Below are 288,358 nucleotides of genomic sequence, written 5' to 3'. Positions count from 1 at the left end.
CCTCCGATAACAAAGAGAAAGAAGCTTTCTGAGAAACTTCTTTGTGTTCTGTGAAATCATCTCACAGAGTTACAGCTTTCCCCTAAAGAAGCCTTTCGCTAAGACAGTTCTTGTGTAATTGGCAAAGTGATATTTGGAAGCCCATAGAGGGCTATGGTGAAAAAGGAAATATCCTTAGATGAAATCTTGAAAGAAGCTTTCTGAGAAACTGCTTAGTGTTCTGTTAATTCATCTCACAGAGTTACATCTGTATTTCATGGATCTCTTTGCTAGCCTTATTTCTGTGGAATCTGAGAACAGATATTTCGGATGCCTTTGAAGACTATAGGGCCAAAGGAAATATCCTCCGATAACAAAGAGAAAGAAGCTTTCTGAGAAACTTCTTTGTGTTCTGTGAAATCATCTCACAGAGTTTCAGTTTTCCTCTCAAGAAGCCTTTCGCTAAGACAGTTCTTGTGGAATTGGCAAAGTGATATTTGGAAGCCCATAGAGGGCTATGGTGAAAAAGGAAATATCCTCAGATGAAATCTGGAAAGAAGCTTTGTGAGAAACTGCTTAGTGTTCTGTTAATTCATCTCAGAGAGTTACATCTGTATTTCGTGCATCTCTTTGATAGCCTTATTTCTGTGGAATCTGAGAACAGATATTTCGGATACCTTTGAAGAGTATAGGGCCAAAGGAAATATCCTCCGATAACAAAGAGAAAGAAGCCGTCTGAGAAACTTCTTTGTGTTCTGTGAAATCATCTCACAGAGTTACAGCTTTCCCCTCAAGAAGCCTTTCGCTAAGACAGTTCTTGTGGAATTGGCAAAGTGATATTTGGAAGCCCTTAGAGGGCTATGGTGAAAAAGGAAATATCCTAAGATGAAATCTGGAAAGAAGCTTTCTGAGAAACTGCTCTGTGATGTGTGACTTCCACTCACAGAGTTAAATCTGTATTTTGTGGATCACTTTGCTAGCCTTATTTCTGTGGAATCTGAGAACAGATATTTCGGATCCCTTTGAAGACTATAGGGACAAAGGAAATATCCTCCGATAACAAAGAGAAAGAAGCTTTCTGAGAAACTACTTTGTGTTCTGTGAAATCATCTCACAGAGTTACAGCTTTCCCCTCAAGAAGCCTTTCGCTAAGACAGTTCTTGTGGAATTGGCAAAGTGATATTTGGAAGCCCTTAGAGGGCTATGGTGAAAAAGGAAATATCCTAAGATGAAATCTGGAAAGAAGCTTTCTGAGAAACTGCTTAGTGTTCTGTTAATTCATCTCACAGAGTTACATCTGTATTTCGTGGATCTCTTTGCTAGCCTTATTTCTGTGGAATCTGAGAACAGATATTTCGGATCCCTTTGAAGACTATAGGGCCAAAGGAAATATCCTCCGATTACAAAGAGAAAGAAGCTTTCTGAGAAACTTCTTTGTGTTCGGCGAAATCATCTCACAGAGTTACAGCTTTCCCCTCAAGAAGCCTTTCGCTAAGACAGTTCTTGTGGAATTGGCAAAGTGATATTTGGAAGCCCATAGAGGGCTATGGTGAAAAAGGAAATATCCTAAGATGAAATCTGGAAAGAAGCTTTCTGAGAAACTGCTCTGTGATGTGTGACTTCCACTCACAGAGTTACATCTGTATTTCGTGGATCACTTTGCTAGCCTTATTTCTGTGGAATCTGAGAACAGATATTTCAGATCCCTTTGAAGACTATAGGGCCAAAGGAAATATCCTCCGATAACAAAGAGAAAGAAGCTTTCTGAGAAACTTCTTTGTGTTCTGTGAAATCATCTCACAGAGTTACAGCTTTCCCCTCAAGAAGCCTTTCGCTAAGACAGTTCTTGTGTAATTGGCAAAGTGATATTTGGAAGCCCATAGAGGGCTATGGTGAAAAAGGAAATATCCTCAGATGAAATCTGGAAAGAAGCTTTCTGAGAAACTGCTTAGTGTTCTGTTAATTCATCTCACAGAGTTACATCCTTATTTCGTGGATCTCTTTGCTAGCCTTATTTCTGTGGAATCTGAGAACAGATATTTCGGATGCCTTTGAAGACTATAGGGCCAAAGGAAATATCCTCCGATAACAAAGAGAAAGAAGCTTTCTGAGAAACTTCTTTGTGTTCTGTGAAATCATCTCACAGAGTTACAGCTTTCCCCTCAAGAAGCCTTTCGCTAAGACAGTTCTTGTGGAATTGACAAAGTGATATTTGGAAGCCCTTAGAGGGCTATGGTGAAAAAGGAAATATCCTAAGATGAAATCTGGAAAGAAGCCTTCTGCGAAACTGCTCGGTGATGTGTGACTTCCACTCACAGAGTTACATCTGTATTTTGTGGATCACTTTGCTAGCCTTATTTCTGTGGAATCTGAGAACAGATATTTCGGATCCCTTTGAAGACTATAGGGACAAAGGAAATATCCTCCGATAACAAAGAGAAAGAAGCTTTCTGAGAAACTACTTTGTGTTCTGTGAAATCATCTCACAGAGTTACAGCTTTCCCCTCAAGAAGCCTTTCGCTAAGACAGTTCTTATGGAATTGGCAAAGTGATATTTGGAAGCCCTTAGAGGGCTATGGTGAAAAAGGAAATATCCTAAGATGAAATCTGGAAAGAAGCTTTCTGAGAAACTGCTTAGTGTTCTGTTAATTCATCTCACAGAGTTACATCTGTATTTCGTGGATCTCTTTGCTAGCCTTATTTCTGTGGAATCTGAGAACAGATATTTCGGATCCCTTTGAAGACTATAGGGCCAAAGGAAATATCCTCCGATAACAAAGAGAAAGAAGCTTTCTGAGAAACTTCTTTGTGTTCTGTGAAATCATCTCACAGAGTTACAGCTTTCCCCTCAAGAAGCCTTTCGCTAAGACAGTTCTTGTGGAATTGGCAAAGTGATATTTGGAAGCCCATAGAGGGCTATGGTGAAAAAGGAAATATCCTAAGATGAAATCTGGAAAGAAGCTTTCTGAGAAACTGCTCTGTGATGTGTGACTTCCACTCACAGAGTTACATCTGTATTTCGTGGATCTCTTTGCTAGCCTTATTTCTGTGGAATCTGAGAACAGATATTTCGGATCCCCTTGAAGACTATAGGGCCAAAGGAAATATCCTCCGATAACAAAGAGAAAGAAGCTTTCTGAGAAACTCCTTTGTGTTCTGTGAAATCATCTCACAGAGTTACAGCTTTCCGCTCAAGAAGCCTTTCGCTAAGACAGTTCTTGTGGAATTGGCAAAGTGATATTTGGAAGCCCATAGAGGGCTATAGTGAAAAAGGAAATATGATAAGATGAAATCTGGAAAGAAGCTTTCTGAGAAACTGCTCTGTGATGTGTGACTTCCACTCACAGAGTTACATCTGTATTTTGTGGATCACTTTGCTAGCCTTATTTCTGTGGAATCTTAGAACAGATATTTCGGATCCCTTTGAAGACTATAGGGACAAAGGAAATATCCTCCGATAACAAAGAGAAAGAATCTTTCTGAGAAACTACTTTGTGTTCTGTGAAATCATCTCACAGAGTTACAGCTTTCCCCTCAAGAAGCCTTTCGCTAAGACAGTTCTTGTGGAATTGGCAAAGTGATATTTGGAAGCCCTTAGAGGGCTATGGTGAAAAAGGAAATATCCTAAGATGAAATCTGGAAAGAAGCTTTCTGAGAAACTGCTTAGTGTTCTGTTAATTCATCTCACAGAGTTACATCTGTATTTCGTGGATCTCTTTGCTAGCCTTATTTCTGTGGAATCTGAGAACAGATATTTCGGACCCCTTTGAAGACTATAGGGCCAAAGGAAATATCCTCCGATAACAACGAGAAAGAAGCTTTCTGAGAAACTTCTTTGTGTTCTGTGAAATCATCTCACAGAGTTACAGCTTTCCCCTCAAGAAGCGTTTCGCTAAGACAGTTCTTGTGGAATTGGCAAAGTGATATTTGGAAGCCCTTAGAGGTCTATGGTGAAAAAGGAAATATCCTCAGATGAAATCTGGAAAGAAGCTTTCTGAGAAACTGCTCTGTGATGTGTGACTTCCACTCACAGAGTTACATCTGTATTTCGTGTATCTCTTTGCTAGCCTTATTTCTGTGGAATCTGAGAACAGATATTTCGGATCCCTTTGAAGAGTATAGGGCCAAAGGAAATATCCTCCGATAACAAAGAGAAAGAAGCTTTCTGAGAAACTTCTTTGTGTTCGGAGAAATCATCTCACAGAGTTACAGCTTTCCCCTCAAGAAGCCTTTCGCTAAGACAGTTCTTGTAGAATTGGCAAAGTGATATTTGGAAGCCCATAGAGGGCTATGGTGAAAAAGGAAATATCCTAAGATGAAATCTAGAAAGAAGCTTTCTGAGAAACTGCTCTGTGATGTGTGACTTCCACTCACAGAGTTACATCTGTATTTTGTGGATCACTTTGCTAGCCTTATTTCTGTGGAATCTGAGAACAGATATTTCAGATCCCTTTGAAGACTATAGGGCCAAAGGAAATATCCTCCGATAACAAAGAGAAAGAAGCTTTCTGAGAAACTTCTTCGTGTTCTGTGAAATCATCTCACAGAGTTACAGCATTCCCCTCAAGAAGCCTTTCGCTAAGACAGTTCTTGTGTAATTGGCAAAGTGATATTTGGAAGCCCATAGAGGGCTATGGTGAAAAAGGAAATATCCTCAGATGAAATCTGGAAAGAAGCTTTCTGAGAAACTGCTTAGTGTTCTGTTAATTCATCTCACAGAGTTACATCTGTATTTCGTGGATCTCTTTGCTAGCCTTATTTCTGTGGAATCTGAGAACAGATATTTCGGATCCCTTTGAAGACTATAGGGCCAAAGGAAATATCCTCCGATAACAAAGAGAAAGAAGCTTTCTGAGAAACTTCTTTGTGTTCTGTGAAATCATCTCACAGAGTTACAGCTTTCCCCTCAAGAAGCCTTTCGCTAAGACAGTTCTTGTGGAATTGGCAAAGTGATATTTGGAAGCCCATAGAGGGCTATGGTGAAAAAGGAAATATCCTCAGATGAAATCTGGATAGAAGCTTTCTGAGAAACTGCTTAGTGTTCTCTTAATTCATCTCACAGAGTTTCATCTGTATTTCTTGGATCTCTTTCCTAGCCTTATTTCTGTGGAATCTGAGAACAGATATTTCGGATCCCTTTGAAGACTATAGGGCCAAAGGAAATATCCTCCGATAACAAAGAGAAAGAAGCTTTCTGAGAAACTTCTTTGTGTTCTGTGAAATCATCTCACAGAGTTACAGCTTCCCCCTCAAGAAGCCTTTCGCTAAGACAGTTCTTGTGGAATTGGCAAAGTGATATTTGGAAGCCCTTAGAGGGCTATAGTGAAAAAGGAAATATCTTCAGATGAAATCTGGAAAGAAGCTTTCTGAGAAACTGCTTAGTGTTCTGTTAATTCATCTCACAGAGTTACATCTGTATTTCGTGGATCTCTTTGCTAGCCTTATTTCTGTGGAATCTGAGAACAGATATTTCGGATCCCTTTGAAGACTATAGGGCCAAAGGAAATATCCTCCGATAACAAACAGAAAGAAGCTGTCTGAGAAACTTCTTTGAATTCTGTGAAATCATCTCACAGAGTTACAGCTTTCCCCTCAAGAAGCCTTTCGCTAAGACAGTTCTTGTGGAATTGGCAAAGTGATATTTGGAAGCCGATAGAGGGCTATGGTGAAAAAGGAAATATCCTCAGATGAAATCTGGATAGAAGCTTTCTGAGAAACTGCTTAGTGTTATGTTAATTCATCTCACAGTGTTACATCTGTATTTCGTGGATCTCTTTGCTAGCCTTATTTCTGTGGAATCTGAGAACAGATATTTCGGATCCCTTTGAAGACTATAGGGCCAAAGGAAATATCCTCCGATAACAAAGAGAAAGAAGCTTTCTGAGAAACTTCTTTGTGTTCTGTGAAATCATCTCACAGAGTTACAGCTTTCCCCTCAAGAAGCCTTTCGCTAAGACAGTTCTTGTGGAATTGGCAAAGTGATATTTGGAAGCCCATAGAGGGCTATGGTGAAAAAGGAAATATCCTAAGATGAAATCTGGAAAGAAGCTTTCTGAGAAACTGCTTAGTGTTCTGTTAATTCATCTCACAGAGTTACATCTGTATTTCATGGATCTCTTTGCTAGCCTTATTTCTGTGGAATCTGAGAACAGATATTTCGGATCCCTTTGAAGACTATAGGGCCAAAGGAAATATCCTCCGATAACAAAGAGAAAGAAGCTGTCTGAGAAACTTCTTTGTGTTCTGTGAAATCATCTCACAGAGTTACAGCTTTCCGCTCAAGAAGCCTTTCGCTAACACAGTTCTTGTGGAATTGGCAAGTGATATTTGGAAGCCCATAGAGGGCTATGGTGATAAAGGAAATATCCTCAGATGAAATCTGGAAAGAAGCTTTCTGAGAAACTGCTCTGTGATGTGTGACTTCCACTCACAGATATACATCTGTATTTCGTGGATCTCTTTGCTAGCCTTATTTCTGTGGAATCTGAGAACAGATATTTCGGATCCCTTTGAAGAGTATAGGGCCAAAGGAAATATCCTCCGAAAACAAAGAGAAAGAAGCTGTCTGAGAAACTTCTTTGTGTTCTGTGAAATCATCTCACAGAGTTACAGCTTTCCCCTCAAGAAGCCTTTCGCTAGGACAGTTCTTGTGGAATTGGCAAAGTGATATTTGGAAGCCCTTAGAGGGCTATAGTGAAAAAGGAAATATCCACAGATGAAATCTGGAAAGAAGCTTTCTGAGAAACTGCTTAGTGTTCTGTTAATTCATCTCACAGAGTTACATCTGTATTTCGTGGATCTCTTTGCTAGCCTTATTTCTGTGGAATCTGAGAACAGATATTTCGGATCCCTTTGAAGACTATAGGGCCAAAGGAAATATCCTCCGATAACAAAAAGAAAGAAGCTGTCTGAGAAACTTCTTTGTGTTCTGTGAAATCATCTCACAGAGTTACAGCTTTCCCCTCAAGAAGCCTTTCGCTAAGACAGTTCTTGTAGAATTGGCAAAGTGATATTTGGAAGCCCTTAGAGGGCTATGGTGAAAAAGGAAATATCCTCAGATGAAATCTTGAAAGAAGCTTTCTGAGAAACTGCTCTGTGATGTGTGACTTCCACTCACAGAGTTACATCTGTATTTCGTGGATCACTTTGCTAGCCTTATTTCTGTGGAATCTGAGAACAGATATTTCAGATCCCTTTGAAGACTATAGGGCCAAAGGAAATATCCTCCGATAACAAAGAGAAAGAAGCTTTCTGAGAAACTTCTTTGTGTTCTGTGAAATCATCTCACAGAGTTACAGCTTTCCCCTAAAGAAGCCTTTCGCTAAGACAGTTCTTGTGTAATTGGCAAAGTGATATTTGGAAGCCCATAGAGGGCTATGGTGAAAAAGGAAATATCCTTAGATGAAATCTTGAAAGAAGCTTTCTGAGAAACTGCTTAGTGTTCTGTTAATTCATCTCACAGAGTTACTTCTGTATTTCATGGATCTCTTTGCTAGCCTTATTTCTGTGGAATCTGAGAACAGATATTTCGGATGCCTTTGAAGACTATAGGGCCAAAGGAAATATCCTCCGATAACAAAGAGAAAGAAGCTTTCTGAGAAACTTCTTTGTGTTCTGTGAAATCATCTCACAGAGTTTCAGTTTTCCTCTCAAGAAGCCTTTCGCTAAGACAGTTCTTGTGGAATTGGCAAAGTGATATTTGGAAGCCCATAGAGGGCTATGGTGAAAAAGGAAATATCCTCAGATGAAATCTGGAAAGAAGCTTTGTGAGAAACTGCTTAGTGTTTTGTTAATTCATCTCAGAGAGTTACATCTGTATTTCGTGCATCTCTTTGATAGCCTTATTTCTGTGGAATCTGAGAACAGATATTTCGGATACCTTTGAAGAGTATAGGGCCAAAGGAAATATCCTCCGATAACAAAGAGAAAGAAGCCGTCTGAGAAACTTCTTTGTGTTCTGTGAAATCATCTCACAGAGTTACAGCTTTCCCCTCAAGAAGCCTTTCGCTAAGACAGTTCTTGTGGAATTGGCAAAGTGATATTTGGAAGCCCTTAGAAGGCTATGGTGAAAAAGGAAATATCCTAAGATGAAATCTGGAAAGAAGCTTTCTGAGAAACTGCTCTGTGATGTGTGACTTCCACTCACAGAGTTAAATCTGTATTTTGTGGATTACTTTGCTAGCCTTATTTCTGTGGAATCTGAGAACAGATATTTCGGATCCCTTTGAAGACTATAGGGACAAAGGAAATATCCTCCGATAACAAAGAGAAAGAAGCTTTCTGAGAAACTACTTTGTGTTCTGTGAAATCATCTCACAGAGTTACAGCTTTCCCCTCAAGAAGCCTTTCGCTAAGACAGTTCTTGTGGAATTGGCAAAGTGATATTTGGAAGCCCTTAGAGGGCTATGGTGAAAAAGGAAATATCCTAAGATGAAATCTGGAAAGAAGCTTTCTGAGAAACTGCTTAGTGTTCTGTTAATTCATCTCACAGAGTTACATCTGTATTTCGTGGATCTCTTTGCTAGCCTTATTTCTGTGGAATCTGAGAACAGATATTTCGGATCCCTTTGAAGACTATAGGGCCAAAGGAAATATCCTCCTAAAACAAAGAGAAAGAAGCTTTCTGAGAAACTTCTTTGTGTTCTGTGAAATCATCTCACAGAGTTACAGCTTTCCGCTCAAGAAGCCTTTCGCTAAGACAGTTCTTGTGGAATTGGCAAAGTGATATTTGGAAGCCCATAGAGGGCTATGGTGAAAAAGGAAATATCCTCAGATGAAATCTGGAAAGAAGCTTTCTGAGAAACTGCTCTGTGATGTGTGATTTCCAATCACAGATTTACATCTGTATTTCGTGGATCTCTTTGCTAGCCTTATTTCTGTGGAATCTGAGAACAGATATTTCGGATCCCTTTGAAGAGTATAGGGCCAAAGGAAATATCCTCCGATGACAAAGAGAAAGAAGCTGTCTGAGAAACTTCTTTGTGTTCTGTGAAATCATCTCACAGAGTTACAGCTTTCCCCTCAAGAAGCCTTTCGCTAAGACAGTTCTTGTGGAATTGGCAAAGTGATATTTGGAAGCCCTTAGAGGGCTATAGTGAAAAAGGAAATATCCTCAGATGAAATCTGGAAAGAAGCTTTCTGAGAAACTGCTCTGTGATGTGTGACTTCCACTCACAGAGTTACATCTGTATTTCGTGGATCACTTTGCTAGCCTTATTTCTGTGGAATCTGAGAACAGATATTTCAGATCCCTTTGAAGACTATAGGGCCAAAGGAAATATCCTCCGATAACAAAGAGAAAGAAGCTTTCTGAGAAACTTCTTTGTGTTCTGTGAAATCATCTCACAGAGTTACAGCTTTCCCCTCAAGAAGCCTTTCGCTAAGACAGTTCTTGTGTAATTGGCAAAGTGATATTTGGAAGCCCATAGAGGGCTATGGTGAAAAAGGAAATATCCTCAGATGAAATCTGGAAAGAAGCTTTCTGAGAAACTGCTTAGTGTTCTGTTAATTCATCTCACAGAGTTACATCCTTATTTCGTGGATCTCTTTGCTAGCCTTATTTCTGTGGAATCTGAGAACAGATATTTCGGATGCCTTTGAAGACTATAGGGCCAAAGGAAATATCCTCCGATAACAAAGAGAAAGAAGCTTTCTGAGAAACTTCTTTGTGTTCTGTGAAATCATCTCACAGAGTTACAGCTTTCCCCTCAAGAAGCCTTTCGCTAAGACAGTTCTTGTGGAATTGGCAAAGTGATATTTGGAAGCCCTTAGAGGGCTATGGTGAAAAAGGAAATATCCTAAGATGAAATCTGGAAAGAAGCCTTCTGCGAAACTGCTCTGTGATGTGTGACTTCCACTCACAGAGTTACATCTGTATTTTGTGGATCACTTTGCTAGCCTTATTTCTGTGGAATCTGAGAACAGATATTTCGGATCCCTTTGAAGACTATAGGGACAAAGGAAATATCCTCCGATAACAAAGAGAAAGAAGCTTTCTGAGAAACTACTTTGTGTTCTGTGAAATCATCTCACAGAGTTACAGCTTTCCCCTCAAGAAGCCTTTCGCTAAGACAGTTCTTGTGGAATTGGCAAAGTGATATTTGGAAGCCCTTAGAGGGCTATGGTGAAAAAGGAAATATCCTAAGATGAAATCTGGAAAGAAGCTTTCTGAGAAACTGCTTAGTGTTCTGTTAATTCATCTCACAGAGTTACATCTGTATTTCGTGGATCTCTTTGCTAGCCTTATTTCTGTGGAATCTGAGAACAGATATTTCGGATCCCTTTGAAGACTATAGGGCCAAAGGAAATATCCTCCGATAACAAAGAGAAAGAAGCTTTCTGAGAAACTTCTTTGTGTTCTGTGAAATCATCTCACAGAGTTACAGCTTTCCCCTCAAGAAGCCTTTCGCTGAGACAGTTCTTGTGGAATTGGCAAAGTGATATTTGGAAGCCCATAGAGGGCTATGGTGAAAAAGGAAATATCCTCAGATGAAATCTGGAAAGAAGCTTTCTGAGAAACTGCTCTGTGATGTGTGACTTCCAATCACAGATTTACATCTGTATTTCGTGGATCTCTTTGCTAGCCTTATTTCTGTGGAATCTGAGAACAGATATTTCGGATCCCTTTGAAGAGTATAGGGCCAAAGGAAATATCCTCCGATAACAAAGAGAAAGAAGCTGTCTGAGAAACTTCTTTGTGTTCTGTGAAATCATCTCACAGAATTACAGCTTTCCCCTCAAGAAGCCTTTCGCTAAGACAGTTCTTGTGGAATTGGCAAAGTGATATTTGGAAGCCCTTAGAGGGCTATAGTGAAAAAGGAAATATCCTCAGATGAAATCTGGAAAGAAGCTTACTGAGAAACTGCTTAGTGTTCTGTTAATTCATCTCACAGAGTTACATCTGTATTTCCCGGATCTCTTTGCTAGCCTTATTTCTGTGGAATCTGAGAACAGATATTTCGGATCCCTTTGAAGACTATAGGGCCAAAGGAAATATCCTCCGATAACAAAGAGAAAGAAGCTGTCTGAGAAACTTCTTTGTGTTCTGTGAAATCATCTCACAGAGTTTCAGTTTTCCATCAAGAAGCCTTTCGCTAAGACAGTTCTTGTGGAATTGGCAAAGTGATATTTGGAAGCCCATAGAGGGCTATGGTGAAAAAGGAAATATCCTCATATGAAATCTGGAAAGAAGCTTTCTGAGAAACTGCTTAGTGTTCTGTTAATTCATCTCACAGAGTTACATCTGTATTTCGTGGATCTCTTTGCTAGCCTTATTTCTGTGGAATCTGAGAACAGATATTTCGGATCCCTTTGAAGACTATAATACCAAAAGAAATATCCTCCGATAACAAAGAGAAAGAAGCCTTTTGGGAAACTTCTTTGTGTTCTGTGAAATCATCTCACAGAGTTACAGCTTTCCCCTCAAGAAGCCTTTCGCTAAGACAGTTCTTGTAGAATTGGCAAAGTGATATTTGGAAGCCCTTAGAGGGCTATGGTGAAAAAGGAAATATCCTCAGATGAAATCTGGAAAGAAGCTTTCTGAGAAACTGCTCTGTGATGTGTGACTTCCACTCACAGAGTTACATCTGTATTTCGTGGATCACTTTTCTAGCCTTATTTCTGTGGAATCTGAGAACAGATATTTCGGATCCCTTTGAAGACTATAGGGCCAAAGGAAATATCCTCCGATAACAAAGAGAAAGAAGCTTTCTGAGAAACTTCTTTGTGTTCTGTGAAATCATCTCACAGAGTTACAGCTTTCCGCTCAAGAAGCCTTTCGCTAAGACAGTTCTTGTGGAATTGGCAAAGTGATATTTGGAAGCCCATAGAGGGCTATGGTGAAAAAGGAAATATCCTAAGATGAAATCTGGAAAGAAGCTTTCTGAGAAACTGCTCTGTGATGTGTGACTTCCACTCACAGAGTTACATCTGTATTTCGTGGATCACTTTGCTAGCCTTATTTCTGTGGAATCTGAGAACAGATATTTCAGATCCCTTTGAAGACTATAGGGCCAAAGGAAATATCCTCCGATAACAAAGAGAAAGAAGCTTTCTGAGAAACTTCTTTGTGTTCTGTGAAATCATCTCACAGAGTTACAGCTTTCCCCTAAAGAAGCCTTTCGCTAAGACAGTTCTTGTGTAATTGGCAAAGTGATATTTGGAAGCCCATAGAGGGCTATGGTGAAAAAGGAAATATCCTTAGATGAAATCTTGAAAGAAGCTTTCTGAGAAACTGCTTAGTGTTCTGTTAATTCATCTCACAGAGTTACATCTGTATTTCATGGATCTCTTTGCTAGCCTTATTTCTGTGGAATCTGAGAACAGATATTTCGGATGCCTTTGAAGACTATAGGGCCAAAGGAAATATCCTCCGATAACAAAGAGAAAGAAGCTTTCTGAGAAACTTCTTTGTGTTCTGTGAAATCATCTCACAGAGTTTCAGTTTTCCTCTCAAGAAGCCTTTCGCTAAGACAGTTCTTGTGGAATTGGCAAAGTGATATTTGGAAGCCCATAGAGGGCTATGGTGAAAAAGGAAATATCCTCAGATGAAATCTGGAAAGAAGCTTTGTGAGAAACTGCTTAGTGTTCTGTTAATTCATCTCAGAGAGTTACATCTGTATTTCGTGCATCTCTTTGATAGCCTTATTTCTGTGGAATCTGAGAACAGATATTTCGGATACCTTTGAAGAGTATAGGGCCAAAGGAAATATCCTCCGATAACAAAGAGAAAGAAGCCGTCTGAGAAACTTCTTTGTGTTCTGTGAAATCATCTCACAGAGTTACAGCTTTCCCCTCAAGAAGCCTTTCGCTAAGACAGTTCTTGTGGAATTGGCAAAGTGATATTTGGAAGCCCTTAGAGGGCTATGGTGAAAAAGGAAATATCCTAAGATGAAATCTGGAAAGAAGCTTTCTGAGAAACTGCTCTGTGATGTGTGACTTCCACTCACAGAGTTAAATCTGTATTTTGTGGATCACTTTGCTAGCCTTATTTCTGTGGAATCTGAGAACAGATATTTCGGATCCCTTTGAAGACTATAGGGACAAAGGAAATATCCTCCGATAACAAAGAGAAAGAAGCTTTCTGAGAAACTACTTTGTGTTCTGTGAAATCATCTCACAGAGTTACAGCTTTCCCCTCAAGAAGCCTTTCGCTAAGACAGTTCTTGTGGAATTGGCAAAGTGATATTTGGAAGCCCTTAGAGGGCTATGGTGAAAAAGGAAATATCCTAAGATGAAATCTGGAAAGAAGCTTTCTGAGAAACTGCTTAGTGTTCTGTTAATTCATCTCACAGAGTTACATCTGTATTTCGTGGATCTCTTTGCTAGCCTTATTTCTGTGGAATCTGAGAACAGATATATCGGATCCCTTTGAAGACTATAGGGCCAAAGGAAATATCCTCCGATTACAAAGAGAAAGAAGCTTTCTGAGAAACTTCTTTGTGTTCGGCGAAATCATCTCACAGAGTTACAGCTTTCCCCTCAAGAAGCCTTTCGCTAAGACAGTTCTTGTGGAATTGGCAAAGTGATATTTGGAAGCCCATAGAGGGCTATGGTGAAAAAGGAAATATCCTAAGATGAAATCTGGAAAGAAGCTTTCTGAGAAACTGCTCTGTGATGTGTGACTTCCACTCACAGAGTTACATCTGTATTTCGTGGATCACTTTGCTAGCCTTATTTCTGTGGAATCTGAGAACAGATATTTCAGATCCCTTTGAAGACTATAGGGCCAAAGGAAATATCCTCCGATAACAAAGAGAAAGAAGCTTTCTGAGAAACTTCTTTGTGTTCTGTGAAATCATCTCACAGAGTTACAGCTTTCCCCTCAAGAAGCCTTTCGCTAAGACAGTTCTTGTGTAATTGGCAAAGTGATATTTGGAAGCCCATAGAGGGCTATGGTGAAAAAGGAAATATCCTCAGATGAAATCTGGAAAGAAGCTTTCTGAGAAACTGCTTAGTGTTATGTTAATTCATCTCACAGAGTTACATCCTTATTTCGTGGATCTCTTTGCTAGCCTTATTTCTGTGGAATCTGAGAACAGATATTTCGGATGCCTTTGAAGACTATAGGGCCAAAGGAAATATCCTCCGATAACAAAGAGAAAGAAGCTTTCTGAGAAACTTCTTTGTGTTCTGTGAAATCATCTCACAGAGTTACAGCTTTCCCCTCAAGAAGCCTTTCGCTAAGACAGTTCTTGTGGAATTGACAAAGTGATATTTGGAAGCCCTTAGAGGGCTATGGTGAAAAAGGAAATATCCTAAGATGAAATCTGGAAAGAAGCCTTCTGCGAAACTGCTCGGTGATGTGTGACTTCCACTCACAGAGTTACATCTGTATTTTGTGGATCACTTTGCTAGCCTTATTTCTGTGGAATCTGAGAACAGATATTTCGGATCCCTTTGAAGACTATAGGGACAAAGGAAATATCCTCCGATAACAAAGAGAAAGAAGCTTTCTGAGAAACTACTTTGTGTTCTGTGAAATCATCTCACAGAGTTACAGCTTTCCCCTCAAGAAGCCTTTCGCTAAGACAGTTCTTATGGAATTGGCAAAGTGATATTTGGAAGCCCTTAGAGGGCTATGGTGAAAAAGGAAATATCCTAAGATGAAATCTGGAAAGAAGCTTTCTGAGAAACTGCTTAGTGTTCTGTTAATTCATCTCACAGAGTTACATCTGTATTTCGTGGATCTCTTTGCTAGCCTTATTTCTGTGGAATCTGAGAACAGATATTTCGGATCCCTTTGAAGACTATAGGGCCAAAGGAAATATCCTCCGATAACAAAGAGAAAGAAGCTTTCTGAGAAACTTCTTTGTGTTCTGTGAAATCATCTCACAGAGTTACAGCTTTCCCCTCAAGAAGCCTTTCGCTAAGACAGTTCTTGTGGAATTGGCAAAGTGATATTTGGAAGCCCATAGAGGGCTATGGTGAAAAAGGAAATATCCTAAGATGAAATCTGGAAAGAAGCTTTCTGAGAAACTGCTCTGTGATGTGTGACTTCCACTCACAGAGTTACATCTGTATTTCGTGGATCACTTTGCTAGCCTTATTTCTGTGGAATCTGAGAACAGATATTTCAGATCCCTTTGAAGACTATAGGGCCAAAGGAAATATCCTCCGATAACAAAGAGAAAGAAGCTTTCTGAGAAACTTCTTTGTGTTCTGTGAAATCATCTCACAGAGTTACAGCTTTCCCCTAAAGAAGCCTTTCGCTAAGACAGTTCTTGTGTAATTGGCAAAGTGATATTTGGAAGCCCATAGAGGGCTATGGTGAAAAAGGAAATATCCTTAGATGAAATCTTGAAAGAAGCTTTCTGAGAAACTGCTTAGTGTTCTGTTAATTCATCTCACAGAGTTACATCTGTATTTCATGGATCTCTTTGCTAGCCTTATTTCTGTGGAATCTGAGAACAGATATTTCGGATGCCTTTGAAGACTATAGGGCCAAAGGAAATATCCTCCGATAACAAAGAGAAAGAAGCTTTCTGAGAAACTTCTTTGTGTTCTGTGAAATCATCTCACAGAGTTTCAGTTTTCCTCTCAAGAAGCCTTTCGCTAAGACAGTTCTTGTGGAATTGGCAAAGTGATATTTGGAAGCCCATAGAGGGCTATGGTGAAAAAGGAAATATCCTCAGATGAAATCTGGAAAGAAGCTTTGTGAGAAACTGCTTAGTGTTCTGTTAATTCATCTCAGAGAGTTACATCTGTATTTCGTGCATCTCTTTGATAGCCTTATTTCTGTGGAATCTGAGAACAGATATTTCGGATACCTTTGAAGAGTATAGGGCCAAAGGAAATATCCTCCGATAACAAAGAGAAAGAAGCCGTCTGAGAAACTTCTTTGTGTTCTGTGAAATCATCTCACAGAGTTACAGCTTTCCCCTCAAGAAGCCTTTCGCTAAGACAGCTCTTGTGGAATTGGCAAAGTGATGTTTGGAAGCCCTTAGAGGGCTATGGTGAAAAAGGAAATATCCTCAGATGAAATCTGGAAAGAAGCTTTCTGAGAAACTGCTTAGTGTTCTGTTATTTCATCTCACAGAGTTACATGTGTATTTCGTCGATCTCTTTGATAACCTTATTTCTGTGGAATCTGAGAACAGATATTTCGGATCCCTTTGAAGACTATAGGGCCAAAGGAAATATCCTCCGATAACAAAGAGAAAGAAGCCTTCTGGGAAACTTCTTTGTGTTCTGTGAAATCATCTCACAGAGTTACAGCTTTCCGCTCAAGAAGCCTTTCGCTAAGACAGTTCTTGTGGAATTGGCAAAGTGATATTTGGAAGCCCATAGAGGGCTATGGTGAAAAAGGAAATATCCTCAGATGAAATCTGGAAAGAAGCTTTCTGAGAAACTGCTTAGTGTTCTCTTAATTCATCTCACAGAGTTACATCTGTATTTCGTGGATCTCTTTGCTAGCGTTATTTCTGTGGAATCTGAGAACAGATATTTCGGATCCCTTTGAAGACTATAGGGCCAAAGGAAATATCCTCCGATAACAAAGAGAAAGAAGCTTTCTGAGAAACTTCTTTGTGTTCTGTGAAATCATCTCACAGAGTTACAGCTTTCCGCTCAAGAAGCCTTTCGCTAAGACAGTTCTTGTGGAATTGGCAAAGTGATATTTGGAAGCCCTTAGAGGGCTATGGTGAAAAAGGAAATATCCTCAGATGAAATCTGGAAAGAAGCTTTCTGAGAAACTGCTTAGTGTTCTCTTAATTCATCTCACAGAGTTACATCTGTATTTCGTGGATCTCTTTGCTAGCCTTATTTCTGTGGAATCTGAGAACAGATATTTCGGATCCCTTTGAAGACTATAGGGCCAAAGGAAATATCCTCCGATAACAAAGAGAAAGAAGCTTTCTGAGAAACTTCTTTGTGTTCTGTGAAATCATCTCACAGAGTTACAGCTTTCCGCTCAAGAAGCCTTTCGCTAAGACAGTTCTTGTGGAATTGGCAAAGTGATATTTGGAAGCCCATGGAGGGCTATGGTGAAAAAGGAAATATCCTAAGATTAAATCTGGAAAGAAGCTTTCTGAGAAACTGCTCTGTGATGTGTGACTTCCACTCACAGAGTTACATCTGTATTTCGTGGATCTCTTTGCTAGCCTTCTTTCTGTGGAATCTGAGAACAGATATTTCGGATCCCTTTGAAGACTATAGGGCCAAAGGAAATATCCTCCGATAACAAAGAGAAAGAAGCTTTCTGAGAAACTTCTTTGTGTTCTGTGAAATCATCTCACAGAGTGACAGCTTTCCGCTCAAGAAGCCTTTCGCTAAGACAGTTCTTGTGGAATTGGCAAAGTGATGTTTGGAAGCCCTTAGAGGGCTATGGTGAAAAAGGAAATATCCTCAGATGAAATCTGCAAAGAAGCTTTCTGAGAAACTGCTCTGTGATGTGTGACTTCCACTCACAGAGTTACATCTGTATTTCGTGGATCTCTTTGCTAGCCTTATTTCTGTCGAATCTGAGAACAGATATTTCGGATCCCTTTGAAGACTATAGGGCCAAAGGAAATATCCTCCGATAACAAAGAGAAAGAAGCTTTCTGAGAAACTTCTTTGTGTTCTGTGAAATCATCTCACAGAGTTACAGCTTTCCCCTCAAGAAGCCTTTCGCTAAGACACTTCTTGTGGAATTGGCAAAGTGATATTTGGAAGCCCATAGAGGGCTATGGTGAAAAAGGAAATATCCTCAGATGATATCTGTAAAGAACCTTTCTGAGAAACTGCTTAGTGTTCTCTTAATTCATCTCACAGAGTTACATCTGTATTTCGTGGATCTCTTTGCTAGCGTTATTTCTGTGGAATCTGAGAACAGATATTTCGGATCCCTTTGAAGACTATAGGGCCAAAGGAAATATCCTCCGATAACAAAGAGAAAGAAGCTTTCTGAGAAACTTCTTTGTGTTCTGTGAAATCATCTCACAGAGTTACAGCTTTCCGCTCAAGAAGCCTTTCGCTAAGACAGTTCTTGTGGAATTGGCAAAGTGATATTTGGAAGCCCTTAGAGGGCTATGGTGAAAAAGGAAATATCCTCAGATGAAATCTGGAAAGAAGCTTTCTGAGAAACTGCTTAGTGTTCTCTTAATTCATCTCACAGAGTTACATCTGTATTTCGTGGATCTCTTTGCTAGCCTTATTTCTGTGGAATCTGAGAACAGATATTTCGGATCCCTTTGAAGACTATAGGGCCAAAGGAAATATCCTCCGATAACAAAGAGAAAGAAGCTTTCTGAGAAACTTCTTTGTGTTCTGTGAAATCATCTCACAGAGTTACAGCTTTCCGCTCAAGAAGCCTTTCGCTAAGACAGTTCTTGTGGAATTGGCAAAGTGATATTTGGAAGCCCATAGAGGGCTATGGTGAAAAAGGAAATATCCTAAGATTAAATCTGGAAAGAAGCTTTCTGAGAAACTGCTCTGTGATGTGTGACTTCCACTCACAGAGTTACATCTGTATTTCGTGGATCTCTTTGCTAGCCTTCTTTCTGTGGAATCTGAGAACAGATATTTCGGATCCCTTAGAAGACTATAGGGCCAAAGGAAATATCCTCCGATAACAAAGAGAAAGAAGCTTTCTGAGAAACTTCTTTGTGTTCTGTGAAATCATCTCACAGAGTGACAGCTTTCCGCTCAAGAAGCCTTTCGCTAAGACAGTTCTTGTGGAATTGGCAAAGTGATGTTTGGAAGCCCTTAGAGGGCTATGGTGAAAAAGGAAATATCCTCAGATGAAATCTGCAAAGAAGCTTTCTGAGAAACTGCTTAGTGTTCTGTTAATTCATCTCACAGAGTTACATGTGTATTTCGTCGATCTCTTTGATAACCTTATTTCTGTGGAATCTGAGAACAGATATTTCGGATCCCTTTGAAGACTATAGGGCCAAAGGAAATATCCTCCGATAACAAAGAGAAAGAAGCTTTCTGAGAAACTTCTTTGTGTTCTGTGAAATCATCTCACAGAGTTACAGCTTTCCGCTCAAGAAGCCTTTCGCTAAGACAGTTCTTGTGGAATTGGCAAAGTGATATTTGGAAGCCCATAGAGGGCTATGGTGAAAAAGGAAATATCCTCAGATGAAATCTGGAAAGAAGCTTTCTGAGAAACTGCTTAGTGTTCTCTTAATTCATCTCACAGAGTTACATCTGTATTTCGTGGATCTCTTTGCTAGCCTTATTTCTGTGGAATCTGAGAACAGATATTTCGGATCCCTTTGAAGACTATAGGGCCAAAGGAAATATCCTCCGATAACAAAGAGAAAGAAGCTTTCTGAGAAACTTCTTTGTGTTCTGTGAAATCATCTCACAGAGTTACAGCTTTCCGCTCAAGAAGCCTTTCGCTAAGACAGTTCTTGTGGAATTGGCAAAGTGATATTTGGAAGCCCATAGAGGGCTATGGTGAAAAAGGAAATATCCTAAGATTAAATCTGGAAAGAAGCTTTCTGAGAAACTGCTCTGTGATGTGTGACTTCCACTCACTGAGTTACATCTGTATTTCGTGGATCTCTTTGCTAGCCTTATTTCTGTGGAATCTGAGAACAGATATTTCGGATCCCTTTGAAGACTATAGGGCCAAAGAAATATCCTCCGATAACAAAGAGAAAGAAGCTTTCTGAGAAACTTCTTTGTGTTCTGTGAAATCATCTCACAGAGTTACAGCGTTCCCCTCAAGAAGCCTTTCGCTAAGACAGTTCTTGTGGAATTGGCAAAGTGATATTTGGAAGCCCTTAGAGGGCTATGGTGAAAAAGGAAATATCCTCAGATGAAATCTGGAAAGAAGCTTTCTGAGAAACTGCTTAGTGTTCTGTTAATTCATCTCACAGAGTTACATTTGTATTTCGTGGATCTCTTTGCTAGCCTTATTTCTGTGGAATCTGAGAACAGATATTTCGGATCCCTTTGAAGACTATAGGGCCAAAGGAAATATCCTCCGATAACAAAGAGAAAGAAGCTTTCTGAGAAACTTCTTTTTGTTCTGTGAAATCAACTCACAGATTTTCAGTTTTCCCCTCAAGAAGCCTTTCTCTAAGACAGTTCTTGTGGAATTGGCAAAGTGATATTTGGAAGCCCTTAGAGGGCTATGGTGAAAAAGGAAATATCATCAGATGAAATCTGGAAAGAAGCTTTCTCAGAAACTGCTCTGTGATGTGTGACTTCCACTCACAGAGTTACGTCTGTATTTCGTGTATCTCTTTGCTAGCCTTATTTCTGTGGAATCTGAGAACATATATTTCTGATCCCTTTGAAGACTATAGGGCCAAAGGAAGTATCCTGCGATAACAAAGAGAAAGAAGCTTTCTGTGAAATTTCTTTTTGTTCTGTGAAATCATCTCACAGAGTTTCAGTTTTCCCCTCAAGAAGCCTTTCGCTAAGACAGTTCTTGTGGAATTGGCAAAGTGATATTTGGAAGCCCATAGAGGGCTATGGTGAAAAAGGAAATATCCTCAGATGAAATCTGGAAAGAAGCTTTCTGAGAAACTGCTTAGTGTTCTGTTAATTCATCTCACAGAGTTACATGTGTATTTCGTCGATCTCTTTGATAACCTTATTTCTGTGGAATCTGAGAACAGATATTTCGGATCCCTTTGAAGACTATAGGGCCAAAGGAAATATCCTCCGATAACAAAGAGAAAGAAGCCTTCTGGGAAACTTCTTTGTGTTCTGTGAAATCATCTCACAGAGTTACAGCTTTCCCCCTCAAGAAGCCTTTCGCTAAGACAGTTCTTGTGGAATTGGCAAAGTGATATTTGGAAGCCCATAGAGGGCTATGGTGAAAAAGGAAATATCCTCAGATGAAATCTGGAAAGAAGCTTTCTGAGAAACTGCTCTGTGATGTGTGACTTCCACTGAAAGAGTTACATCTGTATTTCGTGGATCTCTTTGCTAGCCTTATTTCTGTGGAATCTGAGAACAGATATTTCGGATCCCTTTGAAGACTATAGGGCCAATGGAAATATCCTCCGATAACAAAGAGAAAGAAGCTTTCTGAGAAACTTCTTTGTGTTCTGTGAAATCATCTCACAGAGTTACAGCTTTCCCCTCAAGAAGCCTTTCGCTAAGACACTTCTTGTGGAATTGGCAAGGTGATATTTGGAAGCCCATAGAGGGCTATGGTGAAAAAGGAAATATCCTCAGATGATATCTGTAAAGAACCTTTCTGAGAAACTGCTTAGTGTTCTCTTAATTCATCTCACAGAGTTACATCTGTATTTCGTGGATCTCTTTGCTAGCCTTATTTCTGTGGAATCTGAGAACAGATATTTCGGATCCCTTTGAAGACTATAGGGCCAAAGGAAATATCCTCCGATAACAAAGAGAAAGAAGCTTTCTGAGAAACTTCTTTGTGTTCTGTGAAATCATCTCACAGAGTTACAGCTTTCCGCTCAAGAAGCCTTTCGCTAAGACAGTTCTTGTGGAATTGGCAAAGTGATATTTGGAAGCCCATAGAGGGCTATGGTGAAAAAGGAAATATCCTAAGATTAAATCTGGAAAGAAGCTTTCTGAGAAACTGCTCTGTGATGTGTGACTTCCACTCACAGAGTTACATCTGTATTTCGTGGATCTCTTTGCTAGCCTTATTTCTGTGGAATCTGAGAACAGATATTTCGGATCCCTTTGAAGACTATAGGGCCAAAGGAAATATCCTCCGATAACAAAGAGAAAGAAGCTTTCTGAGAAACTTCTTTGTGTTCTGTGAAATCATCTCACAGAGTTACAGCTTTCCGCTCAAGAAGCCTTTCGCTAAGACAGTTCTTGTGGAATTGGCAAAGTGATGTTTGGAAGCCCTTAGAGGGCTATGGTGAAAAAGGAAATATCCTCAGATGAAATCTGGAAAGAAGCTTTCTGAGAAACTGCTTAGTGTTCTGTTAATTCATCTCACAGAGTTACATGTGTATTTCGTCGATCTCTTTGATAACCTTATTTCTGTGGAATCTGAGAACAGATATTTCGGATCCCTTTGAAGACTATAGGGCCAAAGGAAATATCCTCCGATAACAAAGAGAAAGAAGCCTTCTGGGAAACTTCTTTGTGTTCTGTGAAATCATCTCACAGAGTTACAGCTTTCCGCTCAAGAAGCCTTTCGCTAAGACAGTTCTTGTGGAATTGGCAAAGTGATATTTGGAAGCCCATAGAGGGCTATGGTGAAAAAGGAAATATCCTCAGATGAAATCTGGAAAGAAGCTTTCTGAGAAACTGCTTAGTGTTCTCTTAATTCATCTCACAGAGTTACATCTGTATTTCGTGGATCTCTTTGCTAGCCTTATTTCTGTGGAATCTGAGAACAGATATTTCGGATCCCTTTGAAGACTATAGGGCCAAAGGAAATATCCTCCGATAACAAGGAGAAAGAAGCTTTCTGAGAAACTTCTTTGTGTTCTGTGAAATCATCTCACAGAGTTACAGCTTTCCGCTCAAGAAGCCTTTCGCTAAGACAGTTCTTGTGGAATTGGCAAAGTGATATTTGGAAGCCCATAGAGGGCTATGGTGAAAAAGGAAATATCCTAAGATTAAATCTGGAAAGAAGCTTTCTGAGAAACTGCTCTGTGATGTGTGACTTCCACTCACAGAGTTACATCTGTATTTCGTGGATCTCTTTGCTAGCCTTATTTCTGTGGAATCTGAGAACAGATATTTCGGATCCCTTTGAAGACTATAGGGCCAAAGAAATATCCTCCGATAACAAAGAGAAAGAAGCTTTCTGAGAAACTTCTTTGTGTTCTGTGAAATCATCTCACAGAGTTACAGCTTTCCCCTCAAGAAGCCTTTCGCTAAGACAGTTCTTGTGGAATTGGCAAAGTGATATTTGGAAGCCCTTAGAGGGCTATGGTGAAAAAGGAAATATCCTCAGATGAAATCTGGAAAGAAGCTTTCTGAGAAACTGCTTAGTGTTCTGTTAATTCATCTCACAGAGTTACATCTGTATTTCGTGGATCTCTTTGCTAGCCTTATTTCTGTGGAATCTGAGAACAGATATTTCGGATCAATTTGAAGACTATAGGGACAAAGGAAATATCCTCCGATAACAAAGAGAAAGAAGCTTTCTGAGAAACTTCTTTTTGTTCTGTGAAATCAACTCGCAGATTTTCAGTTTTCCCCTCAAGAAGCCTTTCTCTAAGACAGTTCTTGTGGAATTGGCAAAGTGATATTTGGAAGCCCATAGAGGGCTATGGTGAAAAAGGAAATATCCTCAGATGAAATCTGGAAAGAAGCTTTCTCAGAAACTGCTCTGTGATGTGTGACTTCCACTCACAGAGTTACGTCTGTATTTCGTGGATCTCTTTGCTAGCCTTATTTCTGTGGAATCTGAGAACAGATATTTCGGATCCCTTTGAAGACTATAGGGCCAAAGGAAATATCCTCCGATAACAAAGAGAAAGAAGCTTTCTGAGAAACTTCTTTGTGTTCTGTGAAATCATCTCACAGAGTTACAGCTTTCCGCTCAAGAAGTCTTTCGCTAAGACAGTTCTTGTGGAATTGGCAAAGTGATATTTGGAAGCCCTTAGAGGGCTATAGTGAAAAAGGAAATATCCTCAGATGAAATCTGGAAAGAAGCTTTCTGAGAAACTGCTTAGTGTTCTGTTAATTCATCTCACAGAGTTACATCTGTATTTCGTGGATCTCTTTGCTAGCCTTATTTCTGTGGAATCTGAGAACAGATATTTCAGATCCCTTTGAAGCCTATAGGGCCAAAGGAAATATCCTCCGATAACAAACAGAAAGAAGCTGTCTGAGAAACTTCTTTGAGTTCTGTGAAATCATCTCACAGAGTTACAGCTTTCCCCTCAAGAAGCCTTTCGCTAAGACAGTTCTTGTGGAATTGGCAAAGTGATATTTGGAAGCCCATAGAGGGCTATGGTGAAAAAGGAAATATCTTCAGATGAAATCTGGATAGAAGCTTTCTGAGAAACTGCTTAGTGTTCTGTTAATTCATCTCACAGAGTTACATCTGTATTTCGTGGATCTCTTTGCTAGCCTTATTTCTGCGGAATCTGAGAACAGATATTTCGGATCAATTTGAAGACTATAGGGCCAAAGGAAATATCCTCCGATAACAAAGAGAAAGAAGCTTTCTGAGAAACTTCTTTGTGTTCTGTGAAATCATCTCACAGAGTTACAGCTTTCCGCTCAAGAAGCCTTTCGCTAAGACAGTTCTTGTGGAATTGGCAAAGTGATATTTGGAAGCCCATAGAGGGCTATGGTGAAAAAGGAAATATCCTCAGATGAAATCTGGAAAGAAGCTTTCTGAGAAACTGCTCTGTGATGTGTGACTTCCACTCACAGAGTAACATCTGTATTTCGTGGATCTCTTTGCTAGCCTTATTTCTGTGGAATCTGAGAACAGATATTTCGGATCCCTTTGAAGACTATAGGGCCAAAGGAAATATCCTCCGATAACAAAGAGAAAGAAGCTTTCTGAGAAACTTCTTTGTGTTCTGTGAAATCATCTCACAGAGTTACAGCTTTCCGCTCAAGAAGCCTTTCGCTAAGACAGTTCTTGTGGAATTGGCAAAGTGATATTTGGAAGCCCTTAGAGGGCTATAGTGAAAAAGGAAATATCCTCAGATGAAATCTGGAAAGAAGCTTTCTGAGAAACTGCTTAGTGTTCTGTTAATTCATCTCACAGAGTTACATCTGTATTTCGTGGATCTCTTTGCTAGCCTTATTTCTGTGGAATCTGAGAACAGATATTTCGGATCCCTTTGAAGACTATAGGGCCAAAGGAAATATCCTCCGATAACAAACAGAAAGAAGCTGTCTGAGAAACTTTTTTGAGTTCTGTGAAATCATCTCACAGAGTTACAGCTTTCCCCACAAGAAGCCTTTCGCTAAGACAGTTCTTGTGGAATTGGCAAAGTGATATTTGGAAGCCCTTAGAGGGCTATAGTGAAAAAGGAAATATCCTCAGATGAAATCTGGAAAGAAGCTTTCTGAGAAACTGCTTAGTGTTCTGTTAATTCATCTCACAGAGTTACATCTGTATTTCCCGGATCTCTTTGCTAGCCTTATTTCTGTGGAATCTGAGAACAGATATTTCGGATCCCTTTGAAGACTATAGGGCCAAAGGAAATATCCTCCGATAACAAAGAGAAAGAAGCTGTCTGAGAAACTTCTTTGTGTTCTGTGAAATCATCTCACAGAGTTTCAGTTTTCCCCTCAAGAAGCCTTTCGCTAAGACAGTTCTTGTGGAATTGGCAAAGTGATATTTGGAAGCCCATAGAGGGCTATGGTGAAAAAGGAAATATCCTCATATGAAATCTGGAAAGAAGCTTTCTGAGAAACTGCTTAGTGTTCTGTTAATTCATCTCACAGAGTTACATCTGTATTTCGTGGATCTGTTTGCTAGCCTTATTTCTGTGTAATCTGAGAACAGATATTTCGGATCCCTTTGAAGACTATAATGCCAAAAGAAATATCCTCCGATAACAAAGAGAAAGAAGCCTTCTGAGAAACTTCTTTGTGTTCTGTGAAATCATCTCACAGAGTTACAGCTTTCCCCCTCAAGAAGCCTTTCGCTAAGACAGTTCTTGTGGAATTGGCAAAGTGATATTTGGAAGCCCATAGAGGGCTATGGTGAAAAAGGAAATATCCTCAGATGAAATCTGGAAAGAAGCTTTCTGAGAAACTGCTCTGTGATGTGTGACTTCCACTGACAGAGTTACATCTGTATTTCGTGGATCTCTTTGCTAGCCTTATTTCTGTGGAATCTGAGAACAGATATTTCGGATCCCTTTGAAGACTATAGGGCCAATGGAAATATCCTCCGATAACAAAGAGAAAGAAGCTTTCTGAGAAACTTCTTTGTGTTCTGTGAAATCATCTCACAGAGTTACAGCTTTCCCCTCAAGAAGCCTTTCGCTAAGACACTTCTTGTGGAATTGGCAAAGTGATATTTGGAAGCCCATAGAGGGCTATGGTGAAAAAGGAAATATCCTCAGATGATATCTGTAAAGAACCTTTCTGAGAAACTGCTTAGTGTTCTCTTCATTCATCTCACAGAGTTACATCTGTATTTCGTGGATCTCTTTGCTAGCCTTATTTCTGAGGAATCTGAGAACAGATATTTCGGATCCCTTTGAAGACTATAGGGCCAAAGGAAATATCCTCCGATAACAAAGAGAAAGAAGCTTTCTGAGAAACTTCTTTGTGTTCTGTGAAATCATCTCACAGAGTTACAGGTTTCCGCTCAAGAAGCCTTTCGCTAAGACAGTTCTTGTGGAATTGGCAAAGTGATATTTGGAAGCCCATAGAGGGCTATGGTGAAAAAGGAAATATCCTAAGATTAAATCTGGAAAGAAGCTTTCTGAGAAACTGCTCTGTGATGTGTGACTTCCACTCACAGAGTTACATCTGTATTTCGTGCATCTCTTTGCTAGCCTTATTTCTGTGGAATCTGAGAACAGATATTTCGGATCCCTTTGAAGACTATAGCGCCAAAGGAAATATCCTCCGATAACAAAGAGAAAGAAGCTTTCTGAGAAACTTCTTTGTGTTCTGTGAAATCATCTCACAGAGTTACAGCTTTCCGCTCAAGAAGCCTTTCGCTAAGACAGTTCTTGTGGAATTGGCAAAGTGATATTTGGAAGCCCATAGAGGGCTATGGTGAAAAAGGAAATATCCTAAGATTAAATCTGGAAAGAAGCTTTCTGAGAAACTGCTCTGTGATGTGTGACTTCCACTCACAGAGTTACATCTGTATTTCGTGGATCTCTTTGCTAGCCTTATTTCTGTGGAATCTGAGAACAGATATTTCGGATCTCTTTGAAGACTATAGGGCCAAAGAAATATCCTCCGATAACAAAGAGAAAGAAGCTTTCTGAGAAACTTCTTTGTGTTCTGTGAAATCATCTCACAGAGTTACAGCTTTCCCCTCAAGAAGCCTTTCGCTAAGACAGTTCTTGTGGAATTGGCAAAGTGATATTTGGAAGCCCTTAGAGGGCTATGGTGAAAAAGGAAATATCCTCAGATGAAATCTGGATAGAAGCTTTCTGAGAAACTGCTTAGTGTTCTGTTAATTCATCTCACAGAGTTACATCTGTATTTCGTGGATCTCTTTGCTAGCCTTATTTCTGTGGAATCTGAGAACAGATATTTCGGATCCCTTTGAAGACTATAGGGCCAAAGGAAATATCCTCCGATAACAAAGAGAAAGAAGCTTTCTGAGAAACTTCTTTTTGTTCTGTGAAATCAACTCACAGATTTTCAGTTTTCCCCTCAATATGCCTTTCTCTAAGACAGTTCTTGTGGAATTGGCAAAGTGATATTTGGAAGCCCTTAGAGGGCTATGGTGAAAAAGGAAATATCCTCAGATGAAATCTGGAAAGAAGCTTTCTCAGAAACTGCTCTGTGATGTGTGACTTCCACTCACAGAGTTACGTCTGTATTTCGTGGATCTCTTTGCTAGCCTTATTTCTGTGGAATCTGAGAACAGATATTTCGGATCCCTTTGAAGACTATAGGGCCAAAGGAAATATCCTCCGATAACAAAGAGAAAGAAGCTTTGTGAGAAACTTCTTTGTGTTCTGTGAAATCATCTCACAGAGTTACAGCTTTCCGCTCAAGAAGCCTTTCGCTAAGACAGTTCTTGTGGAATTGGCAAAGTGATATTTGGAAGCCCTTAGAGGGCTATAGTGAAAAAGGAAATATCCTCAGATGAAATCTGGAAAGAAGCTTTCTGAGAAACTGCTTAGTGTTCTGTTAATTCATCTCACAGAGTTACATCTGTATTTCGTGGATCTCTTTGCTAGCCTTATTTCTGTGGAATCTGAGAACAGATATTTCGGATCCCTTTGAAGACTATAGGGCCAAAGGAAATATCCTCCGATAACAAACAGAAAGAAGCTGTCTGAGAAACTTCTTTGAGTTCTGTGAAATCATCTCACAGAGTTACAGCTTTCCCCTCAAGAAGCCTTTCGCTAAGACAGTTCTTGTGGAATTGGCAAAGTGATATTTGGAAGCCCATAGAGGGCTATGGTGAAAAAGGAAATATCCTCAGATGAAATCTGGATAGAAGCTTTCTGAGAAACTGCTTAGTGTTCTGTTAATTCATCTCACAGAGTTACATCTGTATTTCGTGGATCTCTTTGCTAGCCTTATTTCTGTGGAATCTGAGAACAGATATTTCGGATCCCTTTGAAGACTATAGGGCCAAAGGAAATATCCTCCGATAACAAAGAGAAAGAAGCTTTCTGAGAAACTTCTTTGTGTTCTGTGAAATCATCTCACAGAGTTACAGCTTTCCCCTCAAGAAGCCTTTCGCTAAGACAGTTCTTGTGGAATTGGCAAAGTGATATTTGGAAGCCCATAGAGGGCTACGGTGAAAAAGGAAATATCCTCAGATGAAATCTGGAAAGAAGTTTTCTGAGAAACTGCTCTGTGATGTGTGACTTCCACTCACAGAGTTACATCTGTATTTCGTGGATCTCTTTGCTAGCCTTATTTCTGTGGAATCTGAGAACAAATATTTCGGATCCCTTTGAAGACTATAGGGCCAAAGGAAATATCCTCCGATAACAAAGAGAAAGAAGCTTTCTGAGAAACTTCTTTGTGTTCTGTGAAATCATCTCACAGAGTTACAGCTTTCCGCTCAAGAAGCCTTTCGCTAAGACAGTTCTTGTGGAATTGTCAAAGTGATATTTAGAAGCCCATAGAGGGCTATGGTGAAAAAGGAAATATCCTCAGATGAAATCTGGAAAGAAGCTTTCTGAGAAACAGCTCTGTGATGTGTGACTTCCACTCACAGAGTTACATCTGTATTTCGTGGATCACTTTTCTAGCCTTATTTCTGTGGAATCTGAGAACAGATATTTCGGATCCTTTTGAAGACTATAGGGCCAAAGGAAATATCCTCCGATAACAAAGAGAAAGAAGCTTTCTGAGAAACTTCTTTGTGTTCTGTGAAATCATCTCACAGAGTTACAGCTTTCCGCTCAAGAAGCCTTTCGCTAAGACAGTTCTTGTGGAATTGGCAAAGTGATATTTGGAAGCCCATAGAGGGCTATGGTGAAAAAGGAAATATCCTAAGATGAAATCTGGAAAGAAGCTTTCTGAGAAACTGCTCTGTGATGTGTGACTTCCAATCACAGATTTACATCGGTATTTCGTGGATCTCTTTGCTAGCCTTATTTCTGTGGAATCTGAGAACAGATATTTCGGATCCCTTTGAAGAGTATAGGGCCAAAGGAAATATCCTCCGATAACAAAGAGAAAGAAGCTGTCTGAGAAACTTCTTTGTGTTCTGTGAAATCATCTCACAGAATTACAGCTTTCCCCTCAAGAAGCCTTTCGCTAAGACAGTTCTTGTGGAATTGGCAAAGTGATATTTGTAAGCCCTTAGAGGGCTATGGTGAAAAAGGAAATATCCTCAGATGAAATCTGGAAAGAAGCTTTCTGAGAAACTGCTTAGTGTTCTGTTAATTCATCTCACAGAGTTACATCTGTATTTCCCGGATCTCTTTGCTAGCCTTATATCTGTGGAATCTGAGAACAGATATTTCGGATCCCTTTGAAGACTATAGGGCCAAAGGAAATATCCTCCGATAACAAAAAGAAAGAAGCTGTCTGAGAAACTTCTTTGTGTTCTGTGAAATCATCTCACAGAGTTACAGCTTTCCCCTCAAGAAGCCTTTCGCTAAGACAGTTCTTGTGGAATCGGCAAAGTGATATTTGGAAGCCCATAGAGGGCTATGGTGAAAAAGGAAATATCCTAAGATGAAATCTGGAAAGAAGCTTTCTGAGAAACTGCTTAGTGTTCTGTTAATTCATCTCACAGAGTTACATCTGTATTTCATGGATCTCTTTGCTAGCCTTATTTCTGTGGAATCTGAGAACAGATATTTCGGATCCCTTTGAAGACTATAGGGCCAAAGGAAATATCCTCCGATAACAAAGAGAAAGAAGCTGTCTGAGAAACTTCTTTGTGTTCTGTGAAATCATCTCACAGAGTTACAGCTTTCCCCTCAAGAAGCCTTTCGGTAAGACAGTTCTTGTGGAATTGGCAAAGTGATATTTGGAAGCCCATAGAGGGCTATGGTGAAAAAGGAAATATCCTCAGATGAAATCTGGATAGAAGCTTTCTGAGAAACTGCTTAGTGTTCTGTTAATTCATCTCACAGAGTTACATCTGTATTTCGTGGATCTCTTTGCTAGCCTTATTTCTGTGGAATCTGAGAACAGATATTTCGGATCCCTTTGAAGACTATAGGGCCCAAGGAAATATCCTCCGATAACAAAGAGAAAGAAGCTTTCTGAGAAACTTCTTTGTGTTCTGTGAAATCATCTCACAGAGTTACAGCTTTCCCCTCAAGAAGCCTTTCGCTAAGACAGTTCTTGTGGAATTGGCAAAGTGATATTTGGAAGCCCATAGAGGGCTATGGTGAAAAAGGAAATATCCTCAGATGAAATCTGGAAAGAAGCTTTCTGAGAAACTGCTTAGTGTTCTGTTAATTCATCTCACAGAGTTACATCTGTATTTCATGGATCTCTTTGCTAGCCTTATTTCTGTGGAATCTGAGAACAGATATTTCGGATCCCTTTGAAGACTATAGGGCCAAAGGAAATATCCTCCGATAACAAAGAGAAAGAAGCTTTCTGAGAAACTTCTTTGTGTTCTGTGAAATCATCTCACAGAGTTACAGCATTCCCCTCAAGAAGCCTTTCGCTAAGACAGTTCTTGTGGAATTGGCAAATTGATATTTGGAAGCCCATAGAGGGCTACGGTGAAAAAGGAAATATCCTCAGATGAAATCTGGAAAGAAGTTTTCTGAGAAACTGCTCTGTGATGTGTGACTTCCACTCACAGAGTTACATCTGTATTTCGTGGATCTCTTTGCTAGCCTTATTTCTGTGGAATCTGAGAACAAATATTTCGGATCCCTTTGAAGACTATAGGGCCAAAGGAAATATCCTCCGATAACAAAGAGAAAGAAGCTTTCTGAGAAACTTCTTTGTGTTCTGTGAAATCATCTCACAGAGTTACAGCTTTCGCTCAAGAAGCCTTTCGCTAAGACAGTTCTTGTGGAATTGTCAAAGTGATATTTAGAAGCCCATAGAGGGCTATGGTGAAAAAGGAAATATCCTCAGATGAAATCTGGAAAGAAGCTTTCTGAGAAACTGCTCTGTGATGTGTGACTTCCACTCACAGAGTTACATCTGTATTTCGTGGATCACTTTTCTAGCCTTATTTCTGTGGAATCTGAGAACAGATATTTCGGATCCCTTTGAAGACTATAGGGCCAAAGGAAATATCCTCCGATAACAAAGAGAAAGAAGCTTTCTGAGAAACTTCTTTGTGTTCTGTGAAATCATCTCACAGAGTTACAGCTTTCCGCTCAAGAAGCCTTTCGCTAAGACAGTTCTTGTGGAATTGGCAAAGTGATATTTGGAAGCCCATAGAGGGCTATGGTGAAAAAGGAAATATCCTAAGATGAAATCTGGAAAGAAGCTTTCTGAGAAACTGCTCTGTGATGTGTGACTTCCAATCACAGATTTACATCTGTATTTCGTGGATCTCTTTGCTAGCCTTATTTCTGTGGAATCTGAGAACAGATATTTCGGATCCCTTTGAAGAGTATAGGGCCAAAGGAAATATCCTCCGATAACAAAGAGAAAGAAGCTGTCTGAGAAACTTCTTTGTGTTCTGTGAAATCATCTCACAGAATTACAGCTTTCCCCTCAAGAAGCCTTTCGCTAAGACAGTTCTTGTGTAATTGGCAAAGTGATATTTGGAAGCCCATAGAGGGCTATGGTGAAAAAGGAAATATTCTCAGATGAAATCTGGAAAGAAGCTTTCTGAGAAACTGCTTAGCGTTCTGTTAATTCATCTCACAGAGTTACATCTGTATTTCCCGGATCTCTTTGCTAGCCTTATATCTGTGGAATCTGAGAACAGATATTTCGGATCCCTTTGAAGACTATAGGGCCAAAGGAATTATCCTCCGATAACAAAAAGAAAGAAGCTGTCTGAGAAACTTCTTTGTGTTCTGTGAAATCATCTCACAGAGTTACAGCTTTCCCCTCAAGAAGCCTTTCGCTAAGACAGCTCTTGTGGAATTGGCAAAGTGATTTTTGGAAGCCCATAGAGGGCTATGATGAAAAAAGAAATATCCTCAGATGAAATCTGTAAAGAAGCTTTCTGAGAAACTGCTTAGTGTTCTGTTAATTCATCTCACAGAGTTACATCTGTATTTCGTGGATCTCTTTGCCAGCCTTATTTCTGTGGAATCTGAGAACAGATATTTCGGATCCCTTTGAAGACTATAGGGCCAAAGGAAATATCCTCCGATAACAAACAGAAAGAAGCTGTCTGAGAAACTTCTTTGAGTTCTGTGAAATCATCTCACAGAGTTACAGCTTTCCCCTCAAGAAGCCTTTCGCTAAGACAGTTCTTGTGGAATTGGCAAAGTGATATTTGGAAGCCCATAGAGGGCTATGGTGAAAAAGGAAATATCCTCAGATGAAATCTGGATAGAAGCTTTCTGAGAAACTGCTTAGTGTTCTGTTAATTCATCTCACAGAGTTACATCTGTATTTCGTGGATCTCTTTGCTAGCCTTATTTCTGTGGAATCTGAGAACAGATATTTCGGATCCCTTTGAAGACTATAGGGCCAAAGGAAATATCCTCCGATAACAAAGAGAAAGAAGCTTTCTGAGAAACTTCTTTGTGTTCTGTGAAATCATCTCACAGAGTTACAGCTTTCCCCTCAAGAAGCCTTTCGCTAAGACAGTTCTTGTGGAATTGGCAAAGTGATATTTGGAAGCCCATAGAGGGCTATGGTGAAAAAGGAAATATCCTCAGATGAAATCTGGAAAGAAGCTTTCTGAGAAACTGCTTAGTGTTCTGTTAATTCATCTCACAGAGTTACATCTGTATTTCATGGATCTCTTTGCTAGCCTTATTTCTGTGGAATCTGAGAACAGATATTTCGGATCCCTTTGAAGACTGTAGGGCCAAAGGAAATATCCTCCGATAACAAAGAGAAAGAAGCTTTCTGAGAAACTTCTTTGTGTTCTGTGAAATCATCTCACAGAGTTACAGCATTCCCCTCAAGAAGCCTTTCGCTAAGACAGTTCTTGTGGAATTGGCAAATTGATATTTGGAAGCCCATAGAGGGCTACGGTGAAAAAGGAAATATCCTCAGATGAAATCTGGAAAGAAGTTTTCTGAGAAACTGCTCTGTGATGTGTGACTTCCACTCACAGAGTTACATCTGTATTTCGTGGATCTCTTTGCTAGCCTTATTTCTGTGGAATCTGAGAACAGATATTTCGGATCCCTTTGAAGAGTATAGGGCCAAAGGAAATATCCTCCGATAACAAAGAGAAAGAAGCTGTCTGAGAAACTTCTTTGTGTTCTGTGAAATCATCTCACAGAATTACAGCTTTCCCCTCAAGAAGCCTTTCGCTAAGACAGTTCTTGTGGAATTGGCAAAGTGATATTTGGAAGCCCATAGAGGGCTATGGTGAAAAAGGAAATATCCTAAGATGAAATCTGGAAAGAAGCTTTCTGAGAAACCGCTTAGTGGTCTGTTAATTCATCTCACAGAGTTACATCTGTATTTCCCGGATCTCTTTGCTAGCCTTATATCTGTGGAATCTGAGAACAGATATTTCGGATCCCTTTGAAGACTATAGGGCCAAAGGAAATATCCTCCGATAACAAAAAGAAAGAAGCTGTCTGAGAAACTTCTTTGTGTTCTGTGAAATCATCTCACAGAGTTACAGCTTTCCCCTCAAGAAGCCTTTCGCTAAGACAGTTCTTGTGGAATTGGCAAAGTGATATTTGGAAGCCCATAGAGGGCTATGGTGAAAAAGGAAATATCCTCAGATGAAATCTGGAAAGAAGCTTTCTGAGAAACTGCTTAGTGTTCTGTTAATTCATCTCACAGGGTTACATTTGTATTTCGTGGATCTCTTTACTAGCCTTACTTCTGTGGAATCTGAGAACAGATATTTCGGATCCCTTTGAAGACTATAGGGCCAAAGGAAATATCCTCCGATAAAAAAGAGAAAGAAGCTTTCTGAGAAACTTCTTTGTGTTCTGTGAAATCATCTCACAGAGTTACAGCTTTCCCCTTAAGAAGCCTTTCGTTAAGACAGTTCTTGTGGAATTGGCAAAGTGATATTTGGAAGCCCATAGAGGGCTATGGTGAAAAAGGAAATATCCTCAGATGAAATCTGGAAAGAAGCTTTCTGAGAAACTGCTTAGTGTTCTGTTAATTCATCTCACAGAGTTACATCTGTATTTCGTGGATCTCTTTGCTAGCCTTATTTCTGTGGAATCTGAGAACAGATATTTCGGATCCCTTTTAAGACTATTGGGCGAAAGGAAATATCCTCCGATAACAAAGAGAAAGAAGCTTTCTGAGAAACTTCTTTGTGTTCTGTGAAATCATCTTACAGAGTTACAGCTTTCCCCTCAAGAAGCCTTTCGCTAAGACAGTTCTTGTGGAATTGGCAAAGTGATATTTGGAAGCCCTTAGAGGGCTATAGTGAAAAAGGAAATATCCTCAGATGAAATCTGGAAAGAAGCTTTCTGAGAAACTGCTCTGTGATGTGTGACTTCCACTCACAGAGTTACATCTGTATTTCGTGGATCTCTTTGCTAGCCTTATTTCTGTGGAATCTGAGAACAGATATTTCGGATCCCTTTGAAGACTATAGGGCCAAAGGAAATATCCTCCGAATACAAAGAGAAAGAAGCTTTCTGAAAAACTTCTTTGTGTTCGGCGAAATCATCTCACAGAGTTACAGCTTTCCCCTCAAGAAGCCTTTCGCTAAGACAGTTCTTGTGGAATTGGCAAAGTGATATTTGGAAGCCCATAGAGGGCTATGGTGAAAAAGGAAATATCCTCAGATGAAATCTGGAAAGAAGCTTTCTGAGAAACTGCTCTGTGATGTGTGACTTCCACTCACAGAGTTACATCTGTATTTCGTGGATCACTTTGCTAGCCTTATTTCTGTGGAATCTGAGAACAGATATTTCAGATCCCTTTGAAGACTATAGGGCCAAAGGAAATATCCTCCGATAACAAAGAGAAAGAAGCTTTCTGAGAAACTTCTTTGTGTTCTGTGAAATCATCTCACAGAGTTACAGCTTTCCCCTCAAGAAGCCTTTCGCTAAGACAGTTCTTGTGGAATTGGCAAAGTGATATTTGGAAGCCCATAGAGGGCTATGGTGAAAAAGGAAATATCCTCAGATGAAATCTGGAAAGAAGCTTTCTCAGAAACTGCTCTGTGATGTGTGACTTCCACTCACAGAGTTACGTCTGTATTTCGTGTATCTCTTTGCTAGCCTTATTTCTGTGGAATCTGAGAACATATATTTCTGATCCCTTTGAAGACTATAGGGCCAAAGGAAGTATCCTGCGATAACAAAGAGAAAGAAGCTTTCTGAGAAATTTCTTTTTGTTCTGTGAAATCATCTCACAGAGTTTCAGTTTTCCCCTCAAGAAGCCTTTCGCTAAGACAGTTCTTGTGGAATTGGCAAAGTGATATTTGGAGGCCCATAGAGGGCTATGGTGAAAAAGGAAATATCCTCAGATGAAATCTGGAAAGAAGCTTTCTGAGAAACTGCTTAGTGTTCTGTTAATTCATCTCACAGAGTTACATGTGTATTTCGTCGATCTCTTTGATAACCTTATTTCTGTGGAATCTGAGAACAGATATTTCGGATCCCTTTGAAGACTATAGGGCCAAAGGAAATATCCTCCGATAACAAAGAGAAAGAAGCTGTCTGAGAAACTTCTTTGTGTTCTGTGAAATCATCTCACAGAGTTACAGCTTTCCCCTCAAGAAGCCTTTCGCTAAGACAGTTCTTGTGGAATTGGCAAAGTGATATTTGGAAGCCCATAGAGGGCTATGGTGAAAAAGGAAATATCCTCAGATGAAATCTGGAAAGAAGCTTTCTGAGAAACTGCTCTGTGATGTGTGACTTCCACTCACAGAGTTACATCTGTATTTCGTGGATCTCTTTGCTAGCCTTATTTCTTTGGAATCTGAGAACAGATATTTCGGATCCCTTTGAAGACTATAGGGCCAAAGGAAATATCCTCCGATAACAAAGAGAAAGAAGCTTTCTGAGAAACTTCTTTGTGTTCTGTGAAATCATCTCACAGAGTTACAGCTTTCCGCTCAAGAAGCCTTTCGCTAAGACAGTTCTTGTGGAATTGGCAAAGTGATATTTGGAAGCCCTTAGAGGGCTATAGTGAAAAAGGAAATATCCTCAGATGAAATCTGGAAAGAAGCTTTGTGAGAAACTGCTTAGTGTTCTGTTAATTCATCTCACAGAGTTACATCTGAATTTCGTGGATCTCTTTGCTAGCCTTATTTCTGTGGAATCTGAGAACAGATATTTCGGATCCCTTTGAAGACTATAGGGCCAAAGGAAATATCCTCCGATAACAAACAGAAAGAAGCTGTCTGAGAAACTTCTTTGAGTTCTGTGAAATCATCTCACAGAGTTACAGCTTTCCCCTCAAGAAGCCTTTCGCTAAGACAGTTCTTGTGGAATTGGCAAAGTGATATTTGGAAGCCCTTAGAGGGCTATAGTGAAAAAGGAAATATCCTCAGATGAAATCTGGAAAGAAGCTTTCTGAGAAACTGCTTAGTGTTCTGTTAATTCATCTCACAGAGTTACATCTGTATTTCCCGGATCTCTTTGCTAGCCTTATTTCTGTGGAATCTGAGAACAGATATTTCGGATCCCTTTGAAGACTATAGGGCCAAAGGAAATATCCTCCGATAACAAAGAGAAAGAAGCTGTCTGAGAAACTTCTTTGTGTTCTGTGAAATCATCTCACAGAGTTTCAGTTTTCCCCTCAAGAAGCCTTTCGCTAAGACAGTTCTTGTGGAATTGGCAAAGTGATATTTGGAAGCCCATAGAGGGCTATGGTGAAAAAGGAAATATCCTCATATGAAATCTGGAAAGAAGCTTTCTGAGAAACTGCTTAGTGTTCTGTTAATTCATCTCACAGAGTTACATCTGTATTTCGTGGATCTCTTTGCTAGCCTTATTTCTGTGGAATCTGAGAACAGATATTTCGGATCCCTTTGAAGACTATAATGCCAAAAGAAATATCCTCCGATAACAAAGAGAAAGAAGCCTTCTGGGAAACTTCTTTGTGTTCTGTGAAATCATCTCACAGAGTTACAGCTTTCCCCCTCAAGAAGCCTTTCGCTAAGACAGTTCTTGTGGAATTGGCAAAGTGATATTTGGAAGCCCATAGAGGGCTATGGTGAAAAAGGAAATATCCTCAGATGAAATCTGGAAAGAAGCTTTCTGAGAAACTGCTCTGTGATGTGTGACTTCCACTGACAGAGTTACATCTGCATTTCGTGGATCTCTTTGCTAGCCTTATTTCTGTGGAATCTGAGAACAGATATTTCGGATCCCTTTGAAGACTATAGGGCCAATGGAAATATCCTCCGATAACAAAGAGAAAGAAGCTTTCTGAGAAACTTCTTTGTGTTCTGTGAAATCATCTCACAGAGTTACAGCTTTCCCCTCAAGAAGCCTTTCGCTAAGACACTTCTTGTGGAATTGGCAAAGTGATATTTGGAAGCCCATAGAGGGCTATGGTGAAAAAGGAAATATCCTCAGATGATATCTGTAAAGAACCTTTCTGAGAAACTGCTTAGTGTTCTCTTAATTCATCTCACAGAGTTACATCTGTATTTCGTGGATCTCTTTGCTAGCCTTATTTCTGTGGAATCTGAGAACAGATATTTCGGATCCCTTTGAAGACTATAGGGCCAAAGGAAATATCCTCCGATAACAAAGAGAAAGAAGCTTTCTGAGAAACTTCTTTGTGTTCTGTGAAATCATCTCACAGAGTTACAGCTTTCCGCTCAAGAAGCCTTTCGCTAAGACAGTTCTTGTGGAATTGGCAAAGTGATATTTGGAAGCCCATAGAGGGCTATGGTGAAAAAGGAAATATCCTAAGATTAAATCTGGAAAGAAGCTTTCTGAGAAACTGCTCTGTGATGTGTGACTTCCACTCACAGAGTTACATCTGTATTTCGTGGATCTCTTTGCTAGCCTTATTTCTGTGGAATCTGAGAACAGATATTTCGGATCCCTTTGAAGACTATAGGGCCAAAGGAAATATCCTCCGATAACAAAGAGAAAGAAGCTTTCTGAGAAACTTCTTTGTGTTCTGTGAAATCATCTCACAGAGTTACAGCTTTCCGCTCAAGAAGCCTTTCGCTAAGACAGTTCTTGTGGAATTGGCAAAGTGATGTTTGGAAGCCCTTAGAGGGCTATGGTGAAAAAGGAAATATCCCCAGATGAAATCTGGATAGAAGCTTTCTGAGAAACTGCTTAGTGTTCTGTTAATTCATCTCACAGAGTTACATCTGTATTTCGTGGATCTCTTTGCTAGCCTTATTTCTGTGGAATCTGAGAACAGATATTTCGGATCCCTTTGAAGACTATAGGGCCAAAGGAAATATCCTCCGATAACAAAGAGAAAGAAGCTTTCTGAGAAACTTCTTTGTGTTCTGTGAAATCATCTCACAGAGTTACAGCTTTCCGCTCAAGAAGCCTTTCGCTAAGACAGTTCTTGTGGAATTGGCAAAGTGATATTTGGAAGCCCATAGAGGGCTATGGTGAAAAAGGAAATATCCTCAGATGAAATCTGGAAAGAAACTTTCTGAGAAACTGCTTAGTGTTCTCTTAATTCATCTCACAGAGTTACATCTGTATTTCGTGGATCTCTTTGCTAGCCTTATTTCTGTGGAATCTGAGAACAGATATTTCGGATCCCTTTGAAGACTATAGGGCCAAAGGAAATATCCTCCGATAACAAGGAGAAAGAAGCTTTCTGAGAAACTTCTTTGTGTTCTGTGAAATCATCTCACAGAGTTACAGCTTTCCGCTCAAGAAGCCTTTCGCTAAGACAGTTCTTGTGGAATTGGCAAAGTGATATTTGGAAGCCCATAGAGGGCTATGGTGAAAAAGGAAATATCCTTAGATTAAATCTGGAAAGAAGATTTCTGAGAAACTGCTCTGTGATGTGTGACTTCCACTCACAGAGTTACATCTGTATTTCGTGGATCTCTTTGCTAGCCTTATTTCTGTGGAATCTGAGAACAGATATTTCGGATCCCTTTGAAGACTATAGGGCCAAAGAAATATCCTCCGATAACAAAGAGAAAGAAGCTTTCTGAGAAACTTCTTTGTGTTCTGTGAAATCATCTCACAGAATTACAGCTTTCCCCTCAAGAAGCCTTTCTCTAAGACAGTTCTTGTGGAATTGGCAAAGTGATATTTGGAAGCCCTTAGAGGGCTATGGTGAAAAAGGAAATATCCTCAGATGAAATCTGGAAAGAAGCTTTCTCAGAAACTGCTCTGTGATGTGTGACTTCCACTCACAGAGTTACGTCTGTATTTCGTGGATCTCTTTGCTAGCCTTATTTCTGTGGAATCTGAGAACAGATATTTCGGATCCCTTTGAAGACTATAGGGCCAAAGGAAATATCCTCCGATAACAAAGAGAAAGAAGCTTTCTGAGAAACTTCTTTGTGTTCTGTGAAATCATCTCACAGAGTTACAGCTTTCCGCTCAAGAAGCCTTTCGCTAAGACAGTTCTTGTGGAATTGGCAAAGTGATATTTGGAAGCCCTTAGAGGGCTATAGTGAAAAAGGAAATATCCTCAGATGAAATCTGGAAAGAAGCTTTCTGAGAAACTGCTTAGTGTTCTGTTAATTCATCTCACAGAGTTACATCTGTATTTCGTGGATCTCTTTGCTAGCCTTATTTCTGTGGAATCTGAGAACAGATATTTCGGATCCCTTTGAAGACTATAGGGCCAAAGGAAATATCCTCCGATAACAAACAGAAAGAAGCTGTCTGAAAAACTTCTTTGAGTTCTGTGAAATCATCTCACAGAGTTACAGCTTTCCCCTCAAGAAGCCTTTCGGTAAGACAGTTCTTGTGGAATTGGCAAAGTGATATTTGGAAGCCCATAGAGGGCTATGGTGAAAAAGGAAATATCCTCAGATGAAATCTGGATAGAAGCTTTCTGAGAAACTGCTTAGTGTTCTGTTAATTCATCTCACAGAGTTACATCTGTATTTCGTGGATCTCTTTGCTAGCCTTATTTCTGTGGAATCTGAGAACAGATATTTCGGATCCCTTTGAAGACTATAGGGCCAAAGGAAATATCCTCCGATAACAAAGAGAAAGAAGCTGTCTGAGAAACTTCTTTGTGTTCTGTGAAATCATCTCACAGAGTTTCAGTTTTCCCCTCAAGAAGCCTTTCGCTAAGACAGTTCTTGTGGAATTGGCAAAGTGATATTTGGAAGCCCATAGAGGGCTATGGTGAAAAAGGAAATATCCTCATATGAAATCTGGAAAGAAGCTTTCTGAGAAACTGCTTAGTGTTCTGTTAATTCATCTCACAGAGTTACATCTGTATTTCGTGGATCTGTTTGCTAGCCTTATTTCTGTGTAATCTGAGAACAGATATTTCGGATCCCTTTGAAGACTATAATGCCAAAAGAAATATCCTCCGATAACAAAGAGAAAGAAGCCTTCTGAGAAACTTCTTTGTGTTCTGTGAAATCATCTCACAGAGTTACAGCTTTCCCCCTCAAGAAGCCTTTCGCTAAGACAGTTCTTGTGGAATTGGCAAAGTGATATTTGGAAGCCCATAGAGGGCTATGGTGAAAAAGGAAATATCCTCAGATGAAATCTGGAAAGAAGCTTTCTGAGAAACTGCTCTGTGATGTGTGACTTCCACTGACAGAGTTACATCTGTATTTCGTGGATCTCTTTGCTAGCCTTATTTCTGTGGAATCTGAGAACAGATATTTCGGATCCCTTTGAAGACTATAGGGCCAATGGAAATATCCTCCGATAACAAAGAGAAAGAAGCTTTCTGAGAAACTTCTTTGTGTTCTGTGAAATCATCTCACAGAGTTACAGCTTTCCCCTCAAGAAGCCTTTCGCTAAGACACTTCTTGTGGAATTGGCAAAGTGATATTTGGAAGCCCATAGAGGGCTATGGTGAAAAAGGAAATATCCTCAGATGATATCTGTAAAGAACCTTTCTGAGAAACTGCTTAGTGTTCTCTTCATTCATCTCACAGAGTTACATCTGTATTTCGTGGATCTCTTTGCTAGCCTTATTTCTGAGGAATCTGAGAACAGATATTTCGGATCCCTTTGAAGACTATAGGGCCAAAGGAAATATCCTCCGATAACAAAGAGAAAGAAGCTTTCTGAGAAACTTCTTTGTGTTCTGTGAAATCATCTCACAGAGTTACAGGTTTCCGCTCAAGAAGCCTTTCGCTAAGACAGTTCTTGTGGAATTGGCAAAGTGATATTTGGAAGCCCATAGAGGGCTATGGTGAAAAAGGAAATATCCTAAGATTAAATCTGGAAAGAAGCTTTCTGAGAAACTGCTCTGTGATGTGTGACTTCCACTCACAGAGTTACATCTGTATTTCGTGCATCTCTTTGCTAGCCTTATTTCTGTGGAATCTGAGAACAGATATTTCGGATCCCTTTGAAGACTATAGCGCCAAAGGAAATATCCTCCGATAACAAAGAGAAAGAAGCTTTCTGAGAAACTTCTTTGTGTTCTGTGAAATCATCTCACAGAGTTACAGCTTTCCGCTCAAGAAGCCTTTCGCTAAGACAGTTCTTGTGGAATTGGCAAAGTGATATTTGGAAGCCCATAGAGGGCTATGGTGAAAAAGGAAATATCCTAAGATTAAATCTGGAAAGAAGCTTTCTGAGAAACTGCTCTGTGATGTGTGACTTCCACTCACAGAGTTACATCTGTATTTCGTGGATCTCTTTGCTAGCCTTATTTCTGTGGAATCTGAGAACAGATATTTCGGATCTCTTTGAAGACTATAGGGCCAAAGAAATATCCTCCGATAACAAAGAGAAAGAAGCTTTCTGAGAAACTTCTTTGTGTTCTGTGAAATCATCTCACAGAGTTACAGCTTTCCCCTCAAGAAGCCTTTCGCTAAGACAGTTCTTGTGGAATTGGCAAAGTGATATTTGGAAGCCCTTAGAGGGCTATGGTGAAAAAGGAAATATCCTCAGATGAAATCTGGATAGAAGCTTTCTGAGAAACTGCTTAGTGTTCTGTTAATTCATCTCACAGAGTTACATCTGTATTTCGTGGATCTCTTTGCTAGCCTTATTTCTGTGGAATCTGAGAACAGATATTTCGGATCCCTTTGAAGACTATAGGGCCAAAGGAAATATCCTCCGATAACAAAGAGAAAGAAGCTTTCTGAGAAACTTCTTTTTGTTCTGTGAAATCAACTCACAGATTTTCAGTTTTCCCCTCAAGATGCCTTTCTCTAAGACAGTTCTTGTGGAATTGGCAAAGTGATATTTGGAAGCCCTTAGAGGGCTATGGTGAAAAAGGAAATATCCTCAGATGAAATCTGGAAAGAAGCTTTCTCAGAAACTGCTCTGTGATGTGTGACTTCCACTCACAGAGTTACGTCTGTATTTCGTGGATCTCTTTGCTAGCCTTATTTCTGTGGAATCTGAGAACAGATATTTCGGATCCCTTTGAAGACTATAGGGCCAAAGGAAATATCCTCCGATAACAAAGAGAAAGAAGCTTTCTGAGAAACTTCTTTGTGTTCTGTGAAATCATCTCACAGAGTTACAGCTTTCCGCTCAAGAAGCCTTTCGCTAAGACAGTTCTTGTGGAATTGGCAAAGTGATATTTGGAAGCCCTTAGAGGGCTATAGTGAAAAAGGAAATATCCTCAGATGAAATCTGGAAAGAAGCTTTCTGAGAAACTGCTTAGTGTTCTGTTAATTCATCTCACAGAGTTACATCTGTATTTCGTGGATCTCTTTGCTAGCCTTATTTCTGTGGAATCTGAGAACAGATATTTCGGATCCCTTTGAAGACTATAGGGCCAAAGGAAATATCCTCCGATAACAAACAGAAAGAAGCTGTCTGAGAAACTTCTTTGAGTTCTGTGAAATCATCTCACAGAGTTACAGCTTTCCCCTCAAGAAGCCTTTCGCTAAGACAGTTCTTGTGGAATTGGCAAAGTGATATTTGGAAGCCCATAGAGGGCTATGGTGAAAAAGGAAATATCCTCAGATGAAATCTGGATAGAAGCTTTCTGAGAAACTGCTTAGTGTTCTGTTAATTCATCTCACAGAGTTACATCTGTATTTCGTGGATCTCTTTGCTAGCCTTATTTCTGTGGAATCTGAGAACAGATATTTCGGATCCCTTTGAAGACTATAGGGCCAAAGGAAATATCCTCCGATAACAAAGAGAAAGAAGCTTTCTGAGAAACTTCTTTGTGTTCTGTGAAATCATCTCACAGAGTTACAGCTTTCCCCTCAAGAAGCCTTTCGCTAAGACAGTTCTTGTGGAATTGGCAAAGTGATATTTGGAAGCCCATAGAGGGCTACGGTGAAAAAGGAAATATCCTCAGATGAAATCTGGAAAGAAGTTTTCTGAGAAACTGCTCTGTGATGTGTGACTTCCACTCACAGAGTTACATCTGTATTTCGTGGATCTCTTTGCTAGCCTTATTTCTGTGGAATCTGAGAACAAATATTTCGGATCCCTTTGAAGACTATAGGGCCAAAGGAAATATCCTCCGATAACAAAGAGAAAGAAGCTTTCTGAGAAACTTCTTTGTGTTCTGTGAAATCATCTCACAGAGTTACAGCTTTCCGCTCAAGAAGCCTTTCGCTAAGACAGTTCTTGTGGAATTGTCAAAGTGATATTTAGAAGCCCATAGAGGGCTATGGTGAAAAAGGAAATATCCTCAGATGAAATCTGGAAAGAAGCTTTCTGAGAAACAGCTCTGTGATGTGTGACTTCCACTCACAGAGTTACATCTGTATTTCGTGGATCACTTTTCTAGCCTTATTTCTGTGGAATCTGAGAACAGATATTTCGGATCCTTTTGAAGACTATAGGGCCAAAGGAAATATCCTCCGATAACAAAGAGAAAGAAGCTTTCTGAGAAACTTCTTTGTGTTCTGTGAAATCATCTCACAGAGTTACAGCTTTCCGCTCAAGAAGCCTTTCGCTAAGACAGTTCTTGTGGAATTGGCAAAGTGATATTTGGAAGCCCATAGAGGGCTATGGTGAAAAAGGAAATATCCTAAGATGAAATCTGGAAAGAAGCTTTCTGAGAAACTGCTCTGTGATGTGTGACTTCCAATCACAGATTTACATCGGTATTTCGTGGATCTCTTTGCTAGCCTTATTTCTGTGGAATCTGAGAACAGATATTTCGGATCCCTTTGAAGAGTATAGGGCCAAAGGAAATATCCTCCGATAACAAAGAGAAAGAAGCTGTCTGAGAAACTTCTTTGTGTTCTGTGAAATCATCTCACAGAATTACAGCTTTCCCCTCAAGAAGCCTTTCGCTAAGACAGTTCTTGTGGAATTGGCAAAGTGATATTTGTAAGCCCTTAGAGGGCTATGGTGAAAAAGGAAATATCCTCAGATGAAATCTGGAAAGAAGCTTTCTGAGAAACTGCTTAGTGTTCTGTTAATTCATCTCACAGAGTTACATCTGTATTTCCCGGATCTCTTTGCTAGCCTTATATCTGTGGAATCTGAGAACAGATATTTCGGATCCCTTTGAAGACTATAGGGCCAAAGGAAATATCCTCCGATAACAAAAAGAAAGAAGCTGTCTGAGAAATTTCTTTGTGTTCTGTGAAATCATCTCACAGAGTTACAGCTTTCCCCTCAAGAAGCCTTTCGCTAAGACAGTTCTTGTGGAATCGGCAAAGTGATATTTGGAAGCCCATAGAGGGCTATGGTGAAAAAGGAAATATCCTAAGATGAAATCTGGAAAGAAGCTTTCTGAGAAACTGCTTAGTGTTCTGTTAATTCATCTCACAGAGTTACATCTGTATTTCATGGATCTCTTTGCTAGCCTTATTTCTGTGGAATCTGAGAACAGATATTTCGGATCCCTTTGAAGACTATAGGGCCAAAGGAAATATCCTCCGATAACAAAGAGAAAGAAGCTGTCTGAGAAACTTCTTTGTGTTCTGTGAAATCATCTCACAGAGTTACAGCTTTCCCCTCAAGAAGCCTTTCGGTAAGACAGTTCTTGTGGAATTGGCAAAGTGATATTTGGAAGCCTATAGAGGGCTATGGTGAAAAAGGAAATATCCTCAGATGAAATCTGGATAGAAGCTTTCTGAGAAACTGCTTAGTGTTCTGTTAATTCATCTCACAGAGTTACATCTGTATTTCGTGGATCTCTTTGCTAGCCTTATTTCTGTGGAATCTGAGAACAGATATTTCGGATCCCTTTGAAGACTATAGGGCCCAAGGAAATATCCTCCGATAACAAAGAGAAAGAAGCTTTCTGAGAAACTTCTTTGTGTTCTGTGAAATCATCTCACAGAGTTACAGCTTTCCCCTCAAGAAGCCTTTCGCTAAGACAGTTCTTGTGGAATTGGCAAAGTGATATTTGGAAGCCCATAGAGGGCTATGGTGAAAAAGGAAATATCCTCAGATGAAATCTGGAAAGAAGCTTTCTGAGAAACTGCTTAGTGTTCTGTTAATTCATCTCACAGAGTTACATCTGTATTTCATGGATCTCTTTGCTAGCCTTATTTCTGTGGAATCTGAGAACAGATATTTCGGATCCCTTTGAAGACTATAGGGCCAAAGGAAATATCCTCCGATAACAAAGAGAAAGAAGCTTTCTGAGAAACTTCTTTGTGTTCTGTGAAATCATCTCACAGAGTTACAGCATTCCCCTCAAGAAGCCTTTCGCTAAGACAGTTCTTGTGGAATTGGCAAATTGATATTTGGAAGCCCATAGAGGGCTACGGTGAAAAAGGAAATATCCTCAGATGAAATCTGGAAAGAAGTTTTCTGAGAAACTGCTCTGTGATGTGTGACTTCCACTCACAGAGTTACATCTGTATTTCGTGGATCTCTTTGCTAGCCTTATTTCTGTGGAATCTGAGAACAAATATTTCGGATCCCTTTGAAGACTATAGGGCCAAAGGAAATATCCTCCGATAACAAAGAGAAAGAAGCTTTCTGAGAAACTTCTTTGTGTTCTGTGAAATCATCTCACAGAGTTACAGCTTTCGCTCAAGAAGCCTTTCGCTAAGACAGTTCTTGTGGAATTGTCAAAGTGATATTTAGAAGCCCATAGAGGGCTATGGTGAAAAAGGAAATATCCTCAGATGAAATCTGGAAAGAAGCTTTCTGAGAAACTGCTCTGTGATGTGTGACTTCCACTCACAGAGTTACATCTGTATTTCGTGGATCACTTTTCTAGCCTTATTTCTGTGGAATCTGAGAACAGATATTTCGGATCCCTTTGAAGACTATAGGGCCAAAGGAAATATCCTCCGATAACAAAGAGAAAGAAGCTTTCTGAGAAACTTCTTTGTGTTCTGTGAAATCATCTCACAGAGTTACAGCTTTCCGCTCAAGAAGCCTTTCGCTAAGACAGTTCTTGTGGAATTGGCAAAGTGATATTTGGAAGCCCATAGAGGGCTATGGTGAAAAAGGAAATATCCTAAGATGAAATCTGGAAAGAAGCTTTCTGAGAAACTGCTCTGTGATGTGTGACTTCCAATCACAGATTTACATCTGTATTTCGTGGATCTCTTTGCTAGCCTTATTTCTGTGGAATCTGAGAACAGATATTTCGGATCCCTTTGAAGAGTATAGGGCCAAAGGAAATATCCTCCGATAACAAAGAGAAAGAAGCTGTCTGAGAAACTTCTTTGTGTTCTGTGAAATCATCTCACAGAATTACAGCTTTCCCCTCAAGAAGCCTTTCGCTAAGACAGTTCTTGTGTAATTGGCAAAGTGATATTTGGAAGCCCATAGAGGGCTATGGTGAAAAAGGAAATATTCTCAGATGAAATCTGGAAAGAAGCTTTCTGAGAAACTGCTTAGCGTTCTGTTAATTCATCTCACAGAGTTACATCTGTATTTCCCGGATCTCTTTGCTAGCCTTATATCTGTGGAATCTGAGAACAGATATTTCGGATCCCTTTGAAGACTATAGGGCCAAAGGAATTATCCTCCGATAACAAAAAGAAAGAAGCTGTCTGAGAAACTTCTTTGTGTTCTGTGAAATCATCTCACAGAGTTACAGCTTTCCCCTCAAGAAGCCTTTCGCTAAGACAGCTCTTGTGGAATTGGCAAAGTGATTTTTGGAAGCCCATAGAGGGCTATGATGAAAAAAGAAATATCCTCAGATGAAATCTGTAAAGAAGCTTTCTGAGAAACTGCTTAGTGTTCTGTTAATTCATCTCACAGAGTTACATCTGTATTTCGTGGATCTCTTTGCCAGCCTTATTTCTGTGGAATCTGAGAACAGATATTTCGGATCCCTTTGAAGACTATAGGGCCAAAGGAAATATCCTCCGATAACAAACAGAAAGAAGCTGTCTGAGAAACTTCTTTGAGTTCTGTGAAATCATCTCACAGAGTTACAGCTTTCCCCTCAAGAAGCCTTTCGCTAAGACAGTTCTTGTGGAATTGGCAAAGTGATATTTGGAAGCCCATAGAGGGCTATGGTGAAAAAGGAAATATCCTCAGATGAAATCTGGATAGAAGCTTTCTGAGAAACTGCTTAGTGTTCTGTTAATTCATCTCACAGAGTTACATCTGTATTTCGTGGATCTCTTTGCTAGCCTTATTTCTGTGGAATCTGAGAACAGATATTTCGGATCCCTTTGAAGACTATAGGGCCAAAGGAAATATCCTCCGATAACAAAGAGAAAGAAGCTTTCTGAGAAACTTCTTTGTGTTCTGTGAAATCATCTCACAGAGTTACAGCTTTCCCCTCAAGAAGCCTTTCGCTAAGACAGTTCTTGTGGAATTGGCAAAGTGATATTTGGAAGCCCATAGAGGGCTATGGTGAAAAAGGAAATATCCTCAGATGAAATCTGGAAAGAAGCTTTCTGAGAAACTGCTTAGTGTTCTGTTAATTCATCTCACAGAGTTACATCTGTATTTCATGGATCTCTTTGCTAGCCTTATTTCTGTGGAATCTGAGAACAGATATTTCGGATCCCTTTGAAGACTGTAGGGCCAAAGGAAATATCCTCCGATAACAAAGAGAAAGAAGCTTTCTGAGAAACTTCTTTGTGTTCTGTGAAATCATCTCACAGAGTTACAGCATTCCCCTCAAGAAGCCTTTCGCTAAGACAGTTCTTGTGGAATTGGCAAATTGATATTTGGAAGCCCATAGAGGGCTACGGTGAAAAAGGAAATATCCTCAGATGAAATCTGGAAAGAAGTTTTCTGAGAAACTGCTCTGTGATGTGTGACTTCCACTCACAGAGTTACATCTGTATTTCGTGGATCTCTTTGCTAGCCTTATTTCTGTGGAATCTGAGAACAGATATTTCGGATCCCTTTGAAGAGTATAGGGCCAAAGGAAATATCCTCCGATAACAAAGAGAAAGAAGCTGTCTGAGAAACTTCTTTGTGTTCTGTGAAATCATCTCACAGAATTACAGCTTTCCCCTCAAGAAGCCTTTCGCTAAGACAGTTCTTGTGGAATTGGCAAAGTGATATTTGGAAGCCCATAGAGGGCTATGGTGAAAAAGGAAATATCCTAAGATGAAATCTGGAAAGAAGCTTTCTGAGAAACCGCTTAGTGGTCTGTTAATTCATCTCACAGAGTTACATCTGTATTTCCCGGATCTCTTTGCTAGCCTTATATCTGTGGAATCTGAGAACAGATATTTCGGATCCCTTTGAAGACTATAGGGCCAAAGGAAATATCCTCCGATAACAAAAAGAAAGAAGCTGTCTGAGAAACTTCTTTGTGTTCTGTGAAATCATCTCACAGAGTTACAGCTTTCCCCTCAAGAAGCCTTTCGCTAAGACAGTTCTTGTGGAATTGGCAAAGTGATATTTGGAAGCCCATAGAGGGCTATGGTGAAAAAGGAAATATCCTCAGATGAAATCTGGAAAGAAGCTTTCTGAGAAACTGCTTAGTGTTCTGTTAATTCATCTCACAGGGTTACATTTGTATTTCGTGGATCTCTTTACTAGCCTTACTTCTGTGGAATCTGAGAACAGATATTTCGGATCCCTTTGAAGACTATAGGGCCAAAGGAAATATCCTCCGATAAAAAAGAGAAAGAAGCTTTCTGAGAAACTTCTTTGTGTTCTGTGAAATCATCTCACAGAGTTACAGCTTTCCCCTTAAGAAGCCTTTCGTTAAGACAGTTCTTGTGGAATTGGCAAAGTGATATTTGGAAGCCCATAGAGGGCTATGGTGAAAAAGGAAATATCCTCAGATGAAATCTGGAAAGAAGCTTTCTGAGAAACTGCTTAGTGTTCTGTTAATTCATCTCACAGAGTTACATCTGTATTTCGTGGATCTCTTTGCTAGCCTTATTTCTGTGGAATCTGAGAACAGATATTTCGGATCCCTTTTAAGACTATTGGGCGAAAGGAAATATCCTCCGATAACAAAGAGAAAGAAGCTTTCTGAGAAACTTCTTTGTGTTCTGTGAAATCATCTTACAGAGTTACAGCTTTCCCCTCAAGAAGCCTTTCGCTAAGACAGTTCTTGTGGAATTGGCAAAGTGATATTTGGAAGCCCTTAGAGGGCTATAGTGAAAAAGGAAATATCCTCAGATGAAATCTGGAAAGAAGCTTTCTGAGAAACTGCTCTGTGATGTGTGACTTCCACTCACAGAGTTACATCTGTATTTCGTGGATCTCTTTGCTAGCCTTATTTCTGTGGAATCTGAGAACAGATATTTCGGATCCCTTTGAAGACTATAGGGCCAAAGGAAATATCCTCCGAATACAAAGAGAAAGAAGCTTTCTGAAAAACTTCTTTGTGTTCGGCGAAATCATCTCACAGAGTTACAGCTTTCCCCTCAAGAAGCCTTTCGCTAAGACAGTTCTTGTGGAATTGGCAAAGTGATATTTGGAAGCCCATAGAGGGCTATGGTGAAAAAGGAAATATCCTCAGATGAAATCTGGAAAGAAGCTTTCTGAGAAACTGCTCTGTGATGTGTGACTTCCACTCACAGAGTTACATCTGTATTTCGTGGATCACTTTGCTAGCCTTATTTCTGTGGAATCTGAGAACAGATATTTCAGATCCCTTTGAAGACTATAGGGCCAAAGGAAATATCCTCCGATAACAAAGAGAAAGAAGCTTTCTGAGAAACTTCTTTGTGTTCTGTGAAATCATCTCACAGAGTTACAGCTTTCCCCTCAAGAAGCCTTTCGCTAAGACAGTTCTTGTGGAATTGGCAAAGTGATATTTGGAAGCCCATAGAGGGCTATGGTGAAAAAGGAAATATCCTCAGATGAAATCTGGAAAGAAGCTTTCTCAGAAACTGCTCTGTGATGTGTGACTTCCACTCACAGAGTTACGTCTGTATTTCGTGTATCTCTTTGCTAGCCTTATTTCTGTGGAATCTGAGAACATATATTTCTGATCCCTTTGAAGACTATAGGGCCAAAGGAAGTATCCTGCGATAACAAAGAGAAAGAAGCTTTCTGAGAAATTTCTTTTTGTTCTGTGAAATCATCTCACAGAGTTTCAGTTTTCCCCTCAAGAAGCCTTTCGCTAAGACAGTTCTTGTGGAATTGGCAAAGTGATATTTGGAGGCCCATAGAGGGCTATGGTGAAAAAGGAAATATCCTCAGATGAAATCTGGAAAGAAGCTTTCTGAGAAACTGCTTAGTGTTCTGTTAATTCATCTCACAGAGTTACATGTGTATTTCGTCGATCTCTTTGATAACCTTATTTCTGTGGAATCTGAGAACAGATATTTCGGATCCCTTTGAAGACTATAGGGCCAAAGGAAATATCCTCCGATAACAAAGAGAAAGAAGCTGTCTGAGAAACTTCTTTGTGTTCTGTGAAATCATCTCACAGAGTTACAGCTTTCCCCTCAAGAAGCCTTTCGCTAAGACAGTTCTTGTGGAATTGGCAAAGTGATATTTGGAAGCCCATAGAGGGCTATGGTGAAAAAGGAAATATCCTCAGATGAAATCTGGAAAGAAGCTTTCTGAGAAACTGCTCTGTGATGTGTGACTTCCACTCACAGAGTTACATCTGTATTTCGTGGATCTCTTTGCTAGCCTTATTTCTTTGGAATCTGAGAACAGATATTTCGGATCCCTTTGAAGACTATAGGGCCAAAGGAAATATCCTCCGATAACAAAGAGAAAGAAGCTTTCTGAGAAACTTCTTTGTGTTCTGTGAAATCATCTCACAGAGTTACAGCTTTCCGCTCAAGAAGCCTTTCGCTAAGACAGTTCTTGTGGAATTGGCAAAGTGATATTTGGAAGCCCTTAGAGGGCTATAGTGAAAAAGGAAATATCCTCAGATGAAATCTGGAAAGAAGCTTTGTGAGAAACTGCTTAGTGTTCTGTTAATTCATCTCACAGAGTTACATCTGAATTTCGTGGATCTCTTTGCTAGCCTTATTTCTGTGGAATCTGAGAACAGATATTTCGGATCCCTTTGAAGACTATAGGGCCAAAGGAAATATCCTCCGATAACAAACAGAAAGAAGCTGTCTGAGAAACTTCTTTGAGTTCTGTGAAATCATCTCACAGAGTTACAGCTTTCCCCTCAAGAAGCCTTTCGCTAAGACAGTTCTTGTGGAATTGGCAAAGTGATATTTGGAAGCCCTTAGAGGGCTATAGTGAAAAAGGAAATATCCTCAGATGAAATCTGGAAAGAAGCTTTCTGAGAAACTGCTTAGTGTTCTGTTAATTCATCTCACAGAGTTACATCTGTATTTCCCGGATCTCTTTGCTAGCCTTATTTCTGTGGAATCTGAGAACAGATATTTCGGATCCCTTTGAAGACTATAGGGCCAAAGGAAATATCCTCCGATAACAAAGAGAAAGAAGCCTTCTGGGAAACTTCTTTGTGTTCTGTGAAATCATCTCACAGAGTTACAGCTTTCCCCCTCAAGAAGCCTTTCGCTAAGACAGTTCTTGTGGAATTGGCAAAGTGATATTTGGAAGCCCATAGAGGGCTATGGTGAAAAAGGAAATATCCTCAGATGAAATCTGGAAAGAAGCTTTCTGAGAAACTGCTCTGTGATGTGTGACTTCCACTGACAGAGTTACATCTGCATTTCGTGGATCTCTTTGCTAGCCTTATTTCTGTGGAATCTGAGAACAGATATTTCGGATCCCTTTGAAGACTATAGGGCCAATGGAAATATCCTCCGATAACAAAGAGAAAGAAGCTTTCTGAGAAACTTCTTTGTGTTCTGTGAAATCATCTCACAGAGTTACAGCTTTCCCCTCAAGAAGCCTTTCGCTAAGACACTTCTTGTGGAATTGGCAAAGTGATATTTGGAAGCCCATAGAGGGCTATGGTGAAAAAGGAAATATCCTCAGATGATATCTGTAAAGAACCTTTCTGAGAAACTGCTTAGTGTTCTCTTAATTCATCTCACAGAGTTACATCTGTATTTCGTGGATCTCTTTGCTAGCCTTATTTCTGTGGAATCTGAGAACAGATATTTCGGATCCCTTTGAAGACTATAGGGCCAAAGGAAATATCCTCCGATAACAAAGAGAAAGAAGCTTTCTGAGAAACTTCTTTGTGTTCTGTGAAATCATCTCACAGAGTTACAGCTTTCCGCTCAAGAAGCCTTTCGCTAAGACAGTTCTTGTGGAATTGGCAAAGTGATATTTGGAAGCCCATAGAGGGCTATGGTGAAAAAGGAAATATCCTAAGATTAAATCTGGAAAGAAGCTTTCTGAGAAACTGCTCTGTGATGTGTGACTTCCACTCACAGAGTTACATCTGTATTTCGTGGATCTCTTTGCTAGCCTTATTTCTGTGGAATCTGAGAACAGATATTTCGGATCCCTTTGAAGACTATAGGGCCAAAGGAAATATCCTCCGATAACAAAGAGAAAGAAGCTTTCTGAGAAACTTCTTTGTGTTCTGTGAAATCATCTCACAGAGTTACAGCTTTCCGCTCAAGAAGCCTTTCGCTAAGACAGTTCTTGTGGAATTGGCAAAGTGATGTTTGGAAGCCCTTAGAGGGCTATGGTGAAAAAGGAAATATCCCCAGATGAAATCTGGATAGAAGCTTTCTGAGAAACTGCTTAGTGTTCTGTTAATTCATCTCACAGAGTTACATCTGTATTTCGTGGATCTCTTTGCTAGCCTTATTTCTGTGGAATCTGAGAACAGATATTTCGGATCCCTTTGAAGACTATAGGGCCAAAGGAAATATCCTCCGATAACAAAGAGAAAGAAGCTTTCTGAGAAACTTCTTTGTGTTCTGTGAAATCATCTCACAGAGTTACAGCTTTCCGCTCAAGAAGCCTTTCGCTAAGACAGTTCTTGTGGAATTGGCAAAGTGATATTTGGAAGCCCATAGAGGGCTATGGTGAAAAAGGAAATATCCTCAGATGAAATCTGGAAAGAAACTTTCTGAGAAACTGCTTAGTGTTCTCTTAATTCATCTCACAGAGTTACATCTGTATTTCGTGGATCTCTTTGCTAGCCTTATTTCTGTGGAATCTGAGAACAGATATTTCGGATCCCTTTGAAGACTATAGGGCCAAAGGAAATATCCTCCGATAACAAGGAGAAAGAAGCTTTCTGAGAAACTTCTTTGTGTTCTGTGAAATCATCTCACAGAGTTACAGCTTTCCGCTCAAGAAGCCTTTCGCTAAGACAGTTCTTGTGGAATTGGCAAAGTGATATTTGGAAGCCCATAGAGGGCTATGGTGAAAAAGGAAATATCCTTAGATTAAATCTGGAAAGAAGATTTCTGAGAAACTGCTCTGTGATGTGTGACTTCCACTCACAGAGTTACATCTGTATTTCGTGGATCTCTTTGCTAGCCTTATTTCTGTGGAATCTGAGAACAGATATTTCGGATCCCTTTGAAGACTATAGGGCCAAAGAAATATCCTCCGATAACAAAGAGAAAGAAGCTTTCTGAGAAACTTCTTTGTGTTCTGTGAAATCATCTCACAGAATTACAGCTTTCCCCTCAAGAAGCCTTTCTCTAAGACAGTTCTTGTGGAATTGGCAAAGTGATATTTGGAAGCCCTTAGAGGGCTATGGTGAAAAAGGAAATATCCTCAGATGAAATCTGGAAAGAAGCTTTCTCAGAAACTGCTCTGTGATGTGTGACTTCCACTCACAGAGTTACGTCTGTATTTCGTGGATCTCTTTGCTAGCCTTATTTCTGTGGAATCTGAGAACAGATATTTCGGATCCCTTTGAAGACTATAGGGCCAAAGGAAATATCCTCCGATAACAAAGAGAAAGAAGCTTTCTGAGAAACTTCTTTGTGTTCTGTGAAATCATCTCACAGAGTTACAGCTTTCCGCTCAAGAAGCCTTTCGCTAAGACAGTTCTTGTGGAATTGGCAAAGTGATATTTGGAAGCCCTTAGAGGGCTATAGTGAAAAAGGAAATATCCTCAGATGAAATCTGGAAAGAAGCTTTCTGAGAAACTGCTTAGTGTTCTGTTAATTCATCTCACAGAGTTACATCTGTATTTCGTGGATCTCTTTGCTAGCCTTATTTCTGTGGAATCTGAGAACAGATATTTCGGATCCCTTTGAAGACTATAGGGCCAAAGGAAATATCCTCCGATAACAAACAGAAAGAAGCTGTCTGAAAAACTTCTTTGAGTTCTGTGAAATCATCTCACAGAGTTACAGCTTTCCCCTCAAGAAGCCTTTCGGTAAGACAGTTCTTGTGGAATTGGCAAAGTGATATTTGGAAGCCCATAGAGGGCTATGGTGAAAAAGGAAATATCCTCAGATGAAATCTGGATAGAAGCTTTCTGAGAAACTGCTTAGTGTTCTGTTAATTCATCTCACAGAGTTACATCTGTATTTCGTGGATCTCTTTGCTAGCCTTATTTCTGTGGAATCTGAGAACAGATATTTCGGATCCCTTTGAAGACTATAGGGCCAAAGGAAATATCCTCCGATAACAAAGAGAAAGAAGCTTTCTGAGAAACTTCTTTGTGTTCTGTGAAATCATCTCACAGAGTTACAGCTTTCCCCTCAAGAAGCCTTTCGCTAAGACAGTTCTTGTGGAATTGGCAAAGTGATATTTGGAAGCCCATAGAGGGCTATGGTGAAAAAGGAAATATCCTCAGATGAAATCTGGAAAGAAGCTTTCTGAGAAACTGCTCTGTGATGTGTGACTTCCACTCACAGAGTTACATCTGTATTTCGTGGATCACTTTGCTAGCCTTATTTCTGTGGAATCTGAGAACAGATATTTCAGATCCCTTTGAAGACTATAGGGCCAAAGGAAATATCCTCCGATAACAAAGAGAAAGAAGCTTTCTGAGAAACTTCTTTGTGTTCTGTGAAATCATCTCACAGAGTTACAGCTTTCCCCTCAAGAAGCCTTTCGCTAAGACAGTTCTTGTGGAATTGGCAAAGTGATATTTGGAAGCCCATAGAGGGCTATGGTGAAAAAGGAAATATCCTCAGATGAAATCTGGAAAGAAGCTTTCTGAGAAACTGCTTAGTGTTCTGTTAATTCATCTCACAGTGTTACATCTGTATTTCGTGGATCTCTTTGCTAGCCTTATTTCTGTGGAATCTGAGAACAGATATTTCGGATGCCTTTGAAGACTATAGGGCCAAAGGAAATATCCTCCGATAACAAAGAGAAAGAAGCTTTCTGAGAAACTTCTTTGTGTTCTGTGAAATCATCTCACAGAGTTACAGCTTTCCCCTCAAGCAGCCTTTCGCTAAGACAGTTCTTGTGGAATTGGCAAAGTGATATTTGGAAGCCCTTAGAGGGCTATGGTGAAAAAGGAAATATCCTCAGATGAAATCTGGAAAGAAGCTTTCTGAGAAACTGCTCTGTGATGTGTGACTTCCAGTCACAGATTTACATCTGTATTTCGTGGATCTCTTTGCTAGCCTTATTTCTGTGGAATCTGAGAACAGATATTTCGGATCTCTTTGAAGTGTATAGGGCCAAAGGAAATATCCTCCGATAACAAAGAGAAAGAAGCTGTCTGAGAAACTTCTTTGTGTTCTGTGAAATCATCTCACAGAATTACAGCTTTCCCCTCAAGAAGCCTTTCGCTAAGACAGTTCTTGTGGAATTGGCAAAGTGATATTTGGAAGCCCTTAGAGGGCTATAGTGAAAAAGGAAATATCCTCAGATGAAATCTGGAAAGAAGCTTTCTGAGAAACTGCTTAGTGTTCTGTTAATTCATCTCACAGAGTTACATCTGTATTTCCCGGATCTCTTTGCTAGCCTTATTTCTGTGGAATCTGAGAACAGATATTTCGGATCCCTTTGAAGACTATAGGGCCAAAGGAAATATCCTCCGATAACAAAGAGAAAGAAGCTGTCTGAGAAACTTCTTTGTGTTCTGTGAAATCATCTCACTGAGTTTCAGTTTTCCCCTCAAGAAGCCTTTCGCTAAGACAGTTCTTGTGGAATTGGCAAAGTGATATTTGGAAGCCTATAGAGGGCTATGGTGAAAAAGGAAATATCCTCAGATGAAATCTGGAAAGAAGCTTTCTGAGAAACTGCTTAGTGTTCTGTTAATTCATCTCACAGAGTTACATCTGCATTTCGTGGATCTCTTTGCTAGCCTTATTTCTGTGGAATCTGAGAACAGATATTTCGGATCCCTTTGAAGACTATAGGGCCAAAAGAAATATCCTCCGATAACAAAGAGAAAGAAGCCTTCTGGGAAACTTCTTTGTGTTCTGTGAAATCATCTCACAGAGTTACAGCTTTCCCCCTCAAGAAGCCTTTCGCTAAGACAGTTCTTGTGGAATTGGCAAAGTGATATTTGGAAGCCCATAGAGGGCTATGGTGAAAAAGGAAATATCCTCAGATGAAATCTGGAAAGAAGCTTTCTGAGAAACTGCTCTGTGATGTGTGACTTCCACTCACAGAGTTACATCTGTATTTCGTGGATCTCTTTGCTAGCCTTATTTCTGTGGAATCTGAGAGCAGATATTTAGGATCCCTTTGAAGACTATAGGGCCAAAGGAAATATCCTCCGATAACAAAGAGAAAGAAGCTTTCTGAGAAACTTCTTTGTTTTCTGTGAAATCATCTCACAGAGTTACAGCTATCCCCTCAAGAAGCCTTTCGCTAAGACAGTTCTTTTGGAATTGGCAAAGTGATATTTGGAAGCCCATAGAGGGCTATGGTGAAAAAGGAAATATCCTCAGATGAAATCTGGAAAGAAGCTTTCTGAGAAACTGCTTAGTGTTCTCTTAATTCATCTCACAGAGTTACATCTGTATTTCGTGGATCTCTTTGCTAGCCTTATTTCTGTGGAATCTGAGAACAGATATTTCGGATCCCTTTGAAGACTATAGGGCCAAAGGAAATATCCTCCGATAACAAAGAGAAAGAAGCTTTCTGAGAAACTTCTTTGTGTTCTGTGAAATCATCTCACAGAGTTACAGCTTTCCGCTCAAGAAGCCTTTCGCTAAGACAGTTCTTGTGGAATTGGCAAAGCGATATTTGGAAGCCCATAGAGGGCTATGGTGAAAAAGGAAATATCCTCAGATGAAATCTGGAAAGAAGCTTTCTGAGAAACTGCTCTGTGATGTGTGACTTCCACTCACAGAGTTACATCTGTATTTCGTGGATCTCTTTGCTAGCCTTATTTCTGTGGAATCTGAGAACAGATATTTCGGATCCCTTTGAAGACTATAGGGCCAAAGAAATATCCTCCGATAACAAAGAGAAAGAAGCTTTCTGAGAAACTTCTTTGTGTTCTGTGAAATCATCTCACAGAGTTACAGCTTTCCGCTCAAGAAGCCTTTCGCTAAGACAGTTCTTGCGGAATTGGCAAAGTGATATTTGGAAGCCCTTAGAGGGCTATGGTGAAAAAGGAAATATCCTCAGATGAAATCTGGAAAGAAGCTTTCTGAGAAACTGCTTAGTGTTCTGTTAATTCATCTCACAGAGTTACATGTGTATTTCGTCGATCTCTTTGATAACCTTATTTCTGTGGAATCTGAGAACAGATATTTCGGATCCCTTTGAAGACTATAGGGCCAAAGGAAATATCCTCCGATAACAAAGAGAAAGAAGCTTTCTGAGAAACTTCTTTGTGTTCTGTGAAATCATCTCACAGAGTTACAGCTTTCCGCTCAAGAAGCCTTTCGCTAAGACAGTTCTTGTGGAATTGGCAAAGTGATATTTGGAAGCCCATAGAGGGCTATGGTGAAAAAGGAAATATCCTCAGATGAAATCTGGAAAGAAGCTTTCTGAGAAACTGCTTAGTGTTCCCTTAATTCATCTCACAGAGTTACATCTGTATTTCGTGGATCTCTTTGCTAGCCTTATTTCTGTGGAATCTGAGAACAGATATTTCGGATCCCTTTGAAGACTATAGGGTCAAAGGAAATATCCTCCGATAACAAGGAGAAAGAAGCTTTCTGAGAAACTTCTTTGTGTTCTGTGAAATCATCTCACAGAGTTACAGCTTTCCGCTCAAGAAGCCTTTCGCTAAGACAGTTCTTGTGGAATTGGCAAAGTGATATTTGGAAGCCCATAGAGGGCTATGGTGAAAAAGGAAATATCCTAAGATTAAATCTGGAAAGAAGCTTTCTGAGAAACTGCTCTGTGATGTGTGACTTCCACTCACAGAGTTACATCTGTATTTCGTGGATCTCTTTGCTAGCCTTATTTCTGTGGAATCTGAGAACAGATATTTCGGATCCCTTTGAAGACTATAGGGCCAAAGAAATATCCTCCGATAACAAAGAGAAAGAAGCTTTCTGAGAAACTTCTTTGTGTTCTGTGAAATCATCTCACAGAGTTACAGCTTTCCCCTCAAGAAGCCTTTCTCTAAGACAGTTCTTGTGGAATTGGCAAAGTGATATTTGGAAGCCCTTAGAGGGCTATGGTGAAAAAGGAAATATCCTCAGATGAAATCTGGAAAGAAGCTTTCTCAGAAACTGCTCTGTGATGTGTGACTTCCACTCACAGAGTTACGTCTGTATTTCGTGGATCTCTTTGCTAGCCTTATTTCTGTGGAATCTGAGAACAGATATTTCGGATCCCTTTGAAGACTATAGGGCCAAAGGAAATATCCTCCGATAACAAAGAGAAAGAAGCTTTCTGAGAAACTTCTTTGTGTTCTGTGAAATCATCTCACAGAGTTACAGCTTTCCGCTCAAGAAGCCTTTCGCTAAGACAGTTCTTGTGGAATTGGCAAAGTGATATTTGGAAGCCCTTAGAGGGCTATAGTGAAAAAGGAAATATCCTCAGATGAAATCTGGAAAGAAGCTTTCTGAGAAACTGCTTAGTGTTCTGTTAATTCATCTCACAGAGTTACATCTGTATTTCGTGGATCTCTTTGCTAGCCTTATTTCTGTGGAATCTGAGAACAGATATTTCGGATCCCTTTGAAGACTATAGGGCCAAAGGAAATATCCTCCGATAACAAACAGAAAGAAGCTGTCTGAGAAACTTCTTTGAGTTCTGTGAAATCATCTCACAGAGTTACAGCTTTCCCCTCAAGAAGCCTTTCGCTAAGACAGTTCTTGTGGAATTGGCAAAGTGATATTTGGAAGCCCATAGAGGGCTATGGTGAAAAAGGAAATATCCTCAGATGAAATCTGGATAGAAGCTTTCTGAGAAACTGCTTAGTGTTCTGTTAATTCATCTCACAGAGTTACATCTGTATTTCGTGGATCTCTTTGCTAGCCTTATTTCTGTGGAATCTGAGAACAGATATTTCGGATCCCTTTGAAGACTATAGGGCCAAAGGAAATATCCTCCGATAACAAAGAGAAAGAAGCTTTCTGAGAAACTTCTTTGTGTTCTGTGAAATCATCTCACAGAGTTACAGCTTTCCCCTCAAGAAGCCTTTCGCTAAGACAGTTCTTGTGGAATTGGCAAAGTGATATTTGGAAGCCCATAGAGGGCTATGGTGAAAAAGGAAATATCCTCAGGTGAAATCTGGAAAGAAGCTTTCGGAGAAACTGCTTAGTGTTCTGTTAATTCATCTCACAGAGTTACATCTGTATTTCATGGATCTCTTTGCTAGCCTTATTTCTGTGGAATCTGAGAACAGATATTTCGGATCCCTTTGAAGACTATAGGGCCAAAGGAAATATCCTCCGATAACAAAGAGAAAGAAGCTTTCTGAGAAACTTCTTTGTGTTCTGTGAAATCATCTCACAGAGTTACAGCATTCCCCTCAAGAAGCCTTTCGCTAAGACAGTTCTTGTGGAATTGGCAAAGTGATATTTGGAAGCCCATAGAGGGCTACGGTGATAAAGGAAATATCCTCAGATGAAATCTGGAAAGAAGTTTTCTGAGAAACTGCTCTGTGATGTGTGACTTCCACTCACAGAGTTACATCTGTATTTCGTGGATCTCTTTGCTAGCCTTATTTCTGTGGAATCTGAGAACAAATATTTCGAATCCCTTTGAAGACTATAGGGCCAAAGGAAATATCCTCCGATAACAAAGAGAAAGAAGCTTTCTGAGAAACTTCTTTGTGTTCTGTGAAATCATCTCACAGAGTAACAGCTTTCCGCTCAAGAAGCCTTTCGCTAAGACAGTTCTTGTGGAATTGTCAAAGTGATATTTAGAAGCCCATAGAGGGCTATGGTGAAAAAGGAAATATCCTCAGATGAAATCTGGAAAGAAGCTTTCTGAGAAACTGCTCTGTGATGTGTGACTTCCACTCACAGAGTTACATCTGTATTTCGTGGATCACTTTTCTAGCCTTATTTCTGTGGAATCTGAGAACAGATATTTCGGATCCCTTTGAAGACTATAGGGCCAAAGGAAATATCCTCCGATAACAAAGAGAAAGAAGCTTTCTGAGAAACTTCTTTGTGTTCTGTGAAATCATCTCACAGAGTTACAGCTTTCCGCTCAAGAAGCCTTTCGCTAAGACAGTTCTTGTGGAATTGGCAAAGTGATATTTGGAAGCCCATAGAGGGCTATGGTGAAAAAGGAAATATCCTAAGATGAAATCTGGAAAGAAGCTTTCTGAGAAACTGCTCTGTGATGTGTGACTTCCAATCACAGATTTACATCTGTATTTCGTGGATCTCTTTGCTAGCCTTATTTCTGTGGAATCTGAGAAAAGATATTTCGGATCCCTTTGAAGAGTATAGGGCCAAAGGAAATATCCTCCGATAACAAAGAGAAAGAAGCTGTCTGAGAAAGTTCTTTGTGTTCTGTGAAATCATCTCACAGAATTACAGCTTTCCCCTCAAGAAGCCTTTCGCTAAGACAGTTCTTGTGGAATTGGCAAAGTGATATTTGGAAGCCCATAGAGGGCTATGGTGAAAAAGGAAATATCCTCAGATGAAATCTGGAAAGAAGCTTTCTGAGAAACTGCTTAGTGTTCTGTTAATTCATCTCACAGAGTTACATCTGTATTTCCCGGATCTCTTTGCTAGCCTTATATCTGTGGAATCTGAGAACAGATATTTCGGATCCCTTTGAAGACGATAGGGCCAAAGGAAATATCCTCCGATAACAAAAAGAAAGAAGCTGTCTGAGAAACTTCTTTGTGTTCTGTGAAATAATCTCACAGAGTTACAGCTTTCCCCTCAAGAAGCCTTTCGCTAAGACAGTTCTTGTGGAATTGGCAAAGTGATATTTGGAAGCCCATAGAGGGCTATGGTGAAAAAGGAAATATCCTCAGATGAAATCTGGAAAGAAGCTTTCTGAGAAACTGCTTAGTGTTCTGTTAATTCATCTCACAGGGTTACATTTGTATTTCGTGGATCTCTTTACTAGCCTTACTTCTGTGGAATCTGAGAACAGATATTTCGGATCCCTTTGAAGACTATAGGGACAAAGGAAATATCCTCCGATAAAAAAGAGAAAGAAGCTTTCTGAGAAACTTCTTTGTGTTCTGTGAAATCATCTCACAGAGTTACAGCTTTCCCCTTAAGAAGCCTTTCGCTAAGACAGTTCTTGTGGAATTGGCAAAGTGATATTTGGAAGCCCATAGAGGGCTATGGTGAAAAAGGAAATATCCTCAGATGAAATCTGGAAAGAAGCTTTCTGAGAAACTGCTTAGTGTTCTGTTAATTCATCTCACAGGGTTACATCTGTATTTCGTGGATCTCTTTGCTAGCCTTATTTCTGTGGAATCTGAGAACAGATATTTCGGATCCCTTTGAAGACTATAGGGCCAAAGGAAATATCCTCCGATAACAAAGAGAAAGAAGCTTTCTGAGAAACTTCTTTGTGTTCTGTGAAATCATCTTACAGAGTTACAGCTTTCCCCTCAAGAAGCCTTTCGCTAAGACAGTTCTTGTGGAATTGGCAAAGTGATATTTGGAAGCCCTTAGAGGGCTATAGTGAAAAAGGAAATATCCTCAGATGAAATCTGGAAAGAAGCTTTCTGAGAAACTGCTCTGTGATGTGTGACTTCCACTCACAGAGTTACATCTGTATTTCGTGGATCTCTTTGCTAGCCTTATTTCTGTGGAATCTGAGAACAGATATTTCGGATCCCTTTGAAGACTATAGGGCCAAAGGAAATATCCTCCGAATACAAAGAGAAAGAAGCTTTCTGAGAAACTTCTTTGTGTTCGGCGAAATCATCTCACAGAGTTACAGCTTTCCCCTCAAGAAGCCTTTCGCTAAGACAGTTCTTGTGGAATTGGCAAAGTGATATTTGGAAGCCCATAGAGGGCTATGGTGAAAAAGGAAATATCCTCAGATGAAATCTGGAAAGAAGCTTTCTGAGAAACTGCTCTGTGATGTGTGACTTCCACTCACAGAGTTACATCTGTATTTCGTGGATCACTTTGCTAGCCTTATTTCTGTGGAATCTGAGAACAGATATTTCAGATCCCTTTGAAGACTATAGGGCCAAAGGAAATATCCTCCGATAACAAAGAGAAAGAAGCTTTCTGAGAAACTTCTTTGTGTTCTGTGAAATCATCTCACAGAGTTACAGCTTTCCCCTCAAGAAGCCTTTCTCTAAGACAGTTCTTGTGGAATTGGCAAAGTGATATTTGGAAGCCCATAGAGGGCTATGGTGAAAAAGGAAATATCCTCAGATGAAATCTGGAAAGAAGCTTTCTGAGAAACTGCTTAGTGTTCTGTTAATTCATCTCACAGTGTTACATCTGTATTTCGTGGATCTCTTTGCTAGCCTTATTTCTGTGGAATCTGAGAACAGATATTTCGGATGCCTTTGAAGACTATAGGGCCAAAGGAAATATCCTCCGATAACAAAGAGAAAGAAGCTTTCTGAGAAACTTCTTTGTGTTCTGTGAAATCATCTCACAGAGTTACAGCTTTCCCCTCAAGAAGCCTTTCGCTAAGACAGTTCTTGTGGAATTGGCAAAGTGATATTTGGAAGCCCTTAGAGGGCTATGGTGAAAAAGGAAATATCCTCAGATGAAATCTGGAAAGAAGCTTTCTGAGAAACTGCTCTGTGATGTGTGACTTCCAATCACAGATTTACATCTGTATTTCGTGGATCTCTTTGCTAGCCTTATTTCTGTGGAATCTGAGAACAGATATTTCGGATCTCTTTGAAGAGTATAGGGCCAAAGGAAATATCCTCCGATAACAAAGAGAAAGAAGCTGTCTGAGAAACTTCTTTGTGTTCTGTGAAATCATCTCACAGAATTACAGCTTTCCCCTCAAGAAGCCTTTCGCTAAGACAGTTCTTGTGGAATTGGCAAAGTGATATTTGGAAGCCCTTAGAGGGCTATAGTGAAAAAGGAAATATCCTCAGATGAAATCTGGAAAGAAGCTTTCTGAGAAACTGCTTAGTGTTCTGTTAATTCATCTCACAGAGTTACATCTGTATTTCCCGGATCTCTTTGCTAGCCTTATTTCTGTGGAATCTGAGAACAGATATTTCGGATCCCTTTGAAGACTATAGGGCCAAAGGAAATATCCTCCGATAACAAAGAGAAAGAAGCTGTCTGAGAAACTTCTTTGTGTTCTGTGAAATCATCTCACTGAGTTTCAGTTTTCCCCTCAAGAAGCCTTTCGCTAAGACAGTTCTTGTGGAATTGGCAAAGTGATATTTGGAAGCCCTTAGAGGGCTATGGTGAAAAAGGAAATATCCTCAGATGAAATCTGGAAAGAAGCTTTCTGAGAAACTGCTTAGTGTTCTGTTAATTCATCTCACAGAGTTACATCTGTATTTCGTGGATCTCTTTGCTAGCCTTATTTCTGTGGAATCTGAGAACAGATATTTCGGATCCCTTTGAAAACTATAGGGCCAAAAGAAATATCCTCTGATAACAAAGAGAAAGAAGCCTTCTGGGAAACTACTTTGTGTTCTGTGAAATCATCTCACAGAGTTACAGCTTTCCCCCTCAAGAAGCCTTTCGCTAAGACAGTTCTTGTGGAATTGGCAAAGTGATATTTGGAAGCCCATAGAGGGCTATGGTGAAAAAGGAAATATCCTCAGATGAAATCTGGAAAGAAGCTTTCTGAGAAACTGCTCTGTGATGTGTGACTTCCTCTCACAGAGTTACATCTGTATTTCGTGGATCTCTTTGCTAGCCTTATTTCTGTGGAATCTGAGAACAGATATTTCGGATCCCTTTGAAGACTATAGGGCCAAAGGAAATATCCTCCGATAACAAAGAGAAAGAAGCTTTCTGAGAAACTTCTTTGTTTTCTGTGAAATCATCTCACAGAGTTACAGCTATCCCCTCAAGAAGCCTTTCGCTAAGACAGTTCTTGTGGAATTGGCAAAGTGATATTTGGAAGCCCATAGAGGGCTATGGTGAAAAAGGAAATATCCTCAGATGAAATCTGGAAAGAAGCTTTCTGAGAAACTGCTTAGTGTTCTCTTAATTCATCTCACAGAGTTACATCTGTATTTCGTGGATCTCTTTGCTAGCCTTATTTCTGTGGAATCTGAGAACAGATATTTCGGATCCCTTTGAAGACTATAGGGCCAAAGGAAATATCCTCCGATAACAAAGAGAAAGAAGCTTTCTGAGAAACTTCTTTGTGTTCTGTGAAATCATCTCACAGAGTTACAGCTTTCCCCTCAAGAAGCCTTTCGCTAAGACAGTTCTTGTGGAATTGGCAAAGTGATATTTGGAAGCCCATAGAGGGCTATGGTGAAAAAGGAAATATCCTAAGATTAAATCTGGAAAGAAGCTTTCTGAGAAACTGCTCTGTGATGTGTGACTTCCACTCACAGAGTTACATCTGTATTTCGTGGATCTCTTTGCTAGCCTTATTTCTGTGGAATCTGAGAACAGATATTTCAGATCCCTTTGAAGACTATAGGGCCAAAGAAATATCCTCCGATAACAAAGAGAAAGAAGCTTTCTGAGAAACTTCTTTGTGTTCTGTGAAATCATCTCACAGAGTTACAGCTTTCCCCTCAAGAAGCCTTTCGCTAAGACAGTTCTTGTGGAATTGGCAAAGTGATATTTGGAAGCCCTTAGAGGGCTATGGTGAAAAAGGAAATATCCTCAGATGAAATCTGGAAAGAGGCTTTCTGAGAAACTGCTTAGTGTTCTGTTAATTCATCTCACAGAGTTACATCTGTATTTCGTGGATCTCTTTGCTAGCCTTATTTCTGTGGAATCTGAGAACAGATATTTCGGATCCCTTTGAAGACTATAGGGCCAAAGGAAATATCCTCCGATAACAAAGAGAAAGAAGCTTTCTGAGAAACTTCTTTTTGTTCTGTGAAATCAACTCACAGATTTTCAGTTTTCCCCTCAAGAATCCTTTCTCTAAGACAGTTCTTGTGGAATTGGCAAAGTGATATTTGGAAGCCCTTAGAGGGCTATGCTGAAAAAGGAAATATCCTCAGATGAAATCTGGAAAGAAGCTTTCTGAGAAACTGCTCTGTAATGTGTGACTTCCACTCACAGAGTTACGTCTGTATTTCGTGGATCTCTTTGCTAGCCTTATTTCTGTGGAATCTGAGAACAGATATTTCGGATCCCTTTGAAGACTATAGGGCCAAAGGAAATATCCTGCGATAACAAAGAGAAAGAAGCTTTCTGAGAAACTTCTTTGTGTTCTGTGAAATCATCTCACAGAGTTACACATTTCCCCTCAAGAAGCCTTTCGCTAAGACAGTTCTTGTGGAATTGGCAAAGTGATATTTGGAAGCCCATAGAAGGCTATGGTGAAAAAGGAAATATCCTCAGATGAAATCTGGAAAGAAGCTTTCTGAGAAACTGCTTGGTGTTCTGTTAATTCATCTCACAGAGTTACATCTGTATTTCGTGGATCTCTTTGCTACCCTTATTTCTGTGGAATCTGAGAACAGATATTTCGGATCCCTTTGAAGACTATAGGGCCAAAGGAAATATCCTCCGATAACAAAGAGAAAGAAGCTTTCTGAGAAACTTCTTTGTGTTCTGTGAAATCATCTCACAGAGTTTCAGTTTTCCCCTCAAGAAGCCTTTCGCTAAGACAGTTCTTGTGGAATTGGCAAAGTGATATTTGGAAGCCCATAGAGGGCTATGGTGAAAAAGGAAATATCCTCAGATGAAATCTGGAAAGAAGCTTTCTGAGAAACTGCTTAGTGTTCTGTTAATTCATCTCACAGAGTTACATCTGTATTTCGTGGATCTCTTTGCTAGCCTTATTTCTGTGGAATCTGAGAACAGATATTTCGGATGCCTTTGAAGACTATAGGGCCAAAGGAAATATCCTCCGATAACAAAGAGAAAGAAGCTTTCTGAGAAACTTCTTTGTGTTCTGTGAAATCATCTCACAGAGTTACAGCTTTCCCCTCAAGAAGCCTTTCGCTAAGACAGTTCTTGTGGATTTGGCAAAGTGATATTTGGAAGCCCTTAGAGGGCTATGGTGAAAAAGGAAGTATCCTAAGATGAAATCTGGAAAGAAGCTTTCTGAGAAACTGCTTAGTGTTCTGTTAATTCATCTCACAGAGTTACATCTGTATTTCGTGGATCTCTTTGCTAGCCTTATTTCTGTGGAATCTGAGAACAGATATTTCGGATCCCTTTGAAGACTATAGGGCCAAAGGAAATATCCTCCGATAACAAAGAGAAAGAAGCTGTCTGAGAAACTTCTTTGTGTTCTGTGAAATCATCTCACAGAGTTACAGCTTTCCGCTCAAGAAGCCTTTCGCTTAGACAGTTCTTGTGGAATTGGCAAAGTGATATTTGGAAGCCCATAGAGGGCTATGGTGAAAAAGGAAATATCCTCAGATGAAATCTGGAAAGAAGCTTTCTGAGAACCTGCTCTGTGATGTGTGACTTCCAATCACAGATTTACATCTGTATTTCGTGGATCTCTTTGCTAGCCTTATTTCTGTGGAATCTGAGAACAGATATTTCGGATCCCTTTGAAGACTATAGGGCCAAAGGAAATATCCTCCGATAACAAAGAGAAAGAAGCTGTCTGAGAAACTTCTTTGTGTTCTGTGAAATCATCTCACAGAGTTACAGCTTTCCGCTCAAGAAGCCTTTCGCTAAGACAGTTCTTGTGGAATTGGCAAAGTGATATTTGGAAGCCCTTAGAGGGCTATAGTGAAAAAGGAAATATCCTCAGATGAAATCTGGAAAGAAGCTTTCTGAGAAACTGCTTAGTGTTCTGTTAATTCATCTCACAGAGTTACATCTGTATTTACCGGATCTCTTTGCTAGCCTTATTTCTGTGGAATCTGAGAACAGATATTTCGGATCCCTTTGAAGACTATAGGGCCAAAGGAAATATCCTCCGATAACAAAGAGAAAGAAGCTGTCTGAGAAACTTCTTTGTGTTCTGTGAAATCATCTCACAGAGTTTCAGTTTTCCCCTCAAGAAGCCTTTCGTTAAGACAGTTCTTGTGGAATTGGCAAAGTGATATTTGGAAGCCCATAGAGGGCTATGGTGAAAAAGGAAATATCCTCATATGAAATCTGGAAAGAAGCTTTCTGAGAAACTGCTTAGTGTTCTGTTAATTCATCTCACAGAGTTACATCTGTATTTCGTGGATCTCTTTGCTAGCCTTATTTCTGTGGAATCTGAGAACAGATATTTCGGATCCCTTTGAAGACTATAGGGCCAAAAGAAATATCCTCCGATAACAAAGAGAAAGAAGCCTTCTGGGAAACTTCTTTGTGTTCTGTGAAATCATCTCACAGAGTTACAGCTTTCCCCTCAAGAAGCCTTTCGCTAAGACAGTTCTTGTGGAATTGGCAAAGTGATATTTGGAAGCCCATAGAGGGCTATGGTGAAAAAGGAAATATCCTCAGATGAAATCTGGAAAGAAGCTTTCTGAGAAACTGCTCTGTGATGTGTGACTTCCACTCACAGAGTTACATCTGTATTTCGTGGATCTCTTTGCTAGCCTTATTTCTGTGGAATCTGAGAACAGATATTTCGGATCCCTTTGAAGACTATAGGGCCAAAGGAAATATCCTCTGATAACAAAGAGAAAGAAGCTTTCTGAGAAACTTCTTTGTGTTCTGTGAAATCATCTTACAGAGTTACAGCTTTCCCCTCAAGAAGCCTTTCGCTAAGACACTTCTTGTGGAATTGGCAAAGTGATATTTGGAAGCCCATAGAGGACTATGGTGAAAAAGGAAATATCCTCAGATGATATCTGTAAAGAACCTTTCTGAGAAACTGCTTAGTGTTCTCTTAATTCATCTCACAGAGTTACATCTGTATTTCGTGGATCTCTTTGCTAGCGTTATTTCTGTGGAATCTGAGAACAGATATTTCGGATCCCTTTGAAGACTATAGGGCCAAAGGAAATATCCTCCGATAACAAAGAGAAAGAAGCTTTCTGAGAAACTTCTTTGTGTTCTGTGAAATCATCTCACAGAGTTACAGCTTTCCGCTCAAGAAGCCTTTCGCTAAGACAGTTCTTGTGGAATTGGCAAAGTGATATTTGGAAGCCCATAGAGGGCTATGGTGAAAAAGGAAATATCCTCAGATGAAATCTGGAAAGAAGCTTTCTGAGAAACTGCTTAGTGTTCTCTTAATTCATCTCACAGAGTTACATCTGTATTTCGTGGATCTCTTTGCTAGCCTTATTTCTGTGGAATCTGAGAACAGATATTTCGGATCCCTTTGAAGACTATAGGGCCAAAGGAAATATCCTCCGATAACAAAGAGAAAGAAGCTTTCTGAGAAACTTCTTTGTGTTCTGTGAAATCATCTCACAGAGTTACAGCTTTCCGCTCAAGAAGCCTTTCGCTAAGACAGTTCTTGTGGAATTGGCAAAGTGATATTTGGAAGCCCATAGAGAGCTATGGTGAAAAAGGAAATATCCTAAGATTAAATCTGGAAAGAAGCTTTCTGAGAAACTGCTCTGTGATGTGTGACTTCCACTCACAGAGTTACGTCTGTATTTCGTGGATCTCTTTGCTAGCCTTATTTCTGTGGAATCTGAGAACAGATATTTCGGATCCCTTTGAAGACTATAGGGCCAAAGGAAATATCCTCCGATAACAAAGAGAAAGAAGCTTTCTGAGAAACTTCTTTGTGTTCTGTGAAATCATCTCACAGAGTTACAGCTTTCCCCTCAAGAAGCCTTTCGCTAAGACACTTCTTGTGGAATTGGCAAAGTGATATTTGGAAGCCCATAGAGGGCTATGGTGAAAAAGGAAATATCCTCAGATGATATCTGTAAAGAACCTTTCTGAGAAACTGCTTAGTGTTCTCTTAATTCATCTCACAGAGTTACATCTGTATTTCGTGGATCTCTTTGCTAGCCTTATTTCTGTGGAATCTGAGAACAGATATTTCGGATCCCTTTGAAGACTATAGGACCAAAGGAAATATCCTCCGATAACAAAGAGAAAGAAGCTTTCTGAGAAACATCTTTGTGTTCCGTGAAATCATCTCACAGAGTTACAGCTTTCCGCTCAAGAAGCCTTTCGCTAAGACAGTTCTTGTGGAATTGGCAAAGTGATATTTGGAAGCCCATAGAGGGCTATGGTGAAAAAGGAAATATCCTCAGATGAAATCTGGAAAGAAGCTTTCTGAGAATCTGCTTAGTGTTCTGTTAATTCATCTCACAGAGTTACATCTGTATTTCGTGGATCTCTTTGCTAGCCTTATTTCTGTGGAATCTGAGAACAGATATTTCGGATCCCTTTGAAGACTATAGGGCCAAAGGAAATATCCTCCGATAACAAAGAGAAAGAAGCTTTCTGAGAAACTTCTTTGTGTTCTGTGAAATCATCTCACAGAGTTACAGCTTTCCGCTCAAGAAGCCTTTCGCTAAGACAGTTCTTGTGGAATTGGCAAGGTGATATTTGGAAGCCCATAGAGGACTATGGTGAAAAAGGAAATATCCTAAGATTAAATCTGGAAAGAAGCTTTCTGAGAAACTGCTCTGTGATGTGTGACTTCCACTCACAGAGTTACATCTGTATTTCGTGGATCTCTTTGCTAGCCTTATTTCTGTGGAATCTGAGAACAGATATTTCGGATCCCTTTGAAGACTATAGGGCCAAAGAAATATCCTCCGATAACAAAGAGAAAGAAGCTTTCTGAGAAACTTCTTTGTGTTCTGTGAAATCATCTCACAGAGTTACAGCTTTCCCCTCAAGAAGCCTTTCGCTAAGACAGTTCTTGTGGAATTGGCAAAGTGATATTTGGAAGCCCTTAGAGGGCTATGGTGAAAAAGGAAATATCCTCAGATGAAATCTGGAAAGAAGCTTTCTGAGAAACTGCTCTGTGATGTGTGACTTCCACTCACAGAGTTACGTCTGTATTTCGTGGATCTCTTTGCTATCCTTATTTCTGTGGAATCTGAGAACAGATATTTCGGATCCCTTTGAAGACTATAGGGCCAAAGGAAATATCCTGCGATAACAAAGAGAAAGAAGCTTTCTGAGAAACTTCTTTGTGTTCTGTGAAATCATCTCACAGAGTTACAGCTTTCCCCTCAAGAAGCCTTTCGCTAAGACAGTTCTTGTGGAATTGGCAAAGTGATATTCGGAAGCCAATAGAGGGCTATGGTGAAAAAGGAAATATCCTCAGATGAAATCTGGAAAGAAGCTTTCTGAGAAACTGCTTAGTGTTCTGTTAATTCATCTCACAGAGTTACATCTGTATTTCGTGGATCTCTTTGCTAGCCTTATTTCTGTGGAATCTGAGAACAGATATTTCGGATCCCTTTGAAGACTATAGGGCCAAAGGAAATATCCTCCGATAACAAAGAGAAAGAAGCTTTCTGAGAAACTTCTTTTTGTTCTGTGAAATCAACTCACAGATTTTCAGTTTTCCCCTCAAGAAGCCTTTCGCTTAGACAGTTCTTGTGGAATTGGCAAAGTGATATTTGGAAGCCCTTAGAGGGCTATGGTGAAAAAGGAAATATCCTCAGATGAAATCTGGAAAGAAGCTTTCTGAGAAACTGCTCTGTGATGTGTGACTTCCACTCACAGAGTTACGTCTGTATTTCGTGGATCTCTTTGCTATCCTTATTTCTGTGGAATCTGAGAACAGATATTTCGGATCCCTTTGAAGACTATAGGGCCAAAGGAAATATCCTGCGATAACAAAGAGAAAGAAGCTTTCTGAGAAACTTCTTTGTGTTCTGTGAAATCATCTCACAGAGTTACAGCTTTCCCCTCAAGAAGCCTTTCGCTAAGACAGTTCTTGTGGAATTGGCAAAGTGATATTCGGAAGCCAATAGAGGGCTATGGTGAAAAAGGAAATATCCTCAGATGAAATCTGGAAAGAAGCTTTCTGAGAAACTGCTTAGTGTTCTGTTAATTCATCTCACAGAGTTACATCTGTATTTCGTGGATCTCTTTGCTAGCCTTATTTCTGTGGAATCTGAGAACAGATATTTCGGATCCCTTTGAAGACTATAGGGCCAAAGGAAATATCCTCCGATAACAAAGAGAAAGAAGCTTTCTGAGAAACTTCTTTTTGTTCTGTGAAATCAACTCACAGATTTTCAGTTTTCCCCTCAAGAAGCCTTTCTCTAAGACAGTTCTTGTGGAATTGGCAAAGTGATATTTGGAAGCCCTTAGAGGGCTATGGTGAAAAAGGAAATATCCTCAGATGAAATCTGGAAAGAAGCTTTCTGAGAAACTCCTCTGTGATGTGTGACTTCCACTCACAGAGTTACGTCTGTATTTCGTGGATCTCTTTGCTAGCCTTATTTCTGTGGAATCTGAGAACAGATATTTCGGATCCCTTTGAAGACTATAGGGCCAAAGGAAATATCCTGCGATAACAAAGAGAAAGAAGCTTTCTGAGAAACTTCTTTGTGTTCTGTGAAATCATCTCACAGAGTTACAGGTTTCCCCTCAAGAAGCCTTTCGCTAAGACAGTTCTTGTGGAATTGGCAAAGTGATATTTGGAAGCCCATAGAGGGCTATGGTGAAAAAGGAAATATCCTCAGATGAAATCTGGAAAGAAGCTTTCTGAGAAACTGCTTAGTGTTCTGTTAATTCATCTCACAGAGTTACATGTGTATTGCGTCGATCTTTTTGATAACTTTATTTCTGTGGAATCTGAGAACAGATATTTCGGATCCCTTTGAAGACTATAGGGCCAAAGGAAATATCCTCCGATAACAAAGAGAAAGAAGCTGTCTGAGAAACTTCTTTGTGTTCTGTGAAATCATCTCACAGAGTTACAGCTTTCTGCTCAAGAAGCCTTTCGCTAAGACAGTTCTTGTGGAATTGGCAAAGTGATATTTGGAAGCCCATAGAGGGCTATGGTGAAAAAGGAAATATCCTAAGATGAAATCTGGAAAGAAGATTTCTGAGAAACTGCTCTGTGATGTGTGACTTCCACTCACAGAGTTACATCTGTATTTCGTGGATCTCTTTGCTAGCCTTATTTCTGTGGAATCTGAGAACAGATATTTCGGATCCCTTTGAAGACTATAGGGCCAAAGGAAATATCCTCCGATAACAAAGAGAAAGAAGCTTTCTGAGAAACTTCTTTGTGTTCTGTGAAATCATCTCACAGAGTTACAGCTTTCCCCCCAAGAAGCCTTTCGCTAAGACAGTTCTTGTGGAATTGGCAAAGTGATATTTGGAGGCCCTTAGAGGGCTATGGTGAAAAAGGAAATATCCTCAGATGAAATCTGGAAAGAAGCTTTCTGAGAAACTGCTTAGTGTTCTGTTAATTCATCTCACAGAGTTACATCTGTATTTCGTGGATCTCTTTGCTAGCCTTCTTTCTGTGGAATCTGAGAACAGATATTTCGGATCCCTTTGAAGACTATAGGGCCAAAGGAAATATCCTCCGATAACAAAGAGAAAGAAGCTTTCTGAGAAACTTCTTTTTGTTCTGTGAAATCAACTCACAGATTTTCAGTTTTCCCCTCAAGAAGCCTTTCTCTAAGACAGTTCTTGTGGAATTGGCAAAGTGATATTTGGAAGCCCGTAGAGGGCTATGGTGAAAAAGGAAATATCCTCAGATGAAATCTGGAAAGAAGCTTTCTGAGAAACTGCTCTGTGATGTGTGACTTCCACTCACAGAGTTACGTCTGTATTTCGTGGATCTCTTTGCTAGCCTTATTTCTGTGGAATCTGAGAACAGATATTTCGGATCCCTTTGAAGACTATAGGGACAAAGGAAATATCCTGCGATAACAAAGAGAAAGAAGCTTTCTGAGAAACTTCTTTGTGTTCTGTGAAATCATCTCACAGAGTTACAGCTTTCCCCTCAAGAAGCCTTTCGCTAAGACAGTTCTTGTGGAATTGGCAAAGTGATATTTGGAAGCCCTTAGAGGGCTATGGTGAAAAAGGAAATATCCTCAGATGAAATCTGGAAAGAAGCTTTCTGAGAAACTGCTTAGTGTTCTGTTAATTCATCTCACAGAGTTACATCTGTATTTCGTGGATCTCTTTGCTAGCCTTCTTTCTGTGGAATCTGAGAACAGATATTTCGGATCCCTTTGAAGACTATAGGGCCAAAGGAAATATCCTCCGATAACAAAGAGAAAGAAGCTTTCTGAGAAACTTCTTTTTGTTCTGTGAAATCATCTCACAGAGTTTCAGTTTTCCCCTCAAGAAGCCTTTCGCTAAGACAGTTCTTGTGGAATTGGCAAAGTGATATTTGGAAGCCCTTAGAGGGCTATGGTGAAAAAGGAAATATCCTCAGATGAAATCTGGAAAGAAGCTTTCTGAGAAACTGCTTAGTGTCCTGTTAATTCATCTCACAGAGTTACATGTGTATTTCGTCGATCTCTTTGATAACCTTATTTCTGTGGAATCTGAGAACAGATATTTCGGATCCCTTTGAAGACTATAGGGCCAAAGGAAATATCCTCCGATAACAAAGAGAAAGAAGCTTTCTGAGAAACTTCTTTGTGTTCTGTGAAATCATCTCACAGAGTTACAGCTTTCCCCTCAAGAAGCCTTTCGCTAAGACAGTTCTTGTGGAATTGGCAAAGTGATATTTGGAAGCCCATAGAGGGCTATGGTGAAAAAGGAAATATCCTCAGATGAAATCTGGAAAGAAGCTTTCTGAGAAACTGCTCTGTGATGTGTGACTTCCACTCACAGAGTTACATCTGTATTTCGTGGATCTCTTTGCTAGCCTTATTTCTGTGGAATCTGAGAACAGATATTTCGGATCCCTTTGAAGACTATAGGGCCAAAGGAAATATCCTGCGATAACAAAGAGAAAGAAGCTTTCTGAGAAACTTCTTTGTGTTCTTTGAAATCATATCACAGAGTTACAGCTTTCCCCTCAAGAAGCCTTTCGCTAAGACAGTTCTTGTGGAATTGGCAAAGAGATATTTGGAAGCCCATAGAGGGCTTTGGTGAAAAAGGAAATATCCTCAGATGAAATCTGAAAAGAAGCTTTCTGAGAAACTGCTTAGTGTTCTGTGAATTCATCTCACAGAGTTACATCTGTATTTCGTGGATCTCTTTGCTAGCCTTATTTCTGTGGAATCTGAGAACAGATATTTCGGATCCCTTTGAAGACTATAGGGCCAAAGGAAATATCCTCCGATAACAAAGAGAAAGAAGCTTTCTGAGAAACTTCTTTGTGTTCTGTGAAATCATCTCACAGAGTTACAGCTTTCCGCTCAAGAAGCCTTTCGCTAAGACAGTTCTTGTGGAATTGGCAAAGTGATATTTGGAACCCCTAGAGGGTTATGGTGAAAAAGGAAATATCCTCAGATGAAATCTGAAAAGAAGCTTTATGAGAAACTGCTCTGTGATGTGTGACTTCCACTCACAGAGTTACATCTGTATTTCGTGGATCTCTTTGCTAGCCTTATTTCTGTGGAATCTGAGAACAGATATTTCGGATCCCTTTGAAGACTATAGGGCCAAAGGAAATATCCTCCGATAACAAAGAGAAAGAAGCTTTCTGAGAAACTTCTTTGTGTTCTGTGAAATCATCTCACAGAGTTACAGCTTTCCCCTCAAGAAGCCTTTCGCTAAGACAGTTCTTGTGGAAATGGCAAAGTGATATTTGTAAGCCCATAGAGGGCTATGGTGAAAAAGGAAATATCCTCAGATGAAATCTGGAAAGAAGCTTTCTGAGAAACTGCTTAGTGTTCTGTTAATTCATCTCACAGAGTTACATCTGTATTTCGTGGATCTCTTTGCTAGCCTTATTTCTGTGGAATCTGAGAACAGATATTTCGGATCCCTTTGAAGACTATAGGGCCAAAGGAAATATCCTGCGATAACAAAGAGAAAGAAGCTTTCTGAGAAACTTCTTTGTGTTCTGTGAAATCATCTCACAGAGTTACAGCTTTCCCCTCAAGAAGCCTTTCGCTAAGACAGTTCTTGTGGAATTGGCAAAGTGATATTTGGAAGCCCTTAGAGGGCTATGGTGAAAAAGGAAATATCCTCAGATGAAATCTGGAAAGAAGCTTTCTGAGAAACTGCTTAGTGTCCTGTTAATTCATCTCACAGAGTTACATGTGTATTTCGTCGATCTCTTTGATAACCTTATTTCTGTGGAATCTGAGAACAGATATTTCGGATCCCTTTGAAGACTATAGGGCCAAAGGAAATATCCTCCGATAACAAAGAGAAAGAAGCTTTCTGAGAAACTTCTTTGTGTTCTGTGAAATCATCTCACAGAGTTACAGCTTTCCCCTCAAGAAGCCTTTCGCTAAGACAGTTCTTGTGGAATTGGCAAAGTGATATTTGGAAGCCCATAGAGGGCTATGGTGAAAAAGGAAATATCCTCAGATGAAATCTGGAAAGAAGCTTTATGAGAAACTGCTCTGTGATGTGTGACTTCCACTCACAGAGTTACATCTGTATTTCGTGGATCTCTTTGCTAGCCTTATTTCTGTGGAATCTGAGAACAGATATTTCGGATCCCTTTGAAGACTATAGGGCCAAAGGAAATATCCTGCGATAACAAAGAGAAAGAAGCTTTCTGAGAAACTTCTTTGTGTTCTTTGAAATCATCTCACAGAGTTACAGCTTTCCCCTCAAGAAGCCTTTCGCTAAGACAGTTCTTGTGGAATTGGCAAAGAGATATTTGGAAGCCCATAGAGGGCTTTGGTGAAAAAGGAAATATCCTCAGATGAAATCTGAAAAGAAGCTTTCTGAGAAACTGCTTAGTGTTCTGTGAATTCATCTCACAGAGTTACATCTGTATTTCGTGGATCTCTTTGCTAGCCTTATTTCTGTGGAATCTGAGAACAGATATTTCGGATCCCTTTGAAGACTATAGGGCCAAAGGAAATATCCTCCGATAACAAAGAGAAAGAAGCTTTCTGAGAAACTTCTTTGTGTTCTGTGAAATCATCTCACAGAGTTACAGCTTTCCGCTCAAGAAGCCTTTCGCTAAGACAGTTCTTGTGGAATTGGCAAAGTGATATTTGGAACCCCTAGAGGGTTATGGTGAAAAAGGAAATATCCTCAGATGAAATCTGAAAAGAAGCTTTATGAGAAACTGCTCTGTGATGTGTGACTTCCACTCACAGAGTTACATCTGTATTTCGTGGATCTCTTTGCTAGCCTTATTTCTGTGGAATCTGAGAACAGATATTTCGGATCCCTTTGAAGACTATAGGGCCAAAGGAAATATCCTGCGATAACAAAGAGAAAGAAGCTTTCTGAGAAACTTCTTTGTGTTCTGTGAAATCATCTCACAGAGTTACAGCTTTCCCCTCAAGAAGCCTTTCGCTAAGACAGTTCTTGTGGAATTGGCAAAGTGATATTTGGATGCCCATAGAGGGCTATGGTGAAAAAGGAAATATCCTCAGATGAAATCTGGAAAGAAGCTTTCTGAGAAACTGCTTGGTGTTCTGTTAATTCATCTCACAGAGTTATATCTGTATTTCGTGGATCTCTTTGCTAGCCTTATTTCTGTGGAATCTGAGAACAGATATTTCGGATCCCTTTGAAGACTATAGGGCCAAAGGAAATATCCTCCGACAACAAAGAGAAAGAAGCTTTCTGAGAAACTTCTTTGTGTTCTGTGAAATCATCTCACAGAGTTTCAGTTTTCCCCTCAAGAAGTCTTTCGCTAAGACAGTTCTTGTGGAATTGGCAAAGAGATATTTGGAAGCCCATAGAGGGCTATGGTGAAAAAGGAAATATCCTCAGATGAAATCTGGAAAGAAGCTTTCTGAGAATCTGCTTAGTGTTCTGTTAATTCATCTCACAGAGTTACATCTGTATTTCGTGGATGTCTTTGATAACCTTGTTTCTGTGGAATCTGAGAACAGATATTTCGGATCCCTTTGAAGACTATAGGGCCAAAGGAAATATCCTACGATAACAAAGAGAAAGAAGCTGTCTGAGAAACTTCTTTGTGTTCTGTGAAATCATCTCACAGAGTTACAGCTTTCCCCTCAAGAAGACTTTCGCTAAGACAGTTCTTGTGGAATTGGCAAAGTGATATTTGGAAGCCCTTAGAGGGCTATAGTGAAAAAGGAAATATCCTCAGATGAAATCTGGAAAGAAGCTTTCTGAGAAACTGCTCTGTGATGTGTGACTTCCACTCACAGAGTTACATCTGTATTTCGTGGATCTCTTTGCTAGCCTTATTTCTGTGGAATCTGAGAACAGATATTTCGGATCCCTTTGAAGACTACAGGGCCAAAGGAAATATCCTCCGATAACAAAGAGAAAGAAGCTTTCTGAGAAACTTCTTTGTGTTCTGTGAAATCATCTCACAGAGTTACAGCTTTCCGCTCAAGAAGCCTTTCGCTAAGACAGTTCTTGTGGAATTGGCAAAGTGATATTTGGAAGCCCATAGAGGGCTATGGTGAAAAAGGAAATATCCTCAGATGAAATCTGGAAATAAGCTTTCTGAGAAACTGCTCTGTGATGTGTGACTTCCACTCACAGAGTTACATCTGTATTTCGTGGATCTCTTTGCTAGCCTTATTTCTCTGGAATCTGAGAACAGATATTTCGGATCCCTTTGAAGACTATAGGGCCAAAGGAAATATCCTCTGATAACAAAGAGAAAGAATCTTTCTGAGAAACTTCTTTGTGTTCTGTGAAATCATCTCACAGCGTTACAGCTTTCCCCTCAAGAAGCCTTTCGCTAAGACAGTTCTTGTGGAATTGGCAAAGTGATATTTGGAAGCCCATAGAGGGCTATGGTGAAAAAGGAAATATCCTCAGATGAAATCTGGAAAGAAGCTTTCTGAGAAACTGCTCTGTGATGTGTGACTTCCACTCACAGAGTTACATCTGTATTTCGTGGATCTCTTTGCTAGCCTTATTTCTGTGGAATCTGAGAACAGATATTTCGGATACCTTTGAAGATTATAGGGCCAAAGAAATATCCTCCGATAACAAAGAGAAAGAAGCTTTCTGAGAAACTTCTTTGTGTTCTGTGAAATCATCTCACAGAGTTACAGCTTTCCCCTCAAGAAGCCTTTCGCTAAGATAGTTCTTGTGGAATTGGCAAAGTGATATTTGGAAGCCCATAGAGGGCTATGGTGAAAAAGGAAATATCCTCAGATGAAATCTGGAAAGAAGCTTTCTGAGAAACTGCTTAGGGTTCTGTTAATTCACCTCACAGAGTTACATCTGTATTTCGTGGATCTCTTTGCTAGCCTTATTTCTGTGGAATCTGAGAACAGATATTTCGGATCCCTTTGAAGACTATAGGGCCAAAGGAAATATCCTCCGATAACAAAGAGAAAGAAGCTTTCTGAGAAACTTCTTTGTGTTCTGTGAAATCATCTCACAGATTTTCAGTTTTCCCCTCAAGAAGCCTTTCGCTAAGACAGTTCTTGTGGAATTGGCAAAGTGATATTTGGAAGCCCATAGAGGGCTATGCTGAAAAAGGAAATATCCTCAGATGAAATCTGGAAAGAAGCGTTCTGAGAAACTGCTCTGTGATGTGTGACTTCCACTCACAGAGTTACATCTGTATTTCGTGGATCACTTTGCTAGCCTTATTTCTGTGGAATCTGAGAACAGATATTTCGGATCCCTTTGAAGACTATAGGACCAAAGGAAATATCCTGCGATAACAAAGAGAAAGAAACTTTCTGAGAAACTTCTTTGTGTTCTGTGAAATCATCTCACAGAGTTTCAGCTTTCCCCTCAAGAAGCCTTTCGCTAAGACAGTTCTTGTGGAATTGGCAAAGTGATATTTGGAAGCCCATAGAGGGCTATGGTGAAAAAGGAAATATCCTAAGATGAAATCTGGAAAGAAGCTTTCTGAGAAACTGCTCTGTGATGTGTGACTTCCACTCACAGAGTTACATCTGTATTTCGTGGATCTCTTTTCTAGCCTTATTTCTTTGGAATCTGAGAACAGATATTTCGGATCCCTTTGAAGACTATAGGGCCAAAGAAATATCCTCCGATAACAAAGAGAAAGAAGCTTTCTGAGAAAATTCTTTGTGTTCTGTGAAATCATCTCACAGAGTTACAGCTTTCCCCTCAAGAAGCCTTTCGCTAAGACAGTTCTTGTGGAATTGGCAAAGTGATATTTGGAAGCCCATAGAGGGCTATGGTGAAAAAGGAAATATCCTCAGATGAAATCTGGAAAGAAGCTTTCTGAGAAACTGCTCTGTGATGTGTGACTTCCACTCACAGAGTTACATCTGTATTTCGTGGATCACTTTGCTAGCCTTATTTCTGTGGAATCTGAGAACAGATATTTCGGATCCCTTTGAAGACTATGGGGCCAAAGGAAATATCCTGCGATAACAAAGAGAAAGAAGCTTTCTGAGAAACTTCTTTGTGTTCTGTGAAATCATCTCACAGAGTTACAGCTTTCCCCTCAATAAGCCTTTCGCTAAGACAGTTCTTGTGGAATTGGCAAAGTGATATTTGGAAGCCCATAGAGGACTATGGTGAAAAAGGAAATATCCTCAGATGAAATCTGGAAAGAAGCTTTCTGAGAAACTGCTTGGTGTTCTTTTAATTCATCTCACAGAGTTACATCTGTATTTCGTGGTTCTCTTTGCTAGCCTTATTTCTGTGGAATCTGAGAACAGATATATCGGATCCCTTTGAAGACTATAGGGCCAAAGGAAATATCCTCCGATAACAAAGAGAAAGAAGCTTTCTGAGAAACTTCTTTGTGTTCTGTGAATTCATCTCACAGAGTTTCAGTTTTCCCCTCAAGAAGCCTTTCGCTAAGACAGTTCTTGTGGAATTGGCAAAGTGATATTTGGAAGCCCATAGAGGGCTATGGTGAAAAAGGAAATATCCTCAGATGAAATCTGGAAAGAAGCTTTCTGAGAATCTGCTTAGTGTTCTGTTAATTCATCTCACAGAGTTACATCTGTATTTCGTTGATCTCTTTGATAACCTTATTTCTGTGGAATCTGAGAACAGATATTTCGGATCCCTTTGAAGACTATAGGGCCAAAGGAAATATCCTGCGATAACAAAGAGAAAGAAGCTTTCTGAGAAACTTCTTTGTGTTCTGTGAAATCATCTCACAGAGTTACAGCTTTCCCCTCAAGAAGCCTTTCGCTAAGACAGTTCTTGTGGAATTGGCAAAGTGATATTTGGAAGCCCTTAGAGGTCTATAGTGAAAAAGGAAATATCCTCAGATTAAATCTGGAAAGAAGCTTTCTGAGAAACTGCTCTGTGATGTGTGACTTCCACTCACAGAGTTACGTCTGTATTTCGTGGATCTCTTTGCTAGCCTTATTTCTGTGGAATCTGAGAACAGATATTTCGGATCCCTTTGAAGACTATAGAGCCAAAGGAAATATCCTCCGATAACAAAGAGAAAGAAGCTTTCTGAGAAACTTCTTTGTGTTCTGTGAAATCATCTCACAGAGTTACAGCTTTCCGCTCCAGAAGCCTTTCGCTAAGACAGTTCTTGTGGAATTGGCAAACTGATATTTGGAAGCCCATAGAGGGCTACGGTGAAAAAGGAAATATCCTCAGATGAAATCTGGAAAGAAGCTTTCTGAGAAACTGCTCTGTGATGTGTGACTTCCACTCACAGAGTTACATCTGTATTTCGTGGATCTCTTTGCTAGCTTTATTTCTGTGGAATCTGAGAACAGATATTTCGGATCCCTTTGAAGACTATAGGGCCAAAGGAAATATCTTCCGATAACAAAGAGAAAGAAGCTTTCTGAGAAACTTCTTTGTGTTCTGTGAAATCATCTCACAGAGTTACAGCTTTCCGCTCAAGAATCCTTTCGCTAAGACAGTTCTTGTGGAATTGGCAAAGTGATATTTGGAAGCCCCTAGAGGGCTATGGTGAAAAAGGAAATATCCTCAGATGAAATCTGGAAAGAAGCTTTCTGAGAAACTGCTCTGTGATGTGTGACTTCCAATCACAGAGTTACATCTGTATTTCGTGGATCTCTTTGCTAGCCTTATTTCTGTGGAATCTGAGAACAGATATTTCGGATCCCTTTGAAGACTATAGGGCCAAAGGAAATATCCTCCGATAACAAAGAGAAAGAAGCTTTCTGAGAAACTTCTTTGTGTTCTGTGAAATCATCTCACAGAGTTACAGCATTCCCCTCAAGAAGCCTTTCGCTAAGATAGTTCTTGTGGAATTGGCAAAGTGATATTTGTAAGCCCATAGAGGGCTATGGTGAAAAAGGAAATATCCTCAGATGAAATCTGGAAAGAAGCTTTCTGAGAAACTGCTTAGTGTTCTGTTAATTCATCTCACAGAGTTACATCTGTATTTCGTGGATCTCTTTGCTAGCCTTATTTCTGTGGAATCTGAGAACAGATATTTCGGATCCCTTTGAAGACTATAGGGCCAAAGGAAATATCCTCCGATAACAAAGAGAAAGAAGCTTTCTGAGAAACTTCTTTGTGTTCTGTGAAATCATCTCACAGATTTTCAGTTTTCCCCTCAAGAAGCCTTTCGCTAAGACAGTTCTTGTGGAATTGGCAAAGTGATATTTGGAAGCCCATAGAGGGCTATGGTGAAAAAGGAAATATCCTCAGATGAAATCTGGAAAGAAGCTTTCTGAGAAACTGCTTAGTGTTCTGTTAATTCATCTCACAGAGTTACATCTGTATTTCGTGGATCTCTTTGCTAGCCTTATTTCTGTGGAATCTGAGAACAGATATTTCGGATCCCTTTGAAGACTATAGGGCCAAAGGAAATATCCTGCGATAACAAAGAGAAAGAAGCTTTCTGAGAAACTTCTTTGTGTTCTGTGAAATCATCTCACAGTGTTACTGCTTTCCCCTCAAGAAGCCTTTCGCTAAGACAGTTCTTGTGGAATTGGCAAAGTGATATTTGGATGCCCATAGAGGGCTGTGGTGAAAAAGGAAATATCCTCAGATGAAATCTGGAAAGAAGCTTTCTGAGAAACTGCTTGGTGTTCTGTTAATTCATCTCACAGAGTTACATCTGTATTTCGTGGATCTCTTTGCTAGCCTTATTTCTGTGGAATCTGAGAACAGATATTTCGGATCCCTTTGAAGACTATAGGGCCAAAGGAAATATCCTCCGATAACAAAGAGAAAGAAGCTTTCTGAGAAACTTCTTTGTGTTCTGTGAAATCATCTCACAGAGTTTCAGTTTTCCCCTCAAGAAGCCTTTCGCTAAGACAGTTCTTGTGGAATTGGCAAAGTGATATTTGGAAGCCCATAGAGGGCTATGGTGAAAAAGGAAATATCCTCAGATGAAATCTGGAAAGAAGCTTTCTGAGAAACTGCTTAGTGTTCTGTTAATTCATCTCACAGAGTTACATCTGTATTTCGTGGATCTCTTTGATAACCTTATTTCTGTGGAATCTGAGAACAGATATTTCGGATCCCTTTGAAGACTATAGGGCCAAAGGAAATATCCTCCGATAACAAAGAGAAAGAAGCTGTCTGAGAAACTTCTTTGTGTTCTGTGAAATCATCTCACAGAGTTTCAGTTTTCCCCTCAAGAAGCCTTTCGCTAAGACAGTTCTTGTGGAATTGGCAAAGTGATATTTGGAAGCCCATAGAGGGCTATGGTGAAAAAGGAAATATCCACAGATGAAATCTGGAAAGAAGCTTTCTGAGAATCTGCTTAGTGTTCTGTTAATTCATCTCACAGAGTTACATCTGTATTTCGTGGATGTCTTTGATAACCTTGTTTCTGTGGAATCTGAGAACAGATATTTCGGATCCCTTTGAAGACTATAGGGCCAAAGGAAATATCCTCCGATAACAAAGAGAAAGAAGCTGTCTGAGAAACTTCTTTGTGTTCTGTGAAATCATCTCACAGAGTTACAGCTTTCCCCTCAAGAAGCCTTTCGCTAAGACAGTTCTTGTGGAATTGGCAAAGTGATATTTGGAAGCCCTTAGAGGGCTATAGTGAAAAAGGAAATATACTCAGATGAAATCTGGAAAGAAGCTTTCTGAGAAACTGCTCTGTGATGTGTGACTTCCACTCACAGAGTTACATCTGTATTTCGTGGATCTCTTTGCTAGCCTTATTTCTGTGGAATCTGAGAACAGATATTTCGGATCCCTTTGAAGACTACAGGGCCAAAGGAAATATCCTCCGATAACAAAGAGAAAGAAGCTTTCTGAGAAACTTCTTTGTGTTCTGTGAAATCATCTCACAGAGTTACAGCTTTCCGCTAAAGAAGCCTTTCGCTAAGACAGTTCTTGTGGAATTGGCAAAGTGATATTTGGAAGCCCATAGAGGGCTATGGTGAAAAAGGAAATATCCTCAGATGAAATCTGGAAAGAAGCTTTCTGAGAAACTGCTCTGTGATGTGTGACTTCCACTCACAGAGTTACATCTGTATTTCGTGGATCTCTTTGCTAGCCTTATTTCTCTGGAATCTGAGAACAGATATTTCGGATCCCTTTGAAGACTATAGGGCCAAAGGAAATATCCTCCGATAACAAAGAGAAAGAAGCTTTCTGAGAAACTTCTTTGTGTTCTGTGAAATCATCTCACAGCGTTACAGCTTTCCCCTCAAGAAGCCTTTCGCTAAGACAGTTCTTGTGGAATTGGCAAAGTGATATTTGGAAGCCCATAGAGGGCTATGGTGAAAAAGGAAATATCCTCAGATGAAATCTGGAAAGAAGCTTTCTGAGAAACTGCTCTGTGATGTGTGACTTCCACTCACAGAGTTACATCTGTATTTCGTGGATCTCTTTGCTAGCCTTATTTCTGTGGAATCTGAGAACAGATATTTCGGATACCTTTGAAGATTATAGGGCCAAAGAAATATCCTCCGATAACAAAGAGAAAGAAGCTTTCTGAGAAACTTCTTTGTGTTCTGTGAAATCATCTCACAGAGTTACAGCTTTCCCCTCAAGAAGCCTTTCGCTAAGATAGTTCTTGTGGAATTGGCAAAGTGATATTTGGAAGCCCATAGAGGGCTATGGTGAAAAAGGAAATATCCTCAGATGAAATCTGGAAAGAAGCTTTCTGAGAAACTGCTTAGGGTTCTGTTAATTCACCTCACAGAGTTACATCTGTATTTCGTGGATCTCTTTGCTAGCCTTATTTCTGTGGAATCTGAGAACAGATATTTCGGATCCCTTTGAAGACTATAGGGCCAAAGGAAATATCCTCCGATAACAAAGAGAAAGAAGCTTTCTGAGAAACTTCTTTGTGTTCTGTGAAATCATCTCACAGATTTTCAGTTTTCCCCTCAAGAAGCCTTTCGCTAAGACAGTTCTTGTGGAATTGGCAAAGTGATATTTGGAAGCCCATAGACGGCTATGCTGAAAAAGGAAATATCCTCAGATGAAATCTGGAAAGAAGCGTTCTGAGAAACTGCTCTGTGATGTGTGACTTCCACTCACAGAGTTACATCTGTATTTCGTGGATCACTTTGCTAGCCTTATTTCTGTGGAATCTGAGAACAGATATTTCGGATCCCTTTGAAGACTATAGGACCAAAGGAAATATCCTGCGATAACAAAGAGAAAGAAACTTTCTGAGAAACTTCTTTGTGTTCTGTGAAATCATCTCACAGAGTTTCAGCTTTCCCCTCAAGAAGCCTTTCGCTAAGACAGTTCTTGTGGAATTGGCAAAGTGATATTTGGAAGCCCATAGAGGGCTATGGTGAAAAAGGAAATATCCTAAGATGAAATCTGGAAAGAAGCTTTCTGAGAAACTGCTCTGTGATGTGTGACTTCCACTCACAGAGTTACATCTGTATTTCGTGGATCTCTTTTCTAGCCTTATTTCTTTTTAATCTGAGAACAGATATTTCGGATCCCTTTGAAGACTATAGGGCCAAAGGAAATATCCTCCGATAACAAAGAGAAAGAAGCTTTCTGAGAAACTTCTTTGTGTTCTGTGAAATCATCTCACAGAGTTACAGCATTCCCCTCAAGAAGCCTTTCGCTAAGATAGTTCTTGTGGAATTGGAAAAGTGATATTTGGAAGCCCATAGAGGGCTATGGTGAAAAAGGAAATATCCTCAGATGAAATCTGGAAAGAAGCTTTCTGAGAAACTGCTTGGTGTTCTGTTAATTCATCTCACAGAGTTACGTCTGTATTTCGTGGATCTCTTTGCTAGCCTTATTTCTGTGGAATCTGAGAACAGATATTTCGGATCCCTTTGAAGACTATAGGGCCAAAGGAAATATCCTCCGATAACAAAGAGAAAGAAGCTTTCTGAGAAACTTCTTTGTGTTCTGTGAAATCATCTCACAGAGTTTCAGTTTTCCCCTCAAGAAGCCTTTCGCTAAGACAGTTCTTGTGGAATTGGCAAAGTGATATTTGGAAGCCCATAGAGGGCTATGGTGAAAAAGGAAATATCCTCAGATGAAATCTGGAAAGAAGCTTTCTGAGAAACTGCTTAGTGTTCTGTTAATTCATCTCACAGAGTTACATCTGTATTTCGTGGATCTCTTTGATAACCTTATTTCTGTGGAATCTGAGAACAGATATTTCGGATCCCTTTGAAGACTATAGGGCCAAAGGAAATATCCTCCGATAACAAAGAGAAAGAAGCTGTCTGAGAAACTTCTTTGTGTTCTGTGAAATCATCTCACAGAGTTTCAGTTTTCCCCTCAAGAAGCCTTTCGCTAAGACAGTTCTTGTGGAATTGGCAAAGTGATATTTGGAAGCCCATAGAGGGCTATGGTGAAAAAGGAAATATCCTCAGATGAAATCTGGAAAGAAGCTTTCTGAGAAACTGCTTAGTGTTCTGTTAATTCATCTCACAGAGTTACATCTGTATTTCGTGGATCTCTTTGATAACCTTATTTCTGTGGAATCTGAGAACAGATATTTCGGATCCCTTTGAATACTATAGGGCCAAAGGAAATATCCTCCGATAACAAAGAGAAAGAAGCTGTCTGAGAAACTTCTTTGTGTTCTGTGAAATCATCTCACAGAGTTACAGCTTTCCCTTCAAGAAGCCTTTCGCTAAGACAGCTCTTGGGGAATTGGCAAAGTGATATTTGGAAGCCCTTAGAGGGCTATAGTGAAAAAGGAAATATCCTCAGATGAAATCTGGAAAGAAGCTTTCTGAGAAACTGCTCTGTCGTGTGTGAATTCCACTCACAGAGTTACATCTGTATTTCGTGGATCTCTTTGCTAGCCTTATTTCTGTGGAATCTGAGAACAGATATGTCGGATCCCTTTGAAGACTATAGGGCCAAAGGAAATATCCTCCGATAACAAAGAGAAAGAAGCTTTCTGAGAAACTTCTTTGTGTTCTGTGAAATCATCTCACAGAGTTACAGCTTTCCGCTCAAGAATCCTTTCGCTAAGACAGTTCTTGTGGAATTGGCAAAGTGATATTTGGAAGCCCATAGAGGGCTATGGTGAAAAAGGAAATATCCTCAGATGAAATCTGGAAAGAAGCTTTCTGAGAAACTGCTCTGTGATGTGTGACGTCCACTCACAGAGTTACATCTGTATTTCGTGGATCTCTTTGCTAGGCTTATTTCTGTGGAATCTGAGAACAGATATTTCGGATCCCTTTGAAGACTATAGGGACAAAGGAAATATCCTCCGATAACAAAGAGAAAGAAGCTTTCTGAGAAACTTTTTTGTGTTCTGTGAAATCATCTCACAGAGTTACAGCTTTCCGCTGAAGAAGCCTTTCGCTAAGACAGTTCTTGTGGAATTTGCAAAGTGATATTTGGAAGGCCATAGAGGGCTTTGGTGAAAAAGGAAATATCCTAAGATGAAATCTGGAAAGAAGCTTTCTGAGAAACTGCTCTGTGATGTGTGACTTCCACTCACAGAGTTACATCTGTATTTCGTGGATCTCTTTGCTAGCCTTATTTCTTTGGAATCTGAGAACAGATATTTCGGATCCCTTTGAAGACTATAGGGCCAAAGAGATATCCTCCGATAACAAAGAGAAAGAAGCTTTCTGAGAAACTTCTTTGTGTTCTGTGAAATCATCTCACAGAGTTACAGCTTTCCCCTCAAGAAGCCTTTCGCTAAGACAGTTCTTGTGGAATTGGCAAAGTGATATTTGGAAGCCCATAGAGGGCTATGGTGAAAAAGGAAATATCCTCAGATGAAATCTGGAAAGAAGCTTTCTGAGAAACTGCTTAGTGTTCTGTTAATTCATCTCACAGAGTTACATCTGTATTTCGTTGATCTCTTTGATAACCTTATTTCTGTGGAATCTGAGAACAGATATTTCGGATCCCTTTGAAGACTATAGGGCCAAAGGAAATATACTCCGATAACAAAGAGAAAGAAGCTTTCTGAGAAACTTCTTTGTGTTCTGTGAAATCATCTCACAGAGTTACAGCTTTCCCCTCAAGAAGCCTTTCGCTAAGACAGTTCTTGTGGAATTGGCAAAGTGATATTTGGAAGCCCTTAGAGGTCTATAGTGAAAAAGGAAATATCCTCAGATTAAATCTGGAAAGAAACTTTCTGAGAAACTGCTCTGTGATGTGTGACTTCCACTCACAGAGTTACGTCTGTATTTCGTGGATCTCTTTGCTAGCCTTATTTCTGTGGAATCTGAGAACAGATATTTCGGATCCCTTTGAAGACTATAGAGCCAAAGGAAATATCCTCCGATAACAAAGAGAAAGAAGCTTTCTGAGAAACTTCTTTGTGTTCTGTGAAATCATCTCACAGAGTTACAGCTTTCCGCTCCAGAAGCCTTTCGCTAAGACAGTTCTTGTGGAATTGGCAAAGTGATATTTGGAAGCCCATAGAGGGCTATGGTGAAAAAGGAAATATCCTCAGATGAAATCTGGAAAGAAGCTTTCTGAGAAACTGCTCTGTGATGTGTGACTTCCACTAACAGAGTTACATCTGTATTTCGTGGATCTCTTTGATAACCTTATTTCTGTGGAATCTGAGAACAGATATTTCGGATCCCTTTGAAGACTATAGGGCCAAAGGAAATATCCTCCGATAACAAAGAGAAAGAAGCTTTCTGAGAAACTTCTTTGTGTTCTGTGAAATCATCTCACAGAGTTACAGCTTTCCGCTCCAGAAGCCTTTCGCTAAGACAGTTCTTGTGGAATTGGCAAAGTGATATTTGGAAGCCCATAGAGGGCTATGGTGAAAAAGGAAATATCCTCAGATGAAATCTGGAAAGAAGCTTTCTGAGAAACTGCTCTGTGATGTGTGACTTCCACTCACAGAGTTACATCTGTATTTCGTGGATCTCTTTGCTAGCCTTATTTCTGTGGAATCTGAGAACAGATATTTCGGATCCCTTTGAAGACTATAGGGCCAAAGGAAATATCCTCCGATAACAAAGAGAAAGAAGCTTTCTGAGAAACTTCTTTGTGTTCTGTGAAATCATCTCACAGAGTTACAGCTTTCCGCTCAAGAAGCCTTTCGCTAATACAGTTCTTGTGGAATTGGCAAAGTGATATTTGGAAGCCCATAGAGGGCTATGGTGAAAAAGGAAATATCCTCAGATGAAATCTGGAAAGAAGCTTTCTGAGAAACTGCTCTGTGATGTGTGACTTCCAATCACAGAGTTACATCTGTATTTCGTGGATCTCTTTGCTAGCCTTATTTCTGTGGAATCTGAGAACAGATATTTCGGATCCCTTTGAAGACTATAGGGCCAAAGGAAATATCCTCCGATAACAAAGAGAAAGAAGCTTTCTGAGAAACTTCTTTGTGTTCTGTGAAATCATCTCACAGAGTTACAGCATTCCCCTCAAGAAGCCTTTCGCTAAGATAGTTCTTGTGGAATTGGAAAAGTGATATTTGTAAGCCCATAGAGGGCTATGGTGAAAAAGGAAATATCCTCAGATGAAATCTGGAAAGAAGCTTTCTGAGAAACTGCTTAGTGTTCTGTTAATTCATCTCACAGAGTTACATCTGTATTTCGTGGATCTCTTTGCTAGCCTTATTTCTGTGGAATCTGAGAACAGATATTTCGGATCCCTTTGAAGACTGTAGGGCCAAAGGAAATATCCTCCGATAACAAAGAGAAAGAAGCTTTCTGAGAAACTTCTTTGTGTTCTGTGAAATCATCTCACAGATTTTCAGTTTTCCCCTCAAGAAGCCTTTCGCTAAGACAGTTCTTGTGGAATTGGCAAAGTGATATTTGGAAGCCCATAGAGGGCTATGGTGAAAAAGGAAATATCTCAGATGAAATCTGGAAAGAAGCTTTCTGAGAAACTGCTTAGTGTTCTGTTAATTCATCTCACAGAGTTACATCTGTATTTCGTGGATCTCTTTGATAGCCTTATTTCTGTGGAATCTGAGAACAGATATTTCGGATCCCTTTGAAGACTATAGGGCCAAAGGAAATATCCTGCGATAACAAAGAGAAAGAAGCTTTCTGAGAAACTTCTTTGTGTTCTGTGAAATCATCTCACAGTGTTACAGCTTTCCCCTCAAGAAGCCTTTCGCTAAGACAGTTCTTGTGGAATTGGCAAAGTGATATTTGGATGCCCATAGAGGGCTGTGGTGAAAAAGGAAATATCCTCAGATGAAATCTGGAAAGAAGCTTTCTGAGAAACTGCTTGGTGTTCTGTTAATTCATCTCACAGAGTTACATCTGTATTTCGTGGATCTCTTTGCTAGCCTTATTTCTGTGGAATCTGAGAACAGATATTTCGGATTCCTTTGAAGACTATAGGGCCAAAGGAAATATCCTCCGATAACAAAGAGAAAGAAGCTTTCTGAGAAACTTCTTTGTGTTCTGTGAAATCATCTCACAGAGTTTCAGTTTTCCCCTCAAGAAGCCTTTCGCTAAGACAGTTCTTGTGGAATTGGCAAAGTGATATTTGGAAGCCCATAGAGGGCTATGGTGAAAAAGGAAATATCCTCAGATGAAATCTGGAAAGAAGCTTTCTGAGAAACTGCTTAGTGTTCTGTTAATTCATCTCACAGAGTTACATCTGTATTTCGTGGATCTCTTTGATAACCTTATTTCTGTGGAATCTGAGAACAGATATTTCGGATCCCTTTGAAGACTATAGGGCCAAAGGAAATATCCTCCGATAACAAAGAGAAAGAAGCTGTCTGAGAACTTCTTTGTGTTCTGTGAAATCATCTCACAGAGTTTCAGTTTTCCCCTCAAGAAGCCTTTCGCTAAGACAGTTCTTGTGGAATTGGCAAAGTGATATTTGGAAGCCCATAGAGGGCTATGGTGAAAAAGGAAATATCCTCAGATGAAATCTGGAAAGAAGCTTTCTGAGAAACTGCTTAGTGTTCTGTTAATTCATCTCACAGAGTTACATCTGTATTTCGTGGATCTCTTTGATAACCTTATTTCTGTGGAACCTGAGAACAGATATTTCGGATCCCTTTGAATACTATAGGGCCAAAGGAAATATCCTCCGATAACAAAGAGAAAGAAGCTGTCTGAGAAACTTCTTTGTGTTCTGTGAAATCATCTCACAGAGTTACAGCTTTCCCTTCAAGAAGCCTTTCGCTAAGACAGCTCTTGTGGAATTGGCAAAGTGATATTTGGAAGCCCTTAGAGGGCTATAGTGAAAAAGGAAATATCCTCAGATGAAATCTGGAAAGAAGCTTTCTGAGAAACTGCTCTGTCGTGTGTGAATTCCACTCACAGAGTTACATCTGTATTTCGTGGATCTCTTTGCTAGCCTTATTTCTGTGGAATCTGAGAACAGATATGTCGGATCCCTTTGAAGACTATAGGGCCAAAGGAAATATCCTCCGATAACAAAGAGAAAGAAGCTTTCTGAGAAACTTCTTTGTGTTCTGTGAAATCATCTCACAGAGTTACAGCTTTCCGCTCAAGAAGCCTTTCGCTAAGACAGTTCTTGTGGAATTGGCAAAGTGATATTTGGAAGCCCATAGAGGGCTATGGTGAAAAAGGAAATATCCTCAGATGAAATCTGGAAAGAAGCTTTCTGAGAAACTGCTCTGTGATGTGTGACGTCCACTCACAGAGTTACATCTGTATTTCGTGGATCTCTTTGCTAGGCTTATTTCTGTGGAATCTGAGAACAGATATTTCGGATCCCTTTGAAGACTATAGGGCCAAAGGAAATATCCTCCGATAACAAAGAGAAAGAAGCTTTCTGAGAAACTTTTTTGTGTTCTGTGAAATCATCTCACAGAGTTACAGCTTTCCGCTGAAGAAGCCTTTCGCTAAGACAGTTCTTGTGGAATTTGCAAAGTGATATTTGGAAGGCCATAGAGGGCTATGGTGAAAAAGGAAATATCCTAAGATGAAATCTGGAAAGAAGCTTTCTGAGAAACTGCTCTGTGATGTGTGACTTCCACTCACAGAGTTACATCTGTATTTCGTGGATCTCTTTGCTAGCCTTATTTCTTTGGAATCGGAGAACAGATATTTCGGATCCCTTTGAAGACTATAGGGCCAAAGAGATATCCTCCGATAACAAAGAGAAAGAAGCTTTCTGAGAAACTTCTTTGTGTTCTGTGAAATCATCTCACAGTGTTACAGCTTTCCCCTCAAGAAGCCTTTCGCTAAGACAGTTCTTGTGGAATTGGCAAAGTGATATTTGGAAGCCCATAGAGGGCTATGGTGAAAAAGGAAATATCCTCAGATGAAATCTGGAAAGAAGCTTACTGAGAAACTGCTTAGTGTTCTCTTAATTCATCTCACAGAGTTACATCTGTATTTCGTGGATCTCTTTGCTAGCCTTATTTCTGTGGAATCTGAGAACAGATATTTCGGATCCCTTTGAAGACTATAGGGCCAAAGGAAATATCCTCCGATAACAAAGAGAAAGAAGCTCTCTGAGAAACTTCTTTGTGTTCTGTGAAATCATCTCACAGAGTTACAGCTTTCCTCTCAAGAAGCCTTTCGCTAAGACAGTTCTTGTGGAATTGGCAAAGTGATATTTGGAACCCCTAGAGGGCTATGGTGAAAAAGGAAATATCCTAAGATGAAATCTGGAAAGAAGCTTTCTGAGAAACTGCTCTGTGATGTGTGACTTCCACTCACAGAGTTACATCTGTATTTCGTGGATCTCTTTGCTAGCCTTATTTCTTTGGAATCTGAGAACAGATATTTCGGATCCCTTTGAAGACTGTAGGGCCAAAGAAATATCCTCCGATAACAAAGAGAAAGAAGCTTTCTGAGAAACTTCTTTGTGTTCTGTGAAATCATCTCACAGAGTTACAGCTTTCCCCTCAAGAAGCCTTTCGCTAAGACAGTTCTTGTGGAATTGGCAAAGTGATATTTGGAAGCCCATAGAGGGCTATGGTGAAAAAGGAAATATCCTCAGATGAAATCTGGAAAGAAGCTTTCTGAGAAACTGCTTAGTGTTCTGTTAATTCATCTCACAGAGTTACATCTGTATTTCGTGGATCTCTTTGCTAGCCTTATTTCTGTGGAATCTGAGAACAGATATTTCGGATCCCTTTGAAGACTATAGGGCCAAAGGAAATATCCTCCGATAACAAAGAGAAAGAAGCTTTCTGAGAAACTTCTTTGTGTTCTGTGAAATCAACTCACAGATTTTCAGTTTTCCCCTCAAGAAGCCTTTCGCTAAGACAGTTCTTGTGGAATTGGCAAAGTGATATTTGGAAGCCCTTAGAGGGCTATGGTGAAAAAGGAAATATCCTCAGATGAAATCTGGAAAGAAGCTTTCTGAGAAACTGCTCTGTGATGTGTGACTTCCACTCACAGAGATACATCTGTATTTCGTGGATCTCTTTGCTAGCCTTATTTCTGTGGAATCTGAGAACAGATATTTCGGATCCCTTTGAAGACTATAGGGCCAAAGGAAATATCCTGCGATAACAAAGAGAAAGAAGCTTTCTGAGAAACTTCTTTGTGTTCTGTGAAATCATCTCACAGAGTTACAGCTTTCCGCTCCAGAAGCCTTTCGCTAAGACAGTTCTTGTTTAATTGGCAAAGTGATATTTGGAAGCCCATAGAGGGCTATGGTGAAAAAGGAAATATCCTAAGATGAAATCTGGAAAGAAGCTTTCTGAGAAACTGCTCTGTGATGTGTGACTTCCACTCACAGAGTTACATCTGTATTTCGTGGATCTCTTTGCTAGCCTTATTTCTGTGGAATCTGAGAACAGATATTTCGGATCCCTTTGAAGACTATAGGGCCAAAGGAAATATCCTCCGATAACAAAGAGAAAGAAGCTTTCTGAGAAACTTCTTTGTGTTCTGTGAAATCATCTCACAGTGTTACAGCTTTCCCCTCAAGAAGCCTTTCGCTAAGACAGTTCTTGTGGAATTGGCAAAGTGATATTTGGATGCCCATAGAGGGCTGTGGTGAAAAAGGAAATATCCTCAGATGAAATCTGGAAAGAAGCTTACTGAGAAACTGCTTGGTGTTCTGTTTATTCATCTCACAGAGTTACATCTGTATTTCGTGGATCTCTTTGCTAGCCTTATTTCTGTGGAATCTGAGAACAGATATTTCGGATCCCTTTGAAGACTATAGGGCCAAAGGATATATCCTCCGATAACAAAGAGAAAGAAGCTTTCTGAGAAACTTCTTTGTGTTCTGTGAAATCATCTCACAGAGTTTCAGTTTTCCCCTCAAGAAGCCTTTCGCTAAGACAGTTCTTGTGGAGTTGGCAAAGTGATATTTGGAAGCCCATAGAGGGCTATGGGGAAAAAGGAAATATCCTCAGATGAAATCTGGAAAGAAGCTTTCTGAGAAACTGCTTAGTGTTCTGTTAATTCATCTCACAGAGTTACATCTGTATTTCGTGGATCTCTTTGATAACCTTATTTCTGTGGAATCTGAGAACAGATATTTCGGATCCCTTTGAAGACTATAGGGCCAAAGGAAATATCCTCCGATAACAAAGAGAAAGAAGCTGTCTGAGAAACTTCTTTGTGTTCTGTGAAATCATCTCACAGAGTTACAGCTTTCCCTTCAAGACGCCTTTCGCTAAGACTGCTCTTGTGGAATTGGCAAAGTGATATTTGGAAGCCCTTATAGGGCTATAGTGAAAAAGGAAATATCCTCAGATGAAATTTGGAAAGAAGCTTTCTGAGAAACTGCTCTGTGATGTGTGACTTCCACTCACAGAGTTACATCTGTATTTCGTGGATCTCTTTGCTAGCATTATTTCTGTGGAATCTGAGAACAGATATTTCGGATCCCTTTGAAGACTATAGGGCCAAAGGAAATATCCTCCGATAACAAAGAGAAAGAAGCTTTCTGAGAAACTTCTTTGTGTTCTGTGAAATCAACTCACAGATTTTCAGTTTTCCCCTCAAGAAGCCTTTCGCTAAGACAGTTCTTGTGGAATTGGCAAAGTGATATTTGGAAGCCCATAGAGGGCTATGGTGAAAAGGAAATATCCTCAGATGAAATCTGGAAAGAAGCTTTCTGAGAAACTGCTCTGTGATGTGTGACTTCCACTCACAGAGTTACATCTGTATTTCGTGGATCTCTTTGCTAGCCTTATTTCTGTGGAATCTGAGAACAGATATTTCGGATCCCTTTGAAGACTATAGGGCCAAAGGAAATATACTGCGATAACAAAGAGAAAGAAGCTTTCTGAGAAACTTCTTTGTGTTCTGTGAAATCATCTCACAGAGTTACAGCTTTCCCCTCAAGAAGCCTTTCGCTAAGACAGTTCTTGTGGAATTGTCAAAGTGATATTTGGAAGCCCATAGAGGGCTATGGTGAAAAAGGAAATATCCTCAGATGAAATCTGGAAAGAAGCTTTCTGAGAAACTGCTCTGTGATGTGTGACTTCCACTCACAGAGTTACATCTGTATTTCGTGGATCTCTTTGCTAGCCTTATTTCTGTGGAATCTGAGAACAGATATTTCGGATACCTTTGAAGACTATAGGGCCAAAGGAAATATCCTCCGATAACAAAGAGAAAGAAGCTTTCTGAGAAATTTCTTTGTGTTCTGTGAAATCATCTCACAGAGTTACAGCTTTCTGCTCAAGAAGCCTTTCGCTAAGACAACTCTTGTGGAATTGGCAAAGTGATATTTGGAAGCCCATAGAGGGCTATGGTGAAAAAGGAAATATCCTCAGATGAAATCTGGAAATAAGCTTTCTGAGAAACTGCTCTGTGATGTGTGACTTCCACTCACAGAGTTACATCTGTATTTCGTGGATCTCTTTGCTAGCCTTATTTCTGTGGAATCTGAGAACAGATATTTCGGATCCCTTTGAAGACTATAGGGCCAAAGGAAATATCCTCCGATAACAAAGAGTAAGAAGCTTTCTGAGAAACTTCTTTGTGTTCTGTGAAATCATCTCACAGAGTTACAGCTTTCCTCTCAAGAAGCCTTTCGCTAAGACAGTTCTCCTGGAATTGGCAAAGTGATATTTGGAAGCCCATAGAGGGCTATGGTGAAAAGGAAATATCCTCAGATGAAATCTGGAAAGAAGCTTTCTGAGAAACTGCTCTGTGATGTGTGACTTCCACTCACAGAGTTACATCTGCATTTCGTGGATCTCTTTGCTAGCCTTATTTCTGTGGAATCTGAGAACAGATATTTCGGATCCCTTTGAAGACTATAGGGCCAAAGGAAATATACTGCGATAACAAAGAGAAAGAAGCTTTCTGAGAAACTTCTTTGTGTTCTGTGAAATCATCTCACAGAGTTACAGCTTTCCCCTCAAGAAGCCTTTCGCTAAGACAGTTCTTGTGGAATTGTCAAAGTGATATTTGGAAGCCCATAGAGGGCTACGGTGAAAAAGGAAATATCCTCAGATGAAATCTGGAAAGAAGCTTTCTGAGAAACTGCTCTGTGATGTGTGACTTCCACTCACAGAGTTACATCTGTATTTCGTGGATCTCTTTGCTAGCCTTATTTCTGTGGAATCTGAGAACAGATATTTCGGATACCTTTGAAGACTATAGGGCCAAAGGAAATATCCTCCGATAACAAAGAGAAAGAAGCTTTCTGAGAAATTTCTTTGTGTTCTGTGAAATCATCTCACAGAGTTACAGCTTTCTGCTCAAGAAGCCTTTCGCTAAGACAACTCTTGTGGAATTGGCAAAGTGATATTTGGAAGCCCATAGAGGGCTATGGTGAAAAAGGAAATATCCTCAGATGAAATCTGGAAAGAAGCTTTCTGAGAAACTGCTCTGTGATGTGTGACTTCCACTCACAGAGTTACATCTGTATTTCGTGGATCTCTTTGCTAGCCTTATTTCTGTGGAATCTGAGAACAGATATTTCGGATCCCTTTGAAGACTATAGGGCCAAAGGAAATATCCTCCGATAACAAAGAGTAAGAAGCTTTCTGAGAAACTTCTTTGTGTTCTGTGAAATCATCTCACAGAGTTACAGCTTTCCTCTCAAGAAGCCTTTCGCTAAGACAGTTCTCCTGGAATTGGCAAAGTGATATTTGGAAGCCCATAGAGGGCTATGGTGAAAAAGGAAATATCCTAAGATGAAATCTGGAAAGAAGCTTTCTGAGAAACTGCTCTGTGATGTGTGACTTCCACTCACAGAGTTACATCTGTATTTCGTGGATCTCTTTGCTAGCCTTATTTCTTTGGAATCTGAGAACAGATATTTCGGATCCCTTTGAAGACTATAGGGCCAAAGAAATATCCTCCGATAACAAAGAGAAAGAAGCTTTCTGAGAAACTTCTTTGTGTTCTGTGAAATCATCTCACAGAGTTACAGCTTTCCCCTCAAGAAGCCTTTCGCTAAGACAGTTCTTGTGGAATTGGCAAAGTGATATTTGGAAGCCCTTAGAGGGCTATGGTGAAAAAGGAAATATCCTCAGATGAAATCTGGAAAGAAGCTTTCTGAGAAACTGCTTAGTGTTCTGTTAATTCATCTCACAGAGTTACATCTGTATTTCGTGGATCTCTTTGCTAGCCTTATTTCTGTGGAATCTGAGAACAGATATTTCGGATCCCTTTGAAGACTATAGGGCCAAAGGAAATATCCTCCGATAACAAAGAGAAAGAAGCTTTCTGAGAAACTTCTTTGTGTTCTGTGAAATCAACTCACAGATTTTCAGTTTTCCCCTCAAGAAGCCTTTCGCTAAGACAGTTCTTGTGGAATTGGCAAAGTGATATTTGGAAGCCCATAGAGGGCTATGGTGAAAAAGGAAATATCCTAAGATGAAATCTGGAAAGAAGCTTTCTGAGAAACTGCTCTGTGATGTGTGACTTCCACTCACAGAGTTACATCTGTATTTCGTGGATCTCTTTGCTAGCCTTATTTCTGTGGAATCTGAGAACAGATATTTCGGATCCCTTTGAAGACTATAGGGCCAAAGGAAATATACTGCGATAACAAAGAGAAGGAAGCTTTCTGAGAAACTTCTTTGTGTTCTGTGAAATCATCTCACAGAGTTACAGCTTTCCCCTCAAGAAGCCTTTCGCTAAGACAGTTCTTGTGGAATTGTCAAAGTGATATTTGGAAGCCCATAGAGGGCTATGGTGAAAAAGGAAATATCCTCAGATGAAATCTGGAAAGAAGCTTTCTGAGAAACTGCTTAGTGTTCTGTTAATTCATCTCACAGAGTTACATCTGTATTTAGTCGATCTCTTTGATAACCTTATTTCTGTGGAATCTGCGAACAGATATTTCGGATCCCTTTGAAGACTATAGGGCCAAAGGAAATATCCTCCGATAACAAAGAGAAAGAAGCTGTCTGAGAAACTTCTTTGTGTTCTGTGAAATCATCTCACAGAGTTACAGCTTTCCCCTCAAGAAGACTTTCGCTAAGACAGTTCTTGTGGAATTGGCAAAGGGATATTTGGAAGCCCTTAGAGGGCTATGGTGAAAAAGGAAATATCCTCAGATGAAATCTGGAAAGAAGCTTTCTGAGAAACTGCTCTGTGATGTGTGACTTCCACTCACAGAGTTACATCTGTATTTCGTGGATCTCTTTGCTAGCCTTATTTCTGTGGAATCTGAGAACAGATATTTCGGATCCCTTTGAAGACTATAGGGCCAAAGGAAATATCCTCCGATAACAAAGAGAAAGAAGCTTTCTGAGAAACTTCTTTGTGTTCTGTGAAATCATCTCACAGAGTTACAGCTTTCCGCTCAAGAAGCCTTTCGCTAAGACAGTTTTTGTGGAATTGGCAAAGTGATATTTGGAAGCCCATAGAGGGCTATGGTGAAAAAGGAAATATCCTCAGATGAAATCTGGAAAGAAGCTTTCTGAGAAACTGCTCTGTGATGTGTGACTTCCACTCACAGAGTTACATCTGTATTTCGTGGATATCTTTGCTAGCCTTATTTCTGTGGAATCTGAGAACAGATATTTCGGATCCCTTTGAAGACTATAGGGCCAAAGGAAATATCCTCCGATAACAAAGAGAAAGAAGCTTTCTGAGAAACTTCTTTGTGTTCTGTGAAATCATCTCACAGATTTTCAGTTTTCCCCTCAAGAAGCCTTTCGCTAAGACAGTTCTTGTGGAATTGGCAAAGTGATATTTGGAAGCCCATAGAGGGCTATGGTGAAAAAGGAAATATCCTCAGATGAAATCTGGAAAGAAGCTTTCTGAGAAACTGCTCTGTGATGGGTGACTTCCACTCACAGAGTTACATCTGTATTTCGTGGATCACTTTGCTAGCCTTATTTCTGTGGAATCTGAGAACAGATATGTCGGATCCCTTTGAAGACTATAGGGCCAAAGGAAATATCCTGCGATAACAAAGAGAAAGAAACTTTCTGAGAAACTTCTTTGTGTTCTGTGAAATCATCTCACAGAGTTACAGCTTTCCCCTCAAGAAGCCTTTCGCTAAGACAGTTCTTGTGGAATTGGCAAAGTGATATTTGGAAGCCCATAGAGGGCTATGGTGAAAAAGGAAATATCCTCAGATGAAATCTGGAAAGAAGCTTTCTGAGAAACTGCTTGGTGTTCTGTTAATTCATCTCACAGAGTTACATCTGTATTTCGTGGTTCTCTTTGCTAGCCTTATTTCTGTGGAATCTGAGAACAGATATTTCGGATCCCTTTGTAGACTATAGGGCCAAAGGAAATATCCTCCGATAACAAAGAGAAAGAAGCTGTCTGAGAAACTTCTTTGTGTTCTGTGAAATCAACTCACAGAGTTTCAGTTTTCCCCTCAAGAAGCCTTTCGCTAAGACAGTTCTTGTGGAATTGGCAAAGTGATATTTGGAAGCCCATAGAGGGCTATGGTGAAAAAGGAAATATCCTCAGATGAAATCTGGAAAGAAGCTTTCTGAGAAACTGCTTAGTGTTCTGTTAATTCATCTCAGAGAGTTACATCTGTATTTCGTGGATCTCTTTGATAACCTTATTTCTGTGGAATCTGAGAACAGATATTTCGGATCCCTTTGAAGACTATAGGGACAAAGGAAATATCCTCCGATAACAAAGAGAAAGAAGCTGTCTGAGAAACTTCTTTGTGTTCTGTGAAATCATCTCACAGAGTTACAGCTTTCCCCTCAAGAAGCCTTTCGCTAAGACAGTTCTTGTGGAATTGGCAAAGTGATATTTGCAAGCCCTTAGAGGTCTATAGTGAAAAAGGAAATATCCTCAGATTAAATCTGGAAAGAAGCTATCTGAGAAACTGCTCTGTGATGTGTGACTTCCACTCACAGAGTTACATCTGTATTTCGTGGATCTCTTTGCTAGCCTTATTTCTGTGGAATCTGAGAACAGATATTTCGGATCCCTTTGAAGACTATTTGGCCAAAGGAAATATCCTCCGATAACAAAGAGAAAGAAGCTTTCTGAGAAACTTCTTTGTGTTCTGTGAAATCATCTCACAGAGTTACAGCTTTCCGCTCCAGAAGCCTTTCGCTAAGACAGTTCTTGTGGAATTGGCAAAGTGATATTTGGAAGCCCATAGAGGGCTATGGTGAAAAAGGAAATATCCTAAGATGAAATCTGGAAAGAAGCTTTCTGAGAAACTGCTCTGTGATGTGTGACTTCCACTCACAGAGTTACATCTGTATTTCGTGGATCTCTTTGCTAGCCTTATTTCTGTGGAATCTGAGAACAGATATTTCGGATCCCTTTGAAGAATATAGGGCCAAAGGAAATATCCTCCGATAACAAAGAGAAAGAAGCTTTCTGAGAAACTTCTTTGTGTTCTGTGAAATCATCTCACAGAGTTACAGCTTTCCGCTCAAGAAGCTTTTCGCTAAGACAGTTCTTGTGGAATTGGCAAAGTGATATTTGGAAGCCCATAGTGGGCTATGGTGAAAAAGGAAATATCCTAAGATGAAATCTGGAAAGAAGCTTTCTGAGAAACTGCTCTGTGATGTGTGACTACCACTCACAGAGTTACATCTGTATTTCGTGGATCTCTTTGCTAGCCTTATTTCTGTGGAATCTGAGAACAGATATTTCGGATCCCTTTGAAGACTATAGGGCCAAAGGAAATATCCTCCGATAACAAAGAGAAAGAAGCTTTCTGAGAAACTTCTTTGTGTTCTGTGAAATCATCTCACAGAGTTACAGCTTTCCCCTCAAGAAGCCTTTCGCTAAGGTAGTTCTTGTGGAATTGGCAAAGTGATATTTGCAAGCCCATAGATGGCTAAGGTGAAAAAGGAAATATCCTCAGATGAAATCTGGAAAGAAGCTTTCTGAGAAACTGCTTAGTGTTCTGTTAATTCATCTCACAGAGTTACATCTGTATTTCGTGGATCCCTTTGCTAGCCTTATTTCTGTGGAATCTGAGAACAGATATTTCGGATCCCTTTGAAGACTATAGGGCCAAAGGAAATACCCTCCGATAACAAAGAGAAAGAAGCTTTCTGAGAAACTTCTTTGTGTTCTGTGAAATCATCTCACAGAGTTACCGCTTTCCCCTCAAGAAGCCTTTCGCTAAGACAGTTCTTGTGGAATTGGCAAAGTGATATTTGGAAGCCCATAGATGGGTATGGTGAAAAAGGAAATATCCTCAGATGAAATCTGGAAAGAAGCTTTCTCAGCAACTGCTTAGTGTTCTGTTAATTCATCTCACAGAGTTACATCTGTATTTCGTGGATGTCTTTGCTAGCCTTATTTCTGTGGAATCTGAGAACAGATATTTCGGATCCCTTTGAAGACTATAGGGCCAAAGGAAATATCCTCCGATAACAAAGAGAAAGAAGCTGTCTGAGAAACTTCTTTGTGTTCTGTGAAATCATCTCACAGAGTTACAGATTTCCCCTCAAGAAGCCTTTCTCTAAGACAGTTCTTGTGGAATTGGCAAAGTGATATTTGGAAGCCCTTAGAGGGCTATGGTGAAAAAGGAAATATCCTCAGATGAAATCTGGAAAGAAGCTTTCTGAGAAACTGCTTAGTGTTCTGTTAATTCATCTCACAGAGTTACATCTGTATTTCGTGGATCTCTTTGCTAGCCTTATTTCTGTGGAATCTGAGAACAGATATTTCGGATCCCTTTGAAGACTATAGGGCCAAAGGAAATATCCTCCGATAACAAAGAGAAAGAAGCTGTCTGAGAAACTTCTTTGTGTTCTGTGAAATCATCTCACAGAGTTACAGCTTTCCCCTCAAGAAGCCTTTCGCTAAGACAGTTCTTGTGGAATTGGCAAAGTGATATTTGGAAGCCCATAGAGGGCTATGGTGAAAAAGGAAATATCCTCAGATGAAATCTGGATAGAAGCTTTCTGAGAAACTGCTTAGTGTTCTGTTAATTCATCTCACAGAGTTACATCTGTATTTCGTGGATCTCTTTGCTCGCCTTATTTCTGTGGAATCTGAGAACAGATATTTCGGATCCCTTTGAAGACTATAGGGCCAAAGGAAATATCCTCCGATAACAAAGAGAAAGAAGCTGTCTGAGAAACTTCTTTGTGTTCTGTGAAATCATCTCACAGAGTTACAACTTTCCCCTCAAGAAGCCTTTCGCTAAGACAGTTCTTGTGGAATTGGCAAAGTGATATTTGGAAGCCCATAGAGGGCTACGGTGAAAAAGGAAATATCCTAAGATGAAATCTGGTAAGAAGCTTTCTGAGAAACTGCTTAGTGTTCTGTTAATTCATCTCACAGAGTTACATCTGTATTTCATGGATCTCTTTGCTAGCCTCATTTCTGTGGAATCTGAGAACAGATATTTCGGATCCCTTTGAAGACTATAGGGCCAAAGGAAATATCCTCCGATAACAAAGAGAAAGAAGCTTTCTGAGAAACTTCTTTGTGTTCTGTGAAATCATCTCACAGAGTTTCAGCTTTCCCCTCAAGAAGCCTTTCGCTAAGACAGTTCTTGTGGAATTGGCAAAGTGATATTTGGAAGCCCTTAGAGGTCTATGGTGAAAAAGGAAATATCCTAAGATGAAATCTGGAAAGAAGCTTTCTGAGAAACTGCTCTGTGATGTGTGACTTCCACTCACAGAGTTACATCTGTATTTCGTGGATCTCTTTGCTAGCCTTATTTCTGTGGAATCTGAGAACAGATATTTCGGATCCCTTTGAAGACTATAGGGCCAAAGGAAATATCCTCTGATAACAAAGAGAAAGAAGCTTTCTGAGAAACTTCTTTGTGTTCTGTGAAATCATCTCACAGAGTTACAGCTTTCCTCTCAAGAAGCCTTTCGCTAAGACAGTTCTTGTGGAATTGGCAAAGTGATATTTGGAAGCCCATAGAGGGCTATGGTGAAAAAGGAAATATCCTCAGATGAAATCTGGAAAGAAGCTTTCTGAGAAACTGCTCTGTGATGTGTGACTTCCACTCACAGAGTTACATCTGTATTTCGTGGATCACTTTGCTAGCCTTATTTCTGTGGAATCTGAGAACAGATATTTCGGATCCCTTTGAATACTATAGGGCCAAAGGAAATATCCTCCGATAACAAAGAGAAAGAAGCTTTCTGAGAAACTTCTTTGTGTTCTGTGAAATCATCTCACAGAGTTACAGCTTTCCGCTCCAGAAGACTTTCGCTAAGACAGTTCTTGTGGAATTGGCAAAGTGATATTTGGAAGCCCATAGAGGGCTATGGTGAAAAAGGAAATATCCTAAGATGAAATCTGGAAAGAAGCTTTCTGAGAAACTGCTCTGTGATGTGTGACTTCCACTCACAGAGTTACATCTGTATTTCGTGGATCTCTTTGCTAGCCTTATTTCTGTGGAATCTGAGAACAGATATTTCGGATCCCTTTGAAGACTATAGGGCCAAAGGAAATATCCTCCGATAACAAAGAGAAAGAAGCTTTCTGAGAAACTTCTTTGTGTTCTGTGAAATCATCTCACAGAGTTACAGCTTTCCGCTCAAGAAGCCTTTCGCTAAGACAGTTCTTGTGGAATTGGCAAAGTGATATTTGGAAGCCCATAGAGGGCTATGGTGAAAAAGGAAATATCCTAAGATGAAATCTGGAAAGAAGCTTTCTGAGAAACTGCTCTGTGATGTGTGACTTCCACTCACAGAATTACATCTGTATTTCGTGGATCTCTTTGCTAGCCTTATTTCTGTAGAATCTGAGAACAGATATTTCGGATCCCTTTGAAGACTATAGGGCCAAAGGAAATATCCTCCGATAACAAAGAGAAAGAAGCTTTCTGAGAAACTTCTTTGTGTTCTGTGAAATCATCTCACAGAGTTACAGCTTTCCGCTCCAGAAGCCTTTCGCTAAGGTAGTTCTTGTGGAATTGGCAAAGTGATATTTGCAAGCCCATAGAGGGCTATGGTGAAAAAGGAAATATCCTCAGATGAAATCTGGAAAGAAGCTTTCTGAGAAACTGCTTAGTGTTCTGTTAATTCATCTCACAGAGTTACATCTGTATTTCGTGGATCTCTTTGCTAGCCTTATTTCTGTGGAATCTGAGAACAGATATTTCGGATCCCTTTGAAGACTATAGGGCCAAAGGAAATACCCTCCGATAACAAACAGAAAGAAACTTTCTGAGAAACTTCTTTGTGTTCTGTGAAATCATCTCACAGAGTTACCGCTTTCCCCTCAAGAAGCCTTTCGCTAAGACAGTTCTTGTGGAATTGGCAAAGTGATATTTGGAAGCCCATAGATGGCTATGGTGAAAAAGGAAATATCCTCAGATGAAATCTGGAAAGAAGCTTTCTGAGCAACTGCTTAGTGTTCTGTTAATTCATCTCACAGAGTTACATCTGTATTTCGTGGATGTCTTTGCTAGCCTTATTTCTGTGGAATCTGAGAACAGATATTTCGGATCCCTTTGAAGACTATAGGGCCAAAGGAAATATCCTCCGATAACAAAGAGAAAGAAGCTTTCAGAGAAACTTCTTTGTGTTCTGTGATATCATCTCACAGAGTTACAGCTTTCCCCTCAAGAAGCCTTTCGCTAAGACAGTTCTTGTGGAATTGGCAAAGTGATATTTTGAAGCCCATAGAGGGCTATGGTGAAAAAGGAAATATCCTCAGATGAAATCTGGAAAGAAACTTTCTGAGAAACTGCTTAGTGTTCTGTTAATTCATCTCACAGAGTTACATCTGTATTTCGTGGATCTCTTTGCTAGCCTTATTTCTGTGGAATCTGAGAACAGATATTTCGGATCCCTTTGAAGACTATAGGGCCAAAGGAAATATCCTTTAACAAAGAGAAAGAAGCTGTCTGAGAAACTTCTTTGTGTTCTGTGAAATCATCTCACAGAGTTACAGATTTCCCCTCAAGAAGCCTTTCTCTAAGACAGTTCTTGTGGAATTGGCAAAGTGATATTTGGAAGCCCTTAGAGGGCTATGGTGAAAAAGGAAATATCCTCAGATGAAATCTGGAAAGAAGCTTTCTGAGAAACTGCTTAGTGTTCTGTTAATTCATCTCACAGAGTTACATCTGTATTTCTTGGATGTCTTTGCTAGCCTTATTTCTGTGGAATCTGAGAACAGATATTTCGGATTCCTTTGAAGACTATAGGGCCAAAGGAAATATCCTCCGATAACAAAGAGAAAGAAGCTTTCTGAGAAACTTCTTTGTGTTCTGTGATATCATCTCACAGAGTTACAGCATTCCCCTCAAGAAGCCTTTCGCTAAGACAGTTCTTGTGGAATTGGCAAAGTGATATTTGGAAGCCCATAGAGGGCTATGGTGAAAAAGGAAATATCCTCAGATGAAATCTGGAAAGAAGCTTTCTGAGAAACTGCTCTGTGATGTGTGACTTCCACTCACAGAGTTACATCTGTATTTCGTGGATCACTTTGCTAGCCTTATTTCTGTGGAAACTAAGAACAGATGTTTCAGATCCCTTTGAAGACTATAGGGCCAAAGGAAATATCCTGCGATAACAAAGAGAAAGAAGCTTTCTGAGAAACTTCTTTGTGTTCTGTGAAATCATCTCACAGAGTTACAGCTTTCTGCTCAAGAAGCCTTTCGCTAAGACAGTTCTTGTGGAATTGGCAAAGTGATATTTGGAAGCCCATAGAGGGCTATGGTGAAAAAGGAAATATCCTCAGATGAAATCTGGAAAGAAGCTTTCTGAGAAACTGCCCTGTGATGTGTGACTTCCACTCACAGAGTTACATCTGTATTTCGTGGATCTCTTTGCTAGCCTTATTTCTGTGGAATCTGAGAACAGATATTTCGGATCCCTTTGAAGAGTATAGGGCGAAAGGAAATATCCTCCGATAACAAAGAGAAAGAATCTGTCTGAGAAACTTCTTTGTGTTCTGTGAAATCATCTCACAGAGTTACAGCTTTCCTCTCAAGAAGCCTTTCGCTAAGACAGTTCTTGTGGAATTGGCAAAGTGATATTTGGAAGCCCTTAGAGGGCTATAGTGAAAAAGGAAATATCCTCAGATGAAATCTGGAAAGAAGCTTTCTGATAAACTGCTTAGTGTTCTGTTAATTCATCTCACAGAGTTACATCTGTATTTCGTGGATCTCTTTGCTAGCCTTATTTCTGTGGAATCTGAGAACAGATATTTCGGATCCCTTTGAAGACTATAGGGCCAAAGGAAATATCCTCCGATAACAAAGAGAAAGAAGCTGTCTGAGAAACTTCTTTGTGTTCTGTGAAATCATCTCACAGAGTTACAGGTTTCCCCTCAAGAAGCCTTTCGCTAAGACAGTTCTTGTGGAATTGGCAAAGTGATATTTGGAAGCCCATAGAGGGCTATGGTGAAAAAGGAAATATCCTCAGTTGCAATCTGGAAAGAAGCTTTCTGAGAAACTGCTTAGTGTTCTGTTAATTCATCTCACAGAGTTACATCTGTATTTCGTGGATCTCTTTGCTAGCCTTATTTCTGTGGAATCTGAGAACAGATATTTCGGATCCCTTTGAAGACTATAGGGCCAAAGGAAATATCCTCCGATAACAAAGAGAAAGAAGCTGTCTGAGAAACTTCTTTGTGTTCTGTGAAATCACCTCACAGAGTTACAGCTTTCCCCTCAAGAAGCCTTTCGCTAACACAGTTCTTGTGGAATTGGCAAAGTGATATTTGGAAGCCCATAGAGGGCTATGGTGAAAAAGGAAATATCCTCAGATGAAATCTGGAAAGAAGCTTTCTGAGAAACTGCTTAGTGTTCTGTTAATTCATCTCACAGAGTTACATCTGTATTTCGTGGATCTCTTTGCTAGCCTTATTTCTGTGGAATCTGAGAACAGATATTTCGGATCCCTTTGAAGACTATAGGGCCAAAGGAAATACCCTCCGATAACAAAGAGAAAGAAGCTTTCTGAGAAACTTCTTTGTGTTCTGTGAAATCATCTCACAGAGTTACCGCTTTCCCCTCAAGAAGCCTTTCGCTAAGACAGTTCTTGTGGAATTGGCAAAGTGATATTTGGAAGCCCATAGATGGCTATGGTGAAAAAGGAAATATCCTCAGATGAAATCTGGAAAGAAGCTTTCTGAGCAACTGCTTAGTGTTCTGTTAATTCATCTCACAGAGTTACATCTGTATTTCGTGGATCTCTTTGCTAGCCTTATTTCTGTGGAATCTGAGAACAGATATTTCGGATCCCTTTGAAGACTATAGGGCCAAATTAAATATCCTCCGATAACAAAGAGAAAGAAGCTTTCAGAGAAACTTCTTTGTGTTCTGTGATATCATCTCACAGAGTTACAGCTTTCCCCTCAAGAAGCCTTTCGCTAAGACAGTTCTTGTGGAATTGGCAAAGTGATATTTTGAAGCCCATAGAGGGCTATGGTGAAAAAGGAAATATCCTCAGATGAAATCTGGAAAGAAACTTTGTGAGAAACTGCTTAGTGTTCTGTTAATTCATCTCACAGAGTTACATCTGTATTTCGTGGATCTCTTTGCTAGCCTTATTTCTGTGGAATCTGAGAACAGATATTTCGGATCCCTTTGAAGACTATAGGGCCACAGGAAATATCCTTTAACAAAGAGAAAGAAGCTGTCTGAGAAACTTCTTTGTGTTCTGTGAAATCATCTCACAGAGTTACAGATTTCCCCTCAAGAAGCCTTTCTCTAAGACAGTTCTTGTGGAATTGGCAAAGTGATATTTGGAAGCCCTTAGAGGGCTATGGTGAAAAAGGAAATATCCTCAGATGAAATCTGGAAAGAAGCTTTCTGAGAAACTGCTTAGTGTTCTGTTAATTCATCTCACAGAGTTACATCTGTATTTCTTGGATGTCTTTGCTAGCCTTATTTCTGTGGAATCTGAGAACAGATATTTCGGATTCCTTTGAAGACTATAGGGCCAAAGGAAATATCCTCCGATAACAGAGAGAAAGAAGCTTTCTGAGAAACTTCTTTGTGTTCTGTGAAATCATCTCACAGAGTTACAGCATTCCCCTCAAGAAGCCTTTCGCTAAGACAGTTCTTGTGGAATTGGCAAAGTGATATTTGGAAACCCATAGAGGGCTATGGTGAAAAAGGAAATATCCTCAGATGAAATCTGGAAAGAAGCTTTCTGAGAAACTGCTCTGTGATGTGTGACTTCCACTCACAGAGTTACATCTGTATTTCGTGGATCACTTTGCTAGCCTTATTTCTGTGGAAACTAAGAACAGATGTTTCAGATCCCTTTGAAGACTATAGGGCCAAAGGAAATATCCTGCGATAACAAAGAGAAAGAAGCTTTCTGAGAAACTTCTTTGTGTTCTGTGAAATCATCTCACAGAGTTACAGCTTTCTGCTCAAGAAGCCTTTCGCTAAGACAGTTCTTGTGGAATTGGCAAAGTGATATTTGGAAGCCCATAGAGGGCTATGGTGAAAAAGGAAATATCCTCAGATGAAATCTGGAAAGAAGCTTTCTGAGAAACTGCCCTGTGATGTGTGACTTCCACTCACAGAGTTACATCTGTATTTCGTGGATCTCTTTGCTAGCCTTATTTCTGTGGAATCTGAGAACAGATATTTCGGATCCCTTTGAAGAGTATAGGGCGAAAGGAAATATCCTCCGATAACAAAGAGAAAGAATCTGTCTGAGAAACTTCTTTGTGTTCTGTGAAATCATCTCACAGAGTTACAGCTTTCCTCTAAAGAAGCCTTTCGCTAAGACAGTTCTTGTGGAATTGGCAAAGTGATATTTGGAAGCCCTTAGAGGGCTATAGTGAAAAAGGAAATATCCTCAGATGAAATCTGGAAAGAAGCTTTCTGATAAACTGCTTAGTGTTCTGTTAATTCATCTCACAGAGTTACATCTGTATTTCGTGGATCTCTTTGCTAGCCTTATTTCTGTGGAATCTGAGAACAGATATTTCGGATCCCTTTGAAGACTATAGGGCCAAAGGAAATATCCTCCGATAACAAAGAGAAAGAAGCTGTCTGAGAAACTTCTTTGTGTTCTGTGAAATCATCTCACAGAGTTACAGCTTTCCCCTCAAGAAGCCTTTCGATAAGACAGTTCTTGTGGAATTGGCAAAGTGATATTTGGAAGCCCATAGAGGGCTATGGTGAAAAAGGAAATATCCTCAGTTGCAATCTGGAAAGAAGCTTTCTGAGAAACTGCTTAGTGTTCTGTTAATTCATCTCACAGAGTTACATCTGTATTTCGTGGATCTCTTTGCTAGCCTTATTTCTGTGGAATCTGAGAACAGATATTTCGGATCCCTTTGAAGACTATAGGGCCAAAGGAAATATCCTCCGATAACAAAGAGAAAGAAGCTGTCTGAGAAACTTCTTTGTGTTCTGTGAAATCACCTCACAGAGTTACAGCTTTCCCCTCAAGAAGCCTTTCGCTAAGACAGTTCTTGTGGAATTGGCAAAGTGATATTTGGAAGCCCATAGAGGGCTATGGTGAAAAAGGAAATATCCTCAGATGAAATCTGGAAAGAAGCTTTCTGAGAAACTGCTTAGTGTTCTGTTAATTCATCTCACAGAGTTACATCTGTATTTCGTGGATCTCTTTGCTAGCCTTATTTCTGTGGAATCTGAGAACAGATATTTCGGATCCCTTTGAAGACTATAGGGCCAAAGGAAATACCCTCCGATAACAAAGAGAAAGAAGCTTTCTGAGAAACTTCTTTGTGTTCTGTGAAATCATCTCACAGAGTTACCGCTTTCCCCTCAAGAAGCCTTTCGCTAAGACAGTTCTTGTGGAATTGGCAAAGTGATATTTGGAAGCCCATAGATGGCTACGGTGAAAAAGGAAATATCCTCAGATGAAATCTGGAAAGAAGCTTTCTGAGCAACTGCTTAGTGTTCTGTTAATTCATCTCACAGAGTTACATCTGTATTTCGTGGATGTCTTTGCTAGCCTTATTTCTCTGGAATCTGAGAACAGATATTTCGGATCCCTTTGAAGACTATAGGGCCAAAGGAAATATCCTCCGATAACAAAGAGAAAGAAGCTTTCAGAGAAACTTCTTTGTGTTCTGTGATATCATCTCACAGAGTTACAGCTTTCCCCTCAAGAAGCCTTTCGCTAAGACAGTTCTTGTGGAATTGGCAAAGTGATATTTTGAAGCCCATCGAGGGCTATGGTGAAAAAGGAAATATCCTCAGATGAAATCTGGAAAGAAACTTTCTGAGAAACTGCTTAGTGTTCTGTTAATTCATCTCACAGAGTTACATCTGTATTTCGTGGATCTCTTTGCTAGCCTTATTTCTGTGGAATCTGAGAACAGATATTTCGGATCCCTTTGAAGACTACAGGGCCAAAGGAAATATCCTCCGATAACAAAGAGAAAGAAGCTGTCTGAGAAACTTCTTTGTGTTCTGTGAAATCATCTCACAGAGTTACAGATTTCCCCTCAAGAAGCCTTTCTCTAAGACAGTTCTTGTGGAATTGGCAAAGTGATATTTGGAAGCCCTTAGAGGGCTATGGTGAAAAAGGAAATATCCTCAGATGAAATCTGGAAAGAAGCTTTCTGAGAAACTGCTTAGTGTTCTGTTAATTCATCTCACAGAGTTACATCTGTATTTCGTGGATCTCTTTGCTAGCCTTATTTCTGTGGAATCTGAGAACAGATATTTCGGATCCCTTTGAAGACTATAGGGCCAAAGGAAATATCCTCCGATAACAAAGAGAAAGAAGCTGTCTGAGAAACTTCTTTGTGTTCTGTGAAATCATCTCACAGAGTTACAGCTTTCCCCTCAAGAAGCCTTTCGCTAAGACAGTTCTTGTGGAATTGGCAAAGTGATATTTGGAAGCCCATAGAGGGCTATGGTGAAAAAGGAAATATCCTCAGATGAAATCTGGATAGAAGCTTTCTGAGAAACTGCTTAGTGTTCTGTTAATTCATCTCACAGAGTTACATCTGTATTTCGTGGATCTCTTTGCTAGCCTTATTTCTGTGGAATCTGAGAACAGATATTTCGGATCCCTTTGAAGACTATAGGGCCAAAGGAAATATCCTCCGATAACAAAGAGAAAGAAGCTTTCTGAGAAACTTCTTTGTGTTCTGTGAAATCATCTCACAGAGTTACAGCTTTCCCCTCAAGAAGCCTTTCGCTAAGACAGTTCTTGTGGAATTGGCAAAGTGATATTTGGAAGCCCATAGAGGTCTATGGTGAAAAAGGAAATATCCTAAGATTAAATCTGGAAAGAAGCTTTCTGAGAAACTGCTCTGTGATGTGTGACTTCCACTCACAGAGTTACATCTGTATTTCGTGGATCTCTTTGCTAGCCTTATTTCTGTGGAATCTGAGAACAGATATTTCGGATCCCTTTGAAGACTATAGGGCCAAAGGAAATATCCTCCGATAACAAAGAGAAAGAAGCTTTCTGAGAAACTTCTTTGTGTTCTGTGAAATCATCTCACAGAGTTACAGCTTTCCTCTCAAGAAGCCTTTCGCTAAGACAGTTCTTGTGGAATTGGCAAAGTGATATTTGGAAGCCCATAGAGGGCTATGGTGAAAAAGGAAATATCCTAAGATGAAATGTCGAAAGAAGCTTTCTGAGAAACTGCTCTGTGATGTGTGACTTCCACTCACAGAGTTACATCTGTATTTCGTGGATCACTTTGCTAGCCTTATTTCTGTGGAATCTGAGAACAGATATTTCGGATCCCTTTGAAGACTATAGGGCCAAAGGAAATATCCTCCGATAACAAAGAGAAAGAAGCTTTCTGAGAAACTTCTTTGTGTTCTGTGAAATCATCTCACAGAGTTACAGCTTTCCCCTCAAGAAGCCGTTCGCTAAGACAGTTCTTGTGGAATTGGCAAAGTGATATTTTGAAGACCATAGAGGGCTATGGTGAAAAAGGAAATATCCTAAGATGAAATCTGGAAAGAAGCTTTCTGAGAAACTGCTTAGTGTTCTGTTAATTCATCTCACAGAGTTACATCTGTATTTCGTGGATCTCTTTGCTAGCCTTATTTCTGTGGAATCTTAGAACAGATATTTCGGATCCCTTTGAAGACTATAGGGCCAAAGGAAATATCCTCTGATAACAAAGAGAAAGAAGCTTTCTGAGAAACTTCTTTGTGTTCTGTGAAATCATCTCACAGAGTTTCAGTTTTCCCCTCAAGAAGCCTTTCGCTAAGACAGTTCTTGTGGAATTGGCAAAGTGATATTTGGAAGCCCTTAGAGGGCTATGGTGAAAAAGGAAATATCCTCAGATGAAGTCTGGTAAGAAGATTTCTGAGAAACTGCTTAGTGTTCTGTTAATTCATCTCACAGAGTTACATCTGTATTTCTTGGATGTCTTTGCTAGCCTTATTTCTGTGGAATCTGAGAACAGATATTTCGGATTCCTTTGAAGACTATAGGGCCAAAGGAAATATCCTCCGATAACAAAGAGAAAGAAGCTTTCTGAGAAACTTCTTTGTGTTCTGTGAATTCATCTCACAGAGTTACAGCATTCCCCTCAAGAAGCCTTTCGCTAAGACAGTTCTTGTGGAATTGGCAAAGTGATATTTGGAAGCCCATAGAGGGCTATGGTGAAAAAGGAAATATCCTCAGATGAAATCTGGAAAGAAGCTTTCTGAGAAACTGCTCTGTGATGTGTGACTTCCACTCACAGAGTTACATCTGTATTTCGTGGATCACTTTGCTAGCCTTATTTCTGTGGAAACTGAGAACAGATATTTCGGATCCCTTTGAAGACTATAGGGCCAAAGGAAATATCCTGCGATAACAAAGAGAAAGAAGCTTTCTGAGAAACTTCTTTGTGTTCTGTGAAATCATCTCACAGAGTTACAGCTTTCTGCTCAAGAAGCCTTTCGCTAAGACAGTTCTTGTGGAATTGGCAAAGTGATATTTGGAAGCCCGTAGAGGGCTATGGTGAAAAAGGAAATATCCTCAGATGAAATCTGGAAAGAAGCTTTCTGAGAAACTGCCCTGTGATGTGTGACTTCCACTCACAGAGTTACATCTGTATTTCGTGGATCTCTTTGCTAGCCTTATTTCTGTGGAATCTGAGAACAGATATTTCGGACCCCTTGAAGAGTATAGGGCGAAAGGAAATATCCTCCGATAACAAAGAGAAAGAATCTGTCTGAGAAACTTCTTTGTGTTCTGTGAAATCATCTCACAGAGTTACAGCTTTCTCCTCAAGAAGCCTTTCGCTAAGACAGTTCTTGTGGAATTGGCAAAGTGATATTTGGAAGCCCTTAGAGGGCTATAGTGAAAAAGGAAATATCCTCAGATGAAATCTGGAAAGAAGCTTTCTGAGAAACTGCTTAGTGTTCTGTTAATTCATCTCACAGAGTTACATCTGTATTTCGTGGATCTCTTTGCTAGCCTTATTTCTGTGGAATCTGAGAACAGATATTTCGGATCCCTTTGAAGACTATAGGGCCAAAGGAAATATCCTCCGATAACAAAGAGAAAGAAGCTGTCTGAGAAACTTCTTTGTGTTCTGTGAAATCATCTCACAGAGTTACAGCTTTCCCCTCAAGAAGCCTTTCGCTAAGACAGTTCTTGTGGAATTGGCAAAGTGATATTTGGAAGCCCATAGAGGGCTATGGTGAAAAAGGAAATATCCTCAGATGAAATCTGGAAAGAAGCTTTCTGAGAAACTGTTTAGTGTTCTGTTAATTCATCTCACAGAGTTACATCTGTATTTCGTGGATCTCTTTGCTAGCCTTATTTCTGTGGAATCCGAGAACAGATATTTCGGATCCCTTTGAAGACTATAGGGCCAAAGGAAATATCCTCCGATAACAAAGAGAAAGAAGCTGTCTGAGAAACTTCTTTGTGTTCTGTGAAATCATCTCACAGAGTTACAGCTTTCCCCTCAAGAAGCCTTTCGCTAAGACAGTTCTTGTGGAATTGGCAAAGTGATATTTGGAAGCAAATAGAGGGCTATGGTGAAAAAGGAAATATCCTCAGATGAAATCTGGAAAGAAGCTTTCTGAGAAACTGCTTAGTGTTCTGTTAATTCATCTCACAGAGTTACATCTGTATTTCGTGGATCTCTTTGCTAGCCTTATTTCTGTGGAATCTGAGAACAGATATTTCGGATCCCTTCGAAGACTATAGGGCCAAAGGAAATATCCTCCGATAACAAAGAGAAAGAAGCTTTCTGAGAAACTTCTTTGTGTTCTGTGAAATCATCTCACATAGTTACAGCTTTCCTCTCAAGAAGCCTTTCGCTAAGACAGTTCTTGTGGAATTGGCAAAGTGATATTTGGAAGCCCATAGAGGGCTATGGAGAAAAAGGAAATATCCTCAGATGAAATCTGGAAAGAAGCTTTCTGAGAAACTGCTTAGTGTTCTGTTAATTCATCTCACAGAGTTACATCTGTATTTCGTGGATCTCTTTGCTAGCCTTATTTCTGTGCAATCTGAGAACAGATATTTCGGATCCCTTTGAAGACTATAGGGCCAAAGGAAATATCCTCCGATAACAAAGACAAAGAAGCTTTCTGAGAAACTTCTTTGTGTTCTGTGAAATCATCTCACAGAGTTACAGCTTTCCCCTCAAGAAGCCTTTCGCTAAGACAGTTCTTGTGGAATTGGCAAAGTGATATTTGGAAGCCCTTAGAGGGCTATGGTGAAAAAGGAAATATCCTCAGATGAAATCTGGAAAGAAGCTTTCTGAGAAACTGCTATGACATGTGTAACTTCCACTCACAGAGTTACATCTGTATTTCGTGGATCTCTTTGCTAGCCTTATTTCTGTGGAATCAGAGAACAGATATTTCGGATCCCTTTGAAGACTATAGGGCCAAAGGAAATATCCTCCGATAACAAAGAGAAAGAAGCTGTCTGAGAAACTTCTTTGTGTTCTGTGAAATCATCTCACAGAGTTACAGCTTTCCCCTCAAGAAGCCTTTCGCTAAGACAGTTCTTGTGGAATTGTCAAAGTGATATTTGGAAGCCCATAGAGGGCTATGGTGAAAAAGGAAATATCCTCAGATGAAATCTGGAAAGAAGCTTTCTGAGAAACTGCTTAGTGTTCTGTTAATTCATCTCACAGAGTTACATCTGTATTTCGTGTATGTCTTTGCTAGCCTTATTTCTGTGGAATCTGAGAACAGATATTTCGGATCCCTTTGAAGACTATAGGGCCAAAGGAAATATCCTCCGATAACAAAGAGAAAGAAGCTTTCTGAGAAACTTCTTTGTGTTCTGTGAAATCATCTCACAGAGTTACAGCTTTCTGCTCAAGAAGCCTTTCGCTAAGACAGTTCTTGTGGAATTGGCAAAGTGATATTTGGAAGCCCATAGAGGGCTATGGTGAAAAAGGAAATATCCTCAGATGAAATCTGGAAAGAAGCTTTCTGAGAAACTGCCCTGTGATGTGTGACTTCCACTCACAGAGTTACATCTGTATTTCGTGGATCTCTTTGCTAGCCTTATTTCTGTGGAATCTGAGAACAGATATTTCGGATCCCTTTGAAGACTATAGGGCCAAAGGAAATATCCTCCGATAACAAAGAGAAAGAAGCTTTCTGAGAAACTTCTTTGTGTTCTGTGAAATCATCTCACAGAGTTACAGCTTTCCCCTCAAGAAGCCTTCGCTAAGACAGTTCTTGTGGAATTGGCAAAGTGATATTTGGAAGCCCATAGAGGGCTATGGTGAAAAAGGAAATATCCTCAGATGAAATCTGGAAAGAAGCTTTCTGAGAAACTGCTTAGTGTTCTGTTAATTCATCTCACAGAGTTACATCTGTATTTCGTGGATCTCTTTGCTAGCCTTATTTCTGTGGAATCTTAGAACAGATATTTCGGATCCCTTTGAAGACTATAGGGCCAAAGGAAATATCCTCTGATAACAAAGAGAAAGAAGCTTTCTGAGAAACTTCTTTGTGTTCTGTGAAATCATCTCACAGAGTTTCAGTTTTCCCCTCAAGAAGCCTTTCGCTAAGACAGTTCTTGTGGAATTGGCAAAGTGATATTTGGAAGCCCATAGAGGGATATGGTGAAAAAGGAAATATCCTCAGATGAAGTCTGGTAAGAAGCTTTCTGAGAAACTGCTTAGTGTTCTGTTAATTCATCTCACAGAGTTACATCTGTATTTCTTGGATGTCTTTGCTAGCCTTATTTCTGTGGAATCTGAGAACAGATATTTCGTATCCCTTTGAAGACTATAGGGCCAAAGGAAATATCCTCCGATAACAAAGAGAAAGAAGCTTTCTGAGAAACTTCTTTGTGTTCTGTGAAATCATCTCACAGAGTTACAGCATTCCCCTCAAGAAGCCTTTCGCTAAGACAGTTCTTGTGGAATTGGCAAAGTGATATTTGGAAGCCCATAGAGGGCTATGGTGAAAAAGGAAATATCCTCAGATGAAATCTGGAAAGAAGCTTTCTGAGAAACTGCTCTGTGATGTGTGACTTCCACTCACAGAGTTACATCTGTATTTCGTGGATCACTTTGCTAGCCTTATTTCTGTGGAAACTGAGAACAGATATTTCGGATCCCTTTGAAGACTATAGGGCCAAAGGAAATATCCTGCGATAACAAAGAGAAAGAAGCTTTCTGAGAAACTTCTTTGTGTTCTGTGAAATCATCTCACAGAGTTACAGCTTTCTGCTCAAGAAGCCTTTCGCTAAGACAGTTTTTGTGGAATTGGCAAAGTGATATTTGGAAGTCCATAGAGGGCTATGGTGAAAAAGGAAATATCCTCAGATGAAATCTGGAAAGAAGCTTTCTGAGAAACTGCCCTGTGATGTGTGACTTCCACTCACAGAGTTACATCTGTATTTCGTGGATCTCTTTGCTAGCCTTATTTCTGTGGAATCTGAGAACAGATATTTCGGATCCCTTTGAAGACTATAGGGCCAAAGGAAATATCCTCCGATAACAAAGAGAAAGAAGCTTTCTGAGAAACTTCTTTGTGTTCTGTGAAATCATCTCACAGAGTTACAGCTTTCCCTTCAAGAAGCCTTTCGCTAAGACAGTTCTTGTGGAATTGGCAAAGTGATATTTGGAAGCCCATAGAGGGCTATGGTGAAAAAGGAAATATCCTCAGATGAAATCTGGAAAGAAGCTTTCTGAGAAACTGCTTAGTGTTCTGTTAATTCATCTCACAGAGTTACATCTGTATTTCGTGGATCTCTTTGCTAGCCTTATTTCTGTGGAATCTGAGAACAGATATTTCGGATCCCTTTGAAGAGTATAGGGCCAAAGGAATTATCCTCCGATAACAAAGAGAAAGAATCTGTCTGAGAAACTTCTTTGTGTTCTGTGAAATCATCTCACAGAGTTACAGCTTTCCCCTCAAGAAGCCTTTCGCTAAGACAGTTCTTGTGGAATTGGCAAAGTGATATTTGGAATCCCTTAGAGGGCTATAGTGAAAAAGGAAATATCCTCAGATGAAATCTGGAAAGAAGCTTTCTGAGAAACTGCTTAGTGTTCTGTTAATTCATCTCACAGAGTTACATCTGTATTTCGTGGATCTCTTTGCTAGCCTTATTTCTGTGGAATCTGAGAACAGATATTTCGGATCCCTTTGAAGACTATAGGGCCAAAGGAAATATCCTCCGATAACAAAGAGAAAGAAGCTGTCTGAGAAACTTCTTTGTGTTCTGTGAAATCATCTCACAGAGTTACAGCTTTCCCCTCAAGAAGCCTTTCGCTAAGACAGTTCTTGTGGAATTGGCAAAGTGATATTTGGAAGCCCATAGAGGGCTATGGTGAAAAAGGAAATATCCTCAGATGAAATCTGGAAAGAAGCCTTCTGAGAAACTGCTTAGTGTTCTGTTAATTCATCTCACAGAGTTACATCTGTATTTCGTGGATCTCTTTGCTAGCCTTATTTCTGTGGAATCTGAGAACAGATATTTCGGATCCCTTCGAAGACTATAGGGCCAAAGGAAATATCCCCCGATAACAAAGAGAAAGAAGGTTTCTGAGAAACTTCTTTGTGTTCTGTGAAATCATCTCACATATTTACAGCTTTCCTCTCAAGAAGCCTTTCGCTAAGACAGTTTTTGTAGAATTGGCAAAGTGATATTTGGAAGCCCATAGAGGGCTATCATGAAAAAGGAAATATCCTCAGATGAAATCTGGAAAGAAGCTTTCTGAGAAACTGCTATGACATGTGTGACTTCCACTCACAGAGTTACATCTGTATTTCGTGGATCTCTTTGCTAGCCTTATTTCTGTGGAATCTGAGAACAGATATTTCGGATCCCTTTGAAGACTATAGGGCCAAAGGAAATATCCTCCGATAACAAAGAGAAAGAAGCTTTCTGAGAAACTTCTTTGTGTTCTGTGAAATCATCTCACAGAGTTACAGATTTCCCCTCAAGAAGCCTTTCTCTAAGACAGTTCTTGTGGAATTGGCAAAGTGATATTTGGAAGCACTTAGAGGGCTATGGTGAAAAAGGAAATATCCTCAGATGAAATCTGGAAAGAAGCTTTCTGAGAAACTGCTTAGTGTTCTGTTAATTCATCTCACAGAGTTACATCTGTATTTCGTGGATCTCTTTGCTAGCCTTATTTCTGTGGAATCTGAGAACAGATATTTCGGATCCCTTTGAAGACTATAGGGCCAAAGGAAATATCCTCCGATAACAAAGAGAAAGAAGCTGTCTGAGAAACTTCTTTGTGTTCTGTGAAATCATCTCACAGAGTTACAGCTTTCCCCTCAAGAAGCCTTTCGCTAAGACAGTTCTTGTGGAATTGGCAAAGTGATATTTGGAAGCCCACAGAGGGCTATGGTGAAAAAGGAAATATCCTCAGATGAAATCTGGATAGAAGCTTTCTGAGAAACTGCTTAGTGTTCTGTTAATTCATCTCACAGAGTTACATCTGTATTTCGTGGATCTCTTTGCTAGCCTTATTTCTGTGGAATCTGAGAACAGATATTTCGGATCCCTTTGAAGACTATAGGGCCAAAGGAAATATCCTCCGATAACAAAGAGAAAGAAGCTGTCTGAGAAACTTCTTTGTGTTCTGTGAAATCATCTCACAGAGTTACAACTTTCCCCTCAAGGAGCCTTTCGCTAAGACAGTTCTTGTGGAATTGGCAAAGTGATATTTGGAAGCCCATAGAGGGCTATGGTGAAAAAGGAAATATCCTAAGATGAAATCTGGTAAGAAGCTTTCTGAGAAACTGCTTAGTGTTCTGTTAATTCATCTCACAGAGTTACATCTGTATTTCATGGATCTCTTTGCTAGCCTCATTTCTGTGGAATCTGAGAACAGATATTTCGGATCCCTTTGAAGACTATAGGGCCAAAGGAAATATCCTCCGATAACAAAGAGAAAGAAGCTTTCTGAGAAACTTCTTTGTGTTCTGTGAAATCATCTCACAGAGTTACAGCATTCCCCTCAAGAAGCCTTTCGCTAAGACAGTTCTTGTGGAATTGGCAAAGTGATATTTGGAAGCCCATAGAGGTCTATGGTGAAAAAGGAAATATCCTAAGATGAAATCTGGAAAGAAGCTTTCTGAGAAACTGCTCTGTGATGTGTGACTTCCACTCACAGAGTTACATCTGTATTTCGTGGATCTCTTTGCTAGCCTTATTTCTGTGGAATCTGAGAACAGATATTTCGGATCCCTTTGAAGACTATAGGGCCAAAGGAAATATCCTCCAATAACAAAGAGAAAGAAGCTTTCTGAGAAACTTCTTTGTGTTCTGTGAAATCATCTCACAGAGTTACAGCTTTCCTCTCAAGAAGCCTTTCGCTAAGACAGTTCTTGTGGAAGTGGCAAAGTGATATTTGGAAGCCCATAGAGGGCTATGGTGAAAAAGGAAATATCCTAAGATGAAATCTGGAAAGAAGCTTTCTGAGAAACTGCTCTGTGATGTGTGACTTCCACTCACAGAGTTATATCTGTATTTCGTGGATCACTTTGCTAGCCTTATTTCTGTGGAATCTGAGAACAGATATTTCGGATCCCTTTGAAGACTATAGGGCCAAAGGAAATATCCTCCGATAACAAAGAGAAAGAAGCTTTCAGAGAAACTTCTTTGTGTTCTGTGAAATCGTCTCACAGAGTTACAGCTTTCCCCTCAAGAAGCCGTTCGCTAAGACAGTTCTTGTGGAATTGGCAAAGTGATATTTGGAAGCCCATAGAGGGCTATGGTGAAAAAGGAAATATCCTCAGATGAAATCTGGAAAGAAGCTTTCTGAGAAACTGCTTAGTGTTCTGTTAATTCATCTCACAGAGTTACATCTGTATTTCGTGGATCTCTTTGCTAGCCTTATTTCTGTGGAATCTGAGAACAGATATTTCGGATCCCTTTGAAGACTATAGGGCCAAAGGAAATATCCTCCGATAACAAAGAGAAAGAAGCTTTTTGAGAAACTTCTTTGTGTTCTGTGAAATCATCTCACAGAGTTACAGCATTCCCCTCAAGAAGCCTTTCGCTAAGACAGTTCTTGTGGAATTGGCAAAGTGATATTTGGAAGCCCATAGAGGGCTATGGTGAAAAAGGAAATATCCTCAGATGAAATCTGGAAAGAAGCTTTCTGAGAAACTGCTCTGTGATGTGTGACTTCCACTCACAGAGTTACATCTGTATTTCGTGGATCACTTTGCTAGCCTTATTTCTGTGGAAACTGAGAACAGATATTTCGGATCCCTTTGAAGACTATAGGGCCAAAGGAAATATCCTGCGATAACAAAGAGAAAGAAGCTTTCTGAGAAACTTATTTGTGTTCTGTGAAATCATCTCACAGAGTTACAGCTTTCTGCTCAAGAAGCCTTTCGCTAAGACAGTTCTTGTGGAATTGGCAAAGTGATATTTGGAAGCCCATAGAGCGCTATGGTGAAAAAGGAAATATCCTCAGATGAAATCTGGAAAGAAGCTTTCTGAGAAACTGCCCTGTGATGTGTGACTTCCACTCACAGAGTTACATCTGTATTTCGTGGATCTCTTTGCTAGCCTTATTTCTGTGGAATCTGAGAACAGATATTTCGGATCCCTTTGAAGACTATAGGGCCAAAGGAAATATCCTCCGATAACAAAGAGAAAGAAGCTTTCTGAGAAACTTCTTTGTGTTCTGTGAAATCATCTCACAGAGTTACAGCTTTCCCCTCAAGAAGCCTTTCGCTAAGACAGTTCTTGTGGAATTGGCAAAGTGATATTTGGAAGCCCATAGAGGGCTATGGTGAAAAAGGAAATATCCTCAGATGAAATCTGGAAAGAAGCTTTCTGAGAAACTGCTTAGTGTTCTGTTAATTCATCTCACAGAGTTACATCTGTATTTCGTGGATCTCTTTGCTAGCCTTATTTCTGTGGAATCTGAGAACAGATATTTCGGATCCCTTTGAAGAGTATAGGGCCAAAGGAATTATCCTCCGATAACAAAGAGAAAGAATCTGTCTGAGAAACTTCTTTGTGTTCTGTGAAATCATCTCACAGAGTTACAGCTTTCCCCTCAAGAAGCCTTTCGCTAAGACAGTTCTTGTGGAATTGGCAAAGTGATATTTGGAATCCCTTAGAGGGCTATAGTGGAAAAGGAAATATCCTCAGATGAAATCTGGAAAGAAGCTTTCTGAGAAACTGCTTAGGGTTCTGTTAATTCATCTCACAGAGTTACATCTGTATTTCGTGGATCTCTTTGCTACCTTATTTCTGTGGAATCTGAGAACAGATATTTCGGATCCCTTTGAAGACTATAGGGCCAAAGGAAATATCCTCCGATAACAAAGAGAAAGAAGCTTTCTGAGAAACTTCTTTGTGTTCTGTGAAATCATCTCACAGAGTTACAGCTTTCCTCTCAAGAAGCCTTTCGCTAAGACAGTTCTTGTGGAATTGGCAAAGTGATATTTGGAAGCCCATAGAGGACTATGGTGAAAAAGGAAATATCCTAAGATGAAATCTGGAAAGAAGCTTTCTGAGAAACTGCTCTGTGATGTGTGACTTCCACTCACAGAGTTACATCTGTATTTCGTGGATCACTTTGCTAGCCTTATTTCTGTGGAATCTGAGAACAGATATTTCGGATCCCTTTGAAGACTGTAGGGCCAAAGGAAATATCCTCCGATAACAAAGAGAAAGAAGCTTTCTGAGAAACTTCTTTGTGTTCTGTGAAATCATCTCACAGAGTTACAGCTTTCCCCTCAAGAAGCCGTTCGCTAAGACAGTTCTTGTGGAATTGGCAAAGTGATATTTGGAAGCCCATAGAGGGCTATGGTGAAAAAGGAAATATCCTCAGATGAAATCTGGAAAGAAGCTTTCTGAGAAACTGCTTAGTGTTCTGTTAATTCATCTCACAGAGTTACATCTGTATTTCTTGGATGTCTTTGCTAGCCTTATTTCTGTGGAATCTGAGAACAGATATTTCGGATCCCTTTGAAGACTATAGGGCCAAAGGAAATATCCTCCGATAACAAAGAGAAAGAAGCTTTCTGAGAAACTTCTTTGTGTTCTGTGAAATCATCTCACAGAGTTACAGCATTCCCATCAAGAAGCCTTTCGCTAAGACAGTTCTTGTGGAATTGGCAAAGTGATATTTGGAAGCCCATAGAGGGCTATGGTGAAAAAGGAAATATCCTCAGATGAAATCTGGAAAGAAGCTTTCTGAGAAACTGCTCTGTGATGTGTGACTTCCACTCACAGAGTTACATCTGTATTTCGTGGATCACTTTGCTAGCCTTATTTCTGTGGAAACTGAGAACAGATATTTCGGATGCCTTTGAAGACTATAGGGCCAAAGGAAATATCCTGCGATAACAAAGAGAAAGAAGCTTTCTGAGAAACTTCTTTGTGTTCTGTGAAATCATCTCACAGAGTTACAGCTTTCTGCTCAAGAAGCCTTTCGCTAAGACAGTTCTTGTGGAATTGGCAAAGTGATATTTGGAAGTCCATAGAGGGCTATGGTGAAAAAGGAAATATCCTCAGATGAAATCTGGAAAGAAGCTTTCTGAGAAACTGCCCTGTGATGTGTGACTTCCACTCACAGAGTTACATCTGTATTTCGTGGATCTCTTTGCTATCCTTATTTCTGTGGAATCTGAGAACAGATATTTCGGATCCCTTTGAAGACTATAGGGCCAAAGGAAATATCCTCCGATAACAAAGAGAAAGAAGCTTTCTGAGAAACTTCTTTGTGTTCTGTGAAATCATCTCACAGAGTTACAGCTTTCCCCTCAAGAAGCCTTTCGCTAAGACAGTTCTTGTGGAATTGGCAAAGTGATATTTGGAAGCCCATAGAGGGCTATGGTGAAAAAGGAAATATCCTCAGATGAAATCTGGAAAGAAGCTTTCTGAGAAACTGCTTAGTGTTCTGTTAATTCATCTCACAGAGTTACATCTGTATTTCGTGGATCTCTTTGCTAGCCTTATTTCTGTGGAATCTGAGAACAGATATTTCGGATCCCTTTGAAGAGTATAGGGCCAAAGGAATTATCCTCCGATAACAAAGAGAAAGAATCTGTCTGAGAAACTTCTTTGTGTTCTGTGAAATCATCTCACAGAGTTACAGCTTTCCCCTCAAGAAGCCTTTCGCTAAGACAGTTCTTGTGGAATTGGCAAAGTGATATTTGGAATCCCTTAGAGGGCTATAGTGAAAAAGGAAATATCCTCAGATGAAATCTGGAAAGAAGGTTTCTGAGAAACTGCTTAGTGTTCTGTTAATTCATCTCACAGAGTTACATCTGTATTTCGTGGATCTCTTTGCTAGCCTTATTTCTGTGGAATCTGAGAACAGATATTTCGGATCCCTTTGAAGACTATAGGGCCAAAGGAAATATCCTCCGATAACAAAGAGAAAGAAGCTGTCTGAGAAACTTCTTTGTGTTCTGTGAAATCATCTCACAGAGTTACAGCTTTCCCCTCAAGAAGCCTTTCGCTAAGACAGTTCTTGTGGAATTGGCAAAGTGATATTTGGAAGCCCATAGAGGGCTATGGTGAAAAAGGAAATATCCTCAGATGAAATCTGGAAAGAAGCCTTCTGAGAAACTGCTTAGTGTTCTGTTAATTCATCTCAAAGAGTTACATCTGTATTTCGTGGATCTCTTTGCTAGCCTTATTTCTGTGGAATCTGAGAACAGATATTTCGGATCCCTTCGAAGACTATAGGGCCAAAGGAAATATCCCCCGATAACAAAGAGAAAGAAGCTTTCTGAGAAACTTCTTTGTGTTCTGTGAAATCATCTCACATATTTACAGCTTTCCTCTCAAGAAGCCTTTCGCTAAGACAGTTTTTGTAGAATTGGCAAAGTGATATTTGGAAGCCCATAGAGGGCTATGGTGAAAAAGGAAATATCCTCAGATGAAATCTGGAAAGAAGCTTTCTGAGAAACTGCTTAGTGTTCTGTTAATTCATCTCACAGAGTTACATCTGTATTTCGTGGATCTCTTTGCTAGCCTTATTTCTGTGGAATCTGAGAACAGATATTTCGGATCCCTTTGAAGACTATAGGGCCAAAGGAAATATCCTCCGATAACAAAGAGAAAGAAGCTGTCTGAGAAACTTCTTTGTGTTCTGTGAAATCATCTCACAGAGTTACAGCTTTCCCCTCAAGAAGCCTTTCGCTAAGACAGTTCTTGTGGAATTGGCAAAGTGATATTTGGAAGCCCATAGAGGGCTATGGTGAAAAAGGAAATATCCTCAGATGAAATCTGGAAAGAAGCTTTCTGAGAAACTGCTTAGTGTTCTGTTAATTCATCTCACAGAGTTACATCTGTATTTCGTGGATCTCTTTGCTAGCCTTATTTCTGTGGAATCTGAGAACAGATATTTCGGATCCCTTTGAAGACTATAGGGCCAAAGGAAATATCCTCCGATAACAAAGAGAAAGAAGCTCTGTGAGAAACTTCTTTGTGTTCTGTGAAATCATCTCACAGAGTTACAGCTTTCCCCTCAAGAAGCCTTTCGCTAAGACAGTTCTTGTGGAATTGGCAAAGTGATATTTGGAAGCCCATAGAGGGCTATGGTGGAAAAGGAAATATCCTCAGATGAAATCTGGAAAGAAGCTTTCTGAGAAACTGCTTAGTGTTCTGTTAATTCATCTCACAGAGTTACATCTGTATTTCGTGGATCTCTTTGCTAGCCTTATTTCTGTGGAATCTGAGAACAGATATTTCGGATCCCTTTGAAGACTATAGGGCCAAAGGAAATATCCTCCGATAACAAAGAGAAAGAAGCTTTCTGAGAAACTTCTTTGTGTTCTGTGAAATCATCTCACAGAGTTACAGCTTTCCCCTCAAGAAGCCTTTCGCTAAGACAGTTCTTGTGGAATTGGCAAAGTGATATTTGGAAGCCCATAGAGGGCTATGGTGAAAAAGGAAATATCCTCAGATGAAATCTGGAAAGAAGCTTTCTGAGAAACTGCTTAGTGTTCTGTTAATTCATCTCACAGAGTTACATCTGTATTTCGTGGATCTCTTTGCTAGCCTTATTTCTGTGGAATCTGAGAACAGATATTTCGGATCCCTTTGAAGACTATAGGGCGAAAGGAAATATCCTCCGATAACAAAGAGAAAAAAGCTGTCTGAGAAACTTCTTTGTGTTCTGTGAAATCATCTCACAGAGTTACAGCTTTCCCCTCAAGAAGCCTTTCGCTAAGACAGTTCTTGTGGAATTGGCAAAGTGATATTTGGAAGCCCTTAGAGGGCTATAGTGAAAAAGAAAATATCCTCAGATGAAATCTGGAAAGAAGCTTTCTGAGAAACTGCTATGTCATGTGTGACTTCCACTCACAGAGTTACATCTGTATTTCGTGGATCTCTTTGCTAGCCTTATTTCTGTGGAATCTGAGAACAGATATTTCGGATCCCTTTGAAGACTATAGGGCCAAAGGAAATATCCTCCGATAACAAAGAGAAAGAAGCTTTCTGAGAAACTTCTTTGTGTTCTGTGAAATCATCTCACAGAGTTACAGCTTTCCTCTCAAGAAGCCTTTCGCTAAGACAGTTCTTGTGGAATTGGCAAAGTGATATTTGGAAGCCCATAGAGGGCTATGGTGAAAAAGGAAATATCCTCAGATGAAATCTGGAAAGAAGCTTTCTGAGAAACTGCTCTGTGATGTGTGACTTCCACTCACAGAGTTACATCTGTATTTCGTGGATCACTTTGCTAGCCTTATTTCTGTGGAGTCTGAGAACAGATATTTCGGATCCCTTTGAAGACTATAGGGCCAAAGGAAATATCCTCCGATAACAAAGAGAAAGAAGCTTTCTGAGAAACTTCTTTGTGTTCTGTGAAATCATCTCACAGAGTTACAGCTTTCCCCTCAAGAAGCCGTTCGCTAAGACAGTTCTTGTGGAATTGGCAAAGTGATATTTGGAAGCCCATAGAGGGCTATGGTGAAAAAGGAAATATCCTCAGATGAAATCTGGAAAGAAGCTTTCTGAGAAACTGCTTAGTGTTCTGTTAATTCATCTCACAGAGTTACATCTGTATTTCGTGGATCTCTTTGCTAGCCTTATTTCTGTGGAATCTTAGAACAGATATTTCGGATCCCTTTGAAGACTATTGGGCCAAAGGAAATATCCTCTGATAACAAAGAGAAAGAAGCTTTCTGAGAAACTTCTTTGTGTTCTGTGAAATCATCTCACAGAGTTTCAGTTTTCCCCTCAAGAAGCCTTTCGCTAAGACAGTTCTTGTGGAATTGGCAAAGTGATATTTGGAAGCCCTTAGCGGGCTATGGTGAAAAAGGAAATATCCTCAGATGAAGTCTGGTAAGAAGCTTTATGAGAAACTGCTTAGTGTTCTGTTAATTCATCTCACAGAGTTACATCTGTATTTCTTGGATGTCTTTGCTAGCCTTATTTCTGTGGAATCTGAGAACAGATATTTCGGATCCCTTTGAAGACTATAGGGACAAAGGAAATATCCTCCGATAACAAAGAGAAAGAAGCTGTCTGAGAAACTTCTTTGTGTTCTGTGAAATCATCTCACAGAGTTACAGCATTCCCCTCAAGAAGCCTTTCGCTAAGACAGTTCTTGTGGAATTGGCAAAGTGATATTTGGAAGCCCATAGAGGGCTATGGTGAAAAAGGAAATATCCTCAGATGAAATCTGGAAAGAAGCTTTCTGAGAAACTGCTCTGTGATGTGTGACTTCCACTCACAGAGTTACATCTGTATTTCGTGGATCACTTTGCTAGCCTTATTTCTGTGGAAACTGAGAACAGATATTTCGGATCCCTTTGAAGACTGTAGGGCCAAAGGAAATATCCTGCGATAACAAAGAGAAAGAAGCTTTCTGAGAAACTTCTTTGTGTTCTGTGAAATCATCTCACAGAGTTACAGCTTTCCCCTCAAGAAGCCTTTCGCTAAGACAGTTCTTGTGGAATTGGCAAAGTGATATTTGGAAGCCCATAGAGGGCTATGGTGAAAAAGGAAATATCCTAAGATGAAATCTGGAAAGAAGCTTTCTGAGAAACTTCCCTGTGATGTGTGACTTCCACTCACAGAGTTACATCTGTATTTCGTGGATCTCTTTGCTAGCCTTATTTCTGTGGAATCTGAGAACAGATATTTCGGATCCCTTTGAAGACTATAGGGCCAAAGGAAATATCCTCCGATAACAAAGAGAAAGAAGCTGTCTGAGAAACTTCTTTGTGTTCTGTGAAATCATCTCACAGAGTTACAGCTTTCCCCTCAAGAAGCCTTTCGCTAAGACAGTTCTTGTGGAATTGGCAAAGTGATATTTGGAAGCCCATAGAGGGCTATGGTGAAAAAGGAAATATCCTCAGATGAAATCTGGAAAGAAGCTTTCTGAGAAACTGCTTAGTGTTCTGTTAATTCATCTCACAGAGTTACATCTGTATTTCGTGGATCTCTTTGCTAGCCTTATTTCTGTGGAATCTGAGAACAGATATTTCGGATCCCTTTGAAGTGTATAGGGCCAAAGGAAATATCCTCCGATAACAAAGAGAAAGAATCTGTCTGAGAAACTTCTTTGTGTTCTGTGAAATCATCTCACAGAGTTACAGCTTTCCCCTCAAGAAGCCTTTCGCTAAGACAGTTCTTGTGGAATTGGCAAAGTGATATTTGGAAGCCCTTAGAGGGCTATAGTGAAAAAGGAAATATCCTCACATGAAATCTGGAAAGAAGCTTTCTGAGAAACTGCTTAGTGTTCTGTTAATTCATCTCACAGAGTTACATCTGTATTTCGTGGATGTCTTTGCTAGCCTTATTTCTGTGGAATCTGAGAACAGATATTTCGGATCCCTTTGAAGACTATAGGGCCAAAGGAAATATCCTCCGATAACAAAGAGAAAGAAGCTGTCTGAGAAACTTCTTTGTGTTCTGTGAAATCATCTCACAGAGTTACAGCTTTCCCCTCAAGAAGCCTTTCGCTAAGACAGTTCTTGTGGAATTGGCAAAGTGATATTTGGAAGCCCATAGAGGGCTATGGTGAAAAAGGAAATATCCTCAGATGAAATCTGGAAAGAAGCTTTCTGAGAAACTGCTTAGTGTTCTGTTAATTCATCTCACAGAGTTACATCTGTATTTCGTGGATCTCTTTGATAGCCTTATTTCTGTGGAATCTGAGAACAGATATTTCAGATCCCTTTGAAGAGTATAGGGCCAAAGGAAATATCCTCCGATAACAAAGAGAAAGAGTCTGTCTGAGAAACTTCTTTGTGTTCTGTGAAATCATCTCACAGAGTTACAGCTTTCCCCTCAAGAAGACTTTCGCTAAGACAGTTCTTGTGGAATTGGCAAAGTGATATTTGGAAGCCCTTAGAGGGCTATAGTGAAAAAGGAAATATCCTCAGATGAAATCTGGAAAGAAGCTTTCTGAGAAACTGCTTAGTGTTCTGTTAATTCATCTCACAGAGTTACATCTGTATTTCGTGGATCTCTTTGCTAGCCTTATTTCTGTGGAATCTGAGAACAGATATTTCGGATCCCTTTGAAGACTATAGGGCCAAAGGAAATATCCTCCGATAACAAAGAGAAAGAAGCTGTCTGAGAAACTTCTTTGTGTTCTGTGAAATCATCTCACAGAGTTACAGCTTTCCCCTCAAGATGCCTTTCGCTAAGACAGTTCTTGTGGAATTGGCAAAGTGATATTTGGAAGCCCATAGAGGGCTATGGTGAAAAAGGAAATATCCTCAGATGAAATCTGGAAAGAAGCTTTCTGAGAAACTGCTTAGTGTTCTGTTAATTCATCTCACAGAGTTACATCTGTATTTCGTGGATCTCTTTGCTAGCCTTATTTCTGTGGAATCTGAGAACAGATATTTCGGATCCCTTCGAAGACTATAGGGCCAAAGGAAATATCCTCCGATAACAAAGAGAAAGAAGCTTTCTGAGAAACTTCTTTGTGTTCTGTGAAATCATCTCACATAGTTACAGCTTTCCTCTCAAGAAGCCTTTCGCTAAGACAGTTCTTGTGGAATTGGCAAAGTGATATTTGGAAGCCCATAGAGGGCTATGGTGAAAAAGGAAATATCCTCAGATGAAATCTGGAAAGAAGCTTTCTGAGAAACTGCTTAGTGTACTGTTAATTCATCTCACAGAGTTACATCTGTATTTCGTGGATCTCTTTGCTAGCCTTATTTCTGTGGAATCTGAGAACAGATATTTCGGATCCCTTTGAAGACTATAGGGCCAAAGGAAATATCCTCCGATAACAAAGACAAAGAAGCTTTCTGAGAAACTTCTTTGTGTTCTGTGAAATCATCTCACAGAGTTACAGCTTTCCCCTCAAGAAGCCTTTCGCAAAGACAGTTCTTGTGGAATTGGCAAAGTGATATTTGGAAGCCCTTAGAGGGCTATAGTGAAAAAGGAAATATCCTCAGATGAAATCTGGAAAGAAGCTTTCTGAGAAACTGCTATGACATGTGTGACTTCCACTCACAGAGTTACATCTGTATTTCGTGGATCTCTTTGCTAGCCTTATTTCTGTGGAATCTGAGAACAGATATTTCGGATCCCTTTGAAGACTATAGGGCCAAAGGAAATATCCTCCGATAACAAAGAGAAAGAAGCTTTCTGAGAAACTTCTTTGTGTTCTGTGAAATCATCTCACAGAGTTACAGCTTTCCCCTCAAGAAGCCTTTCGCTAAGACAGTTCTTGTGGAATTGGCAAAGTGATATTTGGAAGCCCATAGAGGGCTATGGTGAAAAAGGAAATATCCTCAGATGAAATCTGGAAAGAAGCTTTCTGAGAAACTGCTTAGTGTTCTGTTAATTCATCTCACAGAGTTACATCTGTATTTCGTGGATCTCTTTGCTAGCCTTATTTCTGTGCAATCTGAGAACAGATATTTCGGATCCCTTTGAAGACTATAGGGCGAAAGGAAATATCCTCCGATAACAAAGAGAAAAATCTGTCTGAGAAACTTCTTTGTGTTCTGTGAAATCATCTCACAGAGTTACAGCTTTCCCCTCAAGAAGCCTTTCGCAAAGACAGTTCTTGTGGAATTGGCAAAGTGATATTTGGAAGCCCTTAGAGGGCTATAGTGAAAAAGGAAATATCCTCAGATGAAATCTGGAAAGAAGCTTTCTGAGAAACTGCTATGACATGTGTGACTTCCACTCACAGAGTTACATCTGTATTTCGTGGATCTCTTTGCTAGCCTTATTTCTGTGGAATCTGAGAACAGATATTTCGGATCCCTTTGAAGACTATAGGGCCAAAGGAAATATCCTCCGATAACAAAGAGAAAGAAGCTTTCTGAGAAACTTCTTTGTGTTCTGTGAAATCATCTCACAGAGTTACAGCTTTCCCCTCAAGAAGCCTTTCGCTAAGACAGTTCTTGTGGAATTGGCAAAGTGATATTTGGAAGCCCATAGAGGGCTATGGTGAAAAAGGAAATATCCTCAGATGAAATCTGGAAAGAAGCTTTCTGAGAAACTGCTTAGTGTTCTGTTAATTCATCTCACAGAGTTACATCTGTATTTCGTGGATCTCTTTGCTAGCCTTATTTCTGTGCAATCTGAGAACAGATATTTCGGATCCCTTTGAAGACTATAGGGCGAAAGGAAATATCCTCCGATAACAAAGAGAAAAAAGCTGTCTGAGAAACTTCTTTGTGTTCTGTGAAATCATCTCACAGAGTTACAGCTTTCCCCTCAAGAAGCCTTTCGCTAAGACAGTTCTTGTGGAATTGGCAAAGTGATATTTGGAAGCCCTTAGAGGGCTATAGTGAAAAAGGAAATATCCTCAGATGAAATCTGGAAAGAAGCTTTCTGAGAAACTGCTATGTCATGTGTGACTTCCACTCACAGAGTTACATCTGTATTTCATGGATCTCTTTGCTAGCCTTATCTGTGGAATCTGAGAACAGATATTTCGGATCCCTTTTCAAGACTATAGGGCCAAAGGAAATATCCTCTGATAACAAAGAGAAAGAAGCTTTCTGAGAAACTTCTTTGTGTTCTGTGAAATCATCTCACAGAGTTACAGCTTTCCCCTCAATTAGCCTTTCGCTAAGACAGTTCTTGTGGAATTGGCAAAGTGATATTTGGAAGCCCATACAGGGCTATGGTGAAAAAGGAAATATCCTCAGATGAAATCTGGAAAGAAGCTTTCTGAGAAACTGCTCTGTGATGTGTGACTTCCACTCACAGAGTTACATCTGTATTTCGTGGATCACTTTGCTAGCCTTATTTCTGTGGAATCTGAGAACAGATATTTCAGATCCCTTTGAAGACTATAGGGCCAAAGGAAATATCCTCCGATAACAAAGAGAAAGAAGCTTTCTGAGAAACTTCTTTGTGTTCTGTGAAATCATCTCACAGAGTTACACCTTTCCCCTCGAGAAGCCTTTCGCTAAGACAGTTCTTGTGGAATTGGCAAAGTGATATTTGGAAGCCCATAGATGGCTATGGTGAAAAAGGAAATATCCTCAGATGAAATCTGGAAAGAAGCTTTCTGAGAAACTGCTTAGTGTTCTGTTAATTCATCTCGCAGATTTACATCTGTATTTCCTGGATCTCTTTGCTAGCCTTATTTCTGTGGAATCTGAGAACAGATATTTCGGATCCCTTTGAAGACTATAGGGCCAAAGGAAATATCCTCCGATAACAAAGAGAAAGAAGCTGTCTGAGAAACTTCTTTGTGTTCTGTGAAATCATCTCACAGAGTTACAGCTTTCCCCTCAAGAAGCCTTTCGCTAAGACAGTTCTTGTGGAATTGGCAAAGTGATATTTGGAAGCCCATAGAGGGCTACGGTGAAAAAGGAAATATCCTCAGATGAAATCTGGAAAGAAGCTTTCTGAGAAACTGCTTAGTGTTCTGTTAATTCATCTCACAGAGTTACATCTGTATTTCGTGGATCTCTTTGCTAGCCTTATTTCTGTGGAATCTGAGAACAGATATTTCGGATCCCTTTGAAGACTATAGGGCCAAAGGAAATATCCTCCGATAACAAAGAGAAAGAAGCTTTCTGAGAAACTTCTTTGTGTTCTGTGAAATCATCTCACAGAGTTACAGCTTTCCCCTCAAGAAGCCTTTCGCTAAGACAGTTCTTGTGGAATTGGCAAAGTGATATTTGGAAGCCCATAGAGGGCTATGGTGAAAAAGGAAATATCCTAAGATGAAATCTGGAAAGAAGCTTTCTGAGAAACTGCTCTGTGATGTGTGACTTCCACTCACAGAGTTACATCTGTATTTCGTGGATCTCTTTGCTAGCCTTATTTCTGTGGAATCTGAGAACAGATATTTCGGATCCCTTTGAAGACTACAGGGCCAAAGGAAATATCCTCCGATAACAAAGAGAAAGAAGCTTTCTGAGAAACTTCTTTGTGTTCTGTGAAATCGTCTCACAGAGTTACAGCTTTCCTCTCAAGAAGCCTTTCGCTAAGACAGTTCTTGTGGAATTGGCAAAGTGATATTTGGAAGCTCATAGAGGGCTATGTTGAAAAAGGAAATATCCTAAGATGAAATCTGGAAAGAAGCTTTCTGAGAAACTGCTCTGTGATGTGTGACTTCCACTCACAGAGTTACATCTGTATTTCGTGGATCACTTTGCTAGCCATATTTCTGTGGAATCTGAGAACAGATATTTCGGATCCCTTTGAAGACTATAGGGCCAAAGGAAATATCCTCCGATAACAAAGAGAAAGAAGCTTTCTGAGAAACTTCTTTGTGTTCTGTGAAATCATCTCACAGAGTTACAGCTTTCCCCTCAAGAAGCCTTTCGCTAAGACAGTTCTTCTGGAATTGGCAAAGTGATATTTGGAAGCCCATAGAGGGCTATGGTGAAAAAGGAAATATCCTCAGATGAAATCTGGAAAGAATCTTTCTGAGAAACTGCTTAGTGTTCTGTTAATTCATCTCACAGAGTTACATCTGTATTTCGTGGATCTCTTTGCTAGCCTTATTTCTGTGGAATCTGAGAACAGATATTTCGGATTCCTTTGAAGACTATAGGGCCAAAGGAAATATCCTCCGATAACAAAGAGAAAGAAGCTTTCTGAGAAACTTCTTTGTGTTCTGTGAAATCATCTCACAGAGTTACAGCTTTCCGCTCAAGAAGACTTTCGCTAAGACAGTTCTTGTGGAATTGGCAAAGTGATATTTGGAAGCCCATAGAGGGCTATGGTGAAAAAGGAAATATCCTAAGATGAAATCTGGAAAGAAGCTTTCTGAGAAACTGCTCTGTGATGTGTGACATCCACTCACAGAGTTACATCTGTATTTCGTGGATCTCTTTGCTAGCCTTATTTCTGTGGAATCTGAGAACAGATATTTCAGATCCCTTTGAAGAGTATATGGCCAAAGGAAATATCCTCCGATAACAAAGAGAAAGAAGCTTTCTGAGAAACTTCTTTGTGTTCTGTGAAATCATCTCACAGAGTTACAGCTTTCCCCTCAAGAAGCCTTTAGCTAAGACAGTTCTTGTGGAATTGGCAAAGTGATATTTGGAAGCCCATAGATGGCTATGGTGAAAAAGGAAATATCCTCAGATGAAATCTGGAAAGAAGCTTTCTGAGAAACTGCTTAGTTTTCTCTTAATTCATCTCACAGAGTTACATCTGTATTTCGTGGATCTCTTTGCTAGCGTTATTTCTGTGGAATCTGAGAACAGATATTTCGGATCCCTTTGAAGACTATAGGGCCAAAGGAAATATCCTCCGATAACAAAGAGAAAGAAGCTTTCTGAGAAACTTCTTTGTGTTCTGTGATATCATCTCACAGAGTTACAGCTTTCCCCTCAAGAAGCCTTTCGCTAAGACAGTTCTTGTGGAATTGGCAAAGTGATATTTGGAAGCCCTTAGAGGGCTATGGTGAAAAAGGAAATATCCTCAGATGAAATCTGGAAAGAAGGTTTCTGAGAAACTGCTTAGTGTTCTGTTAATTCATCTCACAGAGTTACATCTGTATTTCGTGGATCTCTTTGCTAGCCTTATTTCTGTGGAATCTGAGAACAGATATTTCGGATCCCTTTGAAGACTATAGGGCCAAAGGAAATATCCTCCGATAACAAAGAGAAAGAAGCTGTCTGAGAAACTTCTTTGTGTTCTGTGAAATCATCTCACAGAGTTACAGCTTTCCCCTCAAGAAGCCTTTCGCTAAGACAGTTCTTGAGGAATTGGCAAAGTGATATTTGGAAGCCCTTAGAGGGCTATAGTGAAAAAGGAAATATCCTCAGAAGAAATCTGGAAAGAAGCTTTCTGAGAAACTGCTTAGTGTTCTGTTAATTCATCTCACAGAGTTACATCTGTATTTCGTGGATCTCTTTGCTAGCCTTATTTCTGTGGAATCTGAGAACGATATTTCGGATCCCTTTGAAGAGTATAGGGCCAAAGGAAATATACTCCGATAACAAAGAGAAAGATGCTGTCTGAGAAACTTCTTTGTGTTCTGTGAAATCATCTCACAGAGATACAGCTTTCCCCTCAAGAAGCCTTTCGCTAAGACAGTTCTTGTGGAATTGGCAAAGTGATATTTGGAAGCCCATAGAGGGCTATGGTGAAAAAGGAAATATCCTCGGATGAAATCTGGATAGAAGCTTTCTGAGAAACTGCTTAGTGTTCTGTTAATTCATCTCACAGAGTTACATCTGTATTTCGTGGATCTCTTTGCTAGCCTTATTTCTGTGGAATCTGAGAAAAGATATTTCGGATCCCTTTGAAGACTATAGGGCCAAAGGAAATATCCTCCGATAACAAAGAGAAAGAAGCTTTCTGAGAAACTTCTTTGTGTTCTGTGAAATCATCTCACAGAGTTACAACTTTCCCCTCAAGAAGCCTTTCGCTAAGACAGTTCTTGTGGAATTGGCAAAGTGATATTTGGAAGCCCATAGAGGGCTATGGTGAAAAAGGAAATATCCTAAGACGAAATCTGGTAAGAAGCTTTCTGAGAAACTGCTTAGTGTTCTGTTAATGCATCTCACAGAGTTACATCTGTATTTCATGGATCTCTTTGCTAGCCTTATTTCTGTGGAATCTGAGAACAGATATTTCGGATCCCTTTGAAGACTATAGGGCCAAAGGAAATATCCTCCGATAACAAAGAGAAAGAAGCTTTCTGAGAAACTTCTTTGTGTTCTGTGAAATCATCTCACAGAGTTACAGCATTCCCCTTAAGAAGCCTTTCGCTAAGACAGTTCTTGTGGAATTGGCAAATTGATATTTGGAAGCCCATAGAGGGCTACGGTGAAAAAGGAAATATCCTGAGATGAAATCTGGAAAGAAGCTTTCTGAGAAACTGCTTAGTGTTCTGTTAATTCATCTCACAGAGTTACATCTGTATTTCGTGGATCTCTTTGCTAGCCTTATTTCTGTGGAATCTGAGAACAGATATTTCGGATCCCTTTGAAGTCTACAGGGCCAAAGGAAATATCCTCCGATAACAAAGAGAAAGAAGCTTTCTGAGAAACTTCTTTGTGTTCTCTGAAATCATCTCACAGAGTTACAGCATTCCCCTCAAGAAGCCTTTCGCTAAGACAGTTCTTGTGGAATTGGCAAAGTGATATTTGGAAGCCCATAGAGGGCTATGGTGAAAAAGGAAATATCCTAAGATGAAATCTGGAAAGAAGCTTTCTGAGAAACTGCTCTGTGATGTGTGACTTCCACTCACACAGTTACATCTGTATTTCGTGGATCACTTTGCTAGCCTTATTTCTGTGGAATCTGAGAACAGATATTTCGGATCCCTTTGAAGACTATAGGGCCAAAGGAAATATACTCCGATAACAAAGAGAAAGATGCTGTCTGAGAAACTTCTTTGTGTTCTGTGAAATCATCTCACAGAGTTACAGCTTTCCCCTCAAGAAGCCTTTCGCTAAGACAGTTCTTGTGGAATTGGCAAAGTGATATTTGGAAGCCCATAGAGGGCTATGGTGAAAAAGGAAATATCCTCGGATGAAATCTGGATAGAAGCTTTCTGAGAAACTGCTTAGTGTTCTGTTAATTCATCTCACAGAGTTACATCTGTATTTCGTGGATCTCTTTGCTAGCCTTATTTCTGTGGAATCTGAGAACAGATATTTCGGATCCCTTTGAAGACTATAGGGCCAAAGGAAATATCCTCCGATAACAAAGAGAAAGAAGCTTTCTGAGAAACTTCTTTGTGTTCTGTGAAATCATCTCACAGAGTTACAGCATTCCCCTTAAGAAGCCTTTCGCTAAGACAGTTCTTGTGGAATTGGCAAATTGATATTTGGAAGCCCATAGAGGGCTACGGTGAAAAAGGAAATATCCTGAGATGAAATCTGGAAAGAAGCTTTCTGAGAAACTGCTTAGTGTTCTGTTAATTCATCTCACAGAGTTACATCTGTATTTCGTGGATCTCTTTGCTAGCCTTATTTCTGTGGAATCTGAGAACAGATATTTCGGATCCCTTTGAAGTCTACAGGGCCAAAGGAAATATCCTCCGATAACAAAGAGAAAGAAGCTTTCTGAGAAACTTCTTTGTGTTCTCTGAAATCATCTCACAGAGTTACAGCATTCCCCTCAAGAAGCCTTTCGCTAAGACAGTTCTTGTGGAATTGGCAAAGTGATATTTGGAAGCCCATAGAGGGCTATGGTGAAAAAGGAAATATCCTCAGATGAAATCTGGAAAGAAGCTTTCTGAGAAACTGCTCTGTGATGTGTGACTTCCACTCACAGAGTTACATCTGTATTTCGTGGATCACTTTGCTAGCCTTATTTCTGTGGAATCTGAGAACAGATATTTCGGATCCCTTTGAAGACTATAGGGCCAAAGGAAATATCCTCCGATAACAAAGAGAAAGAAGCTTTCTGAGAAACTTCTTTCTGTTCTGTGAAATCATCTCACAGAGTTACAGCTTTCCCCTCAAGAAGCCTTTCGCTAAGACAGTTCTTGTGGAATTGGCAAAGTGATATTTGGAAGCCCATAGAGGGCTATGGTGAAAAAGGAAATATCCTCAGATGAAATCGGGATAGAAGCTTTCAGAGAAACTGCTTAGTGTTCTGTTAATTCATCTCACAGAGTTACATCTGTATTTCGTGGATCTCTTTGCTAGCCTTATTTCTGTGGTATCTGAGAACAGATATTTCGGATCCCTTTGAAGACTATAGGGCCAAAGGAAATATCCTCCGATAACAAAGAGAAAGAAGCTTTCTGAGAAACTTCTTTGTGTTCTGTGAAATCATCTCACAGAGTTACAACTTTCCCCTCAAGAAGCCTTTCGCTAAGACAGTTCTTGTGGAATTGGCAAAGTGATATTTTGAAGCCCATAGAGGGCTATGGTGAAAAAGGAAATATCCTCAGATGAAATCTGGTAAGAAGCTTTCTGAGAAACTGCTTAGTGTTCTGTTAATTCATCTCACAGAGTTACATCTGTATTTCATGGATCTCTTTGCTAGCCTTATTTCTGTGGAATCTGAGAACAGATATTTCGGATCCCTTTGAAGACTATAGGGCCAAAGGAAATATCCCCCGATAACAAAGAGAAAGAAGCTTTCTGAGAAACTTCTTTGTGTTCTGTGAAATCATCTCACAGAGTTACAGCATTCCCCTCAAGAAGCCTTTCGCTAAGACAGTTCTTGTGGAATTGGCAAATTGATATTTGGAAGCCCATAGAGGGCTACGGTGAAAAAGGAAATATCCTGAGATGAAATCTGGAAAGAAGCTTTCTGAGAAACTGCTCTGTGATGTGTGACTTCCACTCACAGAATTACATCTGTATTTCGTGGATCTCTTTGCTAGCCTTATGTCTGTGGAATCTGAGAACAGATATTTCGGATCCCTTTGAAGACTATAGGGACAAAGGAAATATCCTCCGATAACAAAGAGAAAGAAGCTTTCTGAGAAACTTCTTTGTGTTCTGTGAAATCATCTCACAGAGTTACAGCTTTCCCCTCAAGAAGCCTTTCGCTAAGACAGTTCTTGTGGAATTGGCAAAGTGATATTTGGAAGCCGATAGAGGGCTATGGTGAAAAAGGAAATATCCTAAGATGAAATCTGGAAAGAAGCTTTCTGAGAAACTGCTCTGTGATGTGTGACTTCCACTCACAGAGTTACATCTGTATTTCGTGGATCTCTTTGCTAGCCTTATTTCTGTGGAATCTGAGAACAGATATTTCGGATCCCTTTGAAGACTATAGGACCAAAGGAAATATCCTCCGATAACAAAGAGAAAGAAGCTTTCTGAGAAACTTCTTTGTGTTCTGTGAAATCATCTCACAGAGTTACAGCTTTCCCCTCAAGAAGCCTTTCGCTAAGACCGTTCTTGTGGAATTGGCAAAGTGATATTTGGAAGCCCATAGAGGGCTATGGTGAAAAAGGAAATATCCTCTGATGAAATCTGGAAAGAAGCTTTCTGAGAAACTCCTTAGTGTTCTGTTAATTCATCTCACAGAGTTACATCTGTATTTCGTCGATCTCTTTGATAGCCTTATTTCTGTGGAATCTGAGAACAGATATTTCGGATCCCTTTGAAGAGTATATGGCCAAAGGAAATATCCTCCGATAACAAAGAGAAAGAAGCTGTCTGAGAAACTTCTTTGTGTTCTGTGAAATCATCTCACAGAGTTACAGCTTTCCCCTCAAGAAGCCTTTCGCTAAGACAGTTCTTGTGGAATTGGCAAAGTGATATTTGGAAGCCCTTAGAGGGCTATAGTGAAAAAGGAAATATCCGCAGATGAAATCTGGAAAGAAGCTTTCTGAGACACTGCTATGTCATGTGTGACTTCCACTCACAGAGTTACATCTGTATTTCGTGGATCTCTTTGCTAGCCTTATTTCTGTGGAATCTGAGAACAGATATTTCGGATCCCTTTGAAGATTATAGGGCCAAAGGAAATATCCTCCGATAACAAAGAGAAAGAAGCTTTCTGAGAAACTTCTTTGTGTTCTGTGAAATCATCTCACAGAGTTACAGCTTTCCGCTCAAGAAGCCTTTCGCTAAGACAGTTCTTGTGGAATTGGCAAAGTGATATTTGGAAGCCCATAGAGGGCTATGGTGAAAAAGGAAATATCTTAAGATGAAATCTGGAAAGAAGCTTTCTGAGAAACTGCTCTGTGATGTGTGACATCCACTCACCGAGTTACATCTGTATTTCGTGGATCTCTTTGCTAGCCTTATTTCTGTGGAATCTGAGAACAGATATTTCGGATCCCTTTGAAGACTATAGGGCCAAAGGAAATATCCTCCGATAACAAAGAGAAAGAAGCTTTCTGAGAAACTTCTTTGTGTTCTGTGAAATCATCTCACAGAGTTACAGCTTTCCCCTCAAGAAGCCTTTCGCTAAGACAGTTCTTGTGGAATTGGCAAAGTGATATTTGGAAGCCCTTAGAGGGCTATGGTGAAGAAGGAAATATCCTCAGATGAAATCTGGAAAGAAGCTTTCTGAGAAACTGCTTAGTGTTCTGTTAATTCATCTCACAGAGTTACATCTGTATTTCGTGGATCTCTTTGCTAGCCTTATTTCTGTGGAATCTGAGAACAGATATTTCGGATCCTTTTGAAGACTATAGGACCAAAGGAAATATCCTCCGATAACAAAGAGAAAGAAGCTTTCTGAGAAACTTCTTTGTGTTCTGTGAAATCATCTCACAGAGTTACAGCTTTCCCCTCAAGAAGTCTTTCGCTAAGACAGTTCTTGTGGAATTGGCAAAGTGATATTTGGAAGCCCATAGAGGGCTATGGTGAAAAAGGAAATATCCTCTGATGAAATCTGGAAAGAAGCTTTCTGAAAAACTGCTTAGTGTTCTGTTAATTCATCTCACTGAGTTACATCTGTATTTCGTGGATCTCTTTGATAGCCTTATTTCTGTGGAATCTGAGAACAGATATTTCGGATCCCTTTGAAGAGTATATGGCCAAAGGAAATATCCTCCGATAACAAAGAGAAAGAAGCTGTCTGAGAAACTTCTTTGTGTTCTGTGAAATCATCTCACAGAGTTACAGCTTTCCCCTCGAGAAGCCTTTCGCTAAGACAGTTCTTGTGGAATTGGCAAAGTGATATTTGGAAGCCCTTAGAGGGCTATAGTGAAAAAGGAAATATCCTCAGATGAAATCTGGAAAGAAGCTTTCTGAGAAACTGCTATGTCATGTGTTACTTCCACTCACAGAGTTACATCTGTATTTCGTGGATCTCTTTGCTAGCCTTTTTTCTGTGGAATCTGAGAACAGATATTTCGGATCCCTTTGAAGACTATAGGGACAAAGGAAATATCCTCCGATAACAAAGAGAAAGAAGCTTTCTGAGAAACTTCTTTGTGTTCTGTGAAATCATCTCACAGAGTTACAGCTTTCCCCCCAAGAAGCCTTTCGCTAAGACAGTTCTTGTGGAATTGGCAAAGTGATATTTGGAAGCCCATAGAGGGCTATGGTGAAAAAGGAAATATCCTCAGATGAAATCTGGAAAGAATCTTTCTGAGAAACTGCTTAGTGTTCTGTTAATTCATCTCACAGAGTTACATCTGTATTTCGTGGATCTCTTTGCTAGCCTTATTTCTGTGGAATCTGAGAACACATATTTCGGATCCCTTTGAAGACTATAGGGCCAAAGGAAATATCCTCCGATAACAAAGAGAAAGAAGCTGTCTGAGAAACTTCTTTGTGTTCTGTGAAATCATCTCACAGAGTTACAGCTTTGCCCTCAAGAAGCCTTTCGCTAAGACAGTTCTTCTGGAATTGGCAAAGTGATATTTGGAAGCCCATAGAGGGCTATGGTGAAAAAGGAAATATCCTCAGATGAAATCTGGAAAGAAGCTTTCTGAGAAACTGCTCTGTGATGTGTGACTTCCACTCACAGAGTTACATCTGTATTTCGTGGATCTCTTTGCTAGCCTTATTTCTGTGGAATCTGAGAACAGATATTTCGGATCCCTTTGAAGACTATAGGGACAAAGGAAATATCCTCCGATAACAAAGAGAAAGAAGCTTTCTGAGAAACTTCTTTGTGTTCTGTGAAATCATCTCACAGAGTTACAGCTTTCCCCCCAAGAAGCCTTTCGCTAAGACAGTTCTTGTGGAATTGGCAAAGTGATATTTGGAAGCCCATAGAGGGCTATGGTGAAAAAGGAAATATCCTCAGATGAAATCTGGAAAGAATCTTTCTGAGAAACTGCTTAGTGTTCTGTTAATTCATCTCACAGAGTTACATCTGTATTTCGTGGATCTCTTTGCTAGCCTTATTTCTGTGGAATCTGAGAACAGATATTTCGGATCCCTTTGAAGACTATAGGACCAAAGGAAATATCCTCTGATAACAAAGAGAAAGAAGCTTTCTGAGAAACTTCTTTGTGTTCTGTGAAATCATCTCACAGAGTTTCAGTTTTCCCCTCAAGAAGCCTTTCGCTAAGACAGTTCTTGTGGAATTGGCAAAGTGATATTTGGAAGCCCTTAGAGGGCTATGGTGAAAAAGGAAATATCCTCAGATGAAATCTGGAAAGAAGGTTTCTGAGAAACTGCTTAGTGTTCTGTTAATTCATCTCACAGAGTTACATCTGTATTTCGTGGATCTCTTTGCTAGCCTTATTTCTGTGGAATCTGAGAACAGATATTTCGGATCCCTTTGAAGTCTACAGGGCCAAAGGAAATATCCTCCGATAACAAAGAGAAAGAAGCTTTCTGAGAAACTTCTTTGTGTTCTCTGAAATCATCTCACAGAGTTACAGCATTCCCCTCAAGAAGCCTTTCGCTAAGACAGTTCTTGTGGAATTGGCAAAGTGATATTTGGAAGCCCATAGAGGGCTATGGTGAAAAAGGAAATATCCTAAGATGAAATCTGGAAAGAAGCTTTCTGAGAAACTGCTCTGTGATGTGTGACTTCCACTCACAGAGTTACATCTGTATTTCGTGGATCACTTTGCTAGCCTTATTTCTGTGGAATCTGAGAACAGATATTTCGGATCCCTTTGAAGACTATAGGGCCAAAGGAAATATCCTCCGATAACAAAGAGAAAGAAGCTTTCTGAGAAACTTCTTTCTGTTCTGTGAAATCATCTCACAGAGTTACAGCTTTCCCCCCAAGAAGCCTTTCGCTAAGACATTTCTTGTGGAATTGGCAAAGTGATATTTGGAAGCCCATAGAGGGCTATGGTGAAAAAGGAAATATCCTCAGATGAAATCTGGAAAGAATCTTTCTGAGAAACTGCTTAGTGTTCTGTTAATTCATCTCACAGAGTTACATCTGTATTTCGTGGATCTCTTTGCTAGCCTTATTTCTGTGGAATCTGAGAACACATATTTCGGATCCCTTTGAAGACTATAGGGCCAAAGGAAATATCCTCCGATAACAAAGAGAAAGAAGCTGTCTGAGAAACTTCTTTGTGTTCTGTGAAATCATCTCACAGAGTTACAGCTTTGCCCTCAAGAAGCCTTTCGCTAAGACAGTTCTTCTGGAATTGGCAAAGTGATATTTGGAAGCCCATAGAGGGCTACGGTGAAAAAGGAAATATCCTCAGATGAAATCTGGAAAGAAGCTTTCTGAGAAACTGCTCTGTGATGTGTGACTTCCACTCACAGAGTTACATCTGTATTTCGTGGATCTCTTTGCTAGCCTTATTTCTGTGGAATCTGAGAACAGATATTTCGGATCCCTTTGAAGACTATAGGGACAAAGGAAATATCCTCCGATAACAAAGAGAAAGAAGCTTTCTGAGAAACTTCTTTGTGTTCTGTGAAATCATCTCACAGAGTTACAGCTTTCCCCCCAAGAAGCCTTTCGCTAAGACAGTTCTTGTGGAATTGGCAAAGTGATATTTGGAAGCCCATAGAGGGCTATGGTGAAAAAGGAAATATCCTCAGATGAAATCTGGAAAGAATCTTTCTGAGAAACTGCTTAGTGTTCTGTTAATTCATCTCACAGAGTTACATCTGTATTTCGTGGATCTCTTTGCTAGCCTTATTTCTGTGGAATCTGAGAACAGATATTTCGGATCCCTTTGAAGACTATAGGACCAAAGGAAATATCCTCTGATAACAAAGAGAAAGAAGCTTTCTGAGAAACTTCTTTGTGTTCTGTGAAATCATCTCACAGAGTTTCAGTTTTCCCCTCAAGAAGCCTTTCGCTAAGACAGTTCTTGTGGAATTGGCAAAGTGATATTTGGAAGCCCTTAGAGGGCTATGGTGAAAAAGGAAATATCCTCAGATGAAATCTGGAAAGAAGGTTTCTGAGAAACTGCTTAGTGTTCTGTTAATTCATCTCACAGAGTTACATCTGTATTTCGTGGATCTCTTTGCTAGCCTTATTTCTGTGGAATCTGAGAACAGATATTTCGGATCCCTTTGAAGTCTACAGGGCCAAAGGAAATATCCTCCGATAACAAAGAGAAAGAAGCTTTCTGAGAAACTTCTTTGTGTTCTCTGAAATCATCTCACAGAGTTACAGCATTCCCCTCAAGAAGCCTTTCGCTAAGACAGTTCTTGTGGAATTGGCAAAGTGATATTTGGAAGCCCATAGAGGGCTATGGTGAAAAAGGAAATATCCTAAGATGAAATCTGGAAAGAAGCTTTCTGAGAAACTGCTCTGTGATGTGTGACTTCCACTCACAGAGTTACATCTGTATTTCGTGGATCACTTTGCTAGCCTTATTTCTGTGGAATCTGAGAACAGATATTTCGGATCCCTTTGAAGACTATAGGGCCAAAGGAAATATCCTCCGATAACAAAGAGAAAGAAGCTTTCTGAGAAACTTCTTTGTGTTCTGTGAAATCATCTCACAGAGTTACAGCTTTCCCCCCAAGAAGCCTTTCGCTAAGACAGTTCTTGTGGAATTGGCAAAGTGATATTTGGAAGCCCATAGAGGGCTATGGTGAAAAAGGAAATATCCTCAGATGAAATCTGGAAAGAATCTTTCTGAGAAACTGCTTAGTGTTCTGTTAATTCATCTCACAGAGTTACATCTGTATTTCGTGGATCTCTTTGCTAGCCTTATTTCTGTGGAATCTGAGAACACATATTTCGGATCCCTTTGAAGACTATAGGGCCAAAGGAAATATCCTCCGATAACAAAGAGAAAGAAGCTGTCTGAGAAACTTCTTTGTGTTCTGTGAAATCATCTCACAGAGTTACAGCTTTGCCCTCAAGAAGCCTTTCGCTAAGACAGTTCTTCTGGAATTGGCAAAGTGATATTTGGAAGCCCATAGAGGGCTATGGTGAAAAAGGAAATATCCTCAGATGAAATCTGGAAAGAAGCTTTCTGAGAAACTGCTCTGTGATGTGTGACTTCCACTCACAGAGTTACATCTGTATTTCGTGGATCTCTTTGCTAGCCTTATTTCTGTGGAATCTGAGAACAGATATTTCGGATCCCTTTGAAGACTATAGGGACAAAGGAAATATCCTCCGATAACAAAGAGAAAGAAGCTTTCTGAGAAACTTCTTTGTGTTCTGTGAAATCATCTCACAGAGTTACAGCTTTCCCCCCAAGAAGCCTTTCGCTAAGACAGTTCTTGTGGAATTGGCAAAGTGATATTTGGAAGCCCATAGAGGGCTATGGTGAAAAAGGAAATATCCTCAGATGAAATCTGGAAAGAATCTTTCTGAGAAACTGCTTAGTGTTCTGTTAATTCATCTCACAGAGTTACATCTGTATTTCGTGGATCTCTTTGCTAGCCTTATTTCTGTGGAATCTGAGAACAGATATTTCGGATCCCTTTGAAGACTATAGGACCAAAGGAAATATCCTCTGATAACAAAGAGAAAGAAGCTTTCTGAGAAACTTCTTTGTGTTCTGTGAAATCATCTCACAGAGTTTCAGTTTTCCCCTCAAGAAGCCTTTCGCTAAGACAGTTCTTGTGGAATTGGCAAAGTGATATTTGGAAGCCCTTAGAGGGCTATGGTGAAAAAGGAAATATCCTCAGATGAAATCTGGAAAGAAGGTTTCTGAGAAACTGCTTAGTGTTCTGTTAATTCATCTCACAGAGTTACATCTGTATTTCGTGGATCTCTTTGCTAGCCTTATTTCTGTGGAATCTGAGAACAGATATTTCGGATCCCTTTGAAGTCTACAGGGCCAAAGGAAATATCCTCCGATAACAAAGAGAAAGAAGCTTTCTGAGAAACTTCTTTGTGTTCTCTGAAATCATCTCACAGAGTTACAGCATTCCCCTCAAGAAGCCTTTCGCTAAGACAGTTCTTGTGGAATTGGCAAAGTGATATTTGGAAGCCCATAGAGGGCTATGGTGAAAAAGGAAATATCCTGAGATGAAATCTGGAAAGAAGCTTTCTGAGAAACTGCTCTGTGATGTGTGACTTCCACTCACAGAGTTACATCTGTATTTCGTGGATCACTTTGCTAGCCTTATTTCTGTGGAATCTGAGAACAGATATTTCGGATCCCTTTGAAGACTATAGGGCCAAAGGAAATATCCTCCGATAACAAAGAGAAAGAAGCTTTCTGAGAAACTTCTTTGTGTTCTGTGAAATCATCTCACAGGGTTACAGCTTTCCCCCCAAGAAGCCTTTCGCTAAGACAGTTCTTGTGGAATTGGCAAAGTGATATTTGGAAGCCCATAGAGGGCTATGGTGAAAAAGGAAATATCCTCAGATGAAATCTGGAAAGAATCTTTCTGAGAAACTGCTTAGTGTTCTGTTAATTCATCTCACAGAGTTACATCTGTATTTCGTGGATCTCTTTGCTAGCCTTATTTCTGTGGAATCTGAGAACACATATTTCGGATCCCTTTGAAGACTATAGGGCCAAAGGAAATATCCTCCGATAACAAAGAGAAAGAAGCTGTCTGAGAAACTTCTTTGTGTTCTGTGAAATCATCTCACAGAGTTACAGCTTTGCCCTCAAAAGCCTTTCGCTAAGACAGTTCTTCTGGAATTGGCAAAGTGATATTTGGAAGCCCATAGAGGGCTATGGTGAAAAAGGAAATATCCTCAGATGAAATCTGGAAAGAAGCTTTCTGAGAAACTGCTCTGTGATGTGTGACTTCCACTCACAGAGTTACATCTGTATTTCGTGGATCTCTTTGCTAGCCTTATTTCTGTGGAATCTGAGAACAGATATTTCGGATCCCTTTGAAGACTATAGGGACAAAGGAAATATCCTCCGATAACAAAGAGAAAGAAGCTTTCTGAGAAACTTCTTTGTGTTCTGTGAAATCATCTCACAGAGTTACAGCTTTCCCCCCAAGAAGCCTTTCGCTAAGACAGTTCTTGTGGAATTGGCAAAGTGATATTTGGAAGCCCATAGAGGGCAATGGTGAAAAAGGAAATATCCTCAGATGAAATCTGGAAAGAATCTTTCTGAGAAACTGCTTAGTGTTCTGTTAATTCATCTCACAGAGTTACATCTGTATTTCGTGGATCTCTTTGCTAGCCTTATTTCTGTGGAATCTGAGAACAGATATTTCGGATCCCTTTGAAGACTATAGGACCAAAGGAAATATCCTCTGATAACAAAGAGAAAGAAGCTTTCTGAGAAACTTCTTTGTGTTCTGTGAAATCATCTCACAGAGTTTCAGTTTTCCCCTCAAGAAGCCTTTCGCTAAGACATTTCTTGTGGAATTGGCAAAGTGATATTTGGAAGCCCTTAGAGGGCTATGGTGAAAAAGGAAATATCCTCAGATGAAATCTGGAAAGAAGGTTTCTGAGAAACTGCTTAGTGTTCTGTTAATTCATCTCACAGAGTTACATCTGTATTTCGTGGATCTCTTTGCTAGCCTTATTTCTGTGGAATCTGAGAACAGATATTTCGGATCCCTTTGAAGTCTACAGGGCCAAAGGAAATATACTGCGATAACAAAGAGAAAGAAGCTTTCTGAAAAACTTCTCTGTGTTCTGTGAAATCATCTCACAGAGTTTCAGCTTTCCCCTCAAGAAGCCTTTCGCTAAGACAGTTCTTGTGGAATTGGCAAAGTGATATTTGGAAGCCCATAGAGGGCTATGGTGAAAAAGGAAATATCCTCAGATGAAATCTGGAAAGAAGCTTTCTGAGAAACTGCTTAGTGTTCTGTGAATTCATCTCACAGAGTTACATCTGTATTTCGTGGATCTCTTTGCTAGCCTTATTTCTGTGGAATCTGAGAACACATATTTCGGATCCCTTTGAAGACTATAGGGCCAAAGGAAATATCCTCCGATAACAAAGAGAAAGAAGCTGTCTGAGAAACTTCTTTGTGTTCTGTGAAATCATCTCACAGAGTTACAGCTTTGCCCTCAAGAAGCCTTTCGCTAAGACAGTTCTTCTGGAATTGGCAAAGTGATATTTGGAAGCCCATAGAGGGCTACGGTGAAAAAGGAAATATCCTCAGATGAAATCTGGAAAGAAGCTTTCTGAGAAACTGCTCTGTGATGTGTGACTTCCACTCACAGAGTTACATCTGTATTTCGTGGATCTCTTTGCTAGCCTTATTTCTGTGGAATCTGAGAACAGATATTTCGGATCCCTTTGAAGACTATAGGGACAAAGGAAATATCCTCCGATAACAAAGAGAAAGAAGCTTTCTGAGAAACTTCTTTGTGTTCTGTGAAATCGTCTCACAGAGTTACAGCTTTCCCCCCAAGAAGCCTTTCGCTAAGACAGTTCTTGTGGAATTGGCAAAGTGATATTTGGAAGCCCATAGAGGGCTATGGTGAAAAAGGAAATATCCTCAGATGAAATCTGGAAAGAATCTTTCTGAGAAACTGCTTAGTGTTCTGTTAATTCATCTCACAGAGTTACATCTGTATTTCGTGGATCTCTTTGCTAGCCTTATTTCTGTGGAATCTGTGAACAGATATTTCGGATCCCTTTGAAGACTATAGGGCCAAAGGAAATATCTTCTGATAACAAAGAGAAAGAAGCTTTCTGAGAAACTTCTTTGTGTTCTGTGAAATCATCTCACAGAGTTTCAGTTTTCCCCTCAAGAAGCCTTTCGCTAAGACAGTTCTTGTGGAATTGGCAAAGTGATATTTGGAAGCCCTTAGAGGGCTACGGTGAAAAAGGAAATATCCTCAGATGAAATCTGGAAAGAAGCTTTCTGAGAAACTGCTTAGTGTTCTGTTAATTCATCTCACAGAGTTACATCTGTATTTCGTGGATCTCTTTGCTAGCCTTATTTCTGTGGAATCTGAGAATAGATATTCCGGATCCCTTTGAAGACTATAGGGCCAAAGGAAATATCCTCCGATAACAAAGAGAAAGAAGCTTTCTGAGAAACTTCTTTGTGTTCTGTGAAATCATCTCACAGAGTTACAGTTTTCCCCTCAAGAAGCCTTTCGCCAGGACAGTTCTTGTGGAATTGGCCAAGTGATATTTGGAAGCCCATAGAGGGCTATGGTGAAAAAGGAAATATCCTCAGATGAAATCTGGTAAGAAGCTTTCTGAGAAACTGCTTAGTGTTCTGTTAATTCATCTCACAGAGTTACATCTGTATTTCGTGGATGTCTTTGCTAGCCTTATTTCTGTGGAATCTGAGAACAGATATTTCGGATCCTTTTGAAGACTATAGGGCCAAAGGAAATATCCTCTGATAACAAAGAGAAAGAAGCTTTCTGAGAAACTTCTTTGTGTTCTGTGAAATCATCTCACAGAGTTACAGCATTCCCCTCAAGAAGCCTTTCGCTAAGACAGTTCTTGTGGAATTGGCAAATTGATATTTGGAAGCCCATAGATGGCTAAGGTGAAAAAGGAAATATCCTCAGATGAAATCTGGAAAGAAGCTTTCTGAGAAACTGCTCTGTGATGTGTGACTTCCACTCACAGAGTTACATCTGTATTTCGTGGATCTCTTTGCTAGCCTTATTTCTGTGGAATCTGAGAATAGATATTTCGGATCCCTTTGAAGACTATAGGGACAAAGGAAATATCCTCCGATAACAAAGAGAAAGAAGCTTTCTGAGAAACTTCTTTGTGTTCTGTGAAATCATCTCACAGAGTTACAGCTTTCCCCTCAAGAAGCCTTTCGCTAAGACAGTTCTTGTGGAATTGGCAAAGTGATATTTGGAAGCCCATAGAGGGCTACGGTGAAAAAGGAAATATCCTCAGATGAAATCTGGAAAGAAGCTTTCTGAGAAACTGCTCTGTGATGTGTGACTTCCACTCACAGAGTTACATCTGTATTTCGTGGATCTCTTTGCTAGCCTTATTTCTGTGGAATCTGAGAACAGATATTTCGGATCCCTTTGAAGACTATAGGACCAAAGGAAATATCCTCCGATAACAAAGAGAAAGAAGCTTTCTGAGAAACTTCTTTGTGTTCTGTGAAATCATCTCACAGAGTTACAGCATTCCCCTCAAGAAGCCTTTCGCTAAGACAGTTCTTGTGGAATTGGCAAATTGATATTTGGAAGCCCATAGATGGCTAAGGTGAAAAAGGAAATATCCTCAGATGAAATCTGGTAAGAAGCTTTCTGAGAAACTGCTTAGTGTTCTGTTAATTCATCTCACAGAGTTACATCTGTATTTCGTGGATCTCTTTGCTAGCCTTATTTCTGTGGAATCTGAGAACAGATATTTCGGATCCCTTTGAAGACTATAGGGCCAAAGGAAATATCCTCTGATAACAAAGAGAAAGAAGCTTTCTGAGAAACTTCTTTGTGTTCTGTGAAATCATCTCACAGAGTTACAGGATTCCCCTCAAGAAGCCTTTCGCTAAGACAGTTCTTGTGGAATTGGCAAATTGATATTTGGAAGCCCATAGATGGCTAAGGTGAAAAAGGAAATATCCTCAGATGAAATCTGGAAAGAAGCTTTCTGAGAAACTGCTCTGTGATGTGTGACTTCCACTCACAGAGTTACATCTCTATTTCCTGGATCTCTTTGCTAGCCTTATTTCTGTGGAATCTGAGAACAGATATTTCGGATCCCTTTGAAGACTATAGGGACAAAGGAAATATCCTCCGATAACAAAGAGAAAGAAGCTTTCTGAGAAACTTCTTTGTGTTCTGTGAAATCATCTCACAGAGTTACAGCTTTCCCCTCAAGAAGCCTTTCGCTAAGACAGTTCTTGTGGAATTGGCAAAGTGATATTTGGAAGCCCATAGAGGGCTATGGTGAAAAAGGAAATATCCTCAGATGAAATCTGGAAAGAAGCTTTCTGAGAAACTGCTCTGTGATGTGTGACCTCCACTCACAGAGTTACATCTGTGTTTCGTGGATGTCTTTGCTAGCCTTATTTCTGTGGAATCTGAGAACAGATATTTCGGATCCCTTTGAAGAAAATAGGGCCAAAGGAAATATCCTCCGATAACAAAGAGAAAGAAGCTTTCTGAGAAACTTCTTTGTGTTCTGTGAAATCATCTCACAGAGCTACAGCATTCCCCTCAAGAAGCCTTTCGCTAAGACAGTTCTTGTGGAATTGGCAAATTGATATTTGGAAGCCCATAGATGGCTAAGTTGAAAAAGGAAATATCCTCAGATGAAATCTGGAAAGAAGCTTTCTGAGAAACTGCTCTGTGATGTGTGACTTCCACTCACAGAGTTACATCTGTATTTCGTGGATCTCTTTGCTAGCCTTATTTCTGTGGAATCTGAGAACAGATATTTCGGATCCCTTTGAAGACTATAGGGCCAAAGGAAATATCCTCCGATAACAAAGAGAAAGAAGCTTTCTGAGAAACTTCTTTGTGTTCTGTGAAATCATCTCACAGAGTTACAGCTTTCCCCTCAAGAAGCCTTTCGCTAAGACAGTTCCTGTGGAATTGGCAAAGTGATATTTGGAAGCCCATAGAGGGCTATGGTGAAAAAGGAAATATCCTAAGATGAAATCTGGAAAGAAGCTTTCTGAGAAACTGCTCTGTGATATGTGACTTCCACTCACAGAGTTACATCTGTATTTCGTGGATCTCTTTGCTAGCCTTATTTCTGTGGAATCTGAGAACAGATATTTCGGATCCCTTTGAAGACTATAGGGCCAAAGGAAATATCCTCCGATAACAAAGAGAAAGAAGCTTTCTGAGAAACTTCTTTGTGTTCTGTGAAATCATCTCACAGAGTTACAGCTTTACACTCAAGAAGCCTTTCGCTAAGACAGTTCTTGTGGAATTGGCAAAGTGATATTTGGAAGCCCATAGAGGGCTATGGTGAAAAAGGAAATATCCTAAGATAAAATCTGGAAAGAAGCTTTCTCAGAAACTGCTCTGTGATGTGTGACTTCCACTCACAGAGTTACATCTGTATTTCGTGGATCACTTTGCTAGCCTTATTTCTGTGGAATCTGAGAACAGATATTTCGGATCCCTTTGAAGACTATAGGGCCAAAGGAAATATCCTCCCATAACAAAGAGAAAGAAGCTTTCTGAGACACTTCTTTGTGTTCTGTGAAATCATCTCACAGAGTTACAGCTTTCCCCTCAAGAAGCCTTTCGCTAAGACAGTTCTTGTGGAATTGGCAAAGTGATATTTGGAAGCCCATAGAGGGCTATGGTGAAAAAGGAAATATCCTCAGATGAAATCTGGAAAGAATCTTTCTGAGAAACTGCTTAGTGTTCTGTTAATTCATCTCACAGAGTTACATCTGTATTTCGTGGAACTCTTTGCTAGCCTTATTTCTGTGGAATCTGAGAACAGATATTTCGGATCCCTTTGAAGACTATAGGTCCAAAGGAAATATCCTCTGATAACAAAGAGAAAGAAGCTTTCTGAGAAACTTCTTTGTGTTCTGTGAAATCATCTCACAGAGTTTCAGTTTTCCCCTCAAGAAGCCTTTCGCTAAGACAGTTCTTGTGGAATTGGCAAAGTGATATTTGGAAGCCCTTAGAGGGCTATGGTGAAAAAGGAAATATCCTCAGATGAAATCTGGAAAGAAGCTTTCTGAGAAACTGCTTAGTGTTCTGTTAATTCATCTCACAGAGTTACATCTGTATTTCGTGGATCTCTTTGCTAGCCTTATTTCTGTGGAATCTGAGAACAGATATTCCGGATCCCTTTGAAGACTATAGGGCCAAAGGAAATATCCTCCGATAACAAATAGAAAGAAGCTTTTTGAGAAACTTCTTTGTGTTCTGTGAAATCATCTCACAGAGTTACAGCTTTCCCCTCAAGAAGCCTTTCGCCAGGACAGTTCTTGTGGAATTGGCAAAGTGATATTTGGAAGCCCATAGAGGGCTATGGTGAAAAAGGAAATATCCTCAGATGAAATCTGGAAAGAAGCTTTCTGAGAAACTGCTTAGTGTTCTGTTAATTCATCTCACAGAGTTACATCTGTATTTCGTGGATCTCTTTGCTAGCCTTATTTCTGTGGAATCTGAGAACAGATATTTCGGATCCCTTTGAAGACTATAGGACCAAAGGAAATATCCTCCGATAACAAAGAGAAAGAAGCTTTCTGAGAAACTTCTTTGTGTTCTGTGAAATCATCTCACAGAGTTACAGCATTCCCCTCAAGAAGCCTTTCGCTAAGACAGTTCTTGTGGAATTGGCAAATTGATATTTGGAAGCCCATAGATGGCTAAGGTGAAAAAGGAAATATCCTCAGATGAAATCTGGTAAGAAGCTTTCTGAGAAACTGCTTAGTGTTCTGTTAATTCATCTCACAGAGTTACATCTGTATTTCGTGGATCTCTTTGCTAGCCTTATTTCTGTGGAATCTGAGAACAGATATTTCGGATCCCTTTGAAGACTATAGGTCCAAAGGAAATATCCTCTGATAACAAAGAGAAAGAAGCTTTCTGAGAAACTTCTTTGTGTTCTTTGAAATCATCTCACAGAGTTTCAGTTTTCCCCTCAAGAAGCCTTTCGCTAAGACAGTTCTTGTGGAATTGGCAAAGTGATATTTGGAAGCCCTTAGAGGGCTATGGTGAAAAAGGAAATATCCTCAGATGAAATCTGGAAAGAAGCTTTCTGAGAAACTGCTCTGTGATGTGTGACCTCCACTCACAGAGTTACATCTGTATTTCGTGGATCTCTTTGCTAGCCTTATTTCTGTGGAATCTGAGAACAGATATTTCGGATCCCTTTGAAGAAAATAGGGCCAAAGGAAATATCCTCCGATAACAAAGAGAAAGAAGCTTTCTGAGAAACTTCTTTGTGTTCTGTGAAATCATCTCACAGAGTTACAGCTTTCCCTTGAAGAAGCCTTTCGCTAAGAAAGTTCTTGTGGAATTGGCAAAGTGATATTTGGAAGCCCATAGAGGGCTATGGTGAAAAAGGAAATATCCTCAGATGAAATCTGGAAAGAAGCTTTCTGAGAAACTGCTTAGTGTTCTGTGAATTCATCTCACAGAGTTACATCTGTATTTCGTGGATCTCTTTGCTAGCCTTATTTCTGTGGAATCTGAGAACAGATATTTCGGATCCCTTTGAAGACTATAGGACCAAAGGAAATATCCTCCGATAACAAAGAGAAAGAAGCTTTCTGAGAAACTTCTTTGTGTTCTGTGAAATCATCTCACAGAGTTACAGCATTCCCCTAAAGAAGCCTTTCGCTAAGACAGTTCTTGTGGAATTGGCAAATTGATATTTGGAAGCCCATAGATGGCTAAGGTGAAAAAGGAAATATCCTCAGATGAAATCTGGAAAGAAGCTTTCTGAGAAACTGCTCTGTGATGTGTGACTTCCACTCACAGAGTTACATCTGTATTTCGTGGATCTCTTTGCTAGCCTTATTTCTGTGGAATCTGAGAACAGATATTTCGGATCCCTTTGAAGACTATAGGGCCAAAGGAAATATCCTCCGATAAAAAAGAGAAAGACGCTTTCTGAGAAACTTCTTTGTGTTCTGTGAAATCATCTCACAGAGTTTCAGTTTTCCCGTCAAGAAGCCTATCGCTAAGACAGTTATTGTGGAATTGGCAAAGTGATATTTGGAAGCCCATAGAGGGCTATGGTGAAAAAGGAAATATCCTCAGATGAAATCTGGAAAGAAGCTTTCTGAGAAACTGCTTAGTGTTCTGTTAATTCATCTTACAGAGTTACATCTGTATTTCGTGGATCTCTTTGATAGCCTTATTTCTGTGGAATCTGAGAACAGATATTTCGGGTCCCTTTGAAGACTATAGGGCCAAAGGAAATATCCTCCGATAACAAAGAGAAAGAAGCTTTCTGAGAAACTTCTTTGTGTTCTGTGAAATCATCTCACGGAGTTACAGCTTTCCCCTCAAGAAGCCTTTCGCTAAGACAGTTCTTGTGGAATTGGCAAAGTGATATTTGGAAGCCCATAGAGGGCTATGGTGAAAAAGGAAATATCCTCAGATGAAATCTGGAAAGAAGCTTTCTGAGAAACTGCTCTGTGATGTGTGACCTCCACTCACAGAGTTACATCTGTATTTCGTGGATCTCTTTGCTAGCCTTATTTCTGTGGAATCTGAGAACAGATATTTCGGATCCCTTTGAAGAAAATAGGGCCAAAGGAAATATCCTCCGATAACAAAGAGAAAGAAGCTTTCTGAGAAACTTCTTTGTGTTCTGTGAAATCATCTCACAGAGTTACAGCTTTCCCTTGAAGAAGCCTTTCGCTAAGAAAGTTCTTGTGGAATTGGCAAAGTGATATTTGGAAGCCCATAGAGGGCTATGGTGAAAAAGGAAATATCCTCAGATGAAATCTGGAAAGAAGCTTTCTGTGAAACTGCTCTCTGATGTGTGACTTCCACTCACAGGGTTACATCTGCATTTCGTGGATCTCTTTGCTAGCCTTATTTCTGTGGAATCTGAGAACGGATATTTCGGATCCCTTTGAAGAAAATAGGGCCAAAGGAAATATCCTCCGATAACAAAGAGAAAGAAGCTTTCTGAGAAACTTCTTTGTGTTCTGTGAAATCATCTCACAGAGTTACAGCTTTCCCTTGAAGAAGACTTTCGCTAAGAAAGTTCTTGTGGAATTGGCAAAGTGATATTTGGAAGCCCATAGAGGGCTATGGTGTAAAAGGAAATATCCTCAGATGAAATCTGGAAAGAAGCTTTCTGAGAAACTGCTTAGTGTTCTGTTAATTCATCTCACAGAGTTACATCTGTATTTCGTGGATCTCTTTGCTAGCCTTATTTCTGTGGAATCTGAGAACAGATATTTCGGATCCCTTTGAAGACTATAGGACCAAAGGAAATATCCTCCGATAACAAAGAGAAAGAAGCTTTCTGAGAAACTTCTTTGTGTTCTGTGAAATCATCTCACAGAGTTACAGCATTCCCCTCAAGAAGCCTTTCGCTAAGACAGTTCTTGTGGAATTGGCAAATTGATATTTGGAAGCCCATAGATGGCTAAGGTGAAAAAGGAAATATCCTCAGATGAAATCTGGAAAGAAGCTTTCTGAGAAACTGCTCTGTGATGTGTGACTTCCACTCACAGAGTTACATCTGTATTTCCTGCATCTCTTTGCTAGCCTTATTTCTGTGGAATCTGAGAACAGATATTTCGGATCCCTTTGAAGACTATAGGGACAAAGGAAATATCCTCCGATAACAAAGAGAAAGAAGCTTTCTGAGAAACTTCTTTGTGCTCTGTGAAATCATCTCACAGAGTTACAGCTTTCCCCTCAAGAAGCCTTTCGCTAAGACAGTTCTTGTGGAATTGGCAAAGTGATATTTGGAAGCCCATAGAGGGCTATGGTGAAAAAGGAAATATCCTCAGATGAAATCTGGAAAGAAGCTTTCTGAGAAACTGCTCTGTGATGTGTGACCTCCACTCACAGAGTTACATCTGTATTTCGTGGATCTCTTTGCTAGCCTTATTTCTGTGGAATCTGAGAACAGATATTTCGGATCCCTTTGAAGAAAATAGGGCCAAAGGAAATATCCTCCGATAACAAAGAGAAAGAAGCTTTCTGAGAAACTTCTTTGTGTTCTGTGAAATCATCTCACAGAGTTACAGCTTTCCCTTGAATAAGCCTTTCGCTAAGAAAGTTCTTGTGGAATTGGCAAAGTGATATTTGGAAGCCCATAGAGGGCTATGGTGAAAAAGGAAATATCCTCAGATGAAATCTGGAAAGAAGCTTTCTGAGAAACTGCTCTCTGATGTGTGACTTCCACTCACAGGGTTACATCTGCATTTCGTGGATCTCTTTGCTAGCCTTATTTCTGTGGAATCTGAGAACAGATATTTCGGATCCCTTTGAAGACTATAGGGCCTAAGGAAATATCCTCCGATAACAAAGAGAAAGAAGCTTTCTGAGAAATTTCTTTGTGTTCTGTGAAATCATCTCACAGAGTTACAGCTTTCCCCTCAAGAAGCCTTTCGCTAAGACAGTTCTTGTGGAATTGGCAAAGTGATATTTGGAAGCCCTTAGAGGGCTATAGTGAAAAAGGAAATATCCTCAGATGAAATCTGGAAAGAAGCTTTCTGAGAAACTGCTTAGTGTTCCGTTAGTTCCTCTCACAGAGTTACATCTGTATTTCGTGGATCTCTTTGCTAGCCTTATTTCTGTGGAATCTGAGAACAGATATTTCGGATCCCTTTGAAGACTATAGGGCCAAAGGAATTATCCTCCGATAACAAAGAGAAAGAAGCTGTCTGAGAAACTTCTTTGTGTTCTGTGAAATCATCTCACAGAGTTACAGCTTTGCCCTCAAGAAGCCTTTCGCTAAGACAGTTCTTCTGGAATTGGCAAAGTGATATTTGGAAGCCCATAGTGGGCTATGGTGAAAAAGGAAATATCCTCAGATGAAATCTGGAAAGAAGCTTTCTGAGAAACTGCTCTGTGATGTGTGACTTCCACTCACAGAATTACATCTGTATTTCGTGGATCTCTTTGCTAGCCTTATTTCTGTGGAATCTGAGAACAGATATTTCGGATCCCTTTGAAGAGTATAGGGACAAAGGAAATATCCTCCGATAACAAAGAGAAAGAAGCTTTCTGAGAAACTTCTTTGTGTTCTGTGAAATCATCTCACAGAGTTACAGCTTTCCCCTCAAGAAGCCTTTCGCTAAGACAGTTCTTGTGGAATTGGCAAAGTGATATTTGGAAGCCCATAGAGGGCTATGGTGAAAAAGGAAATATCCTCAGATGAAATCTGGAAAGAAGCTTTCTGAGAAACAGCTCTGTGATGTGTGACTCCCACTCACAGAGTTACATCTGTATTTCGTGGATCTCTTTGCTAGTCTTATTTCTGTGGAATCTGAGAACAGATATTTCGGATCCCTTTGAAGACTATAGGGCCAAAGGAAATATCCTCCGATAACAAAGAGAAAGAAGCTTTCTGAGAAACTTCTTTGTGTTCTGTGAAATCATCTCACAGAGTTACAGCTTTCCCCTCAAGAAGCCTTTCGCCAGGACAGTTCTTGTGGAATTGGCAAAGTGATATTTGGAAGCCCATAGAGGGCTATGGTGAAAAAGTTAATATCCTCAGATGAAATCTGGTAAGAAGCTTTCTGAGAAACTGCTTAGTGTTCTGTTAATTCATCTCACAGAGTTACATCTGTATTTCGTGGATGTCTTTGCTAGCCTTATTTCTGTGGAATCTGAGAACAGATATTTCGGATACCTTTGAAGACTATAGGGCCAAAGGAAATATCCTCCGATAACAAAGAGAAAGAAGCTTTCTGAAAAACTTCTCTGTGTTCTGTGAAATCATCTCACAGAGTTTCAGCTTTCCCCTCAAGAAGCCTTTCGCTAAGACAGTTCTTGTGGAATTGGCAAAGTGATATTTGGAAGCCCATAGAGGGCTATGGTGAAAAAGGAAATATCCTCAGATGAAATCTGGAAAGAAGCTTTCACAGAAACTGCTTAGTGTTCTGTTAATTCATCTCACAGAGTTACATCTGTATTTCGTGGATCTCTTTGCTAGCCTTATTTCTGTGGAATCTGAGAACAGATATTTCGGATCCCTTTGAAGACTATAGGGCCAAAGGAAATATCCTCCGATAAAAAAGAGAAAGACGCTTTCTGAGAAACTTCTTTGTGTTCTGTGAAATCATCTCACAGAGTTTCAGTTTTCCCGTCAAGAAGCCTATCGCTAAGACAGTTATTGTGGAATTGGCAAAGTGATATTTGGAAGCCCATAGAGGGCTATGGTGAAAAAGGAAATATCCTCAGATGAAATCTGGAAAGAAGCTTTCTGAGAAACTGCTTAGTGTTCTGTTAATTCATCTTACAGAGTTACATCTGTATTTCGTGGATCTCTTTGATAGCCTTATTTCTGTGGAATCTGAGAACAGATATTTCGGGTCCCTTTGAAGACTATAGGGCCAAAGGAAATATCCTCCGATAACAAAGAGAAAGAAGCTTTCTGAGAAACTTCTTTGTGTTCTGTGAAATCATCTCACGGAGTTACAGCTTTCCCCTCAAGATGCCTTTCGCTAAGACAGTTCTTGTGGAATTGGCAAAGTGATATTTGGAAGCCCATAGAGGGCTATGGTGAAAAAGGAAATATCCTCAGATGAAATCTGGAAAGAAGCTTTCTGAGAAACTGCTCTGTGATGTGTGACCTCCACTCACAGAGTTACATCTGTATTTCGTGGATCTCTTTGCTAGCCTTATTTCTGTGGAATCTGAGAACAGATATTTCGGATCCCTTTGAAGAAAATAGGGCCAAAGGAAATATCCTCCGATAACAAAGAGAAAGAAGCTTTCTGAGAAACTTCTTTGTGTTCTGTGAAATCATCTCACAGAGTTACAGCTTTCCCTTGAAGAAGCCTTTCGCTAAGAAAGTTCTTGTGGAATTGGCAAAGTGGTATTTGGAAGCCCATAGAGGGCTATGGTGAAAAAGGAAATATCCTCAGATGAAATCTGGAAAGAAGCTTTCTGAGAAACTGCTCTCTGATGTGTGACTTCCACTCACAGGGTTACATCTGCATTTCGTGGATCTCTTTGCTAGCCTTATTTCTGTGGAATCTGAGAACAGATATTTCGGATCCCTTTGAAGACTATAGGGCCTAAGGAAATATCCTCCGATAACAAAGAGAAAGAGGCTTTCTGAGAAATTTCTTTGTGTTCTGTGAAATCATCTCACAGAGTTACAGCTTTCCCCTCAAGAAGCCTTTCGCTAAGACAGTTCTTGTGGAATTGGCAAAGTGATATTTGGAAGCCCTTAGAGGGCTATAGTGAAAAAGGAAATATCCTCAGATGAAATCTGGAAAGAAGCTTTCTGAGAAACTGCTTAGTGTTCCGTTAGTTCCTCTCACAGAGTTACATCTGTATTTCGTGGATCTCTTTGCTAGCCTTATTTCTGTGGAATCTGAGAACAGATATTTCGGATCCCTTTGAAGACTATAGGGCCAAAGGAATTATCCTCCGATAACAAAGAGAAAGAAGCTGTCTGAGAAACTTCTTTGTGTTCTGTGAAATCATCTCACAGAGTTACAGCTTTGCCCTCAAGAAGCCTTTCGCTAAGACAGTTCTTCTGGAATTGGCAAAGTGATATTTGGAAGCCCATAGAGGGCTATGGTGAAAAAGGAAATATCCTCAGATGAAATCTGGAAATAAGCTTTCTGAGAAACTGCTCTGTGATGTGTGACTTCCACTCACAGAGTTACATCTGTATTTCGTGGATCTCTTTGCAAGCCTTATTTCTGTGGAATCTGAGAACAGATATTTCGGATCCCTTTGAAGACTATAGGGACAAAGGAAATATCCTCCGATAACAAAGAGAAAGAAGCTTTCTGAGAAACTTCTTTGTGTTCTGTGAAATCATCTCACAGAGTTACAGCTTTCCCCTCAAGAAGCCTTTCGCTAAGGCAGTTCTTGTGGAATTGACAAAGTGATATTTGGAAGCCCATAGAGGGCTATGGTGAAAAAGGAAATATCCTCAGATGAAATCTGGAAAGAAGCTTTCTGAGAAACTGCTTAGTGTTCTGTTAATTCATCTTACAGAGTTACATCTGTATTTCGTGGATCTCTTTGATAGCCTTATTTCTGTGGAATCTGAGAACAGATATTTCGGGTCCCTTTGAAGACTATAGGGCCAAAGGAAATATCCTCCGATAACAAAGAGAAAGAAGCTTTCTGAGAAACTTCTTTGTGTTCTGTGAAATCATCTCACGGAGTTACAGCTTTCCCCTCAAGAAGCCTTTCGCTAAGACAGTTCTTGTGGAATTGGCAAAGTGATATTTGGAAGCCCATAGAGGGCTATGGTGAAAAAGGAAATATCCTCAGATGAAATCTGGAAAGAAGCTTTCTGAGAAACTGCTCTGTGATGTGTGACCTCCACTCACAGAGTTACATCTGTATTTCGTGGATCTCTTTGCTAGCCTTATTTCTGTGGAATCTGAGAACAGATATTTCGGATCCCTTTGAAGAAAATAGGGCCAAAGGAAATATCCTCCGATAACAAAGAGAAAGAAGCTTTCTGAGAAACTTCTTTGTGTTCTGTGAAATCATCTCACAGAGTTACAGCTTTCCCTTGAAGAAGCCTTTCGCTAAGAAAGTTCTTGTGGAATTGGCAAAGTGATATTTGGAAGCCCATAGAGGGCTATGGTGAAAAAGGAAATATCCTCAGATGAAATCTGGAAAGAAGCTTTCTGAGAAACTGCTCTCTGATGTGTGACTTCCACTCACAGGGTTACATCTGCATTTCGTGGATCTCTTTGCTAGCCTTATTTCTGTGGAATCTGAGAACAGATATTTCGGATCCCTTTGAAGAAAATAGGGCCAAAGGAAATATCCTCCGATAACAAAGAGAAAGAAGCTTTCTGAGAAACTTCTTTGTGTTCTGTGAAATCATCTCACAGAGTTACAGCTTTCCCTTGAAGAAGCCTTTCGCTAAGACAGTTCTTGTGGAATTGGCAAAGTGATATTTGGAAGCCCATAGAGGGCTATGGTGTAAAAGGAAATATCCTCAGATGAAATCTGGAAAGAAGCTTTCTGAGAAACTGCTTAGTGTTCTGTTAATTCATCTCACAGAGTTACATCTGTATTTCGTGGATCTCTTTGCTAGCCTTATTTCTGTGGAATCTGAGAACAGATATTTCGGATCCCTTTGAAGACTATAGGACCAAAGGAAATATCCTCTGATAACAAAGAGAAAGAAGCTTTCTGAGAAACTTCTTTGTGTTCTGTGAAATCATCTCACAGAGTTACAGCATTCCCCTCAAGAAGCCTTTCGCTAAGACAGTTCTTGTGGAATTGGCAAATTGATATTTGGAAGCCCATAAATGGCTAAGATGAAAAAGGAAATATCCTCAGATGAAATCTGGAAAGAAGCTTTCTGAGAAACTGCTCTGTGATGTGTGACTTCCACTCACAGAGTTACATCTGTATTTCCTGGATCTCTTTGCTAGCCTTATTTCTGTGGAATCTGAGAACAGATATTTCGGATCCCTTTGAAGACTATAGGGACAAAGGAAATATCCTCCGATAACAAAGAGAAAGAAGCTTTCTGAGAAACTTCTTTGTGTTCTGTGAAATCATCTCACAGAGTTACAGCTTTCCCCTCAAGAAGCCTTTCGCTAAGACAGTTCTTGTGGAATTGGCAAAGTGATATTTGGAAGCCCATAGAGGGCTATGGTGAAAAAGGAAATATCCTCAGATGAAATCTGGAAAGAAGCTTTCTGAGAAACTGCTCTGTGATGTGTGACCTCCACTCACAGAGTTACATCTGTATTTCGTGGATCTCTTTGCTAGCCTTATTTCTGTGGAATCTGAGAACAGATATTTCGGATCCCTTTGAAGATATTGGGCCAAAGAAATACTCCCCGATAACAAAGAGAAAGAAGCTTTCTGAGAAACTTCTTTGGGTTCTGTGAAATCATCTCACAGAGTTACAGCTTTCCCCTCAAGAAGCCTTTCGCTAAGACAGTTCTTGTGGAATTGGCAAAGTGATATTTGGAAGCCCTTAGAGGGCTATAGTGAAAAAGGAAATATCCTCACATGAAATCTGGAAAGAAGCTTTCTGAGAAACTGCTTAGTGTTCCGTTAGTTCCTCTCACAGAGTTACATCTGTATTTCGTGGATCTCTTTGCTAGCCTTATTTCTGTGGAATCTGAGAACAGATATTTCGGATCCTTTTGAAGACTATAGGGCCAAAGGAATTATCCTCCGATAACAAAGAGAAAGAAGCTGTCTGAGAAACTTCTTTGTGTTCTGTGAAATCATCTCACAGAGTTACAGCTTTGCCCTCAAGAAGCCTTTCGCTAAGACAGTTCTTCTGGAATTGGCAAAGTGATATTTGGAAGCCCATAGAGGGCTATGGTGAAAAAGGAAATATCCTCAGATGAAATCTGGAAAGAAGCTTTCTGAGAAACTGCTCTGTGATGTGTGACTTCCACTCACAGAATTACATCTGTATTTCGTGGATCTCTTTGCTAGCCTTATTTCTGTGGAATCTGAGAACAGATATTTCGGATCCCTTTGAAGAGTATAGGGACAAAGGAAATATCCTCCGATAACAAAGAGAAAGAAGCTTTCTGAGAAACTTCTTTGTGTTCTGTGAAATCATCTTACAGAGTTACAGCTTTCCCCTCAAGAAGCCTTTCGCTAAGACAGTTCTTGTGGAATTGGCAAAGTGATATTTGGAAGCCCATAGAGGGCTATGGTGAAAAAGGAAATATCCTCAGATGAAATCTGGAAAGAAGCTTTCTGAGAAACAGCTCTGTGATGTGTGACTCCCACTCACAGAGTTACATCTGTATTTCGTGGATCTCTTTGCTAGTCTTATTTCTGTGGAATCTGAGAACAGATATTTCGGATCCCTTTGAAGACTATAGGGCCAAAGGAAATATCCTCCGATAACAAAGAGAAAGAAGCTTTCTGAGAAAATTCTCTGTGTTCTGTGAAATCATCTCACAGAGTTTCAGCTTTCCCCTCAAGAAGCCTTTCGCTAAGACAGTTCTTGTGGAATTGGCAAAGTGATATTTGGAAGCCCATAGAGGGGTATGGTGAAAAAGGAAATATCCTCAGATGAAATATGGAAAGAAGCTTTCTGAGAAACTGCTTAGTGTTCTGTTAATTCATCTCACAGAGTTACATCTGTATTTCGTGGATCTCTTTGCTAGCCTTATTTCTGTGGAATCTGAGAACAGATATTCCGGATCCCTTTGAAGACTATAGGGCCAAAGGAAATATCCTCCGATAACAAAGAGAAAGAAGCTTTCTGAGAAACTTCTTTGTGTTCTGTGAAATCATCTCACAGAGTTACAGCTTTCCCCTCAAGAAGCCTTTCGCCAGGACAGTTCTTGTGGAATTGGCAAAGTGATATTTGGAAGCCCATAGAGGGCTATGGTGAAAAAGATAATATCCTCAGATGAAATCTGGTAAGAAGCTTTCTGAGAAACTGCTTAGTGTTCTGTTAATTCATCTCACAGAGTTACATCTGTATTTCGTGGATGTCTTTGCTAGCCTTATTTCTGTGGAATCTGAGAACAGATATTTCGGATCCCTTTGAAGACTATAGGGCCAAAGGAAATATCCTCCGATAACAAAGAGAAAGAAGCTTTCTGAAAAACTTCTCTGTGTTCTGTGAAATCATCTCACAGAGTTTCAGCTTTCCCCTCAAGAAGCCTTTCGCTAAGACAGTTCTTGTGGAATTGGCAAAGTGATATTTGGAAGCCCATAGAGGGCTATGGTGAAAAAGGAAATATCCTCAGATGAAATCTGGAAAGAAGCTTTCTCAGAAACTGCTTAGTGTTCTGTTAATTCATCTCACAGAGTTACATCTGTATTTCGTGGATCTCTTTGCTAGCCTTATTTCTGTGGAATCTGAGAACAGATATTTCGGATCCCTTTGAAGACTATAGGGCCAAAGGAAATATCCTCCGATAACAAAGAGAAAGAAGCTTTCTGAGAAACTTCTTTGTGTTCTGTGAAATCATCTCACAGAGTTACAGCTTTCCCCTCAAGAAGCCTTTCGCTAAGGCAGTTCTTGTGGAATTGACAAAGTGATATTTGGAAGCCCATAGAGGGCTATGGTGAAAAAGGAAATATCCTCAGATGAAATCTGGTAAGAAGCTTTCTGAGAAACTGCTTAGTGTTCTGTTAATTCATCTCACAGAGTTACATATGTATTTCGTGGATCTCTTTGCTAACCTTATTTCTGTGGAATCTGAGAACAGATATTTCGGTTCCCTTTGAAGACTATAGGGCCAAAGGAAATATCCTCCGATAACAAAGAGAAAGAAGCTTTCTGAGAAACTTCTTTGTGTTCTGTGAAATCATCTCACAGAGTTACAGCTTTCCCCTCAAGAAGCCTTTCGCTAAGACAGTTCTTGTGGAATTGGCAAAGTGATATTTGGAAGCCCATAGAGGGCTATGGTGAAAAAGGAAATATCCTCAGATGAAATCTGGAAAGAAGCTTTCTGAGAAACTGCTCTGTGATGTGTGACTTCCACTCACAGAATTACATCTGTATTTCGTGGATCTCTTTGCTAGCCTTATTTCTGTGGAATCTGAGAACAGATATTTCGGATCCCTTTGAAGAGTATAGGGACAAAGGAAATATCCTCCGATAACAAAGAGAAAGAAGCTTTCTGAGAAACTTCTTTGTGTTCTGTGAAATCATCTCACAGAGTTACAGCTTTCCCCTCAAGAAGCCTTTCGCTAAGACAGTTCTTGTGGAATTGGCAAAGTGATATTTGGAAGCCCATAGAGGGCTATGGTGAAAAAGGAAATATCCTCAGATGAAATCTGGAAAGAAGCTTTCTGAGAAACAGCTCTGTGATGTGTGACTCCCACTCACAGAGTTACATCTGTATTTCGTGGATCTCTTTGCTAGTCTTATTTCTGTGGAATCTGAGAACAGATATTTCGGATCCCTTTGAAGGCTATAGGGCCAAAGGAAATATCCTCCGATAACAAAGAGAAAGAAGCTTTCTGAGAAAATTCTCTGTGTTCTGTGAAATCATCTCACAGAGTTTCAGCTTTCCCCTCAAGAAGCCTTTCGCTAAGACAGTTCTTGTGGAATTGGCAAAGTGATATTTGGAAGCCCATAGAGGGGTATGGTGAAAAAGGAAATATCCTCAGATGAAATCTGGAAAGAAGCTTTCTGAGAAACTGCTTAGTGTTCTGTTAATTCATCTCACAGAGTTACATCTGTATTTCGTGGATCTCTTTGCTAGCCTTATTTCTGTGGAATCTGAGAACAGATATTCCGGATCCCTTTGAAGACTATAGGGCCAAAGGAAATATCCTCCAATAACAAAGAGAAAGAAGCTTTCTGAGAAACTTCTTTGTGTTCTGTGAAATCATCTCACAGAGTTACAGCTTTCCCCTCAAGAAGCCTTTCGCCAGGACAGTTCTTGTGGAATTGGCAAAGTGATATTTGGAAGCCCATAGAGGGCTATGGTGAAAAAGATAATATCCTCAGATGAAATCTGGTAAGAAGCTTTCTGAGAAACTGCTTAGTGTTCTGTTAATTCATCTCACAGAGTTACATCTGTATTTCGTGGATGTCTTTGCTAGCCTTATTTCTGTGGAATCTGAGAACAGATATTTCGGATCCCTTTGAAGACTATAGGGCCAAAGGAAATATCCTCCGATAACAAAGAGAAAGAAGCTTTCTGAAAAACTTCTCTGTGGTCTGTGAAATCATCTCACAGAGTTTCAGCTTTCCCCTCAAGAAGCCTTTCGCTAAGACAGTTATTGTGGAATTGGCAAAGTGATATTTGGAAGCCCATAGAGGGCTATGGTGAAAAAGGAAATATCCTCAGATGAAATCTGGAAAGAATCTTTCTGAGAAACTGCTTAGTGTTCTGTTAATTCATCTTACAGAGTTACATCTGTATTTCGTTTATCTCTTTGATGGCCTTATTTCTGTGGAATCTGAGAACAGATATTTCGGGTCCCTTTGAAGACTATAGGGCCAAAGGAAATATCCTCCGATAACAAAGAGAAAGAAGCTTTCTGAGAAACTTCTTTCTGTTCTGTGAAATCATCAACGGAGTTACAGCTTTCCCCTCAAGAAGCCTTTCGCTAAGACAGTTCTTGTGGAATTGGCAAAGTGATATTTGGAAGCCCATAGAGGGCTATGGTGAAAAAGGAAATATCCTCAGATGAAATCTGGAAAGAAGCTTTCTGAGAAACTGCTCTGTGATGTGTGACTTCCACTCACAGTGTTACATCTGTATTTCGTGGATCTCTTTGCTAGCCTTATTTCTGTGGAATCTGAGAAGAGATATTTCGGATCCCTTTGAAGACTATAGGGCCAAAGGAAATATCCTCCGATAACAAAGAGAAAGAAGCTTTCTGAGAAACTTCTCTGTGTTCTGTGAAATCATCTCACAGAGTTTCAGCTTTAACCGCAAGAAGCCTTTCGCTAAGACAGTTCTTGTGGAATTGGCAAAGTGATATTTGGAAGCCCATAGAGGGCTATGGTGAAAAAGGAAAATCCTCAGATGAAATCTGGAAGGAAGCATTCTGAGAAACTGCTTAGTGTTCTGTTAATTCATCTCACAGAGTTACATCTGTATTTCGTGGATCTCTTTGCTAGCCTTATTTCTGTGGAATCTGAGAACAGATATTTCGGATCCCTTTGAAGACTATAGGGCCAAAGGAAATATCCTCCGATAACAAAGAGAAAGAAGCTGTCTGTGAAACTTCTTTGTGTTCTGTGAAATCATCTCACAGAGTTACAGCTTTCGCCTCAAGAAGCCTTTCTCTAAGACAGTTCTTGTGGAATTGGCAAAGTGATATTTGGAAGCCCATAGAGGGCTATTGTGAAAAAGGAAATATCCTCAGATTAAATGTAGAAAGAAGCTTTCTGAGAAACTGCTTAGTGTTCTCTTAATTCATCTCACAGTGTTACATCTCTATTTCGTGGATCTCTTTGCTAGCCTTATTTCTGTGGAATCTGAGAACAGATATTTCGGATCCCTTTGAAGACTATAGGGCCAAAGGAAATATCCTCCGATAACAAAGAGAAAGAAGCTTTCTGAGAAACTTCTTTGTGTTCTGTGAAATCATCTCACAGAGTTACAGCTTTCCCCTCAAGAAGCCTTTCGCTAAGACAGTTCTTGTGGAATTGGCAAAGTAATATTTGGAAGCCCATAGAGGGCTATGGTGAAAACAGAAATATCCTCAGATGAAATCTGGAAAGAAGCTTTCTGAGAAACTGCTCTGTGATGTGTGACTTCCACTCACAGAGTTCCATCTGTATTTCGTGGATCTCTTTGCAAGCCTTATTTCTGTGGAATCTGAGAACAGATATTTCGGATCCCTTTGAAGACTATAGGGGCAAAGGAAATACCCTCCGATAACAAAGACAAAGAAGCTTTCTGAGAAACTTCTTTGTGTTCTGTGAAATCATCTCACAGAGTTACAGCTTTCCCCTCAAGAATCCTTTCGCTAAGACAGTTCTTTTGGAATTGGCAAAGTGATATTTGGAAGCCCATAGAGGGCTATGGTGAAAAAGGAAACATCCTCAGATGAAATCTGGAAAGAAGCTTTCTGAGAGACTGCTTAGTGTTCTCTTAATTCATCTCACAGAGTTAAATCTGTATTTCGTGGATCTCTTTGCTAGCCTTATTTCTGTGGAATCTGAGAACAGATATTTCGGATCCCTTTGAAGACTATAGGGCCAAAGGAAATATCCTCCGATAACAAAGAGAAAGAAGGTTTCTGAGAAACTTCTTTGTGTTCTGTGAAATCATCACACGGAGTTACAGCTTTCCCCTCAAGAAGCCTTTCGCTAACACAGTTCTTGTGGAATTGGCAAAGTGATATTTGGAAGCCCATAGAGGGCTATGGTGAAAAAGGAAATATCCTCAGATGAAATCTGGAAAGAAGCTTTCTGAGAAACGGCTCTGTGATGTGTGACTTCCACTCACAGAGTTACATCTGTATTTCGTGGATCTCTTTGCTAGCCTTATTTCTGTGGAATCTGAGAACAGATATTTCGGATCCCTTTGAAGACTATAGGGCCAAAGGAAATATCCTCCGATAACAAAGAGAAAGAAGCTTTCTGAGAAACTTCTCTGTGTTCTGTGAAATCATCTCACAGAGTTTCAGCTTTCCCCGCAAGAAGCCTTTCGCTAAGACAGTTCTTGTGGAATTGGCAAAGTGATATTTGGAAGCCCATAGAGGGCTATGGTGAAAAAGGAAAATCCTCAGATGAAATCTGGAAGGAAGCATTCTGAAAAACTGCTTAGTGTTCTGTTAATTCATCTCACAGATTTACATCTGTATTTCGTGGATCTCTTTGCTAGCCTTATTTCTGTGGAATCTGAGAACAGATATTTCGGATCCCTTTGAAGACTATAGGGCCAAAGGAAATATCCTCCGATAACAAAGAGAAAGAAGCTGTCTGAGAAACTTCTTTGTGTTCTGTGAAAACATCTCACAGAGTTATAGCTTTCCCCTCAAGAAGCCTTTCGTAAGACAGTTCTTGTGGAATTGGCAAAGTGATATTTGGAAGCCCATAGAGGGCTATGGTGAAAAAGGAAATATCCTCAGATGAAATCTGGAAAGAAGCTTTCTGAGAAACTGCTTAGTGTTCTCTTAATTCATCTCACAGAGTTACATCTGTATTTCGTGGATCTCTTTGCTAGCCTTATTTCTGTGGAATCTGAGAAAAGATATTTCGGATCCCTTTGAAGACTATAGGGCCAAAGGAAATATCCTCCGATGACAAAGAGAAAGAAGCTTTCTGAGAAACTTCTTTGTGTTCTGTGAAATCATCCCACAGAGTTTCAGCTTTCCCCTCAAGAAGCCTTTCGCTAAGACAGTTCCTGTGGAATTGGCAAAGTAATATTTGGAAGCCCATAGAGGGCTATGGTGAAAAAAGAAATATCCTCAGATGAATTCTGGAAAGAAGCTTTCTGAGAAACTGCTCTGTGATGTGTGACTTCCACTCACAGAGTTACATCTGTATTTCGTGGATCTCTTTGCTAGCCTTATTTCTGTGGAATCTGAGAACAGATATTTCGGATCCCTTTGAAGATTATAGGGGCAAAGGAAATACCCTCCGATAACAAAGACAAAGAAGCTTTCTGAGAAACTTCTTTGTGTTCTGTGAAATCATCTCACAGAGTTACAGCTTTCCCCTCAAGAAGCCTTTCGCTAAGACAGTTCTTGTGGAATTGGCAAAGTGATATTTGGAAGCCCATAGAGGGCTATTGTGAAAAAGGAAATATCCTCAGATGAAATCTGGAAAGAAGCTTTCTGAGAAACTGCTTAGTGTTCTGTTAATTCATCTCACAGAGTTACATCTGTATTTCGTGGATCTCTTTGCTAGCCTTATTTCTGTGGAATCTGAGAACAGATATTTCGGATCCCTTTGAAGACTATAGGGCCAAAGGAAATATCCTCTGATAACAAAGAGAAAGAAGCTGTCTGAGAAACTTCTTTGTGTTCTGTGAAATCATCTCACAGAGTTACAGCTTTCCCCTCAAGAAGCCTTTCGTAAGACAGTTCTTGTGGAATTGGCAAAGTGATATTTGGAAGCCCATAGAGGGCTATGGTGAAAAAGGAAATATCCTCAGATGAAATCTGGAAAGAAGCTTTCTGAGAAACTGCTTAGTGTTCTGTTAATTCATCTCACGGAGTTACATCTGTATTTCGTGGATCTCTTTGCTAGCCTTATTTCTGTGGAATCTGAGAACAGATATTTCGGATCCCTTTGAAGACTATAGGGCCAAAGGAAATATCCTCCGATAACAAAGAGAAAGAAGCTTTCTGAGAAACTTCTTTGTGTTCTGTGAAATCATCTCACAGAGTTACAGCTTTCCCCTCAAGAAGCCTTTCGCTAAGACAGTTCTTTTGGAATTGGCAAAGTGATATTTGGAAGCCCATAGAGGGCTATGGTGAAAAAAGAAATATCCTCAGATGAAATCTGGAAAGAAGCTTTCTGAGAAACTGCTCTGTGATGTGTGACTTCCACTCACAGAGTTACATCTGTATTTCGTGGATCTCTTTGCTAGCCTTATTTCTGTGGAATCTGAGAACAGATATTTCGGATCCCTTTGAAGACTATAGGGGCAAAGGAAATACCCTCCGATAACAAAGACAAAGAAGCTTTCTGAGAAACTTCTTTGTGTTCTGTGAAATCATCTCACAGAGTTACAGCTTTCCCCTCAAGAATCCTTTCGCTAAGACAGTTCTTGTGGAATTGGCAAAGTGATATTTGGAAGCCCATAGAGGGCTATGGTGAAAAAGGAAACATCCTCAGATGAAATCTGGAAAGAAGCTTTCTGAGAGACTGCTTAGTGTTCTGCTAACTCATCTCACAGAGTTAAATCTGTATTTCGTGGATCTCTTTGCTAGCCTTATTTCTGTGAAATCTGAGAACAGATATTTCGGATCCCTTTGAAGACTATACGGCCAAAGGAAATATCCTCCGATAACAAAGAGAAAGAAGCTTTCTGAGAAACTTCTTTGTGTTCTGTGAAATCATCTCACGGAGTTACAGCTTTCCCCTCAAGAAGCCTTTCGCTAAGACAGTTCTTGTGGAATTGGCAAAGTGATATTTGGAAGCCCATAGAGGGCTATGGTGAAAAAGGAAATATCCTCAGATGAAATCTGTAAAGAAGCTTTCTGAGAAACTGCTCTGTGATGTGTGACTTCCATTCACAGAGTTACATCTGTATTTCGTGGATCTCTTTGCTAGCCTTATTTCTGTGGAATCTGAGAACAGATATTTCGGATCCCTTTGAAGACTATAGGGCCAAAGGAAATATCCTCCGATAACAAAGAGAAAGAAGCTTTCTGAGAAACTTCTCTGTGTACTTTGAAATCATCTCCCAGAGTTTCAGCTTTCCCCTCAAGAAGCCTTTCGAAAAGACAGTTCTTGTGGAATTGGCAAAGTGATATTTGGAAGCCCATAGAGGGCTACGGTGAAAAAGGAAATATCCTCAGATGAAATCTGGAAAGAAGCTTTCTGAGAAACTGCTTAGTGTTCTGTTAATTCATCTCACAGAGTTACATCTGTATTTCGTGGATCTCTTTGCTAGCCTTATTTCTGTGGAATCTGAGAAGAGATATTTCGGATCCCTTTGAAGAATATACGGCCAAAGGAAATATCCTCCGATAACAAAGAGAAAGAAGCTGTCTGAGAAACTTCTTTGTGTTCTGTGAAATCATCTCACAGAGTTACAGCTTTCCCCTCAAGAAGCCTTTCGCTAACACAGTTCTTGTGGAATTGGCAAAGTGATATTTGGAAGCCCATAGAGGGCTATGGTGAAAAAGGAAATATCCTCAGATGAAATCTGGAAGGAAGCATTCTGAAAAACTGCTTAGTGTTCTGTTAATTCATCTCACAGAGTTACATCTGTATTTCGTGGATCTCTTTGCTAGCCTTATTTCTGTGGAATCTGAGAACAGATATTTCGGATCCCTTTGAAGACTATAGGGCCAAAGGAAATATCCTCCGATAACAAAGAGAAACAAGCTGTCTGAGAAACTTCTTTGTGTTCTGTGAAATCATCTCACAGAGTTACAGTATTCCCCTCAAGAAGCCTTTCGTAAGACAGTTCTTGTGGAATTGGCAAAGTGATATTTGGAAGCCCATAGAGGGCTATGGTGAAAAAGGAAATATCCTCAGATGAAATCTGGAAAGAAGCTTTCTGAGAAACTGCTTACTGTTCTGTTAATTCATCTCACAAAGTTACATCTGTATTTCGTGGATCTCTTTGCTAGCCTTATTTCTGTGGAATCTGAGAACAGATATTTCGGATCCCTTTGAAGACTATAGGGCCAAAGGAAATATCCTCCGATAACAAAGAGAAAGAAGCTTTCTGAGAAACTTCTTTGTGTTCTGTGAAATCATCTCACAGAGTTTCAGCTTTCCCCTCAAGAAGCCTTTCGCTAAGACAGTTCCTGTGGAATTGGCAAAGTAATATTTGGAAGCCCATAGAGGGCTATGGTGAAAAAAGAAATATCCTCAGATGAATTCTGGAAAGAAGCTTTCTGAGAAACTGCTCTGTGATGTGTGACTTCCACTCACAGAGTTACATCTGTATTTCGTGGATCTCTTTGCTAGCCTTATTTCTGTGGAATCTGAGAACAGATATTTCGGATCCCTTTGAAGACTATAGGGCCAAAGGAAATATCCTCCGATAACAAAGAGAAAGAAGCTTTCTGAGAAACTTCTTTGTGTTCTGTGAAATCATCTCACAGAGTTACAGCTTTCCCCTCAAGAAGCCTTTCGCTAACACAGTTCTTGTGGAATTGGCAAAGTGATATTTGGAAGCCTATAGAGGACTAAGGTGAAAAAGGAAATATCCTCAGATGAAATCTGGAAAGAAGCTTTCTGAGAAACTGCTTAGTGTTCTCTTAATTCATCTCACAGAGTTACATCTGTATTTCGTGGATCTCTTTGCTAGCCTTATTTCTGTGGAATCTGAGAACAGATATTTCGGATCCCTTTGAAGACTATAGGGCCAAAGGAAATATCCTCCGATAACAAAGAGAAAGAAGCTTTCTGAGAAACTTCTTTGTGTTCTGTGATATCATCTCACAGAGTTACAGCTTTCCCCTCAAGAAGCCTTTCGCTAAGACAGTTCTTGTGGAATTGGCAAAGTGATATTTGGGAGCCCATAGAGGGCTATGGTGAAAAAGGAAATATCCTCAGACGAAATCTGGAAAGAAGGTTTCTGAGAAACTGTTCTGTGATGTGTGACTTCCACTCACAGAGTTACATCTGTATTTCGTGGATCTCTTTGCTAGCCTTATTTCTGTGGAATCTGAGAACAGATATTTCGGATCCCTTTGAAGACTATAGGGCCAAAGGAAATATCCTCCGATACAAAGAGAAAGAAGCTGTCTGAGAAACCTCTTGGTGTTCTGTGAAATCATCTCACAGAGAACAGCTTTCCCCTCAAGAAGCCTTTCGCTAAGACAGTTCTTGTGGAATTGGCAAAGTGATATTTGGAAGCCCATAGAGGGCTATGGTGAAAAAGGACATATCCTCAGATGAAATCTGGAAAGAAGCTTTCTGAGAAACTGCTTAGTGTTCTTTTAACTCATCTCACAGAGTTACATCTGTATTTCGTGGATCTCTTTGCTAGCCTTATTTCTGTGGAATCTGAGAACAGATATTTCGGATCCCTTTGAAGACTATAGGGCCAAAGGAAATATCCCCCGATAACAAAGAGAAAGAAGCTGTCTGAGAAACTTCTTTGTGTTCTGTGAAATCATCTCACAGAGTTACAGCTTTCCCCTCAAGAAGCCTTTCGCTAACACAGTTCTTGTGGAATTGGCAAAGTGATATTTGGAAGCCCATAGAGGGCTATGGTGAAAAAGGAAATATCCTCAGATGAAATCTGGAAAGAAGCTTTCTGAGAAACTGCTCTGTGATGTGTGACTTCCACTCACAGAGTTACATCTGTATTTCGTGGATCTCTTTGCTAGCCTTATTTCTGTGGAATCTGAGGACAGATATTTCGGATCCCTTTGAAGACTATAGGGCCAAAGGCAATATCCTCCGATAACAAAGAGAAAGAAGCTTTCTGAGAAACTTCTTTGTGTTCTGTGAAATTATCTCACAGAGTTACAGCTTTCCCCTCAAGAAGGCTTTCGCTAAGACAGTTCTTGTGGAATTAGCAAAGTGATATTTGGAAGCCCATAGAGGGCTATGGTGAAAAAGGAAATATCCTCAGACGAAATCTGGAAAGAAGCTTTCTGAGAAACTGCTTAGTGTTCTGTTAATTCATCTCACAGAGTTACATCTGTATTTCGTGGATCTCTTTCCTAGCCTTATTTCTGTGGAATCTGAGAACAGATATTTCGGATCCCTTTGAAGACTATAGGGCCAAAGGAAATATCCTCCGATAACAAAGAGAAAGAAGCTGTCTGAGAAACTTCTTTGTGTTCTGTGAAATCATCTCACAGAGTTACAGCTTTCCCCTCAAGAAGCCTTTCGCTAAGACAGTTCTTGTGGAATAGGCAAAGTGATATTTGGAAGCCCATAGAGGGCTATGGTGAAAAAGGAAATATCCTCAGATGAAAACTGGACAGAAGCTTTCTGAGAAACTGCTCTGTGATTTGTGACTTCCACTCACAGAGTTACATCTGTATTTCGTGGATCTCTTTGCTAGCCTTATTTCTGTGGAATCTGAGAACAGATATTTCGGATCCCTTTGAAGACTATAGGGCCAAAGGAAATATCCTCTGATAACAAAGACAAAGAAGCTGTCTGAGAAACTTCTTTGTGTTCTGTGAAATCATCTCACAGAGTTACAGCTTTCCCCTCAAGAAGCCTTTCGTAAGACAGTTCTTGTGGAATTGGCAAAGAGAAATTTGGAATCCCATAGAGGGCTAGGGTGAAAAAGGAAATATCCTCAGATGAAATCTGGAAAGAAGCTTTCTGAGAAACTGCTCTGTGATGTGTGACTTCCATTCACAGAGTTACATCTGTATTTCGTGGATCTCTTTGCTAGCCTTATTTCTGTGGAATCTGAGAACAGATATTTCGGATCCCTTTGAAGACTATAGGGCCAAAGGAAATATCCTCCGATAACAAAGAGAAAGAAGCTTTCTGAGAAACTTCTTTGTGTTCTGTGAAATCATCTCACAGAGTTACAGCTTTCCCCGCTAGAAGCCTTTCGCTAAGACAGTTCTTGTGGAATTGGCAAAGTGATATTTGGAAGCCCATAGAGGGCTATGGTGAAAAAAGAAATATCCTCAGATGAAATCTGGAAAGAAGCTTTCTGAGAAACTGCTTAGTGTTCCGTTAATTCATCTCACAGAGTTACATCTGTATTTCATGGATCTCTTTGCTAGCCTTATTTCTGTGGAGTCTGAGAACAGATATTTCGGATCCCTTTGAAGAGTATAGGGCCAAAGGAAATATCCTCCGATAACAAAGAGAAAGAAGCTTTCTGAGAAACTTCTTTGTGTTCTGTGAAATCATCTCACAGAGTTACAGCTTTCCCCTCAAGAAGCCTTTCGCTAAGACAGTTCTTGTGGAATTGGCAAAGTGATATTTGGAAGCCCATAGAGGGCTATGGTGAAAAAGGAAATATCCTCAGATGAAATCTGGAAAGAAGCTTTCTGAGAAACTGCTCTGTGATGTGTGACTTCCACTCACAGAGTTACATCTGTATTTCGTGGATCTCTTTGCTAGCCTTATTTCTGTGGAATCTGAGAACAGATATTTCGGATCCCTTTGAAGACTATAGGGCCAAAGGAAATATCCTCCGATAACAAAGAGAAAGAAGCTTTCTGAGAAACTTCTTTGTGTTCTGTGAAATCATCTCACAGAGTTTCAGCTTTCCCCTCAAGAAGCCTTTCGCTAAGACAGTTCCTGTGGAATTGGCAAAGTAATATTTGGAAACCCATAGAGGGCTATGGTGAAAAAAGAAATATCCTCAGATGAATTCTGGAAAGAAGATTTCTGAGAAACTGCTCTGTGATGTGTGACTTCCACTCACAGAGTTATATCTGTATTTCGTGGATCTCTTTGCTAGCCTTATTTCTGCGGAATCTGAGAACAGATATTTCGGATCCCTTTGAAGATTATAGGGGCAAAGGAAATACCCTCCGATAACAAAGACAAAGAAGCTTTCTGAGAAACTTCTTTGTGTTCTGTGAAATCATCTCACAGAGTTACAGCTTTCCCCTCAAGAAGCCTTTCGCTAAGACAGTTCTTGTGGAATTGGCAAAGTGATATTTGGAAGCCCATAGAGGGCTATTGTGAAAAAGGAAATATCCTCAGATGAAATCTGGAAAGAAGCTTTCTGAGAAACTGCTTAGTGTTCTGTTATTTCATCTCACAGAGTTACATCTGTATTTCGTGGATCTCTTTGCTAGCCTTATTTCTGTGGAATCTGAGAACAGATATATCAGATCCCTTTGAAGACTATAGGGCCAAAGGAAATATCCTCCGATAACAAAGAGAAAGAAGCTTTCTGAGAAACTTCTTTGTGTTCTGTGAAATCATCTCACAGAGTTACAGCTTTCTCCTCAAGAAGCCTTTCGCTAAGACAGTTCTTGTGGAATTGGCAAAGTGATATTTGGAAGCCCATAGAGGGCTATGATGAAAAAGGAAATATCCTCAGATGAAATCTGGAAAGAAGCTTTCTGAGAAACTGTTCTGTGATGTGTGACTTCCACTCACAGAGTTACATCTGTATTTCGTGGATCTCTTTGCTAGCCTTATTTCTGTGGAATCTGAGAACAGATATTTCGGATCCCTTTGAAGACTATAGGGCCAAAGGAAATATCCTCCGATAACAAAGAGAAAGAAGCTTTCTGAGAAACTTCTTTATGTTCTGTGAAATCATCTCACAGAGTTACAGCTTTCCCCTCAAGAAGCCTTTCGCTAAGACAGTTCTTGTGGAATTGGCAAAGTGATATTTGGGAGCCCATAGAGGGCTATGGTGAAAAAGGAAATATCCTCAGATGAAATCTGGAAAGAAGCTTTCTGAGAAACTGTTCTGTGATGTGTGACTTCCACTCATAGAGTTACATCTGTATTTCGTGGATCTCTTTGCTAGCCTTATTTCTGTGGAATCTGAGAACAGATATTTCGGATCCCTTTGAAGACTATAGGGCCAAAGGAAATATCCTCCGATAACAAAGAGAAAGAAGCTGTCTGAGAAACCTCTTGGTGTTCTGTGAAATCATCTCACAGAGATACAGCTTTCCCCTCAAGAAGCCTTTCGCTAACACAGTTCTTGTGGAATTGGCAAAGTGATATTTGGAAGCCCATAGAAGGCTATGGTGAAAAAGGAAATATCCTCAGATGAAATCTGGAAAGAAGCTTTCTGAGAAACTGCTTAGTGTTCTTTTAACTCATCTCACAGAGTTACATCTGTATTTCGTGGATCTCTTTGCTAGCCTTATTTCTGTGGAATCTGAGAACAGATATTTCGGATCCCTTTGAAGACTATAGGGCCAAAGGAAATATCCCCCGATAACAAAGAGAAAGAAGCTGTCTGAGAAACTTCTTTGTGTTCTGTGAAATAATCTCACAGAGTTACAGCTTTCCCCTCAAGAAGCCTTTCGCTCACACAGTTCTTGTGGAATTGGCAAAGTGATATTTGGAAGCCCATAGAGGGCTATGGTGAAAAAGGAAATATCCTCAGATGAAATCTGGAAAGAAGCTTTCTGAGAAACTGCTCTGTGATGTGTGACTTCCACTCACAGTGTTACATCTGTATTTCGTGGATCTCTTTGCTAGCCTTATTTCTGTGGAATCTGAGAACAGATATTTCGGATCCCTTTGAAGACTATAGGGCCAAAGGCAATATCCTCCGATAACAAAGAGAAAGAAGCTTTCTGAGAAACTTCTTTGTGTTCTGTGAAATCATCTCACAGAGTTACAGCTTTCCCCTTAAGAAGGCTTTCGCTAAGACAGTTCTTGTGGAATAGGCAAAGTGATATTTGGAAGCCCATAGAGGGCTATGGTGAAAAGGGAAATATCCTCAGATGAAAACTGGACAGAAGCTTTCTGAGAAACTGCTCTGTGATGTGTGACTTCCACTCAGAGAGTTACATCTGTATTTCGTGGATCTCTTTGCTAGCCTTATTTCTGTGGAATCTGAGAACAGATATTTCGGATCCCTTTGAAGACTATAGGGCCAAAGGAAATATCCTCTGATAACAAAGAGAAAGAAGCTGTCTGAGAAACTTCTTTGTGTTCTGTGAAATCATCTCACAGAGTTACAGCTTTGCCCTCAAGAAGCCTTTCGTAAGACAGTTCTTGTGGAATTGGCAAAGAGATATTGGGAATCCCATAGAGGGCTATGGTGAAAAAGGAAATATCCTCAGATGAAATCTGGAAAGAACCTTTCTGAGAAACTGCTCTGTGATGTGTGACTTCCATTCACAGTTACATCTGTATTTCGTGGATCTCTTTGCTAGCCTTATTTCTGTGGAATCTGAGAACAGATATTTCGGATCCCTTTGAAGACTATAGGGCCAAAGGAAATATCCTCCGATAACAAAGAGAAAGAAGCTTTCTGAGAAACTTCTTTGTGTTCTGTGAAATCATCTCACAGAGTTACAGCTTTCCCCTCAAGAAGCCTTTCGCTAAGACAGTTCTGGTGGAATTGGCAAAGTGATATTTGGAAGCCCATAGAGGGCTATGGTGAAAAAAGAAATATCCTCAGATGAAATCTGGAAAGAAGCTTTCTGAGAAACTGCTTAGTGTTCTGTTAATTCATCTCACAGAGTTACATCTGTATTTCGTGGATCACTTATCTAGCCTTATTTCTGTGGAATCTGAGAACAGATATTTCGGAACCCTTTGAAGACTACAGGGCCAAAGGAAATATCCTCCGATAAAAAAGAGAAAGAAGCTTTCTGAGAAACTTATTTGTGTTCTGTGAAATCATCTCACAGAGTTACATCTTTCCCCTCAAGAAGCCTTTCGCTAAGACAGTTCTTCTGGAATTGGCAAAGTGATGTTTGGAAGCCCATAGAGGGCTATGGTGAAAAAGGAAATATCCTCAGATGAAATCTGGAAAGAAGCTTTCTGAGAAACTGCTTAGTGTTCTGTTAATTCATCTCACAGAGTTACATCTGTATTTCGTGGATCTCTTTCCTAGCCTTATTTCTGTGGAATCTGAGAACAGATATTTCGGATCCCTTTGAAGACTATAGGGACAAAGGAAATATCCTCCGACAACAAAGAGAAAGAAGCTTTCTGAGAAATTTCTTTGTGTTCTGTGAAATCATCTCACAGAGTTACAGCTTTCCCCTCAAGAAGCCTTTCGCTAAGACACTTCTTGTGGAATTGGCAAAGTGATATTTGGAAGCCCATAGAGGGCTATGGTGAAAAAGGAAATATCCTCAGATGAAATCTGGAAAGAAGCTTTCTGAGAAACTGCTCTGTGATGTGTGACTTCCACTCACAGAGTTACATCTGTATTTCGTGGATCTCTTTGCTAGCCTTATTTCTGTGGAATCTGAGAACAGATATTTCGGATCCCTTTGAAGACTATAGGGCCAAAGGAAATATCCTCCGATAACAAAGAGAAAGAAGCTTTCTGAGAAACTTCTCTATGTTCTTTGAAGTCATCTCACAGAGTTTCAGCTTTCCCCTCAAGAAGCCTTTCGAAAAGACAGTTCTTGTGGAATTGGCAAAGTGATATTTGGAAGCCCATAGAGGGGTACGGTGAAAAAGGAAATATCCTCAGATGAAATCTGGAAAGAAGCTTTCTGAGAAACTGCTTAGTGTTCTGTTAATTCATCTCACAGAGTTACATCTGTATTTCGTGGATCTCTTTGCTAGCCTTATTTCTGTGGTATCTGAGAACAGATATTTCGGATACCTTTGAAGACTATAGGGCCAAAGGAAATATCTTCCGATAACAAAGAGAAAGAAGCTGTCTGAGAAACTTCTTTGTGTTCTGTGAAATCATCTCACAGAGTTACAGCTTTCCCCTCAAGAAGCCTTTCGCTAACACAGTTCTTGTGGAATTGGCAAAGTGATATTTGGAAGCCCTTAGAGGGCTATGGTGAAAAAGGAAATATCCTCAGATGAAATCTGGAAAGAAGCTTTCTGAGAAACTGCTCTGTGATGTGTGACTTCCACTCACAGAGTTACATCTGTATTTCGTGGATCTCTTTGCTAGCCTTATTTCTGTGGAATCTGAGAACAGATATTTCGGATCCCTTTGAAGACTATAGGGCCAAAGGAAATATCCTCCGATAACAAAGAGAAAGAAGCTTTCTGAGAAACTTCTCTGTGTTCTGTGAAATCATCTCACAGAGTTTCAGCTTTCCCCGCAAGAAGCCTTTCGCTAACACAGTTCTTGTGGAATTGGCAAAGTGATATTTGGAAGCCCATAGAGGGCTATGGTGAAAAAGGAAAATCCTCAGATGAAATCTGGAAGGAAGCATTCTGTGAAACTGCTTAGTGTTCTGTTAATTCATCTCACAGAGTTACATCTGTATTTCGTGGATCTCTTTGCTAGCCTTATTTCTGTGGAATCTGAGAACAGATATTTCGGATCCCTTTGAAGACTATAGGGCCAAAGGAAATATCCTCCGATAACAAAGAGAAAGAAGCTTTCTGAGAAACTTCTTTGTGTTCTGTGAAATCATCTCACAGAGTTACAGCTTTCCCCTCAAGAAGCCTTTCGCTAAGACAGTTCTTGTGGAATTGGCAAAGTAATATTTGGAAGCCCATAGAGGGCTATGGTGAAAAAAGAAATATCCTCAGATGAAATCTGGAAAGAAGCTTTCTGAGAAACTGCTCTGTGATGTGTGACTTCCACTCACAGAGTTACATCTGTATTTCGTGAATCTCTTTGCTATCCTTATTTCTGTGGAATCTGAGAACAGATATTTCGGATCCCTTTGAAGACTATAGGGCCAAAGCAAATATCCTCCGATAACAAAGAGAAAGAAGCTTTCTGAGAAACTTCCTTGTGTTCTGTGAAATCGTCTCACAGAGTTACAGCTTTCCCCTCAAGAAGCCTTTCGCTAAGACAGTTCTTGTGGAATTGGCAAAGTATTATTTGGAAGCCCTTAGAGGCCAATGGTGAAAAAGGAAATATCCTAAGATGAAATCTGGAAAGAAGCTTTCTGAGAAACTGCTTAGTGTTCTTTTAATTCATCCTACAGAGTTACATATGTATTTCGTGGATCTCTTTGCTAGCCTTATTTCTGTGGAAACTGAGAACAGATATTTCGGATCCCTTTGAAGACTATAGGGCCAAAGGAAATATCCTCCGATAACAAAGAGAAAGAAGCTTTCTGAGAAACTTCTTTGTGTTCTGTGAAATCATCTCACAGAGTTTCAGCTTTCCCCTCAAGAAGCCTTTCGCTAAGACAGTTCTTGTGGAATTGGCAAAGTGATATTTGGAAGCCCATAGAGGGCTATGGTGAAAAAGGAAATATCCTCAGATGAAGTCTGGAAAGAAGATTTCTGAGAAACTGCTCTGTGATGTGCGACTTCCACTCACAGAGTTACATCTGTATTTCGTGGATCTCTTTGCTAGCCTCATTTCTGTGGAATCTGAGAACAGATATTTCGGATCCCTTTGAAGACTATAGGGCCAAAGGAAATATTCTCCGATAACAAAGAGAAAGAAACTGTCTGAGAAACTTCTTTGTGTTCTGTGAAATCATCTCACAGAGTTACAGCTTTCCCCTCAAGAAGCCTTTCGCTAAGACAGTTCTTGTGGAATTGGCAAAGTGATATTTGGAAGCCCATAGAGGGCTATTGTGAAAAAGGAAATATCCTCAGATGAAATCTGGAAAGAGGCTTTCTCAGAAACTGCTCTGTGATGTGTGACTTCCACTCACAGAGTTACATCTGTATTTCGTGGATCGCTTTGCTAGCCTTATTTCTGTGGAATCTGAGAACAGATATTTCGGACACTAAGAAGACTATAGGGCCAAAGGAAATAACCTCTGATAAGAAAGAGAAAGAAGGTTTCTGATAAACTTCTTTGTGTTCTGTGAAATCATTTCACAGAGTTACAGCTTTCCCCTCAAGAAGCCTTTTGCTAAGTCAGTTCTTGTGGAATTGGCAAAGTGATATTTGGAAGCCCATAGAGGGCTATGGTGAAAAAGGTAATATCCTCAGATGAAATCTGGAATGAAGCTTTCTGAGAAACTGCTTAGTGTTCTGTTAATTCATCTCACAGAGTTACATCTGTATTTCGTGGATCTCTTTGCTAGCCTTATTTCTGTGGAATCTGAGATCAGATATTTCGGATCCCTTTGAAGAAAATAGGGCCAAAGAAAATATCCTCCGATAACAAAGAGAAAGAAGCTTTCTGAGAAACTTCTTTGTGTTCTGTGAAATCATCTCACAGAGTTACATCTTTCCCCTCAAGAAGCCTTTCGCTAAGACAGTTCTTCTGGAATTGGCAAAGTGATGTTTGGAAGCCCATAGAGGGCTATGGTGAAAAAGGAAATATCCTCAGATGAAATCTGGAAAGAAGCTTTCTGAGAAACTGCTTAGTGTTCTGTTAATTCATCTCACAGAGTTACATCTGTATTTCGTGGATTTCTTTGCTAGCCTTATTTCTGTGGAGTCTGAGAACAGATATTTCGGATCCCTTTGAAGACTATAGGGCCAAAGTAAATATCCTCCGATAACAAAGAGAAAGAAGCTGTCTGAGAAACATCTCTGTGTTCTGTGAAATCATCTCACAGAGTTACAGCTTTCCCCTCAAGAAGTCTTTCGCTAAGACAGTTCTTGTGGAATTGGCAAAGTGATATTTGGAAGCCCATAGATGGCTATGGTGAAAAAGGAAATATCCTCAGATGAAATCTGGAAAGAAGCTTTCTGAAAAACTGCTTAGTGTTCTGTTAATTCATCTCACAGAGTTACATCTATATTTCGTGGATCTCTTTGCTAGCCTTATTTCTGTGGAATCTGAGAACAGATATTTCGGATCCCTTTTAAGACTATAGGGAAAAAGGAAATATCCTCCGATAACAAAGAGAAAGAAGGTTTCTGAGAAACTTCTTTGTGTTCTGTGAAATCATCTCACAGAGTTACAGCTTTCCCCTCAAGAAGCCTTTCGCTAAGACAGTTCTTGTGGAATTGGCAAAGTGATATTTGGAAGCCCATAGAGGGCTACGGTGAAAAAGGAAATATCCTCAGATGAAATCTGGAAAGAAGCTTTCTGAGAAACTGCTTAGTGTTCTGTTAATTCATCTCACAGAGTTACATCTGTATTTCTTGGATCTCTTTGCTAGCCTTATTTCCGTGGAATCTGAGAACAGATATTTCGGATCCCTTTGAAGACTATAGGGCCAAAGGAAATATCCTCTGATAACAAAGAGAAAGAAGCTTTCTGAGAAACTTCTTTGTGTTCTGTGAAATCATCTCACAGAGTTACAGCTTTCCCCTCGAGAAGCCTTTCGCTAAGACAGTTCTTGTGGAATTGGCAAAGTGATATTTGGAAGCCCATAGAGGGCTATGGTGAAAAAGGAAATATCCTCTGATGAAATCTGGTAAGAAGCTTTCTGAGAAACTGCTTAGTGTTCTGTTAATTCATCTCACAGAGTTACATCTGTATTTCGTGGATCTCTTTGCTAGCCTTATTTCTGTTGAATCTGAGAACAGATATTTCAGATCCCTTTGAAGAGTATAGGGCCAAAGGAAATATCCTCCGATAACAAAGAGAAAGAAGCTTTCTGAGAAACTTCTTTGTGTTCTGTGAAATCATCTCACAGAGTTACAGCTTTCCCCTCAAGAAGCCTTTCGCTAAGACAGTTCTTGTGGAATTGGCAAAGTGATATTTGGAAGCCCATAGAGGGCTATGGTGATAAAGGAAATATCCTCAGATGAAATCTGGAAAGAAGCTTTCTGAGAAACTGCTCTGTGATGTGCGACTTCCACTCACAGAGTTACATCTGTATGTCGTGGATCTCTTTGCTAGCCTTATTTCTGTGGAATCTGAGAACAGATATTTCGGATCCCTTTGAAGACTATAGGGCCAAAGGAAATAACCTCCGATAACAAAGAGAAAGAAGCTTTCTGAGAAACTTCTTTGTGTTCTGTGAAATCATCTCACAGAGTTACAGCTTTCCCCTCAAGAAGCCTTTCGCTAAGACAGTTCTTGTGGAATTGGCAAAGTGATATTTGGAAGCCCATAGAGGGCTATGGTGAAAAAGGAAATATCCTCAGATGAAATCTGGAAAGAAGCTTTCTGAGAAACTGCTCTGTGATGTGTGACTTCCACTCACAGAGTTACATCTGTATTTCGTGGATCTCTTTGCTAGCCTTATTTCTGTGGAATCTGAGAACAGATATTTCGGATCCCTTTGAAGACTATAGGGCCAAAGGAAATATCCTACGATAACAAAGAGAAAGAAGCTGTCTGAGAAACCTCTTTGTGTTCTGTGAAATCATCTCACAGAGTTACAGCTTTCCCATGAAGAAGCCTTTCGCCAAGACAGTTCTTGTGGAAATGGCAAAGTGATATTTGGAAGCCCATAGAGGGCTATGGTGAAAAAGGAAATATCCTCAGATGAAATCTGGTAAGAAGCTTAATGAGAAACTGCTTAGTGTTCTGTTAATTCAACTCACAGAGTTACATATGTATTTCGTGGATCTCTTTGCTACCCTTATTTCTGTGGAATCTGAGAACAGATATTTCGGATCCCTTTGAAGACTATAGGGCCAAAGGAAATATCCTCCGATAACAAATTGAAAGAAGCTTTCTAAGAAACTTCTTTGTGTTCTGTGAAATCATCTCACAGAGTTACAGCTTTCCCCTCAAGAAGCCTTTCCCTAAGACAGTTCTTGTGGAATAGGCAAAGTGATATTTGGAAGCCCATAGAGGGCTATGGTGAAAAAGGAAATATCCTCAGATGAAATCTGGAAAGAAGCTTTCTGAGAAACTGCTCTGTGATGTGTGACTTCCACTCACAGAGTTACATCTGTATTTCGTGGATCTCTTTGCTAGCCTTATTTCTGTGGAATCTGAGAACAGATATTTCGGATCCCTTTGAAAACTATAGGGCCAAAGGAAATATCCTCCGATAACAAAGAGAAAGAAGCTTTCTGAGAAACTTCTTTGTGTTCTGTGAAATCATCTCACAGAGTTACAGCTTTCCCCACAAGAAGCCTTTCGCTAAGACAGTTCTTGTGGAATTGGCAAAGTGATATTTGGAAGCCCATAGAGGGCTATGGTGAAAAAGGAAATATCCTCAGATGAAATCTGGAAAAAAGCTTTCTGAGAAACTGCTCTGTGATGTGTGAATTCCACTCACAGAGTTACATCTGTATTTCCTGGATCTCTTTGCTAGCCTTATTTCTGTGGAATCTGAGAACAGATATTTCGGATCCCTTTGAAGACTATAGGGCCAAAGGAAATATCCTCGGATAACAAATTGAAAGAAGCTTTCTAAGAAACTTCCTTGTGTTCTGTGAAATCATCTCACAGAGTTACAGCTTTACCCTCAAGAAGCCTTTCCCTAAGACAGTTCTTGTGGAATAGGCAAAGTGATATTTGGAAGCCCATAGAGGGCTATGGTGAAAAAGGAAATATCCTCAGATGAAATCTGGAAAGAACCTTTCTGAGAAACTGCTTAGTGTTCTGTTAATTCATCTCATAGAGTTACATCTGTATTTCGTGGATCTCTTTGCTAGCCTTATTTCTGTGGAATCTGAGAACAGATATTTCGGATCCCTTTGAAAACTATAGGGCCAAAGGAAATATCCTCCGATAACAAAGAGAAAGAAGCTTTCTGAGAAACTTCTTTGTGTTCTGTGAAATCATCTCACAGAGTTACAGCTTTCCCCTAAAGAAGCCTTTCGCTAAGACAGTTCTTGTGGAATTGGCAATGTGATATTTGGAAGCCCATAGAGGGCAATGGTGAAAAAGGAAATATCCTCAGATGAAATCTGCAAAAAAGCTTTCTGAGAAACTGCTCTGTGATGTGTGAATTCCACTCACAGAGTTACATCTGTATTTCGTGGATCTCTTTGCTAGCCTTATTTCTGTGGAATCTGAGAACAGATATTTCGGATCCCTTTGAAGACTATAGGGCCAAAGGAAATATCCTCCGATAACAAAGAGAAAGAAGCTTTCTGAGAAACTTCTTTGTGTTCTGTGAAATCATCTCACAGAGTTTCAGCTTTCCCCTCAAGAAGCCTTTCGCTAAGACAGTTCTTGTGGAATTGGCAAAGTGATATTTGGAAGCCCATAGAGGGCTATGGTGAAAAAGGAAATATCCTCAGATGAAATCTGGAAAGAAGCTTTCTGAGAAACTACTTAGTGTTCTGTTAATTCATCTCACAGAGTTACATCTGTATTTCGTGGATCTCTTTGCTAGCCTTATTTCTGTGGAATCTGAGAACAGATATTTCGGATCCCATTGAAGAGTATAGGGCCAAAGGAAATATCCTCCGATAACAAAGAGAAAGAAGCTTTCTGAGAAACTTCTTTGTGTTCTTTGAAATCATCTCACAGAGTTACAGCTTTCCCCTCAAGAAGCCTTTCGCTAAGACAGTTCTTGTGGAATTGGCAAAGTGATATTTGGAAGCCCATAGAGGGCTATGGTGAAAAAGGAAATATCCTCAGATGAAATCTGGAAAAAAGCTTTCTGAGAAACTGCTTAGTGTTCTGTTAATTCATCTCACAGAGTTACATCTGTATTTCGTGGATCTCTTTGCTAGCCTTATTTCTGTGGAATCTGAGAACAGATATTTCGGATCCCTTTGAAGACTATAGGGCCAAAGAAAATATCCTGCGATAAAAAAGAGAAAGAAGCTTTCTGAGAAACTTCTTTGTGTTCTGTGAAATCATCTCACAGAGTTTCAGCTTTCCCCTCAAGAAGCCTTTCCCTAAGACAGTTCTTGTGGAATTGGCAAAGTGATATTTGGAAGCCCTTAGAGGGCTATGGTGAAAAAGGAAATATCCTCAGATGAAATCTGGAAAGAAGCTTTCTGAGAAACTGCTTAGTGTTCTGTTAATTCATCTCACAGAGTTACATCTGTATTTCGTGGATCTCTTTGCTAGCCTTATTTCTGTGGAATCTGAGAACAGATATTTCGGATCCCTTTGAAGAGTATAGGGCCAAAGGAAATATCCTCCGATAACAAAGAGAAAGAAGCTTTCTGAGAAACTTCTTTGTGTTCTGTGAAATCATCTCACAGAGTTACAGCTTTCCCCTGAAGAAGCCTTTCGCTAAGACAGTTCTTGTGGAATTGGCAAAGTGTATTTGGAAACCCTTAGAAGGCTATGGTGAAAAATGAAATATCCTCAGATGAAATCTGGAAAGAAGCTTTCTGAGAAACTGCTTAGTGTTCTGCTAATTCATCTCACAGAGTTACATCTGTATTTCGTGGATCTCTTTGCTAGCCTTATTTCTGTGGAATCTGAGAACAGATATTTCGGATCCCTTTGAAGACAATAGGGACAAAGGAAATATCCTCCGATAACAAAGAGAAAGAAGCTTTCTGAGAAACTTCTTTGTGTTCTGTGAAATCATCTCACAGAGTTACAGCTTTCCCCTCAAGAAGCCTTTCGCTAAGACAGTTCTTGTGGAATTGGCAAAGTGATATTTGGAAGCCCATAGAGGGCTATGGTGAAAAAGGAAATATCCTCAGATGAAATCTGGAAAGAAGCTTTCTGAGAAACTGCTTAGTGTTCTGTTAATTCATCTCACAGAGTTACATCTGTATTTCGTGGATCTCTTTGCTAGCCTTATTTCTGTGGAATCTGAGAACAGATATTTCGGATCCCTTTGAAGACTACAGGGCCAAAGAAAATATCCTGCAATAACAAAGAGAAAGAAGCTTTCTGAGAAACTTCTTTGTGTTCTGTGAAATCATCTCACAGAGTTTCAGCTTTCCCCTCAAAAAGCCTTTCGCTAAGACAGTTCTTGTGGAATTGGCAAAGTGATATTTGGAAGCCCATAGAGGGCTATGGTGAAAAAGGAAATATCCTAAGATGAAATCTGGAAAGAAGCTTTCTGAGAAACTGCTTAGTGTTCTGTTAATTCATCTCACAGAGTTACATCTGTATTTCGTGGATCTCTTTGCTAGCCTTATTTCTGTGGAATCTGAGAACAGATATTTCGGATCCCATTGAAGACTATAGGGACAAAGCAAATATCCTCCGATTACAAAGGGAAAGAAGCTCTCTGAGAAACTTCTTTGTGTTTTGTGAAATCATCTCACAGAGTTACAGCTTTCCCCTCAAGAAGCCTTTCGCTAAGACAGTTCTTGTATAATTGGCAAAGTGATATTTGGAAGCCCATAGAGGGCTATGGTGAAAAAGGAAATATCCTCAGATGAAATCTGGAAAGAAGCTTTCTGAGAAACTGCTCTGTGATGTGTGACTTCCACTCACAGATTTACATCTGTATTTCGTGGATCTCTTTGCTAGCCTTATTTCTGTGGAATCTGAGAACAGATATTTTGGACACTTTGAAGACTATAGGGCCAAAGGAAATATCCTCCGATAACAAAGAGAAAGAAGCTGTCTGAGAAACTTCTTTGTGTTCTGTGAAATCATCTCACAGAGTTACAGCTTTCCCCTCAAGAAGCCTTTCGCTAATACAGTTCTTGTGGAATTGGCAAAGTGATATTTGGAAGCCCATAGAGGGCTATGGTGAAAAAGGAAATATCCTCAGATGAAATCTGGAAAGAAGCTTTCTGAGAAACTGCTTAGTGTTCTGTTAATTCATCTAACAGAGTTACATCTGTATTTCGTGGATCTCTTTGCTAGCCTTATTTCTGTGAAATCTGAGAACAGATATTTCGGATCCCTTTGAAGACTATAGGGCCAAAGAAAATATCCTGCAATAACAAAGAGAAAGAAGCTTTCTGAGAAACTTCTTTGTGTTCTGTGAAATCATCTCACAGAGTTACAGCTTTCCCCTCAAAAAGCCTTTCGCTAAGTCAGTTCTTGTGGAATTGGCAAAGTGATATTTGGAAGCCCATAGAGGGCTATGGTGAAAAAGGAAATATCCTCAGATGAAACCTGGAAAGAAGCTTTCTGAGAAACTGCTCTGTGATGTGTGACTTCCACTCACAGATTTACATCTGTATTTCGCGGATCTCTTTGCTACCCTTCTTTCTGTGGAATCTGAGAACAGATATTTCGGACACTTTGAAGACTATAGGGCCAAAGGAAATATCCTACGATAACAAAGAGAAAGAAGCTGTCTGAGAAACTTCTTTGTGTTCTGTGAAATCATCTCACAGAGTTACAGCTTTCCCCTCAAGAATCCTTTCGATAAGACAGTTCTTGTGGAATTGGCAAAGTGATAATTGGAAGCCCTTAGAGGGCAATGGTGAAAAAGGAAATATCCTCAGATGAAATCTGGAAAGAAGCTTTCTGAGAAACTGCTCTGTGATGTGTGACTTCCACTCACAGAGTTACATCTGTATATCGTGGATCTATTTGCTAGCCTTATTTCTGTGGAATCTGAGAACAGATATTTCGGATCCCTTTGAAGACTATAAGGCCAAAGGAAATATCCTCCGATAACAAAGAGAAAGAAGCTTTCTGAGAAACTTCTTTGTGTTCTGTGAAATCATCTCACAGAGTTACAGCTTTCCCCTCAAGAAGCCTTTCGCTAAGACAGTTCTTGTGGAATTGGCAAAGTGATATTTGGAAGCCCATAGAGGGCTATGGTGAAAAAGGAAATATCCTCAGATGAAATCTGGAAAAAAGCTTTCTGAGAAACTGCTCTGTGATGTGTTAATTCCACTCACAGAGTTACATCTGTATTTCGTGGATCTCTTTGCTAGCCTTATTTCTGTGGAATCTGAGAACGGATATTTCGGATCCCTTTGAAGACTATAGGGCCAAAGGAAATATCCTCCGATATCAAAGAGAAAGAAGCTTTCTGGGAAACTTCTTTGTGTTCTGTGAAATCGTCTCACAGAGTTACAGCTTTCCCCTCAAGAAGCCTTTCGCTAAGACAGTTCTTGTGGAATTGGCAAAGTGATATTTGGAAGCCCATAGACGCAAATGGTGAAAAAGCAAATATCCTCAGATGAAATCTGGAAAGAAGCTTTCTGAGAAACTGCTTAGTGTTCTGTTAATTCATCTCACAGAGTTACATCTGTATTTCGTGGATCTCTTTGCTAGCCTTATTTCTGTGGAATATGAGAACAGATATTTCGGATCCCTTTGAAGACTATAGGGCCAAAGAAAATATCCTGCGATAACAAAGAGAAAGAAGCTTTCTGAGAAACTTCTTTGTGTTCTGTGAAATCATCTCACAGAGTTACAGCTTTCCCCTCAAGAAGCCTTTCGCTAAGACAGTTCTTGTGGAATTGGCAAAGTGATATTTGGAAGCCCATAGAGGGCTATGGTGAAAAAGGAAATATCCTCACATGAAATCTGGAAAGAAGTTTTCTGAGAAACTGCTTAGTGTTCTGTTAATTCATCTCACAGAGTTACATCTGTATTTCGTGGATCTCTTTGCTAGCCTTATTTCTGTGGAATCTGAGAACAGATATTTCGGATCCCTTTGAAGACTACAGGGCCAAAGGAAATATCCTCCGATAACAAAGGGAAAGAAGCTCTCTGAGAAACTTCTTTGTGTTTTGTGAAATCATCTCACAGAGTTACAGCTTTCCCCTCAAGAAGCATTTCGCTAAGGCAGTTCTTGTGGAATAGGCAAATTGTTATTTGGAAGCCCATAGAGGGCTATGGTGAAAAAGGAAATATCCTAAGATGAAATCTGGAAAGAAGCTTTCTGAGAAACTGCTCTGTGATGTGTGACTTCAACTCACAGATTTACATCTGTATTTCGTGGATCTCTTTGCTAGCCTTATTTCTGTGGAATCTGAGAACAGATATTTCGGACACTTTGAAGACTATAGGGCCAAAGGAAATATCCTCCGATAACAAAGAGAAAGAAGCTGTCTGAGAAACTTCTTTGTGTTCTGTGAAATCATCTCACAGAGTTACAGCTTTCCCCTCAAGAAGCCTTTCGCTAAGACAGTTCTTGTGGAATTGGCAAAGTGATATTTGGAAGCCCATAGAGGGCTATGGTGAAAAAGGAAATATCCTCAGATAAAATCTGGAAAGAAGCTTTCTGAGAAACTGCTTAGTGTTCTGTTAATTCATCTCACAGAGTTACATCTGTATTTCGTGGATCTCTTTGCTAGCCTTATTTCTGTGGAATCTGAGAACAGATATTTCGGATCCCTTTGAAGACTATAGGGCCAAAGAAAATATCCTGCGATAACAAAGAGAAAGAAGCTTTCTGAGAAACTTCTTTGTGGTCTGTGAAATCATCTCACAGAGTTACCGCTTTCCCCTCAAGAAGCCTTTCGCTAAGACAGTTCTTATGGAATTGGCATAGTGATATTTGGAAGCCCATAGAGGGCTATGGTGAAAAAGGAAATATCCTCAGATGAAATCTGGAAAGAAGCTTTTTGAGAAACTGCTTAGTGTTCCGTTAATTCATCTCACAGAGTTACATCTGTATTTCGTGGAACTCTTTGCTAGCCTTATTTCTGTGGAATCTGAGAACAGATATTTCGGATCCCTTTGAAGACTATAGGGCCAAAGGAAATATCCTCCGATAACAAAGGGAAAGAAGCTCTCTGAGAAACTTCTTTGTGTTTTGTGAAATCATCTCACAGAGTTACAGCTTTCCCCTCACGAAGCCTTTCGTTAAGACAGTTTTTGTGGAATTGGCAAAGTGATATTTGGAAGCCCATAGAGGGCTATGGTGAAAAAGGAAATATCCTCAGATGAAATCTGGAAAGAAGCTTTCTGAGAAACTGCTCTGTGATGTGTGACTTCCACTCACTGATTTACATCTGTATTTCGTGGATCTCTTTGCTAGCCTTATTTCTGTGGATTCTGAGAACAGATATTTCGGACACGTTGAAGAGTAGAAGGCCAAAGGAAATACCCTACGATAACAAAGAGAAAGAAGTTGTCTGAGAAACTTCTTTGTGTTCTGTGAAATCATCTCACGGAGTTACAGCTTTCCCCTCATGAAGCCTTTCGCTAAGACAGTTCTTGTGGAATTGGCAAAGTGATATTTGGAAGCCCATAGAGGGCTATTTTGAAAAAGGAAATATCCCCAGATGAAATCTGGAAAGAAGCTTTCTGAGAAACTGCTCTATGATGTGTGACTTCCACTCACAGAGTTACATCTGTATTTCGTGGATCTCTTTGCTAGCTTTATTTCTGTGGAATCTTAGAACAGATATTTCGGATCCCTTTGAAGACTATAGGGCCAACGGAAATATTCTCCGATAACAAAGAGAAAGAAGCTGTCTGAGAAACTTCTTTGTGTTCTGTGAAATCATCTCACAGAGTTACAGCTTTCCCCTCAAGAAGCCTTTCGCTAATACAGTTCTTGTGGAATTGGCAAAGTGATATTTGGAAGTCATAGAGGGCTATGGTGAAAAAGGAAATATCCTCAGATGAAATCTGGAAAGAAGCTTTCTGAGAAACTGCTTAGTGTTCTGTTAATTCATCTCACAGAGTTACATCTGTATTTCGTGGATCTCTTTGCTAGCCTTATTTCTGTGGAATCTGAGAACAGATATTTCGGATCCCTTTGAAGACTATAGGGCCAAAGAAAATATCGTGCGATAACAAAGAGAAAGAAGCTTTCTGAGAAACTTCTTTGTGTTATGTGAAATCATCTCACAGAGTTACAGGTTTCCCCTCAAGAAGCCTTTCGCTATGACAGTTCTTGTGGAATTGGCAAAGTTATATTTGGAAGCCCATAGAGGGCTATGGTGAAAAAGGAAATATCCTCAGATGAAATCTGGAAAGAAGCTTTATGAGAATCTGCTCTGTGATGTGTGACTTCCACTCACAGAGTTACATCTGTATTTCGTGGATCTCTTTGCTAGCCTTATTTCTGTGGAATCTGAGAACAGATATTTCGGATCCCTTTGAAGACTATAGGGCCAAAGGAAATATCCTCCGATAACAAAGGGAATGAAGCTTTCTGGGAAACTTCTTTGTGTTCTGTGAAATCGTCTCACAGAGTTACAGCTTTCCCCTCAAGAAGCCTTTCGCTAAGACAGTTCTTGTGGAATTGGCAAAGTGATATTTGGAAGCCCATAGACGCAAATGGTGAAAAAGCAAATATCCTCAGATGAAATCTGGAAAGAAGCTTTCTGAGAAACTGCTTAGTGTTCTGTTAATTCATCTCACAGAGTTACATCTGTATTTCGTGGATCTCTTTGCTAGCCTTATTTCTGTGGAATATGAGAACAGATATTTCGGATCCCTTTGAAGACTATAGGGCCAAAGAAAATATCCTGCGATAACAAAGAGAAAGAAGCTTTCTGAGAAACTTCTTTGTGTTCTGTGAAATCATCTCACAGAGTTACAGCTTTCCCCTCAAGAAGCCTTTCGCTAAGACAGTTCTTGTGGAATTGGCAAAGTGATATTTGGAAGCCCATAGAGGGCTATGGTGAAAAAGGAAATATCCTCACATGAAATCTGGAAAGAAGTTTTCTGAGAAACTGCTTAGTGTTCTGTTAATTCATCTCACAGAGTTACATCTGTATTTCGTGGATCTCTTTGCTAGCCTTATTTCTGTGGAATCTGAGAACAGATATTTCGGATCCCTTTGAAGACTACAGGGCCAAAGGAAATATCCTCCGATAACAAAGGGAAAGAAGCTCTCTGAGAAACTTCTTTGTGTTTTGTGAAATCATCTCACAGAGTTACAGCTTTCCCCTCAAGAAGCATTTCGCTAAGGCAGTTCTTGTGGAATAGGCAAATTGTTATTTGGAAGCCCATAGAGGGCTATGGTGAAAAAGGAAATATCCTCAGATGAAATCTGGAAAGAAGCTTTCTGAGAAACTGCTCTGTGATGTGTGACTTCAACTCACAGATTTACATCTGTATTTCGTGGATCTCTTTGCTAGCCTTATTTCTGTGGAATCTGAGAACAGATATTTCGGACACTTTGAAGACTATAGGGCCAAAGGAAATATCCTCCGATAACAAAGAGAAAGAAGCTGTCTGAGAAACTTCTTTGTGTTCTGTGAAATCATCTCACAGAGTTACAGCTTTCCCCTCAAGAAGCCTTTCGCTAAGACAGTTCTTGTGGAATTGGCAAAGTGATATTTGGAAGCCCATAGAGGGCTATGGTGAAAAAGGAAATATCCTCAGATAAAATCTGGAAAGAAGCTTTCTGAGAAACTGCTTAGTGTTCTGTTAATTCATCTCACAGAGTTACATCTGTATTTCGTGGATCTCTTTGCTAGCCTTATTTCTGTGGAATCTGAGAACAGATATTTCGGATCCCTTTGAAGACTATAGGGCCAAAGAAAATATCCTGCGATAACAAAGAGAAAGAAGCTTTCTGAGAAACTTCTTTGTGGTCTGTGAAATCATCTCACAGAGTTACCGCTTTCCCCTCAAGAAGCCTTTCGCTAAGACAGTTCTTATGGAATTGGCATAGTGATATTTGGAAGCCCATAGAGGGCTATGGTGAAAAAGGAAATATCCTCAGATGAAATCTGGAAAGAAGCTTTTTGAGAAACTGCTTAGTGTTCCGTTAATTCATCTCACAGAGTTACATCTGTATTTCGTGGAACTCTTTGCTAGCCTTATTTCTGTGGAATCTGAGAACAGATATTTCGGATCCCTTTGAAGACTATAGGGCCAAAGGAAATATCCTCCGATAACAAAGGGAAAGAAGCTCTCTGAGAAACTTCTTTGTGTTTTGTGAAATCATCTCACAGAGTTACAGCTTTCCCCTCACGAAGCCTTTCGTTAAGACAGTTTTTGTGGAATTGGCAAAGTGATATTTGGAAGCCCATAGAGGGCTATGGTGAAAAAGGAAATATCCTCAGATGAAATCTGGAAAGAAGCTTTCTGAGAAACTGCTCTGTGATGTGTGACTTCCACTCACTGATTTACATCTGTATTTCGTGGATCTCTTTGCTAGCCTTATTTCTGTGGATTCTGAGAACAGATATTTCGGACACGTTGAAGAGTAGAAGGCCAAAGGAAATACCCTACGATAACAAAGAGAAAGAAGTTGTCTGAGAAACTTCTTTGTGTTCTGTGAAATCATCTCACGGAGTTACAGCTTTCCCCTCATGAAGCCTTTCGCTAAGACAGTTCTTGTGGAATTGGCAAAGTGATATTTGGAAGCCCATAGAGGGCTATTTTGAAAAAGGAAATATCCCCAGATGAAATCTGGAAAGAAGCTTTCTGAGAAACTGCTCTATGATGTGTGACTTCCACTCACAGAGTTACATCTGTATTTCGTGGATCTCTTTGCTAGCTTTATTTCTGTGGAATCTTAGAACAGATATTTCGGATCCCTTTGAAGACTATAGGGCCAACGGAAATATTCTCCGATAACAAAGAGAAAGAAGCTGTCTGAGAAACTTCTTTGTGTTCTGTGAAATCATCTCACAGAGTTACAGCTTTCCCCTCAAGAAGCCTTTCGCTAATACAGTTCTTGTGGAATTGGCAAAGTGATATTTGGAAGTCATAGAGGGCTATGGTGAAAAAGGAAATATCCTCAGATGAAATCTGGAAAGAAGCTTTCTGAGAAACTGCTTAGTGTTCTGTTAATTCATCTCACAGAGTTACATCTGTATTTCGTGGATCTCTTTGCTAGCCTTATTTCTGTGGAATCTGAGAACAGATATTTCGGATCCCTTTGAAGACTATAGGGCCAAAGAAAATATCGTGCGATAACAAAGAGAAAGAAGCTTTCTGAGAAACTTCTTTGTGTTATGTGAAATCATCTCACAGAGTTACAGGTTTCCCCTCAAGAAGCCTTTCGCTATGACAGTTCTTGTGGAATTGGCAAAGTTATATTTGGAAGCCCATAGAGGGCTATGGTGAAAAAGGAAATATCCTCAGATGAAATCTGGAAAGAAGCTTTATGAGAATCTGCTCTGTGATGTGTGACTTCCACTCACAGAGTTACATCTGTATTTCGTGGATCTCTTTGCTAGCCTTATTTCTGTGGAATCTGAGAACAGATATTTCGGATCCCTTTGAAGACTATAGGGCCAAAGGAAATATCCTCCGATAACAAAGGGAATGAAGCTCTCTGAGAAACTTCTTTGTGTTTTGTGAAATCATCTCACAGAGTTACAGCTTTCCCCTCAAGAAGCCTTTCGCTAAGACAGTTCTTGTGGAATAGGCAAAGTGATATTTGGAAGCCCTTAGAGGGCTATGGTGAAAAAGGAAATACCCTCAGATGAAATCTGGAAAGAAGCTTTCTGAGAAACTGCTCTGTGATGTGTGACTTCCACTCACAGAGTTACATCTGTATTTCGTGGATCTCTTTGCTAGCCTTATTTCTGTGGAATCTGAGAACAGATATTTCGGATCCCTTTGAAGACTATAGGGCCAAAGGAAATATACTCCGATAACAAATTGAAAGAAGCTTTCTAAGAAACTTCTTTGTGTTCTGAGAAATCATCTCACAGAGTTACAGCTTTCCCCTCAAGAAGCCTTTCGCTAAGACAGTTGTTGTGGAATAGGCAAAGTGATATTTGGAAGCCCATAGAGGGCTATGGTGAAAAAGGATATATCCTCAGATGAAATCTGGAAAGAAGATTTCTGAGAAACTGCTCTGTGATGTGTGACTTCCACTCACAGAGTTACATCTGTATTTCGTGGATCTCTTTGCTAGCCTTATTTCTGTGGAATCTGAGAACAGATATTTCGATTCCCTTTGAAGACTATAGGGCCAAAGGAAATATCCTCCGATAACAAAGAGAAAGAAGCTGTCTGGGAAACCTGTTTGTGTTCTGTGAAATCATCTCACAGAGTTACAGCTTTCCCCTCAAGAAACCTTTCGCTAAGACAGTTCTTGTGGAATTGGCAAAGTGATATTTGGAAGCCCATAGAGGGCTATGGTGAAAAAGGAAATACCCTCAGATGAAATCTGGAAAGAAGCTTTCTGAGAAGCTGCTTAGTGTTCTGTTAATTCTTCTCACAGAGTTACATCTTTATTTGGTGGATCTCTTGGCTAGCCTTATTTCTGTGGAATCTGAGAACAGATATTTCGGATCCCTTTGAAGACTATAGGGCCAAAGGAAATATCCTCCGATAACAAAGGGAAAGAATCTCTCTGAGAAACTTCTTTGTGTTTTGTGAAATCATCTCACAGAGTTACAGCTTTCCCCTCAAGAAGCCTTTCGCTAAGACAGTTCTTGTGGAATTGTCAAAGTGATATTTGGAAGCCCATAGAGGGCTATGGTGAAAAAGGAAATATCCTCAGATGAAATCTGGAAAGAAGCTTTCTGAGAAACTGCTCTGTGATGTGTGACTTCCACTCACAGATTTACATCTGTATTTCGTGGATCTCTTTGCTAGCCTTATTTCTGTGGAATCTGAGAACAGATATTTCGGACACGTTGAAGACATGAGGGCCAAAGGAAATATCCTCCGATAACAAAGAGAAAGAAGCTGTCTGAGAAACTTCTTTGTGTTCTGTGAAATCATCTCACGGAGTTACAGCTTTCCCCTCAAGAAGCCTTTCGCTAAGACTGTTCTTGTGGAATTGGCAAAGTGATATTTGGAAGCCCATAGAGGGCTATGGTGAAAAAGGATATATCCTCAGATGAAATCTGGAAAGAAGCTTTCTGAGAAACTGCTCTGTGATGTGTGACTTCCACTCACAGAGTTACATCTGTATTTCGTGGATCTCTTTGCTAGCCTTATTTCTGTGGAATCTGAGAACAGATATTTCGGATCCCTTTGAAGACTATAGGGCCAAAGGAAATATCCTCTGATAACAAAGAGAAAGAAGCTTTCTGAGAAACTTCTTTGTGTTCTGTGAAATCATCTCACAGAGTTACAGCTTTCCCCTCAAAAGGCCTTTCGCTAAGACAGTTCTTGTGGAATTGGCAAAGTGATATTTGGAAGCCTATAGAGGGCTATGGTGAAAAAGGATATATCCTCAGATGAAATTTGGAAAGAAGCTTTCTGAGAAACTGCTCTGTGATGTGTGACTTCCACTCACAGAGGTACATCTGTATTTCGTGGATCTCTTTGCTAGCCTTATTTCTGTGGATTCTGAGAACAGATATTTCGGATCCCTTTGAAGACTATAGGGCCAAAGGAAATATCCTCCGAAAACAAAGAGAAAGAAGCTTTCTGAGAAACTTCTTTGTGTTCTGTGAAATCATCTCACAGAGTTACAGCTTTCCCCTCAAGAAGGCTTTCGCTAAGACAGTTCTTGTGGAATTGGCAAAGTGATATTTGGAAGCCCATAGAGGGCTATGGTGAAAAAGGAAATATCCTCAGATGAAATCTGGTAAGAAGCTTTCTGAGAAACTGCTTAGGGTTCTGTTAATTCATCTCACAGAGTTACATATGTATTTCGTGGATCTCTTTGCTAGCCTTATTTCTGTGGAATCTGAGAACAGATATTTCGGATCCCTTTGAAGACTATAGGTCCAAAGGAAATATCCTACGATAACAAAGAGAAAGAAGCTTTCTGAGAAACTTCTTTGTGTTCTGTGAAATCATCTCACAGAGTTACAGCTTTCCCCTCAAGAAGCCTTTCGCTAAGACAGTTCCTGTGGAATTGGCAAAGTGATATTTGGAAGCCCATAGAGGGCTATGGTGAAAAAGGAAATATCCTCAGATGAAATCTGGAAAGAAGCTTTCTGAGAAACTGCTCTGTGATGTGCGACTTCCACTCACAGAGTTACATCTCTATGTCGTGGATCTCTTTGCTAGCCTTATTTCTGTGGAATCTGAGAACAGATATTTCGGATCCCTTTGAAGACTATAGGGCCAACGGAAATATCCTCCGATAACAAAGAGAAAGAAGCTTTCTGAGAAACTTCTTTGTGTTCTGTGAAATCATCTCACAGAGTTACAGCTTTCCCCTCAAGAAGCCTTTCGCTAAGACAGTTCTTGTGGAATTGGCAAAGTGATATTTGGAAGCCCATAGAGGGCTATGGTGAAAACGGAAATATCCTCAGATGAAATCTGGAAAGAAGCTTTCTGAGAAACTGCTCTGTGATGTGTGACTTCCACTCACAGAGTTACATCTGTATTTCGTGGATTTCTTTGCTAGCCTTATTTCTGTGGAATCTGAGAACAGATATTTCGGATCCCTTTGAAGCCTATAGGGCCAAAGGAAATATCCTCCGATAACAAAGAGAAAGAAGCTGTCTGAGAAACCTCTTTGTGTTCTGTGAAATCATCTCACAGAGTTACAGCTTTCCCATCAAGAAGCCTTTCGCTAAGACAGTTCTTGTGGAAATGTCAAAGTGATATGTGGAATCCAATAGAGGGCTATGGTGAAAAAGGAAATATCCTCAGATAAAATCTGGTAAGAAGCTTAATGAGAAACTGCTTAGTGTTCTGTTAATTCAACTCACAGAGTTACATATGTATTTCGTGGATCTCTTTGCTAGCCTTATTTCTGTGGAATCTGAGAACAGATATTTCGGATCCCTTTGAAGACTATAGGGCCAAAGAAAATATCCTCTGATAACAAAGAGAAAGAAGCTTTCTGAGAAACTTCTTTGTGTTCTGTGAAATCATCTCACAGAGTTACAGCTTTCCCCTCAAGAAGGCTTTCGCTAAGACAGTTCTTGTGGAATTGGCAAAGTGATATTTGGAAGCCCCTAGAGGGCTATGGTGAAAAAGGAAGTATCCTCAGATGAAATCTGGTAAGAAGCTTTCTGAGAAACTGCTTAGTGTTCTGTTAATTCATCTCACAGTGTTACATATGTATTTCGTGGATCTCTTTGCTAGCCTTATTTCTGTGGAATCTGAGAACAGATATTTCAGATCCCTTTGAAGAGTATAGGGCCAAAGGAAATATCCTCCGATAACAAAGAGAAAGAAGCTTTCTGAGAAACTTCTTTGTGTTCCGTGAAATCATCTCACAGAGTTACAGCTTTCCCCTCAAGAAGCCTTTCGCTAAGACAGTTCTTGTGGAATTGGAAAAGTGATATTTGGAAGCCCATAGAGGGCTATGGTGATAAAGGTAATATCCTCAGATGAAATCTGGAAAGAAGCTTTCTGAGAAACTGCTCTGTGATGTGCGACTTCCACTCACAGAGTTACATCTGTATTTCGTGGATCTCTTTGCTAGCCTTATTTCTGTGGAATCTGAGAACAGATATTTCGGATCCCTTTGAAGACTATAGGGCCAAAGGAAATATCCTCCGATAACAAAGAGAAAGAAGCTGTCTGAGAAACCTCTTTGTGTTCTGTGAAATCATCTCACAGAGTTACAGCTTTCCCATCAAGAAGCCTTTCGCTAAGACAGTTCTTGTGGAAATGGCAAAGTGATATTTGGAAGCCCATAGAGGGCTATGGTGAAAAAGGAAATATCCTCAGATGAAATCTGGTAAGAAGCTTAATGAGAAACTGCTTAGTGTTCTCTTAATTCAACTCACAGAGTTACATATGTATTTCGTGGATCTCTTTGCTAGCCTTATTTCTGTGGAATCTGAGAACAGATATTTCGGATCCCTTTGAAGACTATAGGGCCAAAGGAAATATCCTCTGATAACAAAGAAAAAGAAGCTTTCTGAGAAACTTCTTTGTGTTCTGTGAAATCTTCTCACAGAGTTACAGCTTTCCCCTCCAGAAGGCTTTCGCTAAGACATTTCTTGTGGAGTTGGCAAAGTGATATTTGGAAGCCCATAGAGGGCTATGGTGAAAAAGGAAATATCCTCAGATGAAATCTGGAAAGAAGCTTTCTGAGAAACTGCTTAGTGTTCTGTTAATTCATCTCACAGAGTTACATCTGTATTTCGTGGATCTCTTTGCTAGCCTTATTTCTGTGGAATCTGAGAACAGATATTTCGGATCCCTTTGAAAACTATAGGGCCAAAGGAAATATCCTCCGATAACAAAGAGAAAGAAGCTTTCTGAGAAACTTCTTTGTGTTCTGTGAAATCATCTCACAGAGTTACAGCTTTCCCCTCAAGAAGCCTTTCGCTAAGACAGTTCTTGTGGAATTGGCAAAGTGATATTTGGAAGCCCATAGAGGGCTATGGTGAAAAAGGAAATATCCTCAGATGAAATCTGGAAAAAAGCTTTCTGAGAAACTGCTCTGTGATGTGTGACTTCCACTCACAGAGTTACATCTGTATTTCGTGGATCTCTTTGCTAGCCTTATTTCTGTGGAATCTGAGAACAGATATTTCGGATCCCTTTGAAGACTATAGGGCCAAAGGAAATATCCTCCGATAACAAAGAGAAAGAAGCTTTCTGAGAAACTTCTTTGTGTTCTGTGAAATCATCTCACAGAGTTACAGCTTTCCCCTCATGAGGCCTTTCGCTAAGACAGTTCTTGTGGAATTGGCAAAGTGATATTTGGAAGCCCATAGAGGGCTATGGTGAAAAAGGATATATCCTCAGATGAAATCTGGATAGAAGCTTTCTGAGAAACTGCTCTGTGATGTGTGACTTCCACTCACAGAGGTACATCTGTATTTCGTGGATCTCTTTGCTAGCCTTATTTCTGTGGATTCTGAGAACAGATATTTCGGATCCCTTTGAAGACTATAGGGCCAAAGGAAATATCCTCCGATAACAAAGAGAAAGAAGCTTTCTGAGAAACTTCTTTGTGTTCTGTGAAATCATCTCACAGAGTTACAGCTTCCCCTCAAGAAGGCTTTCGCTAAGACAGTTCTTGTGGAATTGGCAAAGTGATATTTGGAAGCCCATAGAGGGCTATGGAGAAAAAGGAAATATCATCAGATGAAATCTGGTAAGAAGCTTTCTGAGAAACTGCTTAGGGTTCTGTTAATTCATCTCACAGAGTTACATATGTATTTCGTGGATCTCTTTGCTAGCCTTATATCTGTGGAATCTGAGAACAGATATTTCGGATCCCTTTGAAGACTATAGGGCCAAAGGAAATATCCTCCGATAACAAAGAGAAAGAAGCTTTCTGAGAAACTTCTTTGTGTTCTGTGAAATCATCTCACAGAGTTACAGCTTTCCCCTCAAGAAGCCTTTCGCTAAGACAGTTCTTGTGAAATTGGCAAAGTGATATTTGGAAGCCCATAGAGGGCTACGGTGAAAAAGGAAATATCCTCAGATGAAATCTGGAAAGAAGCTTTCTGAGAAACTGCTTAGTGTTCTGTTAATTCAACTCACAGAGTTACATATGTATTTCGTGGATCTCTTTGCTAGCCTTATTTCTGTGGAATCTGAGAACAGATATTTCGGATCCCTTTGAAGACTATAGGGCCAAAGGAAATATCCTCTGATAACAAAGAGAAAGAAGCTTTCTGAGAAACTTCTTTGTGTTCTGTGAAATCATCTCACAGAGTTACAGCTTTCCCCTGAAGAAGGCTTTCGCTAAGACAGTTCTTGTGGAATTGGCAAAGTGATATTTGGAAGCCCGTAGAGGGCTATGGTGAAAAAGGAAATATCCTCAGATGAAATCTGGAAAGAAGCTTTCTGAGAAACTGCTCTGTGATGTGTGACTTCAACTCACAGATTTACATCTGTATTTCGTGGATCTCTTTGCTAGCCTTATTTCTGTGGAATCTGAAAACAGATATTTCGGATCCCTTTGAAGACTATAGGGCCAAAGGAAATATCCTCCGATAACAAAGAGAAAGAAGCTGTCTGAGAAACTTCTTTGTGTTCTGTGAAATCATCTCACAGAGTTACAGCTTTCCCCTCAAGAAGCCTTTCGCTAAGACAGTTCTTGTGGAATTGGCAAAGTGATATTTGGAAGCCCATAGAGGGCTATGGTGAAAAAGGAAATATCCTCAGATGAAATCTGGAAAGAAGCTTTCTGAGAAACTGCTTAGTGTTCTGTTAATTCATCTCACAGAGTTACATCTGTATTTCGTGGATCTCTTTGCTAGCCTTATTTCTGTGGAATCTGAGAACAGATATTTCGGATCCCTTTGAAGACTATAGGGCCAAAGAAAATATCCTGCGATAACAAAGAGAAAGAAGCTTTCTGAGAAACTTCTTTGTGGTCTGTGAAATTATCTCACAGAGTTACCGCTTTCCCCTCAAGAAGCCTTTCGCTAAGACAGTTCTTATGGAATTGGCATAGTGATATTTGGAAGCCCAAAGAGGGCTATGGTGAAAAAGGAAATATCCTCAGATGAAATCTGGAAAGAAGCTTTCTGAGAAACTGCTTAGTGTTCTGTTAATTCATCTCACAGAGTTACATCTGTATTTCGTGGATCTCTTTGCTAGCCTTATTTCTGTGGAATCTGAGAGCAGATATTTCGGATCCCTTTGAAGACTATAGGGCCAAAGGAAATATCCTCTGATAACAAAGAGAAAGAAGCTTTCTGAGAAACTTCTTTGTGTTCTGTGAAATCATCTCACAGAGTTACAGCTTTCCCCTCAAGAAGCCTTTCGCTAAGACAGTTCTTGTGGAATTGGCAGAGTGATATTTGGAAGCCCATAGAGGGCTATGGTGAAAAAGGAAATATCCTCAGATGAAATCTGGAAAGAAGCTTTCTGAGAAACTGCTCTGTGATGTGTGACTTCCACTCACAGAGTTACATCTGTATTTCGTGGATCTCTTTGCTAGCCTTATATCTGTGGAATCTGAGAGCAGATATTTCGGATCCCTTTGAAGACTATAGGGCCAAAGGAAATATCCTCCGATAACAAAGAGAAAGAAGCTTTCTGAGAAACTTCTTTGTGTTCTGTGAAATCATCACACAGAATTTCAGCTTTCCCCTCAAGAAGCCTTTCGCTAAGACAGTTCTTGTGGAATTGGCAAAGTGATATTTGGAAGCCCATAGAGGGCTATGGTGAAAAAGGAAATATCCTCAGATGAAATCTGGAAAGAAGCTTTCTGAGAAACTGCTCTATGATGTGTGACTTCCACTCACAGAGTTACATCTGTATTTCGTGGATCTCTTTGCTAGCCTTATTTCTGTGGAATCTGAGAACAGATATTTCGGATCCCTTTGAAGACTAAAGGGCCAACGGAAATATTCTCCGATAACAAAGAGAAAGAAGCTGTCTGAGAAACTTCTTTGTGTTCTGTGAAATCATCTCACAGAGTTACAGCTTTCCCCTCAAGAAGCCTTTCGCTAAGACAGTTCTTGTGGAATTGGCAAAGTGATATTTGGAAGTCATAGAGGGCTATGGTGAAAAAGGAAATATCCTCAGATGAAATCTGGAAAGTAGCTTTCTGAGAAACTGCTTAGTGTTCTGTTAATTCATCTCACAGAGTTACATCTGTATTTCGTTCATCTCTTTGCTAGCCTTATTTCTGTGGAATATGAGAACAGATATTTCGGATCCCTTTGAAGACTATAGGGCCAAAGAAAATATCCTGCGATAACAAAGAGAAAGAAGCTTTCTGAGAAACTTCTTTGTGTTCTGTGAAATCCTCTCACAGAGTTACAGCTTTCCCCTCAAGAAGCCTTTCGCTAAGACAGTTCTTGTGGAATTGGCAAAGTGATATTTGGAAGCCCATAGAGGGCTATGGTGAAAAAGGAAATATCCTCAGATGAAATCTGGAAAGAAGCTTTATGAGAATCTGCTCTGTGATGTGTGACTTCCACTCACAGAGTTACATCTGTATTTCGTGGATCTCTTTGCTAGCCTTATTTCTGTGGAATCTGAGAACAGATATTTCGGATCCCTTTGAAGACTATAGGGCCAAAGGAAATATCCTCCGATAACAAAGGGAATGAAGCTCTCTGAGAAACTTCTTTGTGTTTTGTGAAATCATCTCACAGAGTTACAGCTTTCCCCTCAAGAAGCCTTTCGCTAAGACAGTTCTTGTGGAATAGGCAAAGTGATATTTGGAAGCCCATAGAGGGCTATGGTGAAAAAGGAAATACCCTCAGATGAAATCTGGAAAGAAGCTTTCTGAGAAACTGCTCTGTGATGTGTGACTTCCACTCACAGAGTTACATCTGTATTTCGTGGATCTCTTTGCTAGCCTTATTTCTGTGGAATCTGAGAACAGATATTTCGGATCCCTTTGAAGACTATAGGGCCAAAGGAAATATACTCCGATAACAAATTGAAAGAAGCTTTCTAAGAAACTTCTTTGTGTTCTTTGAAATCATCTCACAGAGTTACAGCTTTCCCCTCCAGAAGCCTTTCGCTAAGACAGTTCTTGTGGAATAGGCAAAGTGATATTTGGAAGCCCATAGAGGGCTATGGTGAAAAAGGATATATCCTCAGATGAAATCTGGAAAGAAGCTTTCTGAGAAACTGCTCTGTGATGTGTGACTTCCTCTCACAGAGTTACATCTGTATATCGTGGATCTCTTTGCTAGCCTTATTTCTGTGGAATCTGAGAACAGATATTTCGATTCCCTTTGAAGACTATAGGGCCAAAGGAAATATCCTCCGATAACAAAGAGAAAGAAGCTGTCTGGGAAACCTATTTGTGTTCTGTGAAATCATCTCACAGAGTTACAGCTTTCCCCTCAAGAAGCCTTTCGCTAAGACAGTTCTTGTGGAATTGGCAAAGTGATATTTGGAAGCCCATAGAGGGCTATGGTGAAAAAGGAAATATCTTCAGATGAAATCTGGTAAGAAGCTTTCTGAGAAACTGCTCTGTGATGTGTGACTTCCACTCACAGAGTTACATCTGTATTTCGTGGATCTCTTTGCTAGCCTTATTTCTGTGGAATCTGAGAACAGATATTTCGGATCCCTTTGAAGACTATAGGGCCAAAGGAAATATTCTCCGATAACAAAGAGAAAGAAGCTGTCTGAGAAACTTCTTTGTGTTCTGTGAAATCATCTGACAGAGTTACAGCTTTCCGCTCAAGAAGCCTTTCGCTAAGACAGTTCTTGTGGAATTGGCAAAGTGATATTTGGAAGCCCATAGAGGGCTATGGTGAAAAAGGAAATATCCTCAGATGAAATCTGGAAAGAAGCTTTCTGAGAAACTGCTCTGTGATGTGTGAATTCCACTCACAGAGTGACATCTGTATTTCGTGGATCGCTTTGCTAGCCTTATTTCTGTGGAATCTGAGAACAGATATTTCGGACACTATGAAGACTATAGGGCCAAAGGAAATAACCTCCGATAACAAAGAGAAAGAAGGTTTCTGATAAACTTCTTTGTGTTCTGTGAAATCATCTCACAGAGTTACAGCTTTTCCCTCAAGAAGCCTTTTGCTAAGTCAGTTCTTGTGGAATTGGCAAAGTGATATTTGGAAGCCCATAGAGGGCTATGGTGAAAAAGGAAATACCCTCAGATGAAATCTGGAAAGAAGCTTTCTGAGAAGCTGCTTAGTGTTCTGTTAATTCATCTCACAGAGTTACATCTTTATTTCGTGGATCTCTTTGCTAGCCTTATTTCTGTGGAATCTGAGAACAGATATTTCGGAACCCTTTGAAGACTATAGGGCCAAAGGAAATATCCTCCGATAACAAAGGGAAAGAATCTCTCTGAGAAACTTCTTTGTGTTTTGTGAAATCATCTCACAGAGTTACAGCTTTCCCCTCAAGAAGCCTTTCGCTAAGACAGTTCTTGTGGAATTGGCAAAGTGATATTTGGAAGCCCATAGAGGGCTATGGTGAAAAAGGAATTATCCTCAGATGAAGTCTGGAAAGAAGCTTTCTGAGAAACTGCTCTGTGATGTGTGACTTCCACTCACAGATTTACATCTGTATTTCGTGGATCTCTTTGCTAGCCTTATTTCTGTGGAATCTGAGAACAGATATTTCGTACACGTTGAAGACTTGAGGGCCAAAGGAAATATCCTCCGATAACAAAGAGAAAGAAGCTGTCTGAGAAACTTCTTTGTGTTCTGTGAAATCATCTCACGGAGTTACAGCTTTCCCCTCAAGAAGCCTTTCGCTAAGACAGTTCTTGTGGAATTGGGAAAGTGATATTTGGAAGCCCATAGAGGGCTATGGTGAAAAAGGATATATCCTCAGATGAAATCTGGAAAGAAGCTTTCTGAGAAACTGCTCTGTGATGTGTGACTTCCACTCACAGAGTTACATCTGTATTTCGTGGATCTCTTTGCTAGCCTTATTTCTGTGGAATCTGAGAACAGATATTTCGGATCCCTTTGAAGACTATAGGGCCAAAGGAAATATCCTCCGATAACAAAGAGAAAGAAGCTTTCTGAGAAACTTCTTTGTGTTCTCTGAAATCATCTCACAGAGTTACAGCTTTCCCCTCAAGAGGCCTTTCGCTAAGACAGTTCTTGTGGAATTGGCAAAGTGATATTTGGAAGCCGATAGAGGGCTATGGTGAAAAAGGATATATCCTCAGATGAAATCTGGAAAGAAGCTTTCTGAGAAACTGCTCTGTGATGTGTGACTTCCACTCACAGAGATACATCTGTATTTCCTGGATCTCTTTGCTAGCCTTATTTCTGTGGATTCTGAGAACAGATATTTCGGATCCCTTTGAAGACTATAGGGCCAAAGGAAATATCCTCCGATAACAAAGAGAAAGAAGCTTTCTGAGAAACTTCTTTGTGTTCTGTGAAATCATCTCACAGAGTTACAGCTTTCCCCTCAAGAAGCCTTTCGCTAAGACAGTTCTTGTGGAATTGGCAAAGTGATATTTGGAAGCCCATAGAGGGCTATGGTGAAAAAGGAAATATCCTCAGATGAAATCTGGTAAGAAGCTTTCTGAGAAACTGCTTAGGGTTCTGTTAATTCATCTCACAGAGTTACATATGTATTTCGTGGATCTCTTTGCTAGCCTTATTTCTGTGGAATCTGAGAACAGATATTTCGGATCCCTTTGAAGACTATAGGGCCAAAGGAAATATCCTGCGATAACAAAGAGAAAGAATATTTCTGAGAAACTTCTTTGTGTTCTGTGAAATCATCTCACAGAGTTACAGCTTTCCCCTCAAGAAGCCTTTCGCTAAGACAGTTCTTGTGGAATTAGCAAAGTGATATTTGGAAGCCCATAGAGGGCTATGGTGAAAAAGGAAATATCCTCAGATGAAATCTGGAAAGAAGCTTTCTGAGAAACTGCTCTGTGATGTGCGACTTCCACTCACAGAGTTACATCTGTATGTCGTGGATCTCTTTGCTAGCCTTATTTCTGTGGAATCTGAGAACAGATATTTCGGATCCCTTTGAAGACTATAGGGCCAACGGAAATATCCTCCGATAACAAAGAGAAAGAAGCTTTCTGAGAAACTTCTTTGTGTTCTGTGAAATCATCTCACAGAGTTACAGCTTTCCCCTCAAGAAGCCTTTCGCTAAGAGAGTTCTTGTGGAATTGGCAAAGTGATATTTGGAAGCCCATAGAGGGCTATGGTGAAAAAGGAAATATCCTCAGATGAAATCTGGAAAGAAGCTTTCTGAGAAACTGCTCTGTGATGTGTGACTTCCACTCACAGAGTTACATCTGTATTTCGTGGATTTCTTTGCTAGCCTTATTTCTGTGGAATCTGAGAACAGATATTTCGGATCCCTTTGAAGACTATAGGGCCAAAGGAAATATCCTCCGATAACAAAGAGAAAGAAGCTGTCTGAGAAACCTCTTTGTGTTCTGTGAAATCATCTCACAGAGTTACAGCTTTCCCATCAAGAAGCCTTTCGCTAAGACAGTTCTTGTGGAAATGGCAAAGTGATATTTGGAAGCCCATAGAGGGCTATGGTGAAAAAGGAAATATCCTCAGATAAAATCTGGTAAGAAGCTTAATGAGAAACTGCTTAGTGTTCTGTTAATTCATCTCACAGAGTTACATCTGTATTTCGTGGATCTCTTTGCTAGCCTTATTTCTGTGGAATCTGAGAACAGATATTTCGGATCCCTTTGAAGACTATAGGGCCAAAGAAAATATCCTCTGATAACAAAGAGAAAGAAGCTTTCTGAGAAACTTCTTTGTGTTCTGTGAAATCATCTCACAGAGTTACAGCTTTCCCCTCAAGAAGGCTTTCGCTAAGACAGTTCTTGTGGAATTGGCAAAGTGATATTTGGAAGCCCCTAGAGGGCTATGGTGAAAAAGGAAGTATCCTCAGATGAAATCTGGTAAGAAGCTTTCTGAGAAACTGCTTAGTGTTCTGTTAATTCATCTCACAGAGTTACATATGTATTTCGTGGATCTCTTTGCTAGCCTTATTTCTGTGGAATCTGAGAACAGATATTTCAGATCCCTTTGAAGAGTATAGGGCCAAAGGAAATATCCTCCGATAACAAATTGAAAGAAGCTTTCTGAGAAACTTCTTTGTGTTCTGTGAAATCATCTCACAGAGTTACAGCTTTCCCCTCAAGAAGCCTTTCCCTGAGACAGTTCTTGTGGAATAGGCAAAGTGATATTTGGAAGCCCATAGAGGGCTATGGTGAAAAAGGAAATATCCTCAGATGAAATCTGGAAAGAAGCTTTCTGAGAAACTGCTCTGTGATGTGTGACTTCCACTCACAGAGTTACATCTGTATTTCGTGGATCTCTTTGCTAGCCTTATTTCTGTGGAATCTGAGAACAGATATTTCGGATCCCTTTGAAGACTATAGGACCAAAGGAAATATCCTCCGATAACAAAGAGAAAGAAGCTGTCTGGGAAACCGCTTTGTGTTCTGTGAAATCATCTCACAGAGTTACAGCTTTCCCCTCAAGAAGCCTTTCGCTAAGACAGTTCTTGTGGAATTGGCAAAGTGATATTTGGAAACCCATAGAGGGCTATGGTGAAAAAGGAAATATCCTCAGATGAAATCTGGAAAGAACCTTTCTTAGAAACTGCTTAGTGTTCTGTTAATTCATCTCACAGAGTTACATCTGTATTTCGTGGATCTCTTTGCTAGCCTTATTTCTGTGGAATCTGAGAACAGATATTTCGGATCCCTTTGAATACTATAGGGCCAAAGGAAATATCCTCCGATAACAAGGAGAAAGAAGCTTTCTGAGAAACTTCTTTGTGTTCTGTGAAATCATCTCACAGAGTTACAGCTTTCCCCTCAAGAAGCCTTTCGCTAAGACAGTTCTTGTGGAATTGGCAAAGTGATATTTGGAAGCCCATAGAGGGCAATGGTGAAAAAGGAAATATCCTCAGATGAAATCTGGAAAAAAGCTTTCTGAGAAACTGCTCTGTGATGTGTGAATTCCACTCACAGAGTTACATCTGTATTTCGTGGATCTCTTTGCTAGCCTTATTTCTGTGGAATCTGAGAACAGATATTTCGGATCCCTTTGAAGACTATAGGGCCAAAGGAAATATCCTCCGATAACAAAGAGAAAGAAGCTTTCTGAGAAACTTCTTTGTGTTCTGTGAAATCATCTCACAGAGTTACAGCTTCCCCCTCAAGAAGCCTTTCCCTAAGACAGTTCTTGTGGAAATGGCAAAGTGATATTTGGAAGCCCATAGAGGGCTATGGTGAAAAAGGAAATATCCTCAGATGAAATCTGGAAAGAAGCTTTCTGAGAAACTGCTCTGTGATGTCTGACTTCCACTCACAGAGTTACATCTATATTTCGTGAATCTCTTTGCTAGCCTTATTTCTGTGGAATCTGAGAACAGATATTTCGGATCCCTTTGAAGACTATAGGACCAAAGGAAATATCCTCCGATAACAAAGAGAAAGAAGCTGTCTGGGAAACCGCTTTGTGTTCTGTGAAATCATCTCACAGAGTTACAGCTTTCCCCTCAAGAAGCCTTTCGCTAAGACAGTTCTTGTGGAATTGGCAAAGTGATATTTGGAAACCCATAGAGGGCTATGGTGAAAAAGGAAATATCCTCAGATGAAATCTGGAAAGAACCTTTCTGAGAAACTGCTTAGTGTTCTGTTAATTCATCTCACAGAGTTACATCTGTATTTCGTGGATCTCTTTGCTAGCCTTATTTCTGTGGAATCTGAGAACAGATATTTCGGATCCCTTTGAAAACTATAGGGCCAAAGGAAATATCCTCCGATAACAAAGAGAAAGAAGCTTTCTGAGAAACTTCTTTGTGTTCTGTGAAATCATCTCACAGAGTTACAGCTTTCCCCTCAAGAAGCCTTTCGCTAAGACAGTTCTTGTGGAATTGGCAAAGTGATATTTGGAAGCCCATAGAGGGCTATGGTGAAAAAGGAAATATCCTCAGATGAAATCTGGAAAAAAGCTTTCTGAGAAACTGCTCTGTGATGTGTGACTTCCACTCACAGAGTTACATCTGTATTTCGTGGATCTCTTTGATAGCCTTATTTCTGTGGAATCTGAGAACAGATATTTCGGATCCCTTTGAAGACTATAGGGCCAAAGGAAATATCCTCCGATAACAAAGAGAAAGAAGCTTTCTGAGAAACTTCTTTGTGTTCTGTGAAATCATCTCACAGAGTTACAGCTTTCCCCTCAAGAGGCCTTTCGCTAAGACAGTTCTTGTGGAATTGGCAAAGTGATATTTGGAAGCCCATAGAGGGCTATGGTGAAAAAGGATATATCCTCAGATGAAATCTGGATAGAAGCTTTCTGAGAAACTGCTCTGTGATGTGTGACTTCCACTCACAGAGGTACATCTGTATTTCGTGGATCTCTTTGCTAGCCTTATTTCTTTGGATTCTGAGAACAGATATTTCGGATCCCTTTGAAGACTATAGGGCCAAAGGAAATATCCTCCGATAACAAAGAGAAAGAAGCTTTCTGAGAAACTTCTTTGTGTTCTGTGAAATCATCTCACAGAGTTACAGCTTTCCCCTCAAGAAGCCTTTCGCTAAGACAGTTCTTGTGGAATTGGCAAAGTGATATTTGGAAGCCCATAGAGGGCAATGGTGAAAAAGGAAATATCCTCAGATGAAATCTGGAAAAAAGCTTTCTGAGAAACTGCTCTGTGATGTGTGAATTCCACTCACAGAGTTACATCTGTATTTCGTGGATCTCTTTGCTAGCCTTATTTCTGTGGAATCTGAGAACAGATATTTCGGATCCCTTTGAAGACTATAGGGCCAAAGGAAATATCCTCCGATAACAAAGAGAAAGAAGCTTTCTGAGAAACTTCTTTGTGTTCTGTGAAATCATCTCACAGAGTTACAGCTTTCCCCTCAAGAAGCCTTTCCCTAAGACAGTTCTTGTGGAAATGGCAAAGTGATATTTGGAAGCCCATAGAGGGCTATGGTGAAAAAGGAAATATCCTCAGATGAAATCTGGAAAGAAGCTTTCTGAGAAACTGCTCTGTGATGTCTGACTTCCACTCACAGAGTTACATCTATATTTCGTGAATCTCTTTGCTAGCCTTATTTCTGTGGAATCTGAGAACAGATATTTCGAATCCCTTTGAAGACTATAGGACCAAAGGAAATATCCTCCGATAACAAAGAGAAAGAAGCTGTCTGGGAAACCGCTTTGTGTTCTGTGAAATCATCTCACAGAGTTACAGCTTTCCCCTCAAGAAGCCTTTCGCTAAGACAGTTCTTGTGGAATTGGCAAAGTGATATTTGGAAACCCATAGAGGGCTATGGTGAAAAAGGAAATATCCTCAGATGAAATCTGGTAAGAAGCTTAATGAGAAACTGCTTAGTGTTCTGTTTATTCAACTCACAGAGTTACATATGTATTTCGTGGATCTCTTTGCTAGCCTTATTTCTGTGGAATCTGAGAACAGATATTTCGGATCCCTTTGAAGACTATAGGGCCAAAGGAAATATCCTCTGATAACAAAGAGAAAGAAGCTTTTTGAGAAACTTCTTTGTGTTCTGTGAAATCATCTCACAGAGTTACAGCTTTCCCCTCAAGAAGGCTTTCGCTAAGACAGTTCTTGTGGAATTGGCAAAGTGATATTTGGAAGCCCATAGAGGGCTATGGTGAAAAAGGAAATATCCTCAGATGAAATCTGGTAAGAAGCTTTCTGAGAAACTGCTTAGTGTTCTGTTAATTCATCTCACAGAGTTACATATGTATTTCGTGGATCTCTTTGCTAGCCTTATTTCTGTGGAATCTGAGAACAGATATTTCAGATCCCTTTGAAGAGTATAGGGCCAAAGGAAATATCCTCCGATAACAAAGAGAAAGAAGCTTTCTGAGAAACTTCTTTGTGTTCTGTGAAATCATCTCACAGAGTTACAGCTTTCCCCTCAAGAAGCCTTTCGCTAAGACAGTTCTTGTGGAATTGGCAAAGTGATATTTGGAAGCCCATAGAGGGCTATGGTGATAAAGGTAATATCCTCAGATGAAATCTGGAAAGAAGCTTTCTGAGAAACTGCTCTGTGATGTGCAACTTCCACTCACAGAGTTACATCTGTATGTCGTGGATCTCTTTGCTAGCCTTATTTCTGTAGAATCTGAGAACAGATATTTCGGATCCCTTTGAAGACTATAGGGCCAAAGGAAATATCCTCCGATAACAAAGAGAAAGAAGCTTTCTGAGAATCTTCTTTGTGTTCTGTGAAATCATCTCACAGAGTTATAGCTTTCCCCTCAAGAAGCCTTTCGCTAAGACAGTTCTTGTGGAATTGGCAAAGTGATATTTGGAAGCCCATAGAGGGCTATGGTGAAAAAGGAAATATCCTCAGATGAAATCTGGAAAGAAGCTTTCTGAGAAACTGCTCTGTGATGTGTGACTTCCACTCACAGAGTTACATCTGTATTTCGTGGATCTCTTTGCGAGCCTTATTTCTGTGGAATCTGAGAACAGATATTTCGGAACCCTTTGAAGACTATAGGGCCAAAGGAAATATCCTCCGATAACAAAGAGAAAGAAGCTGTCTGAGAAACCTCTTTGTGTTCTGTGAAATCAACTCACAGAGTTACAGCTTTCCCATCAAGAAGCCTTTCGCTAAGACAGTTCTTGTGGAAATGGCAAAGTGATATTTGGAAGCCCATAGAGGGCTATGGTGAAAAAGGAAATATCCTCAGATGAAATCTGGTAAGACGCTTAATGAGAAACTGCTTAGTGTTCTGTTAATTCAACTAACAGAGTTACATATCTATTTCGTGGATCTCTTTGCTAGCCTTATTTCTGTGGAATCTGAGAACAGATATTTCGGATCCCTTTGAAGACTATAGGGCCAAAGGAAATATCCTCCGATAACAAAGAGAAAGAAGCTTTCTGAGAAACTTCTCGGTGCTCTGTGAAATCATCTCACAGAGTTACAGCTTTCCCCTCAAGAAGCCTTTCGCTAAGACAGTTCTTGTGGAATTGGCAAAGTGATATTTGGAAGCCCATAGAGGGCTATGGTGAAAAAGGAAATATCCTCAGATGAAATCTGGAAAGAAGCTTTCTGAGAGACTGCTTAGTGTTCTGTTAATTCATCTCACAGAGTTACATCTGTATTTCGTGGATCTCTTTGCTAGCCTTATTTCTGTGGAATCTGAGAACAGATATTTCGGATCCCTTTGAAGACTATAGGGCCAAAGGAAATATCCTCCGATAACAAATTGAAAGAAGCTTTCTAAGAAACTTCTTTGTGTTCTGTGAAATCATCTCACAGAGTTACAGCTTTCCCCTCAAGAAGCCTTTCCCTAAGACAGTTCTTGTGGAATAGGCAAAGTGATATTTGGAAGCCCATAGAGGGCTATGGTGAAAAAGGAAATATCCTCAGATGAAATCTGGAAAGAAGCTTTCTGAGAAACTGCTCTGTGATGTGTGACTTCCACTCACAGAGTTACCTCTGTATTTCGTGGATCTCTTTGCTAGCCTTATTTCTGTGGAATCTGAGAACAGATATTTCGGATCCCTTTGAAGACTATAGGACCAAAGGAAATATCCTCCGATAACAAAGAGAAAGAAGCTGTCTGGGAAACCGCTTTGTGTTCTGTGAAATCATCTCACAGAGTTACAGCTTTCCCCTCAAGAAGCCTTTCGCTAAGACAGTTCTTGTGGAATTGGCAAAGTGATATTTGGAAACCCATAGAGGGCTATGGTGAAAAAGGAAATATCCTCAGATGAAATCTGGAAAGAACCTTTCTGAGAAACTGCTTAGTGTTCTGTTATATCATCTCACAGAGTTACATCTGTATTTCGTGGATCTCTTTGCTAGCCTTATTTCTGTGGAATCTGAGAACAGATATTTCGGATCCCTTTGAATACTATAGGGCCAAAGGAAATATCCTCCGATAACAAAGAGAAAGAAGCTTTCTGAGAAACTTCTTTGTGTTCTGTGAAATCATCTCACAGAGTTACAGCTTTCCCCTCAAGAAGCCTTTCCCTAAGACAGTTCTTGTGGAATAGGCAAAGTGATATTTGGAAGCCCATAGAGGGCTATGGTGAAAAAGGAAATATCCTCAGATGAAATCTGGAAAGAAGCTTTCTGAGAAACTGCTCTGTGATGTGTGACTTCCACTCACAGAGTTACATCTGTATTTCGTGGATCTCTTTGCTAGCCTTATTTCTGTGGAAACTGAGAACAGATATTTCGGATCCCTTTGAAGACTAAAGGACCAAAGGAAATATCCTCCGATAACAAAGAGAAAGAAGCTGTCTGGGAAACCGCTTTGTGTTCTGTGAAATCATCTCACAGAGTTACAGCTTTCCCCTCAAGAAGCCTTTCGCTAAGACAGTTCTTGTGGAATTGGCAAAGTGATATTTCGAAACCCATAGAGGGCTATGCTGAAAAAGGAAATATCCTCAGATGAAATCTGGAAAGAACCTTTCTGAGAAACTGCTTAGTGTTCTGTTAATTCATCTCACAGAGTTACATCTGTATTTCGTGGATCTCTTTGCTAGCCTTATTTCTGTGGAATCTGAGAACAGATATTTCGGATCCCTTTGAATACTATAGGGCCAAAGGAAATATCCTCCGATAACAAGGAGAAAGAAGCTTTCTGAGAAACTTCTTTGTGTTCTGTGAAATCATCTCACAGAGTTACAGCTTTCCCCTCAAGAAGCCTTTCGCTAAGACAGTTCTTGTGGAATTGGCAAAGTGATATTTGGAAGCCCATAGAGGGCAATGGTGAAAAAGGAAATATCCTCAGATGAAATCTGGAAAAAAGCTTTCTGAGAAACTGCTCTGTGATGTGTGAATTCCACTCACAGAGTTACATCTGTATTTCGTGGATCTCTTTGCTAGCCTTATTTCTGTGGAATCTGAGAACAGATATTTCGGATCCCTTTGAAGACTATAGGGCCAAAGGAAATATCCTCCGATAACAAAGAGAAAGAAGCTTTCTGAGAAACTTCTTTGTGTTCTGTGAAATCATCTCACAGAGTTACAGCTTCCCCCTCAAGAAGCCTTTCCCTAAGACAGTTCTTGTGGAAATGGCAAAGTGATTTTTGGAAGCCCATAGAGGGCTATGGTGAAAAAGGAAATATCCTCAGATGAAATCTGGAAAGAAGCTTTCTGAGAAACTGCTCTGTGATGTCTGACTTCCACTCACAGAGTTACATCTATATTTCGTGAATCTCTTTGCTAGCCTTATTTCTGTGGAATCTGAGAACAGATATTTCGGATCCCTTTGAAGACTATAGGACCAAAGGAAATATCCTCCGATAACAAAGAGAAAGAAGCTGTCTGGGAAACCGCTTTGTGTTCTGTGAAATCATCTCACAGAGTTACAGCTTTCCCCTCAAGAAGCCTTTCGCTAAGACAGTTCTTGTGGAATTGGCAAAGTGATATTTGGAAACCCATAGAGGGCTATGGTGAAAAAGGAAATATACTCAGATGAAATCTGGAAAGAAGCTTTCTGAGAGACTGCTTAGTGTTCTGTTAATTCATCTCACAGAGTTACATCTGTATTTCGTGGATCTCTTTGCTAGCCTTATTTCTGTGGAATCTGAGAACAGATATTTCGGATCCCTTTGAAGACTATAGGGCCAAAGGAAATATCCTCCGATAACAAATTGAAAGAAGCTTTCTAAGAAACTTCTTTGTGTTCTGTGAAATCATCTCACAGAGTTACAGCTTTCCCCTCAAGAAGCCTTTCCCTAAGACAGTTCTTGTGGAATAGGCAAAGTGATATTTGGAAGCCCATAGAGGGCTATGGTGAAAAAGGAAATATCCTCAGATGAAATCTGGAAAGAAGCTTTCTGAGAAACTGCTCTGTGATGTGTGACTTCCACTCACAGAGTTACCTCTGTATTTCGTGGATCTCTTTGCTAGCCTTATTTCTGTGGAATCTGAGAACAGATATTTCGGATCCCTTTGAAGACTATAGGACCAAAGGAAATATCCTCCGATAACAAAGAGAAAGAAGCTGTCTGGGAAACCACTTTGTGTTCTGTGAAATCATCTCACAGAGTTACAGCTTTCCCCTCAAGAAGCCTTTCGCTAAGACAGTTCTTGTGGAATTGGCAAAGTGATATTTGGAAACCCATAGAGGGCTATGGTGAAAAAGGAAATATCCTCAGATGAAATCTGGAAAGAACCTTTCTGAGAAACTGCTTAGTGTTCTGTTAATTCATCTCACAGAGTTACATCTGTATTTCGTGGATCTCTTTGCTAGCCTTATTTCTGTGGAATCTGAGAACAGATATTTCGGATCCCTTTGAATACTATAGGGCCAAAGGAAATATCCTCCGATAACAAGGAGAAAGAAGCTTTCTGAGAAACTTCTTTGTGTTCTGTGAAATCATCTCACAGAGTTACAGCTTTCCCCTCAAGAAGCCTTTCGCTAAGACAGTTCTTGTGGAATTGGCAAAGTGATATTTGGAAGCCCATAGAGGGCAATGGTGAAAAAGGAAATATCCTCAGATGAAATCTGGAAAAAAGCTTTCTGAGAAACTGCTCTGTGATGTGTGAATTCCACTCACAGAGTTACATCTGTATTTCGTGGATCTCTTTGCTACCCTTATTTCTGTGGAATCTGAGAACAGATATTTCGGATCCCTTTGAAGACTATAGGGCCAAAGGAAATATCCTCCGATAACAAAGAGAAAGAAGCTTTCTGAGAAACTTCTTTGTGTTCTGTGAAATCATCTCACAGAGTTACAGCTTCCCCCTCAAGAAGCCTTTCCCTAAGACAGTTCTTGTGGAAATGGCAAAGTGATATTTGGAAGCCCATAGAGGGCTATGGTGAAAAAGGAAATATCCTCAGATGAAATCTGGAAAGAAGCTTTCTGAGAAACTGCTCTGTGATGTCTGACTTCCACTCACAGAGTTACATCTATATTTCGTGAATCTCTTTGCTAGCCTTATTTCTGTGGAATCTGAGAACAGATATTTCGGATCCCTTTGAAGACTATAGGACCAAAGGAAATATCCTCCGATAACAAAGAGAAAGAAGCTGTCTGGGAAACCGCTTTGTGTTCTGTGAAATCATCTCACAGAGTTACAGCTTTCCCCTCAAGAAGCCTTTCGCTAAGACAGTTCTTGTGGAATTGGCAAAGTGATATTTGGAAACCCATAGAGGGCTATGGTGAAAAAGGAAATATCCTCAGATGAAATCTGGAAAGAACCTTTCTGAGAAACTGCTTAGTGTTCTGTTAATTCATCTCACAGAGTTACATCTGTATTTCGTGGATCTCTTTGCTAGCCTTATTTCTGTGGAATCTGAGAACAGATATTTCGGATCCCTTTGAAAACTATAGGGCCAAAGGAAATATCCTCCGATAACAAAGAGAAAGAAGCTTTCTGAGAAACTTCTTTGTGTTCTGTGAAATCATCTCACAGAGTTACAGCTTTCCCCTCAAGAAGCCTTTCGCTAAGACAGTTCTTGTGGAATTGGCAAAGTGATATTTGGAAGCCCATAGAGGGCTATGGTGAAAAAGGAAATATCCTCAGATGAAATCTGGAAAAAAGCTTTCTGAGAAACTGCTCTGTGATGTGTGACTTCCACTCACAGAGTTACATCTGTATTTCGTGGATCTCTTTGCTAGCCTTATTTCTGTGGAATCTGAGAACAGATATTTCGGATCCCTTTGAAGACTATAGGGCCAAAGGAAATATCCTCCGATAACAAAGAGAAAGAAGCTTTCTGAGAAACTTCTTTGTGTTCTGTGAAATCATCTCACAGAGTTACAGCTTTCCCCTCAAGAGGCCTTTCGCTAAGACAGTTCTTGTGGAATTGGCAAAGTGATATTTGGAAGCCCATAGAGGGCTATGGTGAAAAAGGATATATCCTCAGATGAAATCTGGATAGAAGCTTTCTGAGAAACTGCTCTGTGATGTGTGACTTCCACTCACAGAGGTACATCTGTATTTCGTGGATCTCTTTGCTAGCCTTATTTCTGTGGATTCTGAGAACAGATATTTCGGATCCCTTTGAAGACTATAGGGCCAAAGGAAATATCCTGCGATAACAAAGAGAAAGAAGCTTTCTGAGAAACTTCTTTGTGTTCTGTGAAATCATCTCACAGAGTTACAGCTTTCCCCTCAAGAAGCCTTTCGCTAAGACAGTTCTTGTGGAATTGGCAAAGTGATATTTGGAAGCCCATAGAGGGCAATGGTGAAAAAGGAAATATCCTCAGATGAAATCTGGAAAAAAGCTTTCTGAGAAACTGATCTGTGATGTGTGAATTCCACTCACAGAGTTACATCTGTATTTCGTGGATCTCTTTGCTAGCCTTATTTCTGTGGAATCTGAGAACAGATATTTCGGATCCCTTTTAAGACTATAGGGCCAAAGGAAATATCCTCCGATAACAAAGAGAAAGAAGCTTTCTGAGAAACTTCTTTGTGTTCTGTGAAATCATCTCACAGAGTTACAGCTTTCCCCTCAAGAAGCCTTTCCCTAAGACAGTTCTTGTGGAAATGGCAAGGTGATATTTGGAAGCCCATAGAGGGCTATGGTGAAAAAGGAAATATCCTCAGATGAAATCTGGAAAGAAGCTTTCTGAGAAACTGCTCTGTGATGTCTGACTTCCACTCACAGAGTTACATCTATATTTCGTGAATCTCATTGCTAGCCTTATTTCTGTGGAATCTGAGAACAGATATTTCGAATCCCTTTGAAGACTATAGGACCAAAGGAAATATCCTCCGATAACAAAGAGAAAGAAGCTGTCTGGGAAACCGCTTTGTGTTCTGTGAAATCATCTCACAGAGTTACAGCTTTCCCCTCAAGAAGCCTTTCGCTAAGACAGTTCTTGTGGAATTGGCAAAGTGATATTTGGAAACCCATAGAGGGCTATGGTGAAAAAGGAAATATCCTCAGATGAAATCTGGTAAGAAGCTTAATGAGAAACTGCTTAGTGTTCTGTTAATTCAACTCACAGAGTTACATATGTATTTCGTGGATCTCTTTGCTAGCCTTATTTCTGTGGAATCTGAGAACAGATATTTCGGATCCCTTTGAAGACTATAGGGCCAAAGGAAATATCCTCTGATAACAAAGAGAAAGAAGCTTTTTGAGAAACTTCTTTGTGTTCTGTGAAATCATCTCACAGAGTTACAGCTTTCCCCTCAAGAAGGCTTTCGCTAAGACAGTTCTTGTGGAATTGGCAAAGTGATATTTGGAAGCCCATAGAGGGCTATGGTGAAAAAGGAAATATCCTCAGATGAAATCTGGTAAGAAGCTTTCTGAGAAACTGCTTAGTGTTCTGTTAATTCATCTCACAGAGTTACATATGTATTTCGTGGATCTCCTTGCTAGCCTTATTTCTGTGGAATCTGAGAACAGATATTTCAGATCCCTTTGAAGAGTATAGGGCCAAAGGAAATATCCTCCGATAACAAAGAGAAAGAAGCTTTCTGAGAAACTTCTTTGTGTTCTGTGAAATCATCTCACAGAGTTACAGCTTTCCCCTCAAGAAGCCTTTCGCTAAGACAGTTCTTGTGGAATTGGCAAAGTGATATTTGGAAGCCCATAGAGGGCTATGGTGATAAAGGTAATATCCTCAGATGAAATCTGGAAAGAAGCTTTCTGAGAAACTGCTCTGTGATGTGCAACTTCCACTCACAGAGTTACATCTGTATGTCGTGGATCTCTTTGCTAGCCTTATTTCTGTAGAATCTGAGAACAGATATTTCGGATCCCTTTGAAGACTATAGGGCCAAAGGAAATATCCTCCGATAACAAAGAGAAAGAAGCTTTCTGAGAATCTTCTTTGTGTTCTGTGAAATCATCTCACAGAGTTATAGCTTTCCCCTCAAGAAGCCTTTCGCTAAGACAGTTCTTGTGGAATTGGCAAAGTGATATTTGGAAGCCCATAGAGGGCTATGGTGAAAAAGGAAATATCCTCAGATGAAATCTGGAAAGAAGCTTTCTGAGAAACTGCTCTGTGATGTGTGACTTCCACTCACAGAGTTACATCTGTATTTCGTGGATCTCTTTGCGAGCCTTATTTCTGTGGAATCTGAGAACAGATATTTCGGAACCCTTTGAAGACTATAGGGCCAAAGGAAATATCCTCCGATAACAAAGAGAAAGAAGCTGTCTGAGAAACCTCTTTGTGTTCTGTGAAATCAACTCACAGAGTTACAGCTTTCCCATCAAGAAGCCTTTCGCTAAGACAGTTCTTGTGGAAATGGCAAAGTGATATTTGGAAGCCCATAGAGGGCTATGGTGAAAAAGGAAATATCCTCAGATGAAATCTGGTAAGACGCTTAATGAGAAACTGCTTAGTGTTCTGTTAATTCAACTAACAGAGTTACATATGTATTTCGTGGATCTCTTTGCTAGCCTTATTTCTGTGGAATCTGAGAACAGATATTTCGGATCCCTTTGAAGACTATAGGGCCAAAGGAAATATCCTCCGATAACAAAGAGAAAGAAGCTTTCTGAGAAACTTCTCGGTGCTCTGTGAAATCATCTCACAGAGTTACAGCTTTCCCCTCAAGAAGCCTTTCGCTAAGACAGTTCTTGTGGAATTGGCAAAGTGATATTTGGAAGCCCATAGAGGGCTATGGTGAAAAAGGAAATATCCTCAGATGAAATCTGGAAAGAAGCTTTCTGAGAGACTGCTTAGTGTTCTGTTAATTCATCTCACAGAGTTACATCTGTATTTCGTGGATCTCTTTGCTAGCCTTATTTCTGTGGAATCTGAGAACAGATATTTCGGATCCCTTTGAAGACTATAGGGCCAAAGGAAATATCCTCCGATAACAGATTGAAAGAAGCTTTCTAAGAAACTTCTTTGTGTTCTGTGAAATCATCTCACAGAGTTACAGCTTTCCCCTCAAGAAGCCTTTCCCTAAGACAGTTCTTGTGGAATAGGCAAAGTGATATTTGGAAGCCCATAGAGGGCTATGGTGAAAAAGGAAATATCCTCAGATGAAATCTGGAGAGAAGCTTTCTGAGAAACTGCTCTGTGATGTGTGACTTCCACTCACAGAGTTACCTCTGTATTTCGTGGATCTCTTTGCTAGCCTTATTTCTGTGGAATCTGAGAACAGATATTTCGGATCCCTTTGAAGACTATAGGACCAAAGGAAATATCCTCCGATAACAAAGAGAAAGAAGCTGTCTGGGAAACCGCTTTGTGTTCTGTGAAATCATCTCACAGAGTTACAGCTTTCCCCTCAAGAAGCCTTTCCCTAAGACAGTTCTTGTGGAATAGGCAAAGTGATATTTGGAAGCCCATAGAGGGCTATGGTGAAAAAGGAAATATCCTCAGATGAAATCTGGAAAGAAGCTTTCTGAGAAACTGCTCTGTGATGTGTGACTTCCACTCACAGAGTTACATCTGTATTTCGTGGATCTCTTTGCTAGCCTTATTTCTGTGGAAACTGAGAACAGATATTTCGGATCCCTTTGAAGACTAAAGGACCAAAGGAAATATCCTCCGATAACAAAGAGAAAGAAGCTGTCTGGGAAACCGCTTTGTGTTCTGTGAAATCATCTCACAGAGTTACAGCTTTCCCCTCAAGAAGCCTTTCGCTAAGACAGTTCTTGTGGAATTGGCAAAGTGATATTTCGAAACCCATAGAGGGCTATGCTGAAAAAGGAAATATCCTCAGATGAAATCTGGAAAGAACCTTTCTGAGAAACTGCTTAGTGTTCTGTTAATTCATCTCACAGAGTTACATCTGTATTTCGTGGATCTCTTTGCTAGCCTTATTTCTGTGGAATCTGAGAACAGATATTTCGGATCCCTTTGAAAACTATAGGGCCAAAGGAAATATCCTCCGATAACAAAGAGAAAGAAGCTTTCTGAGAAACTTCTTTGTGTTCTGTGAAATCGTCTCACAGAGTTACAGCTTTCCCCTCAAGAAGCCTTTCGCTAAGACAGTTCTTGTGGAATTGGCAAAGTGATATTTGGAAGCCCATAGAGGGCAATGGTGAAAAAGCAAATATCCTCAGATGAAATCTGGAAAAAAGCTTTCTGAGAAACTGCTCTGTGATGTGTGACTTCCACTCACAGAGTTACATCTGTATTTCGTGGATCTCTTTGCTAGCCTTATTTCTGTGGAATCTGAGAACAGATATTTCGGATCCCTTTGAAGTCTATAGGGCCAAAGGAAATATCCTCCGATAACAAAGAGAAAGAAGCTTTCTGAGAAACTTCTTTGTGTTCTGTGAAATCATCTCACAGAGTTACAGCTTTGCCCTGAAGAAGCCTTTCGCTAAGACAGTTCTTGTGGAATTGGCAAAGTGATATTTGGAAGCCCATAGAGGGCTATGGTGAAAAAGGAAATATCCTCAGATGAAATCTGGAAAGAAGCTTTCTGAGAAACTGCTCTGTGATGTGTGACTTCCACTCACAGAGGTACATCTGTATTACGTGGATCTCTTTGCTAGCCTTATTTCTGTGGAATCTGAGAACAGATATTTCGGATCCCTTTGAAGACTATAGGGCCAAAGGAAATATCCTCCGATAACAAAGAGAAAGAAGCTGTCTGAGAAACTTCTTTGTGTTCTGTGAAATCATCTCACGGAGTTACAGCTTTCCTCTCAAGAAGCCTTTCGCTAAGACAGTTCTTTTGGAATTGGCAAAGTGATATTTGGAAGCCCATAGAGGGTTATGGTGAAAAAGGAAATATCCTCAGATGAAATCTGGTAAGAAGCTTTCTGAGAAACTGCTTAGTGTTCTGTTAATTCAACTCACAGAGTTACATACGTATTTCGTGGATCTCTTTGCTAGCCTCATTTCTGTGGAATCTGAGAACAGATATTTCGGATCCCTTTGAAGACTATAGGGCCAAAGGAAATATCCTGCGATAACAAAGAGAAAGAAGCTTTCTGAGAAACTTCTTTGTGTTCTGTGAAATCATCTCACAGAGTTACAGCTTTCCCCTCAAGAAGCCTTTCGCTAAGACAGTTCTTGTGGAATTGGCAAAGTGATATTTGGAAGCCCATAGAGGGCTATGGTGAAAAAGGAAATATCCTCAGATGAAATCTGGAAAGAAGCTTTCTGAGAAACTGCTCTGTGATGTGTGACTTCCACTCACAGAGTTACATCTGTATTTCGTTTATCTCTTTGCTAGTCTTATTTCTGTGGAATCTAAGAACAGATATTTCGGATCCCTTTGAAGACTATAGGGCCAAAGGAAATATCCTCCGATAACAAAGGGAAAGAAGCTCTCTGAGAAACTTCTTTGTGTTTTGTGAAATCATCTCACAGAGTTACAGCTTTCCCCTCAAGAAGCCTTTCGCTAAGACAGTTCTAGTGGAATTGGCAAAGTGATATTTGGAACCCCATAAAGGGCTATGGTGAAAAAGGAAATATCCTCAGATGAAATCTGGAAAGAAGCTTTCTGAGAAACTGCTCTGTGATGTGTGACTTCAACTCACAGATTTACATCTGTATTTCGTGGATCTCTTTGCTATCCTTATTTCTGTGGAATCTGAGAACAGATATTTCGGACACTTTGAAGACTATAGGGCCAAAGGAAATATCCTCCGATAACAAAGAGAAAGAAGCTGTCTGAGAAACCTCTTTGTGTTCTGTGAAATCATCTCACAGAGTTACAGCTTTCCCCTCAAGAAGCCTTTCGCTAAGACAGTTCTTGTGGAATTGGCAAAGTGATATTTGGAAGCCCATAGAGGGACACGGTGAAAAAGGAAATTTCCTCTGATGAAATCTGGAAAGAAGCTTTCTGAGAAACTGCTTAGTGTTCTGTTAATTCATCTCACAGAGTTACATCTGTATTTCGTGGATCTCTTTGCTAGCCTTATTTCTGTGGAATCTGAGAACAGATATTTCGGATCCCTTTGATGACTATAGGGCCAAAGGAAATATCCTCCGATAACAAAGGGAAAGAAGCTCTCTGAGAAACTTCTTTGTGTTTTGTGAAATCATCTCACAGAGTTACAGCTTTCCCCTCAAGAAGCCTTTCGCTAAGACAGTTCTTGTGGAATTGGCAAAGTGATATTTGGAAGCCCATAGAGGGCTATGGTGAAAAAGGAAATATCCTCAGATGATATCTGGAAAGAAGCTTTCTGAGAAACTGCTCTGTGATGTGTGACTTCCACTCACAGAGTTACATCTGTATTTCGTGGATCTCTTTGCTAGCCTTATTTCTGTGGAATCTGAGAACAGATATTTCGGATCCCTTTGAAGACTATAGGGCCAAAGGAAATATCCTCCGATAACAAAGAGAAAGAAGCTGTCTGAGAAACCTCTTTGTGTTCTGTGAAATCATCTCACAGAGTTACAGCTTTCCCATCAAGAAGCCTTTCGCTAAGACAGTTCTTGTGGAAATGGCAAAGTGATATTTGGAAGCCCATAGAGGGCTATGGTGAAAAAGGAAATATCCTCAGATGAAATCTGGTAAGAAGCTTAATGAGAAACTGCTTAGTGTTCTGTTAATTCAACTCACAGAGTTACATATGTATTTCGTGGATCTCTTTGCTAGCCTTATTTCTGTGGAATCTGAGAACAGATATTTCGGATCCCTTTGAAGACTATAGGGCCAAAGGAAATATCCTCTGATAACAAAGAAAAAGAAGCTTTCTGAGAGACTTCTTTGTGTTCTGTGAAATCATCTCACAGAGTTACAGCTTTCCCCTCAAGAAGGCTTTCGCTAAGACAGTTCTTGTGGAATTGGCAAAGTGATATTTGGAAGCCCATAGAGGGCTATGGTGAAAAAGGAAATATCCTCAGATGAAATCTGGAAAGAAGCTTTCTGAGAAACTGCTTAGTGTTCTGTTAATTCATCTCACAGAGTTACATCTGTATTTCGTGGATCTCTTTGCTAGCCTTATTTCTGTGGAATCAGAGAACAGATATTTCGGATCCCTTTGAAGACTATAGGGCCAAAGGAAATATCCTCCGATAACAAAGAGAGAGAAGCTTTCTGAGAAACTTCTCTGTGCTCTGTGAAATCATCTCACAGAGTTACAGCTTTCCCCTCAAGAAGCCTTTCGCTAAGACAGTTCTTGTGGAATTGGCAAAGTGATATTTGGAAGCCCATAGAGGGCTATGGTGAAAAAGGAAATATCCTCAGATGAAATCTGGAAAGAAGCTTTCTGAGAGACTGCTTAGTGTTCTGTTAATTCATCTCACAGAGTTACATCTGTATTTCGTGGATCTCTTTGCTAGCCTTATTTCTGTGGAATCTGAGAACAGATATTTCGGATCCCTTTGAAGACTATAGGGCCAAAGGAAATATCCTCCGATAACAAATTGAAAGAAGCTTTCTAAGAAACTTCTTTGTGCTCTGTGAAATCATCTCACAGAGTTACAGCTTTCCCCTCAAGAAGCCTTTCCCTAAGACAGTTCTTGTGGAATAGGCAAAGTGATATTTGGAAGCCCATAGAGGGCTATGGTGAAAAAGGAAATATCCTCAGATGAAATCTGGAAAGAAGCTTTCTGAGAAACTGCTCTGTGATGTGTGACTTCCACTCACAGAGTTACATCTGTATTTCGTGGATCTCTTTGCTATCCTTATTTCTGTGGAATCTGAGAACAGATATTTCGGATCCCTGTGAAGACTATAGCACCAAAGGAAATATCCTCCGATAACAAAGAGAAAGAAGCTGTCTGGGAAACCGCTTTGTGTTCTGTGAAATCATCTCACAGAGTTACAGCTTTCCCCTCAAGAAGCCTTTCGTTAAGACAGTTCTTGTGGAATTGGCAAGGTGATATTTGGAAACCCCTAGAGGGCTATGGTGAAAAAGGAAATATCCTCAGATGAAATATGGAAAGAACCTTTCTGAGAAACTGCTTAGTGTTCTGTTAATTCATCTCACAGAGTTACATCTGTATTTCGTGGATCTCTTTGCTAGCCTTATTTCTGTGGAATTTGAGAACAGATATTTCGGATCCCTTTGAAAACTATAGGGCCAAAGGAAATATCCTCCGATAACAAAGAGAAAGAAGCTTTCTGAGAAACTTCTTTGTGTTCTGTGAAATCATCTCACAGAGTTACAGCTTTCCCCTCAAGAAGCCTTTCGCTAAGACAGTTCTTGTGGAATTGGCAAAGTGATATTTGGAAGCCCATAGAGGGCTATGGTGAAAAAGGAAATATCCTCAGATGAAATCTGGAAAGAAGCTTTCTGAGAAACTGCTCTGTGATGTGTGACTTCCACTCACAGAGTTACATCTGTATTTCGTGGATCTCTTTGCTAGCCTTATTTCTGTGGAATCTGAGAACAGATATTTCGGATCCCTTTGAAGACTATAGGGCCAAAGGAAATATCCTCCGATAACAAAGGGAAAGAAGCTCTCTGAGAAACTTCTTTGTGTTTTATGAAATCATCTCACAGAGTTACAGCTTTCCCCTCAAGAAGCCTTTCGCTAAGACAGTTCTAGTGGAATTGGCAAAGTGATATTTGGAAGCCCATAAAGGGCTATGGTGAAAAAGGAAATATCCTCAGATGAAATCTGGAAAGAAGCTTTCTGAGAAACTGCTCTGTGATGTGTGACTTCAACTCACAGATTTACATCTGTATTTCGTGGATCTCTTTGCTAGCCTTATTTCTGTGGAATCTGAGAACAGATATTTCGGACACTTTGAAGACTATAGGGCCAAAGGAAATATCCTGCGATAACAAAGAGAAAGAAGCTGTCTGAGAAACCTCTTTGTGTTTTGTGAAATCATCTCACAGAGTTACAGCTTTCCCCTCAAGAAGCCTTTCGCTAAGACAGTTCTTGTGGAATTGGCAAAGTGATATTTGGAAGCCCATAGAGGGACACGGTGAAAAAGGAAATTTCCTCTGATGAAATCTGGAAAGAAGCTTTCTGAGAAACTGCTTAGTGTTCTGTTAATTCATCTCACAGAGTTACATATGTATTTCGTGGATCTCTTTGCTAGCCTTATTTCTGTGGAATCTGAGAACAGATATTTCGGATCCCTTTTAAGACTATAGGGCCAAAGGAAATATCCTCCGATAACAAAGAGAAAGAAGCTTTCAGAGAAACTTCTTTGAGTTCTGTGAAATCATCTCACAGAGTGACAGCTTTCCCCTCAAGAAGCCTTTCGCTAAGACAGTTCTTGTGGAATTGGCAAAGTGATATTTGGAAGCCCATAGAGGGCTATGGTGAAAAAGGAAATATCCTCAGATGAAATCTGGAAAGAAGCTTTCTGAGAAACTGCTTAGTGTTCTGTTAATTCATCTCACAGAGTTACATCTGTATTTCGTGGATCTCTTTGCTAGCCTTATTTCTGTGGAATGTGAGAACAGATATTTCGGATCCCTTTGAAGACTATAGGGCCAAAGGAAATATCCTCCGATAACAAAGAGAAAGAAGCTTTCTGAGAAACTTCTTTGTGTTCTGTGAAATCATCTCACAGAGATACAGCTTTCCCCTCAAGAAGCCTTTCGCTGAGACAGTTCTTGTGGAATTGGCAAAGTGATATTTGGAAGCCCATAGAGGGCTATGGTGATAAAGGTAATATCCTCAGATGAAATCTGGAAAGAAGCTTTCTGAGAAACTGCTCTGTGATGTGCGACTTCCACTCACAGAGTTACATCTGTATGTCGTGGATCTCTTTGCTAGCCTTATTTCTGTGGAATCTGAGAACAGATATTTCGGATCCCTTTGAAGACTATAGGGCCAAAGGAAATATCCTCCGATAACAAAGAGAAAGAAGCTTTCTGAGAAACTTCTTTGTGTTCTGTGAAATCATCTCACAGAGTTACAGCTTTCCCCTCAAGAAGCCTTTCGCTAAGACAGTTCTTGTGGAATTGGCAAAGTGATATTTGGAAGCCCATAGAGGGCTATGGTGAAAAAGGAAATATCCTCAGATGATATCTGGAAAGAAGCTTTCTGAGAAACTGCTCTGTGATGTGTGACTTCCACTCACAGAGTTACATCTGTATTTCGTGGATCTCTTTGCGAGCCTTATTTCTGTGGAATCTGAGAACAGATATTTCGGATCCCTTTGAAGACTATAGGGCCAAAGGTAATATCCTCCGATAACAAAGAGAAAGAAGCTGTCTGAGAAACCTCTTTGTGTTCTGTGAAATCATCTCACAGAGTTACAGCTTTCCCATCAAGAAGCCTTTCGCTAAGACAGTTCTTGTGGAAATGGCAAAGTGATATTTGGAAGCCCATAGAGGGCTATGGTGAAAAAGGAAATATCCTCAGATGAAATCTGGTAAGAAGCTTAATGAGAAACTGCTTAGTGTTCTGTTAATTCAACTCACAGAGTTACATATGTATTTCGTGGATCTCTTTGCTAGCCTTATTGCTGTGGAATCTGAGAACAGATATTTCGGATCCCTTTGAAGACTATAGGGCCAAAGGAAATATCCTCTGATAACAAAGAAAAAGAAGCTTTCTGAGAAACTTCTTTGTGTTCTGTGAAATCATCTCACAGAGTTACAGCTTTCCCCTCAAGAAGGCTTTCGCTAAGACAGTTCTTGTGGAATTGGCAAAGTGATATTTGGAAGCCCATAGAGGGCTATGGTGAAAAAGGAAATATCCTCAGATGAAATCTGGAAAGAAGCTTTCTTAGAAACTGCTTAGTGTTCTGTTAATTCATCTCACAGAGTTACATCTGTATTTCGTGGATCTGTTTGCTAGCCTTATTTCTGTGGAATCAGAGAACAGATATTTCGGATCCCTTTGAAGACTATAGGGCCAAAGGAAATATCCTCCGATAACAAAGAGAAAGAAGCTTTCTGAGAAACTTCTCTGTGCTCTGTGAAATCATCTCACAGAGTTACAGCTTTCCTCTCAAGAAGCCTTTCCCTAAGACAGTTCTTGTGGAATAGGCAAAGTGATATTTGGAAGCCCATAGAGGGCTATGGTGAAAAAGGAAATATCCTCAGATGAAATCTGGAAAGAAGCTTTCTGAGAAACTGCTCTGTGATGTGAGACTTCCACTCACAGAGTTACATCTGTATTTCGTGGATCTCTTTGCTAGCCTTATTTCTGTGGAATCTGAGAACAGATATTTCGGATCCCTTTGAAGACTATAGGACCAAAGGAAATATCCTCCGATAACAAAGAGAAAGAAGCTGTCTGGGAAACCGCTCTGTGTTCTGTGAAATCATCTCACAGAGTTACAGCTTTCCCCTCAAGAAGCCTTTCGCTAAGACAGTTCTTGTGGAATTGGCAAAGTGATATTTGGAAACCCATAGAGGGCTATGGTGAAAAAGGAAATATCCTCAGATGAAATCTGGAAAGAACCTTTCTGAGAAACTGCTTAGTGTTCTGTTAATTCATCTCACAGAGTTACATCTGTATTTCGTGGATCTCTTTGCTAGCCTTATTTCTGTGGAATCTGAGAACAGATATTTCGGATCCCTTTGAAAACTATAGGGCCAAAGGAAATATCCTCCGATAACAAAGAGAAAGAAGCTTTCTGAGAAACTTCTTTGTGTTCTGTGAAATCATCTCACAGAGGTACAGCTTTCCCCTCAAGAAGCCTTTCGCTAAGACAGTTCTTGTGGAATTGGCAAAGTGATATTTGGAAGCCCACAGAGGGCAATGGTGAAAAAGGAAATATCCTCAGATGAAATCTGGAAAGAAGATTTCTGAGAAACTGCTCTGTGATGTGTGACTTCCACTCACAGAGTTACATGTGTATTTCGTGGATCTCTTTGCTAGCCTTATTTCTGTGGAATCTGAGAACAGATATTTCGGATCCCTTTGAAGACTATAGGACCAAAGGAAATATCCTCCGATAACAAAGAGAAAGAAGCTGTCTGGGAAACCGCTTTGTGTTCTGTGAAATCATCTCACAGAGTTACAGCTTTCCCCTCAAGAAGCCTTTCGCTAAGACAGTTCTTGTGGAATTGGCAAAGTGATATTTGGAAACCCATAGAGGGCTATGGTGAAAAAGGAAATATCCTCAGATGAAATCTGGAAAGAACCTTTCTGAGAAACTGCTTAGTGTTCTGTTAATTCATCTCACAGAGTTACATCTGTATTTCGTGGATCTCTTTGCTAGCCTTATTTCTGTGGAATCTGAGAACAGATATTTCGGATCCCTTTGAAAACTATAGGGCCAAAGGAAATATCCTCCGATAACAAAGAGAAAGAAGCTTTCTGAGAAACTTCTTTGTGTTCTGTGAAATCATCTCACAGAGTTACAGCTTTCCCCTCAAGAAGCCTTTCGCTAAGACAGTTCTTGTGGAAATGGCAAAGTGATATTTGGAAGCCCATAGAGGGCAATGGAGAAAAAGGAAATATCCTCAGATGAAATCTGGAAAAAAGCTTTCTCAGAAACTGCTCTGTGATGTGTGAATTCCACTCACAGAGTTACATCTGTATTTCGTGGATCTCTTTGCTAGTCTTATTTCTGTGGAATCTGAGAACAGATATTTCGGATCCCTTTGAAGACTATAGGGCCAAAGGAAATATCCTCCGATAACAAAGAGAAAGAAGCTTTCTGAGAAACTTCTTTGTGTTCTGTGAAATCATCTCACAGAGTTTCAGCTTTCCCCTCAAGAAGCCTTTCGCTAAGACAGTTCTTGTGGAATTGGCAAAGTGATATTTGGAAGCCCATAGAGGGCTATGGTGAAAAAGGAAATATCCTCAGATGAAATCTGGAAAGAAGCTTTCTGAGAAACTACTTAGTGTTCTGTTAATTCATCTCACAGAGTTACATCTGTATTTCGTGGATCTCTTTGCTAGCCTTATTTCTGTGGAATCTGAGAACAGATATTTCGGATCCCATTGAAGAGTATAGGGCCAAAGGAAATATCCTCCGATAACAAAGGGAAAGAAACTCTCTGAGAAACTTCTTTGTGTTTTGTGAAATCATCTCACAGAGTTACAGCTTTCCCCTCAAGAAGCCTTTCGCTAAGACAGTTCATGTGGAATTGGCAAAGTGATATTTGGCAGCCCATAGAGGGCTATGGTGAAAAAGGAAATATCCTCAGATGAAATCTGGAAAGAAGCTTTCTGAGAAACTGCTCTGTGATGTGTGACTTCCACTAACAGATTTACTTCTGTATTTCGTGGATCTCTTTGCTAGCCTTATTTCTGTGGAATCTGAGAACAGATATTTCGGACACTTTGAAGACTATAGGGCCAAAGGAAATATCCTCCGATAACAAAGAGAAAGAAGCTGTCTGAGAAACTTCTTTGTGTTCTGTGAAATCATCTCACGGAGTTACAGCTTTCCTCTCAAGAAGCCTTTCGCTAAGACAGTTCTTGTGGAATTGGCAAAGTGATATTTGGAAGCCCATAGAGGGCTATGGTGAAAAAGGAAATATCCTCAGATGAAATCTGGTAAGAATCTTTCTGAGAAACTGCTCTGCGATGTGTGACTTCCACTCACAGAGTTACATCTGTATTTCGTGGATCTCTTTGCTAGCCTTATTTCTGTGGAATCTGAGAACAGATATTTCGGATCCCTTTGAAGACTATAGGGCCAAAGGAAATATCCTCCGATAACAAAGGGAAAGAAGCTCTCTGAGAAACTTCTTTGTGTTTTGTGAAATCATCTCACAGAGTTACAGCTTTCCCCTCAAGAAGCCTTTCGCTAAGACAGTTCTAGTGGAATTGGCAAAGTGATATTTGGAAGCCCATAAAGAGCTATGGTGAAAAAGGAAATATCCTCAGATGAAATCTGGAAAGAAGCTTTCTGAGAAACTGCTCTGTGATGTGTGACTTCAACTCACAGATTTACATCTGTATTTCGTGGATCTCTTTGCTAGCCTTATTTCTGTGGAATCTGAGAACAGATATTTCGGATCCCTTTGAAGACTATAGGGCCAAAGGAAATATCCTCCGATAACAAAGAGAAAGAAGCTTTCTGAGAAACTTCTTTGTGTTCTGTGAAATCATCTCACAGAGTTTCAGCTTTCCCCTCAAGAAGCCTTTCGCTAAGACAGTTCTTGTGGAATTGGCAAAGTGATATTTGGAAGCCCATAGAGGGCTATGGTGAAAAAGGAAATATCCTCAGATGAAATCTGGTAAGACGCTTAATGAGAAACTGCTTAGTGTTCTGTTAATACAACTCACAGAGTTACATATGTATTTCGTGGATCTCTTTGCTAGCCTTATTTCTGTGGAATCTGAGAACAGATATTTCGGATCCCTTTGAAGACTATAGGGCCAAAGGAAATATCCTCCGATAACAAAGAGAAAGAAGCTTTCTGAGAAACTTCTCGGTGCTCTGTGAAATCATCTCACAGAGTTACAGCTTTCCCCTCAAGAAGCCTTTCGCTAAGACAGTTCTTGTGGAATTGGCAAAGTGATATTTGGAAGCCCATAGAGGGCTATGGTGAAAAAGGAAATATCCTCAGATGAAATCTGGAAAGAAGCTTTCTGAGAGACTGCTTAGTGTTCTGTTAATTCATCTCACAGAGTTACATCTGTATTTCGTGGATCTCTTTGCTAGCCTTATTTCTGTGGAATCTGAGAACAGATATTTCGGATCCCTTTGAAGACTATAGGGCCAAAGGAAATATCCTCCGATAACAAATTGAAAGAAGCTTTCTAAGAAACTTCTTTGTGTTCTGTGAAATCATCTCACAGAGTTACAGCTTTCCCCTCAAGAAGCCTTTCCCTAAGACAGTTCTTGTGGAATAGGCAAAGTGATATTTGGAAGCCCATAGAGGGCTATGGTGAAAAAGGAAATATCCTCAGATGAAATCTGGAAAGAAGCTTTCTGAGAAACTGCTCTGTGATGTGTGACTTCCACTCACAGAGTTACCTCTGTATTTCGTGGATCTCTATGCTAGCCTTATTTCTGTGGAATCTGAGAACAGATATTTCGGATCCCTTTGAAGACTATAGGACCAAAGGAAATATCCTCCGATAACAAAGAGAAAGAAGCTGTCTGGGAAACCGCTTTGTGTTCTGTGAAATCATCTCACAGAGTTACAGCTTTCCCCTCAAGAAGCCTTTCGCTAAGACAGTTCTTGTGGAATTGGCAAAGTGATATTTGGAAACCCATAGAGGGCTATGGTGAAAAAGGAAATATCCTCAGATGAAATCTGGAAAGAACCTTTCTGAGAAACTGCTTAGTGTTCTGTTAATTCATCTCACAGAGTTACATCTGTATTTCGTGGATCTCTTTGCTAGCCTTATTTCTGTGGAATCTGAGAACAGATATTTCGGATCCCTTTGAATACTATAGGGCCAAAGGAAATATCCTCCGATAACAAAGAGAAAGAAGCTTTCTGAGAAACTTCTTTGTGTTCTGTGAAATCATCTCACAGAGTTACAGCTTTCCCCTCAAGAAGCCTTTCCCTAAGACAGTTCTTGTGGAATAGGCAAAGTGATATTTGGAAGCCCATAGAGGGCTATGGTGAAAAAGGAAATATCCTCAGATGAAATCTGGAAAGAAGCTTTCTGAGAAACTGCTCTGTGATGTGTGACTTCCACTCACAGAGTTACATCTGTATTTCGTGGATCTCTTTGCTAGCCTTATTTCTGTGGAAACTGAGAACAGATATTTCGGATCCCTTTGAAGACTAAAGGACCAAAGGAAATATCCTCCGATAACAAAGAGAAAGAAGCTGTCTGGGAAACCGCTTTGTGTTCTGTGAAATCATCTCACAGAGTTACAGCTTTCCCCTCAAGAAGCCTTTCGCTAAGACAGTTCTTGTGGAATTGGCAAAGTGATATTTGGAAACCCATAGAGGGCTATGCTGAAAAAGGAAATATCCTCAGATGAAATCTGGAAAGAACCTTTCTGAGAAACCGCTTAGTGTTCTGTTAATTCATCTCACAGAGTTACATCTGTATTTCGTGGATCTCTTTGCTAGCCTTATTTCTGTGGAATCTGAGAACAGATATTTCGGATCCCTTTGAAAACTATAGGGCCAAAGGAAATATCCTCCGATAACAAAGAGAAAGAAGCTTTCTGAGAAACTTCTTTGTGTTCTGTGAAATCGTCTCACAGAGTTACAGCTTTCCCCTCAAGAAGCCTTTCGCTAAGACAGTTCTTGTGGAATTGGCAAAGTGATATTTGGAAGCCCATAGAGGGCAATGGTGAAAAAGGAAATATCCTCAGATGAAATCTGGAAAAAAGCTTTCTGAGAAACTGCTCTGTGATGTGTGACTTCCACTCACAGAGTTACATCTGTATTTCGTGGATCTCTTTGCTAGCCTTATTTCTGTGGAATCTGAGAACAGATATTTCGGATCCCTTTGAAGTCTATAGGGCCAAAGGAAATATCCTCCGATAACAAAGAGAAAGAAGCTGTCTGAGAAACCTCTTTGTGTTCTGTGAAATCACCTCACAGAGTTACAGCTTTCCCATCAAGAAGCCTTTCGCTAAGACAGTTCTTGTGGAAATGGCAAAGTGATATTTGGAAGCCCATAGAGGGCTATGGTGAAAAAGGAAATATCCTCAGATGAAATCTGGTAAGAAGCTTAATGAGAAACTGCTTAGTGTTCTGTTAATTCAACTCACAGAGTTACATCTGTATTTCGTGGATCTCTTTGCTAGCCTTATTTCTGTGGAATCTGAGAACAGATATTTCGGATCCCTTTGAAGACTATAGGGCCAAAGGAAATATCCTCTGATAACAAAGAGAAAGAAGCTTTCTGAGAAACTTCTTTGTGTTCTGTGAAATCATCTCACAGAGTTACAGCTTTCCCCTCAAGAAGGCTTTCGCTAAGACAGTTCTTGTGGAATTGGCAAAGTGATATTTGGAAGCCCATAGAGGGCTATGGTGAAAAAGGAAATATCCTCAGATGAAATCTGGAAAGAAGCTTTCTGAGAAACTGCTTAGTGTTCTGTTAATTCATCTCACAGAGTTACATCTGTATTTCGTGGATCTCTTTGCTAGCCTTATTTCTGTGGAATCTGAGAACAGATATTTCGGATCCCTTTGAAGAGTATAGGGCCAAAGGAAATATCCTCCGATAACAAAGAGAAAGAAGCTGTCTGAGAAACTTCTTTGTGTTCTGTGAAATCATCTCACGGAGTTACAGCTTTCCTCTCAAGAAGCCTTTCGCTAAGACAGTTCTTTTGAAATTGGCAAAGTGATATTTGGAAGCCCATAGAGGGTTATGGTGAAAAAGGAAATATCCTCAGATGAAATCTGGTAAGAAGCTTTCTGAGAAACTGCTTAGTGTTCTGTTAATTCAACTCACAGAGTTACATATGTATTTCGTGGATCTCTTTGCTAGCCTCATTTCTGTGGAATCTGAGAACAGATATTTCGGATCCCTTTGAAGACTATAGGGCCAAAGGAAATATCCTGCGATAACAAAGAGAAAGAAGCTTTCTGAGAAACTTCTTTGTGTTCTGTGAAATCATCTCACAGAGTTACAGCTTTCCCCTCAAGAAGCCTTTCGCTAAGACAGTTCTTGTGGAATTGGCAAAGTGATATTTGGAAGCCCATAGAGGGCTACGGTGAAAAAGGAAATATCCTCAGATGAAATCTGGAAAGAAGCTTTCTGAGAAACTGCTCTGTGATGTGTGACTTCCACTCACAGAGTTACATCTGTATTTCGTGGATCTCTTTGCTAGCCTTATTTCTGTGGAATCTAAGAACAGATATTTCGGATCCCTTTGAAGACTATAGGGCCAAAGGAAATATCCTCCGATAACAAAGGGAAAGAAGCTCTCTGAGAAACTTCTTTGTGTTTTGTGAAATCATCTCACAGAGTTACAGCTTTCCCCTCAAGAAGCCTTTCGCTAAGACAGTTCTAGTGGAATTGGCAAAGTGATATTTGGAACCCCATAAAGGGCTATGGTGAAAAAGGAAATATCCTCAGATGAAATCTGGAAAGAAGCTTTCTGAGAAACTGCTCTGTGATGTGTGACTTCAACTCACAGATTTACATCTGTATTTCGTGGATCTCTTTGCTATCCTTATTTCTGTGGAATCTGAGAACAGATATTTCGGACACTTTGAAGACTATAGGGCCAAAGGAAATATCCTCCGATAACAAAGAGAAAGAAGCTGTCTGAGAAACCTCTTTGTGTTCTGTGAAATCATCTCACAGAGTTACAGCTTTCCCCTCAAGAAGCCTTTCGCTAAGACAGTTCTTGTGGAATTGGCAAAGTGATATTTGGAAGCCCATAGAGGGACACGGTGAAAAAGGAAATTTCCTCTGATGAAATCTGGAAAGAAGCTTTCTGAGAAACTGCTTAGTGTTCTGTTAATTCATCTCACAGAGTTACATCTGTATTTCGTGGATCTCTTTGCTAGCCTTATTTCTGTGGTATCTGAGAACAGATATTTCGGATCCCTTTGAAGACTATAGGGCCAAAGGAAATATCCTCCGATAACAAAGGGAAAGAAGCTCTCTGAGAAACTTCTTTGTGTTTTGTGAAATCATCTCACAGAGTTACAGCTTTCCCCTCAAGAAGCCTTTCGCTAAGACAGTTCTTGTGGAATTGGCAAAGTGATATTTGGAAGCCCATAGAGGGCTATGGTGAAAAAGGAAATATCCTCAGATGATATCTGGAAAGAAGCTTTCTGAGAAACTGCTCTGTGATGTGTGACTTCCACTCACAGAGTTACATCTGTATTTCGTGGATCTCTTTGCGAGCCTTATTTCTGTGGAATCTGAGAACAGATATTTCGGATCCCTTTGAAGACTATAGGGCCAAAGGAAATATCCTCCGATAACAAAGAGAAAGAAGCTGTCTGAGAAACCTCTTTGTGTTCTGTGAAATCATCTCACAGAGTTACAGCTTTCCCATCAAGAAGCCTTTCGCTAAGACAGTTCTTGTGGAAATGGCAAAGTGATATTTGGAAGCCCATAGAGGGCTATGGTGAAAAAGGAAATATCCTCAGATGAAATCTGGTAAGAAGCTTAATGAGAAACTGCTTAGTGTTCTGTTAATTCAACTCACAGAGTTACATATGTATTTCGTGGATCTCTTTGCTAGCCTTATTTCTGTGGAATCTGAGAACAGATATTTCGGATCCCTTTGAAGACTATAGGGCCAAAGGAAATATCCTCTGATAACAAAGAAAAAGAAGCTTTCTGAGAGACTTCTTTGTGTTCTGTGAAATCATCTCACAGAGTTACAGCTTTCCCCTCAAGAAAGCTTTCGCTAAGACAGTTCTTGTGGAATTGGCAAAGTGATATTTGGAAGCCCATAGAGGGCTATGGTGAAAAAGGAAATATCCTCAGATGAAATCTGGAAAGAAGCTTTCTGAGAAACTGCTTAGTGTTCTGTTAATTCATCTCACAGAGTTACATCTGTATTTCGTGGATCTCTTTGCTAGCCTTATTTCTGTGGAATCAGAGAACAGATATTTCGGATCCCTTTGAAGACTATAGGGCCAAAGGAAATATCCTCCGATAACAAAGAGAAAGAAGCTTTCTGAGAAACTTCTCTGTGCTCTGTGAAATCATCTCACAGAGTTACAGCTTTCCCCTCAAGAAGCCTTTCGCTAAGACAGTTCTTGTGGAATTGGCAAAGTGATATTTGGAAGCCCATAGAGGGCTATGGTGAAAAAGGAAATATCCTCAGATGAAATCTGGAAAGAAGCTTTCTGAGAAACTGCTCTGTGATGTGTGACTTCCACTCACAGAGTTACATCTGTATTTCGTGGATCTCTTTGCTAGCCTTATTTCTGTGGAATCTGAGAACAGATATTTCGGATCCCTTTGAAGACTATAGGGCCAAAGGAAATATCCTCCGATAACAAAGGGAAAGAAGCTCTCTGAGAAACTTCTTTGTGTTTTATGAAATCATCTCACAGAGTTACAGCTTTCCCCTCAAGAAGCCTTTCGCTAAGACAGTTCTAGTGGAATTGGCAAAGTGATATTTGGAAGCCCATAAAGGGCTATGGTGAAAAAGGAAATATCCTCAGATGAAATCTGGAAAGAAGCTTTCTGAGAAACTGCTTAGTGTTCTGTTAATTCATCTCACAGAGTTACATCTGTATTTCGTGGATCTCCTTGCTAGCCTTATTTCTGTGGAATCTGAGAACACATATTTCTGATCCCTGTGGAGACTATATGGCCAAAGGAAATATCCTCCGATAACAAAGAGAAAGAAGCTTTCTGAGAAACTTCTTTGTGTTCTGTGAAATCATCTCACAGAGTTACAGCTTTCCCCTCAAGAAGCCTTTCGCTAAGACAGTTCTTGTGTAATTGGCAAAGTGATATTTGGAAGCCCATAGAGGGCTATGGTGAAAAAGGAAATATCCTCAGATGAAATCTGGAAAGAAGCTTTCTGAGAAACTGCTTAGTGTTCTGTTAATTCATCTCACAGAGTTACATCTGTATTTCGTGGATCTCTTTGCTAGCCTTATTTCTGTGGAATGTGAGAACAGATATTTCGGATCCCTTTGAAGACTATAGGGCCAAAGGAAATATCCTCCGATAACAAAGAGAAAGAAGCTTTCTGAGAAACTTCTTTGTGTTCTGTGAAATCATCTCACAGAGATACAGCTTTCCCCTCAAGAAGCCTTTCGCTAAGACAGTTCTTGTGGAATTGGCAAAGTGATATTTGGAAGCCCATAGAGGGCTATGGTGATAAAGGTAATATCCTCAGATGAAATCTGGAAAGAAGCTTTCTGAGAAACTGCTCTGTGATGTGCGACTTCCACTCACAGAGTTACATCTGTTTGTCGTGGATCTCTTTGCTAGCCTTATTTCTGTGGAATCTGAGAACAGATATTTCGGATCCCTTTATAGACTATAGGGCCAAAGGAAATATCCTCCGATAACAAAGAGAAAGAAGCTGTCTGAGAAACTTCTTTGTGTTCTGTGAAATCATCTCACGGAGTTACAGCTTTCCCCTCAAGAAGCCTTTCGCTAAGACAGTTCTTGTGGAATTGGCAAAGTGATATTTGGAAGCCCATAGAGGGCTATGGTGAAAAAGGAAATATCCTCAGATGATATCTGGAAAGAAGCTTTCTGAGAAACTGCTCTGTGATGTGTGACTTCCACTCACAGAGTTACATCTGTATTTCGTGGATCTCTTTGCGAGCCTTATTTCTGTGGAATCTGAGAACAGATATTTCGGATCCCTTTGAAGACTATAGGGCCAAAGGAAATATCCTCCGATAACAAAGAGAAAGAAGCTGTCTGAGAAACCTCTTTGTGTTCTGTGAAATCATCTCACAGAGTTACAGCTTTCCCATCAAGAAGCCTTTCGCTAAGACAGTTCTTGTGGAAATGGCAAAGTGATATTTGGAAGCCCATAGAGGGCTATGGTGAAAAAGGAAATATCCTCAGATGAAATCTGGTAAGAAGCTTAATGAGAAACTGTTTAGTGTTCTGTTAATTCAACTCACAGAGTTACATATGTATTTCGTGGATCTCTTTGCTAGCCTTATTTCTGTGGAATCTGAGAACAGATATTTCGGATCCCTTTGAAGACTATAGGGCCAAAGGAAATATCCTCTGATAACAAAGAAAAAGAAGCTTTCTGAGAAACTTCTTTGTGTTCTGTGAAATCATCTCACAGAGTTACAGCTTTCCCCTCAAGAAGGCTTTCGCTAAGACAGTTCTTGTGGAATTGGCAAAGTGATATTTGGAAGCCCCTAGAGGGCTATGGTGAAAAAGGAAATATCCTCAGATGAAATCTGGAAAGAAGCTTTCTGAGAAACTGCTTAGTGTTCTGTTAATTCATCTCACAGAGTTACATCTGTATTTCGTGGATCTCTTTGCTAGCCTTATTTCTGTGGAATCAGAGAACAGATATTTCGGATCCCTTTGAAGACTATAGGGCCAAAGGAAATATCCTCCGATAACAAAGAGAAAGAAGCTTTCTGAGAAACTTCTCTGTGCTCTGTGAAATCATCTCACAGAGTTACAGCTTTCCCCTCAAGAAGCCTTTCGCTAAGACAGTTCTTGTGGAATTGGCAAAGTGATATTTGGAAGCCCATAGAGGGCTATGGTGAAAAAGGAAATATCCTCAGATGAAATCTGGAAAGAAGCTTTCTGAGAGACTGCTTAGTGTTCTGTTAATTCATCTCACAGAGTTACATCTGTATTTCGTGGATCTCTTTGCTAGCCTTATTTCTGTGGAATCTGAGAACAGATATTTCGGATCCCTTTGAAGACTATAGGGCCAAAGGAAATATCCTCCGATAACAAATTGAAAGAAGCTTTCTAAGAAACTTCTTTGTGTTCTGTGAAATCATCTAACAGAGTTACAGCTTTCCTCTCAAGAAGCCTTTCCCTAAGACAGTTCTTGTGGAATAGGCAAAGTGATGTTTGGAAGCCCATAGAGGGCTATGGTGAAAAAGGAAATATCCTCAGATGAAATCTGGAAAGAAGCTTTCTGAGAAACTGCTCTGTGATGTGAGACTTCCACTCACAGAGTTACATCTGTATTTCGTGGATCTCTTTGCTAGCCTTATTTCTGTGGAATCTGAGAACAGATATTTCGGATCCCTTTGAAGACTATAGGACCAAAGGAAATATCCTCCGATAACAAAGAGAAAGAAGCTGTCTGGGAAACCGCTCTGTGTTCTGTGAAATCATCTCACAGAGTTACAGCTTTCCCCTCAAGAAGCCTTTCGCTAAGACCGTTCTTGTGGAATTGGCAAAGTGATATTTGGAAACCCATAGAGGGCTATGGTGAAAAAGGAAATATCCTCAGATGAAATCTGGAAAGAACCTTTCTGAGAAACTGCTTAGTGTTCTGTTAATTCATCTCACAGAGTTACATCTGTATTTCGTGGATCTCTTTGCTAGCCTTATTTCTGTGGAATCTGAGAACAGATATTTCGGATCCCTTTGAAAACTATAGGGCCAAAGGAAATATCCTCCGATAACAAAGAGAAAGAAGCTTTCTGAGAAACTTCTTTGTGTTCTGTGAAATCATCTCACAGAGTTACAGCTTTCCCCTCAAGAAGCCTTTCGCTAAGACAGTTCTTGTGGAATTGGCAAAGTGATATTTGGAAGCCCATAGAGGGCAATGGTGAAAAAGGAAATATCCTCAGATGAAATCTGGAAAGAAGATTTCTGAGAAACTGCTCTGTGATGTGTGACTTCCACTCACAGAGTTACATGTGTATTTCGTGGATCTCTTTGCTAGCCTTATTTCTGTGGAATCTGAGAACAGATATTTCGGATCCCTTTGAAGACTATAGGACCAAAGGAAATATCCTCCGATAACAAAGAGAAAGAAGCTGTCTGGGAAACCGCTTTGTGTTCTGTGAAATCATCTCACAGAGTTACAGCTTTCCCCTCAAGAAGCCTTTCGCTAAGACAGTTCTTGTGGAATTGGCAAAGTGATATTTGGAAACCCATAGAGGGCTATGGTGAAAAAGGAAATATCCTCAGATGAAATCTGGAAAGAACCTTTCTGAGAAACTGCTTAGTGTTCTGTTAATTCATCTCACAGAGTTACATCTGTATTTCGTGGATCTCTTTGCTAGCCTTATTTCTGTGGAATCTGAGAACAGATATTTCGGATCCCTTTGAAAACTATAGGGCCAAAGGAAATATCCTCCGATAACAAAGAGAAAGAAGCTTTCTGAGAAACTTCTTCGTGTTCTGTGAAATCATCTCACAGAGTTACAGCTTTCCCCTCAAGAAGCCTTTCGCTAAGACAGTTATTGTGGAAATGGCAAAGTGATATTTGGAAGCCCATAGAGGGCAATGGAGAAAAAGGAAATATCCTCAGATGAAATCTGGAAAAAAGCTTTCTCAGAAACTGCTCTGTGATGTGTGAATTCCACTCACAGAGTTACATCTGTATTTCGTGGATCTCTTTGCTAGTCTTATTTCTGTGGAATCTGAGAACAGATATTTCGGATCCCTTTGAAGACTATAGGGCCAAAGGAAATATCCTCCGATAACAAAGAGAAAGAAGCTTTCTGAGAAACTTCTTTGTGTTCTGTGAAATCATCTCACAGAGTTTCAGCTTTCCCCTCAAGAAGCCTTTCGCTAAGACAGTTCTTGTGGAATTGGCAAAGTGATATTTGGAAGCCCATAGAGGGCTATGGTGAAAAAGGAAATATCCTCAGATGAAATCTGGAAAGAAGCTTTCTGAGAAACCACTTAGTGTTCTGTTAATTCATCTCACAGAGTTACATCTGTATTTCGTGTATCTCTTTGCTAGCCTTATTTCTGTGGAATCTGAGAACAGATATTTCGGATCCCATTGAAGAGTATAGGGCCAAAGGAAATATCCTCCGATAACAAAGAGAAAGAAGCTTTCTGAGAAACTTCTTTGTGTTCTGTGAAATCATCTCACAGAGTTTCAGCTTTCCCCTCAAGAAGCCTTTCGCTAAGACAGTTCTTGTGGAATTGGCAAAGTGATATTTGGAAGCCCATAGAGGGCTATGGTGAAAAAGGAAATATCCTCAGATGAAATCTGGAAAAAAGCTTATTGAGAAACTGCTTAGTGTTCTGTTAATTCATCTCACAGAGTTACATCTGTATTTCGTGGATCTCTTTGCTAGCCTTATTTCTGAGGAATCTGAGAACAGATATTTCGGATCCCTTTGAAGACTATAGGGCCAAAGAAAATATCCTGCGATAACAAAGAGAAAGAAGCTTTCTTAGAAACTTCTTTGTGTTCTGTGAAATCATCTCACAGAGTTTCAGCTTTCCCCTCAAGAAGCCTTTCGCTAAGACAGTTCTTGTGGAATTGGCAAAGTGATATTTGGAAGCCCATAGAGGGCTATGGTGAAAAAGGAAATATCCTCAGATGAAATCTGGAAAGAAGCTTTCTGAGAAACTTCTTAGTGTTCTGTTAATTCATCTCACAGAGTTACATCTGTATTTCGTGGATCTCTTTGCTAGCCTTATTTCTGTGGAATATGAGAACAGATATTTCGGATCCCTTTGAAGACTATAGGGCCAAAGGAAATATCCTCCGATAACAAAGAGAAAGAAGCTTTCTGAGAAACTTCTTTGTGTTCTGTGAAATCATCTCACAGAGTTACAGCTTTCCCCTCAAGAAGCCTTTCGCTAAGACAGTTCTTGTGGAATTGGCAAAGTGTATTTGGAAGCCCTTAGAGGGCTATGGTGAAAAAGGAAATATCCTCAGATGAAATCTGGAAAGAAGCTTTCTGAGAAACTGCTTAGTGTTCTGTTAATTCATCTCACAGAGTTACATCTGTATTTCGTGGATCTCTTTGCTAGCCTTATTTCTGTGGAATCTGAGAACAGATATTTCGGATCCCTTTGAATACTATAGGGCCAAAGGAAATATCCTCCGATAACAAAGGGAAAGAAACTCTCTGAGAAACTTCTTTGTGTTTTGTGAAATCATCTCACAGAGTTACAGCTTTCCCCTCAAGAAGCCTTTCGCTAAGACAGTTCTTGTGGAATTGGCAAAGTGATATTTGGCAGCCCATAGAGGGCTATGGTGAAAAAGGAAATATCCTCAGATGAAATCTGGAAAGAAGCTTTCTGAGAAACTGCTCTGTGATGTGTGACTTCCACTAACAGATTTACTTCTGTATTTCGTGGATCTCTTTGCTAGCCTTATTTCTGTGGAATCTGAGAACAGATATTTCGGACACTTTGAAGACTATAGGGCCAAAGGAAATATCCTCCGATAACAAAGAGAAAGAAGCTGTCTGAGAAACTTCTTTGTGTTCTGTGAAATCATCTCACGGAGTTACAGCTTTCCTCTCAAGAAGCCTTTCGCTAAGACAGTTCTTGTGGAATTGGCAAAGTGATATTTGGAAGCCCATAGAGGGCTATGGTGAAAAAGGAAATATCCTCAGATGAAATCTGGTAAGAATCTTTCTGAGAAACTGCTCTGCGATGTGTGACTTCCACTCACAGAGTTACATCTGTATTTCGTGGATCTCTTTGCTAGCCTTATTTCTGTGGAATCTGAGAACAGATATTTCGGATCCCTTTGAAGACTATAGGGCCAAAGGAAATATCCTCCGATAACAAAGGGAAAGAAGCTCTCTGAGAAACTTCTTTGTGTTTTGTGAAATCATCTCACAGAGTTACAGGTTTCCCCTCAAGAAGCCTTTCGCTAAGACAGTTCTAGTGGAATTGGCAAAGTGATATTTGGAAGCCCATAAAGAGCTATGGTGAAAAAGGAAATATCCTCAGATGAAATCTGGAAAGAAGCTTTCTGAGAAACTGCTCTGTGATGTGTGACTTCAACTCACAGATTTACATCTGTATTTCGTGGATCTCTTTGCTAGCCTTATTTCTGTGGAATCTAAGAACAGATATTTCGGACACTTTGAAGACTATAGGGCCAAAGGAAATATCCTCCGATAACAAAGAGAAAGAAGCTGTCTGAGAAACCTCTTTGTGTTCGGTGAAATCATCTCACAGAGTTACAGCTTTCCCCTCAAGAAGACTTTCGCTAAGACAGTTCTTGTGGAATTGGCAAAGTGATATTTGGAAGCCCATAGAGGGTCACGGTGAAAAAGGAAATTTCCTCTGATGAAATCTGGAAAGAAGCTTTCTGAGAAACTGCTTAGTGTTCTGTTAATTCATCTCACAGAGTTACATATGTATTTCGTGGATCTCTTTGCTAGCCTTATTTCTGTGGAATCTGAGAACAGATATTTCGGATCCCTTTGAAGACTATAGGGCCAAAGGAAATATCCTCCGATAACAAAGAGAAAGAAGCTTTCAGAGAAACTTCTTTGTGTTCTGTGAAATCATCTCACAGAGTGACAGCTTTCCCCTCAAGAAGCCTTTCGCTAAGACAGTTCTTGTGGAATTGGCAAAGTGATATTTGGAAGCCCATAGAGGGCTATGGTGAAAAAGGAAATATCCTCAGATGAAATCTGGAAAGAAGCTTTCTGAGAAACTGCTTAGTGTTCTGTTAATTCATCTCACAGAGTTACATCTGTATTTCGTGGATCTCTTTGCTATCCTTATTTCTGTGGAATCTGAGAACAGATATTTCGGATCCCTTTGAAGACTATAGGGCCAAAGAAAATATCCTGCGATAACAAAGAGAAAGAAGCTTTCTGAGAAACTTCCTTGTGGTCTGTGAAATCATCTCACAGAGTTACCGCTTTCCCCTCAAGAAGCCTTTCGCTAAGACAGTTCTTATGGAATTGGCAAAGTGATATTTGGAAGCCCATAGAGGGCTATGGTGAAAAAGGAAATATCCTCAGATGAAATCTGGAAAGAAGCTTTTTGAGAAACTGCTTAGTGTTCCGTTAATTCATCTCACAGAGTTACATCTGTATTTCGTGGAACTCTTTCCTCGCCTTATTTCTGTGGAATCTGAGAACAGATATTTTGGATCCCTTTGAAGACTATAGGGCCAAAGGAAATATCCTCCGATAACAAAGGGAAAGAAGCTTTCTGAGAAACTTCTTTGTGTTTTGTGAAATCATCTCACAGAGTTACAGCTTTCCCCTCAAGAAGCCTTTCGTTAAGACAGTTCTTGTGGAATTGGCAAAGTGATATTTGGAAGCCCATAGAGGGCTATGGTGAAGAAAGAAATATCCTAAGATGAAATCTGGTAAGAAGCTTTCTGAGAAAGTGCTTAGTGTTCTGTTAATTCATCTCACAGAGTTACATATGTATTTCGTGGATCTCTTTGCTAGCCTTATTTCTGTGGAATCTGAGAACAGATATTTCGATCCCTTTAAAGACTGTAGGGCCAAAGGAAATATCCTCTGATAACAAAGAGAAAGAAGCTTTCTGAGAAACTTCTTTGTGTTCTGTGAAATCATCTCACAGAGTTACAGCTTTCCCCTCAAGAAGCCTTTCGCTAAGACAGTTCTTGTGGAATAGGCAAAGTGATATTTGGAAGCCCATAGAGGGCTATGGTGAAAAAGGAAATATCCTCAGATGAAATCTGGAAAGAAGCTTTCTGAGAAACTGCTCTGTGATGTGTGACTTCCACTCACAGAGTTACATCTGTATTTCGTGGATCTCTTTGCTAGCCTTATTTCTGTGGAATCTGAGAACAGATATTTCGGATCCCTTTGAAGACTATAGGGCCAAAGGAAATATCCTCCGATAACAAATTGAAAGAAGCTTTCTAAGAAACTTCTTTGTGTTCTGTGAAATCATCTCACAGAGTTACAGCTTTCCCCTCAAGAAGCCTTTCGCTAAGACAGTTCTTGTGGAATAGGCAAAGTGATATTTGGAAGCCCATAGAGGGCTATGGTGAAAAAGGATATATCCTCAGATGAAATCTGGAAAGAAGCTTTCTGAGAAACTGCTCTGTGATGTTTGACTTCCACTCACAAAGTTACATCTGTATTTCGTGGATGCCGTTGCTAGCCTTATTTCTGTGGAATCTGAGAACAGATATTTCGGATCCCTTTGAAGACTATAGGGCCAAAGGAAATATCCTCCGATAACAAAGAGAAAGAAGCTGTCTGGGAAACCTCTTTGTGTTCTGTGAAATCATCTCACAGAGCTACAGCTTTCCCCTCAAGAAGCCTTTCGCTAAGACAGTTCTTGTGGAATTGGCAAAGTGATATTTGGAAGCCCATACAGGGCTATGGTGAAAAAGGAAATATCCTCAGATGAAATCTGGTAAGAAGCTTTCTGAGAAACTGCTTAGTGTTCTGTTAATTCAACTCACAGAGTTACATCTGTATTTCGTGGATCTCTTTGCTAGCCTTATTTCTGTGGAATCTGAGAACAGATATTTCGGATCCCTTTGAAGACTATAGGGCCAAAGGAAATATCCTCCGATAACAAAGAGAAAGAAGCTTTCTGAGAAACTTCTTTGTGTTCTGTGAAATCATCTCACAGAGTTACAGCTTTCCCCTCAAGAAGCCTTTCTCTAAGACAGTTCTTGTGGAATTTGCAAAGTGATATTTGGAACCCCTAGAGGTCTATGGTGAAAAAGGAAATATCCTCAGATGAAATCTGGAAAGAAGCTTTTTGAGAAACTGCTCTGTGATGTGTGACTTCCACTCACAGAGTTACATCTATATTTCGTGGATCTCTTTGCTAGCCTTATTTCTGTGGAATCTGAGAGCAGATATTTCGGATCCCTTTGAAGACTATAGGGCCAAAGGAAATATCCTCCGATAACAAAGAGAAAGAAGCTTTCTGAGAAACTTCTTTGTGTTCTGTGAAATCATCTCACAGAATTTCAGCTTTCCCCTCAAGAAGCCTTTCGCTAAGACAGTTCTTGTGGAATTGGCACAGTGATATTTGGAAGCCCATACAGGGCTATGGTGAAAAAGGAAATATCCTCAGATGAAATCTGGAAAGAAGCTTTCTGAGAAACTGCTTAGTGTTCTGTTAATTCATCTCACAGAGTTACATCTGTATTTCGTGTATCTCTTTGCTAGCCTTATTTCTGTGGAATATGAGAACAGATATTTCGGATCTCTTTGAAGACTATAGGGCCAAAGAAAATATCCTGCAATAACAAAGAGAAAGAAGCTTTCTGAGAAACTTCTTTGTGTTCTGTGAAATCATCTCACAGAGTTACAGCTTTCCCCTCAAGAAGCCTTTCGCTAAGACAGTTCTTGTGGAATAGGCAAAGTGATATTTGGAAGCCCATAGAGGGCTATGGTGAAAAAGGAAATATCCTCAGATGAAATCTGGAAAGAAGCTTTCTGAGAAACTGCTCTGTGATGTGTGACTTCCACTCATAGAGTTACATCTGTATTTCGTGGATCTCTTTGCTAGCCTTATTTCTGTGGAATCTGAGAACAGATATTTCGGATCCCTTTGAAGACTATAGGGCCAAAGGAAATATCCTCCGATAACAAATTGAAAGAAGCTTTCTAAGAAACTTCTTTGTGTTCTGTGAAATCATCTCACAGAGTTACAGCTTTCCCCTCAAGAAGCCTTTCGCTAAGACAGTTCTTGTGGAATAGGCAAAGTGATATTTGGAAGCCCATAGAGGGCTATGGTGAAAAAGGATATATCCTCAGATGAAATCTGGAAAGAAGCTTTCTGAGAAACTGCTCTGTGATGTGTGACTTCCACTCACAGAGTTACATCTGTATTTCGTGGATCTCTTTGCTAGCCTTATTTCTGTGGAATCTGAGAACAGATATTTCGATTAACTTTGAAGACTATAGGGCCAAAGGAAATATCCTCCGATAACAAAGAGAAAGAAGCTGTCTGGGAAACCTATTTGTGTTCTGTGAAATCATCTCACAGAGTTACAGCTTTCCCCTCAAGAAGCCTTTCGCTAAGACAGTTCTTGTGGAATTGGAAAAGTGATATTTGGAAGCCCATAGAGGGCTATGGTGAAAAAGGAAATATCCTCAGATGAAATCTGGTAAGAAGCTTTCTGAGAAACTGCTTAGGGTTCTGTTAATTCAACTCACAGAGTTACATATGTATTTCGTGGATCTCTTTGCTAGCCTTATTTCTGTGGAATCTGAGAACAGATATTTCGGATCCCATTGAAGACTATAGGGCCAAAGGAAATATCCTCCGATAACAAAGAGAAAGAAGCTTTCTGAGAAACTTCTTTGTGTTCTGTGAAATCATCTCACAGAGTTACAGCTTTCCCCTCAAGAAGCCTTTCGCTAAGACAGTTCTTGTGGAATTTGCAAAGTGATATTTGGAAGCCAATAGGGGTCTATGGTGAGGAAGGAAATATCCTCAGATGAAATCTGGAAAGAAGCTTTCTGAGAAACTGCTCTGTGATGTGTGACTTCCACTCACAGAGTTACATCTGTATTTCGTGGATCTCTTTGCTAGCCTTATTTCTGTGGAATCTGAGAACAGATATTTCGGATTCCTTTGAAGACTATAGGGCCAAAGGAAATATCCTCCGATAACAAAGAGAAAGAAGCTTTCTGAGAAACTGCTTTGTGTTCTGTGAAATCATCTCACAGAATTTCAGCTTTCCCCTCAAGAAGCCTTTCGCTAAGACAGTTCTTGTGGAATTGGCAAAGTGATATTTGGAAGCCCATAGAGGGCTATGGTGAAAAAGGAAATATCCTCAGATGAAATCTGGAAAGAAGCTTTCTGAGAAACTGCTCTGTGATGTGTGACTTCCACTCACAGAGTTACATCTGTATTTCGTGGATCTCTTTGCTAGCCTTATTTCTGTGGAATCTGAGAACAGATATTTCGGATCCCTTTGAAGACTATAGGGCCAAAGGAAATATTCTCCGATAACAAAGAGAAAGAAGCTGTCTGAGAAACTTCTTTGTGTTCCGTGAAATCATCTCACAGAGTTACAGGTTTCCCCTCAAGAAGCCTTTCGCTAAGACAGTTCTTGTGGAATTGGCAAAGTGATATTTGGAAGCCCATAGAGGCCTATGGTGAAAAAGGAAATATCCTCAGATGAAATCTGGAAAGAAGCTTTCTGAGAAACTGCTCTGTGATGTGTGACTTCCACTCACAGAGTGACATCTGTATTTCGTGGATCGCTTTGCTAGCCTTATTTCTGTGGAAACTGAGAACAGATATTTCGGACACTATGAAGACTATAGGGCCAAAGGAAATAACCTCCGATAACAAAGAGAAAGAAGGTTTCTGATAAACTTCTTTGTGTTCTGTGAAATCATCTCACAGAGTTACAGCTTTCCCCTCCAGAAGCCTTTTGCTAAGTCAGTTCTTGTGGAATTGGCAAAGTGATATTTGGAAGCCCCTAGAGGGCTATGGTGAAAAAGGAAATACCCTCAGATGAAATCTGGAAAGAAGCTTTCTGAGAAGCTGCTTAGTGTTCTGTTAATTCACCTCACAGAGTTACATCTTTATTTCGTGGATCTCTTTGCTAGCCTTATTTCTGTGGAATCTGAGAACAGATATTTCGGATCCCTTTGAAGACTATAGGGCCAAAGGAAATATCCTCCGATAACAAAGGGAAAGAATCTCTCTGAGAAACTTCTTTGTGTTTTGTGAAATCATCTCACAGAGTTACAGCTTTCCCCTCAAGAAGCCTTTCGCTAAGACAGTTCTTGTGGAATTGGCAAAGTGATATTTGGAATCCCATAGAGGGCTATGGTGAAAAAGGAAATATCCTCAGATGAAATCTGGAAAGAAGCTTTCTGAAAAACTGCTCTGTGATGTGTGACTTCCACTCACAGATTCACATCTGTATTTCGTGGATCTCTTTGCTAGCCCTATTTCTGTGGAATCTGAGAACAGATATTTCGGACACGTTGAAGACTTGAGGGCCAAAGGAAATATCCTCCGATAACAAAGAGAAAGAAGCTGTCTGAGAAACTTCTTTGTGTTCTGTGAAATCATCTCACGGAGTTACAGCTTTCCCCTCAAGAAGCCTTTCGCTAAGACAGTTCTTGTGGAATTGGCAAAGTTATATTTGGAAGCCCATAGAGGGCTGTGGTGAAAAAGGATATATCCTCAGATGAAATCTGGAAAGAAGCTTTCTGAGAAACTGCTCTGTGATGTGTGACTTCCACTCACAGAGTTACATCTGTATTTCGTGGATCTCTTTGCTAGCCTTATTTCTGTGGAATCTGAGAACAGATATTTCGGATCCCTTTGAAGACTATAGGGCCAAAGGAAATATCCTCCGATAACAAAGAGAAAGAAGCTGTCTGGGAAACCTCTTTGTGTTCTGTGAAATCATCTCACTGAGTTACAGCTTTCCCCTCAGGAAGCCTTTCGCTAAGACAGTTCTTGTGGAATTGGCAAAGTGATATTTGAAAGCCCATAGAGGGCTGTGGTGAAAAAGGAAATATCCTCAGATGAAATCTGGTAAGAAGCTTTCTGAGAAACTGCTTAGTGTTCTGTTAATTCAACTCACAGAATTACATATGTATTTCGTGGATCTCTTTGCTAGCCTTATTTCTGTGGAATCTGAGAACAGATATTTCGGATCCCATTGAAGACTATAGGGCCAAAGGAAATAGTCTCCGATAACAAAGAGAAAGAAGCTTTCTGATAAACTTCTTTGTGTTCTGTGAAATCATCTCACAGAGTTACAGCTTTCCCCTCAAGAAGCCTTTCACTAAGACAGTTCTTGTGGAATTTGCAAAGTGATATTTGGAAGCCCATAGAGGTCTATGGTGAAGAAGGAAATATCCTCAGATGAAATATGGAAAGAAGCTTTCTGAGAAACTGCTCTGTGATGTGTGACTTCCACGCACAGAGTTACATCTGTATTTCGTGGATCTCTTTGCTAGCCTTATTTCTGTGGAATCTGAGAACAGATATTTCGGATCCCTTTGAAGACTATAGGGCCAAAGGAAATATCCTCCGATAACAAAGGGAAAGAATCTCTCTGAGAAACTTCTTTGTGTTTTGTGAAATCATCTCACAGAGTTACAGCTTTCCCCTCAAGAAGCCGTTCGCTAAGACAGTTCTTGTGGAATTGGCAAAGTGATATTTGGAAGCCCATAGAGGGCTATGGTGAAAAAGGAAATATCCTCAGATGAAATCTGGAAAGATGCTTTCTGAGAAACTGCTCTGTGATGTGTGACTTCCACTCACAGATTTACATCTGTATTTCGTGGATCTCTTTGCTAGCCTTATTTCTGTGGAATCTGAGAACAGATATTTCGGACACGTTGAAGACTATAGGGCCAAAGGAAAAATCCTCCGATAACAAAGAGAAAGAAGCTGTCTGACAAACTTCTTTGTGTTCTGTGAAATCATCTCACGGAGTTACAGCTTTCCCCTCAAGAAGCCTTTCGCTAAGACAGTTCTTGTGGAATTGGCAAAGTGATATTTGGAAGCCCATAGAGGGCTATGGTGAAAAAGGAAATATCCTCAAATGAAATCTGGTAAGAAGCTTTCTGAGAAAGTGCTTAGTGTTCTGTTAATTCATCTCACAGAGTTACATATGTATTTCGTGGATCTCTTTGCTAGCCTTATTTCTGTGGAATCTGAGAACAGATATTTCGGATCCCTTTAAAGACTATAGGGCCAAAGGAAATATCCTCCGATAACAAAGAGAAAGAAGCTGTCTGGGAAACCTCTTTGTGTTCTGTGAAATCATCTCACTGAGTTACAGCTTTCCCCTCAAGAAGCCTTTCGCTAAGACAGTTCTTGTGGAATTGGCAAAGTGATATTTGGAAGCCCATAGAGGGCTGTGGTGAAAAAGGAAATATCCTCAGATGAAATCTGGTAAGAAGCTTTCTGAGAAACTGCTTAGTGTTCTGTTAATTCAACTCACAGAATTACATATGTATTTCGTGGATCTCTTTGCTAGCCTTATTTCTGTGGAATCTGAGAACAGATATTTCGGATCCCTTTGAAGACTATAGGGCCAAAGGAAATAGTCTCCGATAACAAAGAGAAAGAAGCTTTCTGATAAACTTCTTTGTGTTCTGTGAAATCATCTCACAGAGTTACAGCTTTCCCCTCAAGAAGCCTTTCACTAAGACAGTTCTTGTGGAATTTGCAAAGTGATATTTGGAAGCCCATAGAGGTCTATGGTGAAGAAGGAAATATCCTCAGATGAAATATGGAAAGAAGCTTTCTGAGAAACTGCTCTGTGATGTGTGACTTCCACGCACAGAGTTACATCTGTATTTCGTGGATCTCTTTGCTAGCCTTATTTCTGTGGAATCTGAGAACAGATATTTCGGATCCCTTTGAAGACTATAGGGCCAAAGGAAATATCCTCCGATAACAAAGGGAAAGAATCTCTCTGAGAAACTTCTTTGTGTTTTGTGAAATCATCTCACAGAGTTACAGCTTTCCCCTCAAGAAGCCTTTCGCTAAGACAGTTCTTGTGGAATTGGCAAAGTGATATTTGGAAGCCCATAGAGGGCTATGGTGAAAAAGGAAATATCCTCAGATGAAATCTGGAAAGATGCTTTCTGAGAAACTGCTCTGTGATGTGTGACTTCCACTCACAGATTTACATCTGTATTTCGTGGATCTCTTTGCTAGCCTTATTTCTGTGGAATCTGAGAACAGATATTTCGGACACGTTGAAGACTAGAGGGCCAAAGGAAAAATCCTCCGATAACAAAGAGAAAGAAGCTGTCTGAGAAACTTCTTTGTGTTCTGTGAAATCATCTCACGGAGTTACAGCTTTCCCCTCAAGAAGCCTTTCGCTAAGACAGTTCTTGTGGAATTGGCAAAGTGATATTTGGAAGCCCATAGAGGGCTATGGTGAAAAAGGAAATATCCTCAAATGAAATCTGGAAAGAAGCTTTCTGAGAAAGTGCTTAGTGTTCTGTTAATTCATCTCACAGAGTTACATATGTATTTCGTGGATCTCTTTGCTAGCCTTATTTCTGTGGAATCTGAGAACAGATATTTCGGATCCCTTTAAAGACTATAGGGCCAAAGGAAATATCCTCCGATAACAAAGAGAAAGAAGCTTTCTGAGAAACTTCTTTGTGTTCTGTGAAATCATCTCACAGAGTTACAGCTTTCCCCTCAAGAAGCCTTTCGCTAAGACAGTTCTTGTGGAATAGGCAAAGTGATATTTGGAAGCCCACAGAGGGCTATGGTGAAAAAGGAAATATCCTCAGATGAAATCTGGAAAGAAGCTTTCTGAGAAACTGCTCTGTGATGTGTGACTTCCACTCACAGAGTTACATCTGTATTTCGTGGATCTCTTTGCTAGCCTTATTTCTGTGGAATCTGAGAACAGATATTTCGGATCCCTTTGAAGACTATAGGGCCAAAGGAAATATCCTCCGATAACAAATTGAAAGAAGCTTTCTAAGAAACTTCTTTGTGTTCTGTGAAATCATCTCACAGAGTTACAGCTTTCGCCTCAAGAAGCCTTTCGCTAAGACAGTTCTTGTGGAATAGGCAAAGTGATATTTGGAAGCCCATAGAGGGCTATGGTGAAAAAGGATATATCCTCAGATGAAATCTGGAAAGAAGCTTTCTGAGAAACTGCTCTGTGATGTGTGACTTCCACTCACAGAGTTACATCTGTATTTCGTGGATCTCTTTGCTAGCCTTATGTCTGTGGAATCTGAGAACAGATATTTCGATTCCCTTTGAAGACTATAGGGACAAAGGAAATATCCTCCGATAACAAAGAGAAAGAAGCTGTCTGGGAAACCTATTTGTGTTCTGTGAAATCATCTCACAGAGTTACAGCTTTCCCCTCAAGAAGCCTTTCGCTAAGACAGTTCTTGTGGAATTGGAAAAGTGATATTTGGAAGCCCATAGAGGGCTATGGTGAAAAAGGAAATATCCTCAGATGAAATCTGGTAAGAAGCTTTCTGAGAAACTGCTTAGTGTCCTGTTAATTCAACTCACAGAGTTACATATGTATTTCGTGGATCTCTTTGCTAGCCTTATTTCTGTGGAATCTGAGAACAGATATTTCGGATCCCATTGAAGACTATAGGGCCAAAGGAAATATCCTCCGATAACAAAGAGAAAGAAGCTTTCTGAGAAACTTCTTTGTGTTCTGTGAAATCATCTCACAGAGTTACAGCTTTCCCCTCAAGAAGCCTTTCGCTAAGACAGTTCTTGTGGAATAGGGAAAGTGATATTTGGAAGCCCACAGAGGGCTATGGTGAAAAAGGAAATATCCTCAGATGAAATCTGGAAAGAAGCTTTCTGAGAAACTGATCTGTGATGTGTGACTTCCACTCACAGAGTTACATCTGTATTTCGTGGATCTCTTTGCTAGCCTTATTTCTGTGGAATCTGAGAACAGATATTTCGGATCCCTTTGAAGACTATAGGGCCAAAGGAAATATTCTCCGATAACAAATTGAAAGAAGCTTTCTAAGAAACTTCTTTGTATTCTGTGAAATCATCTCTCAGAGTTACAGCTTTCCCCTCAAGAAGCCTTTCGCTAAGACAGTTCTTGTGGAATAGGCAAAGTGATATTTGGAAGCCCATAGAGGGATATGGTGAAAAAGGATATATCCTCAGATGAAATCTGGAAAGAAGCTTTCTGAGAACCTGCTCTGTGATGTGTGACTTCCACTCACAGAGTTACATCTGTATTTCGTGGATCTCTTTGCTAGCCTTATTTCTGTGGAATCTGAGAACTGATATTTCGGATCCCTTTGAAGACTATAGGGCCAAAGGAAATATCCTCCGATAACAAAGAGAAAGAAGCTGTCTGGGAAACCTCTTTGTGTTCTGTGAAATCATCTCACAGAGTTACAGCTTTCCCCTCAAGAAGCCGTTCGCTAAGACAGTTCTTGTGGAATTGGCAAAGTGATATTTGGAAGCCCATAGAGGGCTATGGTGAAAAAGGAAATATCCTCAGATGAAATCTGGTAAGAAGCTTTCTGAGAAACTGCTTAGTGTTCTGTTAATTCAACTCACAGAGTTACATATGTATTTCGTGGATCTCTTTGCTAGCCTTATTTCTGTGGAATCTGAGAACAGATATTTCGGATCCCATTGAAGACTATAGGGCCAAAGGAAATATCCTCCGATAACAAAGAGAAAGAAGCTTTCTGATAAACTTCTTTGTGTTCTGTGAAATCATCTCACAGAGTTACAGCTTTTCCCTCAAGAAGCCTTTCGCTAAGACAGTTCTTGTGGAATTTGCAAAGTGATATTTGGTAGCCCATAGAGGTCTATGGTGAAGAGGGAAATATCCTCAGATGAAATCTAGAAAGAAGCTTTCTGAGAAACTGCTCTGTGATGTGTGACTTCCACTCACAGAGTTACATCTGTATTTCGTGGATCTCTTTGCTAGCCTTATTTCTGTGGAATCTGAGAACAGATATTTCGGATCCCTTTGAAGACTATAGGGCCAAAGGAAATATCCTCCGATAACAAAGAGAAAGAAGCTTTCTGAGAAACTTCTTTGTGTTCTGTGAAATCATCTCACAGAATTTCAGCTTTCCCCTCAAGAAGCCTTTCGCTAAGACAGTTCTTGTTAAATAGGCAAAGTGATATTTGGAAGCCCAAAGAGGGCTATGGTGAAATGGAAATATCCTCAGATGAAATCTGGAAAGAAGCATTCTGAGAAACTGCTCTGTGATGTGTGATTCCACTCACAGAGTTACGTCTGTATTTCGTGGATCTCTTTGCTAGCCTTATTTCTGTGGAATCTGAGAACAGATATTTCGGATCCCTTTGAAGACTATAGGGCCAAAGGAAATATCCTCCGATAACAAAGAGAAAGAAGCTGTCTGAGAAACTTCTTTGTGTTCTGTGAAATCATCTCACAGAGTTACAGCTTTCCCCTCAAGAAGCCTTTCGCTAAGACAGTTCTTGTGGAATTGGCAAAGTGATATTTGGAAGCCCATAGAGGGCTATGGTGAAAAAGGAAATATCCTCAGATGAAATCTGGAAAGAAGCTTTCTGAGAAACTGCTCTGTGATGTGTGACTTCCACTCACAGAGTGACATCTGTATTTCGTGGATCTCTTTGCTAGCCTTATTTCTGTGGAATCTGAGAACAGATATTTCGGACACTATGAAGACTATAGGGCCAAAGGAAATAACCTCCGATAACAAAGAGAAAGAAGGTTTCTGATAAACTTCTTTGTGTTCTGTGAAATCATCTCACAGAGTTACAGCTTTCCCCTCAAGAAGCCTTTTGCTAAGTCAGTTCTTGTGGAATGGGCAAAGTGATATTTGGAAGCCCATAGAGGGCTATGGTGAAAAAGGAAATACCCTCAGATGAAATCTGGAAAGAAGCTTTCTGAGAAGCTGCTTAGTGTTCTGTTAATTCATCTCGCAGAGTTACATCTTTACTTCGTGGATCTCTTTGCTAGCCTTATTTCTGTGGAATCTGAGAACAGATATTTCGGATCCCTTTGAAGACTATAGGGCCAAAGGAAATATCCTCCGATAACAAAGAGAAAGAAGCTTTCTGAGAAACTTCTTTGTGTTCTGTGAAATCATCTCACAGAGTTACAGCTTTTCCCCTCAAGAAGCCTTTCGCTAAGACAGTTCTTGTGGAATTGGCAAAGTGATATTTAGAAGCCCATAGAGGGCTATGGTGAAAAAGGAAATATCCTCAAATGAAATCTGGAAAGAAGCTTTCTGAGAAACTGCTTAGTGTTCTCTTAATTCATCTCACAGAGTTACATCTGTATTTCGTGGATCTCTTTGCTAGCCTTATTTCTGTGGAATCTGAGAACAGATATTTCGGATCCCTTTGAAGACTATAGGGCCAAAGGAAATATCCTCCGATAACAAAGGGAAAGACTCTCTCTGAGAAACTTCTTTGTGTTTTGTGAAATCATCTCACAGAGTTACAGCTTTCCCCTCAAGAAGCCTTTCGCTAAGACAGTTCTTGTGGAATTGGCAAAGTGATATTTGGAAGCCCATAGAGGGCTATGGTGAAAAAGGAAATATCCTCAGATGAAATCTGGAAAGAAGCTTTCTGAGAAACTGCTCTGTGATGTGTGACTTCCACTCACAGATTTACATCTGTATTTCGTGGATCTCTTTGCTAGCCTTATTTCTGTGGAATCTGAGAACAGATATTTCGGACACGTTGAAGACTAGAGGGCCAAAGGAAAAATCCTCCGATAACAAAGAGAAAGAAGCTGTCTGAGAAACTTCTTTGTGTTCTGTGAAATCATCTCACGGAGTTACAGCTTTCCCCTCAAGAAGCCTTTCGCTAAGACAGTTCTTGTGGAATTGGCAAAGTGATATTTGGAAGCCCATAGAGGGCTATGGTGAAAAAGGAAATATCCTCAAATGAAATCTGGTAAGAAGCTTTCTGAGAAAGTGCTTAGTGTTCTGTTAATTCATCTCACAGAGTTACATATGTATTTCGTGGATCTCTTTGCTAGCCTTATTTCTGTGGAATCTGAGAACAGATATTTCGGATCCCTTTAAAGACTATAGGGCCAAAGGAAATATCCTCCGATAACAAAGAGAAAGAAGCTTTCTGAGAAACTTCTTTGTGTTCTGTGAAATCATCTCACAGAGTTACAGCTTTCCCCTCAAGAAGCCTTTCGCTAAGACAGTTCTTGTGGAATAGGCAAAGTGATATTTGGAAGCCCACAGAGGGCTATGGTGAAAAACGAAATATCCTCAGATGAAATCTGGAAAGAAGCTTTCTGAGAAACTGCTCTGTGATGTGTGACTTCCACTCACAGAATTACATCTGTATTTCGTGGATCTCTTTGCTAGCCTTATTTCTGTGGAATCTGAGAACAGATATTTCGGATCCCTTTGAAGACTATAGGGCCAAAGAAATATCCTCCGATAACAAAGAGAAAGAAGCTGTCTGGGAAACCTCTTTGTGTTCTGTGAAATCATCTCACAGAGTTACAGCTTTCCCCTCAAGAAGCCGTTCGCTAAGACAGTTCTTGTGGAATTGGCAAAGTGATATTTGGAAGCCCATAGAGGGCTATGGTGAAAAAGGAAATATCCTCAGATGAAATCTGGTAAGAAGCTTTCTGAGAAACTGCTTAGTGTTCTTTTAATTCAACTCACAGAGTTACATATGTATTTCGTGGATCTCTTTGCTTGCCTTATTTCTGTGGAATCTGAGAACAGATATTTCGGATCCCATTGAAGACTATAGGGCCAAAGGAAATATCCTCCGATAACAAAGAGAAAGAAGCTTTCTGATAAACTTCTTTGTGTTCTGTGAAATCATCTCACAGAGTTACAGCTTTTCCCTCAAGAAGCCTTTCGCTAAGACAGTTCTTGTGGAATTTGCAAAGTGATATTTGGAAGCCCATAGAGGTCTATGGTGAAGAAGGAAATATCCTCAGATGAAATCTAGAAAGAAGCTTTCTGAGAAACTGCTTAGTGTTCTGTTAATTCATCTCACAGAGTTACATCTGTATTTCGTGGATCTCTTTGCTAGCCTTATTTCTGTGGAATCTGAGAACAGATATTTTGGATCCCTTTGAAGACTATAGGGCCAAAGGATATATCCTCCGATAACAAAGAGAAAGAAGCTTTCTGAGAAACTTCTTTGTGTTCTGTGAAATCATCTCACAGAATTTCAGCTTTCCCCTCAAGAAGCCTTTCGCTAAGACAGTTCTTGTTGAATTGGCAAAGTGATATTTGGAAGCCCATAGAGGGCTATGGTGAAATGGAAATATCCTCAGATGAAATCTGGAAAGAAGCTTTCTGAGAAACTGCACTGTGATGTGTGACTTCCACTCACAGAGTTACATCTGTATTTCGTGTATCTCTTTGCTAGCCTTATTTCTGTGGAATCTGAGAACAGATATTTCGGATCCCTTTGAAGACTATAGGGCCAAAGGAAATATCCTCCGATAACAAAGAGAAAGAAGCTTTCTGAGAAACTTCTTTGTGTTCTGTGAAATCATCTCACAGAGTTACAGCTTTCCCCTCAAGAAGCCTTTCGCTAAGACAGTTCTTGTGGAATTGGCAAAGTGATATTTGGAGGCCCATAGAGGGCTATGGGGAAAAAGGAAATATCCTCAGATGAAATCTGGAAAGAAGCTTTCTGAGAAACTGATCTGTGATGTGTGACTTCCACTCACAGAGTGACATCTGTATTTCGTGGATCTCTTTGCTAGCCTTATTTCTGTGGAATCTGAGAACAGATATTTCGGACACTATGAAGACTATAGGGCCAAAGGAAATAACCTCCGATAACAAAGAGAAAGAAGGTTTCTGATAAACTTCTTTGTGTTCTGTGAAATCATCTCACAGAGTTACAGCTTTCCCCTCAAGAAGCCTTTTGCTAAGTCAGTTCTTGTGGAATTGGCAAAGTGATATTTGGAAGCCGATAGAGGGCTATGGTGAAAAAGGAAATACCCTCAGATGAAATCTGGAAAGAAGCTTTCTGAGAAGCTGCTTAGTGTTCTGTTAATTCATCTCGCAGAGTTACATCTTTATTTCGTGGATCTCTTTGCTCGCCTTATTTCTGTGGAATCTGAGAACAGATATTTCGGATCCCTTTGAAGACTATAGGGCCAAAGAAAATATCCTCCGATAACAAAGAGAAAGAAGCTGTCTGAGAAACTTCTTTGTGTTCTGTGAAATCATCTCACAGAGTTACAGCTTTCCCCTCAAGAAGCCTTTCGCTAAGACAGTTCTTGTGGAATTGGCAAAGTGATATTTGGAAGCCCATAGAGGGCTATGGTGAAAAAGGAAATATCCTCAGATGAAATCTGGAAAGAAGCTTTCTGAGAAACTGCTTAGTGTTCTCTTAATTCATCTCAAAGAGTTACATCTGTATTTCGTGGATCTCTTTGCTAGCCTTATTTCTGTGGAATCTGAGAACAGATATTTCGGATCCCTTTGAAGACTGTAGGGCCAAAGGAAATATCCTCCCATAACAAAGAGGAAGAAGCTTTCTGAGAAACTTCTTTGTGTTCTGTGAAATCATCTCACAGAGTTACAGCTTTCCCCTCAAGAAGCGTTTCGCTAAGACAGTTCTTGTGGAATTGGCAAAGTGATATTTGGAAGCCCATAGAGGGCTATGGTGAAAAAGGAAATATCCTCAGATGAAATCTGGAAAGAAGCTTTCTGAGAAACTGCTCTGTGATGTGTGACTTCCACTCACAGATTTACATCTGTATTTCGTGGATCTCTTTGCTAGCCTTATTTCTGTGGAATCTGAGAACAGATATTTCGGACACGTTGAAGACTAGAGGGCCAAAGGAAAAATCCTCCGATAACAAAGAGAAAGAAGCTGTCTGAGAAACTTCTTTGTGTTCTGTGAAATCATCTCACGGAGTTACAGCTTTCCCCTCAAGAAGCCTTTCGCTAAGACAGTTCTTGTGGAATTGGCAAAGTGATATTTGGAAGCCCATAGAGGGCTATGGTGAAAAAGGAAATATCCTCAAATGAAATCTGGTAAGAAGCTTTCTGAGAAAGTGCTTAGTGTTCTGTTAATTCATCTCACAGAGTTACATATGTATTTCGTGGATCTCTTTGCTAGCCTTATTTCTGTGGAATCTGAGAACAGATATTTCGGATCCCTTTAAAGACTATAGGGCCAAAGGAAATATCCTCCGATAACAAAGAGAAAGAAGCTTTCTGAGAAACTTCTTTGTGTTCTGTGAAATCATCTCACAGAGTTACAGCTTTCCCCTCAAGAAGCCTTTCGCTAAGACAGTTCTTGTGGAATAGGCAAAGTGATATTTGGAAGCCCACAGAGGGCTATGGTGAAAAACGAAATATCCTCAGATGAAATCTGGAAAGAAGCTTTCTGAGAAACTGCTCTGTGATGTGTGACTTCCACTCACAGAATTACATCTGTATTTCGTGGATCTCTTTGCTAGCCTTATTTCTGTGGAATCTGAGAACAGATATTTCGGATCCCTTTGAAGACTATAGGGCCAAAGGAAATATACTCCGATAACAAAGAGAAAGAAGCTGTCTGGGAAACCTCTTTGTGTTCTGTGAAATCATCTCACAGAGTTACAGCTTTCCCCTCAAGAAGCCGTTCGCTAAGACAGTTCTTGTGGAATTGGCAAAGTGATATTTGGAAGCCCATAGAGGGCTATGGTGAAAAAGGAAATATCCTCAGATGAAATCTGGTAAGAAGCTTTCTGAGAAACTGCTTAGTGTTCTTTTAATTCAACTCACAGAGTTACATATGTATTTCGTGGATCTCTTTGCTTGCCTTATTTCTGTGGAATCTGAGAACAGATATTTCGGATCCCATTGAAGACTATAGGGCCAAAGGAAATATCCTCCGATAACAAAGAGAAAGAAGCTTTCTGATAAACTTCTTTGTGTTCTGTGAAATCATCTCACAGAGTTACAGCTTTTCCCTCAAGAAGCCTTTCGCTAAGACAGTTCTTGTGGAATTTGCAAAGTGATATTTGGAAGCCCATAGAGGTCTATGGTGAAGAAGGAAATATCCTCAGATGAAATCTAGAAAGAAGCTTTCTGAGAAACTGCTTAGTGTTCTGTTAATTCATCTCACAGAGTTACATCTGTATTTCGTGGATCTCTTTGCTAGCCTTATTTCTGTGGAATCTGAGAACAGATATTTTGGATCCCTTTGAAAACTATAGGGCCAAAGGAAATATCCTCCGATAACAAAGAGAAAGAAGCTTTCTGAGAAACTTCTTTGTGTTCTGTGAAATCATCTCACAGAATTTCAGCTTTCCCCTCAAGAAGCCTTTCGCTAAGACAGTTCTTGTTGAATTGGCAAAGTGATATTTGGAAGCCCATAGAGGGCTATGGTGAAATGGAAATATCCTCAGATGAAATCTGGAAAGAAGCTTTCTGAGAAACTGCTCTGTGATGTGTGACTTCCACTCACAGAGTTACATCTGTATTTCGTGTATCTCTTTGCTAGCCTTATTTCTGTGGAATCTGAGAACAGATATTTCGGATCCCTTTGAAGACTATAGGGCCAAAGGAAATATCCTCCGATAACAAAGAGAAAGAAGCTTTCTGAGAAACTTCTTTGTGTTCTGTGAAATCATCTCACAGAGTTACAGCTTTCCCCTCAAGAAGCCTTTCGCTAAGACAGTTCTTGTGGAATTGGCAAAGTGATATTTGGAAGCCCATAGAGGGCTATGGTGAAAAAGGAAATATCCTCAGATGAAATCTGGAAAGAAGCTTTCTGAGAAACTGATCTGTGATGTGTGACTTCCACTCACAGAGTGACATCTGTATTTCGTGGATCTCTTTGCTAGCCTTATTTCTGTGGAATCTGAGGACAGATATTTCGGACACTATGAAGACTATAGGGCCAAAGGAAATAACCTCCGATAACAAAGAGAAAGAAGGTTTCTGATAAACTTCTTTGTGTTCTGTGAAATCATCTCACAGAGTTACAGCTTTCCCCTCAAGAAGCCTTTTGCTAAGTCAGTTCTTGTGGAATTGGCAAAGTGATATTTGGAAGCCTATAGAGGGCTATGGTGAAAAAGGAAATACCCTCAGATGAAATCTGGAAAGAAGCTTTCTGAGAAGCTGCTTAGTGTTCTGTTAATTCATCTCGCAGAGTTACATCTTTATTTCGTGGATCTCTTTGCTCGCCTTATTTCTGTGGAATCTGAGAACAGATATTTCGGATCCCTTTGAAGACTATAGGGCCAAAGAAAATATCCTCCGATAACAAAGAGAAAGAAGCTGTCTGAGAAACTTCTTTGTGTTCTGTGAAATCATCTCACAGAGTTACAGCTTTCCCCTCAAGAAGCCTTTCGCTAAGACAGTTCTTGTGGAATTGGCAAAGTGATATTTGGAAGCCCATAGAGGGCTATGGTGAAAAAGGAAATATCCTCAGATGAAATCTGGAAAGAAGCTTTCTGAGAAACTGCTTAGTGTTCTCTTAATTCATCTCAAAGAGTTACATCTGTATTTCGTGGATCTCTTTGCTAGCCTTATTTCTGTGGAATCTGAGAACAGATATTTCGGATCCCTTTGAAGACTGTAGGGCCAAAGGAAATATCCTCCCATAACAAAGAGGAAGAAGCTTTCTGAGAAACTTCTTTGTGTTCTGTGAAATCATCTCACAGAGTTACAGCTTTCCCCTCAAGAAGCGTTTCGCTAAGACAGTTCTTGTGGAATTGGCAAAGTGATAATTGGAAGCCCATAGAGGGCAATGGTGAAAAAGGAAATATCCTCAGATGAAATCGGGAAAGAAGCTTTCTGAGAAACTTCTCTGAGATGTGTGACTTCCACTCACAGAGTTACATCTGTATTTCGCGGATCTCTTTGCTAGCCTTATTTCTGTGGAATCTGAGAACAGATATTTCGGATCCCTTTGAAGACTATAGGGCCAAAGGAAATATCCTCCGATAACAAAGAGAAAGAAGCTTTCTGAGAAACTTCTTTGTGTTCTGTGAAATCATCTCACAGAGTTTCAGCTTTCCCCTCAAGAAGCCTTTCGCTAAGACAGTTCTTGTGGAATTGGCAAAGTGATATTTGGAAGCCACTAGAGGGCTATGGTGAAAAAGGAAATATCCTCAGATGAAATCTGGAAAGAAGCTTTCTGAGAAACTACTTAGTGTTCTCTTAATTCATCTCACAGAGTTACATCTGTATTTCGTGGATCTCTTTGCTAGCCTTATTTCTGTGGAATCTGAGAACAGATATTTCGGATCCCTTTGAAGAGTATAGGGCTAAAGGAAATATCCTCCGATAACAAAGAGAAAGAAGCTTTCTGAGAAACTTCTTTGTGTTCTGTGAAATCATGTCACAGAGTTACAGCTTTCCCCTCAAGAAGCCTTTCGCTAAGACAGTTCTTGTGGAATTGGCAAAGTGATATTTGGAAGCCCATAGAGGGCTATGGTGAAAAAGGAAATATCCTCAGATGAAATCTGGAAAGAAGCTTTCTGAGAAACTACTTAGTGTTCTGTTAATTCATCTCACAGAGTTACATCTGTATTTCGTGGATCTCTTTGCTCGCCTTATTTCTGTGGAATCTGAGAACAGATATTTCGGACACTTTGAAGACTATAGGGCCAAAGGAAATATCCTCCGATAACAAAGAGAAAGAAGCTGTCTGAGAAACTTCTTTGTGTTCTGTGAAATCATCTCACAGAGTTACAGCTTTCCCCTCAAGAAGCCTTTCGCTAAGACAGTTCTTGTGGAATTGGCAAAGTGATATTTGGAAGCCCATAGAGGGCAATGGTGAAAAAGGAAATATCCTCAGATGAAATCTGGAAAGAAGCTTTCTGAGAAACTGCTCTGTGATGTGTGACTTCAACTCACAGATTTACATCTGTATTTCGTGGATCTCTTTGCTAGGCTTATTTCTGTGGAATCCGAGAACAGATATTTCGGACACTTTGAAGACTATAGGGCCAAAGGAAATATCCTCCGATAACAAAGAGAAAGAAGCTGTCTGAGAAACTTCTTTGTGTTCTGTGAAATCATCTCACAGAGTTACAGCTTTCCCCTCAAGAAGCCTTTCGCTAAGACAGTTCTTGTGGAATTGGCAAAGTGATATTTGGAAGCCCAAAGAGGGCTATGGTGAAAAAGGAAATATCCTCAGATGAAATCTGGCAAGAAGCTTTCTGAGAAACTGCTTAGTGTTCTGTTAATTCATCTCACAGTGTTACATATGTATTTCGTGGATCTCTTTGCTATCCTTATTTCTGTGTAATCTGAGAACAGATATTTCGGATCCCTTTGAAGACTACAGGGCCAAAGAAAATATCCTGCGATAACAAAGAGAAAGAAGCTTTCTGAGAAACTTCTTTGTGTTCTGTGAAATCATCTCACAGAGTTACCGCTTTCCCCTCAAGAAGCCTTTCGCTAAGACAGTTCTTATGGAATTGGCAAAGTGATATTTGGAAGCCCAAAGAGGGCTATGGTGAAAAAGGAAATATCCTCAGATGAAATCTGGAAAGAAGCTTTCTGAGAAACTGCTTAGTGTTCCGTTAATTCATCTCACAGAGTTACATCTGTATTTCGTGGAACTCTTTGCTAGCCTTATTTCTGTGGAATCTGAGAACAGATATTTCGGATCCCTTTGAAGACTATAGGGCCAAAGCAAATATCCTCCGATAACAAAGGGAAAGAAGCTCTCTGAGAAACTTCTTTGTGTTTTGTGAAATCATCTCACAGAGTTACAGCTTTCCCCTCAAGAAGCCTTTCGCTAAGACAGTTCTTGTGGAATTGTCAAAGTGATATTTGGAAGCCCATAAAGGGCTATGGTGAAAAAGGAAATATCCTCAGATGAAATCTGGAAAGAAGCTTTCTGAGAAACTGCTCTATGATGTGTGACTTCAACTCACAGATTTACATCTGTATTTCGTGGATCTCTTTGCTAGCCTTATTTCTGTGGAATCTGAGAACAGATATTTCGGACACTTTGAAGACTATAGGGCCAAAGGAAATATCCTCCGATAACAAAGAGAAAGAAGCTGTCTGAGAAACTTCTTTGTGTTCTGTGAAATCATCTCACAGAGTTACAGTTTTCCCCTCAAGAAGCCTTTCGCTAAGACAGTTCTTGTGGAATTGGCAAAGAGATATTTGGAAGCCCACAGAGGGCTAAGGTGAAAAAGGAAATATCCTCAGATGAAATCTGGAAAGAAGCTTTCTGGAAAATGCTCAGTGTTCTGTTAATTCATCTCACAGAGTTACATCTGTATTTCGTGGATCTCTTTGCTAGCCTTATTTCTGTGGAATCTGAGAACAGATATTTCGGATCCCTTTGAAGACTATAGGGCCAAAGGAAATATCCTCCGATAACAAAGAGAAAGAAGCTGTCTGGGAAACCTCTTTGTGTTCTGTGAAATCATCTCACAGAGTTACAGCTTTTCCCTCAAGAAGCCTTTCGCTAAGACAGTTCTTGTGGAATTTGCAAAGTGATATTTGGAAGCCCATAGAGGTCTATGGTGAAGAACGAAATATCCTCAGATGAAATCTAGAAAGAAGCTTTCTGAGAAACTGCTTAGTGTTCTGTTAATTCATCTCACAGAGTTACATCTGTATTTCGTGGATCTCTTTGCTAGCCTTATTTCTGTGGAATCTGAGAACAGATATTTTGGATCCCTTTGAAGACTATAGGGCCAAAGGAAATATCCTCCGATAACAAAGAGAAAGAAGCTTTCTGAGAAACTTCTTTGTGTTCTGTGAAATCATCTCACAGAATTTCAGCTTTCCCCTCAAGAAGCCTTTCGCTAAGACAGTTCTTGTTGAATTGGCAAAGTGATATTTGGAAGCCCATAGAGGGCTATGGTGAAATGGAAATATCCTCAGATGAAATCTTGCAAGAAGCTTTCTGAGAAACTACTCTGTGATGTGTGACTTCCACTCACAGAGTTACATCTGTATTTCGTGTATCTCTTTGCTAGCCTTATTTCTGTGGAATCTGAGAACAGATATTTCGGATCCCTTTGAAGACTGTAGGGCCAAAGGAAATATCCTCCGATAACAAAGAGAAAGAAGCTTTCTGAGAAACTTCTTTGTGTTCTGTGAAATCATCTCACAGAGTTACAGCTTTCCCCTCAAGAAGCCTTTCGCTAAGACAGTTCTTGTGGAATTGGCAAAGTGATATTTGGAAGCCCATAGAGGGCTATGGTGAAAAAGGAAATATCCTCAGATGAAATCTGGAAAGAAGCTTTCTGAGAAACTGATCTGTGATGTGTGACTTCCACTCACAGAGTGACATCTGTATTTCGTGGATCTCTTTGCTAGCCTTATTTCTGTGGAATCTGAGAACAGATATTTCGGACACTATGAAGACTATAGGGCCAAAGGAAATAACCTCCGATAACAAAGAGAAAGAAGGTTTCTGATAAACTTCTTTGTGTTCTGTGAAATCATCTCACAGAGTTACAGCTTTCCCCTCAAGAAGCCTTTTGCTAGGTCAGTTCTTGTGGAATTGGCAAAGTGATATTTGGAAGCCGATAGAGGGCTATGGTGAAAAAGGAAATACCCTCAGATGAAATCTGGAAAGAAGCTTTCTGAGAAGCTGCTTAGTGTTCTGTTAATTCATCTCGCAGAGTTACATCTTTATTTCGTGGATCTCTTTGCTCGCCTTATTTCTGTGGAATCTGAGAACAGATATTTCGGATCCCTTTGAAGACTATAGGGCCAAAGAAAATATCCTCCGATAACAAAGAGAAAGAAGCTGTCTGAGAAACTTCTTTGTGTTCTGTGAAATCATCTCACAGAGTTACAGCTTTCCCCTCAAGAAGCCTTTCGCTAAGACAGTTCTTGTGGAATTTGCAAAGTGATATTTGGAAGCCCATAGAGGGCTATGGTGAAAAAGGAAATATCCTCAGATGAAATCTGGAAAGAAGCTTTGTGAGAAACTGCTTAGTGTTCTCTTAATTCATCTCAAAGAGTTACATCTGTATTTCGTGGATCTCTTTGCTAGCCTTATTTCTGTGGAATCTGAGAACAGATATTTCGGATCCCTTTGAAGACTGTAGGGCCAAAGGAAATATCCTCCCATAACAAAGAGGAAGAAGCTTTCTGAGAAACTTCTTTGTGTTCTGTGAAATCATCTCACAGAGTTACAGCTCTCCCCTCAAGAAGCGTTTCGCTAAGACAGTTCTTGTGGAATTGGCAAAGTGATATTTGGAAGCCCATAGAGGGCTATGGTGAAAAAGGAAATATCCTCAGATGAAATCTGGAAAGAAGCTTTCTGAGAAACTGCTTAGTGTTCTGTTAATTCATCTCACAGAGTTACATCTGTATTTCGTGGATCTCTTTGCTAGCCTTATTTCTGTGGAATCTGAGAACAGATATTTCGGATCCCTTTGAAGACTATAGGGCCAAAGGAAATATCCTCCGAAAACAAAGAGAAAGAAGCTTTCTGAGAAACTTCTTTGTGTTCTGTGAAATCATCTCACAGAGTTACAGCTTTTCCCCTCAAGAAGCCTTTCGCTAAGACAGTTCTTGTGGAATTGGCAAAGTGATAATTGGAAGCCCATAGAGGGCAATGGTGAAAAAGGAAATATCCTCAGATGAAATCGGGAAAGAAGCTTTCTGAGAAACTTCTCTGAGATGTGTGACTTCCACTCACAGAGTTACATCTGTATTTCGTGGATCTCTTTGCTAGCCTTATTTCTGTGGAATCTGAGAACAGATATTTCGGATCCCTTTGAAGACTATAGGGCCAAAGGAAATATCCTCCGATAACAAAGAGAAAGAAGCTTTCTGAGAAACTTCTTTGTGTTCTGTGAAATCATCTCACAGAGTTTCAGCTTTCCCCTCAAGAAGCCTTTCGCTAAGACAGTTCTTGTGGAATTGGCAAAGTGATATTTGGAAGCCACTAGAGGGCTATGGTGAAAAAGGAAATATCCTCAGATGAAATCTGGAAAGAAGCTTTCTGAGAAACTACTTAGTGTTCTCTTAATTCATCTCACAGAGTTACATCTGTATTTCGTGGATCTCTTTGCTAGCCTTATTTCTGTGGAATCTGAGAACAGATATTTCGGATCCCTTTGAAGAGTATAGGGCTAAAGGAAATATCCTCCGATAACAAAGAGAAAGAAGCTTTCTGAGAAACTTCTTTGTGTTCTGTGAAATCATGTCACAGAGTTACAGCTTTCCCCTCAAGAAGCCTTTCGCTAAGACAGTTCTTGTGGAATTGGCAAAGTGATATTTGGAAGCCCATAGAGGGCTATGGTGAAAAAGGAAATATCCTCAGATGAAATCTGGAAAGAAGCTTTCTGAGAAACTGCTCTGTGATGTGTGACTTCAACTCACAGATTTACATCTGTATTTCGTGGATCTCTTTGCTAGGCTTATTTCTGTGGAATCCGAGAACAGATATTTCGGACACTTTGAAGACTATAGGGCCAAAGGAAATATCCTCCGATAACAAAGAGAAAGAAGCTGTCTGAGAAACTTCTTTGTGTTCTTTGAAATCATCTCACAGAGTTACAGCTTTCCCCTCAAGAAGCCTTTCGCTAAGACAGTTCTTGTGGAATTGGCAAAGTGATATTTGGAAGCCCAAAGAGGGCTATGGTGAAAAAGGAAATATCCTCAGATGAAATCTGGCAAGAAGCTTTCTGAGAAACTGCTTAGTGTTCTGTTAATTCATCTCACAGTGTTACATATGTATTTCGTGGATCTCTTTGCTATCCTTATTTCTGTGGAATCTGAGAACAGATATTTCGGATCCCTTTGAAGACTATAGGGCCAAAGAAAATATCCTGCGATAACAAAGAGAAAGAAGCTTTCTGAGAAACTTCTTTGTGTTCTGTGAAATCATCTCACAGAGTTACCGCTTTCCCCTCAAGAAGCCTTTCGCTAAGACAGTTCTTATGGAATTGGCAAAGTGATATTTGGAAGCCCAAAGAGGGCTATGGTGAAAAAGGAAATATCCTCAGATGAAATCTGGAAAGAAGCTTTCTGAGAAACTGCTTAGTGTTCCGTTAATTCATCTCACAGAGTTACATCTGTATTTCGTGGAACTCTTTGCTAGCCTTATTTCTGTGGAATCTGAGAACAGATATTTCGGATCCCTTTGAAGACTATAGGGCCAAAGGAAATATCCTCCGATAACAAAGGGAAAGAAGCTCTCTGAGAAACTTCTTTGTGTTTTGTGAAATCATCTCACAGAGTTACAGCTTTCCCCTCAAGAAGCCTTTCGCTAAGACAGTTCTTGTGGAATTGGCAAAGTGATATTTGGAAGCCCATAAAGGGCTATGGTGAAAAAGGAAATATCCTCAGATGAAATCTGGAAAGAAGCTTTCTGAGAAACTGCTCTATGATGTGTGACTTCAACTCACAGATTTACATCTGTATTTCGTGGATCTCTTTGCTAGCCTTATTTCTGTGGAATCTGAGAACAGATATTTCGGACACTTTGAAGACTATAGGGCCAAAGGAAATATCCTCCGATAACAAAGAGAAAGAAGCTGTCTGAGAAACTTCTTTGTGTTCTGTGAAATCATCTCACAGAGTTACAGTTTTCCCCTCAAGAAGCCTTTCGCTAAGACAGTTCTTGTGGAATTGGTAAAGAGATATTTGGAAGCCCATGGAGGGCTAAGGTGAAAAAGGAAATATCCTCAGATGAAATCTGGAAAGAAGCTTTCTGGAAAATGCTCAGTGTTCTGGTAATTCATCTCACAGAGTTACATCTGTATTTCGTGGATCTCTTTGCTAGCCTTATTTCTGTGGAATCTGAGAACAGATATTTCGGATCCCTTTGAAGACTATAGGGCCAAAGGAAATATCCTCCGAAAACAAAGAGAAAGAAGCTTTCTGAGAAACTTCTTTGTGTTCTGTGAAATCATCTCACAGAGTTACAGCTTTTCCCCTCAAGAAGCCTTTCGCTAAGACAGTTCTTGTGGAATTGGCAAAGTGATAATTGGAAGCCCATAGAGGGCAATGGTGAAAAAGGAAATATCCTCAGATGAAATCTGGAAAGAAGCTTTCTGAGAAACTTCTCTGAGATGTGTGACTTCCACTCACAGAGTGACATCTGTATTTCGTGGATCTCTTTGCTAGCCTTATTTCTGTTGAATCTGAGAACAGATATTTCGGACACTATGAAGACTATAGGGCCAAAGGAAATAACCTCCGATAACAAAGAGAAAGAAGGTTTCTGATAAACTTCTTTGTGTTCTGTGAAATCATCTCACAGAGTTACAGCTTTCCCCTCAAGAAGCCTTTTGCTAAGTCAGTTCTTGTGGAATTGGCAAAGTGATATTTGGAAGCCCATAGAGGGCTATGGTGAAAAAGGAAATATCCTCAGATGAAATCTGGAAAGAAGCTTTCTGAGAAACTGCTTAGTGTTCTCTTAATTCATCTCACAGAGTTCCATCTGTATTTCGTGGATCTCTTTGCTAGCCTTATTTCTGTGGAATCTGAGAACAGATATTTCGGATCCCTTTGAAGAGTATAGGGCCAAAGGAATTATCCTCCGATAACAAAGAGAAAGAAGCTTTCTGAGAAACTTCTTTGTGTTCTGTGAAATCATCTCACAGAGTTAACAGCCTTCCCCTCAAGAAGCCTTTCGCTAAGACAGTTCTTGTGGAATTGGCAAAGTGATATTTGGAAGCCCAAAGAGGGCTACGGTGAAAAAGGAAATATCCTCAGATGAAATCTGGAAAGAAGCTTTCTGAGAAACTGCTCTGAGATGTGTGACTTCCACTCACAGAGTTACATCTGTATTTCGTGGATATCTTTGCTAGACTTATTTCTGTGGAATCTGAGAACAGATATTTCGGATCCCTTTGAAGACTATAGGGCCAAAGGAAATATCCTCCGATAACAAAGACAAAGAAGCTTTCTGAGAAACTTCTTTGTGTTCTGTGAAATCATCTCACAGAGTTTCAGCTTTCCCCTCAAGAAGCCTTTCGCTAAGACAGTTCTTGTGGAATTGGCAAAGTGATATTTGGAAGCCCATAGAGGGCTAAGGTGAAAAAGGAAATATCCTCAGATGAAATCTGGAAAGAAGCTTTCTGAGAAACTCCTCAGTGTTCTGTTAATTCATCTCACAGAGTTACATCTGTATTTCGTGTATCTCTTTGCTAGCCTTATTTCTGTGGAATCTGAGAACAGATATTTCGGATCCCTTTGAAGACTATAGGGCCAAAGGAAATATCCTCCGATAACAAAGAGAAAGAAGCTTTCTGAGAAACTTCTTTGTGTTCTGTGAAATCATCTCACAGAGTTTCAGCTTTCCCCTCAAGAAGCCTTTCGCTAAGACAGTTCTTGTGGAATTGGCAAAGTGATATTTGGAAGCCACTAGAGGGCTATGGTGAAAAAGGAAATATCCTCAGATGAAATCTGGAAAGAAGCTTTCTGAGAAACTACTTAGTGTTCTCTTAATTCATCTCACAGAGTTACATCTGTATTTCGTGGATCTCTTTGCTAGCCTTATTTCTGTGGAATCTGAGAACAGATATTTCGGATCCCTTTGAAGAGTATAGGGCCAAAGGAAATATCCTCCGATAACAAAGAGAAAGAAGCTTTCTGAGAAACTTCTTTGTGTTCTGTGAAATCATCTCACAGAGTTAACAGCCTTCCCCTCAAGAAGCCTTTCGCTAAGACAGTTCTTGTGGAATTGGCAAAGTGATATTTGGAAGCCCAAAGAGGGCTACGGTGAAAAAGGAAATATCCTCAGATGAAATCTGGAAAGAAGCTTTCTGAGAAACTGCTCTGAAATGTGTGACTTCCACTCACAGAGTTACATCTGTATTTCGTGGATATCTTTGCTAGCCTTATTTCTGTGGAATCTGAGAACAGATATTTCGGATCCCTTTGAAGACTATAGGGCCAAAGGAAATATCCTCCGATAACAAAGACAAAGAAGCTTTCTGAGAAACTTCTTTGTGTTCTGTGAAATCATCTCACAGAGTTTCAGCTTTCCCCTCAAGAAGCCTTTCGCTAAGACAGTTCTTGTGGAATTGGCAAAGTGATATTTGGAAGCCCATAGAGGGCTAAGGTGAAAAAGGAAATATCCTCAGATGAAATCTGGAAAGAAGCTTTCTGAGAAACTCCTCAGTGTTCTGTTAATTCATCTCACAGAGTTACATCTGTATTTCGTGTATCTCTTTGCTAGCCTTATTTCTGTGGAATCTGAGAACAGATATTTCGGATCCCTTTGAAGACTATAGGGCCAAAGGAAATATCCTCCGATAACAAAGAGAAAGAAGCTTTCTGAGAAACTTCTTTGTGTTCTGTGAAATCATCTCACAGAGTTACAGCTTTCCCCTCAAGAAGCCTTTCGCTAAGACAGTTCTTGTGCAATTGGCAAAGTGATATTTGGAAGCCCATAGGGGCTATGGTGAAAAAGGAAATATACTCCGATGAAATCTGGAAAGAAGCTTTCTGAGAAACTGCTTAGTGTTCTGTTAATTCATCTCACAGAGTTACATCCGTATTTCGTGGATCTCTTTGCTAGCCTTATTTCTGTGGAATCTGAGAACAGATATTTCGGATCCCTTTGAAGACTATAGGGCCAAAGGAAATATCCTCCGATAACAAAGAGAAAGAAGCTGTCTGAGAAACTTCTTTGTGTTCTGTGAAATCATCTCAAAGAGTTACAGCTTTCCCTTCAAGAAGCCTTTCGCTAAGACAGTTCTTGTGGAATTGGCAAAGTGATATTTGGAAGCCCATAGAGGGCTATGGTGAAAAAGGAAATATCCTCAGATGAAATCTGGAAAGAAGCTTTCTGAGACACTGCTCTGTGATGTGTGACTTCCAACACAGAGTTACATCTGTATTTCGTGGATCTCTTTGCTAGACTTATTTCTGTGGAATCTGAGAGCAGATATTTCGGATCCCATTGAAGACAATAGGGACAAAGGAAATATCCTCCGATAACAAAGAGAAAGAAGCTTTCTGAGAAACTTCTTTGTGTTCTGTGAAATCACTTCACAGAGTTACAGCTTTCCCCTCAAGAAGCCTTTCGCTAAGACAGTTCTTGTGGAATTGGCAAAGTGATATTTGGAAGCCCATAGAGGGCTATGGTGAAAAAGGAAATATCCTCAGATGAAATCTGGAAAGAAGCTTTCTGAGAAACTGCTTAGTGTTCTGTTAATTCATCTCACAGAGTTACATTTGTATTTCGTGGATCTCTTTGCTAGCCTTATTTCTGTGGAATCTGAGAACAGATATTTCGGATCCCTTTGAAGACTATAGGGCCAAAGGAAATATCCTCCGATAACAAAGAGAAAGAAGCTTTCTGATAAACTTCTTTGTGTTCTGTGAAATCATCTCACAGAGTTACAGCGTTCCCCTCAAGAAGCCTTTAGCTAAGACAGTTCTTGTGGAATTGGTAAAGTGATATTTGGAAGCCCATAGAGGGATATGGTGAAAAAGGAAATATTCTCAGATGAAATTTGGAAAGAAGCTTTCTGAGAAACTGCTTAGTGTTCTGTTAATTCATCTCACAGAGTTACATCTGGATTTCGTGGATCTCTTTGCTAGCCTTATTTCTGTGGAATCTGAGAACAGATATTTCGGATCCCTTTGAAGACTACAGGGCCAAAGAAAATATCCTGCGATAACAAAGAGAAAGAAGCTTTCTGAATAACTTCTTTGTGTTCTGTGAAATCATCTCACCGAGTTACAGCTTCCCCCTCAAGAAGCCTTTCGCTAAGACAGTTCTTGTGGAATTGGCAAAGTGATATTTGGAAGCCCAAAGAGGGCTATGGTGAAAAAGGAAATATCCTCAGATGAAATCTGGAAAGAAGCTTTCTTTGAAACTGCTTAGTGTTCTGTTAATTCATCTCACAGAGTTACATTTGTATTTCGTGGATCTCTTTGCTAGCCTTATTTCTGAGGAATCTGAGAACAGATATTTCGGATCCCTTTGAAGACTATAGGGCCAAAGGAAATATCCTCCGATAACAAAGAGAAAGAAGCTGTCTGAGAAACTTCTTTGTGTTCTGTGAAATCATCTCAAAGAGTTACAGCTTTCCCTTCAAGAAGCCTTTCGCTAAGACAGTTCTTGTGGAATTGGCAAAGTGATATTTGGAAGCCCATAGAGGGCTATGGTGAAAAAGGAAATATCCTCAGATGAAATCTGGAAAGAAGCTTTCTGAGAAACTACTCTGTGAAGTGTGACTTCCAACACAGAGTTACATCTGTATTTCGTGGATCTCTTTGCTAGACTTATTTCTGTGGAATCTGAGAGCAGATATTTCGGATCCCTTTGAAGACAATAGGGACAAAGGAAATATCCTCCGATAACAAAGAGAAAGAAGCTTTCTGAGAAACTTCTTTGTGTTCTGTGAAATCATTTCACAGAGTTACAGCTTTCCCCTCAAGAAGCCTTTCGCTAAGACAGTTCTTGTGGAATTGGCAAAGTGATATTTGGAAGCCCATAGAGGGCTATGGTGAAAAAGGAAATATCCTCAGATGAAATCTGGAAAGAAGCTTTCTGAGAAACTGCTTAGTGTTCTGTTAATTCATCTCACAGAGTTACATTTGTATTTCGTGGATCTCTTTGCTAGCCTTATTTCTGTGGAATCTGAGAACAGATATTTCGGATCCCTTTGAAGACTATAGGGCCAAAGGAAATATCCTCCGATAACAAAGAGAAAGAAGCTTTCTGATAAACTTCTTTGTGTTCTGTGAAATCATCTCACAGAGTTACAGCGTTCCTCTCAAGAAGCCTTTAGCTAAGACAGTTCTTGTGGAATTGGTAAAGTGATATTTGGAAGCCCATAGAGGGATATGGTGAAAAAGGAAATATTCTCAGATGAAATTTGGAAAGAAGATTTCTGAGAAACTGCTTAGTGTTCTGTTAATTCATCTCACAGAGTTACATCTGTATTTCGTGGATCTCTTTGCTAGCCTTATTTCTGTGGAATCTGAGAACAGATATTTCGGATCCCTTTGAAGACTACAGGGCCAAAGAAAATATCCTGCGATAACAAAGAGAAAGAAGCTTTCTGAATAACTTCTTTGTGTTCTGTGAAATCATCTCACCGAGTTACAGCTTCCCCCTCAAGAAGCCTTTCGCTAAGACAGTTCTTGTGGAATTGGCAAAGTGATATTTGGAAGCCCAAAGAGGGCTATGGTGAAAAAGGAAATATCCTCAGATGAAATCTGGAAAGAAGCTTTCTTTGAAACTGCTTAGTGTTCTGTTAATTCATCTCACAGAGTTACATTTGTATTTCGTGGATCTCTTTTCTAGCCTTATTTCTGAGGAATCTGAGAACAGATATTTCGGATCCCTTTGAAGACTATAGGGCCAAAGGAAATATCCTCCGATAACAAAGGGAAAGAAGCTCTCTGAGAAACTTCTTTGTGTTTTGTGAACTCATCTCACAGAGTTACAGCTTTCTCCTGAGGAAGCCTTTCGCTAAGACAGTTCTTGTGGAATTGGCAAAGTGATATTTCGAAGCCCATAGAGGGCTATGGGGAAAAGGAAATATAGTCAGATGAAATCTGGAAAGAAGCTTTCTGAGAAACTGCTTAGTGTTCTGTTAATTCATCTCACAGAGTTACATCTGTATTTCGTGGATCTCTTTGCTAGCCTTATTTCTGTGGAATCTGAGAACCGATATTTCGGATCCCTTTGAAGACTATAGGGCCAAAGGAAATATCCTCCGATACCAAAGAGAAAGAAGCTTTCTGAGAAACTTCTTTGTGTTCTGTGAAATCATCTCACAGAGTTACAGCTTTGCCCTCAAGAAGCCTTTCGCTAAGACAGTTCTTGTGGAACTGGCAAAGTGATATTTGGAAGCCCATAGAGGGTTACAGTGAAAAAGGAAATATCCTCACATGAAATGTGGAAAGAAGCTTTCTGAGAAACTGCTCAGTGTTCTGTTAATTCATCTCACAGAGTTTCTTCTGTATTTCGTGGATCTCTTTGGTAGCCTTATTTCTGTGGAATCTGAGAACAGATATTTCGGATCCCTTTGAAGTCTATAGGGCCAAAGGAAATATCCTACGATAACAAAGAGAAAGAAGCTGTCTGAGAAACTTCTTTGTGTTCCGTGAAATCATCTCACAGAGTTACAGCTTTCCCCTCAAGAAGCCTTTCGCTAAGACAGTTCTGGTGTAATTGGCAGAGTGATATTTGGTAGCCCTTAGAGGGCTATGGTGAAAAAGGAAATATACTCAGATGAAATCTGGAAAGAAGCTTTCTGAGAAACTGCTTAATGTTCCGTTAATTCATCTCACAGAGTTACATCCGTATTTCGTGGATGTCTTTGCTAGCCTTATTTCTGTGGAATCTGAGAACAGATATTTCGGATCCCTTTGAAGACTATAGGGCCAAAGGAAATATCCTCCGATAACAAAGAGAAAGAAGCTGTCTGAGAAACTTCTTTGTGTTCTGTGAAATCATCTCAAAGAGTTACAGCTTCCCCTTCAAGAAGCCTTTCGCTAAGACAGTTCTTTTGGAATTGGCAAAGTGATATTTGGAAGACCATAGAGGGCTATGGTGAAAAAGGAAATATCCTCAGATGAAATCTGGAAAGAAGCTTTCTGAGAAACTACTCTGTGATGTGTGACTTCCACTAACAGAGTTACATGTGTATTTCGTGGATCTCTTTGCTAGCCTTATTTCTGTGGAATCTGAGAACAGATATTTCAAACACTTTGAAGACTATAGGGCCAAAGGAAATAACATCCGATAACAAGGAGAAAGAAGGTTTCTGATAAACTTCTTTGTGGTCTGTGAAATCATCTCACAGAGTTACAGCTTTCCCCTCAAGAAGCCTTTCGCTAAGACAGTTCTTGTGGAATTGGCAAAGTGATATTTGGAAGCCCATAGAGGGCTATGGTGAAAAAGGAAATATCCTCAGATGAAATCTGGAAAGAAGCTTTCTGAGAAACTGCTTAGGGTTCTGTTAATTCATCTCACAGAGTTACATCTGTATTTCGTGGATCTCTTTGCTAGCCTTATTTCTGTGGAATCTGAGAACAGATATTTCGGATCCCTTTGAAGACTATAGGGCCAAAGGAAATATCCTCCGATAACAAAGATAAAGAAGCTTTCTGAGAAACTTCTTTGTGTTCTGTGAAATCATCTCACAGAGTTACAGCTTTCCCCTCAAGAAGCCTTTCGCTAAGACAGTTCTTGTGGAATTGGCAAAGTGATATTTGGAAGCCCATAGAGGGCTATGGTGAAAAAGGAAATATCCTCAGATGAAATCTGGAAAGAAGCTTTCTGAGAAACTGCTCTGTGATGTGTGACTTCAACTCACAGATTTACATCTGTATTTCGTGGATCTCTTTGCTAGCCTTATTTCTGTGGAATCTGAGAACAGATATTTCGGATCCCTTTGAAGACTATAGGGCCAAAGGAAATATCCTCCGATAACAAAGAGAAAGAAGCTGTCTGAGAAACTTCTTTGTGTTCTGTGAAATCATCTCACAGAGTTACAGCTTTCCCCTCAAGAAGCCTTTCGCTAAGACAGTTCTTGTGGAATTGGCAAAGTGATATTTGGAAGCCCATAGAGGGCTATGGTGAAAAAGGAAATATCCTCAGATGAAATCTGGAAAGAAGCTTTCTGAGAAACTACTCTGTGATGTGTGACTTCCAACACAGAGTTACATCTGTATTTAGTGGATCTCTTTGCTAGACTTATTTCTGTGGGTCTGAGAACAGATATTTCGGATCCCTTTGAAGACTATAGGGCCAAAGGAAATATCCTCCGATAACAAAGAGAAAGAAGCTTTCTGAGAAACTTCTTTGTGTTCTGTGAAATCATCTCACAGAGTTACAGCTTTCCCCTCAAGAAGCCTTTCGCTAAGTCAGTTCTTGTGGAATTGGCAAAGTGATATTTGGAAGACGATAGAGGGCTATGGTGAAAAAGGAAATACCCTCAGATGAAATCTGGAAAGAAGCTTTCTCAGAAGCTGCTTAGTGTTCTGTTAATTCATCTCGCAGAGTTACATCTTTATTTCTTGGATCTCTTTGCTAGCCTTATTTCTGTGGAATCTGAGAACAGATATTTCGGATCCCTTTGAAGACTATAGGGCCAAAGAAAATATCCTCCGATAACAAAGAGAAAGAACCTGTCTGATAAACTTCTTTGTGTTCTGTGAAATCATCTCACAGAGTTACAGCTTTCCCCTCAAGAAGCCTTTAGCTAAGACAGTTCTTGTGGAATTGGTAAAGTGACATTTGGAAGCCCATAGAGGGATATGGTAAAAAAGGAAATATCCTCAGATGAAATTTGGAAAGAAGCTTTCTGAGAAACTGCTTAGTGTTCTGTTAATTCATCTCACAGAGTTACATCTGTATTTCGTGGATCTCTTTGCTAGCCTTATTTCTGTGGAATCTGAGAACAGATATTTCGGATCCCTTTGAAGACTATAGGGCCAAAGAAAATATCCTGCGATAACAAAGAGAAAGAAGCTTTCTGAATAACTTCTTTGTGTTCTGTGAAATCATCTCACCGAGTTACAGCTTCCCCCTCAAGAAGCCTTTCGCTAAGACAGTTCTTGTGGAATTGGCAAAGTGATATTTGGAAGCCCATAGAGGGCTATGGTGAAAAAGGAAATATCCTCAGATGAAATCGGGAAAGAAGCTTTCTGAGAAACTACTCTGTGATGTGTGACTTCCAACACAGAGTTACATCTGTATTTCGTGGATCTCTTTGCTAGCCTTATTTCTGTGGAATGTGAGAACAGATATTTCGGATCCCTTTGAAGACAATAGGGCCAAAGGAAATATCCTCCGATAACAAAGAGAAAGAAGATTTCTGAGAAACTTCTTTGTGTTCTGTGAAATCATCTCACAGAGTTACAGCTTTCCCCTCAAGAAGCCTTTCGCTAAGACAGTTCTTGTGTAATTGGCAAAGTGATATTTGGAAGCCCATAGAGGGCTATGGTGAAAAAGGAAATATCCTCAGATGAAATCTGGAAAGAAGCTTTCTGAGAAACTGCTTAGTGTTCTGTTAATTCATCTCACAGAGTTACATCTGTATTTCGTGGATCTCTTTGCTAGCCTTATTTCTGTGGAATCTGAGAACAGATATTTCGGATCCCTTTGAAGACTATAGGGCCAAAGGAAATATCCTCCGATAACAAAGAGAAAGAAGCTTTCTGAGAAACTTCTTTGTGTTCTGTGAAATCATCTCACAGAGTTACAGCTTTCCCCTCAAGAAGCCTTTCGCTAAGACAGTTCTTGTGGAATTGGCAAAGTGATATTTGGAAGCCCATAGAGGGCTATGGTGAAAAAGGAAATATCCTCAGATGAAATCTGGAAAGAAGCTTTTTGAGAAACTGCTCTGTGATGTGTGACTTCAACTCACAGATTTACATCTGTATTTCGTGGATCTCTTTGCTAGCCTTATTTCTGTGGAATCTGAGAACAGATATTTCGGATCCCTTTGAAGACTATAGGGACAAAGGGAATATCCTCCGATAACAAAGAGAAAGAAGCTTTCTGAGAAACTTCTTTGTGTTCTGTGAAATCATCTCACAGAGTTACAGCTTTCCCCTCAAGAAGCCTTTCGCTAAGACAGTTCTTGTGGAATTGGCAAAGTGATATTTGGAAGCCCATAGAGGGCTATGGTGAAAAAGAAAATATCCTCAGATGAAATCTGGAAAGAAGCTTTCTGAGAAACTCCTTAGTGTTCTGTTTATTCATCTCAGAGAGTTACATTTGTATTTCGTGGATCTCTTTGCTAGCCTTATTTCTGTGGGTCTGAGAACAGATATTTCGGATCCCTTTGAAGACTATAGGGCCAAAGGAAATATCCTCCGATAACAAAGAGAAAGAAGCTTTCTGATGAACTTCTTTGTGTTCTGTGAAATCATCTCACAGAGTTACAGCTTTCCCCTCAAGAAGCCTTTAGCTAAGACAGTTCTTGTGGAATTGGTAAAGTGATATTTGGAAGCCCATAGAGGGATATGGTGAAAAAGGAAATATCCTCAGATGAAATTTGGAAAGAAGCTTTCTGAGAAACTGCTTAGTGTTCTGTTAATTCATCTCACAGAGTTACATCTGTATTTCGTGGATCTCTTTGCTAGCCTTATTTCTGTGGAATCTGAGAACAGATATTTCGGATCCCTTTGAAGACTATAGGGCCAAAGAAAATATCCTGCGATAACAAAGAGAAAGAAGCTTTCTGAATAACTTCTTTGTGTTCTGTGAAATCATCTCACCGAGTTACAGCTTCCCCCGCAAGAAGCCTTTCGCTAAGACAGTTCTTGTGGAATTGGCAAAGTGATATTTGGAAGCCCATAGAGGGCTATGGTGAAAAAGGAAATATCCTCAGATGAAATCGGGAAAGAAGTTTTCTGAGAAACTACTCTGTGATGTGTGACTTCCAACACAGAGTTACATCTGTATTTCGTGGATCTCTTTGCTAGACTTATTTCTGTGGAATCTGAGAACAGATATTTCGGATCCCTTTGAAGACTATAGGGCCAAAGGAAATATCCTCCGATAACAAAGAGAAAGAAGCTTTCTGAGAAACTTCTTTGTGTTCTGTGAAATCATCTCACAGAGTTTCAGCTTTCCCCTCAAGAAGCCTTTCGCTAAGACAGTTCTTGTGGAATTGGCAAAGTGATATTTGGAAGCCACTAGAGGGCTATGGTGAAAAAGGAAATATCCTCAGATGAAATCTGGAAAGAAGCTTTCTGAGAAACTACTTAGTGTTCTCTTAATTCATCTCACAGAGTTACATCTGTATTTCGTGGATCTCTTTGCTAGCCTTATTTCTGTGGAATCTGAGAACAGATATTTCGGATCCCTTTGAAGAGTATAGGGCCAAAGGAAATATCCTCCGATAACAAAGAGAAAGAAGCTTTCTGAGAAACTTCTTTGTGTTCTGTGAAATCATCTCACAGAGTTAACAGCCTTCCCCTCAAGAAGCCTTACGCTAAGACAGTTCTTGTGGAATTGGCAAAGTGATATTTGGAAGCCCAAAGAGGGCTACGGTGAAAAAGGAAATATCCTCAGATGAAATCTGGAAAGAAGCTTTCTGAGAAACTGCTCTGAAATGTGTGACTTCCACTCACAGAGTTACATCTGTATTTCGTGGATATCTTTGCTAGCCTTATTTCTGTGGAATCTGAGAACAGATATTTCGGATCCCTTTGAAGACTATAGGGCCAAAGGAAATATCCTCCGATAACAAAGACAAAGAAGCTTTCTGAGAAACTTCTTTGTGTTCTGTGAAATCATCTCACAGAGTTTCAGCTTTCCCCTCAAGAAGCCTTTCGCTAAGACAGTTCTTGTGGAATTGGCAAAGTGATATTTGGAAGCCCATAGAGGGCTAAGGTGAAAAAGGAAATATCCTCAGATGAAATCTGGAAAGAAGCTTTCTGAGAAACTCCTCAGTGTTCTGTTAATTCATCTCACAGAGTTACATCTGTATTTCGTGTATCTCTTTGCTAGCCTTATTTCTGTGGAATCTGAGAACAGATATTTCGGATCCCTTTGAAGACTATAGGGCCAAAGGAAATATCCTCCGATAACAAAGAGAAAGAAGCTTTCTGAGAAACTTCTTTGTGTTCTGTGAAATCATCTCACAGAGTTACAGCTTTCCCCTCAAGAAGCCTTTCGCTAAGACAGTTCTTGTGCAATTGGCAAAGTGATATTTGGAAGCCCATAGGGGCTATGGTGAAAAAGGAAATATACTCCGATGAAATCTGGAAAGAAGCTTTCTGAGAAACTGCTTAGTGTTCTGTTAATTCATCTCACAGAGTTACATCCGTATTTCGTGGATCTCTTTGCTAGCCTTATTTCTGTGGAATCTGAGAACAGATATTTCGGATCCCTTTGAAGACTATAGGGCCAAAGGAAATATCCTCCGATAACAAAGAGAAAGAAGCTGTCTGAGAAACTTCTTTGTGTTCTGTGAAATCATCTCAAAGAGTTACAGCTTTCCCTTCAAGAAGCCTTTCGCTAAGACAGTTCTTGTGGAATTGGCAAAGTGATATTTGGAAGCCCATAGAGGGCTATGGTGAAAAAGGAAATATCCTCAGATGAAATCTGGAAAGAAGCTTTCTGAGACACTGCTCTGTGATGTGTGACTTCCAACACAGAGTTACATCTGTATTTCGTGGATCTCTTTGCTAGACTTATTTCTGTGGAATCTGAGAGCAGATATTTCGGATCCCATTGAAGACAATAGGGACAAAGGAAATATCCTCCGATAACAAAGAGAAAGAAGCTTTCTGAGAAACTTCTTTGTGTTCTGTGAAATCACTTCACAGAGTTACAGCTTTCCCCTCAAGAAGCCTTTCGCTAAGACAGTTCTTGTGGAATTGGCAAAGTGATATTTGGAAGCCCATAGAGGGCTATGGTGAAAAAGGAAATATCCTCAGATGAAATCTGGAAAGAAGCTTTCTGAGAAACTGCTTAGTGTTCTGTTAATTCATCTCACAGAGTTACATTTGTATTTCGTGGATCTCTTTGCTAGCCTTATTTCTGTGGAATCTGAGAACAGATATTTCGGATCCCTTTGAAGACTATAGGGCCAAAGGAAATATCCTCCGATAACAAAGAGAAAGAAGCTTTCTGATAAACTTCTTTGTGTTCTGTGAAATCATCTCACAGAGTTACAGCGTTCCCCTCAAGAAGCCTTTAGCTAAGACAGTTCTTGTGGAATTGGTAAAGTGATATTTGGAAGCCCATAGAGGGATATGGTGAAAAAGGAAATATTCTCAGATGAAATTTGGAAAGAAGCTTTCTGAGAAACTGCTTAGTGTTCTGTTAATTCATCTCACAGAGTTACATCTGGATTTCGTGGATCTCTTTGCTAGCCTTATTTCTGTGGAATCTGAGAACAGATATTTCGGATCCCTTTGAAGACTACAGGGCCAAAGAAAATATCCTGCGATAACAAAGAGAAAGAAGCTTTCTGAATAACTTCTTTGTGTTCTGTGAAATCATCTCACCGAGTTACAGCTTCCCCCTCAAGAAGCCTTTCGCTAAGACAGTTCTTGTGGAATTGGCAAAGTGATATTTGGAAGCCCAAAGAGGGCTATGGTGAAAAAGGAAATATCCTCAGATGAAATCTGGAAAGAAGCTTTCTTTGAAACTGCTTAGTGTTCTGTTAATTCATCTCACAGAGTTACATTTGTATTTCGTGGATCTCTTTGCTAGCCTTATTTCTGAGGAATCTGAGAACAGATATTTCGGATCCCTTTGAAGACTATAGGGCCAAAGGAAATATCCTCCGATAACAAAGAGAAAGAAGCTGTCTGAGAAACTTCTTTGTGTTCTGTGAAATCATCTCAAAGAGTTACAGCTTTCCCTTCAAGAAGCCTTTCGCTAAGACAGTTCTTGTGGAATTGGCAAAGTGATATTTGGAAGCCCATAGAGGGCTATGGTGAAAAAGGAAATATCCTCAGATGAAATCTGGAAAGAAGCTTTCTGAGAAACTACTCTGTGAAGTGTGACTTCCAACACAGAGTTACATCTGTATTTCGTGGATCTCTTTGCTAGACTTATTTCTGTGGAATCTGAGAGCAGATATTTCGGATCCCTTTGAAGACAATAGGGACAAAGGAAATATCCTCCGATAACAAAGAGAAAGAAGCTTTCTGAGAAACTTCTTTGTGTTCTGTGAAATCATTTCACAGAGTTACAGCTTTCCCCTCAAGAAGCCTTTCGCTAAGACAGTTCTTGTGGAATTGGCAAAGTGATATTTGGAAGCCCATAGAGGGCTATGGTGAAAAAGGAAATATCCTCAGATGAAATCTGGAAAGAAGCTTTCTGAGAAACTGCTTAGTGTTCTGTTAATTCATCTCACAGAGTTACATTTGTATTTCGTGGATCTCTTTGCTAGCCTTATTTCTGTGGAATCTGAGAACAGATATTTCGGATCCCTTTGAAGACTATAGGGCCAAAGGAAATATCCTCCGATAACAAAGAGAAAGAAGCTTTCTGATAAACTTCTTTGTGTTCTGTGAAATCATCTCACAGAGTTACAGCGTTCCTCTCAAGAAGCCTTTAGCTAAGACAGTTCTTGTGGAATTGGTAAAGTGATATTTGGAAGCCCATAGAGGGATATGGTGAAAAAGGAAATATTCTCAGATGAAATTTGGAAAGAAGATTTCTGAGAAACTGCTTAGTGTTCTGTTAATTCATCTCACAGAGTTACATCTGTATTTCGTGGATCTCTTTGCTAGCCTTATTTCTGTGGAATCTGAGAACAGATATTTCGGATCCCTTTGAAGACTACAGGGCCAAAGAAAATATCCTGCGATAACAAAGAGAAAGAAGCTTTCTGAATAACTTCTTTGTGTTCTGTGAAATCATCTCACCGAGTTACAGCTTCCCCCTCAAGAAGCCTTTCGCTAAGACAGTTCTTGTGGAATTGGCAAAGTGATATTTGGAAGCCCAAAGAGGGCTATGGTGAAAAAGGAAATATCCTCAGATGAAATCTGGAAAGAAGCTTTCTTTGAAACTGCTTAGTGTTCTGTTAATTCATCTCACAGAGTTACATTTGTATTTCGTGGATCTCTTTTCTAGCCTTATTTCTGAGGAATCTGAGAACAGATATTTCGGATCCCTTTGAAGACTATAGGGCCAAAGGAAATATCCTCCGATAACAAAGGGAAAGAAGCTCTCTGAGAAACTTCTTTGTGTTTTGTGAACTCATCTCACAGAGTTACAGCTTTCTCCTGAGGAAGCCTTTCGCTAAGACAGTTCTTGTGGAATTGGCAAAGTGATATTTCGAAGCCCATAGAGGGCTATGGGGAAAAGGAAATATAGTCAGATGAAATCTGGAAAGAAGCTTTCTGAGAAACTGCTTAGTGTTCTGTTAATTCATCTCACAGAGTTACATCTGTATTTCGTGGATCTCTTTGCTAGCCTTATTTCTGTGGAATCTGAGAACCGATATTTCGGATCCCTTTGAAGACTATAGGGCCAAAGGAAATATCCTCCGATACCAAAGAGAAAGAAGCTTTCTGAGAAACTTCTTTGTGTTCTGTGAAATCATCTCACAGAGTTACAGCTTTGCCCTCAAGAAGCCTTTCGCTAAGACAGTTCTTGTGGAACTGGCAAAGTGATATTTGGAAGCCCATAGAGGGTTACAGTGAAAAAGGAAATATCCTCACATGAAATGTGGAAAGAAGCTTTCTGAGAAACTGCTCAGTGTTCTGTTAATTCATCTCACAGAGTTTCTTCTGTATTTCGTGGATCTCTTTGGTAGCCTTATTTCTGTGGAATCTGAGAACAGATATTTCGGATCCCTTTGAAGTCTATAGGGCCAAAGGAAATATCCTACGATAACAAAGAGAAAGAAGCTGTCTGAGAAACTTCTTTGTGTTCCGTGAAATCATCTCACAGAGTTACAGCTTTCCCCTCAAGAAGCCTTTCGCTAAGACAGTTCTGGTGTAATTGGCAGAGTGATATTTGGTAGCCCTTAGAGGGCTATGGTGAAAAAGGAAATATACTCAGATGAAATCTGGAAAGAAGCTTTCTGAGAAACTGCTTAATGTTCCGTTAATTCATCTCACAGAGTTACATCCGTATTTCGTGGATGTCTTTGCTAGCCTTATTTCTGTGGAATCTGAGAACAGATATTTCGGATCCCTTTGAAGACTATAGGGCCAAAGGAAATATCCTCCGATAACAAAGAGAAAGAAGCTGTCTGAGAAACTTCTTTGTGTTCTGTGAAATCATCTCAAAGAGTTACAGCTTCCCCTTCAAGAAGCCTTTCGCTAAGACAGTTCTTTTGGAATTGGCAAAGTGATATTTGGAAGACCATAGAGGGCTATGGTGAAAAAGGAAATATCCTCAGATGAAATCTGGAAAGAAGCTTTCTGAGAAACTACTCTGTGATGTGTGACTTCCACTAACAGAGTTACATGTGTATTTCGTGGATCTCTTTGCTAGCCTTATTTCTGTGGAATCTGAGAACAGATATTTCAAACACTTTGAAGACTATAGGGCCAAAGGAAATAACATCCGATAACAAGGAGAAAGAAGGTTTCTGATAAACTTCTTTGTGGTCTGTGAAATCATCTCACAGAGTTACAGCTTTCCCCTCAAGAAGCCTTTCGCTAAGACAGTTCTTGTGGAATTGGCAAAGTGATATTTGGAAGCCCATAGAGGGCTATGGTGAAAAAGGAAATATCCTCAGATGAAATCTGGAAAGAAGCTTTCTGAGAAACTGCTTAGGGTTCTGTTAATTCATCTCACAGAGTTACATCTGTATTTCGTGGATCTCTTTGCTAGCCTTATTTCTGTGGAATCTGAGAACAGATATTTCGGATCCCTTTGAAGACTATAGGGCCAAAGGAAATATCCTCCGATAACAAAGATAAAGAAGCTTTCTGAGAAACTTCTTTGTGTTCTGTGAAATCATCTCACAGAGTTACAGCTTTCCCCTCAAGAAGCCTTTCGCTAAGACAGTTCTTGTGGAATTGGCAAAGTGATATTTGGAAGCCCATAGAGGGCTATGGTGAAAAAGGAAATATCCTCAGATGAAATCTGGAAAGAAGCTTTTTGAGAAACTGCTCTGTGATGTGTGACTTCAACTCACAGATTTACATCTGTATTTCGTGGATCTCTTTGCTAGCCTTATTTCTGTGGAATCTGAGAACAGATATTTCGGATCCCTTTGAAGACTATAGGGCCAAAGGAAATATCCTCCGATAACAAAGAGAAAGAAGCTGTCTGAGAAACTTCTTTGTGTTCTGTGAAATCATCTCACAGAGTTACAGCTTTCCCCTCAAGAAGCCTTTCGCTAAGACAGTTCTTGTGGAATTGGCAAAGTGATATTTGGAAGCCCATAGAGGGCTATGGTGAAAAAGGAAATATCCTCAGATGAAATCTGGAAAGAAGCTTTCTGAGAAACTACTCTGTGATGTGTGACTTCCAACACAGAGTTACATCTGTATTTAGTGGATCTCTTTGCTAGACTTATTTCTGTGGGTCTGAGAACAGATATTTCGGATCCCTTTGAAGACTATAGGGCCAAAGGAAATATCCTCCGATAACAAAGAGAAAGAAGCTTTCTGAGAAACTTCTTTGTGTTCTGTGAAATCATCTCACAGAGTTACAGCTTTCCCCTCAAGAAGCCTTTCGCTAAGTCAGTTCTTGTGGAATTGGCAAAGTGATATTTGGAAGACGATAGAGGGCTATGGTGAAAAAGGAAATACCCTCAGATGAAATCTGGAAAGAAGCTTTCTCAGAAGCTGCTTAGTGTTCTGTTAATTCATCTCGCAGAGTTACATCTTTATTTCTTGGATCTCTTTGCTAGCCTTATTTCTGTGGAATCTGAGAACAGATATTTCGGATCCCTTTGAAGACTATAGGGCCAAAGAAAATATCCTCCGATAACAAAGAGAAAGAAGCTGTCTGATAAACTTCTTTGTGTTCTGTGAAATCATCTCACAGAGTTACAGCTTTCCCCTCAAGAAGCCTTTAGCTAAGACAGTTCTTGTGGAATTGGTAAAGTGACATTTGGAAGCCCATAGAGGGATATGGTAAAAAAGGAAATATCCTCAGATGAAATTTGGAAAGAAGCTTTCTGAGAAACTGCTTAGTGTTCTGTTAATTCATCTCACAGAGTTACATCTGTATTTCGTGGATCTCTTTGCTAGCCTTATTTCTGTGGAATCTGAGAACAGATATTTCGGATCCCTTTGAAGACTATAGGGCCAAAGAAAATATCCT

Source organism: Macaca mulatta, chromosome 1 (assembly GCF_049350105.2).
Source record: "Macaca mulatta isolate MMU2019108-1 chromosome 1, T2T-MMU8v2.0, whole genome shotgun sequence".
NCBI lineage: Eukaryota > Metazoa > Chordata > Mammalia > Primates > Cercopithecidae > Macaca > Macaca mulatta.
Note: the sequence above shows the minus strand (reverse complement) of the source record.